Source organism: Melanostigma gelatinosum (assembly GCF_949748355.1).
Source record: "Melanostigma gelatinosum genome assembly, chromosome: 4".
Taxonomy (NCBI): Eukaryota; Metazoa; Chordata; class Actinopteri; order Perciformes; family Zoarcidae; genus Melanostigma; species Melanostigma gelatinosum.
This window is the reverse complement of record NC_136637.1, coordinates 25,948,335-26,236,692: the sequence shown is the minus strand read 5'-3', so window position 1 is coordinate 26,236,692 and position 288,358 is coordinate 25,948,335. Positions and strand designations below refer to the sequence as shown.

The 288,358-nt window shown below is 42.5% G+C and overlaps 15 protein-coding genes and 1 long non-coding RNA gene across 33 annotated transcripts in view; 7 read left to right on the top strand and 9 right to left on the bottom strand.

Moving 5' to 3' along the window:
- Positions 1-37,298, bottom strand: part of celf5a (cugbp, Elav-like family member 5a) — a gene marked incomplete at both ends in the record, with an annotated part of 186,367 nt that extends 149,069 nt beyond the window's left edge. Inside the window, 2 exons of the mRNA XM_079267346.1 lie at positions 20,833-20,915; positions 36,941-37,298. Coding sequence (XP_079123472.1) covers positions 20,833-20,915; positions 36,941-37,298 — 441 coding nt within the window. The remainder of the gene's footprint in view (positions 1-20,832; positions 20,916-36,940) is intronic.
- LOC306776829 lies at positions 11,166-15,290 on the bottom strand. Its single transcript, XR_013771931.1, has 5 exons — positions 15,152-15,290; positions 14,092-14,217; positions 13,486-13,633; positions 12,860-12,953; positions 11,166-11,916 (listed from the first exon to the last, which is right to left on the bottom strand). It is a non-coding gene; the product is annotated as an uncharacterized lncRNA (long non-coding RNA).
- A 12,172-nt stretch (positions 37,299-49,470) lies between the features above and the next one.
- On the top strand, positions 49,471-58,073 carry creb3l3a (cAMP responsive element binding protein 3-like 3a). The gene is made up of 10 exons (XM_079267897.1): positions 49,471-49,598; positions 50,175-50,291; positions 50,464-50,698; positions 51,672-51,805; positions 52,982-53,092; positions 53,199-53,305; positions 54,337-54,405; positions 54,581-54,665; positions 55,091-55,184; positions 57,674-58,073. The coding sequence occupies exons 1-10, from the start codon at positions 49,578-49,580 to the stop codon at positions 57,988-57,990; spliced, it is 1,290 nt and encodes a 429-aa protein (XP_079124023.1). The 5' UTR covers positions 49,471-49,577; the 3' UTR covers positions 57,991-58,073.
- Positions 58,074-66,551: 8,478 nt separating this feature from the next.
- rxfp3.2b (relaxin family peptide receptor 3.2b) lies at positions 66,552-67,766 on the top strand (the record flags this gene model as incomplete). Its single annotated transcript, XM_079267267.1, has 1 exon — positions 66,552-67,766. The coding sequence occupies one exon, from the start codon at positions 66,552-66,554 to the stop codon at positions 67,764-67,766; it is 1,215 nt and encodes a 404-aa protein (XP_079123393.1).
- A 26,328-nt stretch (positions 67,767-94,094) lies between these two features.
- Positions 94,095-100,793, top strand: LOC306776908 (elongation factor 2b-like). The gene is made up of 13 exons (XM_079267802.1): positions 94,095-94,185; positions 95,088-95,302; positions 95,919-96,100; positions 96,435-96,646; positions 96,916-97,094; positions 97,268-97,373; positions 97,682-97,934; positions 98,106-98,301; positions 98,416-98,782; positions 98,877-99,230; positions 99,348-99,530; positions 99,724-99,859; positions 100,419-100,793. Exons 1-13 carry the CDS (start codon positions 94,183-94,185, stop codon positions 100,610-100,612), a joined length of 2,580 nt encoding a protein of 859 aa, XP_079123928.1. The 5' UTR covers positions 94,095-94,182; the 3' UTR covers positions 100,613-100,793.
- Positions 100,794-102,426: 1,633 nt separating this feature from the next.
- On the top strand, positions 102,427-105,953 carry hmg20b (high mobility group 20B). The gene is made up of 9 exons (XM_079267557.1): positions 102,427-102,445; positions 102,783-102,927; positions 103,338-103,538; positions 103,739-103,859; positions 103,985-104,037; positions 104,139-104,205; positions 104,428-104,643; positions 104,759-104,891; positions 105,367-105,953. Exons 2-9 carry the CDS (start codon positions 102,847-102,849, stop codon positions 105,377-105,379), a joined length of 885 nt encoding a protein of 294 aa, XP_079123683.1. The 5' UTR covers positions 102,427-102,445; positions 102,783-102,846; the 3' UTR covers positions 105,380-105,953.
- A 1,203-nt stretch (positions 105,954-107,156) lies between these two features.
- Positions 107,157-155,853, top strand: unc13a (unc-13 homolog A (C. elegans); the record flags this gene model as incomplete). Its single annotated transcript, XM_079267030.1, has 42 exons — positions 107,157-107,178; positions 119,812-119,841; positions 119,945-120,044; positions 121,587-121,704; positions 122,574-122,697; positions 123,117-123,187; positions 123,454-123,508; positions 123,973-124,002; positions 124,614-124,809; positions 126,006-126,125; positions 127,656-128,468; positions 128,915-129,008; positions 129,960-130,006; positions 130,170-130,248; positions 131,667-131,741; positions 131,847-132,066; positions 133,254-133,481; positions 133,741-133,882; positions 134,431-134,600; positions 134,753-134,868; positions 135,775-135,938; positions 136,049-136,202; positions 136,381-136,449; positions 136,808-136,897; positions 137,242-137,376; positions 138,757-138,890; positions 139,062-139,147; positions 139,992-140,118; positions 140,238-140,334; positions 140,927-141,070; positions 141,183-141,260; positions 141,387-141,464; positions 142,016-142,104; positions 142,211-142,357; positions 142,907-143,030; positions 148,354-148,410; positions 148,562-148,642; positions 150,197-150,344; positions 151,167-151,223; positions 154,466-154,558; positions 155,314-155,473; positions 155,565-155,853. The coding sequence occupies 42 exons, from the start codon at positions 107,157-107,159 to the stop codon at positions 155,851-155,853; spliced, it is 5,451 nt and encodes a 1,816-aa protein (XP_079123156.1).
- Positions 108,786-117,118, top strand: LOC306776268 (uncharacterized protein). Its single transcript, XM_079266904.1, has 11 exons — positions 108,786-109,045; positions 110,439-110,527; positions 110,767-110,916; positions 111,203-111,336; positions 111,513-111,649; positions 111,808-111,901; positions 112,489-112,606; positions 112,850-113,073; positions 113,219-113,390; positions 113,502-113,629; positions 113,784-117,118. The coding sequence occupies exons 2-11, from the start codon at positions 110,440-110,442 to the stop codon at positions 114,099-114,101; spliced, it is 1,563 nt and encodes a 520-aa protein (XP_079123030.1). The 5' UTR covers positions 108,786-109,045; position 110,439; the 3' UTR covers positions 114,102-117,118.
- A 3,150-nt stretch (positions 155,854-159,003) lies between the features above and the next one.
- LOC306776284 (unconventional myosin-Va) lies at positions 159,004-172,787 on the bottom strand (the record flags this gene model as incomplete). The annotated part of the gene is made up of 35 exons (XM_079266927.1): positions 159,004-159,165; positions 159,257-159,337; positions 159,433-159,607; positions 160,480-160,777; positions 160,861-160,993; positions 161,166-161,255; positions 161,554-161,705; positions 162,701-162,814; positions 163,489-163,594; positions 163,877-163,991; positions 164,106-164,206; positions 164,322-164,525; positions 164,622-164,770; positions 164,868-164,961; positions 165,114-165,317; positions 165,425-165,664; positions 165,829-165,985; positions 166,395-166,715; positions 167,187-167,273; positions 167,394-167,491; positions 167,570-167,686; positions 167,778-167,861; positions 167,954-168,085; positions 168,251-168,391; positions 168,993-169,074; positions 169,173-169,441; positions 169,537-169,649; positions 169,794-169,898; positions 170,031-170,112; positions 170,212-170,355; positions 170,456-170,612; positions 170,939-171,083; positions 171,693-171,861; positions 171,969-172,079; positions 172,761-172,787. The coding sequence occupies 35 exons, from the start codon at positions 172,785-172,787 to the stop codon at positions 159,004-159,006; spliced, it is 4,959 nt and encodes a 1,652-aa protein (XP_079123053.1).
- Positions 172,788-173,154: 367 nt separating this feature from the next.
- Positions 173,155-180,928, bottom strand: mbd3b (methyl-CpG binding domain protein 3b). 7 transcript variants are annotated; one of them, XM_079267521.1, is made up of 8 exons: positions 179,097-179,352; positions 178,693-178,761; positions 177,975-178,134; positions 177,202-177,339; positions 176,940-177,030; positions 176,045-176,222; positions 175,380-175,532; positions 173,155-174,797 (listed from the first exon to the last, which is right to left on the bottom strand). In XM_079267521.1, exons 1-7 carry the CDS (start codon positions 179,204-179,206, stop codon positions 175,385-175,387), a joined length of 894 nt encoding a protein of 297 aa, XP_079123647.1. In that variant the 5' UTR covers positions 179,207-179,352; the 3' UTR covers positions 173,155-174,797; positions 175,380-175,384. The 7 variants fall into 7 exon arrangements, with proteins under 7 accessions (XP_079123647.1, XP_079123648.1, XP_079123651.1 ...); XM_079267522.1 differs by having other exon boundaries at positions 178,693-178,758; XM_079267525.1 differs by lacking the exons at positions 178,693-178,761; positions 179,097-179,352 and adding an exon at positions 180,821-180,928.
- Positions 180,929-181,088: 160 nt separating this feature from the next.
- uqcr11 (ubiquinol-cytochrome c reductase, complex III subunit XI) lies at positions 181,089-183,619 on the bottom strand. Its single transcript, XM_079267595.1, has 3 exons — positions 183,504-183,619; positions 182,329-182,468; positions 181,089-181,502 (listed from the first exon to the last, which is right to left on the bottom strand). The coding sequence occupies exons 1-2, from the start codon at positions 183,563-183,565 to the stop codon at positions 182,348-182,350; spliced, it is 183 nt and encodes a 60-aa protein (XP_079123721.1). The 5' UTR covers positions 183,566-183,619; the 3' UTR covers positions 181,089-181,502; positions 182,329-182,347.
- A 387-nt stretch (positions 183,620-184,006) lies between these two features.
- On the bottom strand, positions 184,007-211,664 carry tcf3b (transcription factor 3b). 11 transcript variants are annotated; one of them, XM_079267633.1, is made up of 21 exons: positions 211,126-211,664; positions 207,992-208,088; positions 205,850-205,922; positions 200,158-200,231; positions 199,425-199,494; positions 198,876-198,916; positions 198,500-198,632; positions 198,111-198,157; positions 193,351-193,444; positions 193,144-193,244; positions 192,664-192,787; positions 192,459-192,517; positions 191,810-191,885; positions 191,166-191,227; positions 190,759-190,965; positions 189,962-190,073; positions 189,517-189,664; positions 189,211-189,264; positions 188,357-188,598; positions 188,087-188,238; positions 184,007-187,425 (listed from the first exon to the last, which is right to left on the bottom strand). In XM_079267633.1, exons 2-20 carry the CDS (start codon positions 208,064-208,066, stop codon positions 188,093-188,095), a joined length of 1,938 nt encoding a protein of 645 aa, XP_079123759.1. In that variant the 5' UTR covers positions 208,067-208,088; positions 211,126-211,664; the 3' UTR covers positions 184,007-187,425; positions 188,087-188,092. The 11 variants fall into 11 exon arrangements, with proteins under 11 accessions (XP_079123759.1, XP_079123762.1, XP_079123764.1 ...); XM_079267636.1 differs by having other exon boundaries at positions 188,357-188,595; XM_079267638.1 differs by having other exon boundaries at positions 189,962-190,070.
- Positions 211,665-227,214: 15,550 nt separating this feature from the next.
- On the bottom strand, positions 227,215-231,803 carry zbtb7a (zinc finger and BTB domain containing 7a; the record flags this gene model as incomplete). The annotated part of the gene is made up of 3 exons (XM_079267908.1): positions 227,215-227,653; positions 229,704-230,620; positions 231,318-231,803. The coding sequence occupies 3 exons, from the start codon at positions 231,801-231,803 to the stop codon at positions 227,215-227,217; spliced, it is 1,842 nt and encodes a 613-aa protein (XP_079124034.1).
- Positions 231,804-244,051: 12,248 nt separating this feature from the next.
- LOC306776704 (dual specificity mitogen-activated protein kinase kinase 2) lies at positions 244,052-252,356 on the bottom strand. Of its 2 annotated transcripts, none has more exons than XM_079267497.1 (11): positions 251,701-252,356; positions 251,252-251,462; positions 250,245-250,391; positions 250,059-250,136; positions 249,610-249,661; positions 247,420-247,544; positions 246,602-246,821; positions 246,437-246,501; positions 246,263-246,324; positions 245,919-245,964; positions 244,052-245,829 (listed from the first exon to the last, which is right to left on the bottom strand). In XM_079267497.1, the coding sequence occupies exons 1-11, from the start codon at positions 251,787-251,789 to the stop codon at positions 245,719-245,721; spliced, it is 1,206 nt and encodes a 401-aa protein (XP_079123623.1). In that variant the 5' UTR covers positions 251,790-252,356; the 3' UTR covers positions 244,052-245,718. The 2 variants fall into 2 exon arrangements, with proteins under 2 accessions (XP_079123623.1, XP_079123624.1); XM_079267498.1 differs by having other exon boundaries at positions 246,608-246,821.
- A 3,990-nt stretch (positions 252,357-256,346) lies between these two features.
- pias4a (protein inhibitor of activated STAT, 4a) lies at positions 256,347-263,733 on the bottom strand. Its single transcript, XM_079267756.1, has 10 exons — positions 263,381-263,733; positions 263,177-263,261; positions 263,028-263,069; positions 262,636-262,726; positions 261,677-261,805; positions 259,024-259,129; positions 258,852-258,925; positions 258,525-258,685; positions 257,337-257,482; positions 256,347-257,225 (listed from the first exon to the last, which is right to left on the bottom strand). Exons 1-10 carry the CDS (start codon positions 263,709-263,711, stop codon positions 256,963-256,965), a joined length of 1,428 nt encoding a protein of 475 aa, XP_079123882.1. The 5' UTR covers positions 263,712-263,733; the 3' UTR covers positions 256,347-256,962.
- A 5,188-nt stretch (positions 263,734-268,921) lies between these two features.
- On the top strand, positions 268,922-270,460 carry foxq2 (forkhead box Q2; the record flags this gene model as incomplete). Its single annotated transcript, XM_079267266.1, has 2 exons — positions 268,922-269,389; positions 270,110-270,460. The coding sequence occupies 2 exons, from the start codon at positions 268,922-268,924 to the stop codon at positions 270,458-270,460; spliced, it is 819 nt and encodes a 272-aa protein (XP_079123392.1).
- Positions 270,461-288,358: the final 17,898 nt, after the last annotated feature.

Genomic DNA, 288,358 nt, shown 5'->3' with positions numbered 1-288,358 from the left:
TCAACGTCCATGTTATAGAACTTCAATTGAAATGGATATTCTGATTCAGAGCATTGTAGAAGACAATCTGAATGGTGTTCATCCCCAACATGTCAAACAAGACACCACAACATGCACACAGACACGAAACCTTCCATTAACCTCTGTCCACACGTCACACTGAGGCTGCTCGCAACAGAATAACACCCACTTAAAACGCACGAGGACATCCATTTCGTTCACTGCATTTGCAATTCACACGGTGACACTAAGAAATCCCATCCACTTCTCTGTCAGAAGGAATCCATTAGTCAAACCAAACACTGACACTTAGAATGTCAAACACACAGGTGGCACGTCATCTGTTGCACAACAGCGCGATGGCTCCAAATGGTGACTGGAGAATTATGTCGGCCTGATGTAGACAAATGCACAATCTGAAGTCAGCAGAAGAGGCGCTATTTAAATGTTTGTGGTCGTTGTTTTAAGATCTCAGTTGCAGTGCGTGCCTTTGGTGATGATTATTGTGTACATCATTCACTCTGTGCTTTTTCCCACTATAAGATGTCTCATTCAAGAAGCAATTATTTCGACAATAAAATAAAGTAAAAATGTGCAATTATATACTCACTTCTCTTCTGTGAATACATAAATGTTTTGACAACATGTGAAAATCATGACAACTATGAATGTCTTTCTATTCAGACGTTTTTGGATTCCCACGTCTTTCCGTCTTCCAGGCAATAAGATGCAGCTCCCGGGGCTTTGTTGTTCTCCCTAATGTGAGTTAATCTGGACGCTGTCACATCAAACACAGGGACATCTTAGGTGTTATGTAGATAGTGTTTATCGAAACTTAGCCCGGCTCGGTTCCTGTGGGCCCCTCTCTTGCCTTTTCATTTGGGTGGAGGCAGAGCGAGAGGCCATCTTCAAAGCCCTCTGTATCGACCCCGCTCCTCTGCAGCCCTAGAGGCTTCCTATTAGAAAGGATTTGTCTTACAAGCTCGGTGTGCTGCCACTCTGAAAAAAGAAATGTACAAAAACAAAACAAATGTTCTGCAGAAGACCCTTTTCAGACGGTTTTTGTCTCTAGCTTTGCAACTGCTATCTTATTCACGAATTTCCATCCACTCTTGCTGATCTGTCAGCATTCGCTCCACCTACAGAGCCATCTTTGACATGGAAAGACATTACTGCGTCTGACCAGCAGACCCACGTCAAGCTATCAAACACACACTTACCTAGCTCCATTCACACGTAACACCGGCAATATGTCATTGCTCTCCTTTATTGCAAGAGGGAATAGCTCTTTCTGCCCATTTGGTTTGCAGCAAAAAAAAACACTGTAAGCCTGGATTTACAGCTCAGTGATCCCGTGTTTTGATAGTGAAAGGCTGAGGTGGACCGACATTTCTTTTTGTTGATATTTTGTAATTTCTTATTTTCCTTTGGCTGCGCCCCTATACTGATCTTTAGATAACCTACCATCTCTTCTGCCTTCATTACTGCATGTCCTATTTCTGTACACTATAGCCGGGCCACTATCAAGCATCTTCAATAAGGGGGGGCTGGGCTGCAAAAGATAGCAGTGATGACAGAGGAGGAAAGTGCCAGGGAAAGAAAGAGTGAAAGAAAGAGAAGCTAAAAGAGAAAGAAAAGGCTTTTATTTTCTCGTCTTCGCCACAACCTGGAATATACTCCGGCAGAACAACTACAGCTGGCCAGCCTGTACCCACAGGGCTCTCACTGTGAACGCTCGCTATAATCAATCTGACATTATCACATCCCGGTCATTCAGCAGACACAGCTTAAGTGCTTTTAGATGTGTCAGAGGACATGGCAGACTTCCACTGCCCTGCTGATGACTTCCTATTCATCCTGTGTAAAGTTAGTTGATGGTTCCCTACAGAGCTTTAACGCTCATAACCATGGTTGTGTATATTAATGGCATTTATTTCACCAAAACAGCGTTTTCTCAAAGCCTATAACCCATCAAATGTACTTCATTTAACATTCGCCACAGCTTTCTTCTTCTTCTCTTCTTTTGTTGGCACAATAAGACATTACAAACATCAACACTTAAGGCCGTCCGCGGCCGCAGAACTGTGTATCGTGTTATATGTGCTACATGTGATTCAACCAATACGGAGACGGCTCATCACACCTTTGTGAGGTAGAGCCACCAGTGATAAAAGCTCCAGGAATACCTTTCAGTCTGTCAACCGGTAAGATGAGGAAAGGAAATTGGAGAGAAAGAAGTAGTTAGAGATGGAGGAGAAGATGAAGAAGTGGGTTGGACAACACACTTTTCCCTTTCCCAATCTTGAAAAGAGGGGCACTGCAGAGTAGTCCGTTAGGAATATATAAATAACACAGCAGTAGAAGCACACCCATGAGGCGAGTGGGTACATGCTGAACCTATCAAATTAATCCGAGATAAATTTGCAAGTCATCATAATAACTTTATATGGTTTAGAGACGGAATAAAATATCAAAGAATTCAAGGAACTAGTCCGATGACAAACAGCAGCAGAAAAAAAGAGCGAAGTTTAGAAAAAAAGTGGAGAGAGAGCATTTGCATAGCAGACGTATGTTGACAGACAACGAAGAGGTCCAGATAGGCAGACAGACGCATAGAAGCTGGCAGACGGGAGAATGGGCAGCAAAGCAGCTTCATATGCTGCTGCGGTGTCATACAGATTGATGGATTCATAAATAATGAATCAAGAAAAACAGGTAAAATAAACTGTAAATAAATGTGCCGTCTCGTCCTCTGCCCCGGTGCCTAATGGATGCCCGTCTGTGCACATCTATGCTTCAGTGTATATTTATGTGCGTGTGCGTTTCCGTACGTGTACAGTCATTTAAGCCGCCGTGCTGCCATGGCAATCATTTACCTCAGGCCCATTACTGACGTCCTGTGATCATGAAGGGAGGCTGCTTTATCCCGCGTTCATGGTAACGCTCACTGATACATGTGCATCAACGGTTGTCTGTCACTGAGCATATTCCAGGCTCTCGTCTTCATGTGCCATCTTGTATAGTCATTCAAATAAAGTCAGATTTAAGAGAGAAAGTTTACTCACTGACTTTAAGAAAACAACAGCGCTTGAAATAAAATCAGCTTGAAATAAAATCAGCTTGAAATAAAATCAGCTTGAAATAAAATCACGGCTGGGCAAGTTAGAGATCATTCACTTCTACAAACTCCTGGTGAAACATGATGAAGTATTGTTGTTGATATTCAGACTGAGCTTCATCACCTGCAACAGCTGCACAGCCTGCACACAATCAAACAAGCCGGAGCTCGAGTGTTCAAATGCCTATTTACCAGAAGGTAATTCAAGCCAGCCTGGCATTCCTTTATAATAAATCATCAAATGTTGAAGTAAGGGTTTCCTCATATTTCAAATCCATTTTTCCACATTTCTGTATTTTCCTTGTGACAGAAGGTAACGTTTTCTCATGTGATCAGTGGGTGGATATCAATCTGCTGTGGACTACGGGCACAGCCCATCTGTGTTCACAGGCAGAGAAAAGTGAAAGTTTAAAATCGCACCGTTTTGTCAGAATCCCAGTTAATCATTGTTTTATCACAGGCTACTCCTCGTCAGCAGCCAGTGCAGCTGGTTGGGAAAAACATTGCTGAACAAATCCATCTGAAATTGGCTTTTGCCAATAGAGGAGCAATTTCAAGCTTAGCCCATTTAAATCTCAAATATACGTAATTTCAGGCATTAGGGAATTGGAAATATAATTCCTTTACATTTGTACTGTATGTGCATTTGTCATCTGTTCAACAAAAAGTTGGATGCTATTATATATTTTAAAAGGCTTATTGTTATTTTAGCTGCACACTGGACATATTTGGGAAATAATGTATAAACTAGATTCTCTGACAACAGGCATCAAAGGAAAACACACACACACACACACACACACACACTACCTGCAGAAAGAAGTACAATATAATACATAACAATATGTATCTTATATAGTATACTGTTGCTGCTATTGCCATTACTCACATTATACACACAAGCAGTATAATAATTAAAACAGTAAATACAGTATATATATATATATATATATATATATATATATATATATATATATACATACATACATACATACACACACACACACACACACGTACTATGGCATATACAAGCCAGCTACCCCAGTTTGGTGAGTAAAAATGTGATGCAGGAAAAAGTTGCACTGCTTCAGGTCAGTGTTTTATCGAGAGAATTGTGAAAGTCAATATCATATATTAATATATTGACAAAAAAGAGCAAACAATGGACGCTCCATATGAAAAAAAACATGGATTATCCAGGGATCAGAGCTACCTAACTGCTTCGGTTCCTTTTGTTCATTTTTATTCTCCTGCCTGCGTTATTATTTTGCTTTTTTCTTTCAACCTGTCCCTATATTCTGTATTTAATTCTAAAAACCTGACAGGCAGTGAATATTCAGCCGGTGAGCGCCACACTGTCAGCCTCATGATTGCCACTGGGACACCCTTGGACATCATGGGATTCAACAAAAGAAGGACCACAGCGGTGCTGCTATTACTCCCGATTCATTCTGTATAGGTTAAAACTGCCAGTCCACATCAGGCAGTGAGGCCCTCCATCAATACCTCCCACTCACATTTCCCACTCTCCATGTCATTTCTTAATCTCCACAACTCAGTGACTCAAATATATTTCCCCTTATATTCTGACCCTTCCCTGCTCCTCTCTAATCTACATATCTTCGTCTTTTTCTCCCCCTTTTCCCTTTTCTACCGCCGAGCTGACTTCACACAGCCAACTCCTTTATGGGAAGTTGCAGAGAGCACATTAAAAGGATGCACACCGGCTAACCGTGCTGAGTGAGCAGCGTGACACGCAGCCTTCCAAAACGTGCCACACGTGCGCATGTATGCGTTCCCCAGGTGTGCAAGGGCCGACAAGAGTGAAAGACCACGCAGTCCGTCTCTGGGCTCTGCAGACACTCGCTCACTAACATGCATACAGAGACATGAATGCAAAGCTCTGCATGGGGCCAACAAAACTCTGAAAACAACTCAGTGATATGTGCGTCCCTACAAGCGCTCCACGTGCTGTGGTTTTGGAGTTGTCGTTGGAGTGATGGGTAGAGGGGAATTTTGTGTTTCACCTAAATGTGAGGTTGCTGCCTGGAAGACATCCAGTATACTGTTTTACTCTGAATTATTAAAAGCCGCCTCTTATTGCAGCTGGGACTGAAATAGTTTAGAGGCCACAGACTATGGCTGTTGGCACAGAACTATATCATTTATATTCCTCGCTATTCAGCAGCCATCCAACTCATTGTTATTGTTCTAAATGAAACGCTTTAAGGCAGCCATGATGGACAAAACATAAGCACTTCAATGAAGTGTCAGGTAAAGTCTGAGTTTTCAAAAAGAAAAAGAAAAAATGCTACAAAAACACTTGCAGAATCCTAACGCAGAGAAATGTTGAGCGTGCCGAGGCGTTTGATCTCGCTGGTGCTAGCGCAGCTATATGAGGTGTCCTGGTATTCTGCAGGGCAGACAACAGAAGCCTTCACCGCTCAGCCTGACACTGGCTCCCTCAGCGAGCTCTACTGACAGCCCTCCTCTGCAATGCAAATACCCACTTCCACATGAGCAGGCCCATCACTAGCACTCCCCATGCACTTGTATTCCATGTCATTACCCCCAGGGACCCACACACACACACACTGCTCCTCCCCTCTACCCTGTGCCTCATGCTGCTGCCCTTATCTGGGATGGGAAGGGGGCTGGGGCTGCCTGATGCGTTGGTAGCCGAAGGAGGGCTGCCACGGGCTGTTTCCACTCATGCCTCCTGTCAGTCACATTCCTCTCCCCCCTCCCCCAGCCATGTGTACTGTATTTCATTGGTCCTGATTTTTGCTGACAAATGCTGGCTGTCGTGCTGTGCAGCCCTCTTACCCTCTCTACGGACTCTACACCAAAGCCCGGCTAGATCTGCCTTACAAATGAGCTCCCTCTGGTTCCACCACACAAGTGCGCCATTTCAAAAATCCACAGCACATGCCATGTGTCCATGGACGGTAGACCAAAGAACATGCATAGACACTCACGCAGACAAGAGAATTGCTGTTTTAACTCTGAAGGTATGACTTCAAGCTGGCATGACCCTGTCTCCCCCCCCCCTTCCTCCTCTCTCAAGATTTCAACTATTCTCTCACATCGTCTCCCTCTAATCTCTCACACGTTCCTTATTCACCCCCTCTGCCTCCCAAAGGCACAAGGTCCAGCCAGTGAGATGTCAGTTCCGATCAGCCACATTGGGTGATGCGTTTTAAGTGCGTCCTTCATTATTGAGTGAAGTGACATGTTCTCAGCTACACATGCCTGTTCTTCCTAAACTGCCACCATGTCTATTTGGATATCCAGTTTTTGTAAGCTAATCTTTTCTCCTCTGTCTTTCAACAAGGACACACTCATACACACACACACGCCTCTATTCAGGGCCATAGTTTATCATCCGTGTGCGCATCCCTCTGCTCGCGCATACACTTTTCTCTTTGTGTCTGCGGGCAGTGACTCACCTGAACAAGCCTGTACAGGGACCCACAGATGGATTGTCAGTCAGTATCTGGGCCTTGCCTCTTGCACAGGTCTGCAGTGCCATGCCCGCCGGCCTCAAATAAAACCAGACTCATCTGGTTCGGCCCCACTGGTACAGATGATGTTTCACAGTGCCAAACTGCCATTAGATCCTCTGAACTGCACAGCACCAGAATGAATCAGACCAGCACATGTTAGTCTGGCAGTTACACAGGCAGTGAGATTCAAAGTCAAAAAACAAACCTACCCCCCTCTACACAAAACCAAGCTCTATAACCCAGATCGCAGCCGTATCACATGATTGAATCACACAGACAGGCGGGCGATCGGTCTCCAGCCACAACCAGAAATAGGTTAAACAGACTAAAAATATCGGAAACATTAATAATTCAGCTTTTCTGCTAACCTGTGCATCAGAAAAAAATAGCACACTTCTCCCTGTGAAGTGTGCTAATGGGTAGGGTGTGCAGCAGAGTATTTTGGTATTTCACCAAATGTTTTCCCCCCTTGAGGCGGTTAGCGAGATGTGGCTCGGGCATTGGGAGGGGAAGCAGCATTGTAACGTCAGAAACACTGACGCCACAGAGGGCGTCAAAATACGGTCATCTGTAACTCAAAAAAAGAAAGATAGAAAACACATTTGGGGGGTGAGTTGCTTCACATATGGCAATGACTGTAATGTGGTATACTGTAATGTTTGGCTGGAGAAAATTAATATCAAAAAAATAAAATGAATACATTTTGTTCAGTCAGTCTACCGATACATCTTATTTACTGGTCTGCATTATTTTTACACAAACAACTCTGTAAATGCAACAAATATTTGATTGTCACAGTTTTACAACAACACTCATTATAGCAACTAAAGGGAGACCCACTGCATATGAGAACAGTACAATATATACTGTATGAAAATGGAATTTCATGATGAAACACATTTTCAGTGGGTGTTGTTTATTCTCCAAAGGCAGGTGCAGAGTGCACATCCTGCTCTTTTTTCCAAATACGCTCGGAAGCCAATCCCCTGGGGAGAAGAAGGCGTCTCTAAATATGTGGCTAATCTACCACACAGGAAAAGGAGCCGAACAAAGGAGAGGTGTGTGTGTGTGTGTGTGTGTGTGTGTGTGTGTGTGTGTGTGTGTGTGTGTGTTAAAGGGGCATCAGAGGAGCAAATGCAAGACAGAGAGACAGAAGGTGGAAAACAAGAAACATTGTGATGGCTCCAACAGTTATCCTGTGTGTTGTTGTCTATTTCTAGCCCCTCTGCTTCAGGGGTGTGTATGTGTGCGTGTGTGCGCATATTCTCTGTGTGTGTGTGTGTGTGTGTGTGTGTGTGTGTGTGCATTAGTGCATGTTCCAAGGTGTGGGGATTCAGATCCCTTAGGAGCACTCTGGTACAGCGGCTCTTTACTGTGCGTACATTAAACCAATATGCCATTACAGCAGATGTACACTCAAATACACCAACACACACTCAAAGGAAACTAGTTTTGTTGTGCTTACATACGGCTATGGGCACTGTAGTAATATTGTTGCGTGCCGGTGTACCCCAGTGCAACCGATATAAAAGTATGCATCACAGTGAACAAAGAAAAGTCGACTCACACATGCACAATAACCCCCGACCTGCACACTTTTTATGACACCACCTGCTCCTTCTATTCATGAGTGTGATTTGACTTGGGTAACACTGTCAGAGACAGGCCAGGACACAGACATAAAACCATTAGAGTGCGGGGATCTATTTTCATCCCAATGCATCAACAAAAGGTTATGAAAAATAGACATCAGAGGCAGACTCCAGTAGATCTGAGATCAGCTGCAGCCATCCAGCTTATCGTAGTGCTGAGATCAGCTGGTGGTACCTTTCTTTATGGAGGAAACGGATGGTGTTCAAATGTTTTAACAGACATCTGGGTCCTTGCTTATGTATTTGTTAGTTACAGAGGCACAGAGATCTTGCAGTGAAACCCATATAAAACATTTAAGTTCACAGTCAGACATGCCCTTGGCTGACATAAAAAAAAAGGAAAAACATCGTATAGGCTGGGCAGTAGAGATGAAATCCTATTTTACTGTCAAATCAAATGTTAAAATTCATATCACACATCCCTGTTTAATTCATAGAGCATACAAAAAATATTTTATAGAAGAAAAGACCTTGACCATGCCTGCTTCAACTTCGACTCCACTACGATCTTTTCCTTGAAAGCACACACACACGCTCCCGTTGCCCAAAGGCTTAATTCTAACGAGTCCCCTCTCCCCGACTACAAGGCCTCCAATCCTGCCAGCACCGATTGGCTTCATGCTGACCAGTCCTCTCCACCCCCACGCACACAACACAGGCACATAGAGTACACACAGAATCATACAATACACTTCTCATACTCCGCCAACCTTCACAGAGTGTAGCATTGAATTATTCGGCCTTTGCAGCAGCAAGGCCGGCACACGAGTCAGCTTGCCTATAGTTGATAAACAGGTGGATAGCATGCACGCAAAAGTATGGCTGTGCATGCGTTTGCGTGCGTGAAAAAGCCCAATGTCGAGGAACGGCTCCATCACGGGGTCGGCCCTGTACTGCTGCTCGCTGAGCACTGGCACACATACCCACAATAACACATACATATGCATTTAATCCATGCGGTACACACGGAATCATACAATACACATACATGTGTACAAACATATAGGAATCCACGTGCATTCACACGGCAGACTAACAGGTATGTGTGCAGCACAGGGCACAGTGGCGAGACCTAGAGCGAGAGACAGAAATGGAGACAGAGGGAGACGGAGGCAATTGAGAGGGAGGGGATCTACTTAGAGTGTTGACATTGCAGGAGCCCACATGTGTGTGCCGGAGCATAATCTTCTCCCCGCTCTCATTGGGTTTTTAATGCGGGTGCTATTTCCATAAACCTGCCTCCTGAATCACAGTCAGCCTCTTACACTCACCCCAGGACGAGCCGTACTGAAACTCAGAGGCAACGCATGCAGCACAACACATTTCCAACCCTTGCCTCTCCAAGACAATCACTGTTGTACACAATGCTAGCGTGACAAAAAGGGAAGGGCGGCATGTTGTTCTGAGCTACAGCAAATAGACTTGCTGCAGCGACTGAGGTTATTTCTTGGATCTGCTGGATTTGAGGAGTGAGAGGACAGAGAGTTTGAGGAGAGAGAGGGGGGGGGGGGTGGGGGATTGAGGGAGGGAGATAGGTTGGGGGATAGTGTGTGAAGGATGCAGGATTTGGTCATGATGCTGAGCAGGGTGGAGTAAATCTCCTGCAAGCTTGTGTAGTGAGCTGTGAGACCCATGAGCCCACACACCAACCAACTGCTGGTGAAACTGCTAGAGCTGCCAAGATTAAATATCTCGTTTCTTTCCTCCTTTCTGACAGTAAACTGAATATCTTTGAGTTGTGGAAAAAACTGGACAATTGAGGATGCACTACTGGGCTCTAGGAACAAACAACTAATCAATGAATCCAGAAAATAGTTGACAGATGAATTGATAATGATAATAATTGTAAATTGCAGCCCTCAAAACAGCTGCTGCTCCTTAACTTGCAGTGCTTCTGTTGTATATATTTGAAGAACAAATTATGCAAGCATGTATTCACATAGACAAAGGCACTTGTATGGTTATGTAATGTAGAAAGTAGCGCATCGCCATCAGCAGCAAACAAGCACGAAACAGCAAACAAATAATATATTCGAGCCTCGCTGTAGTGGGCGGTGCGTGATCACGGCAAGATGCCATGTGCACATGTTTTTCTTCCCACCTTTATACTCTGCTATCTGTATCTACATAGGGCTGGCTGCGATGCAAAGCCAGCTTACCACACAAACACAACCATACACAGATAATGGGGCCAAGCAACACACACCTGGTAAACTGTCAGAGCTTCTCCTATTCGGTGGCCAAACTTATGTCAGGCACTCGTGTCCCCAAGGTTCCCATCACACCTCACCGCAGGAATCTATATTCCAGTCCAGTACACTTCCATTAGGCCATACTGGTAGCAGCTAATGTGTAACAGGGGGACATGGATAATAACATCCGAGAAAACAAGCACTTCTTACCGATAATAAGAGGACACTGGGTCTGTGTGTGTGTTAACTGCACTCTAAAAAAAAAAAAGTTGAGTATACTTAAAAAGGTTAAGCAACCAGCTGCAAAGGCTTTTTTGAGTATGCTCAACTAAGTTGTGTCAACTTAGGATAAGAAGTTAACTCAAAGTGCTATTTTAAGTTTCTCAAACTTGATATTTCAAGTGTTCTTTACTTAAGTACATGAGTAGACGTGAGGATCAAACTCAATATTTTAAGTTATGTTAACTTAAGTACATAAGTAGGTCTGAATAGTAATAAGTTTGAGAAACTTAAAATAGCACTTTGAGTTAACTTCTTATCCTAAGTTGACACAACTTAGTTGAGCATACTCAAAAAAGCCTTTGCAGCTGGTTGCTTAACCTTTTTAAGTATACTCAACTTTTCTTTCTATACAGCCTTCATTTTTAATTAATTGGAAATGTACACCGTTAAAGAAAAGAAAAACATCGTAAAACACAAAATGTTTAATAACAATAAGTTATTTGCTTGCAAAACAATATTGTCTTTCAATTTCAACACTTGAATAGTAGACAGCAGGGGGTCAACATCCTTATAATCTCTACTTCATGCCATTTTAAACCCAAAGACACAGACTAAAGTTCCGTCCTAATACTCAGTCAAAACAAAAAGAAATGCAAATATGTGTCTGCATGGCGCTATGTGGCAGTAACAACAATAAACTAAAATTATAATACACCTAAAGCGCAGGACCAGCAGTGGATAGTTCAGCTGTTATATACAAAGTATATACAAATAATAAACTTGTTAAACATCTAACACTTAAGGGTGTTGACCAATTTGGTCAACTCATACCATCGGCATTTGGTCAAGTTGGTGACATTTCAGTCCCTCATGAAAATCCAGTCAAGACCATAGGCGTGGTTTAGATATGGCAGGCTACTTCAGCAAACTGTTCTTTAAGGCCTGAACCCGGGTAGAGCACTGGGTACCAAGGTTCATGAACACCTTTTGAATTACTTAAAAAATGTGTACCGTAAGTCCTTCGGATAGTCCAGGTTAAGAGCCTGGATGAGCCCAAACAAAAGGGCAAATGCGGTTGGGAAGTCGCATACATCCTCCAGGACAATCCGTTCCTCAATAACCAGGGCGATGCTTATTGTTGTTGGACTTGAGCGGACCACCCCAACGCCATCTTCAACAACTGAATATTCCAAGTTCAACTCCCTTGACGCAAAATTCCTCCGGGTCTGTATTTTAAAGAAAAACAAGCATAGAGAGACTTTCATAAATATTCACCCCCTCTTTAAAATTCTCTTTTTTTTCGTTCCCATTCTGTAACAATACATTTGAAAAGTCAAAATACATTTTTGGTTGGTAAATTTTCTGCAGATTTTAAAAACAAAAATATACCACTTTCATACCATATTCACCCCCTACACATTTGTATTATAGTATTTTAATATTTAAATATTCATACTCTGAATGTCGTGTCTTGTCATTAAATAAATAAATAAATAGATAGAGCAGAATACAGGGAAACATTTGCTCACTGTACAGGCTTCCTTCGATTCAATAAGTGACAAAAACCTGAAGGAACTGGAGCAAATCTGCCATAAAACAATGGACAAAATCACTCCAAATCTGCCAGATTCTTACTCTAAAGACATGTAGCAGCAAAGGGTGCTAATGTTGTGTAGGGACTTTTTTAGTTTTATTTTCTTAAAAAGATTAGCTAACCAAAAAGGTATTTTGACTTTGAAAATGCACTGACAGAGAATGACTTTACAATTAAAAACACTCAAATATGTACATGCATCATTTTTAAGTCAGACAAATCTTCAACAGGTCTAAATACTTTCTGAATGCACTGTATACGAGGTCTCAAAACCCATGACTAATTTGGGCTTGGAATTATAAATGTTACCAGTAAATTTGAAGGAGAATTGCTGTTACAAAATGCATGTGATGCAGGCACCACACTCACATGTAACCTTGATGCTACAGTAATATTGCCAGTATTGACGATATCACATGAAATGAAATGTTAAAAACTGTAAAGTTACACTTATTAAACTATTTAGGTGGAATAACAAAGTAACAGTGAAGTAGAAATGAGGGTTTGATGAAAGTTTGCATTCGTGTTTTCTTGCTCAATGTGCAACCTAAATGACATTGACACATTAGTCTTACCAGATATTTCTTCAGAAAGCCGTCCGGCTTCGCCATCAAAGAACGGTAGACCCCATAGAGCTGTAGAGTTTCTGTGGGCAAGCACATCAGTTGTCTGAAAGATACAAAATGAAGATTAAAAATGTATATATTCATAATAATTAAAATTCAAAAAATTCAATGCAAACTATAGAAGACAAAGGCATTTGGCAAACTGCTTCCAGCATTGTCGCATGCATTTCAGGTTGGCTGTATTCACTAACTAAATTAACCTATATTTTACCACTGTATATATGGGCATCATGTTTTTGGACACAGCTTAAGGGTGAAAACACAGTAACGCTCTCTTGCTTTTCATCTCCGAAATCACCAATTTGAAATGTCAATTAAGTCAAACAATACAATACACCTGTGAACATTAACGTGTATTCATATTTATTTTGTAAGACAAACTGGAATATTAAAGGGTGATCTGATGGTAAATGCTCTGCTCCAATGTTATGGTTTGCATAGTTTCATAATTGATGTCTTGTGTCGGACTAAATAATTGTGAAAATGCCCCTCGTCTGTCCCCCAGTTTTTGGTCCCAGTTCAAATCTAATTGAGGACCCCTGCTATACCACATGCACTTCCTACTTATTGATTACCTGTTCATCAAAGGTGTCTAGAAGGATCCTCATGTCCTTTCCAATGTTCCGCGGCGTGATCTGTACAGCTTAATAAGCTGCGATGAGTGTGCATCCAATGATGACAGGAAGATCTTCTTCAGGTCCACTCGAGTAATTCTGTAGAACTCTGCACAAAACAGTTTGCATGTAAAGAAACAATGATGCAAGTTTATGTTCAATTGTACAATTGTCCAAAGGCATTAGATACATGCTGCTTTCTATTTCAGAACAACCAACAGTAGCCTGTGGATCATTGCACTCTGCAGGCAATTCTTCATCTGCTTCTGGTAGATCAGTTGGAGTTGTTGGAGATATTACAGATTATCTAAAATAATTAACACTGTAAGATTTGTACTTACCGGATTTGTTACCGGCTTACATGACTACTGAAGGACATTACTTGTAAATTCACAGTTTTTGAATAGACAACAGTCACATGCTGCTTCAAATGAGCCCTGAGATGGCCTATGCATTTTTCTGGAGCACAGAGGACCTTACAGTCACACAATTCACAACAAAATGTGACCTGCACTTTAGGTTTACCAGACTGTTTATGTACTCTTGAAAGGTGGGATTTTAACGCACCAGTTGTCTTGAAAGTTCAGGTGCAGGCTGTATACAGGCACGGGAGTGGTTAGAGTCACGCCTGGTAATGTCTGTAATGCTTTCAGAGGACATCTTGACTGGGGTGGAAAAACTTGCATCCAAATCCTATGAAGGAAAGATAAGAACATGTTAACAATGTGCATAGTTGTCAAAACTCCATGCAAACCTAACAGCTTCACATCCCCTTATTTTCAAAGTTGCTCAAAGATGGGAAATATTTATTGCCAAGGAGTAATGGTACATTTTTTACTAAAACAGAAAAGCAGTTTGCCATGATTTATTAAATGTACACTGAGAACTGAGAATGTAAAAGATGATTCCACTAACCTCTAACTATGTTTACCTTAAGTGTGTAAAGGAGCAAGTCATTAAAATGGTTTTATCATAATGACAAACAATACTATGAGTGATGGAAGGAAGGGGGTGACCACGAAAAGCAACAGAACCTTCATCCCCCCTTTTGCTGAGTATTTTTAAATGTGTATTCATGCATATTTGTTTTGTATCATCAGGGAAGGAAAAGCATAGGTCAAGGAGTCTTACGAGTAACACAAATAAATTGGGTGCACAAAAGAACGGCGTGTTGCTTTATGCCTACTTCATTACCTGGAAGGTATCGAGTGCACCTCAATGGTACACGCGCGCGAGTAACTTAAACTAGCATGCTAAAGCCCTCGTGTTTCAACGCCACCAACACTAACGAACGGCGAAGCACTTTGCAGCAACATGTCAGCTAGCTAACAGAAACCAACCAATGTAACGTTAGCATACGGCGCTATAACATTGTGCACGTGCATACAACGTAGTAGCTTTAGCTAGTACAGACGTTAACTTTAATATGTGCAAATTCACTCGACCATGCAAAACCGCAAGCCGCGGGTCATTATCGTTAAATTACACATGACATTATGAACACGTGAAAAATAGGGTGGGGTCCGTCACATTGTAAACTTCTTAATGTTAACTTTTGCATTAAAAAAAGAACATGTTCGCTGACCAGCCCGTTAGCAAACACACTCCAGAACATACACAGCCTTACCTTGTTAATTTGTGATCAAGGTAGACAGCATGCTGCAGCAACACTTGAGCTGACGTGGACCAGCGTGGACTTACTAACGTTATCTCTAACCGAAGGCACTGGTGTAGCGCAGTGACGTTTTTTTCCCTCTCTTCTTCTTCTTCTTCTGCTGCTACTGGTGCTGCTTCTTCTTCTTCTTCTCCTGAATTTGTGGCGGTTGGTTTTTTTTTTTTTTCTTGATTGAACTTTATTGAACATTGTCAACAGACATTCAGCAGATCATGAACATTCTTACACATATAAGATTTAGGTATAAAAAGTAAATGTCAATCAAATCAAATCTAAACAAATAAGGTATTTAAACATAATGGTATCTTAACAGGGGCTAAAGAAAATAATGTTTTATTTATTTTATTTTATTATTTAAAATATATAATTATAGTATATATATATATATACACACATACATACATATATGTACATGTATATATTTACTAAAATCTACCCATGCACAGTGGCCTTAGTTACCTCAGCAGATGCCCAAACCACTATGCTGAGTTTTCTCGACTTAAAAGTTTCAGTGGACTGCACTCCTTATTAGTAAAGTTGACATTTTGAGTTAGCTCAACTTTTTCCAAAGGGATTTGTTGACTCAACTTTAAAAAAGGTGTTAGTACAACAAATTTGAAGTTGGGCTTTTTAGAGTGTGCATATATCTGAGTGTACACAAACATATGGCAGTGTATAACAATCATTTAATTCTTAAAGTAACTGACAACTTAAAATGCAGTCCTTTAAGTTAGAATCTTTAACACCCAAACCCATTTTTTCAACAGTATAAATCCAATTAGTTAACATTCTGTAATTGCCTCTCTATTTAGTAGTTATTGTTTTGGAGGAGCGAACCTTTCCTGCAGAGGATTTGAAGTACATACACACACAAGTGAATCAAAGAAAACGATCCACGTATACGCACCAGACGTGACACGGAAGACGAAGGAAACGTTTGGTCGTGAGTACCACATTGGAAAACATGGTTGTAGTGTATTAAAACACAAATCCTCTCGACAGTCGAACTGGACTCTGGATTTTAAAATGTACTTTCCATTACCAACAGTAACCACAGGTGATAGAAAATCAGCCATGGGTGACATCGTACGGGTCATTACTACTTTAAAGTATTTGAAATATTTGCTCTTGCCCAGGGACGTCACAGCGCACACACACACACACACACACACACAGGGTGTGAACAAGCCTTCCAGCTGCTGAAGAGTTCCAGCTCATAAAGCGTGTGCATGTTGGTGTCCATGTGTATGCGGGTGGTCTTGTTGTTGCTCTGTGTTCAAGCAAAGGGCTCTGAATGAGTTCGGTTTTACACTTTTCAAACATGGTTCTACTCATTAGCAATGAGCAAAGTCCAGCAGGATTTTGGTGGCTATTTTAATTCAATAATTAATTCAAAACATTTAAAGTAAAAGATAAGCAGGTAACCAGACTGTTCCAAGCCGAGCAGCAATGCAGCGGTTAACGACAAAAACGCAGACGTTAATAACTCGTAACTCATCTCTGGAGGATTCGTAGGTTACATTAATTACAGCGTAGCCCCTGGCAAACTGCATATCAAGCAGGATTTTGCAAACAAACAACTGGCATATCTACTTACCATCAAGCAGTGAAGCAACAGGGGTCATATCACAAACGATTTAGGAGCATGGAGGCTCAAGAGAGAGGGACAGGAGAGACGATGGGAGGCAGTCAAATGCACAAACACATATTTTTACACACACACACACAAACACACAAAGCCCAATGCGGCATGGCATTTGCTGTAAAATGTGTCGGATGATATGTTCTTTCTTTCAATTAAATTGTTGAATACATCTCTCCCCAGCTGTTGGTTCATTAATAGGTGAGCAGGGTCTATGGGATGTTTCGGGACCCTGACAAGCTACTGTAATTGTGATTAGCTGGCGTTGTAGCTGCTTGTGTTAAGTGTGGATGCTGTAGTATAGCATGCACCCTGTTTCCTTGGTGTGTGTGTGTGTGAGTGAAGCTGAAGGAAAAGGAACAGCAGCGCAGCCTCGTCTGTGAGGCCTGGCACCCATCGACGTCTGGCTGTTACATTTCTATGACACGCTACTGTCTCAGGAAGAGCAGCGGCGCCGGAGCAAAGGGACATAGGGGAGCCGGGGGAGGATGTGGGGTGGACATCGCTGGAGATGACAGCAGGGGGGCTGAAGCGGGACTGAAGGGTACAAGGGGTTTTATTTTCGGCAAAGTTACTGAACTTGTGTGTGCATGTCAGAGATGGGTACTCGATTCTGCGCATACAGTGACTTGCGACTCGTCCTCAAAAGACTTTAGACTCAAGATTTGGAAGAGTCGTTCATCGATACATTAGTACATACTTTTCACTATCGATACAACTGAACCAGCTGCACTGTCTCCCTCTCTATTCTCTCCGACAGCCACCTGATACACACACCTGCACACACTGCTGCAGTGCCCACATTGCTGTCTTCTCGCCACTCGTCTCCTTCGCTCTGATTGAATATAATAATTTGCAGGTCTTCGTTATAACCTTCAGTGTTTCACATTAATTACCTCGACAGTCCAGGCCCTTCATTCATAATGAACTGGAAATGTTTTTGCACTTCAATCTCTGCGGGTCAGGGACGGCTGCTCGTTGTGGGGGGATCCCCTCGTGGGACCTCTCTCCGTGACAGCGCGCCAGGCCCGGCTCCAGATCGGCTTGGAGAGGCCCGGGGTGAGGGTGGACTCGCAGTTTCAACCGTGAGCTTTTACGGCACCCTGTAAAGCTCATTTACCAGGCATCGTGGGTGCGACTTTTTTGCCGTGTCATCACCATTCATATCTATACAACCACTGCGTTTATGATTAACTGCAGTCTTTGATGTTATTTGATAACTGTGAATGGATAAAAGCATTCACATTCATGTTTTAAAAGAAACATGCATGTTAATCACCGCCGCTCTGCACTGTGCTCAAATGGCAGTTACGGCTGATAACGCCGTCCAGACCGTCGTCGTGGAAGCGTAACACTCACCCTCCGGTTCTCACCAGGTTAGCGCTTTTAGCGCCGTCATCACTGCGATGTTAGCACCACTGCCTGCCAGCCGCCGGCTCAGCAGTCTTCATGCTGAGAGCTGTGTGGAGGCAATCCCTCCGCTCTGAATTTCAAATTGAGAGCCTTTTAGTGATACTGTGTACAGTAATTATGTTTACAGAACTCTATTCGGGTTCTTGTTCAACCTTTCAGATGATTTGGAGATCTCTCTAAGAACACACTAGGGGGTGCCTTTGTCACTCAGAGCACCGGAGCGCACTCTGGCACAAACTGGACAGTTTGTAAATTTTAAGCGCTGTTGGAACGTACCCTCCGGTCATTCAGAGAACCACACTCTCAGAGCAGCAGAACGTACTCTGGGCAAAGCACCAAGGGCAATGAATGTGTGAAAGTTACTTGTTTGGCATAATATTTAATAAAACCTTTAGCTAAGCTAACTGGCTTTCTGCTAACGTTAGCTGTCGTCAATGTTTTAAAACGTATTTTCTAGTGCTGGGCAACGATTAAAATATTTAATCGCGATTAATCGCATTGTTATGGCAAAGTTGAAGAATGAATTCAAAAGTAGTGTATTGCGCACTTTTATTTTAAAAGTACTGCTAGATGAACAAAAGGGCAATAACATTTCGTTCACGAGATGCAGGTAGCATGTTTTATACTTAATGTGAATATAATCCATACTTTGTTGGCATCTTATTCTGAAAACCGGATGTTCGTCTGAAGAAACCGGATGTTGTCTCACGTTAATGTTTCCGCTAACTTTCAAAGCCCTTCGCTCGCTCCCGATCTGCCGTTTAAATGCGTTTACCGTGAATTTCAGCATAGAGGTGCACTAACATGTAAGTGTCTGCTGAGTGGACCACGGAGATCTGAGTGTCTGCTGACTTTACCGCAACTGACTATAGGATGTTTGCTGGCTTTTATCCCACTGTTCTTGTCATCATCTTGTTGTTATGTATATGTATTGTCTCTTGTCTTTCAATGAAAACAATTATAATCAATTTTCAAAATGCGTTAACGCACGATAAAATAATTGTCGGCGTTAATTAATGAATGCGTTCACGCGAAATTAACGCGCTAACTTGCCCAGCACTAGTATTTTCATGTGCATGTTGTTACAGTCTGATGTCATCCTCACTGGAAACAACAGGCTCTTGCACAAGAGACATCGATAGGAAAGTTTTTCTTTCATCCATTTTATCGTACCTATGTGTTAATTCATACAGAAATAAAGGCTCCGTTTCTTCGAACAACAGCACTCAGTCATTTAGGTGTTAAGCATCAGATTGGATTTACGAAACGCACCCGAAGAAAAGGAGTGTGCAGGCAAGGGCATCGGACTTGTTAGCGTTTATGTCTGTGCACTCATGCCCCTCAGTTATACATTCGCCCACATCAACCATTTAATCCCAGAGGTCGGTCAACCCTTACGGTCTCCCTGCCAATCTGGCAGGCGGGGATGTTATTAATGACGATGAGACGTGACAGAGAAGCGTACTAGAAAGCCAGACAATGGACAAAAACAGTGAAATAATCAGAGATTCCTCCTTCTTTAACATATTGCTGAACACTCTTATGAACTCTCATGAACACATCCTCTGGCATGATGTGAAATAACTTCCCCCCCCCCCCTTTCTCTGTCTTCCGTGTTATTATTCAAATGCAGAGGAAAAAGAAGGAAAATAGCGCCCTGCAGTCTCGCGCTCAGCTAATTTGCAGGATAAACGAAACAACTTGTTTTTCATGAAAGCCACCAGAAAAATGTTCAAAGTTTGTGGTAGTTGCATTTGCATGTTTAACAGAAACATCTGCCTTTTGGCTGGGTTTCTCATGCTCTGCGCCTCCTATCCGAGGGTTGGGGGTAAGGAGAGGGGATCTTTACTTATGTTCCTCCCCGGTGCAGGCTTGATCTGGCCATGTTAAGCCGCGCTGCCTCTGTGGGGAGCCACCTCTGCATTATTTCCACACTTGTGAGGATCTGACAGATGCAGCTATGCACAGGTGTACATACTCACCCGGAAAAGCATTTACACTCAATAACACAAATTCAGTGTGTCCCCTGTATTCATTATGCATTAAAAATTCTGAGCGCCGCTGCTAAAATTTCACACGTACATTACGATCTTCTGCTCTCGTGTTTCGCCGAGTGCAGGGCTTAGGCTCCACACACACACACACACAGATATTGATGTCGGGTGTAACTAGTGCTGTGCGGTTGATTCTAATTCATGCCAATGCCGATGCTTTAAGCACAAATTAAAAGGCTATAGGGTGATTTTCGATTTATCTCTATACCGGTTAATCTAAGCTGTGACGGTTTTCTGTTGACAGCACTTTTCCATTCATTCTATGCTATTGCTTCATACGTGTGAGTCTGAGTGGGTCTAATCAATGCTGGCAATATCGCCTGGAGAACGGACACATGGAAAAGTTGAAACCGGGCCTTCAAAAGGCTGAGCTATCGATTGAATGCCTTCCAACGTGTTTTTCATCTCTGGGACTGTACGAGGAGCACGCCGGCTGGTGTGCGGCCGGGTGCAGATGGCATGGCTGACCACCATAGAGCGAGACGGGCGAGAGTAAGAAGAGGAGGAGAGAGACAGACACTTACCCCTGGCAGTGTTTTCTGTTCATGGAGGGCGTTCTGGGCTTTGATGGCCGACTCTCGGGCGCAGTAGGTGAGGAATGCGCAACCTGCAACAGAGCCACACCACATAGCAACGTTCTTAGGATTACACTAAACAAGAACAAAATCTGAATCAAACAAACAAAAACAACGTAGAAAATATATTTAAAATATTACAAAAAAGACGCAGCACTTTCAAAGAAATATCAACTAAGAATATTAGGACAGTGATACAATTACAAAGCATTTCAAATAGAATGTTTGAGCTGTTTCAATATTAAAGATTGCAATTTTCCAGATTTCCAATTGTTTTTGACACTGATGTGCAGATTTAGATTTTCTTTCTAAGAACGATAACTTACAAGGCTAGAGTGTAACTTTTTTCACCAACAATCCCAGAAAAACAATATGTAAATCATCCAACCAAACCAACCAAAAATTCTGAATGTTTTCATTTGACTTTGTTAAAGTTCTTGGCTTTAGTAGTTTTATTTAAATATTGTAAGCTACCTCCGTCAATGTTAGCTGTTTAGCACTGTGCTGTCGACAGACGAGCTGGTAACTGCAATTATTCTGTGCAGCATTTATGGGAATGAACTACAATGTAACAAGTGATTAAGTTATTTGTTACAAATGTTTTTACGGTTGTTTCTCCACGGCTTATTTTTCCACGACTTGGCAGTTGTGACAGATTGCAAGCTTTATGTCTTCTTCAGTCGCGCTCAAGAACTTCCACACCGAGACGTGTGTGGCTGTGACATTACAGTCGGTGCCGCTTTACAGCCATCATGCGGCGGCAGAACACATTTTTAAATACAATGGGCAAAATGTGAAAATATGAGACTGACCGGCCGGCCCCTGATCAAAGTCAACCAGGTGAAAACTGGCATCTCGAAATATCATGATTTCTTATGTGCAGTAATTGAACGTACAGGGTCTTCTGAGTGAGTGAAAACAATGAAAATGGGCACGAAATCAGGCTACATATGGCAAGGGGAGAGGAGAAAAAAACAAAACCACAATAAAAAAGGTATGAGATGAGCTGAGAATTCTGTGGATGAATTGCCAGGCCTGTCCAGCCTCCCCATCCCTAGTGCCATGTCCTGTCAAAAGCTCCTGGCCAGCGTCCCCACCCTGAACAGTTGTGACAGCAGCGGAGACAAAAGAAACTGCAGGAGAGTATTGGGGAGGGGGAAGCAGAGAAGAAGAGATGAGATCAGCGTAGGGATGGAGGAAGGAGGGAGATAGTGCCAGAGAAGAAGAGAGGACAGGAGGGGGTGTTAAAACTCTCCAGGGCGAGTGCTGCCATGCGTGCACACACACCACATCTGTCAAAATCACTGAATACATAAAGAAGAGAAGAAAAGAGCAGAAGAGAAAAGAGGAGGAGAGAAAAGGCAGGGAGGACGAGAGGTGGAGAGAAACCAGATGGAGTATTGAGGCAATCATTTTCCCCCTGACTCTCTGAATAAATAGATTTGCTTGTGTTCTATTAATGAGGTTCATACGAGTTACCATGCATCATATTTCCGCCGCTCTGAAGATGGTTTATTAGCAGCCACTGCATTTTGGATCAGCCAAATGTATTCATTTCAACAGCCAAATGTATTCAGTGGGTGGTTATGTATTAAGAGTCTTTACACAGACAATATTCAAATTCGTTTTCCTTGTTGCGTACGAGATCACTTTAACCACTCTAAACATTCACCATCCATTCTTGTCGTGTGCTCGTTCATGTGCATCTTTTAATGACATTTCAGTGACCCTTGCATCAAAAAGGAGGGCTAAAATGTCATGTCAGTCACTGATCCATTTATTGACCCATAACCTGTTTTGCATTGATGCTTTAAGCCTAAGGTGTCGCCAAATGCGTTCATGTAGCTGCAAACCTCCCCTTGTACATACAGAAAGGATAAGACCATTCCATGAAGCTCCGCCTTCTGTTTGGGACAGTCAGTCGGCACCCTGCCATGCCTTTCAGTATGAGAAAGACAGCTAGTGATGGAGTCTGTCCAGGGTTGTGACCTTTGAGGTGGCTGACTGTAGCGTTGGTGTCGCGGTGCAGCCCTCCTCATAGCCTCCCTTGTCCCAGCAACCCTAACCTAATGATTTCCGATGGCCACCAGCCAAATCATTCAATCACTCACGCTGCTGTCTCATTCCCTCTCTCTCTTCAGCTTGTAAAAGAAAAATAGAAAATTCCAAGACTGCGGTTTTGGGTTTGTTTGTTTCTCAAATGGCTGAGGGTAATAGGAGGGAATGGCTCCATTTTGGTGCTTGTTTTCTCTCTTTTTCACTCTCTCTGGGCTTGTTGTTGTTGGTTTACTTGACAAACGCTGGCCCCATCTCTGAATAAGCAACAAGTATTTTGCATCACAATCACAAACACAATTCATTTGTGTAATGCATCGGGCACTGAGAATAAATTAACAACAACCACAACACTGGCAAACAAAAGGGAAACATGAACTCCATTTAAATGTGATTCTGTGCTCTTTAATGTATGGCTTAATAAGAATTTGCAGGCCACAGGCGAAAAAAGCTTTAACAACTCCATAATTGGAATCCAAACACGTACAAATTGCCAGTGCTGCATTGCATACCAAGTGCTAAAGTGTGAGGGGGGGGGGGGGGGGGGGGGGGGGGGGCGCATGATGAAATAGTTTGAAACACAACAAAAAGCCGGTGTAATCGGAGCCTGCTGACACAGCAATGGGGTAAGCCATTGTGAGGCGATGATCCTCTGCATCATCTGATAGAAACCTAAAACAGCCTTATCTCACACATTGATTTCAGCTCCAAAGAGGAGAAATCCCTTCACTCCTCTCTGCTCCCTTTCCCTCCTCTCTCTCCTCCGTTCCCGACTTCTTCCTCTTCGTCAATGCCAACTCCACTCCTCTCGTCTCTTATTTCTTGATGATATATTTTTAAGTGTGTGCGGTGTGTGTGTGCGTGTACTGGGGGGAAAAAGAGGGCTGAGTCTCTCCAGCTCCACTGTGTTGAATTGGCATGTAATTAACGAGTCTTACATGGGGGAGAGAGAGAGAGTGAGTGAGTGGGCGAGAGAGAGAACGTTAGAGAGAGTGAGTAGTGGAGGACACTGTATAGCTTTGGTGACAGCAGCCATTTACATTCACCGTGGCTCAGGCTCTCCATTACCAAAACCCTGTGTGTGTTTGCTGCACAGTAGGATACTGTATTGTACTAATTGTTTTGTCACATTTGGAGGCCCTATTGATAAAACCCATGGATACTCGCACAGACATCTGATCCTCTTACCGTGTGTAAGCACTTCTTTCAGGCACACGTATTCAATTAACAAACCGACTGTGTCTCAATTCTATATTACACACTAACAGTATATATTCTATTAGTTACAACAAATGGATCAGCAACCGGTATGGGCAGCAAAAAAAACATAATGGGGGGATCTCTAAAATTTATATTTTGCTTCCTTTTTTCTGCCAATTTGTATTTCGTATAAAAGAGATACCGTTTTTCCAACGGTTAAATTCTTTATTTTCTGAGGTGTTTCTCGAGTGATATTCTACTCCAGCTAAAGTCTCTTTTTCTGCAGCTGTGAGCAGCTCCTCAAGTTTTTTCATCATGCAGTACACAATCAAAACCTGCTTAATATCACATTATATTCAGCTCTCTACCCAGCTGTCACATGAGCAGATGCACATAAACACTGGACTTTCACACACAAACGTACAACGTACGTGCAACCACGAGGTTTCACTGTGCTCGCCCTCTTTTTCACACATACACAAAGACCCAAACGCTTATGAAACACAAGCCTCAATCACCTCTGTTTAAGAAACCTATTCGGCAAACAGAATATTAATATTGGACAACTCTGCAAAAATTGTACAAAATCTATCATCGCCCAATATTGTTAAGGCATGGTCACAGCTATGAAAATGAAATGCAGCTCTTACAGTAAAATCACTATCACAGTTACAGTAAAATATAGCCAACATTAACATCAACACTCTTACTTTTCCCTGAGAAGCAATATCTTCGTGCTGGTAATGAGGAAGGAGCGTAGGGCTTTTTTGGTCACACATCAGTTTTCATGTACAAAATTCCATATCAGGCGCATAAGCAATGTTCCCGATGAAAAACAGTTTCACACTATTGATATTTTTCCTCCGAACGTAAACACATTCCAGTTCCTCATTAAATCCAACTATAATCCAGTGTACAACTGTTGGGGTGCACCGTCCTATCACCGCGGTAAGAAAATCCCCTTAACTAGTTGGGCTCACTACCGATCAAACTAACAAACCCGCCTTGCATGATGCAAAGCCAGAACTTACTGTCATTTAAAAATTGCCTTGCAGGACAAATATGAATACAAGCACAAAATCAATTCTCCATAAAAAAAAATACATACATCAATCAACACAAAAACTTATTATAATTAACCTTCACAATAAACACTACAATCTACTACACGTACATAGAAGTTGTCCCAAATTGATACTAAAGAATGGAAGATATAAAACAGAGTTCAACTTTTATCCTTCTCCTTGTAAATAAGAATGATGAAACTAGTGCAGACATGACTAGCAAAACGTCCATGTTACCCGAGTAATTGTACACACGCGCACACACACACACACACACACACACACACACACACACACACACACACACACACACACAGCTTCCATTAACTCCTTAGGGGTAAGCTAACGCTAACTGCACTGCTCCCTTGACAAACACTAGCTTACGTCCCCTTTTAGCATTGTTTGCTAATGGCGTACAGTTTATTTATTTATTGTTGTGACTCACCAACTTCGGCGAGCTTTCACGGGACGTATTTTGTTGAACGGATCCTCCTTAGCACACAACTATGAACTAGCTACACCGTAGCATCGTACTTTACATATCCGCAGTTTTATCAACATTTCCGTCAGCTTTTTTATCGTTTGTCGTCGTCTCTCCACCACCCCTGAGCTCTCTCGCACTCGCGAGCCTTGCACACAGGTGTCATCTGATTGGCAAATTCTCGAATTCAAAGTAGCTTTATTGGCAACAATGTTGCGTTCGAACGTGTTCTTCCTTCTTGCCAAAGATAAGTTACAGATTGTTGACATTGCGTTTCACCCTCGAAAACAAAATATATACTTACAGATAATGAAATTCAATAGATTTTTTTCAATAGATCATTTAAGAAAATAAAATTGTTTTTTCTCTCTTGCCAATAAGAATGGCAAAAAGGCGGTTTTTGACCAGTGAAATGCTTTAAAAATGTAATATAAGTATGTAATGTATGTAAATAATTCATAAATTAAAAAAAAGTCTTCATCAAGAATAATAAATGATGATGCAGACCATCTTATAAGAAGTATGCCTCATTTCCTTCATCAGTAATTGCCTTCTGTAAAAAATCCAAGTGCTCGCTCTCAAAGACGGATAAATCTGAAAGTAATTTATTAATCACGGCAAAGCCCTTTGCACCATTAGCGGTTTTCGTTCATTATCCATATTCATATCAAACTTTACTCTGCGAGTGGTTGTTCTTTTAACAGTGCATTTTTTTCTGGGTCTTGAATGTTTCTTTGGCATTTCACAAAAAACTAACTCATCAGTTGATGATATTTATATAGACTAAGTAGGACCATGGAGAGATTCATTTGTGCCTGCCATATAGCGACTGACAGCTACGGGCTGTGACGTCAACTGCAGGAGCTCATTAAACTTCTACATTGGCATAAATCATGTATTGCAGAACCGTCAAACATGAATGCAATTCCAAAGAGACAGGGTTAGTTTAAACCACAACATCTCTCTTTTCCCTCCACCTCTTTGCTCCCTTTTCTCCATGTCCTCGCCCCAGAGGACCCAAACTGCCCCAGTGTTATGAAAAAAGTGTAAACTCGCTCTCAATGTGGCATTTCCTTGGCCATAAAGTGTGCAGGTAGCAGAAACCAAGCCAGCCTTGGCACTAGTCTCGCCTGCTCCCTCACACATCATTTGCACTCTTTGGAAAATGCTGTCACTGTGGGTAGATTACTTGCTTACTTCATTTACTGCCATGTGGGGCTCCGGGGGACCTGATAGCCTTTCGGAGGGCTCGGATGCTGAAACACACATCATCAGCACTGATACAATGTGATTATGACCTGAATCATTGCCAGCCAGGGAGGCAGGAGGCTCAGTGGCGCAGATTGACCGTGAGGAGGGGGTAATCAGTCCAGTCTTGGAGAAGCTTTTAACTCATATAATCACTCCCTCACCTTTGAAAAAAAGATCCCCAATCTGTTCACACACTCAAACAATCATGGCAATGTGCAGGGAGAAGGACTACGAATTGAAGGAGGACAGACTGAGGGGTATGGAAAAGACGAGCTGGAGCATGGAGTTGGCAGGGACTTTCCAAAATGATCTCACTCAATGTTCTGACAACAATATTTTCTCTGCCCAGGCCTAATGGGCTTGTAATGAGCACTGTAATATAAGCAGTATAGCGTAACCTGTAAACTTTAATTAAGTCAGATGGACACCTTAAAGGGAGCCAGCGCCTGTGCTCAGTCACCATCTCATGATCCTGAAGCTGACTACACTCTTCCATCACTCCTTCATCAATCACTCCATCCCTTCATCTCTGCTACATCCAGCTCCAAATCCTCCTCCATTTCTCCTTTCACTACCCCTCCTGTCATTCCCTCACCTTGAGCAATGTCCGGGGGAGGATGAACGTCGCCTGGCGCTGAGGAGCATCGATGTCCATCATGAGGGGCAAGAAATAGTCCCCGGACCCTCCCTCGTATCCTCTTTGACCCCTGAGTAGACCTCAGCCATTGATTTGTTGCTACTCGCTCACATAGACTGCACTGGCCCCCGAGCAGCAGTCAAACGGATCCATAGGCAGCGCGTCCCAAAGGACTGCCTGTGTGCTGGTGCGAAAGTGTCCATTTACAGAGTGATGCGGTGCGGCGTGCATTGCCTAATGAGTGTGACGAATGCAATAAAATTCTTCCTGAGAGGCCCTGTGTATTGTTTCAGGATCATTGCTGGGGCAAAGAAGCCATCGTAACAATGGAGAGAGATAGACTTTTGCACTCACAATCTATTGTGCGGCTCTCTGAGGTTAATTCTCTCAGGGCACAAGTGGCTCCTCATATATAATCCAAATGTAGAGTATTTCTCTCACAAGCTGACACGGCGCGTGGGCGTTGTTGCATTAGGAAGGCCGACAACAGTAATACAGTTCCAACTAGCTCCTGACAAAGTTCCTGAGGTCATGCCTCTTGGCGGTGGGTGCAGTTTCCAGAGGTGACATGATAGATTGCAACTGGCCGCCCATTCCCAAGTTGACCAGAACTCTTTCAATATGTGGTTCTGTATAACAGTTAAGAAACGGCGTTTGGCATCCTCCACCGTACCGTAGTCTTTAAAGTTAGCCTCGGCTTGTGTGGACTGACTGTGCACTTCATCCCTATTCTGCTATTAAAGCCGGGGCCCGATCTATAAATACATCTAGTGGCCTGCATCCCTGATGAGCAAGCTAATTGACACCGTTAATGGATGGAGTTTCACAGAGCTGTAAATAATGTGTAGGTTCACACTTACTGCCTCCTGCCGTGTTACTTCTGGGAGGGCAACAGGAGTTTACCTGCCAAGTCCCGTCTCAGCTGCCCGTCGTCCCAGCCTCCCTCCCCAAGCCAAGTCTGCTCCGACCAGGGGATTTATACAGAAATCAATATGAGGTTCCCCCCACCACCAGTCAAAGAAAGAACACTGCATTTCCTCTTTTTCATGTACTGTAACAACCTCTTGGAAAAACAAACAAGACCAGGCAAAAGGAAATAATAAAATCACTTTCACTTGGCTCACGCCCATTGCCTGCCGCTCTAGATAGTACAACACAGCGCACTATGCTTCATTTGTTGGACCCGATTGACGTATTTGATGCAATAGAGTGCGGCAGAAATGACTTTGACATTTTTGCACTTCGGAGTTTTGAGTTAGATCCCTGAAATGAGGCCTTCGGTTAACACAAGCTTTAACGTTTTGCTCTACGATATCAAATATATGCAATTTTTACAACTATATCAAATATATGCAGTTTTTACTTCTGCTGATTGCATTCACACGTCAAACATCATAAAACTGGTGTTCATTTGTGACGATTATGGTGCTGAGCAAAACATATAAGTATCATAAACTTGTGTTTGCCACAGAGATTATTTTTTGCAATAATCCCAAAATGCGATGGAAAACTCCCATCGGCTTTTTGTGGAGGGAACCAGTGGGGTGTTAACTTCCGGGGGTTTGGCCGACAAAAATACGTCCTCCCTGCAGCGCTCTCCTAACGATGCTTGTCCTCTTTTGAAAGGTGAAAGGCAGATAAACCTTTGAGGCGGATCAATTGATCATAGCGAAGCCACAATCACAGCTGACTGGCAGCTGCGAACTGACTGCAGACTAAGAGACGGATCAGGTTTTCAGTCACTTTGATTTTACAAATTGAAAGATACCTTTAAAGGCAGCGCTTCAAAGGCCCAGAGGTGCTCGGATGGAGTGATTGAAAGAGGAATGAGTAAGAAAGACGTGAGGAGGAAAAAAACACACAACCCGGCTATACCACACACACACACACACACACACACACACAGATTATTCTGCTGCTAAACACAGACCACCTTGAAATGAAACATTACTTGCTCACGTCTTTATACGCAAAATGATAATGAGTCCCCTGCTTCTTATAGCTGTTCTTTCTATTCAATGAATGTACCGAATGGAGAACAGCATGAAAATAAGACTTTGTGTACTTGTCTCAGCTTTCTCTTTCTTTCTTTCTTTCTGCCTTTGTCTCAAGACACGAATTGACATTAATGGTCTGACTACTAAGCAGGCATCAGGGTGTTAATTGCATTGACGTATATTTCCTAGTAACCAAATTCAGCCCGAAGGGTTCCATAAATCTATCTTCTTTCTATCCATTCATCCATCCATCCATTCATCCATCCATCCATTCATCTGTCTATAGCTCAGAAGAATGGCAAAGAAAGAGCTCTGAAGTGAACCCAAAGAGCAGATGAAACAGATATGAGAGCCCATCAGCCATTAATTAATTTGAGTCGTCTTTTTTAATTAAGCCAGATCCACCGTTGAATGGGGAACCACAGAACGGGTGCCATGTTGGAACTCGTATAAAGTCCGCACACACTGCTTATTCAACCAAATTGTAACATTTGATGATCAAAAAAGAAACGCAAATTCCATCTTTCATCTGTGTTTTCTGCACCGTTTGGCACACAAGTTGCTTGTATCGCACACACGCAAAAAATAAATAAAGAAAAGTGGATGCGATACATCGCCGGTACAAAGCCCCGGACCAGTTTGTGTCTCTGGCGATAAAGCACAGAGACTGTTAGCTACAGCGGGGAAAGATAGATGGAAGGAGTGAGGGGAGAGATGGCTGCCGTGATGGAAGGGACGGGGGCGTGAGGAGAGGAAGGACGGGGGGGGGGGACGCTGGAAATGATGGGGACATGCAGTCGCCCACAGATGCTCCCTATGTCGCTCCCTCATTCTCTCCCTCCTTTTGAGCACAGTGTGGGAGAGCGGCCTTTTGGGGGAGGCTGGCAGGCAATCAGTGATGTCATGCCAGCAGTGCAGTGATGGCAGCTTAACCTATTTTCGGAAATACCACAGAATTTCTATTTATAACCGTGCTGAGCAGCATGTATCTTCACACATCCCTCACGGACCTGAGCATTCATCGACACTTTACAACCTCAAATGGGTCTTCATCACAAATTGGGGAATTGCTTAATATCTGTAGGAAAAAGCTCTTGATGCTGATCATGCTGTTTATCATAATTACTCGTTTGGGAGGTATTTCCTATGTTGTCAACTTTAGCATCATTTAGTTTGTTGTTACAGCTGATATGAGCATTTCTATTGTTGCTTACATTGGTAATGTAGGAATAATAACAGCCATTAAATAGTAAATAGCCTCTAAGACGCGGTAGAAGTCATAGTTTTTGCAGTTGCAGCAGCGATAGTAATATTGGAATAAGTATTACATTTGTTACTAGAGGGCTTTTCCCAAAATGTTAATTTTTATAAATCTGCCACACTTGGCCTCTGCACCTCCTCCATCCCTCTCGCCCTCCGGTGTCCAAGCGGCTCTCTCAATCAGACAGAGGGATCCTCCGTGTCCCGAGCCGAGCCATCACTCTACTCTCCCGCAGCCTTGGGATAAAAGCAGCTATTTGCTTCTGCATCTCTGACAAACACTTCATCTTCCCCCGCCCTCCACTTATCCATCTGTCTATTCATCCATTGTTCTGCGCCCATGTGTCTGGCTGTCATTTGCCTTGTGGGGCCTGCTGCATACATGGGCCGTCCTTCCCTGTCCAATTCGGTCGAGTGACGGCGCTAAGTCACATCCACGTGTACGACATTCATGCATTGTATATTCACACCAGCAACAAGGGCTCAACCATTTGGCAATTGGAGAGATGTGACAGCTTGACTAATCTGTGATTGTTTTTTTTGGCCAAAACATGGGGGTTAGCGAGCCCTCCAAGGGCACAGTATAAAGGCAAGACAAATAACTTATTATTTTCCGGGCTTGTACAAGGCTTTATCGCATGAGTTCTCCTGAACCATTCCAAAATGGAGAGGGATTATCACAAAACATTGCATTAAAAGCTCCTCTCTCCCCTCTCCCTTGTTATTTCATTTTCCATCTAAAATGAATCTGTGCCCAGCCAGGCTCAAACACAACATTAAAGAGCTCATGCTATTTGAACAGAAACTGCCAACCCCCTCCTCTCCTGCTTTTTTCCACCCTCTGTGCATTTATACCCCCCCCCCCCCACTCATAAGAGTACACTCTGCTCTGTAGGCAATGGCACTCTCTGCTAAGCTACCCATACAAAATAGATAGGCTTCCATCCCTCTATTTAAGGAAATAGCTGTGACCTTTGTGCATGAACAGGAAGGCGCTACGCCTTTACCGACTCTACCTTTAGTTAGAAGAGAAATGTGACCAAAAATAATTCAACCCCAAATCCTCACTTTAAAATTTGAAATGGCTGTTGGCACCACCACAAAGGACTGAGTGAAGTTCCCCAACTATTTATATAAACTCAAATGTTCTTTTCTTGCTAAATCGAATATATTAATAATATTTCGAGACTAAATGTTGAATAGAAAGCACTCCATTCTAAAACAGCATTGGTCTTTTTTAAAAGACCTTTGCAACACATTTACAACATTATTATATCGCAGAAACAATCATATCATTGGAGTTTTTATCAACAAACTCTAAGAAGCACATTTACTTCCAGGTAGCCAAGCAATGAAAGACCTTTTAAAGGGTCTCTAACCCTGAACACCAGCGCCATTATAGTCCCACCTCCAAACATGACACTGTCCACAATCTAAAACAAACCGGCACAGAGCTTCATTTAATCCAGTTACTGACATACAGAGGTAGTGTATGCTTTCATAAACCAGTGTCTTAGTGATGGAATCGGTCCATGTTTTCCCTTAGATCTCACAGTACATCTGCTCATACATCTATCCCTGCTCCAGGCACCTATTAAGAGCAAACATATTCCAGGAAGGTCACGGAATGACGGCACTTCCAACATACTGAATGCGTAATGTACTGCGAGCCATAATGAATGTTGCATCGGTGCAGGAAATCAATCCGTTTGAAAGGCTCTCTCGGCCGGGGATTAAGGGGAAAGGAGCGGAGACAAAATAAAAGCCAGGTGAGTCGCGTGGACACTGACCTCCAGCGGAGCGCGGCCTTGTCGGCGTCATAAGCAACGATACGCCGGTCACACTGGCAAAAAGCCTGTATGCTCCACTGATGTCTGTTAAATCAGTAATATCATCACAGAGCGTTGTGTACGTACCGTCCATGTCACTTCTACAGTTCTGTTTATAGTCTGTAAGTGAATTTATACCATCTGTTTCCCCAGGGGGGATGCTGTCCTACAGCAGTGCCGTGATCTTTGACACTTTCCATAAGGCACACACAATATGGAGACGTGTGGATGCGCTCTCACTTCCATCATGTCAAAGCGGAGAGAGTGAGAGAGAGAGAGAGAGAGAGAGAGAGAGAGAGAGAGAGAGAGGATTCAACAGACCAGAGCTCAGTTTAATCAAAGCTGCCGCCTTTCAGGTATCATTTCATGTATGAAAACTGCAGTCTCATATTACAGCAACGGCATGTTGATGCATATGCTATATTCCGACTGTTCCTGTTTCCTTAATTTTCTCTTTTTTTTTTATTGGGAGGGCAACCCACAGAGGGACGCTATCCATCAGACGAGCTCAGAGGCAGGAAAAAAAAATACAAACTCGAGTAAATATTTCATTGGATTATTCTGTGATTCAATGCGCTTCTGCTTGGCTGAGGGTCTACGGCAATATCTTCTGTCCGTTTATAAACGCATTAACGCAATGACACCCGAGACTAGCTTGATATTGATACCCGCGCTGAGTTGGCCGGCATGATTGAAGCAGCGTTAGGATTGTTTCGTCTGTCTGCTGTGCTGAAACACACCTGCAGTCTTTCTCTGTCATCTGAGCTCACGTTACTTAACCGCACGAGGGAAGATTAGTTAACCAAACTCGTCGGATAAAATCTGTCCGGACAAATGGAGCGAATTCAACAGAACTCTACACTGAAACCGATTCAGCATCGAGGGCTTTTCGTGTATACACTTATGCAAAGCAAGACTGTCAATTTCAAGACGAAGATGGACGGGAAACAGCAAACTGAACACATGAATAAACTCAGACTGCAGATTAAAGCCTTGGTTCATATGCTCATAAACATGCCTTCTGCATGTGCTATAAGTGGAAGCCAATTAGAGTCAAAGGGAGAAGTTTTCACAGTCTGTGATAAATTCAACATCAGGAAATCCACCTATTAATACCAATTGGGCGACAATAATTGGCAGGCCATCGACAACGTGGGCAGAATTAATCATTTGAAGAGGCAGACTAGACTGCATTTCTAATTGGCAGAGGCAGCCACTGTTTAGGGAGGCAACCAGCTGATCACCCCAGAGACTGCTGCTTCAGACAATGCACATTCGCTAATCCTCTTGAGTCAAGTTATTATGGCCATGCATTATTATCACGCTTTACAAACTAATTCCATGTTTTCCCTCATGGATTACCAAGGGGGGGGAAATAGTTGCATAAGAAAACAGGAAATAATAAACACACAAAGCACAATGTGGATGACATGGAAATCAAAATGACAGATGGGTGCAGTGACTACAAATGCACGACACTTAGAATGAAGAAAATAATGTGTGTGTGTGTGTGTGTGTGTGTGTGTTTATCCCTCTGTCCATCAATGTATTTGTCCGTCTGAATGTGCCTATTTGAGGGTGCCATTACAGTTTAACATTACAGTCTGACACATTAGGGTTTGATTATGTATTGTCAATGGTGTGGCCTGGAGTCATTACATTTCAAACCATTTGACTGAACGCCACTCGTTTCAAATAAATGTGTTGTTTGTTGTATTTGTTGTAAGTTATTGTATGAAGGTAAAAAAAATCACCTTGAGAAGAACATTTAGGATTACGTGTTTATAATACTTGTACTCAGATCAGAGAGATTACCTCATCTATCTGCCTTTACATGTAAACATGCAAACATTTGGGATTTTTCGGTTTTAATTGAACTGAATAAACAAAAGTCCTGATTGACACACAATAGAATCAAAGTTCACAGGATTGTTTTCACACCATTGTAAAAAGGGAATTTCACTTTGTTCCACAGCTCTTTACAATTTGAGTTTTGCATTTCATACTAACAAGCGACCTGAAAAAGAGATTGTTTCACTGAAAACATTTCTCATTTACAGATTTCACACAAAGATTTGTTTTCAGTTTGATTAACTTTACCACCAGAGCATGAATGATGTTATGTAGATTCATGATCATATTAATTTGTGATAGTTATTATCATACTACGATGACAAAACAACATCAAGGTCGACAATCACTTAAGAGCTAAATGCTGCAATCATTGTGCAACACAGGGCAATGTTATTTTAGAAGACGTATGCACACACATGCACACGCAAACACGCTCCGAGGAATGCCAAATGAGTGCTGCACTGAAGACATTGTCCTTCCTTCTACACACCGACAATATCAGCTCCAGAGATGTGGCTTCATGAAATATGACTAACAGCAGCTATGACAGCACAATCGAATGGCACAGTACATCCGATGTGAACCCTCACATCCTGTGAGGGTTTTGATCCAAATATCATCGCAGAGCAGATATTTTAGATCACCAGCTAATTGCATATTTTTTTTCCCATTCCCTTCTATTACTTGTAATATCACTCATCATAATCTTATCTGAAGTTATTTGTGCGTTGCAATCCCGTGTCTTCTAAAGTCAATCCCAGAATGTCAATCATATGTTGAAGTCTGTCTTTGATCGGGCCTCAACGGAAGGGCTTTGTGACAGTTATGGACAAACCTTTGCAATGGTTACGAATTTCATATATTTTGATGGTGAATCTATATGTCGTAGAGGACATTGTTTGCAATGTTTGCAAATGGCATTTACATTAGTGTCACAGATTGTCGTTTGTCTTCATTTTTTTCGAATGTCACTGCAATAAAAAGCTTATACTAACATCCCTCACATATCAGCATCCGCTCTGCAGGAGTGCTAGATGGGGAATACAATGGGGAGGAATTGAATTGAAAAATATAATTTTTTTTAATTTTTTTTTTTACCAATAATGTGACAAAATGAAAGTTGTGTTTTTGGTCTGCGACATCTATTTGGGCAGATTTAGAAACACGGAGGTGAAGCCACACTTTAAACCGTAGACGTCATGCAGATGGACAATGTTGGACAGTCGTTCTGGTTCTTCTCTCTTTGAATTATGATTCAAATGTTAAAGTTATGATGACAATGAAAACAATAATTATGGCACTGCTGGTCACAGCCATTATTATCATGGAGGCGTAAATGTCACTGTGATGGTTTCAACCACTAAAGTTTATGGTTCTTGTCCAACCTGGCTGTTTGCTAATGTATTCATGAAATCAAAGTTTGTTGAAAGTGGTGACGATGGCGGTGGTGGTGATGGTGATGATGACGACGTCTACACTGCGTGGATCGACTGCGTGACGTATTGCGAAATGGTTCTCCAGTGATCTAGCCTACACCTTTGATAACCAACTTCATTATGGAAGGAGGAAGTTTCCAGTGTGTGTGTGTGCGCGCGTGTGTGTGTGCCGACTGGATCTCCACACCCTCCACCTCCCGTTTCAGCGCGAGCAACGCCGCGTTGCTCCGCAAACTCTCCGCGCCGACGTCCGTCATCTTGCGTCAGCTCTTGCGCCCCTTCTTTGGAAGACGTCCGGTGGCACTTGAACTGATTTCGCTGTGTGCCGAGTTTGCACCCAACGCAGCCCCATTCGCACATGGGGAGACGTTAAAGAAAAGCCGATGGGATGAATAAATGATGGCGTCCCTCCGCAACAAAAAAAAAGATGGGACTGGCATGGGAAGGCTCTTTAAAAATGCATCCTTTCCAAGCGCCTCTGCCCCACTTAAAGCGCGTGTTAAGAGAATAGCAATACAGAACATGACACAAACACACACACACACACACACACACACACACACACACACACACACACACACACACACAGTTTATCACCCCATCATTCGTGACACTTCAAGCGCTACTAATAATTGTAAAAAAAAAAAAAAGCTTGTCCAGAAAATGGGGATTTATCAAAATAAAAATACAAATGTTCTGAAAAATATTAGATAAGAACTACTTTATAATCAATCATAACTGGAACAAAATAACACACATCAATGATGTTAGATGAGAACATGTGAGCAATGATGCACATGATGCATTTTAGACCGATATCAGATGTGGATTATTGATCAAATGTCAAATATTTAAAATTTTAAAAAAGTGACAAACACCCGTATTTTTTCGCGTCACTATTTCAACACAAAGTAATTGAAAAGATACAGGAAATAATAGGCAATTCTGCAGCTTTATATGGGCCTCGCAGCCATTTGAGGGGCGACACGTTACCTTTGTGCATGCCGGTGTATCGGTCCTTGAGAACTGTCAGTTCGTGGATTTTCCCAAACTGTTCAAACAGGGGTTTCAGGTCTTTTTCCTCCAAGTTCCGCGGTATCTGCCCGATAAACAGCTTAATGGCATCTTGGTCTTTCATGTTGCCGCTCTCCGGATGAATTGAAATGGGTTCTGACCCGTTCATGGGTTTCGGAAATGTGAGCTGAGGGTACTGGTGCTGATGTGGGATAAGTAGTAGTGGTTGTTGGGTCGGTGGCGCCCCCGGTCCGGTGTAAACCAAGCTGGAGTAAGCGGGCTGGGGCTGCTGTGGATGGTGCTGCCTTCTTGTTTCAGTCTGAGTGAATCTGGCCATTCTGAGCCGGGAGCAGAGTGGATAATAATGACAACACACACACACACACACACACACACGCTGAGAGAGCAAGCACTCAGCTGGAAACCAGGCTGACTTTCTATCCGACACACAACACACACACAATACAAGGCAGGCGGAGGGAGGGGGGGAGGGGGGGGGGGGGTGATAGTGCCGGAATAAGCGCGCACAAGAGCGATATTAGACGCTCTGGAGTGACACCCAGCGGCCATAAGAGAGGCAGCAAGGTTTGTTTGTAATGTGGACTTTTGTTTTTTTTTAAATGACTGAGCATGTTTGTAAAACACTTTCCATCTCAACAGTGGTGGAAGAAAACCTACTTCAAAAACCTTTATACTTTAACTTCCACTACCTGAGGCCTTTTCCTCAGCAGACTTGTCGTAGCAGGAGGAGCACAGGTGTTACTAATAACATTAACGATGGCTCCTTTCTATTTGAGTGTCCCAGTTATACCAACACAGCCATCGTTAAGTTCATTATTTACACCTGTGCATTGTTAAATGTCTTTCACGACAAGGCCTGGTAGTACAATTAAAAGCTCTTGATTAAACGTTTTACTGGAATTGAATTAAACAAGTGTTGGCAGTCATGTGACCATACTGCACTCTTTCAGAAATGATTGATGTTTTGAATGTGAACGCAGCATTTCAATGTAAGTTTCATGGGTCGTGCTGAGTCTGACAATTAGGTAAAGTAAAATGCTGACATATAGTGAAGTGCAATCTGCGAAGTTGCTGCAGCGGTTGGATGAAGTTTAATTGAAACTTTGTAGATAAATGAAGTGAAATGGTGCTATGTTTCCGTCGGGAATGTGGTGGAGGAAAGTGAAAAGCCTCAAAAGTCCCGAAGACGGTGTGCAAGTCGTAATTCATCAATTCATAAGTGTTAATGATAAAAAAATGGCATCAAGATGTCAAAAAATGTTTTAAATACGGAGGATTCGTTGCACAGAAAAGATAAATACAGTGTGAATATCTACTAAGGTGATCATGTATGTTGTACAGTAGATGCTGCTGCATCTTTCAAAGTGAATGATATCTGCAATCTGTCATTAGATTGAGTCAAGAGACCAGCAAACATTAACCACAATTAGCAGACTTACTGTAAGTACCTTTCAAATAGCAAGCAGGCTAATCCCCCAAGAGAGGTGCTATTTGCATCATTTGCCTTCTCTTTGCAGACACTGTCAATAGCACTCAGATCCAAATCCATCATTAAAACAAAATCATCAATTGACCGAAAGCAGAACAACACAGACAAAACTGATAGGCAAGAGGGACAATAGTTTGGTTTACAATTTAGCCACAAACCACCCTTTAACTTAAAAACATCCGCTGGACAGATTTCTAATTACAGCCTCTTTAACAGTGGATTAAATGAAGTGATATATACTGTCTGTGACAGCAGGCTCAAGGCTGCAAGGTGAATCAATACGAGCTGCTGCTGGCGGCTGCTGTTGCTTCTCTCACTGTGGAGGAGCGGCACCGCAGGGGTCCCCTCCCACAACTTTGACTCACGAATGGCTGCATCACCATGTGAGAGAATTGCCTTCAGCTGCCTCCGTTCCTCTGAATTGAGCAGTGCACCTGTAAAGCAAGCCGAGGCTCCCATCCGAAGGGGCCTCGGCCTGCAGTGGGAAACAGACTGTCAACAAAGTTCAGGGTTGAGAAGTTTGGAGAGAGAGAGACATGGGCTCTCCAGAGCAGATGGTTGCTTTCACTGGGAGGAGGACAAGTTCAGCTGTTGAACTGGTGCTCATAATATTTCTTTCTGCAAAGCTCAATAAATGCTAAGAGTAGAGGGAACGACATCAGCAGGCAGGGGTACACATTGACATGACCGGTCAATAAAGCGGTGGGTGGTGGCTGCACAGACACAAGGCTTTTTAAAATTGCATTTCATTGTAAACATATTCTTGAATGTAATTCTTAGAAGAAGTAGATCCCAGAGTGCCGTGCGTGACAGCCGAAACTGCTGTGTTGTTGTTGTTTTTCGATTGGCCAGAGTCACAGTGTTGCTTTATGCTCTGCTCATCGTGTTCCACATGTATTGATCAGAAGAGGCAGGGTTTCTCACTGAATGTGGCCCGGCCATCTGAATGGCATGTTGGCAGGGTACGGGAGTCAAAAGTAGACGTGTTTGGTGGCTGGCTCAGCATGTCAGCCCTCTTACATCTGCAGTGGGGAAACAAACGGGGACGCAGTGCAGCTCATGTTGAGTCAGAGCACTGAGCTGTCATGGCACCGGCTCTCCAGAGTCCGAAGGGAGGCTGAGTGGCTATTTTTAGAGATGTGGTCAACACAGGGGGGAGGGGTATTGAGAACTTCCACTTCATGGTTTTTTATTGACCAATGCCATTAGTGTTGCGCCAAGCTGAAAGCAGAGACAAGAAATCAATAAAGGTCACACTATTAGTGCAAACTAAAGAAGTTACATACAATTTAACCGGCTGGCGTTTATTCTGCTGCTTGTTAACCAGTCTGGACCCTGAGAGGGAGGCAGCCGGGCTGGATCTGTTCAGCTTGGGAAGTCTGGAAGGCCTAGAGGGAGACAAATGCAGCCAGGGGAGTCATTTTGCATTCTGTGTGCACTTGTAGACATACAGTCAAGACAGGCAGGCAGACACGCTCACACACACACACACACACACACACAATCACACACTTCCTAATTACCCAAATTCAACACTATTTTCCACATCCACATCCAGTAACTCACTTGCATATTGTGCAAAGACAGCAACAAGGCACAAATAGCACACAGCGAATACGAGCACACACAATTTAACTTGCCATATGGCACCCAGTCAGGAGTTGAAGGCAGCGACTGAATGAGGAACTTGACGAAACAACACTTTGCCTTTAAGGGGGAGATTCTTCTCTGCTTGGGCTGGCATGGTGAAGTTCTGAAAGTGCAGTTGGGGTTTAATAAGCGGGAAGAGTTGGAGGTGTCCCCTGGTGACTAGTTCACCATTGCACTCTGGCTATGCATTGCAAAGCATGCTCGCTCTACTGTGAGGTGTTGTTCGAGAAAATGAGGGTGTGATGTGATGATGGTCATACCACGCTGGAGACAGTTTTATGGACCAGTGACTTAACAGGCAGATGAGATGTGATAAGAGCAGGCTGAACTGTGGAGTTATGGCGCCGCACCCTTTCCTCAATAAGGGACCTGATCTAAAAGTCGTGTAGAGCTCTTCGATATCGATCAGAGCTTTTCCACTGAAGAACACAAACATGCCTTTCCTAAAGATTTGTTTCTCCCTTTGCAAACCATTCAGAGGAACACATTTGTGTGATGTGTACATTCTCTTTTTGTGGATTGTAAATAATCAAGAGACAGATTTTAATTTCAAAGCACGTAAACTATTCAAGTTTTTGAGCACCCCGATCTCACATTTTCAATTACAATTACAACACGGATGTAGTCATTAGGTGAGAAAGATAACTGGCTCTTTCATTTGGGCTCACTGTCTTGATCATTACGTGCTAAATTATGGGACGAAATACGATCTTCTTTATTGAAATATTAACTTGAACCGCATCAGAGCAATTTTGAAAGGTCAGCTTTCTTAAAATGTGCCTAAATATACCCCAATCTAAGAATCTCTTATTACAGATTGAAACATTTCTCAGTTTCCCAGTTATTCCAGTCTACTTTACATGTTGTTTGATTCTAGTTGAGTCATGGCAGTTGGCTGATTTGCAGTGGTGGAAAGTAACTAAGTACATTTTCTCAAGAATTGTACTAAAGTACAATCTTGAGTAATTCCATTTTAACTATATAATTCTACTCCACTAAATACTGTACTTTTTACTCCACTACATTTATTTGATCACTTCAATTAATAGTTACTGTGCACATCCGGATTAATAATACAAAACATAACAGACAAATAAATTATGAATAATAATAATGGACGGTGAGCCCCGGGGGAAAATTCACAAGCTACCCAGCAGCATGCCAAAGTAAAATTAGCCCCATCTTTACCGCCCAGAGACCATGAATACACATTAGTGACTCAATAATGATAATCCAACAATATAATCATTCTGAAATGGCCCATTCCACATAATAGGTATTTGTACTTTCCCTATATAAGTAAGATATTTTGAACGCAGGACCTTTACTTGTAACAGAGTATTTGTACTTAGTGGTATTACTACTTTTACTTTTCAGTAAAAGATCGATGTACTTCTTCCACCATTGCTGATTTGGCTGCAGCTTCGACATAAATCCAGGATGAGGCTGAGCAGGACGCTCTCTGCCCACTGAGGGCCATGAAGCAGACCATTCTCCTCCAGCGGGTCTCTGGTGGAGCAGCAAGGGAGTTGCAGGATTAGAGAAGGGCAGGAATGATTGGAAATGACCAGCTCATTTTTACATGTTGAAGATACATTTTCATCATCCAGAACATGGCTTCTAAAAGAATCCCATCGCATGCTGTGATTGTTGCAGTTTTGTTAGATGAATGGCCAGCCTGCGGCGCAATGTTGTCTTTTTTGCTCATCCAAGTGACTGCTGTGATCTGATTTGCTGCTGTTTAGTATTGATACAATGTCCAGAAAAACATTATCACATCAACGGACTACATGGTGTTCAAGCTCCTGTGTCCCTTCTTTCCTCCCTTCTTTCCTCCCTTCTTTCCTCCCTTGCTCAATCTTGTTCAATTTGTGGAGAAAGTATTTTTCATGGTTTATGGCTGAAGATGCAGAATAGTGTGTTCAAACAAAATGATACAGGTTCCTCCTGCATTTATCTCTGGCCATTTAAAATATATATATTACAAATCAGTACCAGAATACAGGATAGCCCACTGTACTGTAGTAGCATTATACTTTAGATATGAAATCTAAATTCTGACTAAACGCTGATTTATATTTCCACCATCAGCAAATATGGAAATATCAGTGATCCCTGATCCAAGGTTTACTTTGTACTTACATTTTCTAACCAGCAGATGGAAGCTGTGTTCCACTGTGATTTACTCTCATGTAAGGACACCGTGTCTAAATAATGACTAAACTGTAATACATGATTGCCAGTTCCCCTAAAGCTGCATCATAAATATCACATCCGTGGTTAATAATACAGACAGAAATCACTCCCATACAGACCCTGCCAGCTGAACAAGCAGGGCTCAGTAGATAGCTCAGGATATTTGGCCTCCTTAGTCGGCTGGTTATCTCTCTTTGACATACACGAGGAGGACAAATCATCTAAAACATCTCAGTAAGAGCCCACCAGTAAGTGGTGGGAGGACTTGCTATGAAGCAGCTACAATCATGTGACATGCATGCCAAGTTTGAAGCCAACTTGCTGCATGCATCCTCTAGAAGGCCGCTGTACATGGCCAGTGCAAAACAAAAAGGAAAAGTTGACATTTTGTCAGATCAGATCACGAGTCACGTGAGCCGTTAGTCAAGTGAGTCATACGTCCTGTGAGTTGTTAGTGTCGTCAGCACACGTGACTCATGTGAGTCGCTGGTCACGTGGCTTGTTAGTCACTCGCTAGTCATGGGTTAATTTAACTTAGATGGAAGATGGAAGTTTATTTTGAAAAGACACTTTGCATGTAACGAGTGGAAACTGACACCTGCCATTACTGACACATCCAAAAATGATACCAGAGCGTGATGGTTTGAAGCTCAGGGGCCAATGACCAAGAATAGCTATTTGACAGGTTGACACGTGAGAATGTGTCGCACAACAACATGGAGCAGATCGGAAATTAGCAGCTAACACAATTGCAACAAAACTGTATCCAGAATACTTGTTTATGTTCGATGGTGTTTCGTGAGCACGACAGCATCATCTTCAATTATCGTGTCCACTGTCTACAAGTACCATCAGACATTAATATCAAAAGGCGGTAGAGTCTACACATTGCATCAAAAAACGAAATGCAAAAATAAATATGCCACTCGTTGTGATGGGAGAGCAGAACCCCTCAAGCACTGCAGTGGTTGATTCCCAGACATTCCCATTCAGCTGGGAGGAAAAGTCCCGGGCCAGTCCTAAGCAAGGACTCGTCTCTGCATGGGGCTCCCTCCTGCAAGATGACATGTTTGGAAGATAGTGAACTCAATCTTCAGTCCAACGTTTTTCTGCAAGCGGGTGCCGTTCAAAGCATCCTTCTTAAATGAAAAGGTGCATTGCCTAAACATCCAGGTATGTTTCTCATTTATAAATGTAAGTCCAGTATTCCCTCACCTTATCTTTTGTTTGATCCCCTGACTCCTTTGGGTGTTTTAGCTGTATATCGACTCTCTTCACCAGTTGCTGCAACTGTCTGCTTTAGCTCTATAGCTAATCCATTTTTGTGCCACCAGATTGTCCGAACTGAGTCATACAGACCAGTGAACCACAATAAATGAGCTGAATGAGACTCATGGGCATGTCTGTTCTTTGGCGCCGAAGGAATTAAACATTAGGGGCTTAAACCACAATTGACAACCTCAGCAATACCTAGCCTACATCTGTATTCAAAATAAAATACACTTGGTGCTCAGCTTTTCTTTTGAGAAGCTCGGCTGCTTTGACGAGAAAAGAGAAAAACCTAAAGTGAAAGTTGGAGACTGTCGAAAACTTGACATGACACAGAGAGTTTTAGCCACAAATGTCTGCAGGCACGGTTAATTTATGCCTTTAGGAATATAATAGGAACATCACATATGGCTTGAAATGCTAACTTTAGACTACTCCATGTGTCAATATTTTGCGAGGCAGGGGGTGGGAACCATCTCTTAGAAACAGGGCCTAAGTTAGTGTCCTCTTTTCTTTTTATACCTCTTCTTCATATCCTGGAAGGGTTGGATCCAGGTACATTCTATTATTAAGGCTTTTTTTTTCTCCCTCTCTGTTTTCCTTGGCATTAAAAAAAGGAATTTCATAAATAAGCCACTTCGAAAACAAAATAAATATAGCTCAATAAAAAAAGGAATTTGAAGGCCTAGTATGGGTGTCTCCTTATTTTTAGAATGAGTATTCCCATGGGATTACTGTGCCGGAGTTGTTTTTTCTCAAGTAAATGTGATTTACTTTTCCCATGGCTGATGCATCTCGATGGGAAACTGAAACATTACTGATATACTGCTATAAACGGTGACACATTTTGTGATACCAGCACTTTATATATAGGGACAACACAATCACTAACTTTGCTGATACCATCAGTGTTGATTGTGTATGCCGATACTGTTTAATGCCGCTGACATTTTTGTTTTGTGGAAGACAAGCTTGTCTTTCTGACAAAATGCATCAGAGAGCTGAAGTCCCAGCCCAACGCATTGTTTAGATTCTGGTTCCGTAGATGTCATTTCTTGACAGTGCTTTAGACTTTTATCATTTGAGAAGTTTGTAGTCCGTAAATTGTATGACAAATGTCCTTCACAAATGACCAGGTCCCTAAGTCATTGGGAACAATTGATGGCACCTTGCATGGTTTTATGCTTTCACATGAATGGGTGTGAACGGGTGAATGACATGTTAAAGGCTTGGAGTGGTCAAAGGACTATGAGTCGTGAATAAATCATGAATTACGTAAAAAGGAACAAGAATGATTTAATAAAGTGACCGATAAAGCCAAATGGCCACGGTTACAAATATTGGCTTCACACTGTTGCATCTATGTTCGTCACTTGTTTAATTAACAAGCTCTCCCTAACGACTCTAACAAAAATGTCCTCTTTCTTCTCCCTTTTCTTCTTTCTCCCAGCCTACAAAGCCTCAGACAGCAGGCTCGCTCTTCAAAAAACATGACATTCAGATCTCAGATCCGAGTTTATTGGTACAGCCTTGATGTCGACCTTAACTCAAACAAGGGAGTCTATGCAAATGAGCCTGTTGTCGCATTGCTGATCTGGTATGATAATAGTCTCTCAGACCCAGACCTTGAATGGTATTTTGCTTGGTAGACGCAGTATTAGCTTCCTCGATGGTGTTTTGTTCAACTGAATTGTTTTTCTTCTCCTCTATTATATTGCATCGGCAAAATAAAGTTTCAGGACACACAAATTGTATTGTAAGGCTTTGATAAAAAGCAAACTAAAAAACAAAATTACTTCTTCAAGATCCTTTTAGAACAATTCTGAATAAAAGACAGATGTCTGGAATCCTTTTGTAATACAGTCTGAACAGCTTCATGTACTATAAAAACTATTCTAATGGTTCTAAACTGAGATAAATGCACCAATACTGATGTAGCAACACAGTACACTCATCATTATACATGCACCAATGAACATCTATACTGAAACATACTCATGTTCTAGTACCATACAACAATGGCAGGTTTTAGTAGAGAAGAAGCCACTGGGCTGATAGTCATGTATGAAGACAGCTACCAAATGTCACATCTGTCAGCTAAGCTATGGTGCCATAACCAGACTATATTCCATGTTATTATAGTATGACGATTATCATTAGTTCGTCTATCAGCGGAAATGAGTGTTTTGTGGGGTTTTTATTTTAAATCATGCACGTCATCTGTGGGGTCTTGCAGTGTTACAGCTCTTGTCAGACTGGCATTTACTGTAATGATTGGCATTTGCTCTTCAGCATCTGTAAATCTCAGTATGACGTTGTTTTCAGGGGACCATTAACATATTTTCTCCTCCACAATTTTCAATTTGGAATATGTTGTCATCTGACCCTCATTTCAGATTCATGGAATATGAAGCAGTGTATGGCATTCAAATGAGGACATAATAGCGTCCAATGTTATATAAACCCGTCAACAGCAACAGGGGATCAAGTCCGGCCAATTCATTAATTATGCATGTTTAGCTTTTATTTCCCCTGCAGGGCTTTCATTACCGCACATTCGCAGAAGGATGGCAACTATTCATTACTTTAAACCCCCCCCCCCCCCCCCCACCCCCAGGAATTGGAATTGAAATGGTCTGACATACAGTCAATTAATGAAAAAGTAAGTGTTGTAGTAAGTCAAATACCCACCTGCGTCCATCCAGACACCTTCAAATTAATATTTCACAGTGCTGTCAGACTTCTGACCTCATAGTTTGAACGAAGTGTTTTCGGAGTGAAGGCCTGCACGGCGGTACAGTATGCTTTTCGTATTTATGAGTCCCAGCCCAACAACCACTTCACACTCACAAACGGAAGACTCGCACAGCGGAATATGAGTTTCTTCTGTTGGGTAGCTGTTACTTAACATGATCAAATCTGTGTTTTTGAGGTAGCTCCCCTGGAATTGAATTGTTTGTTTGTTTGTGCCCAGAAATTGCTGAAATTGAGCCAGCAGAGCAGCTGAAATTGAGCCAGAGCAGTTCCAACAACCAGCAATTGTCTGTGTCGTTCTTGTAAAATGCAGATGAAAATGTATTTTACTTTTATATTCCGAACAACATATCTAAACCTTGCGAAAAACATTTTGATTGTCTCTAATGTGTAATGTATGTTCTTTATCTAACTCAACATAAAATAATGCAATAAGATGTCTGGGACTTGGGGACAGCGTTGGTTTGATGAAACGCTAACATGCTCACAATGACAACATGTTGATAGCAGGTAGTGCAACATGTTCACCATCTCAATTCAACGTGTTAACGGTCGAACATTTGCTAATTAGCACCAAACACAAAGTACAGCTCACGGGGATGCCATTAGTTTAGCAGGTATTTGGTCACCAGCAACAAATTAAAACTTGCTCAATGAAAAGTCAGGGGATCACCAAAGTTATTATGATAATGTCCTGAGGGGGACATGAATGTCTGTCGCTTATTTCATGGCCATCTGTCCTGTAGCGGTTCACCCAAATTACAAGTTTCAACCTGCTGGCGGTGACAGAGGAAAAGTCAGACGATCACCAGAGTTAGCAGGATTTATTGTCGACGAACATTGAATGTCTGTACAAAACATATTCATCCAAAATGTATTTATTCATTTCTTAGATAGGGACAGAACATGTTAATGAACATCAGTATAAAATGCAAGATGAAAACATACCGGAGTTAGCAAAAATGCTAATTTACATCCGTAGTCCCTCGGCAGGTAACAATGTGACGATATACAGATACAAACATGCAATGCAGGTAAACGGGACAAAAATACGTTAGAAGTTGTTGAGATATTTCTGTCTTACCAAAGTGGTGGACCGACCGACCGACCAATTGACGCTGACACTCTTGGAGTCACAGCCACTTCGTAACACACCTTCTATGTATCACAATTGTCTGTATTCATGCTGTTGAACAATTACTGTTGCATTTCAAAATTACAATGATCAAAACTTGGCACAAAATAACCCACAACCCGAAAAAAAAGGTCAAATTAAAATAAATGCCAGAACACCATTGGGGGGATTCCTGCAGTGAAGACACTGGGAGTCAGTGACAAACACACGCAAACAGTGAGAGATAAGTGGGCATCAATAAGAAGTTTACACCATGAAAATCACTCTGTGTTCGTATTGAACATGTCCTCTCACCGAGCCGCTTTTCAGAGTCGAAGTTTTCAAAATCAGCTTGTGGAGTAATTATAGAGCTTTTCGCCCTTTGGAATCTTCCTTCAACAGATAATGAAGCAATAACGATTGCATAATGCGTCTTTTATGAAAACTCAACAGACTAGCCTCGGCAAGACGCTCTAGCTCTGTGCTGTGTCAGCTGACAGCCTTATCGCACCGATCAAATCTCAGCGCTTGTATTCACTGATGTTGCTTAGCTGCTGCTCCTCCACCACAACCTCCACCTCCTCTGGCTCTGCTGTTTCATCCTCCCCGCTGACGTTGTTTGCTGTGCTCCCTCCACTTTTTTATTCATCCTGCTGTGCTGCCGCCTTCCCAGCAGCAGATCCATGCCACCAAGTCAAGTAAACGTATTGGCTACTAGGACTGCAAAGCATGACATCAGTAACTCTGATCAAATGATGATTACAGGCAGTGACCTCATTCCACCTTCCGACATGGCAGTGAGCTCAGAGAGGAAGCGAGGGGGAGAGTTTGGTGGAACAGACAGAAGTGGTGTTTCTGAACTCTGTGCCTCATTGGTGAGATCATGAAGATTTCGATTTCTACGCTTCTATTTATCCCAATGGATTTGTGGTGGTCATGCTGGGGGGGGGGGGGGGGGGGGGGGGGGGGTAATTCAGTCTACCTTTTCATGTGCATTTCAGAAAAAGGAAAATTAGTAAATACAAAAATTCTGTAATTTTGTTCAGGTGGTGACAAATCTCTCAATGGCCAAATTAAACTACAAAAATAAAATTAAAAAATTAAAAAGCACAGAAAACACTGCTGTTATCTTGTTCTATTTTTTCCGTTTTGTCTTCTTTCTTTCACCATAACATGGAAAAGTCATAGCATCCTTCCTCTATAACCGATGGATGTTTTTGTGCTTTCAGGTCTCCTCTATGATGAATGTTTTTTTTTTGTACTTGTTGAACTCTGGGCTTCGAAGCTTTGGAGGAAAAAAAGAATGAAACCCTCAAACAAATTATAAAATTATAAAGAGAAGCTTCTGTGTACCGTAATTATGTTTTCATCAAGTACATTCATGTTTTGAAGCCACCAGACTCATTTGTGCTTAAGAGACCTCAGGTTGCTTTTGATTATTCCCATTTATAAATAAATTATTCCCTTAAGAAACAATTTCCGCACGAACTGGCATGACACACTAATATGCAAACTGTCTTATAATTTATTTATTTACTTTACAAGACAATTAAAGATTAAAAAAATGAATTAACCAATATGATTTGATATACATACATAAGTGTGTGTCATCTCATTAACAGTGCTCTTTGGCAGAAATGCCTTATTCTGTAATATTTATAAAACCACTGCCGTGGGGTTTTTTTCTAGACCGTGGCCATTGTATTGCCATTGTGTTATGAATATATGCCAAAGGTCAGAGCTATCCCTCTGTCAATAAGCTATCAAAAAAACAAGAGGAAAATAAACATCAGACTTTGACCCTCATGGTGTTTTACATCTTACTGGAGACTGCATGTCCTCCGTCTCCAGATAGACCAACTTGTGAAGTTCCTTAGTTGTGTACTCTTGGCGACCGATCAGATTATATCTCCCCGTAGCCAATGGGGACAAAGCAAAGCTCGTTGGCATGGGTGTGCTGGGCTGGAGTTTAAACTTTGGACCAGAGAAGAAGAGCTCAGAGATAGAGTGGAGGCTCTTTAGTAGTGGAGACAAAACTACTTCACAACAGAGTAAAAATACATTTTGGCTGAATCTCTGTTGTCTTCGGGGCTTTTTTGGTTTTCCACTGAAGCAAGGAAAGTATGGAGCACTTCCAAGATCAGGTAAATAACCAAATGTTATATATTGCGCTGTAGTTTGATAGCCAACATTTCCTCATACAACAGTTTGAATGATATCTGAAGAAGAACTCTCATTTTCCGTGCGTTTTCCAACGAAAGTCCAGCAAGTGTGAATCCTGGTTACACGTTACATGTTCACAGTAAACAATTTAATTATGTTTAGGCAACAAAACCACTTGGTGAAGTTTAGGGAAAATATTGTGAAATAGTTAGTTTCAGGCAACAAAACTACTTTTTAGGAAAAGATCGTGGTTTGGGTTAAAATAACTAGAAGTGGCGTTAATTAAATACGAAAGTTACGTGACAAATAAATCAATGTTGACTTCTCGTTTCACACGGGGCACGAACAGCAGTCTACCCGGTGAAAGCCCCACAGTAAAAATATTTACAGACACAGAGATATCTAGACGGATTGGGGCAACATACTTTATAGTTCAGGGAGGGAGAACGGTTGGCAGTAAGATCAGTCCCCAGCTGTGGCAGTTACATGAAACCTTTATATTGTTGTCGTCTTTCCTTCTAATAACAGTGCGATTAAATGTCATGATCTCATTTCAGGGTTGTGATGGCATTGAGCTGCTCGACTGGCTGTTTGATCAAAACGATGGAATCCTCCGTCACGAGGAAACAGGACGCCATGGCAACCATCACAGCTGGCCAGTCCAGGACCCAAATGTGCGTGAGACTGTGGGATCTCTAATGTCACTCATACATTTTTCAAAAAGACGTGTGCTTTGTGTGTGATGTGTGGTTCCTCCTCGACATGCTCTGTGGGTCTGTGTTTTTAAAAGACTGTCCCATCTCACACAGACAGACTAATGATAGCTCTTTAGGGTTTTTCAACCAGCAGATGCTGCAGCCGTCGGAAAAGGCCGACGATGACTTCCTCAAAGCCCTGTCAAAAGTGTCAGGCTCGCCTCTCTGGCCCTCTTCTCCCAGCGACAGTGGGATCAGTGAGGACCCTCCCTCGGACCAGATGGACAGCCCTCAGCGTCCCGAGAGTCCCCCCGGGGAAGCGCAGTATTTCGGTGGGAGGCCACAAACCAAGGCAGGCCTCGAAGCCAGCGTCTCCACTGAGCTCAGTGAGTCACAAGAAAACCATTTGTAATGGGACACATTATAACATCTAAGGGTGCAGCTGTTGATTATGTTTGCTTATTTGCTTATTTACATTTAAATTACATACATTACTTACATACATTACAATTATTTCAGAATACTTGTAATACAAAGAAAACTGTCTTAATATAAGTCGAATAGGGAAGTTTCATGGTGATATCTATTTGCTATTTTTCCCCCTGTAGTATCTTGCAAAATGTGTAGAATTTTACAATACATATCTTTTGAAGGACGTTTTCCCTCATACTCTGAGCCCGAGAACTCCACTTCAGTGGCACTCACATACACATTTTGGAATGGATGTTTTATGGCTGACAGTATTTTCTGATTTATTGAGTGCTGCAAAGAGATATATTCCCTCAGTAAAAACCCACTACTCTAAAATGTCCTCAAAATGAAACAGGACTTTTGAAACTGGCTTTATTCAGATATTTGCTCTGGACATTTATGAAAATGAGCACATATAAAAAAAAAAGATAATGCCTCATTTGCACTAACTTGTAATACAAAAATACGGATCAACCTTGGGGGGTCTCCCCTTAAACGACTAACAGCATCATTTATTTCTGATTACATTATGTAAAATTGTGTTTCCTGGGGTTGTGAGCAGAGAATGATGAATGAAAAACAAATTGTGAATGTGACATTTCAGTCACGTCTTTTGCATATGAAGCCTTGGATCTCTTCTATCACTGAAGATGAAGTAAGATCACACACATTATTTGTTACTGTGTAAAAGAGAATTGAAACACTCACAGACACAGATGTTATTCATGAAAAGCACACATTTTGGGAGCCAAACTGAATAATTGATAGTTGTGTAACATTCACGCTCCAGCTGTAATTTCTCTTTTGTTGTTGTTGTTGTTGTTGTTTATCCCAGAATCCAATCAATGACAATGCTGTGTGTGCATCCTTGTTCCTGTGTGGGTGCAGATGGCTGGGAGGCCAGAATCCCAACGGGCAGGACGAGGATTACGCAATATCCTGCTGATGTACAACGGCCACAGTTGTCTTCTGGCTTCCCGCTAACTGTCAAGGATCTGCTGCTGTCTGGCACATCAGAGCCCGTAAGTGTATCCTGGTTGTGGTGGAGTCTGCCGGTGGGGACGGTATGTGAGAGTAACTGGGAGAGATATAGTGTCTTATGGGTGTTTGGTTTCTTTCTTTGGCTGCGAAACTCATCCTCAGCACCTGTTGTTAAACTTTTTTGTGAGTCAGTGAGTATGTGCATTTGTATTTCGGCAAAAACACTTGCTGAAACGATGGACTCACCAAGGGATGAGGCCTTATTCTTATTTTAAAACTTTTATTTACAGGGCGGTTTGCTGAACTTTCTTAACTTCCCCATTGTTCCTTTATGATGTTTGAGATATGACATTTTCAAAGTGTGGATCAAAGACATGAACCATGGCTTTAACCCATTGGTTTTATGGACTGCTGCTTTGAAGCAACACGAGAGGGTGGAGCTGAGTACAAGCGGATGCTAAATACGACAATTTGAGGCGACCAAAAAAGTTTCAATTAACTTTCATGAACTGAAGACACACTGCAAATGGCTTAAATGTGTTCAACAAAAACAGGGACAACACCCAAACCAGACAACCTGTCGATAACAATCAATTTTACTCCAAACGGAAGCATGGGAGTGGATGGATTACTTAATAGCATTTCGTGGAAAGAGTATTATGGAGCGCCATCCATTATCTTAGACAACCCTTCACCCAGAACCTTCTAGCTGTGAGGCAACAGCGCTAACCACTGCATCACTATGCCACCCCATGCTGCACCATATAAAATAAACATGTGTCACAATCGTTTTATTCCCAAAGAAAATATTCCCAAGGGATGATGTTTATCAATTGGCAACGCATGATCACTGAAAGCAGAATAAATTGTTTTTGCTTCTGAAACTTGAGGGTGTGCGGTGGTGTGCATTTCAACGCACTCCAGGTATTGATCCCAGCTCCGCAGCGCAGTCTCATAAGATGAAGGAGAGAGTGGCAGAATGCCACTTTCTCACACCGTAATTGCTTTGAGGTGGCCATGAAATGAGTGTGATCAAGGTCGCCTGATAGTCTGCACTTATTTAATTACTTCCTGTGAGGCTAAGGAGAGAGAGAGAGAGAGAGAGAGAGAGAGAGAGAGAGAGAGAGAGAGAGAGAGAGAGAGAGAGAGAGAGAGTGTGTGGGGGCAGACAGAAAATGTAATCACATTTAATATTAGTATTCATATTTCACCACCAGCCCCCACTCCCATCACAACAGTCCATTCAAGAGTTGATTCTCAATGAAGATGAGAAAAAGCTTTTGGTGAAGGAGGGTTTGACTCTACCCAGCCAACTACCTCTAACAAAGGTAAACTGCTATACCAATACTTCAAACAATGAAAAACAATTATCGGCTCGCAGAGTGTATCTTGTTGGTGCTCAAAATGAATATGCTCGTTCCCCTGTCAATCCAGTACGAAGAAAGGATTCTGAAGAAAATACGCAGAAAGATTCGCAATAAGCAGTCTGCTCAGGAGAGCAGGAAGAAGAAGAAGGAGTACATCGACGGGCTGGAGAGCAGGTGAGAGAGTCACAGCAGAAATGATGATTGTTTTACATGTTTGAACAACATATTCAATACGCTAAACATTGAAATTAAGAAAGTCACCTTGTGGCATCCTGATGTGCCTGCAATTCCATGAAACCATGACTCCCTGGTTTGATTTTGTTCATATGTCGTTAACCTCCCTCGCCATATTTACCGCCTCTGTTTGGGCCGTCACTAATTTCCGCAAGCAACGAGTCGACATTGGAAGCGTTCTGGTTTGTGTTTGTTGTCCAAGTAGTATTGACCAATATTTGGTGGAATGCAGGTAAACAGTCCATGTGGAGCCCAAAAGAGGCGGAACGCATTGGCCAAAATGTAATCTGGGTATTATCTGACGATGATTTCGCTTTTTATTGGTTTAGAATTAGCTTGTAAACTGGCTACTTGTGAAACAATCCGGACGCACACGTCGTCTCTCGACTCCAACTCCAGTCTTTCACTCTCGCATCTCAAGTTGGTAATCGGACCGTAAACAGTGAGCAGCGCACGGAGCAGGAAGTCTTGGCCTGGATATCCGCTGGCTACCCCAGAAATATAATAGCCCCTCACCCCCAGAGGCTTATCCGTCGTCCAAAAGTGGGCCGTTACAGACAAAAATGCCGCAAATATTTTCTAAAACATCGGCTTGCAGACCCAGAACTTGCTTCAGATAAGAAATCAATTTTATCATGAAAATGTAATGTGAGCAGTGAATTGTGAGTTTTAGGAGTCAGGTACTGAACAGGTGGGAATTTAATAGAAGACTTATGGTACTGTAAAATATGTGTCACTAGTGAAAAGTGAAGGTTGGATTATATATTGGACATGTGCGAAATCACCGAAATAAATCACTTCCTGATATCTCCCTGAACAATTTGGCTATAAAATATGCTGTATATTGCTCAATGGAGCTTTAATGGAAAAATTGGAGGTGTAGTTTCTTTTTTGCCGTATTAAACCAAGTGAGACATTTATATTATTCTTTTATCTGTGAGGGATTTCACCTTGTCCATCATCTCCTCTAGGATGGCTGCCTGCAACGCACACAACCAGGAGCTGCAGAGGAAGGTGTCCCAGCTGCAGAAATGCAACATGTGAGGGATTTCAAAAATATCTTATTTTCCATTTCCTGACATTATGACATCTCTTCCACACAGAAACTGCCTTTAGCGTCTTACCTCAACCTCTTGTTCTCTCCAACCCCCGTTAATCCAACGATTTTTGTTTGTCGTTTCCTCTCTTTATGTCCTCTTCCAATCCTTTCCGCAGGTCACTAATGGAACAGTTGCGCAGGCTGCAGGCCATGGTCATGAATACCTCTAACAAGCCGGCCCAGACTGGGACATGTGTACTGGTACGGACATCCACTTTATCAACGCACCCCGACAATCCATATGACTCACCGTTTAAAAAGAAAATCACGTCATAGTAAGCTAAATAGTAATAACCGTAATAGCTGGATTAACCATCGAGAAAGGCTGATCTAGATGTGCACAGAGGACAAAACAGGACAAAATAAATGCACAGTCCCCCTTCTCTCTGTCTGAACAGAAGCCATTTATTGCCTTTGATCACTCCAATGGAATAAGGGTGCAAGACCTGAGGCCAAATGAGTACGGAAGAATAAAAAAAATTGCCTAAAAAGCATATTCTCAGAGGGAATATCCAAACCAGCGATGAGAAAAGTTCAAAGGTGTAGAACCGAGAGATTTTCAAGCACCACCTTTCTTTCAGTGTCGTCCTTTCTCTAACTGTCTTCCCTTTTCATCACGTTCTCAGGTGCTTCTGCTCTCCTTCTCACTGATCCTGTTCCCCAGCCTCAAGCCTTTCTCTGACGCCAAGGTCAGCCAGGGAGACTTCAGTCCAGTCAGAAGTGAGTAACCTTCAGTGCCAAATAACTTTGTTTGCCCGCCAGCCAACTAATCCAGCACCTCTCTCTCACATCAGAGGAGGTTGTTGTGCAGAGCCCCAAAGCCTGCTTCGCCTGTCTGACGATTTGCTTTTGACTTAAAACTTTAGAGCCAAAGCACAGAGAACCAAGGCCATGTATTATCATCACGGTTATGAAGCTATTGCTCTGTCAATAGCTTCTGACGAATTACCATTGATTATTACTATATCATTCGATTTATTGGCACAAACCCTACAAACTGTCAATTTCGAATTATGAGGCAAGGTCAGGATTTTCAGAGCACAAAGGTGTAATTTGTTTCCATGAGCTGTTTGACAGCTTTGAAAAAGCTATTGATGCTGCACTTCCCCTGAGTGCTTTTTGGAGTCTTTTAACCCTCCTGTTATGTTCGTTTCTTAGGTACAGCCATTATGTTCCCGGGTCAATGTTTAATCATCCAAAAGTTGTCAGAAACCAAAAATTCCTAATAAATATAGTTTGTACCTCATCACCAACACCATTACTAACAATTCAATCAGTATTTATTGGAATGGAGTTATTCACCCCTCCATAGATCATAGTTCAATTCGGATAACTCACTCGTTTTCATGAAAAATACATGTTCAAACAATTTTTTAGGTACATTGGAAAAACCTAGATATAAATTGCATTAGACTACCACAACATGTATTTATTTCTAAAAAATTTTTACATGTTGAAACTTTCTTTTTTTCATGGGGTGATGTAGATAAATAGAGACCTCTGCTGTTCAGGGTCATATTGACCCGCTCACTCATATGCCCGCTCAGGTGAGTGTGTGTGTGTGTGTGTGTGCTGTCCTACAGTAAGCTGCTGTGTTGTGTGTATCTGCAGAGTGTAATGTAGGACTCCCAAGCAACCCTTTCGTATGTTTCTCCCGTCCCCTACTGTGTGGGCGGGAAAATAAAAGATTCCCGCCAAAATAGTATCTGTTTTTCTCGCACAGGTGCGGTAGTGAGATTGGGATGAAATATTGTGTGTGTGTGTGTGTGTGTGTGTGTGTGTGTGTGTGTGTGTGTGTGTGCGTGTGTGTGTGTGAAATGAGGTGAAACATGGTGGGAGGGAGTAAGAAATACTTTGTCTCACATTTTCAGAGAAAGAAATGGTCTAAACTTGACCCTTCTGACCTCTTATAGCTTCCACTTTCACTGCCGGGTCAAATTGACCCGAACATCATCTCTGTAATATAAACCTGCAAGGGGGGGGGTTGCAAATACATGATCATTTTTATTTTATTTTTTCACGTTGATTACACTAATTAAGGCAAGCAGAAGAAGTTTCATACAAAAAAAGTACTTTCAAATATTTTTTCTAGATTTTCAAACTTTGAAACGGGTCAATTTGACCCGCAACATAACAGGAGGGTTAAAGAGTAACTGAACCCCAGAGTTTGGGCTGAAGTGCCCCGCCCTAAAGCATACCCTGCGTTATGGTCTGTTTGACTCTAAATGGACCATAATTTACAAAATGAACATCATGCTGTATTAAAGATGACTTGAAACTAGCGATTGAGACCATAAACTCATGTTTACAAAGTTTACAGAGGTAATAAATCAAGAGAGAAGTAGTCATTTTCTCATAGACTTCCATACAATCTGACTTCTTTTTGCATCCGGAGCAGTCGCCCCCTGTTGGTCAGTAGAGAGAATGCACGTTTTAAGAGACTTCTGCATTGGCTTCACTCTTCAGAGGTTGTCGCCTAGATGGGATGTTGGGAGGTTAAGACACACCCATTTAATGTTACAGAACATAAATAGCATCACATAAACTGCTGTGCTTTGTCTTTGTTACTTTAACATGTAGCTGGACTTTACTGTTTTAACTGTTCATGATAGCCATAACCCTTTCAATTAGCTCATGCTAATCATTAGCATGCTGACTATTGTTATGATTATGGTTAAGTAAGTGCTATAGAAGGTCTGTTTGTAGCCACAAAATACAGTGTGAACATTTGTGCATTTGAGCTGCAAGGCTGGGATATGTGTATGCTGGCGATTAACTTTGCTAGCATAGGCGATTTACAGGCTAATCGAAAGGGCGACAGCTCCTCTTCCCCAACACGCCTCTCTCCACAGTCTAGAGAGTCAGGAGACGTTGGTTTTTATAGGAGGTTTATAGGAGTTTTGTCAATTGCAATAGCCGGGTTTCAACCAGTATAGGGCATTTGTCATGCATATTTACAACGCAATATGTAGAATTTAAATACTAAATGTCAAGATTAGGACCTGAATCCATCAACTACACTTTACATTGTTTTTTCAGCTGAAGTGTTTTGGGGTTAAGCTACACTTTATTGTCTTTAGGTTTAATGTACTCACGACAACACACAAAGGTGAAGTGCCAACATAGAAAACATGGTAATAATATGCAGCTGCATGTCCACGGAGGCTTGAACTTGTCTTTCTTTCTCTCTGTGTCTTATTCTCACACAGTCCAGTCACGGTCCCTGCAGAACATACAGGCTTCCCGTGTGCTGCCTGTCACTGAATCCATGTTCCCCGCTGAGGACGAATCGGAGCCTCTGCACCGGCATCTCCCAGGAGACCGGGTATTGGAAGATATTACTACCATGATGGGAAAGCTGGGAGTGAACCCAGACCAGTCCAGTGTGGAGCCCGTGGCTCTAAACAGCAGTCAGCAAGAAAGGATGGGTCATTACCATGTGGACCCAATTACTGGTCACATAGCTTCTTTGACCTTCGATCCCCATCGCTCTGCCAGGCTGCGACCACATGCGGATGACATGTAAAAGGAATTGATCAATTATTGCTTCGTGAATTCCCTAAATCGTCCTCCTCCTGATAGCAGAGCAGGGAATTATCTGGGCCGATACTGTTTGCACAGACAGGGTGATCAGGTTTAAATGAATCCTTTTTTGCCTTTAATATCGTAATATTCAGTCTGTATGTCTTTTCCTTATTTGTGATACTGTTTTATATCAGTCTATGGATTTTGAATTTTACACTGAAATTGCCTCCTGGCTTTGACAAAATGCCAGTGAGAATTAGTTTGTTTGAGACTGTCAATAAAAGCTGGGCAAATAGAGCTGTGATCATGTGTACAGTTTTGATCTCAATGGATAATTTGGAAAATGTCGAAGAAGCATGGTTTCATTGAAGAATTTATTGGAACTGTTTGGATTAATTCATTGATAAAAACTGCCACAAATAAAAGATGTCAAAATGAGATCAGTGGGCTCAAAGTACTGTGGATTTTCATTTTGTCTGTTTTTCATTTTGTCTGAATTTTAGAGTTTTTATGAATATAAAGCAAGCGCACAGTGCAATAATTCCCCTGACAGCACCTGAAAAGATACGATCCGACCTCATATATCATGACTCAGACTTCTTATCCAATAATTTACATGTTGATCTATTTATTTGTTGAAGGCAGGCTGTAGCTTGTGTCCACAGCTTTCACTGTGTCTGGCTTGTCAGTGTAGACCACACATTGATGGGGTGAAAGTGTTTCTCATGCTCGCTGCCACTGTGGCCAGAATTTCATCGAAAGGTCTGACATGATTAGGTTGGCATTTTGTGTGGCCAGCTAGGAGGACCGGAGAGTCGATTCTGTGATTAAATGAGCCACTGTAGAAACCGAGGAGTCACTTTTTGACCAAACTAAATGAAGAAAAAACAAGAATAATCCTAAAACTGGAAGATATTACAACATCCCTCATAGGTGGAATATATGAAAGGAAATTTTACAACACCTACAACAGCTGGTGTGACGAAAACGTTTTAAAACTAAATACTGGAAAGACCAAAGAGTTGGTGATTGATTTTAGAAGGAAGAAGGAGGAGGTCTCCCCAGTGACTATTGCAGGTCAGCAGATAGAGATAGTCCAGTCGTATAAATATCTCGGGGTCTATCTGGACAGTAAATTAAACACTGATGCTGTTTTTAAAAGGCTCAGTGAAGACTCTTCTTCCTGAGGAAGCTTAGATCCTTTGACATCAGCAGGAAGCTTCTTCATGTTTTCTATCAGGGGATCTTGGCTAGTGTTCTTTTTTATGCTGTGCTCTGCTGGGGGGGGGGGGGCGGCATCACTGTGGATGATAAAAACAGGATCAATAAGATGATCAAAAAGGCTGGCTGAGTGATTTGTCTTACCCCAGACTCACTAGAAATCACTGTTGAAAAGCGAACAAGGGCCAAGTTAAAAACAATTGTCTTGTATGAAGGCCATCCACTACACGGTGTCTTCAATGGACTCCGAAGCTCATTTAGTGAGAGACTTATGCCTCAGTGTTCTACTGAACGACTAAGAAGGTCTTTCGTTCCAGCAGCAGTCCGATTTTTTAATGCACACCTTCAGAGGTTTTTATCTTCCTGATGTCGATCATGTTTTATATGGCATTGTCTGGTGTTATTTATCCTTTGTAATATGTTTTTGTCTGCTGTGTACTGTGTTGTTGTGTACTGTGGACTGTGTCGTCTGTATGAGTTTTTGGGTGGCAAAAGAGTTTCCCCACTGGGGATTAATACAGTTTTCTCATCTAAACTAATCTAATCTAATCTACAATACCTTGTTAGCTTTTCATCATAGACTGTATAGAAGAAGTGGACGCTTACCCACAATTCATAGCGTTGTGATGTCAAGCGGGGTTACCGGTGGAAGCCAGAGATGTAAAAAAAAAAAGGTAAACAAAGAAGATGGCATGTGTCAACTGGAGGTTGTCGCCTGCTCTTCACAACTCTCACTTTATGGAGATTAAACATTGAGCCAACAGTAAAAAATACTTTACACTTTCACTTTAGAGTTCAGTGCTCACTAAACTAATAATTGTATACATAGAGAGCAATGAATGAGTGAACAAGGACGTGATTTGGGACACATTGAAAGAGTCTACAGCTATGCTAGCTGCTCTGTGAGGCTGCACTTCTAGACACAGCGGTGCTTTGAGCTAAATGCTAACATCTGCGTGCTAATATGCTCACAACGACAATACTAATATGCTAATGTTTACAGTGTTCTCTCTCGGGCTACCCTTTATAATTTGTTTTGTCTACTAATGTCTACAAATGAAAGCAACTGTATGTTCCTTGCATGCATTGGCTTTAAGTTGACTCAATTCTAAGACCAAGCTGTTGAGTTTTAGCTGCTAATAGTTTAACTTTTGTGGTTTAATAGAAGATAAAATCAGATCCCACCAAAACAATAATTTTTCTGCACATTAAATTCTCGTTTTTCTTTTACTTTTATGTGTGACGAATGAATGATTATTCTACGTGGCCGGAAGGTTTCATTCTTCCAATCACTGGGAACCCGATTAATTGTCACGTTCAGTTTATTAATAGCTGACAGCGCTGGCTTTGTGTCAGGTCTTTGAATTGCATACTAATAAGTATCAACTGTGTGCAGAGGACAGGATTAGGATTGCTTGTTCTGTAAAACGACTCATTTCAATGATACAATACGTTAATCAATTCTAATCTCAGTCATCATAGTCTTGTATGAAAGTAATATCACACAATATGCTCTGTGACGGTATGAACTGATGATGTGTGAGCTGGTTGACTCGCCGTCTCTCTACCTCTGACCTCTGTCCGTTCCTCTTCTTCTTTACTCTGTCTTCCTTTTTTTTCTCTAATCAAAGTGATTGACCACCAGGGTTGTTAATCAGCACTTCAACCCATCTTTTTGATTAACCAAATCCCTTGGGACTCTCGGCTCCAGTTTAGTTTGTGAGTCATAAGGGAATAATGGGAAGACTGAGTGTCTATCAGATAGAGTCAACACATCTTCTTTTTTAATCTACATAATGAACGTTCTCTTTCAAGGTACAAACTAACAACTTCAAGTGAGCCAAGGTTCAGGATCAGAACCCCTGTTGGGGTTTGCAATGGCTGAATTGGATAACAACCTGCTCTTCTCCCTGCTATTCTCTCCTCCCAGCTTCTGAAGCTGGGAAGACAAAATTTAAATACTATATATATATATCAGCGGTGCACAACCCCTCCAACACTCGACCCAAGGCATACATCAGCACAGGAAATGATAAGTGGCATTGCCCTAGCATGTATTAATTGTCTGATTATGCAGATCTCTGAATTAAATCTACTTTTTACCCAGAAACAAGTTAGCTGCCTGTAATTCATACTGTGGTTACCTTTAGTTTGTGGTCGTGACTATAGAATAGAAATTGTATTAAAGTATGAATTAAATGGTGGGATTTAAGGGGCCATAAGTGAATATCCCAAGCATAGAAACAGATCAGCCACATAAATTCATATTAGATCATGTTATATTTACTGTTCACAATCTTGGAGATTTGTCTTTGGCTTCTTCTATTCCAAATAATGTCATACAACACTGGTCAAAACTGGCAATTTCTGGATAGAATGACGATAACAGCATGTTCTACTGGATTAACTGGCCAAAAGACCTGCTGCTCCAATTATTTATTCTCTTCATTCAAACCCAGGTGTTGTGTGGTGTGGTGTTGTTGTGTACAGCTTTATTCAGACAAGGTGTTGACTCATCTAAAACCGGATGACAATAAGTTAAATCAAAAGCACTGTTGCATGATTCGAGTAAATGAATGGGAGGGGGTTCTTGGTCTGTCATGCATTAATCCGTGGACATACTTATTTATTATAAATTCGCCTTAAAAGAGGATTAAACAGTTCTGCATGTGCCAGATCTTCCCCCACAATCAATAAGACGAAAACTAAGATGCTACGCTGCAAACAGCACAACGTACAGTGCCTATTGCTCTGTCAAAAGCAATATCAAGGAAAATATCATCAGCATTGTTTCATTGCTGGAGAATATCTCCACAGAAAGTTGCTGCAGCAGTATTTTGTTGAAGATAAAACATGACCCCCGACAACACATTTTTACCAAGGCATGGATTCTAGCCTTAAAAAAGCACAGCGGCTTGGAGTGAGATATCTAAATAAATTATGAAGGCAGAGACGGTCTGAAGATGCCTGGAAGTCACTTCAATTACTTCTGCCTCCAATCACGATGTCAGCAGTGTAGGCAGGGCGAGTACTGTAAAACCTGAGCAGAGCAGACACCTCGCTGTGAATGGGGAGCATTTTTAATCAGCTTTGGATCCAAGGTGTTTGGCAATTTATACGTTATTATATAATTGTTACATTCTTAGACTTAAAGAGTTAATATAACACACACAATATTTATAGCTCTCCCCTGTTAAGAAGCATATGTTCAATGATTGTTGAAATAAATAAGTGAGACTCCTGCAGAAGGTTTTGTCCCTGAGAGGCTGATTTTTATTTGTTTCGTTTTTTCTACTTCTTGCCAGCTGAAATCTTCTGGTTCTTCAATTTAGTAAGGTACATGTTCATTTATTGTAATGTCCAAGACAGCAATTTCCGTGGGCCTTGTTTCAGATAATTATTGTCCATTTTTGTCCAAATGATTAGTGTTCAGCAGACCACCTAGATCGAGCACTTTAGCTTTCCTGTGGGCAAATTAATCATTACAAACAAAACAGATTTCAGCTCAGCTTAGACGCGACATCATAAAGGTGCATTTGGACGGGGGGGGAGTAGTGTGTGGTGGTGCGGGGGAGTCAACACACAAACGCGCAACAGTGCAAACAGAAGAAGGTTTCATTAACCGGGCACTGTGTCACGGACGATGGCTCCACTTGGCACGAAAACTGAACCTCAGAAAGCTCACAGCAGAGTCGAATCCCCAGAGTTTGCCAAACACCAAATATCAGCAGATGACGATCTGAAATTGTTCTTTACCACCCGGGAACACGAATCATTCTCCAGCTCTGTGAACTGGTAGCCAAATGCTCCAACGGGAGATTGTTATGCCATCAAAAAATATGTCGGTATACTGTTGGAATTATCTCTGGTCATCGCTGGGAAAACGTAGCCATCTAATTGTTTTAATGATTCTATCCTGTAGGATAAACAAACAAAGACATGTCCTTGTCTTGTGGGTCAGTGAGACAGGGTTCACTCCAATATCATCAGTCACTAAACACAAAAGGTTGTGTCATACAGATGCTACAGTTTGCTTACTCAAATTTGCATGATCAATCCAGACAGCCTCAACAACCCCTCTCCCCTGAACCCTGAAGCATCACAACAACTAGTTGCCTCAACAGATGATATCAGTACAGTGGTGTTATGGTCCACAAAGCGCCCTGTTCTTTACTTTATCTTTACTCTTTCTGCTTCTTATCCTTGTTTGATTGCTGTTGGTTTGTTTTTGAAAAGTGCTGTATAAATAAACATTAATAATATTCTACTTGTGAGACGTTTGTGAATCTTTCTCCTGGTCTGCTCATTTCAGGCTGCTGGCCCTTGTTTCCTATCTTCAGGAATAGACGTTATGCCTTCGTGGCCTGTCCGAGATTAGACAGCGCCTCCCAAGGATTCCTGCTGGACCCAGATCTTTGCTAAAGTTGAAGCCCAACATATTTCCCCATGTTTTTGTGTTTAAGTGAACAATGAGGACGCCGTTTTTTTAAAATTGGTTCAGTATTGAGGGAGAATGCTGCAGATGGCATCCCCTGGGTCTGAATAGTGACGCCAATGCTGAAGTACCTTTACAATTTCTTCTTTCTAGTGGCCATCAGGGGGCGACTCCTCTGCTTGCAAAAATAAGTCCGATTTTATAGAAGTCTACGAGAAAATGACTCTACTTCTCACTTGATTTATTCCTTCAGTAAACATTGTAAACATGAGTTTATGGTCTCAATCGCTAGTTTCAAGTCTCCTTCAATACAGCATGATGTTCATTTCGTAAATTATGGTCCTACTTTCGGTAAAATAGACAATAAAGCAGGGTATGGGAGTTTCAGTTCATGAAACCCAGAAACCCAAAGAAGTCCATTCACATTCCAATGTGCAGAATCTGCAGAAATAACTTGGAGAGCATTTAGAGCCCAATAGAACCATTACAATGAAAACATTTGATACCACAAGAAGGGGACAAAAAGGAAAATACATTTACTGATTTTTCATTTCAAGTACTAAAGGCCTTTATCCACATGGCGATCACAGCGTCAACGTGGTGTCCGTTAACTTGGAGTCGCTGGTATGCAATCTGTGAAATGCCAGGTGCTTCGTAAGCAGTCTGCTCAGAATTATTCTACAGCACAGATTTAAACGCTTAGAACATTAACCAGGCATACTGTCAGTGCTCCTGCATTTGGAGGTTTCAGGGTTGTTAAACTGTCAAGAACTGGGTCACAACAGATTTAGATTTTCTTTTTTAACCACTCATGTCTTTTTAATTTGCTCAAAAGCTTACAGGGAGGGATTACTTACAGACAAGGGATGTGACTCCAAAACCGTAAGAGGGTAATACACCAGTAATATTTGTAGTCTGTGGACTACTATTTTGTTTGAAAGTGTTACTTATTCTGAAGTCTACCGGCTTCACTGTTGGACAATATGACATCAGCTTTAAGCAGCATGGTTCTGTTGATGCCGAAAGCCAACAAGAACTCAAGTAAAGTGAAGTTTGATTATTTGTGATTTTGCAGCACATCACTTGGTAAAGGAAGCATTTTATTACAATCCAGATTGACAGAAAACTACAAATTGTTATTATTTAGTTATTATGAAGGGGAGATACCCCAGCTGAATAAGGTCAAAATAAATATATAGATATGACCATGAAACTTCCCCAGTTGATGATATACATTAGGAATTTATTTAGTTTTACACATTGTTTTATGGTTAAATATGCAAACGAGGCATTATCTTATTGAATATGTGCAAACCTGCATACATTTCCAGAACAACAATCTGAACATTTCTTTTTGTTGACATATCAGAGTCAAAGGATTTTACAGAAGGAATTTTGGATATCTCTTGTATCACCCCAATCAGAAAATACTGCCAACAGCGAAATCCATTTTCACCATGTTTTAAGGAGTATGATGTTTTATAAATCAGGCCATGAATGATATATGAACAAACTCCACTGTGAAAACTTTAATGTCTGTGTTCGGGACGTTTCTGAGCGTAGGTGAAGGGGCAGCCATGACCCCCGCTCTGCCCTGAAACAATTATTAACTCATGTTTTATTTCTCTGATTCACTGCTTTGTTCTCACTAACGCCGCTGCCTCCCCTCATACATGTTTAAACATGCAAATGAGGCATAATATAATAATAACTTGTGGTGGATTTAGGAGAAATCAAGAGACCCAGATAGACAAAGTAGTAAAAATAAACACCTAAATGTGTATTTTAGGTGTTTTCTTTTGTCTGAAAGACGACATGTAAGCAAAATAGCCACAACCAGTACATGAAGACAATATTTATTTTGGCCTGGGTTGACTCTCCAGCATAATGCAAAGTAAATAAATTCTGACCCTGAAAACATTTTAAAATCAATCATTTGTCAAATTTTGAATGTTTCAACCTTATATTATATTTATACTTCTATTGATGAGAAAGTCTGCAAAATTCTATTCACTCTTGTGTGTAAAGCAACTTGATGATTTGAAATAATCAAAATAACACAAATACAACAGTGGGTTTTGGTCTAATTTCTAATATTTATAATCAAAGGCATTTACAAAACATTTTTCATATGTTTAGGACCTATTTTTAATATGAGTTGGGGTATTGGCAATATAATCTTTACTTTCTTTGATATAACAGTTGCAGAGACGCCACTAAACTTCCTCCTTCTTCCAAGTTGTAACAGACGGGATTTGTGAAAAGCAGAGAGAAAGGGCAAGACAGATTCATTATACAGAAATATTTTACGCAGTATGCTCATCCAGAGAAGTTGTTTTTTTTACAAAAGGTTCACGAGCGTCATCTTCTAAATCTTTCAAATCTTCCAACATTTCTTTCCCCAATCACCTCCTCTTCACATGTGAGTGAGAACCGTGTGAGTTAATAATACATAGTCGGAATTCAGCTCTCCTCTCCTCTCCTTTGTATATTTTACACAATTGCACGTCCCCAAAAGCTCGCTTTTAAAAGCGACACATGATTATTCGGAAGGTGCCGGTATCACGTCAAAACACATTGAGATTCACTGCTGACGGACGTGCTGGGAAACTTTGATGTGGGAATTTGCTCTGGTCCAATTATCTGGTTGGTGAGGTGATGAGCGCGACTGAGCTCCGCGCGTTCACGTGGAACATATAAACGGACGTTGCGCGCAGATCCGTGAGTAGTCGTGGAGAGATGAGAATAGGATAATCGTGGCAGCGGATCAGTTTCGCTGCGGGAGATTACCTGACACAGATACACCAGGAAAATGCTCACAAAGCCATCATCACTTCATCTCTCCTTCTAACACATGCTGTCAAACTTTAATGTCCGAGGTGATATGAGAACAGGAGAGTCCGGCCATGCAGCTGAATGAGACTGGAGTTCAAACACTGGCCCCAGAGCCACGTGAGCAGCAGATACTACAGGAGGACAACACCGGAAACTGTAGCAGCGGCTCCACCAGCAACCTGTCGCTGCACTGCTGGCTTCAGCTCCTCAGCAGGGAATCCATCATGGATTTTCAAGGAGACAGCTCCAGTCTGGTGGTGCGTGTGATGATAGCTTGTGTCTACTCCATAGTCTGTGCACTCGGGCTGGTAGGCAACTCGCTGGCTCTGTATCTGCTGCACTCGCGGTACAAGCAGAAGCAATCGTCCATCAACTGCTTTGTGATGGGGCTGGCCGTCACAGACCTCCAGTTTGTTCTGACTTTACCTTTCTGGGCGGTGGACACGGCCCTGGACTTCCGCTGGCCATTTGGCCGCGTGATGTGCAAAATCGTCAGCTCCGTCACCGCCATGAACATGTACGCCAGTGTATTCTTCCTCACCGCTATGAGCGTGGCACGTTATTACTCGATTTCCTCCGCACTGAAGATGCACAGCCGGCGGGCGGCGGCCACTAGAGCCAAGTGGACGTGCCTGGGCATCTGGGCTGTGTCTCTGCTGGCCGCTTTGCCGCACGCCATCTACTCCACCAGCTTCCAGGTGTCGGATGAGGAGCTTTGCCTGGTGCGCTTCCCAGACTCAGGCAGCTGGGACCCACAGCTTCTTTTGGGTCTCTACCAGCTGCAAAAGGTCCTGCTGGGCTTCCTCATCCCTCTGATCATAATCACTGTCTGCTACCTGCTGCTGGTGCGCTTCATCCTCAGCCGACGCATCGCGGGTGCGGGGGGCCCAGAGGTCGAGCAGGGCCGGCAAAGGCGTCGCTCCAAAGTGACCAAGTCCATCGTCATCGTGGTTCTGTCCTTCTTTCTGTGCTGGCTTCCAAACCAGGCGCTGACGCTGTGGGGAGTGCTCATAAAGTTCGACATTGTGCCCTTCAGCAAGGCCTTCTACAACGTGCAGGCCTACGCCTTCCCGCTGACTGTGTGCTTGGCACACACCAACAGCTGCCTCAACCCCGTGCTCTACTGCTTGATTCGCAGGGAGTTTCGGGCAGGGCTCAAGGAACTGCTCCTCCACGCCACGCCATCCTTCAGGAGCGTGACTCGTCTGCTGCATCGCAAGGCCAAAGTGGCCGAGGCGCCGCCTGTTCTCGTGATGGTCCAAATGGATGTCGGACCTGGATGTTGAATGACTAACTCACAAAGTAAATAAGTGAAAGCTGCCTATGATCCAAAGTTGTTTGCCATGACGGTGCATCCATCTCAACCCTGTCAACACAAATGTTTTTTGTCTTTGAAAGCAACATAATGATAATGGACGACCCAGTGGGATGTGGCCCACTTTCACTGCGTGCTCCTGAGATTCCCTCAGCAAATATCTTTTACTTGTTATACAACGACTCTTTCTCTCTCTGTATGTCTCTCTCTCTCTCGCTCTCTCTCTCTCTTTCCCTCCCTCTGCCTCTGACAGACAATATGTTTGCTGCTCTCTGGCAACCTGTCATGTGTATAGATGTCACTCATGCGATTTAAATAGTTGCAGCACTCGGATGGTTTGACTGTGATGAGCTCAACCTCAATTAACATTTGCCACAGCATCGGCATCGCGAGCGGGATCAACCGCCTGTCACATCACAGTGCATGAGAACTTCACTGATCAAACTTTCTGACTGTGAATGGATGAGGGCTTTACTCGGAGGAAACAAGAATAGATCGTGACCAATATGTCTCAAAGGAGGATGGAGGACAATGGGGGTTTCCCAGTGCGTCGGCCAGTTACTGTGTTTGTATTTGTTCTATGGTGCACTTGTTTACGTCGTTTCAGTAAAAGCAAGCTGGGAAAATAAAACCCAACGAGCGCTGAAATCAACCTCCTGTTGTTTTTCAAGGTTGGACAACATGACAATATAACACGTCAAAGGGTTCAGTAGAACAAATGTGTGGTTAGTGAGATGAATGTTGTTCTCGAGGGAACCTGAGAATCACGAATTAAGGGGATTCAAATTAGATTCATACTCCTGTGCAACACATCTTACACTAGTCGCACATGAGCTGAGCACATATATATATATGCACACAAATAGAATGTTTATGCTCACTATTACGCACACATGCAGAATATATCTGGGTGCAGTTTTCTCATAGCGGTAGATGTGTCAGATTGAGCAACATACTGAATAATTTAGAATTCACATTACAGCTGCAGATGTGTGGCTTTTGCAGAATATTCAAAGCAGGCTATTTGAACAAACATTGCGTTTCTCCACGGGCAGTTCATTCATGTCAACACCAGCCTTTGCTTCTCTGTTAAATGACATGTTGAAGGAGCACGTAACTGAGTAGACTGACATGATGGTGTGATCTTCTGTGAATGTGATGGCTCTCTGTATTCTGTCATCATCATGATCTTTCATATGACACGTTTCTGGATTTGCTGTTTCAATGGAATGTTTCAATGACGTAATGAATAAACTAAAAGCCCTGAGCTGGAACTCTTTGTGTTAATTGTCTCAGTTATAATTCAGAGGATATCCACAGGGAAATGAATTAGGCAACAGGAGTTTGGAAAATAAGTTGGGGCTGTTGTTGTAAAACAATTCACTGACAGGAGGGCATCAAAGAGGCAGAGACTCACTCCTCTGTGCTCTTATTAATGATTTTTCATATTGTCATTCTGTGTTCGCACAGCACATCTTCAATCACTACCAACATCAGCACTGCACCGCACAAATAATCTATGAGCAAAAGTGCTGTTGGTATCAGACGGAGGGAATAGCTTTTCTCTATCCTCACTGAGAATTAAATTTGCACTTTTAATCAAAGCTCCATTGTCACGGAGTGAAAATAGAGAGAAGCAAAACTCTAAATATTTGAATATAAAAACCTATTAAAATACTATGGCATGATATATATTTGGTTTGAAATGCCCCAGGGACCCAGACAGCCCTACGAATGCCCCTGAGTCATTGTTTGTTAATTGATTTGTGGTAATTTAATTCATTGCTCATTTGAAAGAGAACACGCCTCACAAGCAGGAAATGATGAAAGCATTAAAAGTGCTCAAGATGAAAACAGAGCATACATGTTGGCCATACATAATGGGTTTTTTTGCACTAACGTTGCCGATACAACACCACCATAGACAGAAGTGCCTTAACAACTTCAGGCCTTGAGGCTATGGACATTTTAGAGGCCATTCCTCCCTTCACAATATGCCATGGCAACTTTAATTAAGCAAACCCCCATCAATTCACAGCAACAAATAGTAAAAGGAGTGCCCTCTTCATCAATAACAAGAATATGAAGTAGGGCTGTAGTTCAGAGCCTGATTCTTAATGTTGCCATTTAAATTCTAAATCAACATTCCAATGTCTTGTTTTTCAACCCAATATTTCCACACAGTTGCAGATGAAGATCAGGCTACACTAATATTATATTATATTTAGAATTAGATTCTAGTTGTGGCTGCGTCGTAAAGTTCTAAAGTATAAATGTGTTGGAAAAAATATATATAATAATTTCCAAAATCCCAAACATGTTTTTATCTGACGAAGTAGATCAGACAGTAATCCAGCTCAGAAGCGCTGGTCTGCCATGGGTAGTCTTGAAGGTAACCTGGTGCATACACAATTCACAGAGAATGGGAGGAGGGCAATCAACAGGAGCCCATGCCTCATTTTTGCCCTTGGGCCCCCTACAGGGTTAATCTGGCCATGCTGGGGAGAGAATCTTTTGCAACAGAATCAGTGACTTGTGTGACATTGACTCTGGACAGGAAGTCAGAGAAGATGAATGAGCAGTTGTGTATTTTGAGATTTCTAGAAGCAAACCATATGTATTTTCATAACACCTTTAACTCTGAATCTCAGGGGCCTTTGTTCATGCAGAACTATGTGAGTTGTGCTTACGTTCATTTTGATCATTATCATTATTATATTGATTATTATTTTCCTTAAACACAGCAGTACCCTGCTCATGCAAAGAGCTGTATAAATAGCATACATTTGGTCCATTGTTTTCACTCTCAGCTATGGAGGATCACTTTTGTAACTACACATACCTGCACAATTGAGATTTGTATAAATAAATGTAAATGTAAACCCTGGCTGGGTAAGTATCCAATAACAACTAGCAAGCCCTCTGCTCAGCATGCAAAGCTCATAAAAGGATAATGAACAAGTGCCATGTTGCGGAAAGCATTTATATGCTCTCCTTCACAGGGAGACTAACTTTTTTTTCTTTAATTACAGCTGACCTATAATTTGACTGTGTTCTTGTGTGTGTGTGTGTGTGTGTGTGTGTGTAGCTATCTAGACAGTAATGATATTCACACAGCTCTCTCTGCCCTCAGCAGCCCACAGAATACATCTACCCATGGATTTATCGTTCATAAACCTTGTGGATGTTTTGTTGAAGTCAACAGCTGAGAATAAATGGAGGAAACACCTCCAATCCTTCCGACATTAAATGGGACACTTCAGCTCTCATTTTATCACAGTACTGCGAAGTTTATCTTTTATATGACACCATGCTTTGTGTGAGTGAGTTATTTTCTCTCAGAATACATTCACATCCGAGTTCATATCTTCTTCTTCTTCCAGCTGTTCTCCCGGGCAGTGGTCTCGATCTGCGCCCGGAACCTTCTTGTTGTGAGGCGACCACCATCTGAGTTCATATCTATAGCTGTCATATTTGTTTTTCTCTCAAACAAAAGCTTTTGATGAGAAACCACATCTCACACACAGTAGTGCCCGACTGTAACAGGAGTTCCTGGAGGTTTAACAGTAGGCTTAATAGACTTATCAACATACACTTAACCTACCATTCATGTCGGGCTGTTTGATCAATACTCATACAAGTTTCCCCCGAGATCGAAAGTGGTAGCAGAAGGTTGCATGACACCCTTTGGTGCTGACCTTTCTCCAAGACCCTAATGATAGTGTTAATGTCACGTAGCCTCCATCAAAAGGTCCTGATGTGAGAGAGACCCCATACAGCTGAGCTGAACCGATTATCTATACATGTAAAGCTGCAAACTGGGCGCCTCATGAAAGGCAACGCCAGCCAAGTTTAACTGTACAGAACCTTTCATCAGCAAGGCAATTCAAAGTGCTTTTAGACCGCCATTGAGAGGAGATGAAAAAAAAACGGATATGCCAATAAAAGATGACAATATGAAATAATTAGGATTTTGTGTGAGAGATATGCAAGCTTGGGGTATTATATCCTGAGCAGATGTGGAGAAACATTAGTTAACAATTTAATAGTAGAGCACAAGAAGGCTGTTGGTGAAAATGCCTGAAAACAAGTGAGATCACTTATTAGTGTCACTTTATTATACTGTTTTTCTCTCTTTATTTCACTTGCTTCTTTAATCCTTTCCTTATCTATTTATTTAAAATATAACCCTCTTGGAATATAATCCCATTTTAATGGGCATTTATCTGCAGCTATCTTAATGAAATGAGATTCCTGGTAAATGAACAAACACACACTTCTCTTTTTTTTCAGAAACTCACCCGGCAACAATTTACTTGGGTCATGACTAATTAATCATTCAAAGCAGCATCTTGCTCTCTGTGGGAGCATTTTCCATTTCCAGGATATTTTTCGAAGGTTCAGTGGAGTCTGAAGATTTTCAATCAAGGCACCTGTGAGTGGTTCCAATTCCGTCTGCTCATCATATCCAGTTGCACCGTCACACCCATATCTTCAAAAGTCCATCATGGAATTCAATTTGCTCTCCCAAAGCAAGACAATGTTTATCACTCTGACTATTAAAAGGCTTCATGAGTGCTAAGCACTAACACAGAGTTAGTCAGAGGCTGATTCCCCCCCCCCTCTCACCTCCTTCACAGCCTCCTGCTTTGCTGATGCCCTCTGGGATTGGCTCCATCACCTCTGCGACCCTCGGATAAGCGTGTATAGCATACTGGATGGGTTCTTCGCCCCCAGTGTGTGTGAAGTCTGCCTATAATCTCAGCGAGATAGGACATTTACGCCATTTTCATCTGGAAAACTTTGGTTACTGCATTTATCTTATCATAGTAGCAGCCCATATTCCAGATAGATGTATTAATAATGTATTTATCCCGCTGAAAATCTCCTCTTGTCTCTTCACTTGTCTGACTCTTGGTTCGTTTGTGTGTTGTGGAATATTTCTATGAAAAGTCGGGATAAGAGTGTCAAAGTGTTATCAAATCAATGTCAAATGAAACAGAGTCTGGATGAATGATCAAGGTTGTAATAGTCAATTTATTTGCTTGCAAGCAAAGAGAACACTGTCCCACAGACACATCACGTCATCTGCAGGAGGTGCTCTGAATAACACAGTCAGATGCATGTCTTGCAAGCAAAGAGAGCACAGTCTCACAGACACATCGCCGTCATCTGCAGGAGGTGCTCTGACAACATAGTCAGATACATGTCTTGCAAGCAAAGAGAGCACAGTCTCACAGACACATCGCCGTCATCTGTTAGAGGTGCTCTGACAACATAGTCAGATACATGGACATTTATACTGCTTCCTTTGATTGGGTCACTGTGACCTAATCAAAGAGTTCAGTCACAAGAAATACAGAGTCTGAATAAGCCTGTTTTACCATCACATATCACATATACATACAGAGGGTCATGCTCTTCAGCTGATGCTGATCAGGAAGTACCGTAATCTAGACCTGTGTGTCGCTGTCTTTGAAGACAGAAACAATGCACAGGAGAACAGATAACAAGATAACAGATAACAAAACACCTGGATGCAAAACTGATAGAATCATCTACTCAAATAGGTTTTGTGCCTGCACTTTAAAAGACTTACATTCTTCAATCCTAAAGCATAAGACCATGACATATTTTCCCATAACATTCCACTCTTTGATTACATAGTAATCACACAATATAGTAAAAATATGTTATAAGGACATTTCAATAACAACAGTAGTATTACCCAAAAGTATGATTTGAAAATACATCACTTGAAATATCTGAAGAAAAACAGTTATTGTGAGATAAAAGATCCCATAAATGTAGCAGGCAATATAATTCAATTAACACAAAAGAATAAAAAGACAGAAATCTGTCTTTTAGACCTGCACATCAAAATCATCAAAGGAATCAGTGTCGCTGTCAAAGTCGTCCGCATAGTCAGTAATAGGAAACAGGTCAAGTTGTTGGTCGTTAGTTGCCACATGACAATACATAGTCAGCTGTTTGGTGAATAGCTGAGAGATCATGTTTCAAGTTTTTTTTTGTTTTTTTTTGTTTTTTGCGGTGCGTCTGGTACAGTTATGCGTCGTTGAGTTGTCATTGTCTGAGTCAAAAGTCGTGTTGTTGCGCTGGTCGTGGTTGCTCTTCATCTTTGTTGTGCGTTCTCCTTTTCTTGTGTTTGTTGGCATAAACACGTGTCGAGAGGGGCTCTTCATCTTTGTTACTGTACATTACCAGGATCCTCTATATTGCTGAAGTCAGTGAATTGAGTCTGACTTGCTGCCAGTCAGACATGTCCTTCACACCAGTCCTGGGCTTGTACCATGTGGAAACATGTGGAAACATGTGGAATCCTCCCCCTTTACAAACTCAGATTGTGTGGGACACAGAGAAACAGACAGCAGCAGTACTTTTTTGTCCAACAGACTCTTATTATACCATTATATCATTTCCACTTCTCTAAATCATCTAAATTCTTCAATCTCATTCGAATACATATGTGAGTGTGAGTGGTGTTTGTCTAGTATCTAATGTGTGTATTAAATGTACAAGTTTGTCATCTAAAGAATCTAAAGTTAACTCACCCTCTGTGTTGTATTTGTGTGCACGTCGTTGGTCCAGCTCTGGTCTCACTCCGGTCCCTGCTGCACCCCCCTGTGATGGCTGATTGTCGAGCCCTCCCACCACTCCTTGTTCATGGAGCGTGAGCATCTGTTCCTCAATGTTCAAGCTGCCACATGTATGGCACACAAAGTCTTCAGTTGGTGTGTGTCAAAGTCTCAAAGCCTCTTTCAGCTTCCTCTCATGCGCTGATACATTATCAGCTGGGCATGCTTGCATCTGTGCTGACGAAACTTCTCTGTTGTCCGTTGTTGAACTGATCCTCATGTTCAGCATGCTGCATGTCACACAACTCTCTTGTGTGATGTTCTCCAGGCTTATGGATGGCGGAAAGCCTTCTGTAGATTTTGACGAGTCTCGTTCGTCTTCTTCATCCTCGACGTGTTGAGTGGTGGGTGTCGTTCAAGTTGTTTGTGGCTGGGGAGCATACAGCAGGAAGCGGAATCCCCAGATCAGGACCAAGGACTAAAAATCAACAAAACAAACAAAACAAAACAGCTGCCGAAAGTTCAGCAGTAAATGTTAGACGTTGTCTCATGCAGAGATACAATGCTTTAGATCTCTGTGTTTCTGTGTGTGCGTGCCTCTGTGGGTGTGCGTGTGTGTGTGTGTGTGTGTGTGTGTGTGTGTCCCCTCTTTCAGCTGCTGCGAGCGAGCATGGTGTCTGTGTGTGTCTCCCCTGCATTCCTCTTGGACATCAACTTATTTGTATCTGCTTCACCTCTTTCTCTGCTCCAAGCACGTTTTGAGTTAATCAAATTTTAATCGTAGGCTAAAAACTGCCTCTTTCAGGGAATCCCAATTTTGATCATTCTTTCAATTATTTGGCAGTGTGATTGTCCTTGTCCCACATTTATTTATTATCGGAGGTAAGACCTTGACATCGGGCTGCTCAGACTCATTCTATGACTTTTATCATTCCCAAATGTTTCACTTTTATTTCTAAGTCTTTGACTCGGTCTTTCTTCGTACATTTAATCTGTTTCAATTTCCTTCTAAATCCCCTCTTAACATTTTGAGCTTCGCGGCGCTCAATCAGCCGTTTTCAGGAAAACCAAACTCCTTTAACCAGCACGTGAGGCATTCTGAACACCAGTTTCCATATTTCTGTCGCATCATATCAATTATTGGACCCGAGGGCTCTGCGCTTTTACTACTTTTTCCACCCATCTTTCAGGCGTGGATACGTTAACGTTACCTTTACAGTACAGTCGTCACCATACAGCGTATGTTTATTCTCTCGAAGGAAAACTTTTTGCAAAAAACCTCGTTTGAAACTCACGTTATGTTGGAAAACCACGATTCTTATTTCAAACCTATTTGAAACTCACGTTATGTTGTGGAAAACCACGATTCTTATTTCAAATGTTATTTGAAGTTCACGTTAGTTATTTATCACGATCTTATTCTATCAGTATAGAATTCACGTATTGGCGCACGAATCTTATTCTATCAATATAGAATTCACGTATTGGCGCACGAATCTTATTCTATCAATTGCTTTAGTAGAATTCACGTATTTAGCGCATAACAACGGTCTTACAACAAACCTATATCTGTAGTCAAGCGATCTGTGTGTACGATCACCGTATAACACAATCCTGTCTTCTACGTAAAAGCGTGCAAATAGTGATATGCCAGAAAATGAAAAAGGGAGTTTACATGAACCACATTCGTAAAACGAAACCACGAACGTCAAAAACAATTCTTACCCAAATAATAAAAAATAAAAAAATGACTACTTGACCATTCATCTGTGTCTGTTAAATCATATGACCTTAGTATAATTTTACCATTACTTTTACAATTGGAATTGTAACTTTCTTACCCGATATTGTAGAAATTAATTCTTTTTCGTTGGATTCGCGTGCCGTCAATCAGAAACTCCCTCAGGTCTGCCGGTTCTCTCTCTCTCGGCCAATGAGGTATAAGACAGGAAACTACAGTTGTGGATTCCTGGGAGAGGCCTCTCCTCCGGTCAGTCCCTCTGGAGCTCTGACAGACAGACAGCGAATCCTGCCGACAACGCCAAATTGTTGTGGAATATTTCTATGAAAAGTCGGGATAAGAGTGTCAAAGTGTTATCAAATCAATGTCAAATGAAACAGAGTCTGGATGAATGATCAAGGTTGTAATAGTCAATTTATTTGCTTGCAAGCAAAGAGAACACTGTCCCACAGACACATCACGTCATCTGCAGGAGGTGCTCTGAATAACACAGTCAGATGCATGTCTTGCAAGCAAAGAGAGCACAGTCTCACAGACACATCGCCGTCATCTGCAGGAGGTGCTCTGACAACATAGTCAGATACATGTCTTGCAAGCAAAGAGAGCACAGTCTCACAGACACATCGCCGTCATCTGTTAGAGGTGCTCTGACAACATAGTCAGATACATGGACATTTATACTGCTTCCTTTGATTGGGTCACTGTGACCCAATCAAAGAGTTCAGTCACAAGAAATACAGAGTCTGAATAAGCCTGTTTTACCATCACATATCACATATACATACAGAGGGTCATGCTCTTCAGCTGATGCTGATCAGGAAGTACCGTAATCTAGACCTGTGTGTCGCTGTCTTTGAAGACAGAAACAATGCACAGGAGAACAGATAACAAGATAACAGATAACAAAACACCTGGATGCAAAACTGATAGAATCATCTACTCAAATAGGTTTTGTGCCTGCACTTTAAAAGACTTACATTCTTCAATCCTAAAGCATAAGACCATGACATATTTTCCCATAACATGTGTCACTCAAGTGTCTTGACACTTTGCTCCCTGCATGATGTCCATATAGTGCAGGCACCACGGAGAGATACGATTTAAGACTCCTGATTTCTTTTATTGGCTCCCAGGGGAAACAAGTCAACGTCAAGCAACTCCTCCGTGAACCTGAAATCCCTGCAGATTATAAAAGGGAGTTGCCTTATGGTGTTGTTCAGTGAGCTTCCTGGAATCAGAAAAGAAAAAAGTTTGTGGCAGAAAAGCTCTTAATCTTCTTTTTGCAGTATAGGCTGACACAAGAAATGATGGGGGAAACAGAGTAGGATTTAGTGGCATCTAGTGGTGCTGTTGCAGATTGCATCCAACTGAATATCCCTCCGCTCACCCTTCCCTTCCCAAGTGTGTCGGAGAACTACGGTGGCCTTTAGGTAACGTAAAGACACGAAAGGCTCTCTCTAGAGTCAGTTTGGCTTGTCCATTCTGGGTTACTGTAGATGGCAGTGCAACATGTCAGACTTCATGAAGTGGAGCCGCTCCCTATGTAGATATACACTCATGAAAACATAGTTATGCATATTGTATTACATTTCTGCCAATACATCTCCCTAAAATCCTACATACTGTTCCATTAAAACAACACTAAGAATGTTCAGGTAGCAGCTCTGTGAATCTGCCCTGAGACAAAGCGATGCTTTGAGCTGCATGCTAACCTCAGCATGCTAACCACATCCACGACGCTAACAGGCTCACAACGACAACGACAAACACTCCTTTGGTAAGCGGGTGTAGTCTTTACCATGATCGTGAGCTTAGTTTAGCGTGTAAGCACGCTGACATTTGCTAATTAGCACTAAACACAAAGTACAGCTGAGGCTGATGGGAATGTCAATATTTTAGCAGGTATTTGGACATAAACCAAAGTACTGGACAAATGAAAGTGTTGGCCTGATGTTGACGTGAGTTAAAAGATAATCAAAACTATTCAAATGAATCGTGAGAGGAACATCTTTACCTAATTGTACGGCAATACATACAATAGTTGTTGCGACATTTCACTTGAAACCACAAATGTCAACCATATGGTGTTTTAAAATATTTTGAGAGGTTTCACAAAAGAAGTACACGTTTTGACCTGCTGGTTGTATAGAGGAAAAGTCAGGGGGCCACCAAAGTCAGTTGGTTTAATCCTCTGGGGACCATTAATCTCAATACAACATTTAAATATATTGATATATACTACATTTCCATTGAGATTAAATGAGTTGAAGCGTTTAAATTGATTTCTTTGCGATATTCCAGGGACCTGCCCTTGATTCACAAAACGTCTTCACAGGTTATTTGCAACAGAACGAACATCGTCATCATCGGCTGCTGCAGTGTTGCTGACCTTTCTCTGCCGATGAGGATCTTTCCTAGCCTTGAGCCTTCAGCTAAAATACCAGCCAGTGTTTCGAGCTTTATCTGTTGGCCGTGTTGCCATGATATGAAGCCCAGGTCGAGACAAAGAAAGCTTTAGATACACCAAACTATGACAGATCGGACAGATCCTGTCATCCATATCTGGAGCCTTTATTATCCCACATACCAGGCCAAGCGGAGAAAGCAGATGGATTGAGCGCAGATAAACCTCATATGCATGGAGGTACGGTTGACAGGTGTGAAACCCGAATGTTAACTGTTGTCATTTTATCAGCCTCAGTTGTAGTTTGTGTTAGCACGAATTAGCACATTTTAGCATTGTCCTTGTGAGCATGTTAGCATGCTGTTGTTGGCATTTAGTTGAAGATACTGCTGTGCAAAGCTTCAAGTAGCAGTTATTTAAAAGACAGTCTTTAAAAAGGCCACTGTGCAGGATTTAAGGGAATCTATTGGTAAAATAGAATAGAATATTCACAACTATATGTTTTGTTTCGTGTATGATCAGATTCATATTCTTTTCTTTTTGTTACTAGAATGAGACGGTGAGGGGTGTTCAGTTGGATGCAATCTGCAACCTCACCTCTAGATGCCACTATTTCCTACACCCTGCTCCTTTAAGAATACAGGATTACTCTTTATATGAAGATGATCATCACATGGTTCAAATGTCTTCAAAATGAGGTCAAAGGATCACAATTACCAAGGCACTGCAGTAGCTACTGCTGTTTATGAAGATGACTGCCACCACCACCACCACCATCATCATCATCTTGCAACATCATCATAATCATCCTCATGCACCACGGGTCGCTGCTACCTCTCAGAGATATAATGAGGGTGTGATATGGCTGATTTTCCATATCTGCAAATGAAAAGCTGGTGCTGATGCTGCAGAGCTGGAAAAAAAGAAAATTACTTTTAAAAGTACCCTGCCACTGAAATATTCCTCGGGGCTCTGATCTGTTTCAAGAACCCAAAACAAGAATAGAGCTAAAAATAGACAAAAAAACAAACAAACTAAGGATTACAAGACAATAAAAAAAAAATCCCTTCAAAGTTAGAACCGCAGAGTGAAAGGAAAGCTCTGACATTTGAAACAGGAGCCCAATTGTATTCTTTACACCCCCACCCTACTGTCTCTTTGAGCAAAACGGGTCTCATTTATGCTACACAGGAACAACACGTCTCACTCGCCACCTGACCCGTGCGTCCTGCCCGAACGGTACTGCGCATTATGCAACTCTCAACAAAGATGAGAAAGAAGCGAGATGGCCCACACGTATACATCTGTCATCGATTTTGGATGCTGCAATAACTTTTCCAGAGCTGATGATGGAAGTAGCTTACGAGTTGAGAGTTGCACATGCGCGGTACCAATTGGGCAGGAGCTAGCACAGAGTGTAGTGTTCATGTTTTACAAAGGGTTTAGTCTGAGCCGTCCATAAAACCATGATTGCAATCATAGTAAATATGTTTAGTTTTGTATTGCATGACAGGAATAACTTTCGTTTCATTTTCTGCACTTGCATTTAAGGATTAATCTCTTTAATATAAGTTGCAACATGTAATAAAGAAGTGCCGTATACTTTTTGTTGTGATGGAATCTTGGTTCATGCTGAATAAATAAAAGATACTCCAAAGACAAAAGTGATATATATTTATTGTAATGCTACGTGTTGTCCTTGGTCACTGTGTAATGAGTGTGAAAGGGTTTCTGCTGGGAGACAAGTGTTGTCAGTGTTCTGTCCTCAGAGTGCTGCCATGGTGACCGATACCCAATTAGTGGTGACCCTTAACCAACGGCTGTCGTAGTGTCCAGGGACATCACCATTTATCAACAGCAGCTCTGTAATCTTTCAGCAAGTCAACCTCTGGCAGGCACTCTGCGTGACAGTATTTCTCACAAGCCTTCATATTTATTCCACACACCATTTGCATGAATGCAAAGAAGTTGTTGTGAAAATTGCATTCATTACAGAAAATAATATAGAAGAAGATAGAGCTATGATGGCGCTCAGCAACATAGACTCTGTAATTTATCCTGGTGTTAACAAGTATTATTATCTGAGCAGAAACATTGGTTATGTCAATCTGGGTGTCTCGCAATTTCATTTCTCTGAGTGCCACAATTTCGTCATAGGAATATAGAGTGCCTGGTAAGTCTCTTAATTGTTATTTAGCCGGTTGAGGATGATGTTGGCTGCCTGGTGGAGAAAATTGGACCCTCTGGCTATGATAATGTTTGAGACATGGTGTCCTGTGCATTCACACACCCTCCCTCATAAATACAGCAAGTTTGCCTGAAAGTATGTTGAAGAACATGTTTGTACCCACAGAAGAGAGACATTGGTGCCATTAAAGAAAAAGTACTGAGATACAAGGAAATCAATAAAAGCTAGTTTTGTAGTAACAATCTGAAACATGTCGATAGTGAAATTATTGTCAAGAACAAGGACAGTCATGACAAGAAAATGCTTGTGGGTGGTTTTCTCTGTGAGGAGGAAAGAGCATATCAGATCTTTCAGTTTTATATTAACAATGGAAATAATTACTGTGTGCAATGGCTCCTCATTGTGACAAACACAGATCATTATTACCCAACTGTAAGTCTGATTTTCTTTTTCTTTTTTTATCTTTCAGCTCATTGTTTTGGTTTACCAGCCCACAATTTAGGACACTGTTGGCACTCTTATGAATCATGTTTCCAGCAACAAGCAGCTGTTTTCAGCAGAAAGGTTTGAATAAAGTTACTACGCACGGACGGCAGACAAAATATTTAGTGACTAACTGCTGGACATAGTCGAGCATTTAGCAGCTACGGAAGGTTTTTAGTCGGTGGAGAACAAAACAGAGCTGAAAGGCGAGTGAAGATTGGACTTACATTTATCAGATGGCCTCAAAAACTATATTCCAAATGGACACTAATGTTGCTCTGGATCTGCTGGATGTGTACACAGGCACATTTCTGCTAACACGTTAGCCATATCAACATTACAAAACATCACTTAATGTAGCTTTAAATGAATGGTTGGACATTTTGGGAAATATGTTTTTTTTTGCTTTTTTGCCAAGCATTAGATGAGCGTAACTTAATATAAATAATAATATCACAGTGTATGTGGAGTCTACAGTTGCCAGACAACTGGTCTTGGCCAAGTAAAGTCAGGCATGTAATACCTCCCATTCGGTGAGCTTTAGAGGTGCTGGTAGGTGGGTTTTGTTACCTTTGGACAGAGTCAGGATTGCTGTTTCCCCATTTCCAGTCTTTATGCTAAGCTAAGCAAACTGTCTGCGACTTATTTAACATGAGAGTGGTATGAATCTTCCCATCTTACTCTGGGCAAGAAAGCCAATAAGTGTAATTATTTTAATGTTGGGGTATAAAAAATAGAAAATCGGGGCGTGGGGACTGTGGAAAACCCGCCTCCTGCAGTTTGTTTACTGCTCTAAGAGGGGTGATTTGAACGCTGCCATCTCTCAGTTCAATATCCCCTCAAAGGATCTGGAAGGCTTGAAATTCCCTGCAACACTTATACGTTGGCATTTCTTCAGCTTTTAATATGAATTAACCTAATACCCAGGCAGAGAAACTGCTGACCCATTTTGAGCCCGATATTTTCATTAAAGGATGGATTTTAGATCTCTAACTAGCAGAAGCCAGAAAAAACATTTTGTTGTTTTTTCGCTCTCTTTTTATGATGATGGAGGAGCAGCCGGCATGTAGCAAACATGACGACATGCCGGCATTTTGTAAAAAGGAACAGCAGGGCCATTCTTTTTCCCCGTCAGGAAGCTGACTTTGTTCCCTCTATCTGCACATCAGTGATGCTTCTGATGGCCTGAGCGTTCTGCGTACTGCATGGCTTGATAACAAGTCCATCACAAAACCAAATTGGAAAATGCAAAACACAGGTGCCAGTATTTCAAGCCATCCGTATAAATGTGGGCAGAACAATCACTGGAGTGAAATCATCCACCCATGAGAAAACCTCTCAGAGACTATCTTAAAGAGGCCAAGTCAACTGAATCGAGCCCAACGGCTCTTTTCGGCTCAAAAGAGACCCCATTGCACACAAACATGAACCCTATAAAACACAGTTCAAGACATGATGATGGTGGCCAATTGGGATTATAAGATATGTTGACAAGCCATGCAGGAAATCCTCATTATTTGTGTTCCATAAACATTTTGACATCCTCCTCCACAGTTATAAATCACCACTAGCTTGTAGCATTCGTCGCATCCCAAACTGTTCTGAACTCACTTTCTTTTGTGCCCACTTTCCCTCAGCCTGCCATGGTCTATTCATATTGAGACTGTTGTCAATGAAGACGTTGTCGCTGCTGCTTGCATAATGGAGTTCTGCCTTGGTGAGTGTTGAACACCACAACAAAAAGATGAGTCTCGAAATAAGCCGCCTGTTGGGGACTGACTCCTAAATTGAATGTTTTAAAGTGAGTAGTCTCAAAAAATCCATTGAACAAGGTAGTTTCACAAGCGCCACATTGTCTAAGCTACCCAATGTATCCAAAAGGATCGCACCAAACAACAAAATGAACCCAATTTCTGCTTGAAGTAGTGCTACATTTAGTGTATTTTTCCTTAAGGTTGCTTGTATGAAAGGACGCACTTACTGCCAGAGGACTGCATCAGCAATCTCTTCAGCAATTCAAAGACATTGTTGGCACATTTTATCCGAGACGTAATTGAGGCGAAGCAAAAATGATGAGTGTGGTCCGCTGCCTGATTTGAAAAGGATTGCTGCTGCTCTGAAAGTTTGTGGAGCTCAGTATTAAATAACCTGAAAGCCACAGAAAGACTTACTGAACAAATAGAAAGCTGTGTTGTCTTAATGTAGTAATTGAATCAGTTGATTAGAATGCATTTCCTTTTATATGGACAAACATTTGCTGCGCCTCTTTAATGCAGAAATACACGGCAAAGTAAAGCAAACTGAAGTTGATTTCCATACAACTGCGGTGTGATGACAGGAAGAAGTATGACTAAAGCAAAGGGAAGTGAATTCACCAGCTTTGCTATTCGCAACTGTTAATATTCTCTCCATCATGTCCTGCATGAAATCCTCATTGGCGGAGGCAATGCCACGCGCTGGTCTTCAGGTTCACTGCTTCAAAATTGTAACGTAATCAAAATATTTCATGAACTAATAAGCCCGGACTGCCCCCGGGGGAATGCTTCTGGTAAATTCTCAAAGACCAAATCTGATGTGAAAAGATGTTTAAGACAATCAACAACAGCTTTAAAGAGGAACACCCTCGAAATTAACAATTACAATATGTTATTTCCAATGCGGAGGAGTTCAATCAATATTTGTTAATTCTCTATTAAGTCTCAAACTTATGACAAGTATGGAGTTTGGCTTCATTCTATTGCAGTGTTCTTTGTTTCTACACACTCAGAACTATCAGTACACCGGTACTGATGATAACCCAGCTGTTTCATAAAATAAATATTGATATTATGATAATAATCAACACTTTTGCACTCCCAATGCATCGATTGCGAGTTTTAACTTCAACTTCACATATCTGATCATGTTCCCCTTCGAAAAGCTTCCTGTGAATACAAAGTCTGAAATATATTTGTGACATTATTTTGTATTTATTTACAGATTGTTAAATGTGTGCACACGGATCACCTGATCCGCACGGATCCGTTTATATTTCCGGGTGGAGTTTTGAGACTATTTTCTATTTTCCACACAGATCCACAAATGCATGCTGTGTTTAAGGGCCGGTGGAAAACTGGGACATCTGGGCTCTCGGTGAAACCATAACCGACTGGATGGCTACGAATACAGACATTATTCTATCACCAGCCCGGAATTGCGAGTGAGTATAACTGTTAGCTGAGGACACTTTTTTGGAACTTGACAGATGCCTGCTCTACATTCAGCACTTCCTTTTCCCTTTCTTTTTTTTTTAATTGGTTGCCACATACCTTGTCGTGGGAGAAATGCCCAAACATGCACCGTGCTGTAACCCTTCTGAGATGCATTGTGTGCCTCAACTGAGAGAAGCAGCTTGATGTCGTGCCCCTTGTTCTGAACTAGTCAACAACAACGTTGAGACCAAAACAAACAGAAAAACAACAATCTGCTTGTCAAGATGGGAAACTAGAAATGAGGTGTAGCCTATAAGTGTCACTTGTGTGAGCAGCCATGCAAGCACGTTGAATTTATCATGTTGTCATTTGAAAGAGAACTCCGTGCTCTACATTTATATTGGCAGTTTGATAAAACGTAGTCATTTTTTTTCCATTATCCTTATTTTTCAATGCAGTGGCCAAAAAGCAAGATAAAATGCCCGAGAGGATATCGTGTCACCTTGTTCAGATAGCTGTCTGGCTGGTAAATCTATTTATTCTCATAGCAGCAGAGATTGAAATTGTTATCTGTTTTGTGATGATTTTATCTGCTTCTTCTATTTATCTATTTTCTCTTCATCAATGTTCGAGATAATTTCATATCGTGCATCTATAGACCATAAAAGACAAAAGCAATTTCACCTAAACGTGATGTTTTAGACACGGTAACAGTGATGGGGAGCCCAAAATGCTCTCCAGGGGAATCCGAGAAGCTTTCACACACGCTTTCAGCAAATGCAGAGCTTGGCAGCAACAGCTTCATATGTTCTCATACAGTATTGAGTGAGCTATCCGTTACCATCAGACTCTTCTGTTTTTCTTTCTATAGTCTGGGTCTTAGTCTATCTTGGGATATGATTTTGTGAAGCCCCCTTGATGAATGACAGCTCATTCATTATTCCAAATGTATCATAGTTTTGTATACAATTAAACAACTAAAATGTTAATTGTTAATATTTTTGGCATTGAGCAATTTACGAAGGGTTTTTCAAACGCCAACATCATGATATTGCTCCTAATGTTACAGACTTGTGTGTAACAAAGCAGTCACAATGTTTAATGCCATGTGGCATCTTCAGGGCACTTTTGTCAGTATGTCCTTAGAGTCATTCTCTCAGCCTCACTGTGTCCATGTGCGGTAGTTTAATTCAACAGACAATCTTGGTTTTTTTAAAAGATGAGAAAAGAAAAAATGTATAATGGAAGCACAGTGGTGCAGCGTTAGTCATACATGATGCAATGTACATCAGTCTAAATAAAATTAGAACTGAAATAATTAGTTGACCATTGACCAGTTGATGAAAGGAAAACAAATGAATTCCTCATTTTTAAAAGCGAAGATGCTCGTTAGTCCTCTCATATTTAAACTGCATATAAATCCAGGTATTGATTGATTGATTGTGTTGTGGATGGTCACAATCTATAGTTGAGCTAAAACTGACAGCCAGGTATTAAAAGTCGCAGTGAAACTTTACATCTGATCAACCTTATATTTCTTTGGACACAATTCAGTTTTTATTTTGGAGCAAAATGCACCATCCCGCAAACTGAGCTTTGTTGTCAAAGCTTTTTTTTTGCATTTGTAACAGTTTAATGTACAATTTAACTTGTTTCATTGACTATTTATCATGAGATTATAAGGGTGTAGTTAGGAGGGCCAGTGTGATAACAGTAAATACCTCCAAAAATGCTTGAAAATGTATTTATTTCAACATTTTAATTAGAGTACTAACACCTTGAGATGCGCCATCCTCCAGCATAAAACCGGAGTGTAAACAAACATTTAAGCACATAAATAATATTTATGACAATCAATTAAAAAAATCAACGACACAAAATAATCAACAGTAACATCAACAAGGAAACAATGAGATAAGGGCTCTCCCTCCATCCCAAACTACACCAACATAACGTGAAAATTATGAACATAATAAAATAACATTATGTCGACATATAAAATGATGGTAGATACAATAAAAAACAAGAACAATAGGTTTAAGTAAAATCTCCCATTCAGGAATAATTTATTTTTATTAGACCTGTTATTGAAAATTTAAAATCTCGGTCCGACTCTTGGGTATGCTCCCTGCAGAGGAAATAAAGCACGACAGCATGGACTACACGCCAACGTTATAAATAACACGCCGGCAGCATTGCAAATAATCCCCCCATGCATGGCAATTATCTTGGCAATGATGACCCTCCCGGGGGCAGAGAAAAAGAGCAGAACTGAGGTGGAATTTAGGAAGAAGCAACGAAGCTCAGTACAAAGAGTTACAGTGATTCAAGCATGAAGACCTTTTAAAACATAAGGTCACGGAAATGAGATGGCACAGCACAGCATGACTCTCAAGCCTATTTCAACGTCAACAGAAAAATGGCTTAAAGCAGCAGCTTTTCGCTTCTTGTTTAACCCCAGCGCTCCAATAAACCGCCTTCTGTGCATGATGCTGCCTCCATGCTGGCTTTGGGATTTTTGAAAAGCCTTGCTTGTATTGTTTCACATCACGATGACGCCTTAATCAAACTCCCCTATCAAAGGACGTGTCAGTAAACCCCCATATAAAACCGGCACTCATTCTCATTTGTATGACTTTGGTGCAGCACCTTCACCTGGCTGCTATCAGGAGCCATGTAGCTGCAACTGAATGATGATCGTTCAGAGAAAAAGAAACTCATCGGAAAGTGAACACAATTCAATGAATCCTTTTTGCTGGCGTCGGAGCCATGCCATAACTGGGTCATTCCCCATTTCGAATTTCTGGGCTTGCTTTCAAAAAAGCTTTGTAAAAATGTCTTGATGTTTGAAGAAAACATCCCCTTCAGGGACTGCTGCAGGAACAGTTCACTTACATGTTTGCCCGCTTTGAAACGTCTTCTCTGAAAATCTCTGCCATGACCACATCCAACGATAGAAACACTATGTGGATGACATGGACATGATCTAGGATGGTCCTGTTGACAGTTCACTGCAGTACGATGAGTATCTAAATTGCCACAGACATTTTTAATGCAACATTAATCATGACATACAACAAATCCGTGTTTTGGACATTCTTGTAAAAACGTGAGGACAGGACATTGGGGTCAGACCTGCATAGAAAAGATTCAGACAAATGTTCTTTCTTACATGGGCAATCACTTCACCCACTCCTCCCCATCAGCCAGTTTAGTCGTATATCAGTAGAATCTGCAAAAGCTAAATTGAGTGTGAGAATCAGACAGATGAATTAGAATACAGATTTAGGGAAAGAGGGTAGAATGAAAGTTGCCTGAGACAAGTACCTTATCCAAAAAGAAAAAACTCCACCAAATAATATTCAGAGGTAAGGATTTTTAAAAAGATTATACAATAATGATGCTCATTTTGAACTCCAATCCACTAAAAAGGAATTTAAAGATCTACTCAAAGAGGTGTAAACGTCCCACTTAACTTGAGAGAAATGCTGGTCAAATCTGGTCTCATCTCTGTTTAAAACATTTAACTTTCCTTCATCGTACTGCAGGAAATGATCGCTGTGGTTCATGCACTTTTGTGCATTTTTAAATACAAGTGTACCACATACAGTGCACCTACCCTATAACAGAAGAGACAATGAAAGTAAGGAACACTCTGTCTTGTTCCACAAGACATGCAGTCAATCTTATCAAATGCCATCTGGCTTTAGCATGAGCAATAAAAAACAGAAAGAGCGCAAAAACAAATGATAGCAGAGCACAGGAGCTGCATATTTTACATTTGTACAAATAAAAAGAATAAGGTGGGATGAACCAAAAGCCATCATAGCTTGTTTAAATATAAATATAAATATGGATGTGGTTTCCACTTTTCAAACATTCTGACCAGTCGAACATCCAAGTAGGATCGAAATGCTTTGTGTCTCTTTGTGGACAATCTGTGTCTCTTTAGTCATTTTGATTCATTTGCCCAGTAAGCCCGTTCATTGATCCATCCCGGATGGGGGCTTGTATGATCTACAACAACAAACAAAGCTTTGTAAAGCATATATTCACCGCAGATGTTTGGTTGTAGATGCTGCAGTCCACAGCATCAACTTATAATTGTTTCAGTAAATTTGACTTAGTGTGGAAGTGCATTCAGGAGGAAAATGGTGGCCACAAGTCCCGAATAAATGAGATACGTGCAGCACTGGACGGAGCTTCATCTCTGCTGAGTTTGGCTAACAGTAACAGTGATCAACTCTCTCAAATACCTCCAACACTGAACACCATTTTAATCAGAATGTGTTAAAATCACACTTTGGGAGTGGAAATCCACTCGGAAAAAGTTTATTTCAACATTTCCACACTTTGTTGTGTAGCTGCCCTCGCTCTTTGAAATTCAAGAGCAACAATACTGGAGCATGACAGATTACTGCTGTCGGATGAAAGCCACATTTCTCTCAGAGGGAAGCTTCTCGGTGTGTGACTGAAGCTGCATATTGCCTAAACGCGTGTTCAAGAAAGCCACCTCAGGAGCAAAGGAAACTTTTAATCAGTTTGGAGAAGAGGATTCACACACATCCGAGCCACAAAATGATGAAGACATCTGAAAAAGAATCCAGCGCAGTTAATGGAAAAGTAAACATTTACTGAATATGAAGATGTCGATTTCAGTGGAATAGATAAACATGATGCAAAGGTCCCTCACGTGGACGTGGGAGGGGAGAGGGTGTACACTAGCGAAATGTAATGTGTCAACATACTTGAGCAATAAAGTTGACACTGAATCTTATATTGCCATAAATGAAGTTTCTAAACTTTTGTACTCTTTTTGTAAAACACCACTGGGTACTGTGTGTGATGTTTGGGCTCACTTATGAGGAGTAAATAAGGGAAAGCATCAAGGCAAGAGAGCAAGAGGCACACTGATAAGACTTGCAGGCCTGCGTGCATTGTGAGGATGCAGTACATACGTGGATACGGTATGTCAGACTTCTGTCTCTTTCTGTCACACAAAGCACCAGGAGAACATGGACTGTCCTTAAAGTAACAACTTTGAGATTTAACAAGACACATTCTCAGGGATGGCTTGTTGTGGGTGAAATCATTCCCCTCTAAAAGTTTGGTGTCATTTCAATCCATAGTCAATTACTCAGCCTGAGTTGCCTGTCATGTCTCCCTGCCAATCATTGTGTGCGAGTGTTTTCAGATATGACAGCCCGCCGGGAGCCACAGCATGGGTCAGACAAGCAGATCAAGTGCGACGGTGTTAAATGAGAGCATTTTACACCGTTTACGTTTTGATCTCGCAGGTGATTAACACTGTCACATTTGTTCAATTCATAGTTGTGTTTTTTGAGCATGCCTGTGTCCATTTTAGACCTGATTGTTTCATAATTCTGTTCCTGATGCACCCCACCGCCTCTCTCCTCCCAGAATATGAGTCATGGAATAATTTTACGCCTTTTAGAGAGCGCTTTTTTTGGGGGCGAGCATGTCCGTAAAATTCATCATAATGGTTCATAAGGTTATCAAACTGACCGTTGCCAGTGCAGCAAGGCATAGAATTGTCTCAGCAATTATTATTACTGTATCAACTATTTTTTTTATCTACAACTATCTTTTTCTCTTGTCTTTGTAAAGCATTTTGTTTCTGAACAACATTTTAAAACCAGTATTTAACTGTGAGGCATCTGAAACAGTTTTAGTGAGAAGTAACTCATCACATCTGCAAGAAGGTCTTACATGGTAACAGATTCATAAGTGAAATTCAATGACCCCCAAATAAGACCCGTACGTTCTATGCACTACATTTTAAATGAATTGAATTTATTCCTAATGACTGAGGCAGCGTTTTATTCAAGGGCCTTCCTCCTGCATGCATCCTTGAGTATAATGGAGGTGTGGAGGTTATATTTACTAAAGGAAAATGAAACAGCATATTTCCTTGGCTCTACACATGTCGTACTTTGATATACTGGAAACACATTCAACTGAAGAATGTGTATATTATAGAAAAGATTCCTGGAAGATTTTTTGACAAAGAACAAAGAACCCTTCATGATTCCTGTTCCCTCAGTTCATTGCCTCAGAGAGTTTAGCACATCATGTCCTCTGAAAGTAAACTGAGCAGCGGCTCTCAATGCTTTCCCTCTCCACCAAACTGTTAGCTCTAACACATCGTCCCTCACCTTCTTAAGTGTCTCTGCATATGTACTTAAAAGCCACACAGTTGGAGAAAGCCTTGGCTATAAAGCAAGCGTACACAGGGTTCAATTAAATCAACAGAAGAAGAAAATGCAAATGTGTCTTTTAGGGTAGGGTAGTTTAATTGGAGACTAATGATGCATTAATTCCAGCATGATCAAAGACAACATCAAGGGTGTTCTATCCCATTGATGGAGCCCATAAAAAAAGTAAACTTGTCTTTGAGCCTAAAGCAAGTCCATGCTTACAACATAATCACTGCTTAACTCAGTGTGATTATTTCGATAACAGAGGAGGATTACCTGTGTTCTATTGGACTGGTGTGCTGACATCTGGAGTGTCTGGAAGTGAGGCTTTGGCACCATCTGCTGGAAAGAAAACAAAACACAATCAAGCAACATGGTGTGAAAAAAATGGACGACAGAGGAAACTTCAGCCGAACACAAAACTAAGAATCCTACAATCTTTTGATAATTGAAAATCAACTGTTTCTGGTATTGTTGTTATGATCAGTATATGTCATGTCTTACATTTAAATAATCTTTTCAACCACATTTTGGATTTTTGGCCCACATTGCCCACTTCCTTGAATGTAATGAAAGAGTTGGGCCATAGTTTTCTTTTAGAACGCTGCGTTCCCTCAGTAGCAATTTTATGCTGTTAATAATGTGCAATTTTATGTAGTTACGTAATAATCTCATTATTGTTTGCTCCAGAGAAGTCAACGTAGGCACGAACTACAGAGCAGGTATCAAAACATCGACACTGAGCTGCTGGAAGAAGTATTCACAACGGCAAGTCTTAGCATCGGGGGCAGCTGTGGCTCAGAGCGGGTCATCCTTTCACCACATGGTTGGTAGTTTGATGGCTGACTCTTCAAGTGTCCTCCAGCGAGACGCTGAACCCCAAGTGGCTCCGAGGGTGCTTCACTGCATGCTCCAAATGCTTAAAATGGGTTAAATGTAGAGGTTACATTTCAAGTATGTATGTGTAATAAAGTTAAATAAAAGTACCGGTACTCTTTATGCAGAATCACTCATTCTATTAATCCTAATGATGCATTCGGTCATTTTTGGATTATAATCATTGATGCTTCATGTATTAGCATCAGTTTACTGTTGCAGCTGGTAAAGATGGGGGCCATTGTTTTTATTATGTTATACTGCTAAGTAGCTACTGCATCAGGATACATTTGTTGATTATGTTTTGTGTAAATTATAGGATTCTGAGTCACGAACTAAAGTGCATAATTGGCCTCTCAAATGTAGTGGAGTATAAGTATTATATAATAGTTCCCTTAATTAATTCAATGAGTTCTGTGTGTGGCATCATTGCTGTGCTGATAGGAAGGACTCAATGTTCCAAGTACCAATTTGGCACATTTAGCAAAAACAGATCTTAATTTGTCAAAATGTTCATGTGAGCCACCAACACCTTATGACCTCATGACCTGGCAAATGCATATTTAATGCTGTCTGATAAACACACCTTGAATAAAGGGCGTTTGAATGCGTCATTGGTGCTATTAGGCAATCGGAATGTACTGCAGGGAACTGGTGAAGCAACAGCCCCCTAGTGGAGAGGAAGATGTAAAAGGTAAGGAGACACGAGGAGAGGCATAGCAGGTCAGGTGAGAAATGAAAAGGGAAATTTGGCATTATTTGGGGTAACTGTCATCCATGGTATAGGTTTGGATCCAGTTAAAATAAATTGAGTTGTGAAAAGGTACAACATAGAGCCAGTAATCCATAACCAACATTGTGTAATTGTTTCTCAGTGGGAATAACTTGTGCACACAAGATTAATGTCACCTCGCAGGACTTAAGGGCTCTATGCTCATCAAACATCCAAAGAAGTTTGATTTGTTTTTAGTCGGGGTTGTAAACATACACCTTAATCTTTATATGAATTGTGATGGTTAAGTTATCGTCCTACGGTATTCTATTTTCTGCCACCACAGAACGAAGATGCCCATGCTTATGTTGCCACTGAACCACGGTAACATTGGCCCTAGTCTGACCCCCCCCCCCCCCCCCCCCCCCCCCCGACTCTACAAAGGTGGTCTTTGAGATACTCGGGGTCTCTACTGTTCTACATGTAATGCACCACTCTGATTTGTAGTTGTACTGCTCTATCCTTCAAGGGCAACCACACATGTTGAAGTTGTTTGCCAACGTGTGGTCCTTGGCTTCAAACCAGTTCAAACCCAACCCAGCCCAACATGTTCGGTGAGATCTGTAGTTTGTCTTCACATGTTTTCCAGGCAAAAAACGAAGAACAGAATCACAAGTTTTTTTAGACTGCTGATGTAGCAAAAAACTTTAGCTGCCAGCAGGTTATGTGGGAAAAATAACAATATAATACCGGTAGAGCTGATGCTTTCTAAACCTAGCTTTGGATCCAGTTATAATAAATTGAGTTGTAAAAAAAGGTACAATGGAGCCAGTAATCCATAACTAACGTTTGTTTGTGGAATCAAGGTTGAGCGTTTTGCTGTCATGTATTTGTAGCCTATCATACAATTCTGTCCAAGCAAGTTAGAGAACAGCCAATCATGTCCACAGATAAATTCATGTTATGATTTCACGATATTTTCTTTTTGTTTGTGAATTTGAAATGATTTACAGGAGGTTCACCTCCAGGCCTGCGTTGACTGACTTTATTTAATCTATTTGTTGCAGTTCTTCTCTGTGACCAGTAGAGGGTAAACATTCATGATTCTTAACTTTCTAAATAGACAGAGGCAACTCCCTACTTAGATTAGATTCAAGTTTACTGGCATTGCACAGAGCACAAGTACGGAGAAAACAAAATGAAGTGTGGTATCTAACCAAATGTACTGAATAATATATCCAAAATAACATACAGAACTAGAAAAGCAACTTCTGAAGAAATTGCGGTGTGAATACTGGATGCATAAAAACTGATGCTACGCTGAATTACTGGTTTAAATGTTAATGAAATAGAAGATTTACGTCTACTGTTTTTGTTTTGTTTGTTATATTTGATTCATTGTTCATCCCTGTGTTGGATAATGACAATAAATGATCCTTGAATCCTTGAGAAGCACAGTGTCACAGTGTCACATTTTTCATTCCTAAAGTCCTGCTTGAATCATTAAAATATGAGACCATAATATCGACTGCTGTGCAAATGGGAATCAGGCAATTTAATAATGCAAATACAGCTAATTATATGCATTGATGTACAGTTATTGTTCAATGTTTCGAAGGCACGATCAGTAAGGAATTTACAAATCCTTCACAGAATTATACTATAGTCAGATTGAAAGGAGGATAAAAAAGAGTAATTTACATCAATAAGTGTCAAAATATTCAATTATTTCAATGAATGATGATAAAGCTCTTTTGGCTTTGTCGACAGGTAAATTTGTGCTTCTCGGCAGCCGTAGCATGCCACACGGTCTTGAGCGCAACATTACGTGATGACGCACGCGGCCCGACGCACGTACTATAAATCCCAATTTTCTGACGTCAGCTGTCTCTTCCCTGCCTATGACCTCGTGAGGTGGGCAGCGTACAAAATTCCTGTCTCTTCTCGCCACTGAGCGGATCCGAAACCATCCGTCAAAATGGTGAGTTTATCGTACTTCCCCGAGTAGTTAATGCATTATTGAGTGCACAATATGTCCTTGACGTTAATATTACGGATGATGTGCGTGCTTCTAAGGTTATTTCTGGCGATGGTGCTTTGATCAAAATGGCAGCCGCTCTGTCATCGTTATCGATGGCCCTACGGAGCTACCGGGACTCTAGAGAATCAGTTTTACATTAATTTTACTAAACTGTGGGTTGTTTGCCTACGTTAATGCATTGTGGCCCGTTTTGAGTGGTAATGTGTCGGCCAACTATTAAATAGCTAACGTGAAGTGACGCTACGATGTTGCGTATGCTAACCTTTTTGAGCGGCGGCTATTTGCTGTGACTAATATTGCTAATATCGACATAAATGAGTAGTAACTGAATTGGGGGGCAAGTGACTATTTAAATGTTTTTTTGTGGTGTTGGCGCCGTGTTTCTGAAGTCTTAGCCCCCCGGTTTATAATGTGCCGGCATTTAATGCTAGCGGGCCCTGCCGGCTAGTTTTGGCAAACAAGCTAACATTAGCATTGAATCATGAGTCTGTACACGTGGCCTATTTTGTGCTGACGTATTATGCCGGTTGGTGCTTAGTTGAGTTCTAATGCTACTAATGATTTGTTAGTTGAATTGTCATTTTATTCTAGATATAACTGTTAAATGGATATATTGAAAATCCCATTCGAAAGATTCTGAAACAAGAAAAGCTAAATGGAGAACGAAAACGTCACAGCGGTGACTGGCGGATAACGCCCTAAGTGGAGCTGGAGAACAATTCACACAGCATACGCAGCAATGTTAAATAGGCTCTGTATACTCTTTTGCTACATTTATGTGTTTAGTTTTTTCCCTTTTATGTAAATCTTCTTACTATAATGTAATTTCTCTCCCCCTTCAGGTGAACTTTACGATCGACCAAATCCGTGCCATCATGGACAAGAAGGCCAACATCCGTAACATGTCTGTGATTGCGCATGTTGACCACGGAAAGTCAACTCTGACTGACTCCCTTGTGTCAAAGGCCGGCATCATTGCCTCAGCTCGTGCTGGAGAGACCCGTTTCACTGACACACGCAAAGACGAACAGGAGCGTTGCATCACCATCAAGTCAACGTAAGCATCTTGTCATACGTCAGTAAGCATCTTGTTATGCAGCAGCAGGCCGGGTGGTGGAGTAGCCTGAGGTTCTAGGTGTTTAAGCTTAGCTCCCATCTCTGGTCATCCCTGGGTCTGGATGGTGAGTTGGTTGTGTCCGATCAAAGTCTGCTGCACAAATCCCCACGTCGTGTCATCTGCCTTTAGTGATAAACAAAACATTTCTGCACAGTTATGGTGACTAAGCACCTTACATTGTCATAGCTCACAGGAATGCATGCAGTTAACGCTTGTATAACCTATAATAATGTTGGGACTCAATAAAGGACTTGGTGAAAGTTAAATATTCTAAGTTTCCTTTCGTTCAGCTGATTATATTCATCTGTGATCCCTACTGCCCCCCCCCCCCCATTTTGTGTCGCATTGGATGTCTCTAATGTTGTTTTTGTGTAAAACTAGAGAAACAAGTTCTTTACTTTTTTGTTAAGTAATATATGAAAATAAGTTAAGTTATTTTGATATTTGCATCTATTTAAACACTTTCGTATAAATCAGCTCTGGATAAACATTTACATCATATACAGTAGTTTTTGGAAACTGACTTGTCTAAAAAGTTATCCATTCTGACTTGCAGCGCGATCTCCTTGTTCTACGAGCTGGCCGAGAGTGACTTGGCCTTCATCAAGCAGGGCAAGGATGGTGCTGGCTTCTTGATCAACCTGATTGACTCACCAGGGCACGTTGACTTCTCCTCCGAAGTGACTGCTGCTCTCCGTGTCACTGATGGAGCCCTGGTTGTAGTGGACTGTGTTTCAGGTAGCGACAGTACTGTCAATCCCACACGTGCCAACATTTTGATCTTCGTCTACAAGCAATAAACCACAGGCTGACACACAGACCAAATAAAATGAAAGTGTTAACATGGCCAGTTACATCATTTTATCGGGCATATAAAATTTGGCGAAACTCTCATGTCAGATTAACAATAACATTAAAAGTTAGTTTACATTTACACATGCTACAGGAAAACCTGGAAGGTCTGATTTGCTATGTAAATAAATAAAAGATGTCCTTCATACTATGTTTACCATAGTGCTGCTTGTGTGGACTCGCAACGTGATCTTAAATTGTCATTGTGTATCCCTGCCAGGTGTTTGTGTCCAAACTGAGACGGTGCTCCGTCAGGCCATTGCTGAGCGTATCAAGCCAGTCCTGATGATGAACAAGATGGACCGTGCCTTGTTGGAGTTGCAGCTTGAGCCTGAAGACCTTTACCAGACTTTCCAGCGTATTGTTGAGTCAGTCAATGTCATCATTTCCACTTACGGAGAAGACGAAAGTGGACCTATGGGCTCCATCATGGTGAGATTCTGTCTTCGTGTCTGGATCAATAGCTTAAACTTTAGTCCAGTGCGTTTCCAAACTAAAGGGCTGTGCTCAATTAACTCCTGTGTCCCAATTTATGTACTTGTCTACTCTGAAATTGGCATAATTTTCTAATTTATAAAAATCAGATTCCTGTAACAGGTTTTTAAATTTAAAGGATTTTTGTCTTTATGCTTGCGTCCAAAGTAAAATCAGTAAAGCTAAATAAAACATAAATTGATTAATACTTATGTCAACTCTCAAAGGTCGATCCTATCATTGGAACAGTTGGCTTTGGCTCTGGACTCCATGGCTGGGCTTTCACCCTGAAGCAGTTTGCTGAGATGTATGCAGCCAAGTTTGCTGCCAAGGGCAACACCCAGATGACACCAGATGAGAACTGCAAGAAGGTGGAAGACATGATGAGGAAGCTGTGGGGTGACAGGTCAGTCTCGAGCTTGATCGCCAATTAAAGCGCACACAATCCGAGGGGGAACACAACTAGCACATAGACAGTAAAGAAATGTTTCATGACTATTTAATCTTAAACATGATTTGTCTATCATTATAGTTGTTTCTGACTCAAATTGGTCAATCTTCACCCGTGTATTTCTCTAGGTTCTTTGATGCATCCACTGGAAAGTTCCTTAAAAGTGCTAATGGACCTGATGGTGCCAGGTACCCACGTACCTTTGTTGCTCTCATCCTGGATCCCATCTTCAAGGTAACATGGCTGATTATATTGAAATGCTATTGTGCTACAGTGCACTTAAAAAAAGGCAGCGTAGTACCTTTTGTAATTTGATAATTTCATATCCGTAAACTTTTAAGCAAACTAAAAGGGTAATTACTGTGTGCCTGCATGTGATGATTTGAAACATTCTTCACTTTGACCTGAGTAAACAGTGATGATAACCTTCACTCTGAGCAGGGCACAGAAACTCGTTTCATTCTTGGCTTAGTCATATTTAATTGCAAGCAAAGTAGTCATGTTTAATCGCAGTCTGCTAATTCAAATTGACTTCCTTTTAGGTCTTCAATGCCATCATGAACTTCAACAAGGAGGAAACTGCCAAACTGATCGCAAAGCTGGACATCAAGCTGGATGCTGACGACAAGGAGAAGGAGGGTAAACCTCTCCTGAAGGCTGTGATGCGCCGCTGGCTGCCTGCCGGAGAAGCCCTTCTGCAAATGATCACCATCCATCTGCCTTCCCCTGTCACTGCCCAGAGGTACCGTTGCGAACTGCTCTACGAAGGACCTGGAGATGATGAGGCTGCCATGGGTATGACAACATATTTTCATTATGGCTTAGTAATAAAAGGTTTCAACAAACAGCAGATGCTTAATTTCAGTAATTGCTATTGGCAAGACAGTGGCAATATTCCAGATGAGGCGTCGATTAGTAGTAGTTTTTGGACTCAAACTTATTGTTAAACAAATTGTTTTTAACCAGGTATCAAGAACTGTGACCCCAAGGCTCCCTTGATGGTGTACATCTCCAAGATGGTCCCATCCAATGACAAGGGTCGCTTCTATGCATTTGGCCGTGTGTTCTCTGGCTGTGTCGCCACTGGCCAGAAAGTACGCATCATGGGACCAAACTTTGTCCCTGGAAAGAAGGACGATCTGTACTTGAAGCCAATTCAGAGGTTAGTTTCAACATCTGTATCAGTTGGCTGATATGTATTGATAGCAGTAATTTTTAAGTCAACTTATCAGATATTGGGCACATCTGAATTGTCTTGTTTCTACCACTCACGCAGGACCATCTTGATGATGGGTCGTTATACTGAGCCCATTGAAGATGTGCCATGTGGTAACATCGTGGGTCTGGTCGGAGTGGACCAGTTCCTTATCAAGACCGGAACAATCACCACTTACGAGCAGGCACACAACATGAAGGTGATGAAGTTCAGTGTCAGCCCTGTGGTGAGAGTTGCTGTGGAGGTCAGAAACCCTGCCGACTTGCCCAAGCTGGTGGAGGGATTGAAGCGGCTGTCCAAGTCCGATCCCATGGTGCAGTGCATCATTGAAGAGTCTGGAGAACATATCGTTGCTGGAGCTGGAGAGTTGCATCTGGAGATCTGTTTGAAGGATCTGGAGGAGGATCATGCTTGCGTTCCACTTAAGGTAATTAATAGCAAATCAAATGTATACTTTTCAAGTCATTTTGATGTATCCCTGAACATGTCTGCATTGAAACGTTTTTTTATTCTTTTTTTAGAAATCTGATCCAGTGGTGTCCTACAGGGAGACAGTCAGCGCAGAGTCAAGTGTTGTGTGTCTTTCAAAGTCTCCCAACAAGCACAACCGTCTGTTCATGAAGGCCTGTCCCTTCGCGGAGGGCCTGGCAGAGGACATTGAGAAGGGTGATGTTGGCCATCGCCAGGAGTTGAAGGCCCGTGCCCGATACCTCACTGACAAGTTTGACTGGGATGTCGGTGAGGCCAGAAAGATCTGGTGCTTCGGACCTGATGGAACTGGCCCCAACCTTCTGGTGGACGTTACCAAGGGAGTGCAGTACCTTAATGAGATCAAGGATAGCGTTGTGGCTGGCTTCCAGTGGGCAGTCAAGGAGGTAAGGAGGCTAAACTAAGGCACAAAGTCATTGCACTCTGCTGAAACGGTTTTAAGTTTGGATTAGGGCAATGAATGAGTTATGTAATTGTTTTTCATCTACAATTGTTGTCTTTAGGGTGTCCTCTGTGAAGAGAACATGCGTGGCATTCGCTTCAACGTCCATGATGTGACCCTGCATACAGATGCTATTCACCGTGGTGGTGGTCAAATTATTCCCACTGCTCGCAGAGTTCTGTACGCATGCGAGCTCACTGCCGAGCCCAGAATGATGGAGCCAATCTACCTGGTGGAGATCCAGGTCAGTGCCACTGGAGATGTGTTTTTTCTAGGCTGCCGGTATATCTAGTCAGGGCATCATGGTTAAGTTGCAACGGTCTTTACTTGTCACACATGGGCAAGTAATAACCAGAACTGTTCATAGTTGACTTGTCTGTCATTTCACGAATGTGAGCGTGAAGTGTAAAACTAAATATCTCCTGTCTACTTTGCAGTGTCCTGAAGATGCGATGGGTGGAATCTACGGTGTGTTAAACAGGAGGCGTGGTCACGTGATTGAGGGCGGCGAATGTATGATTGGTACACCCCTGCGTGTTACCAAGGCCTTCCTGCCTGTCAATGAGTCATTTGGTACGTCTTTTGTTTTTCTTTTTTATGTATATAGAAGGGCTGATCTGAGCAAAGCAGCCAAAACATACATTTTCAAGCCGGTGTTTATTTTGGCACCTGGTTTTGATTCATATTAACTTTGTCTTAAGCAGTCAATTGTACAATACTCCCATCTTTTAGTAAATGCAGATGTTAGACGTTTTAAGCTGTCAGCTGAACCAAGGTTTTGAATCACGGATCAGAGCGGCACAGGAGAAAAAATAACTAAATAAGATTCCCTGATCACGTTTATTGATTATGATACCCAGTCGCTGATCAGTGTAAAATATATGCATGTATTTATTTTACGTTCTATATTTATGTCATCTATAGTAGTTATTTGCATAAAACGTGGTTTTACTTGACCCTTTAGCTACCATGTTATACTAGACGCCCCAAGCTGTTGACCAGAGGGGACAACGACTAGTCACTCCACATTTATGACTGCTGCACTAGCACGCCTTGCAACCCTTTAACCCATAGTGTAATAGAGGCTTGGTAGACTGGCGTTAAAAGCATACCTTGCTCTGTGCATTCTCAGGTTTCACAGCTGACCTTCGTTCCAACACTGGTGGCAAGGCCTTCCCCCAGTGCGTGTTCGACCATTGGCAGATCCTCCCAGGAGACCCATTAGACCCTACAAGCAAGCCTGGCATTGTCGTCGCTGAGATCCGCAAACGTAAGGGTCTGAAGGAAGGTATCTCGGCCTTGGACAACTACCTGGACAAATTGTAAACGTCTGGAACCCCCTTGGCGCTTGCCTCATTCATCCCTTTCCAACAAATTCTAAGTCTGCTTTGTGGGACTGGATTGTACAGAACACAGTGAGCACCAATGTTTGCCAAAAGGATTGACCATAATGAATAAACTACAAAAATTGCAAACTATAAATAAAATAAACAAATTGTTCATGCTGGTTTTTGTTCATTTGAATGATGTGGGAGCAGTCTCGACTGCTGCTGAGGTGCTCAATATTGTAAAATGGCTAAATATAGACACTGAAGTCTGCTAGGTTCTCAATGCAGAACTACAGGTGAATGGTGCCAATGTTCCAGCTAGGATGGAGTTTGCTCGAAATACCGTACTCTGAATCACTGATGGCGCAGTAGCTGCTGAAATTAAGATGTTTGACACTTGTATTTTTAAAGGGTTACAATGATGGCGCAAACCATTTTCCCATGAGTTTGTCACTTTCATTACCGTATGTGGCCATTGTTTGGTGTAATTCACTCATTTATAAGTTGGTTTTTTTAGATGCCAACAGTAACAGAATATCAGATGACAAATTTCCAGACTCATTTCCATTAGACATGCAGGAGTCCAGGTGAAGAGGCAGACCTACCACTAGAAACCAATGCAAGGTAACTGGTAGATTTGACCCGAATTATTTAGATCAAGTCTTTTGGGGTAGTTTTTTCTTCTTTTTTTTTTTCCTTCCCCAATGCAAAAATGTCAAGTCATGCTGAAAACAGTTGGTTGCTGCCCTATGTGCAACCTACAAACACTAATTCTTTGAGATACTCTGTCTACTGTTCTACATGTAGTGCACTACTCTGATTTGTAGTTGTACTGCTCTATCCTTCAAGGGCAACCACACGTTGAAGTTGTTTGCCAACGTGTCCTTGGCTTCAAACCCAGCCAAACGTGTTCGGTGAGATCTGTAGTTTGTCTTCACATGTTTTCCAGGCAAGAAACCAAGAGCAGAATCACAAGCTTTTTTTAGACTGATGTAGCAAAAACCTTTAGCTGCCAGTCTTATTACGTGGGAAAAATGTACACAGATCAATTCATGTTATAATTTTACGATATTTTCTTTTGTGAATTTGAAATTATTTACATGAGGTTCACCTGAGTTGACTGACTGTCTAATCTAATTGTTGCAGTTCCTCACTGTGACCAGTGGAGGGCAGTAAATATTCATGATTCTTAACTTTCCAAATAGACAGGCAACTCCTGACTTAGATTAGATTCAAGTTTACTGGCATTGCACAGAGCATAAGTACGGATAAAACTAAATGAAGTGTGGTATGTAACCAAATGTACTGAATAGTACACAGTATAAAATGTAGAATTAGAAAAACTATTTCTGAATGAATTGCGATGCTAAAAAGCTGATGCTACGCTGCATTGCTGGCAGTAATCTGTGTGAAGGAAGGGAATAGTTTGGTCAGACTAATATATTCATCATTCCCAACAAAAGAACACATGAAAACTTTACATAGATACTAACTGTAATAACGTTTTGCCTACATTAGTTAATTGCAGATGTTTTTTTTATTGAGTTTAAGGACAAATCGTTGCTTCACTTAAAAAAATGTATCCCAATACAAACAATTACAGAATATCATGCATTTCATAACTGCATGCCAACATAAACATTTTGTCATCTTATAAACCTAAAATAGTAAAAAAGTAAAATACAAATTACTTAAATATAGTGAATAATATAAAAGAAAAAGAGTCAACGGGATCTCTGTGAATACACCTTATTAAAAGGGACTCTCCGTGCCGACCAATCAGAGGGCAGACAGGCTTCACTTCCTGTTTGGCTGAGGGAATCATTATCGGGTGAGTTAGAAGACGTTTATCTCCCCAAAAAAGTAGAAATGATTCTATATAACTGCCATTGTCTGTAGCGACTAAACAGTGTGTCTGAATACACGTTTTTCCTGTATTTCATTTTTCTTTTCTTGTGAAGAGTGAGCGGTTTGGATTCGCTTTTTGTTTGGCTATTGTCCGTTGTGTGTGTGTGTGTGTTAACAGTTAGCCGCATAGGACTGCTAGCAGTCAGGTTAGCTTAAAGAAGCGGCATCCCTGCGAGGACATTATTGCTGGATTTCACTGTCGCGCGCATCTTTTTTTTTTTTTTTTTTTTTTTTTACGTCTCCTATGTTATTCTGCACAGGCTTCTCCCCACCAAGTAAACCCCTAACCGATTAACCCAGTTACATCGTCCGTGCACGGTGGTCATGGGTGGGATCAAACAGGAGCAGGGTGATTCATCACAGCAGTCCAGACCTTCACATTCAGCAGATCAACCACAAGAAGAGGTGAGTGCTGCGACATCTGACCAACACGCTCAAACACACTCTGTTCTCATTTTATTTGACAGCTAAACGTAATAAATCATACATTCATAAAGGTTAGAATGTTACAGAGGGGACACATTTTGAGAAATGTATTTAACTTTTTCTTTCTTTTACAGAGTAGGTTGGTTGAGCATGTTTGCTCTTGTATGGCAATGTCCTGTTGAGCAGAATAGATGGATAGATAGTTACTTTATTAATTAATAAAACAAAATAAAATAACAAGGACAAACTGTGTCAGTTAATATTATAACCCTAACCCATAAATAAATACCTCTTACTTTAACGTAATACAATTGACAGTTGTCTGCTGAGTAGCACGGATGAGAGAGCAGCCCCCGCCTTCATGTGAGTGTTGTTTCTCCTCTCTGCAGCCAAAGAAGAGAGGCTGGCCGAAGGGAAAGAAAAGAAAGAAGGTGCTACCAAATGGTCCCAAGGCACCGGTGACGGGATACGTCCGCTTCCTCAATGAACGCCGAGAACGTATGCGGGCCAGATACCCTGACTTACCGTTCCCAGAAATCACCAAGAGACTTGGAGCAGAGTGGACTCAATTAGCCCTGAATGACAAACAGGTAAGCATGTATTGTTTATTATAATATATATATACATATGATACACATCTATCCGGCAAGGTCTTATAAGAATATTATAACTGCTAAGGTTAGCCTGCTACTTCCCGCTCAGCGGCAGGCTCATTGATGGACTAACCGGTCACAGCGAGACTGAATTCTTCCCTCAGTAAAGCGGCACTACATTATCTTTGCACCGACAGCGCTACCTGGACGAGGCGGAGCGGGAGAAGATGCAGTACGCCCAGGAGCTGAAGGATTATCAGCAGACTGAGGCCTATCACATCACCACCGCTAAGATACAAGACAAGAGGATCAAGAAAGGTGACGACAACAGAGCTCCACATACGTCTTACTATACGCGATGCACATCACACCACAAGAGTTTGTGTGTGTTATTTCATGACTGTGCCGCGTGAGCTGTAATATGCACATCTTTTCTCTTTCAGAAGACACTCAGTCTGTCATCATCAGCACTAATTCAGAGTCTTCGGTATCAAAGGTACATGACTCGTCCAGATCCTGTCACCGTTTATTCTGCGACGTCAGTTTCACATCCTTGTCAAACGGCTAAGTTGTTGATTTGCTGATTATGTCCTTTAGGCTTGTGACCTCACCAAAGGATTCGACATCCCCATCTTCACAGAGGAGTTCCTCGATCAGAACAAAGGTAACAGAGAAACTGAACACAGGAAACGATCGTTCTTTTAATCTACTACGGATGGCTGCTAAAGCAAATTGTGCGATTACTTTGTTAGCTAATAGGACATTTTATCAAATCCCCCCCCCCCCCCCCCGACTGTAAAGTAAATCCCATCCAACATGACACGCAAGACATAGTCTTGTGCTCCCACCTAATCCCGTTTTGATTTTCCCTTGTTTGTGCTTTCAGCTCGAGAGGCTGAGTTGCGACGGCTTCGTAAGGCCAACATTGAGTTTGAAGAGCAGAATGCGGTGCTTCAGCGGCACATAAACGACATGTACAGTGCTAAAGAGCGCCTGGAGGCTGAACTGGGGCTGGACGAGAAGCGCACCCAGGCTCTTCACCAAAACCTGCTGACCATTAAACACACATTGGTCAACAGTCTGTCATCAGTTCCCCTGCCAGGTCAGCAGTCGGTTGGCTGTATTTAGTCAGAGGAGAAATGCATTAACGAAGACGGATGGATGTCCGATTTATATTTTTCTGCTTGATTTCATTCTCCTGTGACTTTTCTGAACAGGCACCGGAGAGACGGCGTCTCATGGGAACCTGGACTCCTACCTGAGTCGGCTCAGCGGAGTGCTGGAGGGAAACCCTCACAAGCATCGTGCGCTGCTCAGCCAGCTCTGCGAAGTCCTCTCTCATCTGGACAGGTAACTGATCTCATCCAGCCTCCACCTGGCAGGGTTGACATGTTAAAAACAAAAAAAGAAGGTTGGAGGCTGTAATCCAGTGTGCTGATACACTCTGCTTCTTCTTCTGATGAATCTGCTGTCCTTTACTTTGCCTAAATATAGGATTCGATGAGCAACCAGTCATCTTTTTTTTTTCCCATCAAAGCATGAGCTTAAACCAGATGTGTGCTATACTGGGTTCAAATGTGAGGAGTTGTTGCTAAAATATTGTGCTTCATGTTTTTGTGAGGCTTACTCGCATGAGTGCTCCAAGTCGGGTTCACCATACTCTCTTACAGACTGGTCGTAAATTGTTCATTTCACCCTGTTCATCAGGAGGTGTGCGTTCAAGAAATTTGAGCATTAGCACAAGTCTAAATACCCATATATAGTATTTATGTCTCAATATTTTCTTTGTTTATTTCTCTAACGCTGTGCTTTGATTCGTTGTCAGTGAGAAGTTATGAGGAGACTTCAGCTGGCGACCCTTTCATTCCTGCATCAGAGGGACGCGTGTCCGGCTCGGTGGCGTTCGGTCAAGTCGGTGCCAATCAACAGAGCATGTGGATATCTCAAGGATAGTAAAGGCAAGGGTGCAAACACTTCAAAAAACGCCACACACAGTCCGCGTCTACATGCCTCTTCTTTATGAATATGTCTATAAGGTAGAAAATGTGTAGTCATGCACATGAGTTTTTGTGACTGTAAATCTGTGTGCCAGGGTTTAGGGTTTTTACACTTCAGGAATTTCATTTAATGTAATATTATCTTCAAATCTGCTTTAATTAAGTCAAATTGGATTGACCCTAACCTCATTGTGTAGTATCTGCAGTTACCCACAGGCCCATGACCTGTCCAACAAGACAAACCTAGTTATTTGTTTACAATAAATGCCATTTGGCATTTGGTGGGTGGGGTAATGTGTAGTATTATTTAGAGCGCATGAAAAACACAAAACTGGAAAGGGTGAAAATGAAATGTCTGGGTTTACATGTTTGAATTGACATTGATGATGGCAGGTTGTTGAATGGACAAGCAGTTTCACATGTCACAATATTATATATTTGTGAAGTATATTTGTATTTTCTGAAATGTTCATTAAACCATACTGAAAATATTTCCAGCAAAAGGTGAATGTGAGAAAAAGTTGCTTTTCTCCTGTTTTTTTTGTTGTATAAAATTCCCGTCTCAAGTTAAAGCCGCATCACAAAACGACTTGTTTTCCCCCTCTCAAATATGCCTCGTGTGTGTGTGTGTGTGTGTGTGTGTGTGTTTTCGGTGAACTGAGTCTGTAGGGATGTTATTTAACCAGCAGGGGGAGCTATTAGCCAACACTGGCTTAAATCTTGGAACAGTTTTATTTAAGGCTACATCAGTCTGGTGTCAACTGAAAGGGTTAAGATTGGATGAACTGGGGTGAATACGCAACACACTGACTGACTAGGTCTCACCAAGGCAGGGCCATTAATAGTTAGTCACGAATTATCTGTTTTGTTTGTTCTGTATTTCTTCAGCTTCTAGTCAAGTATCGCTCATCTAAATCACCTCGTTACGGTTTGTGTCCCTCATCATGTTCATCTTAAATCTTGTAAAACACGCTCTCCAGGTGAAATTCTGCTGAAGAGGAGCAGTATGAAGTGCTCCATACTTTCCCCTATAACTGACTCTTATCAGTGAAGTCCTTTAACTGACTGCTAATTGGTGCTAAGTAATATTGACAAAATCAATCATTACAATAGTTTTCACAGTGTTGCGTCATCATTTGAGGATTTCCTAAAATGTTTTTTGACAAAACATGTCGAAGATCCAGAGGGAGAGGCTAATAATCAGGTGTTACGACATCTCCACCCCCTTTTCACGCCACCAGCACCGCCCTGACGTCACCGGCAGGAGCTGTCCACGCAGCGGCGGTGCTGAAGCTGAACAAGATGGCTGTGTGTTGGCGAGCGGAGAGCTGAGACAGAAGGGGGGTGGGAAAGAGTCTCAAATTTAGAGGGACACGCCATTAAAACAAAAAGAAGAAGACGGGGGATTGCGACGCTGGCGTTCACTCTCGAAGTGTGAAGATTTTATTTTATTTTTGTCGGGCGTAACGAGCGCTGCCAGGCCCCCGTCTCTGCCAGCGACGGCAGGCTTCTCCACCTCCAAGCCCAACGATTCGCTCCCAGGCTGTGCACCGATTATTCGCTCGATAACGGAAGCGGGTGAAGAAGCTGGACCCTGTACTAAAGGCGCATATAAGAAATGTCATTGCTGTGTGTTGGAGGTAAGAGAACATGGCCATGCCTTGCTGTGCATTTCACCTGCTGGTGTGAGCGGCTTTAATATCACCAAGTCTTCTCTTTACTGCTTTTGGGGATTCACCTGTTAGGATAACGAGCCTTCATCAATATTTTAAGAATCGCCATGTTACACAGGAATGTTTATTTTTAATTTGCCACGCTATTAATTGTCAGGTTCATGCAAATCCCATCAATAAGGCGAACGCTGCATATTTCTAATATATATTTCTATGTATTTTATTTTTACATTTACATCGCTCCTATGGGTGACAGTCTGGGCTAATTACAAAACCTGCCATTGCTACAACCGGATCGATTTATGGAGTAGGTGCATGCTTTCTGACGGCCGCTGTCAAACATAGTAAAACAAGATGTAACCCACTCTCAGTTGCGCCCCCACCCCCCATGCCCGTAAAATAATCGCGAGGTGTTATTTGTTTCATGTAGATAAAAAGAAAGAAACCGAAGGTTTTAACTGAAGTCATCTAATGTGGACCTTAAATCTCAGTTTTCGTGCGTAATTGCGCGGACCAAAATATAAAAAAGGCGTGTGCGGTAGACTACCGGTTATACAGTAGGATATTTCTTTAAGCCACATGATTGGTTGCAGCATTCTATAATGAAATTTCTTCTTTTGATTTATTTCCCCAATGGAGGTCCAAATAGTTTTTCTACTGTATAAACAGAGACTCATCTCAACTGTATTATATTATTATGTCTTCCTTCAGTCGTTGTTTGTCCTTTGATGGATGGAGCCAATGATGACTGTGACGTATTTTTCCAGAGAAACAAGTAGAAAATACCCGAAAGAGACTTTGTATGTTTTACATTTAAGAGATTGTCGGTGAATCAGTCCTAAAGACTTAAATGGCATTCAGTCACTGTAATAATGGCGTTTAAAGCACAATGTGGTCATTTCTAAAATGTAAAATGATATTGTTTTTTATTGGTGAAGTTGTGGAACATTTTGTATCAGCAGGTCCACGACTTTATTTCCTCTTATTAACCTGATCTGAGTCTTATTGCTGTCAGATTTAAATTAAAGTGCATTACTGTGCAAGAGCAAACGGGATGGATAGATTATGCAGATTGTGTCTCCATAACAAATGCATAACAAAATGTAAAACTGTTTGAGTTTAAACAGATCTCCAGCTCTCTTAATAAATCATCAGAGTTTCTCAAGTTGCACAGTTATTAACAACTCATTAATAACCCCTGAGCCTTCCACTGGGAGCGCGTTTGCAGTCTGAATATTTTTGGGCCAGTTTGGTCTCACTCTCTCCCCTGAGACACTTGATGAACACATTGCCTGATTTCTAAGGGAGCAGTGAAGGAAAGATGTAAAAGTGACTGCTTCAAACTTGGCCTGCAGATTCTCTGAGAGGTTGCAGCAGGCTTGTAGTGTGTATGAAGAGGCTGCTGTGCTGTTCACACCAGTGCTAGAGCTGATTGCACAGATGTCAGCATTGAAATCCAGGCTCGTTGGTGGTCCCTGTCCTGAGGCTTTGTTGGCATAGCAACCCCAATGTATTTTCTCTGCTGGCATTTTCTCATTCGATTCTACACAGGAAAAACGGGAGAGTAATTTTTCCGGAGTTACAATTATTTTCCACTGAAGGAGTCATATTTAATCATTTTGGAGTGTAATTACTTCCAGTAGCCAGTAGAGTGTGAGTAAATATTCAGAATAAAATCTATTGGAGTAAAACAGCGTGACCACGCCCACAACGGTTCCTTAAGTTTCGTTTCTGCCGCCATGACACCTCTCGCTACACTGGAATGAGCTGACGTTTTATGGAACGGAAGGGCTGAAGTGAGGAACAGAAGACGGCATTTGAAATAACATGTCAGGTAAGGTCATTCGTTTTGGTTAACTTCATGTGTGTAAGGTACATTGTGTAGCAACATTGCAGCTAACCTAACGTTACTTCACTATTTGCATTGTCAGATATGAGCCGTAGCTTCTGATTGTTCGCGTTAGCAGATGCTAACGGTAGCTTCTAACGTTTTCACATAACTTAGTCACAGTCAAACGTTAGCTTCTAACGCATTAACATCAATTCGCAAAATATTTGGTGGTTTATGGACATATTAACGTCGACACACCTGGATTAAAGTCTCAATAAAGTAGTATTAGCTATCATCAGTAGCCAGCGGACTTCACTGAGCAGGTGCATGTGTGTTTTATTCTGTGTAGAGGGGCTGTCTTTTGCTGCAGTTAGTTGGTGCAACAGGTACATTTTACTGTGAAAATGGCTATGTAGAATTTGCAGTTTGTTGGCGTCAACACGTGTATTTTACTCAGAAAGGAGCTGTTAACGACCGTTTTAAGCTGCATTTGTTGGCGCTAACCTGTGTATTTTACTCTGAAAAGAGCTGTTAAAAACCGTTTTAAACGGACTGTTTCTAGCTGCGTTTGTGGGCGCTAACACGTGTATTTTACTCTGAAAAGAGCTGTTAACGACTGTTTTAAGCAACTGTTTCCGGCTGCGTTTGTTTGCGCTAACACGTGTATTTGACTCTGAAAAGAGCTGTTAACGACTGTTTTAAGCAACTGTTTCCGGCTGCGTTTGTTTGCGCTAACACGTGTATTTGACTCTGAAAAGAGCTGTTAATGACTGTTGGACTGTTTCTAGCTGCGTTTGTTGCCGCCAACACGTGTATTTGACTCTGAAAAGAGCTGTGTTGATGGACTGTGTTTCGCTGCAGTTCATCAGCACCCTGGTCGATGCAACATGTGTGTTATACTTTGAAAAAATGCACTTCACTCTGTTGACTGCTAAAACTAGCTGGGCTTGACATTGGCACGGGCCACTCGCGAAGTGCGGGTAGAATTCCGCAGCATAAGCTGATTGATCTGTTGCACTGTGGCATGCTAGAGACGGCCAAGTCGGAGACAACCAGGTGAAGTAGACATTGTTCAAGATGAGACAACTGGTTACATTTCTGATGATGTGTTCACGCCAAACGCAGTAGATTACATACAAAGTCTATGCACAGCCACTATGAGACTGGAGTGACGCGAATTGGCGATTCAAGCGAATGAACAGGTCCCTTTAGTACAGCGTAATAAAGACGTGCTTAAAATGTCCCTCGTTTTTATAATGAAATAGTTTACCCTTGTGGAGACCTACTATTAGTCCATGCATCATGTCTTTCTAATGTTGGCTTACTGTGGTATTACTAATGTTGGCAGTCAGCTGTTTCTGATAATGAAACTAATTTAATTGTTTTTGTCATGAAGGATGCAAGCTGTAAGAGTGAAGTACAGAGATCGTCAGAAGTACATTTGTTATGAGGGGCAACTAACCTTCAAATCATTTTTGGATTGTGGTGAGTGAAAAATATTGCACACACTAACCTGTGGAACAATACACTTGGGATGTCACTCTATGTTTTGCATACCTGAAAGTCTTTTCCCTGGAATAGCAAAGGTCTGCATGGAACACTGTCAGTTTTGGGATTACAATGTTCAAGTGAAGATGGCCTTCTGATTGCTGTCTGTTATGTTTTTCTGCAAATACACAACCGATTCATCACTAAGCTTGTCCCTTGGTATTTTGTCTTCACAGTTGCCAAGAAATTTGACCTTCCAACCTTGGACTTAAAAGTCTATGATGAATCAAAGACCGAAGTTGATGAGGAGGTGTTTGAGTTTCTACTAAAGAAACAAGACATTGGTGTGCTGGAGATTTGTCTACCCCAAGACCCAAATCTTGAGGGTTAGTTACTTATTAGCTTATAACTTCATATTTATCTGTACGGCTTGGTCAATCTAACATGTTTTGAATATGCAAGACAATTTAATATATCTGAGTTGGGGTTTTTTAAAATCTTATTTAGATATTTTGAAATCATCTCTGCTCACCCTTTCCACAATTTCTGGAACTGTTGTGGGCATGATACAATGTGAAATATTTGCATTCCTCTAATAATGGATGTGTGCACTTATATTGTCTTATAGTCACATTGTTAATCACATTAGTTCAATGTTAATATGATTTCTAGATTCTTTGAGCTCCCCTTCATGCTCCTCCTTTGCAAGCTTCAGTGGAGACAATGAGAGGGACTCGGACGACACCACTATATTGCAGCATAGTCCTGCTACAAGACAAAGAGATGAGGGAAGTCATCTAGCTCAGGTAAGCTCTGCAGTTTCCCTTGCATCCTTTCTGAAGGTTTAAAAAAAATGCCAAGGTTGAATGGTAAATGGCTGAATAACTGAAGTTGTAAAATTGTGGCCATTCTGTTTGATAATACTTGATGTCATTATTGTTTTAAACGTTTCATTGTGTTCATTTTTGTTCTTCCCACTTAGATGATTGAAGACATCCTGAAGAACAAACCTGGAGGAGAGAGGATCATGAATGAGTATGCCCGAACAAAAAGCCTAACGGATGCCAGAAGACGTGATATGGTCAAGATATTGGTCGCACATATGACAAGTGAACATGGGTATGTTGTCATGTTGTTATTATTACATACCTGCACTCCTAATACACATGTGTGTCTTGAATTGACACAGTACAACACCCCTCTTTTAGCAGGTGGAATTTACACATCAATACTTTTGATTGGAGCACATATAGTAAAGTCTGTGTGTTTGTGTGTAGGACAAGTCCTTCAAGGCGCGTTAAAGAGGACTACGCAAGGGGCATCACTACCTTGTACCCATACCTGGCCGATCCTAGGAGCAAGTTAGGCTATGTAAGTACATTAAAACGTCTAACTTATTTACTTTTCACTTGCTTGGAATGTAAATATTTCAACTGCTGTTTTACAGATGGGTAGTGTTTTTATTTCAAATAAAGATCTGTAAACATTACTGCATGGCAACAAGGGCTGTCACTTTTTGAACATTTGTTTGAATGTAATTAACATTCAAACTCTAATGACTCATTTGAATAAAAAATGTACAGTCTATATCCACAGCTGACTGTTTAACGTAGTTTACTTTGTCACCCAACAGAGGGCGCTCTAACGTATTGCGTGTCATTTCATATTTGTTCGAGTGTTATTTTTGGAAAAGGTGACAGCCCTAATGGCCACCATCTCTGCCTTCCCCGTAAGTTGAACTCTGGCGGTGTTAAAGCTCAGTTTACTTTCGCACCGCAAGGGTTAGCCCATTAACAAGACACAACACTAACCGTGTAATACAATAACCTCTGTTTTTCAAAATAACTGTCATTAGAAAGAAAGGCCTCATCACAATACTAGGAAATATGATAGTTTTTGGGGAAAGATTAAACTATTTCAACTTGTTCAATCAAACTGAATAACCCTTTTTACTTTAGGAGCATTATTACAATGCAGAAGATGGGAGTGGGTATCTGGCATGGAGACTGAAATTTGTTCAGAAGGAAGCATCGGAGGGAAAAAAGAAGACCTGCAGTCAGTCACAAACACTAACTGGTATGTGTGAAGTCTAATTCATAATGCATGATGAGGGAATAATCATATAATGTATATATATATATATATATATATATATATATATATATATATATATATATATATATATCCTATTTTTCTTCTGGAGACGTAAGTGCCTGCATGGCCATCCTTGCAGAGTTTTCCAAGCCTTATTTCTTATATCTTAGGACATAATATCATATACTAACCCAGTAATTGATAAAAGTGCCACCACTATTACAGGTGGTCCAAAAGCAGAAAGAGACTCATTCAGAGTGGAAAACGGGCTAACCACAGAAAGCCTGTGCTGCGAGGCCATTGCGCTTATGAAGCATACAGCTGATGAAGCAACTGTGAAGGAGAAGATGAAGCAGACCTTTACCTATCGCCAAGACATGGTTCATGACCCAGTGAAGTCCTCTGAACTATTCACAGCGTTTCCAAGATTCCTGGACATGGCAGGACTGGTATGTGAACGTTCTACTGCCACTGTCATGACAATATTATTTCTGTTCTACAATAGCCTGGGTAGGGTTGTAAGATCTGTCATGACCATGGTGCTACACCATAATGTTTACTGTTCTGTTTTGACCAATTCTATCTTGTCTGCAGATTGACCAAGACTTTGGTCTGATGTTTGGGGATGCTGCTACTACAAAGTTCCTGGAGAGATGGCCTACTATCTACAAACAGAAAGTCCTCGAACAAAGCCGTGGCCTCACACAGACAGCCGATCTTCAAGACCTGGTTCAAAATGCTGAATGCACAACAGACGTGGAAAATGGTATGCTAAAAGTTAAGGATCATAGTTATGGAAGAGAGAATAGTTTTTGAATGAAAAATGGATTGACTGTTCGCTTGTAGTAAATGCTTGTTTATGAATTTTTACTTCCAGGATGGGACAGTGACATGTCATCCATTTTGGTTCTTGTCCACCTTCTACCACCATCACCACATGGCCGCAAGAGACCAGGAAAACTCTCAGCCAGACAAGCCAGTGACCGTCTTGTGAAATTCATTAAGGTGAGGTTACAGTTCAATTAAACTGGAAAATCGTCACTGTTCTGTCCCCTTTTCTAAACCTTTCAATCCTCTTTTTAAGATTATGGTCAATTAAGACATTTCCTTAAACTGACTAATTTTATAGCTGACTAATTCATTATTTTTTCTGTCACAGACTGGGATGAGCATCCAGGGGCATCTGGACGGCATCGTGGAAAGCCTTCAACCATACCTGCTAGCTGTGGGGACCCAGAAGAGTCTGATTCACAAATACTTCATTGTGATTGACAAGCATGCAATACCTTGTAAGTCACCAGACACACTTGCCTGTTTTGATGAGCTTTTCAAAGCTCATTTTGTCTTTGGTACTTCGTACAACCAGGATCTGGTAAATGTGTACAACTTCTTGCAAACCACGATCTTTGAAATCGATGTTGATACCACTAAGGTGAATCCAAGGGTTGCAGAGTTGAGGGCTCGGATGCTGCATTGAGTTGATACGAAGATGTTTTGTTTTATTTGCAAAATCCCCCAGGCAAACACCAATTCCCTGACAAAACACTTGAAGTTGATCCACGGACTTTGTTCAGGAAAGACCCTTCGTCTTAAATGTGGTCAGGCTGGTTGTTCACTAGTTTATGGCACTTTTTCTGGGTTTCGAAAGCATCTAAATAAAGCACATGAACCTTGTTCTGATCCTGGTGAAGGCCCATCTACATCTGAAGATTTAGCAGCAAGTAATTTTGATGACTTGCCAGCAAGAAGTTCACCTTCTGACTCAGTCCTTCTCAAAAGGAGTCTTGTAGACAGCTGCGCTGCAACAGTAGCCGAACTTAAAGTGGCAGGCGTAAGTGAAACAACTGTTAACTCTTTGGTAATTTCGATGGAAGAGATTGTTGACGATATCCATAATCAAGCAAAAGAATCTGTGAAGAAGTGTCTATCTTTACAGGAGCCTATCAAAAGCGACATTGAGAGCAAAATTGATCAGTGTTTCGAAAAAATGGAAAATCCCTATGGTGTATTAAATTCTGAGAGTAAAAGAAGGCAGTATTTTACAGAGAAGTGGGGAAGGGTAGACTTAGTTGAATATGTTCTTGGTACAAGATTTGATACCCTACGCAATCGCACCACTGGAACTTATGATCAGGTTGTTGTCACTGATAAATTAGTTTACATCCCTATTTTGAAAACTTTACAATTTATTTATCAACATCCTAACATAAAAGAGATGATGCAGACTTCAAGTTCAGGAGAAAATCTTCATGACTTGTGCGATGGAGATCTTTTCAAGAGTCATGATCTATTTTCAAAACAGAAGCATGCCATTCTGATTCAGCTTTTTTATGATGATTTTGAAACTGCAAATCCTTTAGGCTCAAAACGGGGAATACATAAATTAGGTGCACTCTATTTCACCTTGCGGAATTTTTCTCCCAAGTACAACTCAAATCTGCTTAATATTCATTTGGTCGCTTTATTTCATGCCCAAGATGTTAAAACATATGGCTTTTCTAAAATACTTGATCCACTTATGCAGGATATTAAAATACTTGAGAAGGATGGAATTCGGGTCCCCTTGTATGATCAGCCAGTGTATGGAACTATTGTCCAAGTTACAGGTGACAACCTTGGTCTTCACAGTTTGTTTGGTTTTGTTGAATCATTCAGTGCCAGATATTGTTGCCGCTTCTGTCTTGCTGAGAAAGAAGACTTTCAGACTGAGTTTAATGAAGATTCACCCAAGATAGTTTTGCGAACTCGCGCACTTCATGCGGAACATTGCCAAATGATGGAGACAAATCCCACTCTTCCCTATGTGATGGGCGTTAAACGTTCTTGCATTCTAAATTCCTTGCAATATTTCAATACATGTGAAAACTTCTCTGTCGATATTATGCACGATATCTTGGAGGGAGTGGCACAATATGAAATGAAACTTCTATTACTGCACTTGAAAGATAAGTACACAACATTAAAAGAAATAGACTGTAGAATTAGGAGTTTTAACTATGGCTATATGGAGCAAAACAACAAACCTCCTACAGTTAAGTTAAGGGAGGACTCAAATGACTTGGGGTTGAATGCAATCCAATCCTGGTGTTTACTTCGCAATCTACCACTTATCTTTGGAGACTTGGTTTGTCCAAATGATCAACACTGGTATTTGCTACTGCTTTTGCTTCAAATTGTAAACATTGTATTTTCACCAAAGTTATCAAAGGGTATTACTATTTTTTTGAAACACTTAATCGTGGAACACCACAGGTTGTTCAAGCATTTGTTTCCAAACAAAAGGCTGCTACCAAAACATCATTTTATGGTGCATTACCCTATGTGTATTCTTAAAATTGGACCACTTTTGCATAGTTGGTGCATGCGCTATGAAGCAAAGCATCATTTCTTTAAGAAACAATTAAAAAGCTTCAAAAATATCACTAAAACTTTGGCCAAGAAACACCAAAATCAAATAGCATACAGGTGGCAGACATTTGATCCCAATGAAGTGATAATTGGTCCAGGTAATATGGTAGCTTTAAATGTGCTAGACTGGGGCTATGAGATAGCTGAGACTATTCAGGTACCAATTGACACCAAGGTTTTAAATATTAGATGGGCCAAACACCATGGAAATATGTATCGGACGGGTTTAGTCGTTTGTCTGAAGGTTCATTGTGAGATGCCAGTTTTTCACAAAATCCACCATGTAGTTCTGAAAGATGAGAGGTTATTGTTTGTTACATTTGCCCTGCAAACAGTGTGTCTTGATGAGCATTTTAATGCATATAAAGTTGTGTGCACAAAAGACGGACCTCATGTAGTTGATGTGAAAGAGATTTTCTGTTATAAAGCATTTGATGTACAAATGTCATACAGGTGTGATGATGCAAGTTTGTTTATTGTGCCATACTGTTTCCTATGATGTCATAGTGAAAAGGCCAAAGTGTTCCAAAGGTCCAAAATGTATTCTGTAAAATATGTATGGATACATTGCACATTTGTAATACAAAATAATAAATTGTGCTTTGGTAAATACTGATATCTGATTTATTTAACTTGTTGGGTTTAATGATAACCTTCCAGAGTAAGTTCTCTCAGGTTTTAATCATAATTTAGTTCTCTATGGAGTGTAATTTAGTTCTATATGGAGTGGAATATAGTTCTATATGGAGTGGAATATAGTTCTATATGGAGTGGAATGTAGTTCTATATGGAGTGGAATATAGTTCTATATGGAGTGGAATGTAGTTCTATATGGAGTGGAATGTAGTTCTATGTGGAGTGGAATGTAGTTCTATATGGAGTGGAATGTAGTTCTATGTGGAGTGGAATGTAGTTCTATGTGGAGTGGAATAGTTCTAAGTTGAGTAAAATGGCAGTAGAGTTGTTTTCATTTTATGCTACATAGAGTAAATTATCATCATCTAGAGTTAAATACAAACACTGAATAGAGTAAAAAATACTCTGAATCATTAACTCTGAGGCAAGAGTAGATTTTACTCTATATAGACTGGGACCAAATGTTGTATTTTATTGAGTAAAATTTTATTCAATTTGAGTAAAATTTACTCCGACAAATTTACTGTGTACGCTCTCTGTTATATTCCTGCAGCTAGGTTGATATTGATGGTGTCTTCTCTTCACGGTGGCTGTTAGTAGAATGAAGAAATCGAGAGGATGATGAGCTCGGCGGTTTACCTTGAGCTGCTGCACGGTAACATGAGTTGGGCTGATGAACGCTGCAGTGGGCAGTGATGTGTGTGCGTTTATTCTACTTCCATGTCCCGTGATGTTGGATGTACTGTTTGAGCTAATGGCCTGTGCCACAGAAGCTGAATAAGCGCATTCAGCTCTGGCAGCCTTCCTCTTACTGTCACCTCCTGTAGCGAGACGCCAATTCAAGCATGATAACTTTATAGCAGAGTGAGCCGCGAGAGACATCCTCATTAGTGTCACCTTCCTCTCATTGAGGCGTTATCCACACATCTATTTACATATGAATGCAGAAAGTCAGAAAGTCCAACATCAGCAATGAATATAATTTAGCAACAACCCGTCCTTGGCTAGTTCTCTATCTTATTACCATTTCAAACACATTGCTGTGTTGCTGTAAGAATGACTGCGGGTACTGGGGAGATCAATCGTGTATTAATGGAGATATATACAGCACTGTAGTATTCATATTCTGATTTGAATGATTCCAAGGCTACATACTGTTGATATATTCTCTAAAAGCTTAAAGTCTTAATATCTTGCACCTATTTAAAGCCGTCATACTCCGATCAACGTTGATACGTTCCCCAAGGCAGGTGTGGGACACAAACACACGCTGTAATAATAATTACAGACCTCTCAGTGTAACAGTTTTTCTTAATTCTGCACTTGAGTCATTTCTCCTTTCTTTGTCATCATCTTTAGATTTCTTCCTCACTGTGTTCCCTGTCTGCCGGTTTGTATTGTTGTTCCTGGTGTCAGTATGCTCTGAAGTGTGGGCTCTTTGAAAGCTTTTGATTGGAAAACCTCAGGAAATCAAAAAAAAGCCCCTTTTAGGTTGTCTGCACTGGGCCGCGAATGAATGTATTTGTCCAATTTTCCGCAGCAAAGAAAGAGAAAATGAGATTCAGTAATTGCTGTGGCAGGGACTCAACATTGGTTTGAGGGTTTGCAGAAAATATGTAACTCCTTTTCACCTACTCCCTTTCATTCGTTCCCCTGTTCAGTAACTGCAGCAGTGGTGGTTCTGCCTGTGAGCTGTAAGCACCCCCTCCCAACACACACCCCTGTCACACTGAAGTGGTTATTTTTAGTGTTGGGGGTGCAGCTCGCTCTGCCCGCATCCGGCTGCACAGAGAGATGAATGGAGCACGAGACAAAGAGATAGAAAGGAAGCACACGTGCATACACATGGCAGGAGGAGCGAGTGATTGAGTGAGAGGACCGATGACTGGTCGATGGTGAGGAGAGGACAGTGTATGAGACAGAGGGAGAGTGTTGACAACGGTGCAGCCAAGTTGAATCTGTCATTTACTGTCCAAAGCGAGAAAATAACTCATTTAAACGCCTCCTTCTCAAAGTCTTTATTCAAGGCTTCCATGGAAAATATTATTCCTTGCCGCTGAGGTGTGGCTGCCTCATCAGCAGCTGAAGTATCATCAGGATGTGGATTTTACTTTTAAAGTTGGGCTACGATCCACTTGCTCCGCCACCTGCCTCATGAATCACACCGATATTTAAGCAATAAGCATTATCCCAATGGTTTGCTCGGGTGACGCTATTTTTAGAAGCCAATTTGTCCACAACGATGATCATGCTTGTTCTGCTGCCACCGACTGAGAAAGTGACTCAGAGTGTGTTTCTTTGTCAGTTAAGGTTCATTTCGATTTTAAAGTATGCTTATTCCCCGTATGTCTTTCCTGAAATGTTACATCAGTGAAAAGAGGCAATCAGCAGGGATCAAAGAAAAAAGAAAGAGAACCACCCAGAGCTCTGAATATTAATACCTCACTGCTGAACATGGGGATGCTGGGCATCGACGGGGTGCCGGATTGAATGAATAATGAATAGACTGTTGACGTCACTGTGGTTTTATAAGTCAGTTTGGTACCTCCAGAGGTCCCTGCATGGAGGAGCCGGCAGTGGCACCTCAGCAGAGCCACTTCTATTGTGCTAGGCAGAAAAGCAGCACCGCTCCATCTTTTATCCACCACCCCCTGCTGTCAACCATCCAGGATTACATGCACATACATCATTCAGAGAGGACGAGGTATGGGGCCACTCTCCTCCCTGGCATCAGCTTTTACTCTCGCCTCCACAAACTGTCCTCCTGGCCCAGTGACTCAGAGATCCTGCCACCTCCTGCTGAACGGATGCAGGCTTCCATATTGAGATCCTGGCATTCTGTCCAGAGAGGAAAGAGGAGTCCTAGACTGAGAAGAGCAGACCCCCCCCCCCTCTCTCTTTTTAAAAATGCCAGGCTCCTGTCAATCACCAGCTGTACTTTCATGCTACATGCAGAGGCATGCCTGGACTGTAGGTTAAAGTCCCATCACGCTGTAAGCAAAGGCCTGAGAAAAGCCTTTGAGGATTCACTGAATGTTATATTTGCAGCATGAAAATGTGAAATCTTTGAAAACTTTATTGATTTTGATATTACAGCTCACGTTTTCCCTAATTTCTTGTTTGTATTCTCAATTTGTTTGCAGTGAAGAAAGCCAAGCTCGATGGACCCCAAGGTGAGTTCACCCATGAGTTGCTTTTTTTCACTGAATCAGAATGTTTCCTAGAAACACACACAGTATCATGACCAATGGCGTTTGTATTCTATACTTTTTACAGAGAAATTTAACACATACGTGACCCTGAAGGTGCAGAATGTTAAGAGCACAACCATCGCTGTGCGCGGCATCCAGCCGTGCTGGGAGCAGGACTTCATGTTGTGAGTGCTTCTTGCTCTCTCTCACATCTTCTGCCCTCTTTTATCTCACCAGGCTTTTCCTTTCCTCCCGTTTCAGCCTCAGTCCTCTTCTGTAAATCGGCCTGTACGTTGCTTAATTGGGGGACAGACTTTGCTGCACATTTTCGACTCTTATTTCATACTACATTCCCTACTCTTCACACCCACTAGCCATCCTCCTCTCTCGCTTTCTCCCCTCACTGCCTTCTCCTTTAAATAGCACCGGTAGTGCAATGAGCCTTCTCTTTTTACAGAGAGGCTGATAACTGTACACATTAAAGTTTATGTGACCAAGAAAGGCGGCATTAGATTAATCAAAGGAGGCGTCAGATAAGCCAAGAGTTGTGATATACACATGAACGTCTGTTATCAGGCCCTGAGGGAGTACCACTGCATATGCGAAACAGGTCGTACAAAGCCGTTTGTGGCCCCAGAGGGGGCTGAATGAAATCGGATGAATTGCCTCGCGTGATGTCACTCGAGTCGGCGTCAGCTGGGGCTAAGTTTGAAAATAAAAAACAAATCTGAGCTCCTCATCTCTGCTTGAGGCTAGCGGCTCGAGGCTACATTAGCTGCTACTAGCATGGAGTTCTCTTTTGTGTATGAACCTCTGGCTTTGCCGGCACAGTAGCGTTTTAGTTTGAACTTATCTTTTTACTCTTAAAGAAGGGGAACTTTCAATGGGCTTTAATGCAAGAAATTAAAGTATGTCCACTTGGACGTATTTCGAGAATGCAATATGTTTGCTGTTGCAATTATGGTTGTGAATTTAGTTGACATAGTTCGAGAAAAAAAAATCTAGATGTTAATATCAGTTGGCAGATGCAAGTCAATGGTGCCTACACACCTCTTTAGATCACTCACTTCCTCCCGCTCCTTTCCTCTCAATTTCTTTCCCCTTTCCCAACATTCAGGCTGAATTTGCCAGATTTTGCCAGAATTTGCCAGATTTCCTCCTCCACTTTCCAAGGAAACCGAACGATGTGTTTACATATCAAAGCTGTGGTTATTATTAGGTTTTCAATTAAGACAGCCGGTGGGCTCGGGGAAGCGCACTGCCTGACAATAAGAGCTGCGTAGTGATCTGATAATCTGCCAGTCAGATTTGTAATCACTTTACAAATGCGAGTTATATTTGCTGTATATGAGCGTTGCTTGATGGAAAGATGAGTAACGATGAGTTCACTCATGTTTGTCATACAGAAATATAGATAGTCTCTGCTGTTGTCCCAGCTGGGCTCTCTCTTCTATCCTGCCAGCAGCCTAGTTGACAATCACCTTCTATTTCCATCTTCATGAGGAGTGACTCATTTCCCTCTGCAGATTGAATCACGGTGCATATCCATCTCCAGATTTAAGTGCAGCTCCCGATGACAGACTGTTTCTGTTGAAAGCCCTCTGTGCAGTGAGGTGTCTTTATACAAGCCTGTCTCCAGTCAGCTTTTTCTTACATTCTGTCTCACACCTTTTTCCGAACTAATTTCTCTTTTTCTTCATCCACCTCTTCCTCTTTCTGCCGATCAGTGAAATAAACCGCCTGGATCTGGGCCTGACAGTGGAGGTGTGGAATAAAGGGCTAATCTGGGACACCATGGTGGGCACCTTATGGATCCCCCTGAGCGACATACGGCAGTCCAATGAGGTACGCACTCGCTCTCTCTCCCTCTCTCTCTGGCTCCCAGCATTAGGTTTTACAATTGCAGTGCCCGTTCATAACGTGCCAGTTCAGAACGGGCCAAAATACTTGGCCTGTGGTGTTGCTGCTTGCAGCTTTCTCGAGAACCACTCATGCAAACAACCTCACAATCGACACTGCAATTGCTTGGGTCCTGCCATGACATAGTTCCTTTATACTCTTTCAGTCATGGCCACTCAAAAACACAGAAAGTGTGCGTGTATATATATATATATATATATATATATATATATATATATATATATATATATATATATATATATATATATATATATATACACATGAGTTAGCTTATTGATTGTTATTGGAAGAAAAAAAAGAATGGATTAACATAATACATTGTACACTTTATACACATAAGGCAACAATCTTATCATTTCCTTAAATAATACACATAAGAATCACCTTTGAGCAAGCAATGATGTTGAGTACTACCTAGAGTTTAGGACTCATTTTGATGTATTTTTATTTTTTGTTTGTGTATTTATTTTTGTACTGTTGTGTTGTTGCTACTCTTTAGTTTTTGTGTGTGAGTTTATGACACCCAGTTTGTTTTTGTTTTGTTGGTGGTAATATGTTAATGTGATTTATTCTCTGATCTGGGGAAGTGAGGTGGGGAAATGGGGAATATTGTTTGTAAACTAATAGACATTGTTTGCAAAACAAGACATGTCCACCAGCACCTCTAAAGCTCACTAATAGACGATTTTCACCGCAGATATTTAGACTCATCATAGTCATAGAAAAACAGCATATTTGTATCACGCAGTACGTATAGCTGAAGCCATGTTTCTCTGCTCCTCGATCTTTTCCAGGAGGGTCCAGGTCAGTGGCTGACTCTGGACTCCAATGCGATCATGGCTGAGAATGAGATCTGTGGAACCAAAGACCCGACCTTTCACAGGCTGCTGCTCGACACCCGCTTTGAACTGCCACTCGGTTTGTCCTCTCATCGTAGTTGTGCTTATCCCACCTTGTGCTTTATTCTGTAACTTGCTTAATTTATACGTGCTACATTTTAGACATATGGATATGTTTCAATAAAATGTAATAAAGCACTGTTGCTTGAATTAGAACTGCTACTACAACACGCAGTTGATGTCCCAACCACTTTGATATTTACTCTGAGTACTAGTGCTGTTGCTGCTACTGCAGCCGCTAATGTACGAACACTGCACTGAGTGCTTTTAATTGATATTGCGTTGTAAATCCATTACTATCGAATGCTCTTGCCATGACGTTGAAAGCAATCAATTGGATTGCTCTTTGGTTCTATTCCAGTGCTTATAGATTATTGCACAGAGAGATATGTATTTGATGTGCTGAGTAGAGTGACGTGGTTGTGTTGTGTGCTGCAGACATTCCTGAGGAAGAGGCGAGATACTGGGCCAAGAAACTTGAACAACTAAATGCCATGAGGGATCAAGATGTAAGAACTTCAATCTCTTCCTCAGTCCCATCTCTCTGCACCATCTGTCATCGATATTTTCTTATTTATTACATTTCGTTTTTATCCTATTTTCTGTCATGATCCCTCTCCTACTCAGTGTTTCCTCTTCATTTCTCTCTAATTACACTCCATGGCTGCCAATAACAGCAGAATTACAGAGTCGATATTCTTACCAGCGATTTCCCTCAGAAGAAGCGCTGGATCTTATTTCCTAAAATGCGTGTTGTTGTTTTTTCCCCTCTCAGTATGCCGATCAAGAAGAACAGGAGCGGCCTCTCCACGCACCAACCACACAGTGCTGTGAGTGTCAATTCTACGTCCGCCGCCTCCTGTTGCGTTTTGTTTTTCCTCACCCCCTCTGCTCCTTCGCACTGAGAACGAGACCAGACGGTAGAAATGAGGCTGAGAGAAGAAGGATGGAGGGAGGAAAGCTGATGAGACCGATCACGAGTAGAATGACTTATAGGTGCTAGATGTATGATGAATGTGAATGGACATATGATTGGTCGTCAGACACACAACATCCTGTCTGTCTGTCCGTCTGAGTGATGATGACACACGCTCATTTTGATCCAAGCTTCTCTAAAGACCTTCTGTGTTTCTTTACTCACACACACGTACACACACACTGACTTGAGAACCCTTTGCACACGTATTTACATCTTTAAATAAGGATGTATCAGGGCTGTGCATGTTTGTTTACCTGACTTAGTTGACTGTTGATGTGTTTAATTTGGTTTCCCCAACGCTTTATCTCCTTGCAGGTAATTGGAGTCTGTGGGGAGATCAACAAAGTAAGTTTCTTTCATGCGTTTCTGCTAATGACTTGGAGTAAGTCTGTATTCATTGTCCATGTCTCACTTAATGTAATGATCTCCTTGTGTAGTTTTCCTCAGAGACCGTAAGCTGCCGTGCAAATATCTCTCTGAACCTCTCTGCACTTCCTTTCAGCTCAAATCTATATTCTCCGAATGGATTTAAAGTCAATCTGGTAGAATTAGATTCAGTGACGTTCTGGTAAATGAATCTCTGTGGTGTTTGGTGAAGATGCATAATGAGTTTTTTCAAGAGCGCAATTTCCACTGTGGACTATGAGACAGTAAAATAGATAATAGTCTTTGTCGTAAAGATGCAAATACGACAATTATCACTCAGAAAGTATCAGGTATCTAATGTATAAAGGAACTAAAAATATATTAAGTAGGATTACAACATGAAAACATACATTTTTATGGAAAATATATAAACATTTTAGCATTTAGCATTTTTTATTTGCTCTATTAATCTTGTGTTTGTTTGTTTGTCACATCATTGCGCACACACACATGCACCATACAGAAATCCTGTGTAATACAATTCTGACCCGTTGTCCTCTTCTCGTCTCCTGCTGTGTTCGTGTGAACAGACGAGGATCAAGACAGCGCCGTGGAGGACAGGGACAGCGACTACCGCAGCGAGACCAGTAACAGCATCCCGCCTCCCTACTACACCACCTCGCAGCCCAACGCTTCCATGCACCAGTATCCCATGAGGCAGGAGCAGTACATACAATCCTACAACCAAGACATCCATGAGCTGAACTACGACCACGGAGCCATGAGGTAACGAGCACCTGCAGGCACTTCGTAGCCACAACTGAGTGGTTTCCTTTTCATGAGATTACCATGGCTGGATGTCATAATGGATAAACAACAGGGATAAAAAGGGTTTGTTTTGGATGAGACAGAAAGAGAAGAACAGCAAAAGACGAATGTTTAATATTAAAGTTGTAATATCACACTCCCCATCTTAAGCAGATATTCCTATTTGGAGACTAACGTTGAGCCGTGAGACAGCTGAGTCCCTGTGGCCTTGTTTTTGTTTCACTGTATTGTACATGTAACATGTTGTCCCACTGTGCTCTCCTCTTTTAGAGAATAACTCTGGCCTCAGTGTATACAAGCACGCTGGGGCAGCACTGTTCTTGTATGCAGGTCATGTACAGTATGAAGTGGGCCTTTGTGGTTATCTTTCGTGCGCACGTGTGAATGCGTGTGTGCACGTTGAGTGCGTGAGCATCAGAAGGCCCATGTGGTCTCCTCTGCACCATTCTGTGCAGAAAATAACAGTGTTTCTGAAATATGTTTTGAACTTCTCTTTTTGAAGGTGGCAGGTGATTAGAAGTCATGCAATGCTCCAAAAAAGCAGAAATAGAAAGTTTGACCTTTTCATTTGATTAGGTTCAGATGGGTAAACTCCATCTTCAAGTGTCTGTGTGAAGGAGGGTAAATTCATCATTTCAGTTTAATTTGAATGATGGGGGACAAAATCAAGGTGGTACGTTCCAAAGTCAGTGTTTTTAATACAAAAGGCACTCTTTGTGTCTGTGTTTCCTTATTGAGCTGGAGAGGGTAAGACAGTAATACAAAGACAACAGATAGATGCACTCATTCGACTTAAATAACTCACACTGCTTAAGCCTTGTATTAACGTCAGATACACTTTGGAAGACATTTTGGCACAGAACTGTTTTACCCTATTATTTACATTGTGAGCACAACGGGAAGGGGTCTTTTAATGGCCAGTATGTACAGAAGGAATAATTACAGCAAGCACAAACTGCCTCATAGTTCATATTTACACCCGACTGTTATTTTAAGGCGAGCTTGAACAAGTGTGAACCCCAACCTGTAACCGGGTCGTGCAGAGGCCGAGTTTGGTTCGAACTTTCTTTGAAAGATTTGCACTGAGCTATCATTGATGCTCCTCTCCCACCTCTTCCCTCTCCCCCTACCTCCCTCCTTACTCCTCTGACCAGACTCTATGGTAGTTTAGACTCGGCCACCAACGGGCGCAGCGATATCGACTCAGGCTCAGGGTCGAGCCGGCGCACCAGTCGTCAGTATTCTCTAGACAGTAGGCATTCACTGTCCGATAGGTGGGTCTCTGTACCTCCTCTCCAACTCCTTCTCCTCTTCCTTCTCTTGCTCCGGCCTGTGACTCCGTCTCGCTGTGACGTCAGTGGTGGACTTGTCCCGTCCTCCTCGCTCGCTGTGCTTGCATGCATGCGCTCTTACCCTATCTCTGTATGTGTATATTCTCTACTATTTCATGGAAAACTACACTGCTCCTGCATCTATATCCACTGTGTTCCTCCTGGTGAACGATCACAAATCCGTCTCACAAATGTTTCACTCTCATCTTCGCCTTTGTTGGACTCTTATGAGTTTTGCGCAGTTTTGTGTTTTTGTGTGTGGGTGACGAGTTGTGTGTGTCTGTGTATGTGCGTGTCGTCTCATAGCAGTCTGCGACAGAGAGGTTAATTGTCGGAGTTTGTGTAAGAGCCTGTGTGAATACGCGCGCGTGTGTGTGTGTGTGTGTGTGTGTGTGTGGGAATCTGTTGTCGCGGCAGCCTATTATTACAGCCTCATCCTGAATGTGAGACCGTAAGAAGAGCCCTGTCTTGTTCTGGGTGTCCCATACTTGTTAATTCTACACTTTTAATTTCCACTTGTTTCCACCAAGACAGCAGGAGCCTAATAACGGGGCAGCAGAGAGGCCAAGACAGATTACGTACATTGTCGTCCTCATTTCATCATGTTTTTTTGTTCTTTGCTGAGAAAGAGGGCAGACATGTGTGTCGACTGAAGCATTATGCAAGCATTTGTCACCGTCCGTGTCGGTCTTTGTGTTGGACGAGAGAGAGATGGTGAGATAGGTGATGAATAGAAAAGAACAGGAGTGTCGTCATTGTGTGAGTGTTGATGTGTCCGTTCATCGATACTCCCTCTGGCTCACAGCCAAAAGCCATGATACAGTTCTCTCCTTTACCGCTCCTGCATCATGCGTTATTGCACCAACTGTAATCAATAGAAACAAAACAATAAAGTGTGTGTGTGTGTGTGTGTGTGTGTGTGTGTGTGTGTGTGTGTGTGTGTGTGTGTGTGTGTGTGAGAAATTGTTTTTGCATGTGTCTCAAATCTCTGACTCATAGTCTGCCTCAATGCCTAATAGCCTCATTCATCATCGTGAATAAATATTATTAACTTATTGATCTGCAAAGAGAGACTGGTTTTGTTCTGCCAGGGTAATAAATTACCCTCAGCCTCTCCAGGTTCACTGAATAGGTCTATTTATATCTCTGATTCATGAAAAATGTGTTGTGTTTTTGCTGATCTTGTGCTTTTGTATGCCGTGTGTTGCTGTATTAACCCATTACTAAAAGGATGACTCTCCTTGTAGTTGCGTAGATGCATCACTAGCCCAAACCCCTCCTGATTTGTCTCATTGGTTGGATAAAGACACTCCTCTGTTCCAATTGGTTAGCTGTCTCCCTCCCTGGCCCCAACACAAGTTCCTTGTCACTGTGAAAGCCAAACTCCTCGTTGTGCAAGTGTGGAAAGTTTTCGTTTGAACCTGTGTAAGTGTGTGTTATGTAACAGGTGTCCGTATCTCCCCCTCCCCTCAGTCCCACCGACAGTCGTTACGCCTCGTCGGGCGAGTTGAGTCGAGGCAGCTCTCAGCTCAGCGAGGAGTTTGTCGCCAGGGATGGCGAGAGCTTGCGAGGGTCGGAGTTCTACGAGGAAAACGACTCCTACCACTCCTGCCACTCCTCCGTCAGCTACGGCAAAGAGGATTCCCCAGGCTGGGACGGTGAGGACCCCCAGGGTGTCTACAGCGACGAGGGCGGCTACCTCAAAGACGGAGGGGAAGAGGGGGCGCTGTATGCCGAAGGAGAGGGCGACATATACGTGGAGGGAGGAGAGTACAACTACGAGGATGAGGAGGAGATACCTTTTGAGGAAGGAGAAGAACTGTATCCACTTGATGGCACTCTCAGTGAAGACCAGGAGCCGCCCTACACCCCAACACCCACGAGCGCTGCCCCCACCCTGATGCCCCGCACTGATGGTCTGTCCTCCGCCAGGCCACCGCTGGAGAAGCAGGCGACGTTGCATCAGCAGCGGCCAGCTCATGATCAGCTCCAGCCCCCCAGCACAGCTCCCAGTCTACCTCCAGTCCAACAGGACGACACGTTGCCCCCTTTCAGTGCAGAATCCACCAAGCCTCCGTTCGCACTCACCCAGCCAGCACTCTCAACCGCCACCACATCCACCCCAACGACGATATCGCAGGTCCCAGCTCCAGGCACCGAGCTCCTGGGGCCCGAACCCATGTCTGAGGTGCCGCTGGAGGAACCTCGACCTCCCGAGCAGCCTCCAGTGGCAGAGAGTGTCCCTCCAGCTCCTGTAGAGAGAGCGGAGGAGCCACCTGTTTCAAGGTGAACACTGTTCATACACTGTCAGCTTCATAGAGGAAAAATAGGCTTTCACTCACTGTAAACACGAAGGCAGCTACATATTGGTACAAAGACGTTCACCTGGCAGTTTATTCAAGTAACAATCAGCACATTCAGTATATACAGACTACCCAAAGGAGGAACATAGGAAACTGGGGAAGAGGTACGAATAGGATTAAAATGTAGTGCCTGTGCAGATGAACCAGTGTCATTCTAATAATACAGCCAACAAAAGTTGTTTAATTATTTTATATATTTTTCTATCCTCATGTTTTCTCTTAAGCAGTGTGCAAAATCACCTTAAAGTGCCACTTTATTAATGTGTTTAATATGATTAGATAGTTATCCCCATAATTACTGTACGCTCACGACATCATCTAACAGAGAGCACACGTATGAATAACGTTTTTTCCTCAACATTCTTTCAGCTTCCCAAAGAGAGAAATCATGCAACCCGGTCATGCCAGAGCCAAAGCCAACTGGCTTCGACTTTTCAGCAGAGTACGACTGCAGCTGCAAGAGGTACATGTGTGTGTGTGTGTGTGTGTGAGGCATGTGTGTGTGTTTCAGTGTGCATCGGTGTGCATCCGTGCCAGGTAAATGCTTCAGTCTACTATTTGAGCTCACTGACTTCTTGCATCAGTCCCTGCATGTTCTACCGTTGCTGTGTTTTCTTCCAGCTTTTGTTGACACCATGTTTTTCCCATTGTTTTAGTTACTGCTGTGGATGATATTGTCTTGTGCTTAATCGGTAGTTTCTGTTTACCCCTTGTACTGTTTTGCCATTTCATTATTGTCTTTTCAGTTGTTTGCCATCCTCGTAGCGATTTGCATGGTGTCCATTCTGATTACCCATGGCTGCAGCAGACGCTCAGGTGGGTGTGGCCAGTGGTGTGTTAATCAATCTAATTTATATGTCATGTGTCCCGTTCCAGCTCATAGATATTTAAGGCTTCCTACAACACATAGGAAGATGCTGTACGCCTGCTAAGTGTCATTTTGAATGCCTGGCGTTTATGCCAATCATGACTATTTCTGTCCGTCGGCGTGACGTGAGTATCAATGCAGTGTGTCATTCTTTGAGCGGGCAGGCAGACAAAGAACATAGCAGATATAATTAGAAGAGTGATTACACGGACCTCAATCTGGCTGGAATCTACTTTTATGCACGATGATTCTGAAACACATTCACTGCTTTACCACTCTCCTCATCTCCCCCTTTTTCTTTCTATATCCCACTTGTGCCACCGTTATATTACTCATTTGTGAATTTTGGGAACACTTGTGGCCACAGCTACTCGTGAAACGTGCCATGAAACGGTGCTTTTTGCTCAGGAACACCATACAGTATCTCTTGATTTTGCTGTTGTCAGTGTTTACAAGCACCACATACTACAGCATGCTTCCCATTTTTCCAGCCACAGCTCTAATGCTTGCCTCTCTGCCTCATCTCATTTCTCTCTTTCTCCTCAGGCCCGAGGAGAAAGTGTTGGCATAGCCTCTCTGCTTTTATCAGCAGGGTAAGTAACCATGACACTGTTACCACTCAGATCTCACCAACCGCAAAGGCAAGCCGATGGCTTAATGTCTGCATGTATTTATGTATGATTGATTTGTCGTGTCCAGGTTCTTGTTAGCAACTGTAGCTGAACTGTTGAATGCTGCTCTGTGCATGTTTTCCAGGATGGGTGGCGCTCTGTACAGCATTGACAGTATGCCAGACCTCAGGAAGAGGAAAGCTATGCCTCTCGTCAGAGATCTGGTGAGTTTCTGCACTCATCTCTTAAAATTCCCCTGACGAAGTGTATCACATCTTCCCAGTCCATTTGCCACTCGGCTCAGCAGTGAGAGCTCTCAGACATTAAACCTGCTTCTGTTTTCCGTCTAATTCTCAGAAGTCCTTTCTCATCTAATTCTCTTTACCGCATTGATTTTTTCCCTTCATCTTTTCTTCCTTACTGTCTCTTACCACACTGCATTACATCCTCATCTGCTACCAGACGATACATTTCCCTCCTGTTACAGCCTGACAGGGCGATCTGCAGGGCTCAGGGCCCACTGGCAAGGCCAGATGTTTCCTTTGACTAACACTGATGTTTGCTAGATGCTGGCATATAACAGACCATTTCATTACCTATTGCTGCCATCGTCCCCCTGACATTGCCTCGTTAGGAATAAGACAGTTAGAAATATAAATCCTTGGGGAGAAAACTGACACAGTCTGGTCAGCATTATCACATTTCTGCTTTTGTTAAAATGTATTGTATTACTTGCCATTATGAATACAATCAGAATATGGATCGACCTCCAGGATGAACGTCCTGTGTTGGTTTGACCCGTCCATCCCAACATCCTCCCCACGTATTTGTGATACGCAAAACAAAAACAGGAGAAAATATGTTTCTCTCGACACGTAATTGAAAGTACAGTTTCATTGTGTGGGAACGTAATATTTAGAGACCAGGCTGGGATAGACACACACACACAGTATCATGATTCAGCTTTTTAGAAAGACAAATGAAAGCAAACCATGAAGAAATAGTTTAACATTTCAGGAAATTCCTTGGAGGCTTTTTCACTGAGAGTTAGAAGATTGATTGATTGAGCATATTAATTAGTGCGTTATAGATCTGCTGATAGGCGGGTTTTATTACATTCAGACGGAGCCAGACCAGCTGTCTCCCCCTGTTTCCAGTCTTTGTGCTAAGCTAAGCTAACTGGCAGCAGGCTATAACCTTACATTTAACGGTTTTCTTTCAACAAGAAAGCTAATTAGCATTGGGAGATGTCCATTCTTGTTTGATCAATAAACACAGACTTTATGCATCCTTTCTCAACATTTCTAAATGTCCCCCCTCTCTGTCTTGTCTTTTTCTAATATTAAATCTCTCCCTTGTTCCTCCCACCTGCACTGCATTGCCACAGGCTATGGTGAGTAACACCAACACCATTTGCTTTCAAAACACTTAGGTTATGAAGGCATAATCGCTCTTATGAGAGGAAGCACTTTACATTCTGCAGCTATCACCTCCAGTTTGCTATTCGGGGGAAGATTGCCAGACAGAGAGTAATAATACACATTGCTTCATAGGCTGCACTGAGATTCGTCTTGATAAAAATAAATAAGATATTGTGGTGGGAGCTGAGAGAAACTGACCCCTCCTTTTTCCTTTCACCCAGTCCTTGGTTCAGAACTCCAGGAAGGCTGGCATCACCTCGGCCCTGACGTCCAGCACCCTGCATAACGAAGAACTGGTCAGTGCTCGTTTACAATATTTATTCAAAGTATCTCACGTCAAGTCCAAAGTCATTCCAGCAAACTCTGTTGACCCTGCATTTCTCTCTCCTGTCCCTTTGTAGAAGAGCCATGTCTACAAGAAGACCCTGCAGGCCCTCATTTATCCCATCTCCTGCACCACGCCACACAATTTTGAGGTGTGGACAGCCACCACGCCCACCTACTGCTACGAGTGTGAGGGACTGCTGTGGGGCATTGCCCGCCAGGGCATGCGCTGTACCGAGTGTGGAGTCAAATGCCACGAGAAGTGCCAAGATCTACTCAATGCTGATTGTCTGCAAAGTAAGTGAAAAGTCAAACAACATTACCCCCATTCTAGCCCATAAAGCATTGATAAGAAGCTGGATTTGAAATATGATGACGTAATATGAAGTTAGAAACACACACTTGACACCACTCTCATATCTCTGTATTAAATATAAGGCTGCAGCCTGGAGACGGTAAGCTTAACTTGGCATCAAAGACTGGAAATGAGGGGGAACAGCTGGCCTGGCTCAAATGAGATATAAAGTGTTCATCAGTGAGCTTGCTGTTTGGCAGATTTTGTTAGCTTCATATTTTCGCATCGCCTTTGCAAAGGTGCGGCATATTTTTGTCAAAAGCCAATCAGAGCACACAGGTCTTTTTTTGGGGTTGGGGCCTTAAAGAGACAGACACTAAAACGGAGCGTTTCAGACCGAGGGTGAATACAGGTATATTCAGACAGACAGTATGGGAAAAATAGTGTTTTTTGAACGTTAAAGCATTTACATATACTCTAGTAGAAACCCCAAATACAGTTATCAACCTTAAAATTAGCATGATATGTCCCCTTTAAATTTTCCTTTAAATGTGTAATTTTAAATTTACAGCTTGGCCAAAGATTCGCTTTTCACAGTCAATAATATTCTGCGATGAATAAGAGCAAAAGCTTTGATGCAACATTGTTTTCACATGGTGTTCAGTGTGAATATTTACAGGAGCTGAACAAGCATTTGCTGACGTTATGTTTTAGTCGTATTGTGCTGACAGTGCTGCTGTTTTCTGTTATTAATGACAGTAAACTCTCTAGTGTCCATCTATTTCCTCTCACCTCTATTTGTCAATGCCAAGCACACCGTCCTCCTCCTCCTCTCACTCCTACTTTGTTATTTTCCTTGCTTTCTTGAGAGGATATTAAAAGCCATTTGTCTTTTGTTGTCACCCGCCTCTTTTTCCTGTCTCTCTTTTACTCAGCATTTCAGAGCTCTGCAAGTGTGCCCGCCTCTCATTCATGAGATGTAGCCAAGTTTTTCATCACCTACGCAGTCTTCTTATCTGCTCTGTATTCTAAATTGAAATCTCAGTTTCAAATTTTCCTGCAATTTGTAGAAATGTATCCTCCAGTTTACTGCTATTCTATTGTTCAAAAGCCAACTCAGAACACTTCTATATACATATTAAACAAGTCTCATCCTTTTCTTTCTCATCTTAATTTTCACGCTAACCAGGAGCCGCAGAGAAGAGCTCCAAACACGGCGCGGAGGACCGAACCCAGAACATCATCATGGTTCTTAAAGACCGCATGAAGATCCGCGAGAGGAACAAACCAGAGATCTTCGAACTCATCCAGGAGGTGTTCGCCGCCCCCAAGTCCACCCACGTCACCCACATGAAGCAGATCAAACAGAGCGTGCTCGATGGCACCTCGAAATGGTCGGCCAAGATCTGCATCACAGGTGAGAGTGGAGTCAAATTCGTGCAGTACTGTAGCTTTGAACAGAGCTGGCCAACACTGTCAACATCAAAGTGAGAAGGGACAGCACGTGTCAGGTGTTTGTGTCTGTAAAGAGAGGCAAGCTGGCGTTTGTAGGAAGAGAGCACAGGTGGCGTTTGTGGGGCAGTAGAGTAGAAGGTTGGACGATTTAACAGACATCTGTTTGCATCCAACCACACACACACACACAGTGTCTGACTAGCCTTCTTTCTTCTTCCTAGTGTTGTGTGCTCAGGGTCTACAAGCCAAGGATAAAACCGGGTCCAGTGATCCTTATGTCACCGTCCAGGTGGGAAAGACAAAAAAGAGGACCAAGACCATCTACGGCAACCTCAACCCTGTCTGGGAGGAGACGTTTAACTTGTGAGTCAGGAACTCTTGGAAACACATGTGACATTTGGAAGAGTTAAGTCTGCAAATAATGTTTTTATTCACCAGTTATTATGTCGTTTGTGTTCTTTTTCCAGCGATTTAAGATTTTATGCAAACAAATGTCGTAGTAGTAGAAAATCCTGATCATTGTTTCGAAGAGCCCAAGCTTAAAGGTTGGAGGACATTTGTCCTTCTATTTAATCAGGATGAATATTAATTTCCAGAAACTATTTCGTTTTGTCTGAAACATATTTTGAATGGTGTTTTCTTGCATCAGTCACACATAGGATCCACACAAGGCATGAACTATTGTCACTCACTGAAATCACGCAATGCATCTGAAGCCTTCCAGCTGCAGTTGTCGAACTGCTGCTGTTAAACATGTTTTATCTGCTTTCTGTTCAAATCAACATATTTGTTTCAGGCTTGTTTATTTGCTTACACTTTTGATGTTTAATCAATCATCAATCATGATCGTAATCCATCTGGTTTTCTTGGCCAACTGTCAGTGTGACTGCTGTACTCTCCGTCTGTTTTAGTGAATGTCACAACTCCTCCGACCGCATCAAGGTGCGAGTGTGGGACGAGGACGACGACATTAAGTCTCGCGTAAAGCAGAAGTTCAAACGGGAGTCGGACGACTTCCTCGGTCAAACCATCATCGAGGTCCGCACTCTGAGCGGCGAGATGGACGTCTGGTACAATCTGGGTCAGTTGACGAGTCGCACGTGTTGATGCCACTGCTTCTTACTGCCATGAGCAGTTCACCGCACCTTCCAGTTGTATGAGTGACCTAACTTCTCTGAATCCGATGTTTTCAGCTCTGTAACTGTGTTGCTGTATGTCTTGTGCTCTTCACAGACAAGCGTACAGACAAATCCGCCGTGTCTGGAGCTATCCGCATGCACATTAATGTAGAGATCAAAGGAGAGGAGACGGTCGCCCCCTATCACGTTCAGTACACCTGTTTGCATGAAGTAAGCTCAGTGTGTTGTGCGTTCTGTGTTTGAAGGTAGTAGAAAGTAATAGAACACATAAAGAGCTCTACTTGAATGCTGTTTTGAAGCACTGGTGTTTTATATGTGCTTTTTTGAGACTCTGTACCTTTACCACGAGATATTTAGGAATGTTGTAATTTTTAAATCACTACATTAACTTTGAACAGGTACATTTTACAGCTCATTGGTCTGCACAGGCAACATTATGCAGCCTTTTGAGTCTCTACTCTCTGCATTGTATGTACACTGCACATTTATAGCAGATTGAGCATTTTTTTTAAATAATTGGAATATTTTTTGGATTTGTTGGTTTAGTACTTTTTCTACAGCTGTGTGTTGTCTGTGCATCTGTGAGTATCTCTGTGCAAAGTCATCTTTATGAACCATGCCAAACAGGTTCATTCACTTGAATGTTCAGATCCGTTCCAAATGAAACTCAAGTTGATGTGAAGTTTGCTTTGCACAGATAAAACAGAAGACTCTGCTGACTGATTGTAGACCAATCACAGCCTTGCATGGAGTCATTAGGCAGCCCATTACTAACCAGAGCATATTAGCCGAAGCTCAACAGACAAATGCCCGCTGTTATTGCTGCCATAAACCACGTAGCCGACTCAGAAGTCCAGACAGCGCCTCGTGTTGGCCTCATAATGTAGTTTATTGGCAAGTTGTGGAGCACAGCCATTTAAAGATGAACAGATCTTGTAATCGGCTCTGTTTTTGTACAATGAAACATCTAGAAACTTTGATTACAACAAGATGTGCGGATGCTGACCGTTTTGTTCCTTTCTTTACCTTCTCTTCTGTATGTTCTCTCACTCTCCTCTTTTTCTTTACACCTCGTTCAATTCTCCCTCTAACTCCTTTCTATTTCCGTCCGTGTAGAACCTCTTCCACTATGTGACAGATATCCAGAACAACGGTGTGGTGAAGATCCCCGATGCCAAAGGGGATGACGCATGGAAGGTCTACTTTGAGGAGACTCCCCAGGAGATTGTAGATGAGTTTGCCATGCGTTACGGAGTGGAGTCCATCTACCAAGCCATGACGTATGTGACCGTCTGAAAGCCTTATTGAAGGCTGTGTGTTTGCGGGCATTGCTGGTTGTTTTCATGTCATTAATCCTGCATTTGCTGACACGTCTCCCCCTCTTTTGCAGTCACTTTGCCTGCCTTTCATCTAAGTACATGTGCCCAGGTGTGCCTGCAGTGATGAGTACCCTACTGGCTAACATCAATGCCTACTACGCTCACACCACCCAGACAACTAACAACGTCTCTGCCTCAGACCGCTTTGCTGCTTCTAACTTTGGGGTGAGTCACGGCAGATACATTAAATGCAACAGTTACATTCTTTCCATCCAACATTGGTGCTTAAAGAAAAAAGACAATTTCAAAATGTCCTTAAAGGTACAAAACTGAAGTGCTTATTTGTTACCCTGGTGCTGCTATTTGTCTGGTAATGTTCAAATCTGTGTTGTAATTCCCACAGAAAGAGCGATTTGTCAAGCTTCTAGACCAGCTTCACAACTCTCTGAGGATCGACCTCTCCATGTACCGAGTGAGATTGCTCTCCGCCCTGATATATTATCTGTGAAACGTTTATATAATAGATGACAACTGATGGTGGCTGGATAGTCAGACTGCATGGTAGAACATCATCCCACCTCCCCTCTTTTTCTCTACTGTACTTCTCCTTTCCTCTTTGAGAGAAGCAGTGAGGCAAAGCAGGCGGATGTGTTAATGAGACTGACAGCTCCTCTAAAACATGCACAGACACATTCAGGAAACACTGCACACACCCACACGGTAACAAGTGTTTCCTTTGCTGGATCACACAAGCACACGGGGGACGAGGATGGATACGAAGTCATGTGTTGTGCCTCACTGTATTTAGTTTTTTCTTCGTCTGACTGCAGAACAACTTCCCTGCCAGCAGTCCCGAGAGGCTGCAGGACCTCAAGTCCACAGTGGACCTCCTCACCAGTATCACCTTCTTCAGAATGAAGGTACCGTCCCTTCTTTTGTCTTCGTTTGTCAAAGCATGTTTTATCGCCTGTATTTTCTGCACCCCACCTACCCATCAGACTGTTGAGCTCAGTGTGTTACACATATAGGATGTAATGAGGTTCATCAACAGTTTCCTCTTTACTCTGATTTGAAAAGCACAATTCAATATATTATGTTATAATAATATTTATTTGGTGTTCATCTTGAAATTTCGACTGTAGAATTAGATTTTTTCAGAAGAATGATTTTTTATTTGTCTTTGCAATCGAGATGAGCATGAGAACAATTCTGGAATGCCATCATTTGGTGAATTTATGTCTACTTTGCCGACTTTGTTCTTCAGGTCCAAGAGCTTCAGTCTCCACCCAGAGCCAGTCAAGTGGTGAAGGACTGTGTCAAAGCCTGCCTCAACTCCACCTACGAGTACATCTTTAATAACTGCCATGAGCTGTACAGCCGCGAGTATCAGACAGACCCGGTAAGAAGCAGCAGTTTATTAAATATCTGTAGGTGTTCGTGAAAATCTCTCTCTCTCTTTCCCCCCTCTCGAAATGTTCAAATTTCAATTTGCTTTATTGACCCGACCGTAACTTAGTACAGTGTTGCCAAAGGTCATGTGAGTATCATAGTTCCAAGTGTAAGGAAATAAGAGACAACAAATAGTTTGCGCCTTGCTACGTGCACTTTTTGTAATTCGAAAATACAACAAAATAGATGAAATATAGAAATCAAAAACAGAGGACAGATTTTAAAGGAGTTCGTCACGTCTTGGTCAGACAAAATAATCTTCTGTGTTCACAGGAAACATACAGTTTTGGCTCATTCAATGAATAGTGTCTTTTGAAAATATATTTCCAATGTAGGTTTACTTAGTTTATTAGGTTTACTTACACAAGACAAATACTGGGATAGTCTTCAGAAAAGATTGTTTTGGGTGCGTCGGTGTGATGTTTTTTGTTGTAGATGTCCAATGATTGATGTACTTTTCTTTTTCTTTGGCTGTGATTTGGTTCCCTCTCTCAGAAGAAACACGCAGGATAAGTCACTGCCTGACTCCAGACTGACTGAAAGAGTTGGCCGTATTAATCATTCAAATCTTGCAGTTTCCTTCATGAATAACTGTTACAAAGAGAGGTTTCTCGGACTGAGCTTGGCTTAAAAATGTTCCTGGAAGTGAAACTCCTTAGCTTGATGTCTGTATTTTGCTCAGTGCGTCTGTGTTGTGGTGAGTCTCCGTCATCCTCTTAGTCGAGGTCGGCCAGGCTCTCCCATCCATCACTCCTGCAATCGGATTTCAACAGGGATTTCTAGAACTTGCTTTAAGTCCTCATTAAAGCGGCAACTCCATTCAGACTCCCTCGTGAATTTCAAATAAGCCTTTTTTTTCCCTTTGAATAAAGCATTTTATCCTGAGGGACGTTGCTGTATTTTGCTGAAATCTCTGCGAGGTCATTCTTCAACCCCTGCGGTGCTCAGGCTTAGTTGTTTTTTTCCGTCAGCTATTTCAAAGAAGTCGTCCAGACAGTTGACATGCTGAGTCTGTTCAAAGCTGTTTGAACAGCAAGAAAAAAACAACAACCCCTCCGAAAAAGTCTCTCAGACAATAAGAAATAACATAAAATTGGTGCGTATATGACCTAAAATGTTTAATGTTTAATGATGATAAGAAAATTGTTTTAAACCGGCTTTAAAATCTTAGTGATTGAGTACAATTGTTTACAGACTCCTCAGGTTGGCAGTTGTTGCCAGAGATGCTGATCCTCTCATCACATACTGAACAAAGTCATCAAGCTAATATCAACCCAAAGAGGATATGTAGGTTTCTTTGTGACTCTAGTTGTGTCACTGCTTTTTCCAGGCCAAACCGGGCGTCGTGCCTCCGGAGGAGCAGGGACCCTGCATCAAAAACCTGGATTTTTGGTCCAAACTCATCACACTTATCGTCTCCATTATCGAGGAGGACAAGAACTCCTACACTCCCTGCCTAAACCAGTGAGTCTCTTTACTCCTCTTCTATGTATTTGATCACATTTCCTTCCCCATCTCTTCTCCACAGTTTTTTTTGTTTTTCTTTTTCGTCTCTTATCTGCTCTCTCAATTTCATATACCTTCCCTCGCTAAGTGCAAATAGAGTAAGCCGTTCTCCTTCTGTCCTCCATCAAGATTTCCCCAGGAGCTCAACGTGGGTAAGATCAGCGCTGAAGTGATGTGGAACCTGTTTGCTCAGGATATGAAGTATGCGATGGAGGGTGAGTGCAAGTCAATGATAGATTACGATTACGATTTTAAGTAAATGTACATTCCAATATGTGGTAAGCCACCCGCCAAATGGAAGTATTGGAAGACTTAGCGTTAGTGGAAATCTGTAAAGATACAGTAGTTGGCCTTAATGATGCTCCTTATCTGTTAAGCTTTACACACAAATCTGAGATATGGAGGACTTTTGTTTTAGCTCAAGCAAACAGCCAACACATTTTTGATGGATATGTCTGATTTAGTTCAAAGTTCCTGGTGTTCCTCCTGCCCTCATACCAGGTGTTTTCTTTATGAGAGGTGTAGCAATCTGACTATTTTAGTCCTGAAACAAATACCTGGACTTTGGATATCGGCCGATATGGAGTAACGATCCGATGCCAGATTTTTATTAATAAACTGTATGCCTCACTCTGTGGAAGTGACTGTGATCATTCTTTTATGTGTAAGGCTGGCACCATCAGACTTGACTTAAACATGGTGTCCTAACGTTTTTAAGTAAAGTAAGACAAATATGTACATAAATATAAATCCAGCGATTTGAGTCAGTATCTGACCGATGCCCAATATCGGTATCGGTGCATCTCTAGTTTTGATCAAACCTTTGGAAAAGTTTGTCAATTATGCAAAGCCTGAAAGGTCATCCACAGTGTTTTGGGTTTGATCAATATTTGATTTCTTGAATAAAAGTGGTGTGATTGGTGTCCTCTCCTAATAATCTCAGTCTTGAGTTGGGCTATGACAACTACGACAACAATCGACCTGTTGAAATTGCAGGTAGCCATAGCTTAAATGCCAGGAGAGAAATTTGCTTGCATTTGTCCTCTTTCTTTCTTTCAGAACATGAAAAAAATCGCTTGTGCAAGAGTGCGGATTACATGAACCTGCACTTCAAGGTTAAGTGGCTGTACAACGAGTACTGCAAAGACCTGCCCTTCTTCAAGAGCAGAGTGCCTGAATATCCTGCGTGAGTAGCAACTCTTTAACTTACACTGAAAACAGGAAAAAAAGCAATAGAAAGCTATCGTCTGGTCTTATTTTGGGTTCCTAGTTTGTAGATACGCATATATTGTCTGCTCTCCGTAGGTGGTTTGAACCATTCGTTATTCAGTGGCTGGATGAAAACGAGGAAGTGTCTCGGGACTTTCTGCACGGTGCTTTGGAGAGAGACAAAAAAGATGGGGTAAAAATGTCCAGCTCCTTTTCTCCTTATCTCCTTTTCTCCTTATCTCCCTTTCACTCCTCTGCAAGCGCTGAGTCGCCATTGTTGTTCATGCAGAATTACTGTCATCCATCCTTTGAACTTCCTCTGTCACACGCAAAGTTATCAACCAAAGTTGAGCCGTGCATGTAACTGAAGGAGGGAGACAGCAGGTCAGTGTGAATTAATGGCCTTATTCCATAGTTTTGACTGGAGGAAAGCTGTCTTCACGTCATTACCCAGACTCCCCAGAGGAGCACAAACACACTCACCTCGAGCCAATTAGGGACCAGGTGCTAACCAGCAGCCAATTACGTGACGACGGACAGGAGCTCCCAACTGTCACCGGATGTCTGTCTGTGGCTGGTTGTCTGTCGGGGGTCTGAGGCGCAGTACATGTGGGCAAAGATATCAAAGGTTCAGTTTAAAATAGCATCTAATGGTCCGTCTGTATGATCTTCAGTGCCCAGAGGTCCCATCTTGCTCGCTTCTCACCTGCTACTCCTACTCATCCCTAATCACTTGCGCATCGTCCCACTTTTTAATCTCCTTGCACACCCTTTCTGCCCTGCAGTTCCAGGTCACATCAGAACATGCTCTGTTCTCCTGTTCGGTGGTGGATGTGTTTTCTCAGCTCAACCAGAGCTTTGAGATCATCAGGAAGCTCGAGTGTCCTGATCCGCAGATCGTAGGGCACTACATGAAGCGGTTTGCTAAGGTAGATTCAGTTCAATTTGCAGTCAAATCACACCGTGCCAAATCTTTAGAAGTAGTTTTCACTACAGCGTGATGATTAATGACCTGCTGCTCTTTCTTGTTTCTCTCTCCAGACCATCAGCAATGTGCTTCTTTCCTATGCTGATATCATATCCAAGTTGTTTGCCAACTATGTCACCATGGAGAAAGTGGTAAGTGGCGAAAGACCTGATGAACCTGTGTGGATTTTCAAAGTGGACTCAGCTCTGTCAATTCTAATTAAAAAACTGCAAACAAAAAATACATTAGAGTACAATCATTCGTCTTTCTATCCTCAGCCCTGCATCCTGATCAACAACATCCAGCAGCTGAGAGTTCAGCTGGAGAAGATGTTTGAAGCCATGGGTGGAAAAGATGTGAGTGATGATTCTCTTTTCTTGGTCCTGTCTCGAGTTTCAACTCCCAACCGGTATTATTCACCAGCTTAGTGTTGTGCGTATGTTAGTATTTGGTTTCAGTTGCCTTGTACAAACTTCTTAAAGCTGGGACTTGCAGTTTTATTTTTTGCGTCAAATGGGCAAAAATGTCGTCATAACCTTTCAGCATACTGTGATTCAGTATGCCTCGGGGAGAAATCTATACCTGCTCCTCTTGGCCCTTCTTTCAGGTATAAGAAAATCTAGCTTGTGATGGTAGACTTTGACCAATCACAGGTCAGTTCAGAGAAGGGGCCTTCCTATTGGCTGTTATACAGATGCGCTTGTACGTCCCTTTGGCGCCTCGAGTCGGACTTATCAAAAAGAGTGTCTGACAAAATAGATTCACTGAAAATGTTGCTTGTAGTTTAGCCTTCTGCTCCTGGCTAAGGTTTGAGAAGGCTAAACTATGAGCAACAGTTCAGCCTAACAGTTAGCAAAAGTCACTCCAACCAGTTCTGTGTGTGTGTGTTTCCATTTGCGTACTTTAGCTGTGTGTGGAGGCCAGCGACATCCTGAAAGACCTGCAGATTAAGCTCAACAATGTCATGGATGATCTCAGCAGGATCTTTTCTGTCAGGTAGAAACACACTCGCACACAAAGTCATAAGATCACATTAAGGTGGTGTATATTCAGACAGACCGACAGGCGTTTGTTAAAAGCCTCTTCTGCTTCTCCCCTGTAGTTTCCAGCCTCACATAGAGGAGAGCGTGAAGCAGATGGGAGACATCTTGGCTCAGGTGAAGGGAACCTCAAATGTGGGAAATGCCAGCAGCGTTGCCCAGGATGCTGACAACGTCCTGCAGCCCATCATGGAGTTCCTGGACAGCAAGTGAGGCCATTTTAGTGGAGTCCTCTGAACGGGATAGTTCAGCTTTGACAGCATTTCATTATTGTTAACCTAGGAACTCATAGATGCTTGTTTTTGTCTCTGAATGCAATTTGAAGGTATGTTGACTGGTCATCATGGTTTAAGTGAAGGTGTAGATGTCGGTGAAGCTAAGTTGCAGCCCAGGAGGAGTTATAACAGCAATCCACACACACAAGTTTGTTGTTTTTATGTAGTTTCGCTACTTTTGAGAGAAATTCCTACTTGATTCCATAGTCATGTTATGAATTGTGCCAAACTAATATTATCACTGAAACTGCTCACCGAGACATAAGATTGACAACAAAAGGCGTCCGTGAGCATGCCTGAGTCTAGGTGAGTAGAAGCAGAAAAGAAATTCCCTGAAAGACTTTTTGGTGGTATACAACCCGTTTTTTTGTTCTTTATTCTTGATCATCATTTTTCTTTTCATGAAAAAAAGCGCTTGCCTCCTTTCTGCTGCTTATTAATCACCACTCTTTCCTGTCTTCTGTCTCCCCCACCTCCTGCCAGCTTGACTTTGTTTGCTAAGATCTGTGAGAAGACCGTGCTGAAACGTGTGTTGAAGGAGCTGTGGAAGCTGGTGATGAACACCATGGAGAAGACCATCGTTCTGCCGCCGCTCACAGACCATACGGTGAGAGTGCACAGACGTATGAACACGCATTCAGAGGCGCACAGCCGTACAAATACACACAATAATGATGCTCGGCCGCACACGGTGGCACTCGATGCTGACCGTGCCTGCTGTGGATAAAGATACACATATATGCAAGTGTGGATGTTGCTACGGAGATATACGAATACAAGATCTTATGATGATCACGGCAGTACATGTAACACACATGCACACACCTCCAACTGCTGAGGCGGCATCAAAATGAGGAGGAGGAGGTGGAGAATATGGAAAGGCAATACAAAGGCAGACATTTTGTGCGTGTGTGTTGCGACTCAAGATGGCCCTCTGATAAAAGATCAATTTCTATATGGCATTCTATCCACACATTATATTTAGCATCGCCCCCAGTGCCTTCATTCATCCAAACAACCAAGATGAGACCCTTCCCTTTCAAGAAGAAAAAAAAAAAAGCTGAAAAGAGAAAAGGAGTGCACCATATCATTCTTACACCAGCTCATGGCTGCTCTCCAGTATGTCAGCCAACGATTATCTGGAGAGATTTCTGATTTATGAGTAACTCATAACAAAGTGGCAGAAAATATTTGCCCAAAGGATCTGGCCTACTTCCAAAAAAAAAAAAAAGGAATCATACATTTTGGAAAGCAGCCTCTTGTTTTCTTTTGTTTTGGATATATGTGTTCTTATTTGTGTTTGGTTATGAATTAAAGAGCCTCATATCACTTTTAATAAGGTGATAATTAATCTCTGGTTACCATGTTCTGTGCTAGCCAGTTATCAACACAACTGGTTCAGCCTCAGCAGCCATCGGCCTGCAGTTAGCCCCTGTCCAATTGAGTTAATCCAATTAGGGAAAAGAGGGAGGAACAGAAACAGGAGAAGATAGTGAGTTCTGCACGTGTGCAAATACCACATGATCATCTCCAGAATGGCTATGTTTGCAAGTGAAGTTGCTGTTAAAAGCTAAAACACTTATTTGCTCCATTCTAAATAATTTCATCGGAGTAAAGTTACTTCACCACCGGCCTCTCTCACTTCTCTACCTGTACATAGTCCAGGCTTTAGACATGCCAATTGGTCCACGTCCTTCCAGCCCTCAGGCCCAACCTTGTATTTCATTTTTTTATTGATGTGGGGCTCTTTGCAGCTTGACTGACCCTTCTCTCTGGTTGTTGTTGTGATTACTATTACATCCTGCTCCCACCGCTCTCCCTCCACAGATGATTGTAAGTACAGCAATCCTGCGTGTGTGTCTGTCTGTCCGTCCACGGTGGTTGGTTCTTTGCTATATGTGGCTGCGATCTTCCCCTGTTTTTTAACCCCACATCACACCCTCTCCCTTCTCACCTCTCAGATCTGTCCCAATCTGTCTCTTCTTCTCTTTTTCTCCTTTGCCTTCTTCTTGTTCTTTTTTCTCCTCCTCCTCCTTCCTATTTGTCTTCTTCTTCTCTTCTTTCTATTCTCTTCTTCTTCTCTTTTTCCTCCTCTTCTTCTTCTTCTTCTCCTACTTCACCCTCTTCTCCTCTCTTCACCTTCTTCTTCTTCTTCTCCTCTCCTCCAACACTGTCTCTCTTTCGAGAAGACAGAAGCATGGTGCATTCCTGACTGGTTCTGATAGGTCCCACAACCCTTTCAAAAGTCTCCACCAATCAGTGCCCCCCTCTTCTGCTGTCTCTTCTTCCCGAACACTCTCCATAAAACAGGAAGTGGTCCTCCTCTCGTGCGCCTGGTGTTGCCTTGTTTCTTCTCATGCATTGTTTCCTTATACTGGGACTCTGGTGGGGTGACTCTGATCTCTCGGTGGCTTGTTATCTGGTGTCCTGACCCACCCCCACCCCCACCCCCACGCCCCTCTCCCTCCCTCCACTGTCCCCACCTTTCCCACCTGTTTGAACTGTGTCCCCCTCCACCGCCCACTGTGGGTTTGTTGCTTGCATCTGATCTATTTCAACACTGCAGTCTTCTTTCAGTACACTGTACAACACTGTACTGTATGTCTCTGCAGACCTGTCGTGTTGGTCTGTCCTGGTTTGATTTCATGTTCTGTTGTTACCATGGTGATTGTGATGCTGGCATTGTGTCACTGGTCTTGATGCACAGAACGACTTTTCGAACGAGACTTTATCAGTTTGACTCTTCATGTCTTTGACTCGTCTTTTCCATGGTGTAGTGCAGTGCTGCACAGGAAGTGATGTGTTTTCTGATGAACATAATCGATGTGTGTTTCTTGGTAAACGTGATCTGCAGCTCTTATTTATTGTTAACCTTCAAGTGAAACCAGTGGTGAAGGAAGTATTCAGTTCCTTCACTTCAGTAAAAAGGAACTCCAAGTAAGGAATGTGGAAATAATCCATTATGTGTCAAATTCCTGTTCTGAAAATGTTATATCAGTAAAAGTACGTAAGTATCAAAAGTGAAAGTACATATTTGGCAGACAAATGGCACTTGAGGTTTTTAATTATTTAATATGCTGTTGGGTATAAATATGTGCATTATATATGCTACACAACAAATGTCATTGATCATATGTCACCTCAAAATTAGAAGTGGTAATCTCAAAGATTTTCATTCAAATAAATAATAAATGTCTGTTAAGTCAATATCCATTGCGGAAGGAGATAACTTAATAGTTTTAGAGCATATCGCACGCAGATAAAAGTATTGCAAAATTTGAATTTTTATATATTTTCAGTGTTACAAACCAGGCGTCTGTGGTGGCATTCCCGTAAATACTGCTGTACTTCTGATTGATTTAGAATTTCTAATTGTGTGAGAACAACGGAATGGTGCTTTGAGGTCAAAAGTCTGGAGACTTTACATTACATGAGCTTACTTTTATCAGAATTTGGTGTATAGTTAAATGTTTGTGTCTATACAGGGGAGAAAAAATGAACTACCTTGTTCTTAATACTGCTAATATATAAATATTGCAATCCTGTCATCATTGACATTGGCTCAATCACCAATTGTGTTACCTGCCACTTAAACTGTTGTAGGCTTATTGAGTAAATGCACATTTCACCACTGAGTGCAACAGTTCAATGAATGGAATCTGACCTTCTGTCCGAGTTATCGCATAGATAGAGCCTTAATGTATTGACTCTTCTGAGTTTCATCTGATCTTCTTTTAAAGGGATAGTTTGACTTTTGGGGAACTACACTTATTTGCTTTCTTGTCAAAAGTTAGAACCGAAGATAGTTTAAATCTTTTTAAGTTCTATCATATCTGTGCTTTCAGTAAAGAGCGAGCGCCAGGAGTTAATTAGCTTAATTTAAAGACTGGTAGTGGAGGGGAAACAGCGAGCCGGGGCTTTCTCCAATTCAAAAATCCGGCTACCAGCACCTCTAATGCTCACCAATTAACATGTTATAGCTGATTAGTTTTTTCTGTCCACAAACCCGAACGTTTGAATTTACTATTGTGGATTGAGAGTTACGTGCACTAACTATTTCTTGGCGGCAGCAGCCGGGGCGCAGTGCCTAAATAGAGCCTTGACACAGTTGCAGCACACGTAAAATCACATCCTGTTACTTTTACACTGCGTTTGTGTCAGGATTACCGTAAACAAACAAGACAGAATGTGTTTATTTGTGAGCTGAGAGATGGAGTGGATAAAGCCAAACTCGCTGTTTCCCCTTGTTTTGTTCTGTTTTATCAGCATGCGTTTACTCCTGTCAGCATGTATGCTGTTCTTGCTCTGCCAACTGGCAATCTGTTGTCTGATTTTGTTGGTTTGGAGGTAAAGCTTATGAGCTAACTGAAAGGAGGTGACACCTTCAACATTTTGCACGTTTGCACTTAAAAGGCTTATTCTCATGTAGCCAATGAGAGTGAAGTCAGACTGCAGCGACTGGCCACTGCTTGAAGTATTAACCACATGCTCTCTTTCCAGGGGAGACTGAAGAATGCGTCTCACAGTGATGTAAGGACTAAACTCCTTTAGATCAATGTGTCTTGTCTCTCTCCTTGTCTTCTCTACGTGTCTCCGTCTATCTCCCTCAGCTCGCCAGTCAAACAAAGCAGTGGAAATATTGATTTTTTTCACTTTTGGTTTTGCACAACGGTCTTCTATAGTGCTGTTTATATGCTGTGAGAAATGCTGTAGCAGTAGCTGCCTGCACTCCCAGCCACACCGTAGGTTATACACTCAAATCTACGTGCAGATATTTGCGGCTCAAACGCACCACAAACAGGAGGTCAATCGTCTCTTAATTTCACTTGGAGTTCAACAACTATTAGCTGTTTTGTTCATTTCTGCAACACAAAAGAAGAAATCTGCCGTGGTTCAGCTGCAAGTTGCATTGCAAGTCAAAGCGGCTGAGCTTTACGAGCCTCATTCTGGAAGTGAAGTTTGGCACTTTGACCTGCAGCTTATGGTGCATTTTAGCAGCAAAAATGTGCTCGTAGGGTGAGAATATTTGGCATAACATAACTATTTTCATCACAGCAGCCCCATACGGCCCGACTGTCTACCTTATTTTCTGTAGGTTTAACATAGTGCAGCAGTGGAGGGTGGCTGGATTTCTCTCACATGACCCAGTCAGGCTTCGCTTGCCTGACTGAATCTAAAGTAAACACAGTTTCAATGAATACACGCATCACAGTTTCAATAGTGCACACCAGTTAAATGTTTTAATTCATCTGTAACGTTTTGTTTCTAACATTATTGTGCTGTTGCTTGTAAGATTATTTCTAGTCTCTAGCCCCATGCAGTATATAACAAATGCTTATTTCATGCCTAAGGCTGGAACCAAGGATAGGATTAAAAGTGCAGCCAGTAGCATAAGGCTGGACATCCAGTAAATACCTGCGTACCCCACAGTGCAACTGCATTGCTGCTACGTGTGTGTGTGCATGTGTGCACGTGTGTGTGTGTGTGTGCGCACTTGTGCGTGCACGAGTGTGTCTTCTTTCTTGCCCTAACTATGAGCTGAGCCACTTTCCCTTCTCTTTGTACTGACATGTCTCTGTGTGTGTGTGTGTGTGTGTGTGTGTGTGTGTGTGTGTGTGTGTGTGTGTGTGTGTGTGTGTGTGTGTGTGTGTGTGTGTGTGTGTGTGTGTGTGTGTGTGTGTGTGTGTGTGTGTGTTTTTGTTCAGCGGAGTGTAATGTTCTGGAATGAATAAAACACAGGTGATAACAGCACTTGAAGGAAAAAGCACCTTCTTTCTGTAAAGCGGCTTAGAGTGACTGTGTGTGAGTGTGTGTCGGAGACGTTGCTGTCCTCTGTGTGACACTAAGCCGTTTACTGCTGCCCCGCATTGTCCCGATAATAACAAAACTCCTCTCTACCGTTCTTCCATCTATCCTGCTGTCTTTTCCAGGGCACTCAGCTCATCTTTAACGCTGCCAAGGAGCTGGGACACCTGTCCAAGCTGAAGGTAGAATATGTTTTTACAATGTTATGCTCTGGGCCTGACACCAGTGCTTCAGATCAAGACTCTTACCGTAATTGCCAAGAAAAACGAGACAGATGATGTGAACAGACAGGCGCATGATTTTGGTCTGTGCTTCTATTGTTGTCGTCTGCAGGAGCACATGGTTCGAGAGGAGGCCAAAGCGCTCAGCCCGAAGCAGTGTGCTGTGATAGAGCTGGCCCTGGACACCATCAAGGTAAAACACTTTGCTCAATGTCTTTCACTGTCAGGAGACACCTTAAATGTTTGACAATAAACAGGTATGGCTCGTGGAAATTACAGTAAACCCTTTAGTTTTAAAAGTCATATTTGAATTTGAAGTTTTCTCCAAGGATGTGGTTTATAATAGTCCAACCTTTAAGACTTTGAGCTTTCCATTTTGGGGCTTTACAGCTCTGTGATTTATTTGTTTCAGTTTAACAAAAAACATGAAAATAAAATAACAAATCACTGTATGGACAGTATGGCTGCTTCAATTAGATGCAAATAAAATCAATGGTGACCATGGAAACCAGACCTCCAGGTGAGAGCATGTTCCCTTTCTGGAGCTGTTTTTACCTGTGGAAAAAAATGTACCAGACAGGCTTAGAACTGGGACGTAATCATTTCTTTAAAAGTAGGTAAAGAAAGAACATTTTCTCAGTTCTATAATTAACACCTATTAAGCAACACTGGATTTTAAGTTTACTGTACCTTTTGAGATGGTTAAGAAAAGAGAAATAAGACATATTTGAAATGGACATTTCATTCCAAAAGCATCTCTTGTATCAGATGACTGGAACATCCGTAGAGCAGGGGCACAGAAATGATTCAGAGGATGTGGAGAGAGGCCCTGTACCATGCCAGAGATTATGTACATATTTAATAAATGCAAGCTGTTGGTGATGGATCCACAATTTGTAGCAACTCATTCTACAGAGACAGAAACCAGCATCACTTTTAAAGTTTACAGGCAGGATTAACGTTTTAACAAGTATTCCACAACTTTTGTAAATGTATCATTTGCCTATAAGAATGATACATTTGATACAAATGATACATTTACAAAAGTAAATTTGCCGATAAGACGTGAGAAAAATGCCCATCACAATTTCCTTGAGCCTACAAAATGTCTTGTTTTGACCAACAAACAGTCCAAAACCTAAGACTTGTAATTTTGCTGTAATATAATAGAAGAAAAAGGAGCTTATTCTCACAATTTAGAGCCTAGATCCATTAACGTCAGCATTTTTGCTTGAAAAATAAGGATTCAAATAGTTTAAAATAGTTTTTGAATCGTTTGCTGTCAATCAACTAACAGAATAACCAGCTGTACTTTAAAACATACGGTACTGCCTGAGTAGAGCTTGCAATTGGTTTAATCTTTTAGATCTTTTCTAAAACACAAACAGGCTTTTTTGTGAATCGCTATCCACCTTTAAGTCAGCTGAAGTTTTGACCTGATCTTAATTGTACCTCTGTTTGTGATGTGATTGGTTGTAGCTGGTGACATAAAGACTGTTATTCCTATTTTATTGTTTCTTTTGGGTTTTGCATTGTTGACATTGTTTTCATGAAAGTGCTATATAAGTTATATAGTTATCTTATTATTATCAATCGATTAATCGTTGCAGCTCTAAATTATTGTGTAAACATTTTGAATCCTTTCAGAAGTAAAGTGCCATCACTTCTTTCTTAAAGAATCTTTTGCAGCGAATAAGTAAGTGAACAGCTGTCTCCTACTTTGTCTGCCTGTCTTTGTGTGCGTCAGCAATATTTCCATGCTGGTGGTGTGGGTCTGAAGAAGACTTTCCTGGAGAAGAGTCCTGACCTCCTGTCTCTCCACTACGCCCTGTCCCTCTACACGCAGGCGACAGACAAACTCATTCGCACTTTTGTCCAGTCACAGAATGCACAAGGTAAAATAATTGTCTTTGGGGGGATCTTTGATTCTCTTCATTTCCAGTATACCTTCATTTTCCAAGTGTGACGTTAACGTCTAACGCCACTTCATTCTGTCATTGAGATCAGCATATCTCTGTTTCTCCTCTCCCCTCTCACAGGAGCCACCCTTCTCGGTGTCTCCCACTCCTCTGTTGATATTAGGGTTTCCCAAATGTTGCGCTCTATATCCTGAAAGTATCTCGCATGCTTTGTAGAGCATGAAGTCGAGGCTTTAGCTGCATAATATATTGTCTCTCTCTGCTCTGAAATTCGGAGTCTCCTGGAAGCCAGCCTCGGGAAACACACAGACTATTCTTCACATGATCTGACAGCTATTTGCAATGAAAAAAAGAAATGCCCGCCCCCTCTTTTCTCTCGCGCTTTGATTCTGTTGCTCAGCCTCCGTCCTACCGTCAGATGGCTTCATAACAGCCATCGTCTTTGTGGAAGCGCTGATGGCTGACACGCTGTCCCTGCGGCGCCGCTGGTAGAAAGGCCATGATCATTTAGAATTGAATTAGCAAAAATGCCATGTTGTTGTTTTTGGAGCATACCTAGGTCCGGTTTGCGGCAGAAGATCCGTGTGTGATTTGACATGTTGCAGGATTTCACAGCAGATCTGAAGAATTACAACAAGCTGATTTGATTGAAATAACAATTATCGATCAGGATCTCTCCCGTCTTTAGGGACAAGACTTATAAATGTTGGTCTGTTTTTCTACTCTGTAAAACCTCATATTTCTACGTGTTTCTCCTTTCTCTGTCTACCTCTTCCTTCTGCCCCGTCTGTGGGCCAGTGTTCGGCGGGAAGGGGGTGAGGTTCACCACTAGTGAGGATGTTTACCCAGACAAGGGTATGTGGCATTCAGGCTCAGGGCCTGAGACATCCAGGACTACCGGAAAGCCTCCAGACCAAAGCCCAACTCCCTCCACCCTCCACCCCATGTGCATCCCAAAACTCCCCTGCCTGCTCAAACTCATCCCAACAAACAAATGCAATGCACAGATTGAACATCTTTTTCTACCTCTGCCTTTTTGCACACACACACACGCCCATACATGCCCACCGCAACTAAAACAACATAGACTTTATGCATTCATGCATGTAATGTACACACTGATGTCTGTATGTACGGAACTGCACTCAATACATCCGTACATGTATGTATCGACACGAAAGCATGATGTGCTGACATCAGATAAAAAGAATAGAAATGCATTAAAGTGTGGAGGAATCCTGATCCAGCATGATGTCACCCAGAGAAGCCCGAGGGCCAAGCGTGTGTGTGTGTGTGTGTGTGTGTGTGTGTGTGTGTGTGTGTGTGTGTGTGTGTGTGTGTGTGTGTGTGTGTGTGTGTGTGCGTGTGCGTGTGCGCGTGCGCGTGCGTGTGCGTGTGCACGTGGGCGAGAGGAAGAGCGAGTGACTGAGTGAGACTGCCTTTACGGTTGTTGAAGCGGAAGCACAGTGTATTGTCTCTCTCCGGCGAGGAAGACGGAGAGGAAATCCTCCCCCCCCCCCCCCCCCCCACGTCACCACCCCTGCCACTGTGTTTGAAGTGAAAGACGCTGAAGAAGAAGACTAGAATAATTATTCGTTTTGTCTGGGAGGGCTCCCTGACCTCGCCTGCTCTATCGTCACACAGAAATACAGAGACTGACGCATTCAAACACACACACAGCTCCCACGTGCAGCGCGGCTCGCCCGACAGCAGTGATGAGAGAGGGTGCTCAACTTTTTCAGTGGCATATCTGAGCTCTTTTATCTTTGATCACATGACTGACAGAACACAACCTGATTGGACTGAAGTCTATTCCATTGCGACTTCTCAATTTCACCAATTCAAAATGAGCTACTTGATTTTTTTGTTGTTGACTTTTTAAGAGTCAAAAGTTATGAATTTAAGCAGGTCAGCTCTTATTTTGACGATTGGATTTTCTATTTGAATTTGTGTAGTAAAAGAATCTTTAAAGTTAGTTTTTTTTAATTGCATAACTTTAAATGACCTGGAAATATCAAAGACGCCACACAAATTGAGACAGATGGTTTTCAAAGTGAAATATTTCAGCGCCATGTTTTCGTTTTGGTTACATTTTACAGTTAGGTATTCATTATCACAGTCCCAGAGTCTTCAGCCTGCCCGCCAGCTGCTGGATGCTCTTGACTGTAACAAGGATGCAAATTAACTTCCTGCCGAGCAAGCGGCTTTCACTGGAAAGAACAATTTCCAACCGTATTAGAGGAGACGATTAGAGCAGGATGACTGATCGAGCCTCAGACTTCATTCTTATTAACTCGAGTGCTGCTGCTCAGTGATGACTGTGCTACTTGCATACTGCAGGCTATGAGCTACATTACTTGTAATAGAAATAATGAAAGGTCAAGGTGTTTCGACGCTATTCACAGAACATGTTTGAGATTTAATGTCTCTTCTGGTTAAACTTTTCAACATGGTAGAAAAATATGCACCGATTGAAGAAGAAAAGCCTGCGTTGTCTTGGCAACATCTTCCTGCCTCCCAGCCAGCAAAGTTAGTTTCTCATCTTTTATGGAAGTCCTCCATAGAGTAGACCAGGCCAGATGGATGACTGCTGCTCTCTTTGGTCCTGTTGGCAGCGAGACCAACAATCCCATAATGCTCCCTGGAGAGCCGCATGCCAGGAACACTCTGCCGTCTAACTCCCACGGACACCTTGTTTCGTGGGCGGCTGGTTGAAAACACACAAACAGGCTGCTGGTTGTCGCCACAAAGCTACCGTTGACAAAGTGAAGACATTAATTAAAACACTGAAAATGTATGTCCATCTGTCGCCGTATCCTTCTGGAGTTGTATGTGGATCTCAACCACTTGTTCACATGCAGCACAAAACACACACAGACACTGAGGAAAGACGTGTCCATCATCTCCCTCCCAGACAAAAGAGCCGGTGCCTGAGTGGAGCCATCACTGTCTTCTATACTCTAAAATACAGCTTACAGCTGGAAGTTCTATTGAACCAAAACTCATTTATTTGGTATTTTGTGTTAATCATTTGCTATCCTAGTTAAATTAACAAGATTATTTATTATAAGTACAATTTGAGACCATTAGATTTGCCAAAAATCACAAATCACATATTTGCGTCAAAGGGCTTTACAACCGGCATTCAACTATTCTTCCTTAAATTTCACTTCGAGGTCTCGCAGACATGCAATAGTGTCCAATGTATAGGGTAGATGGAAACTACACTGTGGAGAAACCACGTAATGACAACATTAGTTTAATGGAGTTCGAGCAGTATGGATGTGGGACTTGACTCTCTTCACACAGCTTCACTGAGAGGGTTGGGTATCAGTAGTGCCGTCCTTCACTGTCAGATCAGAGAGGCTGAGCTGCTTCTCTCTCCGTGAAGTCCTTTCCCTTTCTTGTCCCTCCTCTTGCCATGCTTGGGTAAAAGTCTTTCCCAAGGAATGGGCGTGTCCACCTGTCTAGATCCATCTGAGCATGTCCTGACCTGATCTATGTCGGGGGTACCACACTTTCAGTTGACCTTCTCCAGCTTCTCTCCTGTCTTCTTCTCAGCCTCTTACTAACCACCCTGCATCCCAACAGACAACTTGCATCTATGAGTGGGCACAAATTACTGCCCTCACTGAATCCAAATTATTACCTCTCAATTGCTGAATTGTAAGGCACAATGTATTCCATGAGTATTATAGCTGTCCTGCATTACAGAGAACGGTATTACTACCTGTATTAGAAAGGTACGCCCACTCATAGCAGCTCTGTCCGATTGTCCACTTCCAGACCACAACATATGCACAAGCATCACGATGCCTCATTTTAAGCCCTCCTGTTACACAGTGATTGGTGTAGTATATGGACCTGTTTTCCCAGTCAATATTCTGTGTAATATCCAAAAGGTTACAGTGAAATCCATTTCAATGTTCACGTTACAAATTTGAAATGGAGTTGGTCTGTAACCTTTCAAAATGAGGAGGATTAATGTGGGCCCAGTGGTTTGTGTGAGTGTTTGGTCTGTGATAGGAGCACCAAGAGTCCATGTTTCCACGTTTAAAGGCGTTAACGGTCGACTCTCTCTCTGCCGGTCCTCTCAGGCTCTGGTGTGGACGATGCCGTGGGAGAGGTGTCCATCCATGTGGAGATTTTCACTCATCCCAACACGGGAGAGCACAAGGTCACAGTGAAAGGTAAAGGAAAATCCATACTGAAGAACGCCATTCAAATGTCTCAATTAGATTATCAAACAATCTGCCATAAAAATCTCATAAAATAGTTGTAAAAAATGTCGTAGTATAGTATGTCATGAAAGTGTTGCTTAAAAAGTAATTAAAAAGTCATAGTATAGTATGTAAAAGAAAGTCATATTAAGGTATGTTGAAAACAAATCATAAATAATACTATAGTATATGTCATAAAAATGTCATTGTATAGTCTTCCAGATAGAATGCCTTTAAAAAGTCATACTATAATGTGTCATAAGCATGTCCTATTATAGTATGACATGGCATGTCGACAAGTCTGAAAAGGGAGTTGATTTCTAATTTTCATTTTAATTTCATGAAATGTTAGAAAAGTCATAGAGTATGTTGAAAAAAGACATAAATAATACTACAGTATAATGTTATGAAAGATAAAAAGTCATTGTAGTCATGAAATGTCATATTGTAGTATGCCATAAAAACTTCATAGTATAGAATTCAATAAGAAGTCATAATAAATGTCATAGTATGTCATCATACTATGACATCTTTCATAGTCTATTTTGACAAGCAACTGAATATGAGACCTGAGGGAGAGACTGTATTTTCTTCATCATTCTCTGTTCTCTCGATGTTTCTCACCGCTCCACATTTTCACACATTTCCTCCACTTTCTCTCTCGCTCTCACCTTCCCACTCTCCTTCCCCTCCATTTCCTCTCCCTCCATCTCTCTCTGTCTCAGTTGTGGCTGCCAATGACCTGAGGTGGCAGACGCAGGGAATATTCCGGCCATTTGTGGAGGTGTATATCATCGGCCCTCATCTCAGCGATAAGAAGAGGAAGTACGCCACCAAGTCGAAGAACAACAGCTGGGCTCCCAAATACAACGAAACCTTCACTTTGTGAGTAACAACACTGATTATGATTCGTTGTTTTTGTTTCAAGGTTGTAGATGATGTCTGAACAGATTGACTCTCTTCTCTGCACTTGCAGCACCCTGAGTAGCGAGGTGGGTCCTGAGTGCTACGAGCTACAGGTGTGTGTGAAGGACTACTGCTTTGCACGGGAGGACCGCACCGTGGGCATGGCGGTCCTGCAGCTGAAGGACATGGCCTCCAAAGGCAGCGTCGCCTGCTGGCTGCCGCTGGGTAAACGCATCCACATGGACGAGACGGGCCTCACCGTCCTGCGCATCCTCTCCCAACGCAACAACGACGACGTGGCCAAGGAGTTCGTCAAGCTCAAGTCGGACCAGCGCTCCGCAGAGGAGGGCCGCAGCTAAGAGACACCACGGAATAAAAAAAAACAAAAAAAAGGACCCATCTGAAGCTCAGACGCCTGTCACCTACTGCCCTGGAGCTCTCCTGAGCCACCGCTAGCCACTGCCCTGCTGATCCAGTGTTGTAAAAGCACAGAGAAGTCAACAGTCGCCACACATCCAGTGCTATGAATACATTCATTTCAGTCGAAAGTACACAAATCACTCATTTTCTTCTTTATTGCAAATACAATTAGCCATCCTTTGGATGAACAATACATAGTTTAATCATGAAGCATATATCTACTTTCCTCAGTCCGTAGAAGAGTCATGCCAACACACACACGCGCACACACACACCTCATTTGACTGGTCAAGGTGAGAAATATCTTGTAGCCTTTCATATTTTTGGCTTCTTCTCATCCCTGCCCTTGGCTTGCACCTGCTCAGAGAAGGGATGGCAAGTGCCAGCAGATAATCACTGAAATATGCCAAGACCAGCCCTAAGCACAACAGGACCAAGTGTCCAACTGACCCATGGGCAACAACGGCTGCAAGGCCTCAAACATTCCAGAGGGGGGGGGGGGGGAAAGCACGATTTAGTTCAGATCATTTCAATATTTATTTACTGCTCTCTTCCAAATTATATTTATATTTAAATAACTCTATACATCATAATATATGAAAGAGATATATACAGGATTATTCGACGGACGTGTGGTCTTTTGAAAGATTGTCCTCGTCTGTCTTTTTGTCCGTCCACCCTGTAACAGAGCCTGACACCCTTAATGCCTTCTGTCTCGTTTACCCTCGTGCGTATGTCTCCTGTATAGCGACTGTAAAGAGATGAATCTGATGAAAACACGCCCTCAAGCACTGTGGTTCATCAGAGTATACAGTATGTGTGTGAAGAATGTCCAGGTGTGAATGCATAACCTGCGTCTCGAGCACACGTGGAGCTCGTAACGTGCGAGTGTGTTTGTAAGTTGTTCTAACGTTGACCTCATGTAGCCGCCCGTGTTTACTCCAGGGGATGAAGCGTCCTATACGTCATGTCGTGTTACTGTAAACATTCCCAACAGCCCTCGACTGGGTGTGTGAGAGGTGCATGATAGGAGAGGAAGAAAAAAAACTTGACTGCCACTTCCTTTTCTTAAAACAAAAACTAATTTGCCAAATGAAAACCTGCATGTAATTACATCATAAATACCTGAGATCCTATTTTGCAAAAGCAACATGCGTTGAGGGAAAAGTGTTGAGGTGGGACAGCACAGATCTTGAACGATCGAGCGCCCACCATCCTGCTGTAACCTCGATCTCTGACACCGAGAAGCCAGGCCTCTGCTGCCATTTCAAAGAGGGGCTACAGCTTGGTAGAGATGTCGTGTGAAAATCTGGAAGCACAGGGTCTTTAACGCACCCACAACAACACATTTATACTTTATTTTTCAGTAATTGTTTTGTTGAATGACAGGTATTACACGTCAAGACTTCAAATCATTCTACAGCTGAATTCACTTCTTTAATCTAGAGTTGATTTCATGTGAAACTAAATGTTTTTAATTGACTATTGCCTGTCCAGCATGTCTCTTAATTCAACTTATATTTTTATGAATGCCCTTTTAAAAAACAGGTTGATTGGTTTATTTATCGATAAGAAGTATGTTTGTTTGTAAAACAGAGTCCACGTTTAATGACAGGGTATTTTGCTTGTTTTTTTCTATTCCTGCCTCTTTTTTTAAGTTCCCCCCAAAAGCACTTGATCGTTGATGAATAATTTATCCGGCCCCCTCTTTTGAACAAGGTGTAAGAACTGAACTCTATGCATCTAATCTCTACGAACCGATGTAGATGAGTCCTTTCCGAAGCAGTCTTATGTTTACATTGTGGATTATCCTCATTATATCAGCACAAGTGTTTGTCTGATATGTTGTACATGCTGTCTATTGTAATGGGCCAAATATCACAACGGTAGTAGAGCTGATTAGAGACTGAAATTAGTTTGTACAGCTTTTCAACGCTGAGGAAACTAATCTGAAACGGAGGGATTGATTATTGTTGGCCGTTGTAAATAGCTGGGATGTAACAAACACATGTCAGCCTATGTGAGTTGAAGTTTGCTGCTCTTTTGTAGACGTGAATATTTGCTCTGAGTGACTGAGTTGGGGATTATGTGTATTGGTGCCCAATCTGGATATGTAGCTGTTATTGACAGATATGACGGCCTTGTACACACTGGAGAAGAACAACAAGGACTTGGTAGAAATCTGATCATTTCATGGGCTTGAGAGCCGAATAAAAAACACAGAAAACTACCCACCTAAGTTAACTACATCTAAACATGTCACTCTCTCGTGTGTACACAGTTTTTTTTAATTACAGGTACTCAACTGTCACACAGCTGGAAATGCCACGAAACAAATCTTTATTTATTGCTGTTGACAATGATACTTTAGTCTCCTCCTTCAGAGGCGCAGTTTGCGTGTTTGGGTGTTGGAATGCACACGGAAATTATGGACAAGGATAAATGTAGAAGCACAATGAGAAGCACACAGACAAAGAGCAGACGTGCATGATCTGTTCCGTCTAGCTGACCGGGCCACGCAGACAGACAGACCGCAGCACAGCGCCGCCGGTCCTGTACTTCCAGAAAAGGTGCATGATGGGAACAAAACAAAAAGAAAAAATGTATTGTGCCAGCACGCAGAATTATTTGCTGTTAATTGCCAATTGATGTCTCCTTTTATTTTGATATTTCATTCTCGTTTTCTATTTTTCAAATGTTTGTGAATATATAAATATGTATTACTGATGATGTGTAGTGGTACAAAGTACTCGCATGAGGATTTTTTTATACACGAGATGTTTCTAATTTTTTGCGTTTTTTTTATTCTGGTTGTTCTTATTGGGGGTTGAGGTGACTGGGACTGCAGTCTCATTGTGTTTCCGCTTCCAATAAAATATGAAAAGAAAAACACTTTCATCTCATTTCTTGTTCATGAAACGGTACTGAGATATGGCTGGACCTTTGCTGTGCACAGACTAATCCACTGATTGTTGATAGATTAATTAAACACCTTCTGGAAGTTATTTCAAATGACTAAACGCATTAGGTCTGGGAATCAAATCTGCCAACACAGTCATATATTTGCTCTGAACACAATGCATCCTGTTCTAGGCTCTGCGGACAAAGGAGATCTTGAGGGAGTCTGGGATGACTAACTGCTCAGCACGGAGGACGGGGGGAGGCAAGTAGGGAAATGTGACTGGAAACACTCGCCTCACATCCATGAGGAGCTGTGGAGGCTGACCGTCAGAACGGCCTTTGAGAAGCCCCTAGAAGAGCAAAGACAGAGACCACTCACATGAGACGCGCTTCTTTAAATTGTGCACGGGAAGCCCTTGCAGCTGTAAGACGGTACAGTACCTGGACAGTACGGATGAAATTCAGTGTGACTCTTTCATCGAGGTCGCTGCCGGGAGTGTAGAGGGTCAGAATCTTTACAATCTGTCAAACGAAACAGATACCAACGTAGAGTTATATACACTTCAACTGCACAACAATTTGTTCTTTCTTCAAGCAGGATGCAGATAGAGACCCACCTGCTGGCTGGACAGGGCAGTGCAGGTCTGAACAAGGGCCTTTGCATCCGACTCTGTCTTTTTCCCGGCTTGCAGCAGCTGAACGGCCTGGATGAGGTGCTCCAGTGTGGCCACAGCACCCCCTGTCTGCAGACCTCGGCTCCGCAGCCACTCCTCCAAAAGACTCACATTGTAGCTGAATGAAAATAGTGAGAAAGGCTAATTAAGAAACAATCTTAATTATACAATTCAGACTTTCTGTAGGTTGACAGTCTGAAATGAACACTGGGATTTAAAAAAGTTTATAGGAAATACCGTCTTATGACTTTTTAATGACATACTATACTATGACTTTCAAAATATTATACTGTCTTTTTAATAACTTTTTTTGAATTACTATGCAATGACTTTTTTCGACATACTGACTTTTTTATGTATATTTTTGACATACTATACAATGACTTTATTAAATGTACTAAACTAAACTAACTTTTCATAACTTTTTATTTACTCTAAGGTGACTTTTATATAACGTTTTTCGACTGTTTTATATATATTGTCAACATGCTATTCTATGACTTTTTTCAACCAATAGACACACCATACTATAGCATTACCACGACATGCTATATATTATGACGTATTTTAATGACATTTTTAGTACATACTTTGATGACATCTTTTGTCATAATATACCATCACTTTTGTATGACATATTACACTATGATGTGTTTTTTGATTTAATCACATACTATAATACGATCATTTTCTGACTTTCTATGTTTTTTTGGCACTTCTTCATGAGGCTGTATGCAGGTCATTGAAGAGTGCTCTTTCACTCGGAGAGATGCCGTGTGTGTGTGTTTGTGCATTTTGTTGCCTCACTCTCATCACTCTGGAAAGCACCTCATTTTAAGTGAACACAACAGTATAGTATTTATACTTGTTTCCATTATCAACTGTCCAAGGAAGGTGAAAATGCAGAAACAAATAACCTAAAAATATATATGATGTAAAATAAACTGAAATGTTGCATATACGTCAATTGATTTCTGTGTATATTTCTACCGTATGTGCATGCCACGGCTGCAGCAGCATATGTCTTTCCTCAGCAGGAGGCTGTTAAGAGCGGAGGCAGAGATGAGGTAGATGAGCTGGTTGAAGGCCTGCTCCATCAGTGTTGGGGACAGATTCTGATGGGACAAAGCGGTGTGAAGGGCTCCCAGCTTCCTCAGCACCGCCGCCATAGTCGGAGCATCGCCTCCCACAGTCCTGGGGTCCGAACCCGCTCGCTTTCTGGACGTCACCGACTTCCCTGCTGAGCCAGACAGACCTGGGATGGTCTCACTCTCCAACAGAGCAGGGACTGAGGGAGCATGAGGTTAGATTAGAGGAGCAGTGGAGGATGGACTATTAATAGCGTCGGTATTCTCTTAGATAGAGTGGTACCTATGATGTTTTGCAGATGTTTTTCAGTGATGGAAAGGAGCTGCTGATAGGCCTGGATACAGAAGTCACTCAGGGTGCGGATCAAGTCACTCAGATCAGTGGTCAGTGGAACCACTTCGTCTGAGTCAAGGGTCTAAAAAGCAATCAATCCACTTTAATGCATTGATATCGATGAACTCCCAACTACTACAAAGATTATATTATATTCATTCTATTTGTCAGAGACTGTGTGTGCTGGACGTCTAGAAGTCTGCTTTTGGATTTGATATATCGATGTAAATCATAATAAAACATGTGCATCCTACCTGTTTTGGGGAGTGCTGGGTCAACAGGTCGTGCAGCAGACAGGCGTTTCTCAGCCACAGAGCGGTCATATCTACATCGTTACTATGTTTCTGCAGGAACAGATGGGACGAGTAAAGGTTATATTGTCACTTGGAGATGAAAATATATATCCGTGCTATTATGTATATTTGTGTGTGAGAGGTATGTTTGGGCTTTGCTGTCATTTACTTTGTCCTTAGGGGCGAAATTGTTGGACAAAACAATCCGCAACAATCGCATGAAAGTGGTTCAAAGTCAGTTGTTGATGCTTCCGTGTAAGTGACAAGCTACCCGACATGATGTGATCTGCCCTTGCACATTAAACCTCAACCATATGGTCGCACCAAGGAGACTCATAACTCAGGTTACCTTCAGAGCTGCCTTCATAGCAGTGACAGCGGCGCTACAGAGCGAGCGAGCGTGCGCTCGGTCTCCGCTGCAGTCGGCCTGACGAACACACAGGAAGAGCACGCCGGCAGGCAGGCCAGGAGGCAGAGACAGGGCGCTGTCAACGCGGATGTCTGGACCACAGACAGAGAGAGCAGCAATGGCAGAGTGAACACGGCCAGGTCATACTTGTCAGCTACAGAAAAGTTAGTTGACGTTAAAGGTGTATTCTTGTGTGTCATCCTCGTCATCCTAAGAGACAACGGTACAAGTGTGGTCTCAACATCCCACCAACGGGTTTCTAAAGCATTTAAAAGAATCCCCTTAAAACTGTTGTCATTCCAGATAAAAACATACTTTGTTTATACTGTGTTTGGTGGGTGTTTCCAATGAGCAAGTGAAAATGGCACCATAAGTTGAAGGAGTCACAGTTGGACTGTTGATGTGAAGACAGCTTGAACTTGTAGAAAGTAATGGCCATTTTTCACTATTTTGTCACTATGTCTGTGCGACCCAGCTATTAATTAACATTGACAGAATAGACAGCAGATTAATGAATACAGAAACCACGAGGGCCCTCGCCTCTGGAACAGTCAACCTCTATGGACACTATAAGAAACATTAAGATATCTTTTTTTAGCTTTTAAATTTGGTTTTCATAATATTTCTACCTCTTGCTTCTTTCTTTGATTTTAACTTTGTATTGTTGTGATTTTTAGTCTTGAAAAATGACATCCAATGTTGCTCTATGAAGAACTTTGGCCTGCATGATTGTATGAAAGGTGCTAGAGAAATAAAGTTCAGTTATAGGCCTACAGAAGTTCCCTTTTAAATATACTGTTTCCCAGGTCAAATGTCAAAGGGCGTGTATTCTAGTTTAATGTCAACATGAAACTCTATGCAAGTTTAGAGGACAGAATATCTAGCGGAATGCTGGTATTTGTGCTTTCTGCTGTGATGCTTTTTAATGTCTGCGAATAGTGAATAAACTATACCACTGAAAAAAAACGAACCTATGTATGTAAGTATCTACAGCCATGATATAAATGACTTTTGTGTGTTTTCTATATGAAAGTTTGAATGCTTCTATGACATGAGACCTGAATATCGTGTTTGTTTACGGTCTCACCTGTGATGAGGTTCTTGATGAGCTTGGCTTCGTCTCTCTTCCTACATTCCAGTAAACCAGTGACTGCTGCTGGCTTCGTGCGGGATGGACAGGAGGACGTCTCCGGGTTGAAAACTGATGAGCACAAAAAACAAACAGCACCGGCTGAAAACTACAGCAATGTAAGAGAAGATATAATAATTGGAAGGTTGATACTTTATAAAATTGACACTTAAAAAAAAATTGACTTCAAAATACGACTGTAGCACAGGATGGTTTATGGCCAAAATACATTTCTGATCTTCTGCAACCTTATGAAACATCCAGACCTCTATTGTATTTTAGCCTGTTTCTATTTTCTATTGTCTTAGATATTTAATGAGTGTTTTTAAATGTATTTCAATGTCCTTTTATAATGGATTTCCTTTGCACGTTGTCTCAAAGCTTCCAATGGTTTATGTTTTATGTAAAGCACTTTGAAGTACCTTGTTGCTGAAATATGCGATATAAATAAACTTGCCTTAATATGTTGTGCTCAAGTTCGTAAATAACCTGCCGAGTGGAAAAAGTCAGTGGATGGAAGGCATTTTTGATCCCATTATGATGTTTCTCTAATGATAAGTGTTTACTTATCGGCTTTCATGGACATTTTAACATCAATATTTGTGGGAGCAATATATGTTAAGGATCCAAATATACCGATGTGCTGTGAAGTTGTTTTTTCCAGTGATGAAGATAAACCACCAAACACTTTATTCTGAAAGTGCATAGCAAACCAAAAGCTCAGAATTCTTCCGATGAGAGCTCACCTTGTGTCAGGAGCCGTCTGAGTGAGACGGTGTTTTTAAGCTCCTTCAGCTCTCTCCTCAGTCGGACACACTCGTGCTCTCTGGCCTCTAGCAGTGCCTGCAGTTCCTTCACACACAAACACACTCACATTGAGGGTTCGTGGCTTACAGCCAATGCTCTACACCAAACTGACTCATAAAGATTACAAGCAGCCAGAATCCACTGGCTCTTACTTCATAGACTGTGGCGTGATGATGTCAGAGAGAACAGGTGAGTGACTAGGACACATTTAGGAAGGGGCTTTTATCTCAGTGCAGAAACAAAGACCATTAGGACTCATCAATCTATAAATAGCCTTTCCGCAGAATCCTTCATGCACCACAGATGACTGCCTTCATAAGCCGATACCTGTTGCTGTGCAGCAGAGGAAGAACCAGAGATAGATTGACTAAGCTGGCACCTCAGAGCCTCCAGCTCCTCCTCCCTCTGACTGTGCTGGCTACGCAGCTGGCTCTCCAGAAACCTGACACAGACAAGGGGAGACATGACAACAGCGTCCCAGAGTTCATCCACTGAATATAAATCACAGCATAGATTTGCAGGGGAAGCAAAGTTGACACACTAGTGACCGACTGACTTGTTGGCCACTCGTACAGCGTCGTAAGCGTGTGCCAGGTCCTCTCCTTTCATCTTCACTGCCGGGTCTTTGGCCACGTCCATCATCTCCATCAACTGGTCCTGTCAATGCGAACACGAACACAGACATATTGTTTACCTGACGAGATTGTGTTGCAAGTTCAATGCTCAAAAAATGTCTTCGCCACCAAAACTGAGGTTTTGTGACTTTCCTCACCATTGGTGTTTCGATGCCCCACACCGAGACTCTCCTCTCAATGGAGGGAGACGTCACGCTGACCCTGCGGACCTCCTCCGGGTAACAGAAGGCAGATGAGAAGGGTGACAGTGAGAGTGGGGTGAGAGACTGGGGTGACAGCGGAGTGGGGGAGGAAGGCTCCAAGCTCTGGGTGGAGTCCGTCCTTCTGTGGCACTTGGTGCGCTGTAGTGAGTGGAAAAAAAACCAAGATGGACTTTCAGACCAAAAATAGTATTTTTCTAAAAGTATTTAAGAGTGCCTGTTGGTGTAGTTATGAACCTCAGTGAGCAGACTCATCTCCCTGAGGTTGTCGTATCTCTGCTCCAGTCTGGTGAACTCTCTCAGGAGACCCTGATACTTTCTCCTCTCCTCATCCAGCTCCGCCCTCAGAGCAGCACTCGCCCGAGACACAGCCTGGTGCACACACTCTGCACACACACACGAGGAAAATACAAAAACACTGAGATGAAGAAGGCCAATGAGGCCAATGAGGCCGTGTGATGCTGCAGAGTGAGAAGAACCTACCTTCTTGTGCTTTTTCTTGTTCAAACAAGCGAGCGGAGAGATCCTCTGTGTCTTTGCACAAACTGTCCTTTTCTCTCTGCAGGGCTTGCAACTCCTCAAAAATTAGGAGAGAATGAGAATAAACAATTAAAACTCCTGGATATTAAAATTAACTAAGCTTGCAATGGTATTCTACACGGTTAATAATAACACAATCACCAGCACAGTGTAAAATGTGTCAAGTTATTCTTGGGTCGGTAGACCTACTTGTGTGAGTTGAAGGATCTCCTGGGCAGCCTTCTCCTCAGCTCTCCTTCTTTCCTCCACCTCCTTGTCGCTGATGACGGGCTGAGGCTTCTCCTGTTTCTGGCTCTCTAGTTTCTGTACCGTCACCCTCAAAGCCTCCAGCTCCGTGTTAGTGGCCTCTCGCTCTGCATGCAGGGTCTCTTTCAAAGCTGCACCCCCCCTGGCCTGGACACACACAAACACAACTCTATTGTGTGAACAGATAATAACTTGAAACACACGTCTTAGGGCTTAGCAAGACCACATGACGGCATCAAACTCCCTTCACCCACCTCCTGGTCTGCTCTCAACTGCAGCTGCATCAGTTTGACTTCCATGCCCTTGTTGAGCTCTCTGTACTTCTCCACTGAGCGGGCCTCGGTCTTTAGTTTCATCAGCTCTCTCCTGGCAGCCTTGCGGCGTGCGCAGCACTGCGTGAACACCACCGCCGCACGTACTCGCCTGTACGTCTGCCTCGCCAGCCACCCACGCACTCTCGCCTGAAGCAACACAGCAGCCCGCTCTGCCACCAACTGAGGAGGCAAAAAAGGGTTTACATTTTTCATCAGTTCAGTCTTATAACTTTACTTTTATGTCACACTTAATTTATCTTCTAAGCAGAGCAATGTCAAAAAATTATTTGACAAAAATTGGACTTTTTAAAAGATTTTGAAGCAGGTTATGATTCAATTCTGACCAGTCTGTATCTGCTGCGGGCCAGTGTTCCCCTGGTGAAGGCCTGGATGGTGACGGTGGCCTGTCGGATCATGAGGAACAGCTGTCTGACCACCACCATGCGGTAAGACTTCTGGATTACTAAGGCAGCCTTGGTGTAGCGCAGCGTCAGGGCCAGTCTGCAACCAAAATGACAGAGACGACATTTAAGTGCAGAATATCCAATTAAAGGTTCAAGGCTATGTCTGGCAATTTTAGAGTTGGAGATTAGTGAAGTTTGCACAAAATATAGAAAAATATCACAGATTATTGCGCACTGTAAAAATCATTGTAGCTCAGCTGACGTAGTTTAAAACATAAACCTGGCTTCATTATTGGATAAATTACTAATATCTTTCACAAATACATAAAAATAGACAATTAAATAAAATTTCCATCACCAACGGGTCTGTTTCTGTAAAAATCACTTTCAAGAAATAAAAGGACACAGTTAGTGTAAACTGTAATATAGAGGCAATACATAAATATTGTATTGCAACAACATTCATTTCTCTCTCGCACACAGACATCTTTTTCTATCCTCCTCACCGTCTGGCCAGAGCTCCTCTGCAGTATCTCTGTATGGTGGCCGTTGCCCAGCAGGTCCTGGTGTATCTAATCCGTGCCAGCCACCCTCTGACCCGGCTCTGGATGATCACAGCAGCCACACGCAGCCTCTCAGCTCTCAGCCTCTCCAGGAGAGCCACCTGACCGGCCCGGAAAAACACTTTGGTCTTTCCAAAGCAGTACTGGTCTGGGTCTGGGATGAGCTGAGGCAGGGCTCGTCTGCACGAGGCCTGGGCCTGCTCCTGACCCTGGGGACCTCGAAGCAGAAGACGGTACCTGCAGAAGAACTCCTCGTACGTCCATCTGGAAACAAAGAAAGAGGAAAGCGGTTGATCGTTCTGTAAAGATTGTTTGTAAATAGATAAGACTTAAGTAAATAGAGAGACAATTAAATTGCCATTGTTATAAATGATCTCAAACATGTTTCATATCCCTAAAAACATTAAAGTACATTTTATACCATAAGGTCACAAATTGAAACAAATGCTGCCTAAAAGGTAGGAAGAACACCCTGATATTTTACACAAGGTACCGGTACACATAATTAGCAGGTAATGGTCTGTCAACCACAAATGGCTGTTATCAAAACTCTGATATCGTCCTCCAAGATTAAGGCACTTTAGGAAAACCAAACTCTGGTCCGTGTGTCGCTCTCATCAACGACTTAGAACAGAAGAAGTGTAACTGCTGATATCCTCTTATATTCTTTACATGTCTTTCAATCTGAGCTCTCATACTTTACAGAGAGACAGAAGAATGTGGAGTACTCAGTACCTGGATGGAAAACCTGCAGCACTGATGCGAATCGTCTCCAGCACCCCACAGGCTCTCAACTGCTGGACTGTCCTCCTGGGGTCAAACCTAACAAAGCAAGGCTGTTAGGCTGCTCGGTGCACACACACACACACACACAGGCGTCAGGGAAAATGCAAAATCAAATGCGTGAAGGTTTCATTTTGTGAAGACAAAACAAAGACATACATGAAAGCTTCTTTGAGGTCGTTGGGTTTAATACAGCGGACATAGTGAGGAGTGGTGTTGTTCAGAGTGTCCATTAGCATCTGTAAGGACTGACGGAACTGACAGGCACCAAAAACACAGTTACAGACAGATTGCTGCGCCACAAATGAAGCGAAGTGAAAGTCACAACAGCTCACCTGGAAGCCCACCGTCAGTTTATGCTCTCTGGCGGCTCTCTTCCCTGAACGAACACTTCCATTAGCCACAGAGGAAACATTTCCCCGCTGCTGGAACAATTCGGCCACCAGCTCAGACTGACACACACATGAACGCACACAGAGACAAGTTAGTGGTCCCATAGACACACAAAAACTAAATGAAACCCAATATGTAACACATACCTACCTGACTTGCTTTGAGGATGTTAATGAGCTCCTCAAAGACTGTATCTCGATTCTTGCCTAAAAAGCCATCGCATTCATATTGCACCTGATAAAAAAAAGAGAAAACTGTTAGTAATAATAATAATAATATCAGAAACTTTTTGCTACGGTTTGTGTGTATTGACCCTCATCGCTCACCGTGTCAGCGAAGTGCAGAACGACGAAGGCGCTGTTGGACATGCGAGGTTTCTGGAAGTGAGGGTGTTTCTTGCTGGTCAGGTGTTGATCATACAGCTTCTGCACCCAGCTCTCATCTGAACCTTTGGGCATCTGATGATAAACACAGACACTGAATGAGATTGTCACTACAACCACCGAGTTAAAAAATCCAGCGCTGAAAAAAAAAACAGCTAACATTGTTTTACGTTTGTGAAGATTGATCCAAAAATAAGAACAAAAAGACAGAAAAGGGGGATGAGAGAGAGGGAGACTGACCCGACACTCCTCGTCTAAAAGATCAAACAGGCCCAGTTGTCCCTCTAAGAGATTGATGCACTGCTGATTGTCACTGAACTCAATCCTGCTCCAGGCCAGCTCTTCCCGGACGTACTCCTCCTGCTCCAAGTGGAACACGTGCTGCAGAAGAACACAACATAAAAATAGAAAAGATGTGAGTGAAAACGAAAATAAAAAAAACACTGCAATGACTCTGAAAAGAGAGTTCAAGGAAGCAGACGACCTGCCTATCCTTAACAATAAGAAACAGCTTGAAAAGATTGACACAGTGAGGCCATCAACAACAGATCGTCACACTGGGAGGACAGTCGGTGCTGGTTTCCCTCACAACAGAGAGGTCAAGACAGAGAAACACTTCCTGCCGCATGTAACGAGGAAAACAAACCTTTCTTCCCTAAAATCAAAGCAATATAATGTGATTTTGGAAACTTTTTAGCCCCAAATATTTACACCACATTGTAGGAGAGAAAGACTATGCAAAACTACAAACAAGACGGACATTAACAGCGGAAGAAATGATTTAAAATAACATTTGTTGCTGTAAAATTTGAAGTATTTTTGTCTTCGTTCAATGAAACTCAATTGGAATTTGTGATGATAGACTGCAGCGGTGATTGGGCTGATTCCCTGAAGAGTTTAAGAAGAAGAATCTACTGATTAACTGCTTGTAGTAACACACAGCAGCAGACACAGAGACATGTCTTCCTGTCACATGACTTACCCGGTTGAATTGCTGTTGCAGTTTTTCATTCGCATAATTAATGCAGAACTGCTCAAAACTGTTCCGGTCAAAGGTCTCAAACCTGCTCCGTGAGAGAAGACTCGTCAGTCCAACTTTGTAGAACAACACACTTCAACATTAACTGAACTACAGAAGGCTAAAGCAAAGCTCATCACTCACCCGTAGATGTCTAGTACCCCGATGAAGGATTTGGCCTGTCCCCTCTGTGACCGCAGAGCAGAGTTGAGCCTCTGGACAGTCCAGGTAAACAGCTGGCCATAGATATGTTTGGCCAGTGCATCTCTGGCTTCTACGGCCTGTTGGCCGGACACGGGTTTGACCAGCAGCTCTCCGCCGACAGCCAGCCTGCGATGACACAGCCAGTGGGCCATCTGAGGTCCTTCTACTCCTAACAGCTTGGAGAAGACAGCCAGAGGTCGGTCGTCTGCCTGGAGAAAAAACATAAAGGCTTCAGATGTACCTGTTGTATGCACTCCTAGAGAAACAAGGAAGAGGTGAGAGGAGACATAAACACGTGTCTTGCATCAATATAACTCCGGTCAGAACTTCTCCCACTGGCTTGGATGTTGACATTTCCCAGGTGCAGAACAGCTGACAGGATCCTGAAGAGCTCCATCTGCTGGTCAGGCTGCACACCTGCAATTTCAACAAATTCACCAACAAATTTGTGTTATCTTCATAATCAACTGATATGATTAAATTACAGAAGCATCTTACCAGAGCCTGAGCGGTTGGTTTTGTTACCCTCTGTGTGTGCTCGTGTGAATACAGATATCTTACCCAGGATGGTGAAAGCATTGCGCGTGCGCTCCAGGTCCGACAAGTCATCAGTACCAGGAATCTGCATCTCTCCCTGGCTGGTGTAGCGGAAATGCTCAGGTGCATCTGGAGGAAAATCACATTCACACTGCTTTTAACATTATTTACACGATAATATACAAACCGTTAAGGGCACAGGGAACGGACATGGTAATATTTGAGATCAAGCTGGTGGGGTCGCCTGTGATTACGTCTCACCCAGTTTTAGGGTTCTCATTTCAGGCAACTCTCTGGAAGCACACAGCTGGTAGAAGATGTGGTAGTTCCTCTCTGCTGACGCCTTACATGCACAGGAACATGAAGACAATAGTCATGAACAGGTGCATAATAAATGAAGGATTCTTATGTGCAAACGTATCCCTCTGGCGAAAGAGCTTACTTGGAAGACAACCCTAGACTTCTCCAGTAGATACGTCCTCATGTTTGCGCCAATGATGTCCCCTTTTCTGCCAAAGCCGATCTCGATGTACTTCCCAAAACGACTACTGTTGTCATTTCGAGTGGTTTTAGCATTCCCAATAGACTGTAGGCAAAAGTACATGTCTGTAGCTTTAAAAGAAACCCATCATCGATGGAAAAAAAACCTTGTTTCGAAGTGATAAAACTATTCAACCATCCATCACCTCCATAATTGGATTGGAAGCCAGAACCCTCTCCTCCACGCTGGTCTGCTGTGACGCTCCTCCAACCACAGCAAAGTATCGCATGGTGAATTTGGCTGAGACCGTTTTCCCCGAGCCAGACTCTCCACTGATGATGATGGACTGGTTTTTCTCCTCCCTATACACACAGTTATACTATCAAAACCCATACAGTGAAGTTATGCTGAGACAGTCAGTGTTGTTGCACTACACCATAAGCAAGAAAGTATCGGAAATAATATTCTAATTGAAGTATGTTTTACTGTATACAGCTTGAAATGATACACACTCTTACTTAATTGTATTTGTCTTATGTTTCTGCATGATCTATGTTGTTTACTTTTGTTATTTCTGACTTTTGTAATTGCTTATAATGTTTACTGAGGTGAGATTCCTCCTGTAAGCCATGAGAGGTTTTTTAAATGTCACATGCACAACTGGTTGTCATAGCATTTCACCTCTGACCTGGTCATAGTGCGGTAGGCTTCCTCTGCCACAGAGAAGATGTGGGGTTCCATGTCGGCCATGTCCTGACCGCTGTAAGCATCGATCACCTCCTCTCCGTAAATGGGGAGCTGGTCATAGGGATTGATGGCAACTAACACAATACCTGGAGGGACGGGAGAGAAAGTCACATCAGCACGAGACTGGATATTCATTGGACTTATCCTTCATGATAAAGATCATAGAAATTAAATGTGATGTAATAGCCATTTCGTTTGAATCCGTTTAAAAAAACAAAATCTTTGAGGAGTAAACTATTTGGAATTATACATGTAATAACTTCACAATTGACAAAGCAAATCTAAATGCAACTCAAAATGAAGATGTATTTTTGTCACTCTTAACTAAAGAGAATATAAACAACCTTTCTCATCTTAAAGAGATTTAAGGGTTCAAAAATGTAATGTAAACAAAACAACTGATTTTTTGTAAAGGGGCAGAGGGACTTTTGGAAAATACGTAATCACATCTTAAACAGGTGGCAGTGAGGAAGTTGCCTCCCTGTCTCAACCTTTGACCTCCTGTAATATAGTCGACATTATGAGCCGTTATCATACAGACGGAAGCACACAGGAGCTGCCTGTTAGTGGCACATTGCCAGCACAAATCCAAAAGACCTTCTATCACTAATGTTGTCCCACTTTTAGTTGGACAGTCGTCTCTCCTTTGGTTTGAATCTCCCTCGTTTGTCTGCTTTTGCACGGCCGGTGTTTACCACAGTACGTGTAGATGCTGTTGTAGTCCAGGAATCGAACCCGCAGGTTGTGCAAGACTGCAGGTTCATGGAGGAAGCTCAGAGCTGTCAGATCATTTTCCCCCTCCAGGATGGCGGGGTTCCCCAGCGGTGGGAGATCAGAGGGGGACACCACTGGGTATTGGGCCTCCTACCAATGGAGAAGGAAGTTCAGAGTTCTCGTTGCGGGACACTGGAGCTGGAGGACAATACTTGAGCATTGATTTGTGGGTAATATAAAGGTAGTGCATGTCTCACCGTTCCATCAGAGAGCTGTAGCAGTAGATGTTTCTCTCCAGGACTGTAGTCCCGAAGGAGCAGGCCTGACACCCAAACTGCATCGGGGTCAGGAATCCACACACTTGCTCCCTAGCAAGGAAGCAGATTGAATTGGAAATTAAAGAGAGAAAGAGATACTGCAGGTTGAACACATTCCCACATGCACTGATCTCCTTTGGAGTCCAGGAAAGGAGATATTTTAACTGCATAATATGCTATTTTCTGTCCCGACACGCTTCAGGTACACGTAACACTTCCTGGCCGCACCCGGACAAGATATTTGTCACCCAGCAGCATAAAAGGCTCCTAAACGGTGTTAAAAATTAACACTGGTCATCCTACTCTCAAGTGCCTGCATGGATTAGTCATTACCTACTTCTAAAACATCAACTTTGCCTGTTAATGTGTCCATTTTACAAAGAAATCCACACTTTTATTACAATTTTATAAATTACTGAGCACCAAGATTACAGACATACAGATAGAAAAAAGTTATGGGAGAATTTATCACATCAAATCTGTTCATAACTGACATATTGGCTGAAGAACCCATGCAAAAGGTAGAGGTAATCATTTAGGCATTAACATTTTTGTATTAAACTTTGCATGACTGGGAAAGGCTGACACACTCAGACATGTCACCATAATTCATACTTAATTATATATAACAGTTTAATTATTACTCTGCTTTCTATGACCAAACAGCCGGTCCTGCAGGAGAGAATGATGATCTCATTTAAAAACAGAAAAATACATTCAAGTCAGTCTTACCTTACTGTATAGCTCCAGTGACGTCATCTTAACTACCTTAAAACATGCAGATCAACATCATTAAAACAACCAACAGTGGGTTCACATCAACACGTCCCTCTGAAGGAACAGCCTGTATCCCCGACACCTCCGCAGAAGAGCCGCTCTGTGTCCTGGTGACAGTATTTTGCACTTTGTCCGGGCTCACACTGAGGACTGTCACGTTAACTGCTAATCTGTGGGAGGACGCAGTGGTTGCGTGGAGGGGTTTCTCCATTTGAATGTGCAGTGTGAATCATCACAGCCAGCCAGGGTGGCCTCTCAAAGACATACTTTTGCAGGATAAAATGTACCTAAACAGTATTTTTAGTAGTTTTAAAAGGAAAAAGAAGATACATCAGCAGAGTTTATGACATGTGGACTCATTTTAATATGGAATACAATCAAATTCATTTCAGCAATCAGCCTGCTGATATAGAGACGGGATTTTCATGATTTCAGCTGGGTACATGATTCACCATCACACCTCGACAGGCAGGGGTAAAAAATACAAAAGCATTAATCCTCAGATGATAAATTACATCTAAACGCAATGTTAACTAATTTGCGGCGTCACCAATTTTGTGCGTGGGTTTAAGAGGAGGCAGCTTGTGTGTTGTAACATTGACACATTAAAAAGACACATAAAAGCATAAACGCGTGGATAGAAACTGTGGCAGAAACAAAGCAGAAACCGCTTCAACATCAGTCAGCACCTAAAACGATGACGTTGAGGTTTAAACCCAATACTTTTACAATAGAAAGAGGTTTCAGGTCATTTCTTTCCCATTGTGCTCAGCCCCAACATATAGGGCTGGGCAACATATTGATATCGTGGTATAAGACTAGATATCATCTTAGATTTTATTTATCGTAATATGGTACAAGTGTTGTCTTTTTCTGGTTTTAAAGGCTGAATTACAGTCAAATTATGCAATTTTCCAGAATTGCCAGACTGTCCTTTTACCCACTTCGTCAATATATCCACATTACTGGTGATTATTTATTAAAAAGCGCTTTGTTTAAATATTTTGTAAAAGCACCAAGGGTCAACCCTACAATGTCGTCGTTGAGGTATTTCATCAAAAATATCTTGATATTCCATGTTCTCCACATCGCCCAGCCCTACCAACGCATACTTTTTACTTTCCTCACGTCGAGTTGCACCACAGCAGCGCCGATATAGTCGCTTACGGTAAAATACCAAGCAGACTTTAGTTACATGCACGTCACACAACCCTCTTCCAAATGACACGTCTCCTCTTTGGTCAACACTGGACACGACTCACAGGGCGACACAGCGGTCACGAAGTACAATATTTCATTGAAATTACAACAATAGAAACTTGACTGTCCCCTCCAGTGGGTGAACACGGGAGTCAAACTACACCTTCTGCATCTGTATCGTCAGCCGGCATGCAGGTTGGCCCCGAATTAGCCCAACTCGGTATAGCTACATCTGGTTCCACTAGAAAAGACGGTGTTTTGTGTCAGCCAACTCGTGTGGTGCATCATAAATTCAAGACATGCCAAAATTACACAACATTCATTTCCAATTTGCCAAAACAAAAAAAGAAAACCAGAAAAAAAGCACAGAATTTTACTTTTGCCGACATAAAATGTTTGGATTTGACACGAAAAATACAAAACCATTCAAAGCCTTTCAGTAAAAAACACTCTTTTCATCAAACACTAATTTTGACACCATTGATAAATTATTTTATATTTTAAAGTTAAAGAAAATATTTAAAATCTCCTTGTCAAAGGTCCACCGAGCTTTAATTTAATTGCTTGTTGAAGTCGAGGAGTCCTGTCCAGTGGAGACGATGGTGAACAGACGCATGTGAGACTCCGAGTGTTTTGGGTTCAAGCGAGGGGAAGACAGCTCTCTACTGGACTGGTGTAAGTTGGGTAACGGGTGAAGTTGGACGCAGATACACGGGGACAGCTCAACAGGGGAGGACTGCTGTGTGGCTCCTACTGTTCATGGTCGTGTGTGTGCAGACGTTGAACAAATCCCTACAAGAGGAGAGGATTGGCAATTAGAAGAAACATTCTCTATTTTGTTTTTGAATAGCTCGGTTGCATCTTATAAATTATGATGTAATAATTCATGCAGCAAGTACCCAACCCTGCAACGCTCTATGTTAAGGTCCTTGTAATAAGCTTTAGTTATAAGATGCTTATTAACATTATGTGTTTAAAAAAAGACTTAATAAAGCAACAAAAAACCCTTATTAAAAGGGTTATAAATTAGATAATGGGTAAGTGTTCATAAATGCCTTGTAATCTAACAATGAATGAGTTTATGTTGCAATTATTAACACTTTGTTTCATTAACATAGTATAATGTTATTGGGCATCGTGTAAGGGCGTTATTACCTATTAACGCTTATTACAAGGACCTGAATATAAAACACTACCCAAAGCTCATGATATGCCTTTGAGATTCAGCAAGCTACAAATGTTTGCAAATTGCCTTTAAACATTCATTTCATGAGTTGCTTGGTTTTCTGTGAGGGCCACAGGTGGGATAGAAGGTCACACATCGTCTATCATCTAAATAATTTGCTCATGAGCCTAAATTGCCCCTTTACCAACCTGTGCTATACACTCTCCATATCTTCACTGCTGTTGCCATCGTCTTTCAGAGCCTCTCCCTCGCCGGCGGCCTCCTCGACGTGAGCCAACATGTCCGCCATCAGAGCCTCCTCCAGCCTTTTCCTCACACTGTACACCAGCTCCTCCTGTTTCCTACACACAAACACAACAGGAAGCGGATACAGTTGGCAGTTGCTGCTGCCCATCACAGCCACCGAATCAGCACAGGACAGATGGTGCGTGTTTAAAAAGAGCGGGGTCACGTGTTATGGACCACTGAACAGACTCAGTCAACTTCGGGGGAAATCAAAGACGACAAAAAGTGAAAAACAAATGTTCACGGTCAATTCCAATATGGAAGATTTCTCCATTATGTCTTTGCGACTCGTTATTGTGCTTCAGCATTTAAAATAGAAGCCAATATTTCATGAACTGGTAAATCGTACAACATATGCCATTACGCACCCTGGCTGAGTAGTTATTTCTTATTTTTAAACACACTGAAGGATATCGGAAGATTTGTAACAACTTTTTTTCAACTGCCACACATGCTGATACATTTTGCTCAAAGCCAGAAAGGCAAAAAAGTTCAAACAACTGGCTCCAACAATTGGCTCCAGCAATGAATTATCAGGATCTAACACTGTAAAAGAAAAAACAATCACCTGATGTCCTCATCGGTGACGATGAAGGCCTTGCACAGCGGCTGCGTAGTGTTGAGCCAGACTCCTGGGTTCTTCTCCACAGCAGCAGACAGCTGGCCAGTGATGGGAGCGGCGCTGGTGTGCAGAGCGCTCGCAATAGCCGACAGGAGAGTCTTGTCTGAGCAGCCTGGACCAACACCTGAAGGACCAAACGGCCGGGTGGTGGGATGACATTTGGAAGGAACATCACAACTGTTACTCCTTTGTTATAGTCATCTAGTGTTTTTTGTTCTTCATAAAAACACACAACTCAAATGATTAGGAAATAAAAGATTGCAGTTTTATTGATTAACAAAATCATGTCATCAGTTGTTTTAATGATGCATTATAAGCTGCTTAGAAGTATTTTAAACAGGTCATAATTCATCGCTATCTATTTATGTTGTTGTGAAAACATCTCCTTCAATCAACTATGTTTATTTAAGTTTTTCACTAAAACTACATTTTACGAGATTACAAGTGAACGCATCATGATAACGTTATAATTCACCTTTGCCCGATAGTCATATTCACTGAACAGAGCCTGAACGCATCACGATGTAACTGAATGACAGCGGTGCTGTCATCGTTAAAAGCTCTTCTGTCAATTTCAACACAGGTTTAATGTTCACAGTGCAGCATTATCAGGGATCAGCGAACAGAAAGCATTCATGCTGATCTCCTGATCGCATATCTTGCTGAATATCGACGTCAGTAAAACTTTATTTCGATGGTTAAACTGTAATTTATCCGCGGTTCAGATGCGTGCCTAACCGCGAAGGGGGATCCGTATGATCACGAATCAACCACGGTCCCTGATAGCACAATAACCTGTTTATTTTGTCTGAAGAATCGGTGACTAACTTGTGTACATTACCTTGCAGGCCTTTCGGTAGTTCCATTGTTTTCACCAGCTCCTCTGCAATGTCATAAGCATTGAGACCACCGAGTTTCTTCTCCCAAAAAAGCTGTTGACAAGAAAAAGAAAGAAACAAAGAGAGTAATATTCACTGCAGGCCGTTTTGAAACTTAAATGAAAATATTCTGCTGCTTCGAGTTAAACAAATACAGTAGCACATTTCTTCTGCATGAGATCATCATGTGTTTGCGATATGTTTGGGATGATGTTGATCGTTCACCTGTCTGGGCTGATCGACAGCTTTCTGAGGATCCGTTTTCACTTTGTTGTTTGGGTGGTTGGTAACCTTGGTCACAGGCTGCTTAAAGATGGAGGCCGTCTGTCTGACGGGGAGTGACGTGTTCAAGTCAGGCTTGCCCTTCAACATATCAAACACAGAGTGGGGGGGGGGGGGGGGGATGAGTGGCCAGGAGATTGTAAGAGACAGAATGTGACGCGTTATTCCACAAAACTGTTGATTACAACCACACAAGAAGACACGAATCTCATATATCTCATACAGCTTTTAGAGGCCTAACCCTATGTCAGTGTTCAAACTAGTTAACTCATCTGAGACTCCAGGTCCATGAGAAAAAGTGATTATTTCGAGAAAAAAATTGGAAAAAGCTAGTTTAACACTATTTCTTCTCTCCAGTTCTGATGTGGTTAAAATAAGACATCAGTTGAGCAGTTTCTGTCTTATTTAACCTGCATGGACAAATGTAAATAAACATATACATGTCTATACTCGTGAAAGCTCGACAAGTAATATAAAATGTTGTTCTCACATATGTTCTTATCTTATAGGTTTTTGTCATGTATGATCTTTTACTTTTTTATCTTGAAGCATATCAAGTCTACGCCTGTCGTACGAAATGTGCTTTATAAATAAACTTGACTACATGACGTTTATGTGAGGGTGTTTCACTGGCAGTGATCTCTTGAGGCTTCATCCTGCTACACTTTGTGTCCAGGTCACCATTAGTTGTGTTCGTCAGTGTCCGGTTGTCTCACCTTATTCTGGTTGTTGTTATCATAGCGCAGTCTCTGGCGGTTCTTGTTCAGCTTGCTCATCAGCATCTTCCCCGTGCGGAAATCGAAGGAGCTGAGGTCCATCTGGTTCCCAAGATAACGGGCCAGCTGAGGCTTGCTCCGAAACTTCTTCCCAGATGGACTGCGGCGGGGAAGGCAGGGACATAAGAAACCACTCTACTCATATCATCTCTTACAAAAACAGACAAAAAAAAGGTGTCCAAGACAAGAGACGACGGCAGGGAAACAAAACTTCAAAAACACAGAAAAAGTACAAAACAAGTATCACAACATGCAACAAGTCAAATGCAAACAGAAGCAGAGCACATTCAAATGAGCAACGACACTCAAAATCACATCACTGTGTGAAATGGATCTTTGCTGACTACCTTAACCCTCGTTATCTATTACAAGCTGCACACAATCTAGTGTGATGAGCAGATATCACAATATATATATAAACACATTCAACAACATTGTTCATAAAGCATTAAAATGAACCTCCAACAACCAGTGAGCACAATGTCAACATGGCAAAAACTAACACTTGTAGCTCCACTTGTGGGAGCAAACACTATTATAAGCCTGAGCGATGACCAACAAAAAGGACCGACTGTGGGTGGATACGTGCTAGTAAACTCATGCAAATGTATCTTACATCACAGTTAAACACCAGTATATGAGTGGACGGTTAGCCTACCACAAGCTATACAACCGACCCGCCTCCCCCCTCTCTTGCCTCTGTTCCTCATCTTGCTCTTCTCCTCTGCTAAATGAAAACAAAATCTGGCGTTTGTTGGTTCACTTCAAATGGGGAATGAAACAGTATTAACTGAGATGACACGGAGTTAGATTCATTAAACAGGCCTCGCCAGGCGTGAGCTGCTGCTACTACTACTAGCCCGCACGGTTGGACAAACTCCTTATCTCAACTCTTGTGAGAGAAGCTGGCCTTGTTACCAGCCTTGGTACCCCCCTCCTCCCATACCCATCTCAAACTTTATACCGCCCCCTCCCTCTTTATCACAACCCTGTCTGTTTCCGTCCGCAAACTCGGTGTCTTGCGCACCTGTAAGTTTTGCAAGCCCTCGGTTCGTTTAGTACCTAAAATAATAGACATCGCTTTTTCCAGCTGACAAACCCGACTTTCTGGTCACTTCTTCCATTTTCCAGCCCTTGGGGAGAGCAGTGCAATCCCACCTTTTCTTCTCCATTTCCCACGCGAGTAGCCTATAAATCCACTAAAAAGTTACTGCGCATAAACAGATTAGATTTCAGGATTATTATTTTTTTTTTTTGGCCTATCGCTTCTTACGCTTTTGTTTCGACCATAGTACAACATGCGTCCTCTGTAATGGGATCTCCCTGCTAACAACGTATCGCCTCTTTTTGTCGTCGCGCAGATCGCTCCGCGGAAGAACCGCGGCCGCATCACTACCTGCCTGTCTAGGCCGGGGGCACGAGGGCTACATCCGCAAGGAAAACATAGGACGACACGGCTGCGTCAACGGTCGGGACGAGACAGGAAGTTAGCGCGACTGTGTCACGGAATAAATTTACCGTCAGTGAGAGCGATATAACTTTACCTGGTTTGATGTTAAGTCTCACAAGGCCCCAGTCAAGCCCTAAACGTTACATTCAATTCAGAAAATTAGTTTTAAAAGTGTATTCAAAGAAGTCCAGATTAAATATTTTTTTCTACATTACGTTATTGTTTCTTAGTACTGTATTTTATCAATCTAAATGGGAATTGCCTCATTAGATTAAGGGAATATAACACATTAGTGTCCAGCAACTACTATACAAAATAAAATATTTTCGAAAAGTGAATAGTTAAAAACAGCACTGTATTCTACATGAATTCATTGAATGTGTGTGATGGTGTAACTTCATTATTGACCAATGGGGGAAATATTTTGACAAAATAAACTTTTACTTAAGGTGCACTTCCAGCATTTTGTCTCACTCCATATTTATTTAAAATGTTCAAGCATGTCTTTGAATATAGTTATAATTTTGTTACTTGAGTAAAACTCTTATTAATTTAACCATTCCAAGAACCGGATCTATCAAAATACCTTTTTGTCCGTTGGTCTTTTATTTTGAAATGTTTTACCGGAAGTGTTATTTTCTAGGTTGACGGTGGTAGCCAGGTACACCAGTAACCTATGGGAAACAAAAATGAAGCTACTGCTACAAATATACCGTAAACAGCAATCATGTAGATACACAGTGACAACAATGATGGACGCCGCTGAATAATAACATCGACTAGATAACAAAATAGCGTCCTTCACTTGTAGCTTTCTCAGGAACTGAAAATTAAAGTTTCATGTTAGCTACGTGACATAGGAGAAGCCCTTTTCACCACGACAATGTACCGTTGTCATTCAGACTTGAAGCCGGATTTTATGAATGAACAAAGTAGATCTTAACGATTAAACGCAGACACCATTTTAAAAGCATATCATGCATATATGGAGGCTTTGTGCATGCAACGATGCAGAGAAGAAAAAACATTTTTGATTCTCTTTGTGAGATTAAAATCGTATCTCGACATTTGTCGACGCAGTGTACGGACTCCGTGGTTCATTTCAACATTAGCTGCAAATATCAGGACAGTTTAATCATAGTACAATTACTGACATGCTAGCTTAAGACCACAGCATTTCTATTTCCAAATGCGAAACCACTGAGGTCATCTGGCTTATCGATGATAAACATACTTTCAAATATATTACGAGAACGACAAACAGCGTAAAACAACGCTACAATAACAATTAATACAGTTCTTGTGGGTTTCATTGCCCTTCAGATGATGTACTTACTCGTTTTTATCCATCTTGAAGACACTATCGTTTTCTCCCTCTCGCTGTGTTAAATCCCTTCTCTCCCCTCTCCTCTTTCAGTCCCCTCCCCCCTTCGATGGGAGAAATGAGACATTATCCACGCAAATTTCGCAGTCTGGTAGATAAAAAGAGTATCGTGTCTGGGGCGAACCTGGCGTATTCTCGGCGTGCAATTGGGCCCATAACACCTCGGTGAATTAGTGTGAGTCCGCATGCAATCGGAATCATATTATCGCAACACTTTACATATGCAAAAACGTTTTTATTTCACACTACTTTTACAGTACAAATAGAGACCAGTTGGCAAATGTCATGTGAGCAAAGCCACGCTTTTACAACTGCTCCATGCAAAAGAAAATTAAAGTATAATCTTTCTTTTTTTAGCACTGAACACCAAATAGAAAAATACTCCAAACATCAAGCAATTGAAACAAAACATTTCAATAGATGACATTTTGCAGAATAACTTGACACATTGGGGGACAATTAAAGATTTATTCACATTAAATAACACTGGATCAAAAGTAGCATTTATACAGAGTGCATTTTGTCGTCCAAACTGCTAACAAGCCCTCAGCGACTGATTGTTGAGCCAGGGCATCCTACTTAAGCTGGCGTTGTGTAAGCAATCCACCCGTGCACCCATTCCCAAGCTCTGGTCCTGTAGGCAAGACACACAGCACCATTTGTTAGCAAAATGTACATAAACACATCTGTTTGAATGTGTAAAGAAAAAAAACACATCTTGTCTACCTCCGAGGTTGCATTTCTGACAAAAAATAGGGCTTAGGAAAAATCCACATGGCTACAGTGTGGTGTTACAGTGGATATGATGGCTATTGTCTGGGGTTTAGGTTGCAAAACAAAGTATTATAATAATGTTAATAGATCATTGAGGGAAGTGAAATGTTTACCACATTGATAATCATGAACTGAGTAAACAAATTGATCATTTAAAAATAGGCAAGCCCTAACCACTACACCCCAACAATACAATTTAACAATTCATATTCAAAATTAAATCTGTCGGGCCAGCTGTGATGAATGCATACTTTTTCTAAACTTTTATTATGCCATAAACTGGCTGTTTCTATTTCAAAACTAGTCTGACCCTTTTGCAAGGCTTTAAGATTACTCAGAAGCATAAAGCCTGTATGTTGTCATCTAACAAGCTCACAAGAGCAACAAGAACTCTATGGCCTTTATTCTCAGCCTGGAGTAAACTTTAGTTAGTGAGCACTACAGGTGTTTTAGAATAAGTTATTTCTGGCCTCAGTATGGGGTGGCCACAGCAACTTTAACCAATAATCAAGAGTGTGTTTTAATTTCAATGTTCAGTTCCAACACCTGGCATGTTACACCTGCCTGATCTTATCAGGAGTACGTGGGTGTGGCTAAAGCTGATGAGCAATCCAACTGAACACAGCAAACAAAGTATGTGGACAAAAGCTCAGTTAAACGGGTGTTGATTATAATAATACACTCACAATTTCGTTGTGTGGGACTTTACTCATCGTCGCTGAACTTCCCTTTAATGTATGGCACATAGTCCAGGACCAATCGCCAGTCTGTGAAGTGAATGAGCGCCACTCCACCAACTGTTCCCCAGGCCACCATATTTGGTACCCTAGATGGAAAAAAAAATGGCACATACAACCATTGTCAGAATAATGTTTTTTAGTTTCAACATGCACACTTCCCCAAGTCAATGCACAAAGTGACACAGAAATGGTTGTGATTCACAAATAGCTACTAAACTTAAAATAAAGATTTTTCTATCCTAGTAAATGTGCTATTTTCACAAGATCATAAATATTAATAGTATAAATAATACCTTTATGGTAACTGACAACAGGAACCAAATGAACTAGCTCTAACACTGGTTTACGTTATTGTGCATAGGCAAAAGGGTTATTCCGGTTTATACAAAGGGTCAAACAGCTAAAACCGTTTTGATGATCGATTGATTAGTACACGTTAAATAATAATCTTTACAAATTACTGTTCAACAGTCGCCATCTGAGTTTTTCTCTGTGTGCACTTTGCAAGGTCAGTTATAGTGCTGTACTCACTGTTTGTGGAAAAACAAACAGCTGTCAAGTTTAGCTAACTCATGAGTGGTCACTCCTACGCCATCATATTTGAGGAAGATAATGTCATGTAAAAACACGCATCTCCTTTTATCATATTGACATCTATTATATTTACTGTGATTTTACATAATTTAGAGGTTTATCAGACTAACATTAACAAACTGGTCAAATAGTTCATGAATTAACTGAGATGCTTTTATTTTAGCAAAGGACTATGAACACTTCAAGATATTGAATATTAAAATAACTTTGATATGGTTAACTAGCTATTAAATCTCTGACATATAAGACAACATGATACAAAGCTTTAGTGTCAGTGTAAACAAACGAACAACTAACCTACCGTTAGCTGTTCAATTAGAGCAGACACAATTCAGCATCGTTGGTTATAGTAGCATTATGCTAACTAGCCCAGCTAGCTAAATCAGTGGGAAATAACAAGCAGGCTAAGCTAGTAAGCTAAGCGGGTCACCCAGGACACAACCGTTGTAGTATTTTTAACATGACGGAAGCACTAAAAAACATTATTTCTAAAACAGTACTCCACCTTTGTTGATGGTTTAACTTACCACGTCCTTAGAATAGTAATGTACTTGGCACCGACGAGTTTATTAAGTATTTTTTGCACCATCCTGACCTTCTCTCGCGCTGATGGCCGTGAAGGACCCCTGGACTGCCTTTTTTTTATGCCTGTTAAAAATAAACTGGCTACGTGCAGCTACAGCTACGGTTCATTTCAGGCCACCAATTCAAAGGTCTCCGTTTACAACAGAGTTGTTTTCAGGACTGTGCTCTGTGTTGGGCAACCATGTAGTTAGAAGCAATATTGCAGTACTGTGCGTGTCGACTTTGAGAAATCAACTGGTTTTAATCATGTCTTGAATTTAATGTGGTGCCTTGGTTGCGTAATCGTGAATCATAAACGCATTTGTGATCCCCAAAAGGCTATTGACAATGGCAAATATGAAGAAATTCATTTTCCGAACTACAATAAACCCTTTATTACAATGTTTTCCTTTATTTTCCTTTTTATGTATACAATATTCAAAAGCCAGACATTGGAAAAGGTATAATCTGTTATTAAAAATGGCACATTTATTGCTACATTACTGTTATATACAGGACAGTTCTCAACTATATATATTTATATATATAAAAAAAGAGAGAGAGATTGAGTGAGACACTGAGGACCCTGCAGGAGTCAACAGTGTCCTCACTCCCAAGATGTCAGGCTCTGTACCTGTGAATGTATTAACACTCGATAGTCTCCCCCTTTTTAGTTCAACAAAGATATGACAAAACTGTTGAAAGCAAGTGTTTTATTACTGCTTTCTTATACCAAAACAAGTTCAAGCCCGTCAACTTAACATTTTTTGTAATTTTCTGTTGACATCATGTGCTCCTGCAGTGGTCGGCTTGCTTTTCTGCAGATTTCAAACTGTGTCTATGTCAAGACTTGTTTTAAGAAATAAGGTTCCCCCAAACAAAGACTTTGAGTATGTTGCTTGTGGGCTAATGGGATGCTCACAGAATACTAAATGACATCAAGTCAGATTTCCCCATTGAAACAAATCGGCAATATTCAATACAATAACTGATCTTGAAATAATAAAAAGAAAAAACTTCAAATACAACTTTTTAAAAGAAGTGATTAGAACTTCTCAAAAAAAGTCGCTGTCAACGGCATCAAAGAGCTGGAAGAGGTGAAAATAGTCACTGGAGACTACATACACTGAAAGTCACTGCAGCAAAGGGCTTGCACTCTGATATACAGAAATTAAAAAAGCTCCAAGTCATTAGAGGTTCCAGCTACGACGGAAAATAAATCTCACTCCCTACATTGAAATTGAAGCAACACACACACTGAAACATGTTAATGTGCATCAAAAACAGACAATCGGAGCCAAAAGCAGCATCTCTTGAACCCTGTAATGTCAAGCGATGGAGCAATATAGGGCAGATGGAAAGAAAACTCATGACCTGGACCCATTACCTTAACTCAAACAGCAGTTTGGACAATATAATCCAGTTGAATAATTAGAAAAAAGGGGGAATAGAAACTAAACATGATCTACGTAACATTTATTTATTTAACTAGATACACTGAAAGAAAAATCTCTTGATACCATTTTAAACTTCTTCCTGAAAATTGAAAAAAGCATTAGGAGAAGGGAGGGTGGGGGAATGAACAAGTACCTCTTTAATCTCCATGAGAAATGAAATGATATGGTTCACAAAATAAAACTGTCTTAAATGAAAATACAAGTTCAGGCACTGATAAGGTATCACTCTCCCATCATGTCATCTTAAGTCTTGAGAATGAAAAGGCCACACTATTGATTTGTATGGGTCTTTTCTTCATCTCTTTTTGTAGAAATTAAACACACAAAAATGCTCTACCTCCCATTTGTGATTACATGTTGGTAAAAACCAGTCACAACATGACATGACATGACGTGGGAATAACGTCACAATAACACTGTTTTGTTCTCCATATTATCCATTACCTTACACCCAAATACGGACGTCTGCCTCCACAAATAAATGCGCAGGCTGCTATAAAGCGAGCTGCACACTGAGAGTCACTTGGTTGAGGGCAAACATTAGAGAGAAAAAAAGAAATAAAAAATAGGTGAAATGAAAACTTGTATACGGTACTGACAAAGCCCAGGACTTTGAAAATGAAGGTGATCCACATTTGTATGGTAGCTACATTCAAAAACCAGTTGCATAATTACTGTTAGAGATAAAAAATCTTCCCACATTTTTCCTCAGTGCCTCACTGCTTAAGAAAACTTCAACAGGACCGTGGCACAAACTCTGTCCACAAACCCCCAAATGGAAAGAATCTGGGTAGCTGACGATGCGCTTTATAACTAATACTGGAATAAAGGTTACACCAAACGCTTTGTCATTTATCATCCGTTGACCCTTTTCCTCTGCCATCCCGGTTCAATTTTAAATTATTATTATTTTTTGAACAATTTCATTTAAAATGTCAAATATCCCCTTTTTCAGCTCATCTACAATACACTCTAAACTTCAAACTAATATTGCCATTTATGTAAAAAATCTACAATGTATAGACTAACAAAAAATATATATTTTTATATATATTTAATTTTGAAAAATGAAACATATCAGAGTAATGTATGAAGTGAATTTACACGTCACACTTCTCTCAGTAAGAAACGTGAGGACAAGCGTACTCAGGAGGAAGGTGAGGGGCTGTAAATCAGTGGGAATGCTCATTTAGGAAAAGAAAGCCTCCGTTAAACGAAGGCTTGTCTGCTTCAAACAAATGCGGACTAATGAGATCCCTTCTTCAAAAAGGAACCCAGATTTTGTTGTCTTCTTTTACAGAACGTCGTTTAAGGGGAAAGAAAATTGAGCTGTTAAGTCTGCTGGCATTGTCAGTAAACCATTTTAGGTAAGTAAGAGCACTAAGTGGTGCTGATCACTTAGCAAGCGTCTCAAATGGCTTTAATACACGACTTCCGGGGACTGAAATGCACAACAGGTCGACACTTAACCTTCAGTCTAAACCTGTACAACTGTGCTTCGTCTCGTCCAAGTATGCTTTAGTACGTAAAGCAGTGCAAAAACCTGAACATGGGACAAGGGATTAGTGGAGTAACACTAGAATTTGCAGTCAACAAATAGGAAGAGCGGGTTTGTAGTTGACAGACTCGACCACTTGGATAATAACTTTCAAGGAAGGAGTCTTCTATTCCAAGTCTCCAGCCGCCTTGCGGGACGAGACCGGGCTCGAGTCAGAGACTGCCTCTAGGTCAGAGTTCACGTCTTTCATGAGCTGCTTTTGAACTGTCGAGACCTTTGACCTTTCTGCCGTCCCTAAACATTTGCTGATAAGATCGAGGAAAAGTCACAGAATTTAGACAATTCAACTTCAACTATGGGCTTGGTTACATAACATATGTAAGACTGTACCATCACGCTGGGAATGACATACATTAAAAGTAACTGCTCATACACATAAGCAATCCCTCACAATAAATGTTCCTCACATGTAAAGCAATTTGCTTGAATGTCAAATAGAAAACATGTAACAATTAGGCACAAATCCATGATTCAATTTGTGTTTGTTTAGGTCTCCTCTCTTTCACAAGAGCACCTCTCGGCAGTGTGTGAAGTCCCAATTTGTGGCAGGACAAAAAAAGTACTCCGGTGTTCCATCGTCTTGTGGAAACCCAAGAAGAAGATTTTTTTTTTTACATGTATAAAACAAAGCAAAACTAAAAAAAGTTCTTCACATTTGAGCTTGTAGTCATGGTTGGGAGTGCGACAAACAGGCTGTGTCAGTTTTGGCAGTATGCATGTGTGTACGAGTGTGTGAATGTGCATCTTGAAACTTGAACGGACAACACACAGACGTGTCCACATATACACACACGCACACACTGGAGAATAATGGGTGGAAGAAATCTGTTAAGGCCACATCCTCTGACAGCCGAGGAAACACCACCAGACCTGCAAAAAGGAAGGACCACAGACATTATGTTGCAGTAATCCTGCACTATGAAGAAAGCAACTAAATAGTGAGGATTATACGGAGCCCACTGACTCCTACGTGCTAATGCAATTCATTGTTCTACTGCTGAGCATTAAAAAAAAAAATTCAACTGGCGAAACACGGAGTGGCTTTAATTGTGAAGACGCCACAGGTGTTTATAATGGCCATTTCGGTATTTTGCGTCAGCGGCTTAGTTTTTAAATTTAGCAGGAGGTAACAGATCAAAAGGAGCAGCCACAGCGATGAAGAGCTGCAGGCGACAGGCCGCACTTCTTCATCAAGGTAACCAACTTTAACTGTGTCCTGCTGTTATGTGGAGAACTACATGTGCATCATTACACTAGATTGCCATTGCCGATGGTAGGATGGAAAAATATTAATTATTGACTTTTTTTATTACTACAACCGTGTCAGTTTGTTTGGCTACTCTGGTTTTATTTTGCTGGTGAAGGAATGTTTGCTGCCCAAAGAATTCTGGGACTTGTAGTAATGAATCTCTCTTGCAATTACCACCTGTAACCACATTTTAAGGATTTTAACTTTTAAGAAACTGAGGGTAAAACAAATACCTTTGAAATACTCAGGGTTACATCCTAATAGTCACTTCTGCAGGCCTACCTGGTGTTACATGTGGCCAATTGGGTTGTGGCCATCTCCTCCCATACTAGGATGGCCTCCTGAGAGCTGCATGGCTGCTTCACCCACCACCCCAGACACCTTCTCCTCCTCGCGGCGTTTTAAACATGCTGCCTTAGGGTTGAGGTTACGCTCTGACAAGAGGAAGGGAAAACAGATACAGGCCCTCTCAGTATAAAAGAGTAACGGTGTATTTAACAGAGGTAAACAGAACCGGGCTTCCCATCCACGATGTGCTGCTGGCAGACTGACCTCTGACTTGCTGCTCTAAATTAAGGATGACGTTGACAGCTTGGTGCAGGATGAGAAGTTTGGTCTGAGGTTTGTCGTGGCTTAGGTGCAGCTGGCACATCTTCCCAAGCTCCTTAAATGCCTCGTTGATGTCCCGTACTCTGAGACGCTCGCGGGCATTGTTAGCCACTCGCCGCTCCTTCTCGCGTTCCAACTTCACCTCAGGGGGAAGGTCCTCGTCATCTTCCTCATCATCTAGACTACTTACAGATAAGAGATCACATAATGAAGCCACGGGCAGGAAGACATTTCAAGACACAAACAATCAAACACTTTGTGTGTTCATGTGACCGTGTGAATGGCATTCAGCTACTTTAAATTCAGCATGAAGAGAAGGGACTGTACACACACAGTTGAGCGTTGTGCTGAATGGACGCACTAAACATAGGAAGTGTGTTGAATGCAAACTGTATAAAGGTGAAAAACATCCAACAAGCATAATCATGAATATCTGTTGGATGTGTTCTTAGTATACTAGATTGTGTATGCTGCTGTGTTTAAAGGTTTCAACAACAAACTACGTACTTAAAATAAAAAATGGAAGGCATAATGAGCTGTAGTTTCCTATTGTAATGTTTGTTAGGGGTAAATGTTTTTATATATTGTTTTTGCCAAATACATAAAAAAAAAAAAAATACATTTCCATTTCAAAATTCGCAGCATAAACACAGAAATATTGAAAGTCAGTGATGTATAATACATTTCAGAACGTCATACGATATTATTACAATGATTCTGCCAATCATGTGCTTTAATTGATGTGTGACAAGAGCCAACAAAGCACAAGAAATTGACCCTCTGTTGGAGAGACTTACTCATCTTTCTGGTCTGAAAGGCTAGCGAGCATCTGGAGGGTCAACGCCTCCTTTCTGAAACCGTGACATGAAGGGAGGGGGGATTTCAACATTGTTAAATGCTTAACAGAGTCTGGGCGATCGGCGGGATTAATTGCACCGTCTGACACATTTAACAGCCGACATGTGGAACCTTGCAGCAGATATTTCTAATATCAAACAGGTTCCTTAATATTTTCACACTTGGCAATTGCGTTTTATAAAGTCTTTGGTTAAAACACAGAACCAGAGAACAAATACGAGAAAACAGAGTAAGGACCACCTTACCGTCGAAGGCGTGCTGCCTTGGAGTCCGTCTTTTCGTCATCAGATTTGTCTCCAACAGATGAGTTGTCGTCGTCATCCTCTTTATCTTCCCTTTTGATGTCTGAGCCGCTGGAGGAGTGCGTGGAGCGGGCCAAACCACCAGGGAGACCTAGGGACGAACGCATAGATGTTAGGATGTTCCAAAGTAACCTCTCTAAGGAGGGGATGTAATACAACGGATCAACGTGGACAGCTAATTAAGTTGAGCAGAGATCACTGAAGAATTCTCAATTGCATGTCAGTGTGCACGTACACTCGTCGAATCATGAATGAGTATCTGGGTACTGAAATCAAACATTTGGTTCTGTGGCGATGCTAAATAAAAAGACATTCTATTGTGCAGTTTCACGAAACAACAACCGATGTGCTCTACTGTAAGTAACGAGATACGTCTGGTCACACTTACCGGTGAAGCCTTCCGGTTGGCCGACTGGTGGTGTGGGTCCGGATGCGTGATGACCGTGCAGAAGAGTGCTGCTGGGAGGAAGGCCTGTGGGCTCCTCGTGTTTCCCTCCCTGCTGAGGAAGGTGGAGAACCATGAGGTGGAGCTCACAGGGACAGACAAATCACAACGACACTCGTAGAAAACACACTGCAAACTGCGTTGGTCCAACGTTAAAGACCAATAAAACAACTTGACATGGGCACAACTCTGTGAGAACAAATATTTACGAAATGATGGAGTTTATTCAAAATGTGTTACATGTTGTTTGCCTACATTATATATTGTTGTCCAACTCACCAAAGAAGATGCATAAACATAGTTTACTCCTATTTGCTTGTAATTTTACAATTAGTTACCAGCAGATGGCACAAATAATACTATGTTTGACATTTTACTGGAAATGTACTCTTCACCAATGCTATCGTTATTTTCATAATTCTTTCTTGCTAATAAGAACAGAAATCTGATTTCTTCAAAAAGCTAACTTGGCATGCAACATATCAATACAAGATAAAATCAAGGTACCATTCAATCAATAAATCAAAGTGTAATGCACATGTTATGGTTTGTTTTAACCTCCATACCAACGTTTCTTCAGCAATGCCTGGTGGAATAAGCATGTACTTCAACCTCCATTAATTCTACATGAAAACAAACTCCTTGCAGAGTTTTCAGAAGTGTTGACAGATATTATGTTTGGTGTAAAATTAACCACAAAACACAGATGAACACTTTAGCTTGTATCCTGCTTGTCTCACCAGAGCAGGATGTCTGTTGCTGAGGGCAAGGCTTGCATTTGGGAAAGCTGGAGAGAGGCCCCCGAGGCCTCCGAGGCCCCCGAGGCCCCCGTTGTGTACAGCGGACAGCAGGCTGTGCATGTCGGGGGCGCCCTCTAGACCCTGACCCACAGCATGGCTACGCAGTACATGGATGGCCTCCTCCAAACGGTCCTCCATTTTACTCTGCTTTCAAAAACACAACAAGCACGCACACAATCAAAATGACGAAGCACAATCAAATTCCAGGAAACGGCTTATGAATGCACAGTATGTCTTTGAACAATACTTTGTACTTAACGGTGAAATAAGCATAAAAAGACAGAATACTTGAAGACAAGCACTTGCTTAAAATCCCTTTGATGCAGCAGAGAAACGTTTCCACATACCAGTGCGTGTGCTTGCCCTTCATAGTTGGGTGTGGTTGGTCTTTGCCACTGAGACTGAGCTCCTGCAGAGAGAAATATTGGGATCGTGTTTCGAGGTAATTGTTAACGTTACAGCAGATGGCGCTGCAGACACGTTTCTGTGCTGAAGACCATTAAAAATGCAGAGGATCATTTTTGCGCCAACAATTTCAAGTGATTATTTTTTGTGTGCCAAAAACAAGGTTGCAATCAAACTGAACAAGTTAAATCAATTGGACTGATGTCAATATTCGGTGGCGGAAATTGTAATATCATCCAAATCTGTGGTTGCATGAGTGAGAATAAAGCACAGGATAAAACCACCTGATCGCAGTTTACCAACCTTCTGATTGGCACAATTTAATCAGCGGTTAGGTTGACATGAATCTTTCATCAAAGCGAGATAGTACTTAAATGATGCAGGTAAAAAAAAGACACGGTAAATAATGTGTTTATGAATATGCAGATTTCATATCTGATACATGACACATGACGGTGGTGATTGGAGATTAAATGCCTTTTAGTGACTCGACATCACACATTAAAACCTTAAAATGTTGTCTTCTCATATACAAGTACTAATTACTTCACACTCATGTGATCAATATGTGAGAATCCAACTGTACCTGCAATAGCCTGAGGAGATCCGGGAGTAGACGGAGCGGAGGAGAAGTTATTACTGTTGTGGTCCGACGGGTAAATCTGAAAGAATTGATCAAACAGCCCAACATTATTGATTTTCACAGCAGCAGTGAACCGAGCAATGCGTCACCACAATAGATTTTTCTACATGATACGATGGTTTCCATATCACAATGTTCATCTCAAATGACACGTCGGAAAACTTTAACTAGAAGAATCAAAGAGCTGCAGCAAATAAAATAAATGATTAAGTCAGTTAATTTTAACCAATAATCTTTTTTAAAATAGGACAAATACTACCGGTACTTTGTTGAGTAAAATTTGACTTGAGAATTTCTTGCACACTCCGAATACAATTATTAGGTCCTTGAATTCCACCGTTTTGTCGTTATTAAGTTGTGTCTTCGTCATATTCTACAATGGAAATTTATTCAACAACCAAAATAATGTTAAACCGCGGACAGAACTTTTTTTTTTTTTTAAGCATCATCTTTCTTTTTAAAATTAGCATTTATTTACGCAACATCACCCCAACATCACAGATTTTCACTCGAGAGGAAATAAAACGAAATGACTATTAGTTTCATTGCCCAGCACTAATTTGAAAAACCAAATAAACAAAAAATAACTCACTGAGGCAAGAGCCTTCCCAATTTCATCTCCTGAACTGCCAGCTGTGGTGCCTCGGTTTGCTGCCGAGACAAAAGAAATCACAAAGTCAGATAACCCAATTATTTGTTTTGAGAAGAAAATAAATAAATAAATCAAATGGCCATGGGACAGACGCTTTCCAAGATACTTGTGCGATAACTTCATTTTTTTTTTTAAAGCGGCGTACCCATGATGCCTTCTCCGTTGATGGCGGGAGTGTGGTTGTAGGTGGTGGGGGCTGAGTGGAAGCCGTTGACTTCGCTGGCGTGCAGAGGATAGTTCTGTGGGGACAGAGGCAGGGGTTGACGCTTCTGGAAAGGGAATACAAGTAGCTCCATAAGGCACAAACCCCTCACAGAAAACTAAACAAAATGTGAGAAATGCTTCACGAAGGACGATTCATTTATTGATTATTATTAACCACTCAACCTCACATCGTACCTTAAATGTTAACACATTAATTCATGCATCGCACATGATATGTGGTTTTATTAATAGAAAAAGAACTTCTGAAGAACAGATGTTAAAATGTTTCCTCTCAATGAAAAGCTAGGCCATTCAAGTTTACCACATAATATCCTTACAAGCAACATCAGAAGATGTGAGCCATTATAAACGACAACAAAAAAGAAAAATATTGATTGAGATTGATGCCATATCTACGCACCATCCTGTCCTGTGGGTTAATTGCAGAGAAGGAGCCCGGCTGTCCAATGTGAGGAGAGTTACCCAGCATGGCAGAGTAGCCAGAGGACGACCAGGGGTCTTCTGAGAGAAGCACAGACACATTTGAAAATATGAAAACACCTTAAAAAAAAAAAAAAAAGCAGGCAACAGAACAAATTCATTCCAGGGATATTATGTGAAAGGTTACCTTGCATATAGAAAGGGTAGACAGCTCCAGGCTTAGCACCAGGGTATCCTCCGTTGTCTCTTGCATACTCATCACCAGATGTGGAAACATACACCTAAACAAACAAACAGTCAGCAGTTAGACCGCGATTCCTAGACGACTACACACTTAAACATGGACATTTTATGATTCTTTTTTTAAAAGATAAGTATTCTCAATTTGTATCCCCGAGTATCACGAGAGACAAAAGTAATATGGAATCGATCCATCCTATCCGCGCTTGCTTTCCAATAGCTTCAAGTGGCCACAAGATGGCAAGAGGGAGTCTGCCGGCGGTGGAGGGAGTCTGCCGGCGGTGGAGGCGGGCCGGCTCCTCGCCTGTGGAGGAGAACACAGCGGCCATGCCATGCTGGGCACAGCGACGGCTTGAATCCCAGTGCACAGTGAGCACTTCCTCTTGCTCCCAGGACCCCAGTGACATCGCCCTGCCTGGCCTGCAGCCCCTCCCTGTAACACACTCTGTATCAGCCTGCACACATACCATGCCTTCAGCGAGCAAACACTCTCTCTCCACCAGCAATACCCTCAAACCAGCACTATCACGTTCTACATGGCATCAACAAGAGGATTGGATTCCAGAAAACATGAAAATTGACAGCTATGACGTTTTTTATAATAGCATCTTAAAAAGGAGTCCAATCGCACATCCTTTCTACATATTGCTAACAAACATGGAGGCTGGGCCTTAAGTGACACATCTCTGGGCTCCAAGATGGACATGAGAAGCCCTCAGTTTCCCCAAACACCATCAGCCAGCACTCAGTTCGTCTTTTCCTCTCCTCCTCTGTAGTAACATGGCAAATCGAGGAAGAGAGAAAGAGAATGGAGGCTAGGCTGCAAAGAATGCTAATCCAGAGAAGGGATTTTTTCTGTAATTTGATTTAACAGGGAGAAGTGGAAAGGGAATGGAGAGATGCACTTCTAATTACAGAGCCATCTGCCTGTTCCTGGACCACATCCAACTCCACAGGCAGCTGGGCTGAGGAGAAGGGGGGGGGGGGAAGAGAGAGAGAGAGAGAGAGAAAGAGAGCGAGAGAGCGAGAGAGAGATAAAGGGGCAAGGGGAGTATTGAGGGGAAAAAAATGAAGGCCCTGATGATTTATGAAATGGGTAGAGATAAGGGGTGTTAAAGGGGGACAGGAGAAGGTAATCTAAATGACTTAAACAAAGCTTGATATGGCCAGGGGAGTGTGAAGGAAACAGGGGATTTAAAATGATCACGGTTAATTCAGGGGAAAACATGACGGAGATGGCTTCATTTAACAATAGGCTTTGAGTTGTTCTTTCACGGGGAACAATGTCGAGTGAATCCTGCTGCTCTAGATGGGAACAGAGAACTACACAATGACTGGTGCTGCTGGATAATTGTATTCTCAGGAAGAAAGGGGATTTCTCGGGTAAAATCCTCAACTAATAGGGGTTTAATGTAATTCAGGTTACGACCGTGTAAAGGTTTGTGGCAAGGGGTGGGGAGCAGATGAAGATTAACATCAAACTAACCTAAAAGCCCTTTATTCGACCACAAGGGTTTTGTGATTGGTCTATTGGACAACTATGGGGCAGAAGAGAAGTTCCTCCGTGTTTGATTGGTGCAGATGAGAGGAGGTGAAGGTTCGCCGGGTTAGGGCAACGCTCCTGTGCACAGGTGTTGGTGGGTGACATAAGTAAAGGAGCTTGGGGGGGTAAATGACAAATCGCCTTTACAGTGCAGCTATTATCCATTTGCTGATTTATGGCGACATGATTTAAGTAACAAAAGTAGATAAAGAAAAACTAAAGCGCATGTTGACGGGGTGGTGAAGAGAAGCAGGGAGGGAGGGAGTGTGGGAGGGACGAAAGACCACAGGATCATCATCGCCAGTCATTAATCTGGGCTCAGACACGGGGCTAAGAGGCCTCGCAAGCACCGCTCCTCACAACTGGGTCACTCACAGGGGGGAGGCCCACCCAGGCCATCATGTGGTGAAGCGTAGGCAGAGGGCCAGGCGAAGTGGGGGAGGGGGGGGTTCGCACACACGCAGACAGCTCTCATCATTCGCACCGAAACCACGCGGCCGGGAACGCAGGGAACGACTGAGGTTCAGACGGTGAAAAAGAGGGGGGGGGGGGGGGGCGGCCTCGGCCAGACAGAGTGTTCGCACTCAATCTCTGTGGTGTAGTCACCACGGCGGAGGTTTCGGCAGCCACGTTAACGCGACAACACCCCACAGGTGGAGGACCGCACTGAAGAAAAAAAGATTTCTTTAATGTCTTCAGTGCACAACAGATAAAGCAGCGTGTGCACCAGGTCAAACTCTGATCCACCTCCATACTGACCCGACATGAACCCACCTCATCAATGCAACCGCCTACAGTTGCATCTGCTGCAACCGTGTCTCAAAATAAGACAGAGTCTGAACGCAACATTGTTAATGCTCGACTTCATTTCCTGCCAGATTATGCATCCGTGGCTCTGTGATTTGGACCTAGCCAACCATATAAATCCTCTGAATTCACTCCATCCGTGCGTTTAAAAAAACATCAGCATAGGCATGAGTCAATCTTCATTTAACGTTTTCTTGTGAATGTTGCACAAATTTTGATGAGATGAAGAAATTGTAGTCCGGGTAAAAGGCCAGGTCTTTTTTAAAACCCAGTATTTATAAATAACTAGACTTCATCTTTCTCTCCTCCGCTCGAGTTTGCCGGTTCACTGATTCAAGGCAGCGTGCTGAAAACACAGATGACGCAAGTGGGGAGATGCAAAGGTTCCATATCCAGTTCATCTTTCAGGTCACTCTTGTCATCTGAGAACTACAGTAGCGTGTGGCCTGGGTGACTGAAAATGTTTGTGCAATGGCAGTCTTTCATATTAATGATCCAGTGGCAGCTCAAGCAGCACGACTGGACTCTAATAGCAGCATGACAAGCAAGCAACCCAGTAGGCTTCTTCTGACATTACATATGTGTGCCATTTAAAAAAAACAAAAGAAAGTTAGTTCAGGACCATGAACAACTTTCTGCAGAGGGAAATACGAAGAGAAGTCAGTGTTGCATTGAAAATGCTTTGTGGTATTCAAATTGAGCAAATGGCGTCTGAATCATCCGCGATCTACAGCAGCTGAGTCTGTACGGACGGACTGGTTGGTAATCAGCACACAGGACTTAGTGGAAATAATCTATAAATGGGAATGATGTGTGCAACTGCTGCCCGGTTCAATTCTTCGTCAAGTCGCTTCAACCTAACAGTGAGATTCATTCAAACACGTCACGGTGACTTGTGTTTCCAGCTATGTGTGGTTGCCATCATCCACACATCAGCTGCTAGGAATTCTGGGCCCACTGACAAAATGTGACACTTGGTACAGTAAATCAAAGCACTGTATGGTACTTCGGAGCACTTTGACCAAGGATTTGAGTTCGTAAGCACGCGGTTGAATCCAGTATTAAATCCGCTTCTCAAATTGAAATCCAACTGGATCTATTTAGCTTTAAGTTTCCCATTTCAAGCAACAAGTTATGAATAACTGAATACCACGTAACTAAAACTCCAAAACTAATATTCAAAGTGAATCATCGGAGGAACCATTACAAACTTGCTGAATAGCCGCACAACTTTCCAAATGGCTTCTACACTGTCCTTCACCCACAAAATGATCATTCGTATGTCGTTTATTCACCCCGTGTCACCTTTAACTCTGGAAAAAACATTTTTATCAAATGTCCACAAAAGGATGAATGAAGAATAAAGAAAATGAGAAAAGTTACTGTGTCAAAACGTCGGTTGACAAATTCTCACGTAAAGCATCTTCGCTTAAAACGCACCATTTAAAACACATGAACGGTCTGATGCTTGCAGAGGCTCGCTACTCGTCTGTGTGCGTCCTGAGTCATTTAAATATGAAGGTTTTAGTGTTTGGGAAGTAGTGAGCGTACGACTGGATAAATGGCAGTTGGGTTGTAGTGCACGAGTTGTGTGAGAGTTTGTAAACGGATGGATATAGTTTAGCCTCCGTTAACTTAACTTCATTCAGACTTTCTTCTGCTTTTTGACTCTCCGCTCAGTGGAGGCGAGCGAGAAAAACGATGTTTTCCTCAAGAATTCAAGGTTACACGGTGTGAGTATTTGATATACAAATGGTCATTATGTGGGTGAAGTACTGCTTTAACAAGTCCAAGTGTCTCATTACAAACTTTGAACTGGATCCAAAATTGAACCAGCCGCCACAACCTACTAGAACCCTTCATGCACTGGCTGCATGAAACACGTGTACCTTCATTACCCAAATCCAGGACCTGTGTGTTCTTACAAAACATATAATTCAAATCAGGCCACTGAAGAAGGCGAGTTACCAGACTTGACAAAGCACCTCAAAATCCTATAAAATTGCTCGCCTACATGACAACCAGACCCCGAACAACACTTGAAACCACTTGAGTGTAGTGTAGAGACAGCCACAGTGATGATGTTTATTGGGGCCCGAGTTGCCCGACTGTCAGCTCACAGAGTCTGGCTGAGCAGAGGGTCTTTACCCCTGTCTGTCACAGACCTGCTCAAGCAGAGTGGGGAGAGTAAGAGTGTGTGTGTCTGCATGTACGTCTGTCTATATGTAGGAAGAGCGTGTAGTGAGAGAGAGAGAGAGAGAGAGAGAGAGAGAGAGAGAGAGAGAGAGCGAGAGAGAGTGAGCGAGAGAGAGAGGAAGGACTGTGAGCTGTGAAGGCAAGCAGAAATAAGCTCTCACCGAGGACGGCAGGCCAGGGGGTTTCCGAATCTTCTTTGGCTGGGTTTCTGTATGCAGGCAGAGAAAGAGAGAGAGAGAAAGAGGTGAAAGAGAGACAAAAACACAAATAAGGACTTAGCAAAGACACATCTGACAATGGTGTGTCAGTTCAGGTGCAATTTATTCCTGTGCTCTAAATCCAACAACAGAGGAGAACACAAAGCACCAAACACACCAAGGCATGTGTGAGGCAGTGTGTGTATGTGCACGTCTGTCAGTGTGAATGAATGTTGCTGTGCATTCATCCGTATTAACCTTTGTCTTGAAAAGAGTTGTCGTATGTAGCCAAAAATGGTCAGACAAAACAAGAACAATTTGAATACAAAAACAATGAAATCAAGTTGTCGTACCTATACCTCCATCAGGCGGCCTTCTCCTTGGGTTGTTGGGGTATGACGGATAAAACTGGGAGCCAGATTTCAGGCCAGAGGGGGACATGGCATCTGGGCTGGGCATCGCTATGTCGCCAGGAAGAAAACCAGGCTAGAAGAATGGAAAAAGATGGAGAAACAAGGTTTTACAATTAACTACTTACGGAGGGCGTGGGATAGCACAAACCACTTCTCTTCTAGGAAATGAAGACAGTTAATTCAAAGTGTTCAACGTGAAAAGAGAAGTGAGAAAACGGGGTTTCCTTTACATGATGCATTACATGAATTTAGCCGCACACGCGCGCGCACACACACACACACACACACACAAGGAATAAGCAAAACGCTCACATACCTGGCTTACAAAGGGAGGGTATGGTGGCCTCTCATTTTTACCTGCAAGATAAAAGTGAAGATTGTATGAACTGTAATGAGTGAAACCATGAGCTTTATCCAGACACATTAAGAGGCAATGGTGTGTTCTAAAACAAATGAAAAGTAGCTTCCTTTTTTTTTTATTATTGTGTTTAAGTTCAAAAAGTCCAGGGACGCCCTCCCCTTTTTCAGTACGCTCAGCTGCATGAAGCCGCCTGCCAGACAAAACCCTGGGGAAGGTTTCTGCTTCAGTGCTCTAACATCCCCAACACTCAACGAATGAACACAGGCACACACGCGCATGCATGTAGACACACACACATTTTAACACCCAGAAAACAAAGTACACACAACAGTCGGATCGGCCATCATCAACATGATTATTTTAGTGTGACCAGGCAACATGTCCTCCATCACAGAGAAGGGAATTTATACAGTCGTTCTGTTAAAGTGCTGAAAAAATTCATCAAGCATTTTATTTTTTTAACCACATAAGAGTCACTTGGTAAAAAAAGTAGCCCCGACATACCTGCAACCCCTGCACTGATGAACGGAGAGGACAAGCCTTCATGCTCGTAGTGGGGTCCTTCACCATAGCCCTGCGGGAACAATGGTATACACACAACAGCATGAGTAACCTTAAAGAAAAGAAACATGTAATTAAATCATGCCGGCTCCAACATTGGGCAGGCTAACAAACACACCCACGCAGCCAAATGATAAACAATGTTTAGTGGTCTTGTCAGCGCACCTATGTGGCTTTCTCAGCGAGCACACTCCCTCTGCTTTTCTGTCTAACTAATAGGATCCATGCCAAACAAATCTGCATCAGCTCGGGGGATTCAAACCGACTTTCTTAATTATCAACTTGTGGTAATCAAAGCCTGCTGCATTTATTTCACCCCATGTTCCTTGTATTTACACAGAGTTGTGCCAAGACAGTTACAGCGGATGTGAAGCTGCAATTACCGGTGGGCTTCCACAGAGGTTCTGGGCTACCAGAGAGCTTGCCAATGCAGGATCCTGAGCCAAGGTTATTAGGTAGAGAGTAAAACTACCACTTCAAATCAAACATGGCACACGGCATGAAACGGTACTAAGCTGTTGTGCTGGTAGGGGGAGAGGGTGTGTGTGTGTGTGTGTGTGTGGCCGACTGATTAACTGAACGTGTGACAATATCATGGCATCTGGTGTTAATGCTTAGATCTCCAAACTTAAAATTGTGTGTGACTCGAGAGTGCGAGTGTGTGTTTAGATCTTACCCGTCCTTGGCTGAAAGAGGGGCTGTTCTGTTCTGCTGGGCCCCAAGACCCAGAGCCGCTGCGCTCATCTATTGCTGCAAGAAGACATATTGTTAAGACTGACGGGTAGGGAGATCAGCAAGTTAGTCTGAAGTACAGATGAAAGACTCAAAAAAGAAAGAAAGGCAGGTTGGATTAATGCAACGATGATACAATCCCCAAATGACAGTATATAGTCATTATCCTATGCGTCACTGCAGATATGTAGAAAGGCCCTGATGTTGGAGTCTTATCAAGGGAACCTGTCACCACGTCCTACTCTACACATTGAATGTCCTTAAGTGGCCACAATGGGCTTGTGCGAACCAAGAGGGAAGCATCACTATTGATCAAAGACGCCGCTGTCGCATTCAAGATGCAATGTTACACCATTTCTGGAAAAAAAAAAAACTAAAAAAAAGGAAACTTGATATGCTGCTCAGTGTACCCATTAGTGTTTATTACGGTCACTGAATAGCACAAAATTAACCATTTGCATCCCTAATGTAATCCAAGCGGATAACTTAAATTCCACTCAAATCCAATTGACACATATAAACATGTGAAGTAACACAAAACAAAAACGCATGAAGCCAAAATATGAACCTCAATGTTTTAGGTAAAGAAAAGGCCGATGTGTGGCACAAAGGAATAAACACAGCCAAAAGACTGGTGGAGCAGAAAACTCCAAAATACCCCCATCATCCCCTTCTCCCTGTCTTATGCACTAATACTATCCAGGCTCTCTGGAGACACGAGCCTTAATTGCACGCTGATTTGCATAATTGTGCATATTAATGCGGTTTCCTTATGAATATTCATATTTCGCCTTTGATTTTTGCCTAATTAAAAAAATGTGTGTGAGAAAGCAAAAGAGAGAGTGAGCGGGTGGAAGGAGAAAGGAAGGGGATGAGAGAGAGAGAGAGAGAGAGAGAGAGAGAGAGGAACAACAGGGATGGCAGAGTGAGAGGGGTCTAGGCGAGATCAGCAGCCTGGCTGACGAGTGAGAATGAGTGATGAGACTAACAGAGCGGTGCAAGCACCTACACACGCTGCGACAGCCGTGATCTATGGAGCCGATGCCAGTGGCATGGAGAATCAGGCAAGCAGGGAGGAGAGGGGACCTCAAAAGATCAGCCTCGCTCACTGTCACATCGGCCCAGCTGAGAGGCCGCCGCGCTAATAAAGCGCCGCGCCACCGTCAGCCATGTCCAATGGCACAGGACACTGGTGACGGGCTCGCTGCTAAATAAAGATGACAGACTTTGTATGAAGACACTTGAGCCAAAACCTGGTGCCAGGAAGAAGTAATACCACATGTAAAAAAGGAAGAGAGACATCAACAATGAGCTACTTCCAGTCTTGCAATAAATAAATGCATCTTAACTCAAGTTTCTTTGTTCCACTTAAAGACACTCGTCTTCCAAATTGCTGGCCGACCACAAAGTATTTTCACACGTACAGGTAACCCCCCCCAAAAAATGTAACCGTCACTGTCAACAACAACCTGCACCGAGTGGCGCTACCGAGCCAACAAGCAGGAATAACTTCACAGGGTTCACAGCCATTTTCAACACTCATTCGCCTCCATTTGGCCAGCGGGGGTGCAGAGGATCGAGCGAAAGCGCGACTGTGCAGGAGAAGTCTGACAACATTGTTTCACACTTGCTGGAGTAATTAACTCTGAGGCAATTAAAACAAGGTGGAGAGCTGCTGAGGTGACACCGACGCTCAGCCAGGCTAGGAGAGCCCCACTATGCCAGAAGAGAGACCTTCCTGTTGTTGTTAATCTCCCGTCACGTGTAATATCGAAAACACAAAACTCACACCGCAGACAACTACACTGATAAAATAATGCAGAATAAAGTTCCCAACATGCTTCAAATGCTGTGGAAATAACACATTGGGGTCAAATGCAACACTAGACACTAGATTTGGGATATTTATATCCTCTGGTACGTTGCTTTCCTACAAGCAAGTAAGCAGGTTTTAAAGTCTAATTGTAAAAGCAAGATATGTTCTGTACCATTCAAAGTAGGTCAGAGATGTACTCCTACATCAATTATTTTGGCCAGTACACAGTTTTTCAGTACTTTGTTTTAAACCAACCCTTCGCCTGTGACCTAAAAAAAAATGAATAGCTGTGAACACTTTTTGCATTCTCAATGAAATCTAAAAGGACAAACGCAGATCTGCCCCATCTGGGCTTTACTTCATCACTTCACTGTTGAGCTTTTCATTTCTCCAGTCGCCCAGCACTGCTGCTGTCCAAGATATACTTAAGAAAAAGCAAAGCTCTCACACACCGCAGATGCCTTTCAAATAGCTGCAATTGATTATCATGTCATACAATAGTCCGTGTGACGCTGACGTAGCGGCGTCACACCTCCTTACGTACTCCGACAGCTTAGTTTTCTGCGTCTACGTCTTACTGGTGGAAGCAGACAAGCTTTTAATGCTTCGACAATCTTCCTTTAACCGTGGATAACAACATAACTAGTGTGTCGTATCACAACAGTGAGATGAAACCTATCATTACCTTGGATTATAAATACCGGTGGAGGTTAGGGCTGAGCGAGATAATTCAACATGATTATCGTCTTTCAGATGTAATCACATTGTAATGAAATCATATATTGAGATACCGTAATTAACAAGTGCGTTGTCTAAATTGATAATAATAAACTCAAGCAAATTACTCAGAAGATCTGATTATTTTGCAGTGAAGTTCTTAATTAAATGAGAAAATATTCAGTACTTTTTTCATTCGTTACATATTTAATTCACACAAGAGTGGTTGTTTCACATAGACCATTAACTTATTGAACTACCAGAAAACATGCTACATTGGGATTTTGGCTACATCGCACAGCTTTAGTGGATGTGCTGAAATGTTTACCGTCTCTGACATTTCCACATTTTCTGATGCTAATTGTGAAGAAAAAAAAGGACTGTACAAAACCTAAGTGGCCATTAGCACTAAAAGCTTAATTTCAATGAGCTTTCACAGTGTGACATCAAAGATTATTTCAAGACAGCATCAGAGTACTTGAGCACTGCAGCTCATGCTAACTTACAAAATAATACCAAAATCTATTCCATCTTCAGACAGCTGACAGTCCGCTACATAAAGAACAAAAGTAAAGTCCATTGACATGATGGTCAAACTGGGAAAACAATGTTGAAGATAGAAAGTACCCTGTTTTAATCTACCAATTAGAAACACGCATAAGAAATGTAAAAGACATGGGGCTGGCATGAACACAACAGGTTCTCTGGGCGTGTATCACATGCATCCAGACTTTGGCATGGCTAGTGTGAATGCGCTTCCAGTGAAAGTCACCCAGAAACATATTTATTCTCTGCCACAAAGCCTTCTTGTGGCTGCAGGCTCTGAAAACATCTAATTTAGTTGAAGAAGGAAAGCACTCTCCTTTGAGATTTCCTCTTTTTTTTTTTTTTGGCCAGCTTAGACTTTCCAACTACAACCCACCCAAGCACAGCCAAACACATGACACAATACTGCAGGCGTGTGCAGGTATACAGCCGAGAGTGCAAAAGTCAAACAACGCAACCAGTAAGCTAGCTACCAGGAGAGACCACATGTGTAAATTCACAATGTTGTTTGTTGTGATCTAAGGGAGGCGAGCCTGTCGCGTCCAGTGTGTGTGTGTGTGTGTGTGTGTGTGTGTGTGTGTGTGTGTGTGTGTGTGTGTGTGTGTGAAGGGGGTTGAAGACGTTGCCAGCAGCTGCAGAGGTGACAGAGGGGACGCCTGCCTGAAGGCTTGTTGGCTTGGCCAGCTCCCACCACACACTATCACACTGCGCCTCCCCTACTTCTCAAACATCCCACACTTCTTGCCAATCCTCTTCTCTTTCCTCTCCCCAACACACCCTTCCCCAAAAACACACACACACACACACACACACACACACACACACACACACACACACACACACACACACACACACACACACACACTCTCTCTCTCTCTCTCCCCCTCTCTCTGGCCACCGAGGAAGGGAGAAGGACGCCTAATGCAATTAGCACCCCTCTGAGCACTTTTGTGTTGATGAATAGAGGTGGTCTGGTGGGCCACTAGGCTGCTTGCTGCCGTTCCCGCGCTGCAGGGCCCCTGAATATACAAGCCGGCTAAGTGACGTCATAGACGGACATTGTTCTTTAATGGTCATCATTTATACAATAAATAGGTTAGCCCATAGCCATATTGTATTTTGAAATAATGAGCTGTCTCTTGGGGGTTTCAAAAGACGGTCCTGTTGACGAAACGCAGTCCTTTCATCTTAAAAAATAAATCACGTTCACTAAATTTTCTTCCAGTTCCTTCCTAAAACATCCCGCCCGTCTGAATGAGATTTCTTCCTCATATACACAGACTGCATTTTATTGCGTTAGAACATGAAACAGATCGACAAGAAACTCCTGCATTTGGACTCCCAAGTGCTCTTAGATGGTACGTGCAGATTTCCCCCCCAAGTTAAATGGGACAGCTTGAAGTATTGCATTAAAATAGGTGTCAATGACAGAGGGGCCACACTTTGGGACATGAGGGGGGGGGGGGGGGGGGAATTAACTCCTCACTGCTTAGTAATTGCCTGCTGTAATAGAAACAAACAGAATCCTGCCTTCCACAGGCTGATCCCTCTATTCAACGAGCTCTCTCTTCCACTCTGGCCGCTCGCTGCATGCTGGGCCAGTTTAAGAGGCTGCGAGCGAGGGGTGAGGGACATTGTCTTGGACTCGAGCCACTTCCTGCAGATCAGTGGGGGTAAGAGCCCTGTGCCGTGTTGGGGGAGGAGTGTTTTACACTTCAGGGTGGAGGAGTCGTTTCAAGTCCATAAGCCCCTTTTTTTCCCCATTTGTTCCTCAGTGGCCAAATTCTCACTCTGGGGAACACTGGGGAGTGTGACTCGATTTCACACGGCAGGTTGGAAGGGTGACAGAGGAACGAAAGTAACACGACTTACTAATAACATTCAGGAAGAGAGAAAATCTCACTTAAAGGCTTCAGGTGCTTAAAGGGGGTTAACTGCAGCTACTTTGCACTTTAAAAAGAAAGACTAGCTGAAGGAACGGGGAAAGAATCATCAGACAGATGTTAAAATAAAACGTGTGGACACTAAGAAATCCTTTCTAAAAGATAGATATTTTTCTATCAGCATAAGAATCAAGGGACAACCAAACAGGCATAGAACAAACTGTGACGTGATTTACACGACTCCATAGTTGACTAAACAAATACAAGCACAACTAATTTCCTACAATTGTTCTTTTGTAGCAAATTGCTCGAATGAAATCTGTCATCAGCGATGTCAATGGATTAAACTGGAGATTGAGTTTTTCAAAATGAATCTTTGTAAAGCTTTGAGCACCACAAATCTAATTTTAAACTTTTGCACCAACGGAGGCAGCGATCTCAAAACTGGGGCAATCAAAACTGAAACCCTCTGCGTGCTCGATACCAAAAGAGCAACGTGGGAAATATCTTTTTCAGGATCATTTGAAATATTTGCATTTAATGTGAAAACTAAAAACACACACGCCGCCACAGTCCTGCCAGTTAAAGTCACTCGGTGGGGAAACAAGTGCATTGACATCAACGGCCGCTGCCAAGACATGCAGCGCAGTGAGTGAGTGCTTTTGAAAGCTTACCTGATCCCCCAAACTGACTGCTGGCGAGTGTCATTGTCCTGTTCTTCCCATTGGCTACTGGAGACGCGAACATCTACAAGACAAAAGAGGAAAGAAGCCTTAACTAACAAAGGTAAGGATGGCACACTTCACACATCCTATTTCCACTAATAAATGACATCACATACACATGTCGCTCAGTCCGTGTGTGTGTGTGTGTGTGTGTGTGTGTGTGTGGGAATTTCAGTTTTAGATGAGTCTAAAGTGAGATATTAACTTTCTTTGAACATGTGATTCCACCATTATTAAGACGACTTCTAGCGTAACACTAAGACATGCTGATGAAAACAAGTTACACACATGCAAACCGCCACGTTCCAGAAATAACTAATTGCTGTATTCCCCCCCCCCCCCCCCCCAAACAAATATACAGCATATTGAAATGAAACCTTTCAGGCATATTTTCATATAAAAAGTTGATCCTGCAGTATCAACTTTGAACCCTGTGATGAGGCTGTTGCTTTTGTCACAGAGCCACTGTGGGCTTTACCATGAGGCTATGATGTGGTCTGGATATCTGCTATGTGGCATCTTTCAGTAACGTGGCCAAACTCTCCTGTACAAACCAAACCCTTTTCTAAAGTAGGACACAAAAACACAATCTGCCACAACCACATCTGGTCTCTCTCTTTTTAACAGGTTAGGTCTACGTGATCGACTTGGACACCATCTTTGGTTTTATTCGGTCGCAGATATCTCCGTTTAGTTTTTCTTTATTCCACGTCCAATCTAGCGCGCGTTTCCGTGAATAGCCAGCAAATAAAAGGAAGAGGAGGAAATCTGTTTGTACAATTTGACAGTTTCTCACCCAATTATCAATGTTCATATTTAAACGGAACATCTGCCGATACAAATTGGCAGCCGATCAATTTGAGCTTTTCTGACACAAACCGAACTGTCTAATGAGAACCTCCCACAAAGCCCCTTCACGACGAGTGTGCTTCTTTCATGGGGGAAACGGTTTCCTATAAATACCGACGGTGTGGCAGAGAATAAAAGGACATTAACAAAGCAGCTGACGGAATCATGCAAGTCAATATGATGAAGCTCCACCAACACAATTCATGCACAACAACGCCTAAATAACAAAAGAAAGGAAAAAGAAAGAAAATGACAAAGAAAAAGCTAGTACTCCAGTATTAATCGACTGTACCCTGTCAGAAAATATCATGGGACATTAAGTCCGCTGACAAATATTCATTAGGAGCATCGGTTAGGAATTACCTGTTGTGTCCCATATATAGTATTTATCCAGAGCTGGAAATTGAGCCCTACCAGCTATTCGGCTTATTTAAAAAGGAGGAAAAAAAGTATCACAGCTCCATTGGGCCTGTGAGATGTTTATGTCAGCGTAAAGCTCAACAAAAGGCTTCACAACAACATGAAACACAGGTAAATAAAGGCTGAACAGAATACCTCCATCCACTTTGTAGATAATGTCTGGAGGATTCCTCTGAAAGCATCTCTGTGAAAATGTCTTTCTAAAAGACTAGAGATATGACAAAAAAGAAATGCAGAAGCTGTCTGCGCAACCCAATTCATGTAGAACAATATATTTCCACTTCAAATACTTTTAACAAGACAAACAAGGGTGAAATTATTTCCGCAGTTTCCTGCGGTCGTTCCTGATTCACGATTTACATGTTTTACGGTGGATGCCAGCTCGTTGTAGTGAGGATCCACTTCCTTGTTGCTGTGTCTCTGCATCACCTACATTATTGAATAACCTACATATATTAAAACCTGAATTCATTTTTACCAGTCACCCTGTGGTACAGCAGTGTTTTACTTGCCATGCTTTGATGTAATCAGCACTACCTTTGCATGCCAAGAATGAAGGATGGAAATATCTTGGGCTGACAAAACCTATTGTTAAAAAAAAACAAAAACAAAAAATCCAATTTTGTGTTGTAGATTTTGAGAAATGAATCTCCCCACTGATTCTCCTTGCGCTCCCCTTTCCCCACTTCTGTCATTGAGACCTCCAGCTCTCCCCTGCTCAGACCCAGACCTGTATCGCACTCTCTTTAGCCCTTTTCTCCCAATGCCACCCACCTACCACTGCCACCCAGAACCACCCAGACTGCTCTCCCACTCGCTTACCGCACTGAAATCCAGGAGGTCGTTGAGTTCCTTGTCAGTTCCCACTGCAGCCATTCTTTGCTGCTGTTCGTTCATACCCTTCAGTCTCTAATAAACCCTATGAGAGAAATTTGCAGATACAGGATTTTAATGGCACTAGCAAGCACAAAGAGAATTTACATATATCTCTTAAAAAAACAGAGGGTGATGGTAATGAATGATTCAAACTACTCTCTCTTTGCTTTATCACAACCCTAGAGATGAGTCATATTGGTAAATATGGTAAAGTACCAATGTAGGGCTAAGTCAGCATTTTTCCTGAGAAAAACAAAAACAAAGCAACTTTCTTCTTATTGCCAACGCATCAAATTTATATTTTAAAAATATACATCCATACATGAGAGGCAAGGATTTATATATATATATATATTAAAAAAATCAACAATCGTCTATTGAGTCTGGCCAAAAGATACTGCTCAAATTACTACGGACCGATGAGGGAAAACAGACCACATTGGGCGACTTAACGCTCTACACTTTTAGCTGGGGCTACTTTAAAATGCTAGTTTCAGTCAGACACTGCCTTCCCATCAAAGCAGTAGAGGAGACACTGCCATCAAATGATGAATACTTCGCCTCTTAGTTAAATCACTACCACATAACGGGGGGAAAAAAATCTTTCATTTTACACAACCCTGGCAAATAACACGGCCATATGTCGCTCATCGCTACATAAAAGAGAGTGTAATATATTTACAATTACAGACATAATTGGGACTATTGTTAGCCCAAGGAAATAGGGGTGAAAGGCAGCGCTAATGACTGTACGCAAACACGTCATTATCAAATTACCATATGTCAACTCAGAAAGAACCTTGTCAAATGACACAGTGAGCGTGAATACTGGATTTACCCTGTTTCGCATTCCAACGCGAGCCCGAGGCCGCTCTCTGATGCCGAGCGGCGGATCTGCAAGCCTTACGGGGGAACTAGTGGTAAGGGGAGCGAGTGGAGGAAGAGAGGCACTCGGACACCAACAGGTGGTGTGCTTTTACAGCCTCTTTTGTAATACACTACTAACCTAAATTGATGTAAAAAAAACAGAAAAAAGGATGGATTTTATAGTGGAAATGCAAGTTGTAAAATGTAAACAAAAGGGGAGCTCAGATTATTAAAATGTATGTCAAGAAATAAAAATGTATAAACTAGGAACCACTTGAAAGCAAGAGAAACAAATGCATTAAAATGTCATGAATAATGTTCTGCATGTATGAAAATAACCCAAGAAACAAACAGTGCAGTCCAAGTCTAGTGAACTCAGGCAAGCAGAACTAATGTAACCTTGAGACAAGGGAAGGAAGTGAACACACACACACACACACCAAGTGTAAATAGGCTAAGAACATGGCTTTTGTCATTGCTTTTCCAAACTTTTGGATGAGATGGCCAAATCTAAGACAAAATGGATCACACAAACACACACACAGGACTAAAATAAACTTAACATTTGCAGACATTATTTGACCACTGGGTTTAAAAAAAAGGAGTAGAGCACACAGAGGGGCTTAATGTAACAAAATGGCATCTTCAGCTGCTGCTGGATCAATATTTGAAGCGAGCAGATTAGGGGTCTTTGTCACCCCACACAAGGCAGAGAAGGCAGGTCATTCTCCATGAACGAGCATGCACCTCCAGTGGAGACAACCACTGAGCCAAACAGATGCCGAAAAAACGCTAAAATGTTTCATTTAAATTCTGAACACGACTTACATGCATGTGCCTACCTCCGATTATATTCTATGGCTTTCAAATCTAATTATAACAAAGCTCATACCTGTAATACAAACATGTAATAACATATTGACTTTTAGATATTTCTAATTTGAAAGCACATTTTTTTTGCCCGCGTGGGTTGTACTTGTTTTGGGTGTTATTACCCCTGTCATATGTAATAAATACAATTAAAATAAAAGCAAAGTAAGTAAACATAACAAGTGTTTATGGCAATGCTATGACTTCGGGAACAACCAGAGAAGCATATTCAACAGTTGATTCAAATCCCGTCCAAAAAAGACCCCCCCCCCCCCCATGTGACTGTCTCGTGCCAGAAACACATTATTATAAATTATGATAACCCACTTTTGGGTCAAAATGTTTATAACACTGACAGTAAACATCACCACAGGATGCAGGCTGTACCTTATTTGATCATCTCCGCTAGGCCACATTCAGGGCCGAGCTGACAACTAACCCATTCACCATTTATCCTGAAGAGTGTTGACATCCTGAAGACTAACAAACACCCCATAATCTACAGTAGTGGCCTCGTGGAGAAAACAAATATATATATATATATATATATATATATATATATAGAGAGAGAGAGATAGATAGAGATAGATAGATATGTATATATAAACAAGTGCAACTGTCGTGACCCTGGAGAAAGAGAGCTCCAAAACTTCCATGCAACAAAATAGTGAGCCCTCTCTCTCTCTCATATTAGGGTTCAAGTCGTTACAATAGGAGGGGAGTTGAGTGTGTGGTGGGGGGGGGGGGGGGGGGGGGGGGAGCATGAGGAATTTCCTGCCAAATGTGCAATAAAATAAAAGTCTAGCTGGTGGCCAGACGCTTCCATAAAGGAATGTTTAAAGGGCTACCAAAAGGGGGTTTAATGGAAAGTTAGTTTCTGGCTTAGTGTGGAAAATACACGTTTAGGCCTCCACAACATAAAGTTCAGCCCCCCCCCAAAAAAACAAACAAAACAATGCTCAGCAACATTATACACATTTTCATTATTTCCACATTCTGGCTACAGATCGTGGCGGAGACACGCGATTTAAAAAACAAACAAAATGAGGCTTGTTCTGCAGGACTAACACTTTACGTTAGTGGGGTCTTTTATTGCAGAACAAAGGAGTAATTTCCTCCTCTACCGTGGTCGATGCGGAGACCATCACACACACTTGGCTCGCCACCTCAAACCCAGACAAAAAAAAAAAAAAAAACTTACACCCCCCCTCCCCGTTTTAACCAACACATTCCCAAAAAAACTTTTCAAAAAATTGCAGGCGTCAAAATAGGTTGTCAGTGAAACCCGTCGAATTCATGCAACTTTCCCCCGAAACGTGAAGTGAAAGAAGGTGTTTTTTTACCTCTCCTCTCCAAGTGTCTGATATCCAACAGTAAAAAGAAAAGCGGAGACTCGCGAGGGGAAAAACATAAAACTTCAAGAGAATTGCGACCTCAGTGCATGAAACGCATTGGAGCAGCGTAGATGTCTTCCTTTTGTCCCGGTAAAAACCTGCTTTTCACGAGGCGCCCACGTGTTTGCTTCAACGTTACAAGTCTTGACTGCAAATAAATCTATTATAGTAACTAATCTCGCGTCTTCCTTTTTTTCCCCCTGTTGTTACAACTGAGATGATTTCATTCTTCTCGTAGACATCTTCACCACCTCCGTCCACATTGTCAGACGCAACAACGTATCCCTCCGCACAAAAAAAGTGAGGGCCTCAATGCCAGCGGTGTCCGATTTCAAACGCCTTTGAGAGACGGGATATTTTCACGGAGGAAAAAAATACAGCTTTGGCGTCTTCCAGCGGCCAAAACGACGGTAATGTCTAATGCCAACGCTCGGTTTTGTGTTCTGTATCTGCGATTCCTCAAAATGCGAGAGCGCTACGAGCACTAGGTCGTCCAGCGGAAGGCTATCGTAAGAAAGTTACCTGCGATTACACAGCAGCAGCTTGGCGAGATGGCACGATAAATGCGAAAGAGCGCAGCCAATGGGGAAGCGTGCGCGCTTGATTGACAGCAGTGGCAGCCAACGAACGTCCGGAAATCCAAGTTGAGCCCGCCTTCTTCTTGACGCTCACTTTCCCTGTGTGCTCAGGGAAGCAGGCTGAGGGGGGGGGGGCGCCAACATGCCCGCTGACATCATTTTATTACTTTGGTTGCTGTGTCCTCTTTCCCTTTTTTTTAACAAAACAAAAAACTATATTTTCAAACCACGGCTTTAAATTATTTAGATTTACTGATTTACATTACAATAACAAAGGCAACTATAAACTAAATTACTATTACTATTAATTGTTACTGTATTTTTTGTCTCAACATTTAAATTACACTATTTAAAACACGTTTTTCTTTATATCATACAACTGTATTCCATAAGCTGATTCATATGTAGATATGTATATTTTATGAATATATCATGATTTTATAATACAGTTTATGGATTAATATGAAGGAGAACTATTCAGACTTACATGCACATATTTGTATCATATGTTCAAATTAACATCCAATTATTATCTGGATCCAAAATAATATTTCCTCCATCTGAATATACTTTAAAATTATCAACTGCTGTCATAAACATAATTTCCACTAGGACTATTTTCATCACTGATTAATATCTTTTTTTCAATTTTTTTCAATGAATCAGTTCATTGTTTATATGTAGTTTACCAGAGACCACAGGGATTTCTTTCGCATTGGTTGTTTTAACAGTCAACAGTCCAAACCCTCAAAATATTCAGTTAACTGTCAAATATGACGAACAAAAGCATAAAATCCTCACAATAAAGAAGCAAGAACAATAACTGATTTGGCATGTTTGCTTGAAAACTGACTGAAACAATTAAAAGGTTATTCAAGTTGCTGATTTAATACACTAATTGTTTCTGCTCTACTTTCTAAGTAGCCAGTCTTTTTGTGAATGAGCTGTTAAACATAAGACCAACACATCCTTGGTAACTGCCTGCTCCAGAGCGGAGTGGAGGGGAGGGAGAGCACAGAGTATAGGATCACAGAGAAGGGGGGGGAATAGTTCAGAGAAAACAGTTCAAACAGCAAAGGCAACGCAAATGTGTCGATAATGTTGAAAATGCTGCTTTTACAACATAATAATACCAAAAGATACATATCTAAAACGAACTGCTGCTCAGTCACCATGATGATAAAGAACTATGGAAAAGGTTTGGACCCTAATGTGTTTCCTACCTTTATTAACACACACTCACACACACATCCCTCACACAGAAACACACTTATTTATTTGTTTAAGTGTCTAGCTATCCAGCTGTTGTTTCTAACCGGAGGGCAAACCTTGTCAAAGCAGAGGGACGTTAAGATGACCCTGCTTTGTTTCTGATCTTCAACCTCTAACATTATACTGTTGTATGAATTAGAAAACAAAAAAAACACAGAAAACTTCAGAAACAGACAGATTTCTAAGCACACGGCTGTCACGATATGGACCACTACAAAGGCCCACGGTGTGAGCAGGATGCCAATGTCCTGGGTGTGAGCTGCCATTTAAAAAAAATGAAGACATGGCACATGCAAATTGTACATAGCTGCCCGGTGCTATCATACACCCTAATCCCTCAAACTGTCTATTTGCACAGAGGTCACCACGGGGGAGGGGGATTTGCTGTCAATAGGACATATAGGTAAATAATCCATCGGGTGTCCCCTGAGTGAAGGGAAAGCCTCGGCACAGAACATTAATTAGTCTCATGGACCGTCTTAGGAATGTAATGGGGTTACTGCTCGGAACAAACGCACATATGGGCCATAAATACCTTCACAAACATACCATGCATACATTCACGTTTGGTCTCACACACACACACTCAGAAAAAAGAAAAATCAAAAGAAAATAATCACAGCTATCAAAGAAAGAGCATCTTGAGTTATTTATCTAACACCTATTTGGAATCCTTTCATTGAGGAATGTATTCATCAAAAGATTAGATTCGAACAGATGGAAACATCTGTTTGGGGAAATTAATTTTTAGTGGAGGCAGAGAAAATCTCTCATATTCTCGCTTTTTTTTCCAGTAGACGTTAGGCCTTGAGTAAGAATAGTGCTGTTGTCAGTATTAGCAATGAGGCTTGTAAGCCCTCCAAGTAGTTTGTAGTAACAGCTGGGTCTGACATGGAGAGCATGTACAAGGGCAGCCAGGCTGAAGAGAGGGAGGGGGCTGAAGAAAAATAATTTAAAAAACATATCTATATAGTGAGGATCTTCCCCTTAATGAACACTGCGTGCATCTGTGACACGAGGTTAAACAGAAATCCGTTGGATAACAAGAAGCTGAAGACAGAAGAAATATGTTTCAAAGCATTATCCTCTCTTAAACTATATTGACATCAGATTTCTTTCTTCTTTTTTTACAAGTGAATTAGGGTGGTACCACTTTGGAGCCAAGGGCAATAGCTTGTTTAATGTGATATTCCTGATATTGAGCGATGAAATTCTATTCAGCTGTTACAAAATAATTAGCGCAGCCTGGACTATATGAACAGGACGATGTTGCTGTCCACTATTTCGTTTGTTTCACAATTAACACAGGCATAAAAAAATGAATCAGATAATGACCTCTAAAAGCTAAATTTTTATGCTAAAATCCTGTTTCATTGTCCACAGTGACAACGGGTAATCTACCGCATGGCAACCTAAAAGCTTACAGCATCATTATACAGGAAGGACCAAAGAGAAAAACACAAACATGTCATCCGTAATCTCAAAATATGTTCACAGTACAATGGACAGTTAAAGGCAGAATGGGGAGGGATGCTGTCCCACATGCCCTCAGTGATTCCTTCCAGCCATTCCCAGCCTCATATGTGTAATTAACAACAGATGCACATGGAAAATTAGCATATGTTTGGCACATTGGTGCTAAGCGGTCATATATTTGTGCATATTAATGACATATCTATGTGCACATAAATTCATAAAAGGAATAACAATGTGGAGTTAATCCTCTTTGGATATTTTTTTTTTTTATCAATAATGCTTTGTGGAGAACAAATAGAGGGCAATCCTGCATCATAGTGAAGATGTCACCTAAGATTCTCGCTGCTTTATTATCCAATCAAAACACAATGGGTTTTTTTCGACCACGCTGTCAAAGCTGGGTTCATTTCTAGCTACCTGCATCAACACTCACGTGTTATCCACCTTTGACCCTCATTGCCATCCTGCCCAGCTCATATAGGAAGCCGGCCATGCAAGCCAAACCACATCACCAGGTTATATCACACACACACACACACACAGACACGCAGACACGATGATAAACATACAGCATAGGCAGCAGCACCACGCATAACGCACACAGAGCTCGGTGGCGAGGCAAGCTGCTCACCTCGTTCCACACTGAGCCCCTCACAGCCTGTAATAGTAGAGGCTTAGGTTTGGGTGGGGGAAGGGCAGAGGTGCACAGGTTTCTGATCAGACAAGAAAACTAGGCCAAGACCAACAATCCCTCTCCCTGAACAGCCTCCTACATGCTACAACTTTGTTTAAGGGCTGTGACAATCACCAGTGAGATTGTCATTAATGGCGAAGCAACAGAGTCGTTTTTTTTTTAGCCACAACACGTGTATTTAGGGGCATAACAGCTTCTCATAGCCGGGCTATGATTCATGCTTCCTTGCCCCTTTGGAAGCTGTCCTCCAATAAGAGTTAGAGGCTGGGGGTAGGAGCGGATAGATTGATAGTGTTGGCTGAGTGCCCATGCTCCGAGTCTATCTGTGCTGAAGGGGAGGAGACAGGGGGAATCTATCTGTTGTGCTCTCTGTGCTCATGATAAACTGACTCCCGTCAAGCTTCTTCCCCCTATTACAGCTCGCCTGGCAGAAAACACCCAAACTTCCACTGACTTCCAGCATGTTAAACAACAACAAAAAAAATGTGTGGAGTGAGTGATTTGAGCAGGGCAGCGGCCCACAAGGTTATGTTTCCCCCCTTTCAGCTACAGTTGGATAACACAAGCGAAGCAGTTGTTTTGGAACAAGTGAGGACAGCATTATCTTCCGGAATTGGAACAAGTATTCAAAACAGCCAAACTCAAAAGGGACACAACGAACCCAGATCTCACTTCATCACTAATGGGACCATCGCCAGCAGAACATGCAATGTGTCTCTTTCCCTTATCCTGAAACCGTAATTCCCACAGAGCTCCACAGTGAGAAAGAAAATGAGTTTGAGGGATTGTTCATGACATTAATCCTCCCAAACACGACAGTTCTAGGCTGGATCCAATACAGACGGAGAAACACGACACACACCAACAATCTATTTACTAAAGGAAAAATTGAATCAACAATCCTTTTGACTTCTGTCTGTTGTCATTTGACAATGGCTCCCCCTTGGATGCCGCCTTCCTCTGTTCTCTCTGGTGATTTTATGGGACCCCTCCCTGCCATCTTGGATTCCCATTACTGTGCGTTTGTATGGTTGCCCCTTGTTCTGCCACCCACGCTCCAGGTAACAGCGGACAGAACACCAGCTTCCTGTTTACAAAGCCGGTCAAGTGAGAGCCCCACCGCCAGACTGTACAGCTGAGGGAGAGAGCAGATAGGAGAATGTGGGAATGGTTACTTTTGAGTTGTTGTTTTTTTTGTTGCTGTTGAGAGATGAAGAATGGGAAGCTGAGGGAGGAACAGAGAGACAGAAAGTGGCACAATCAGACAGAGAAAGTGCAAAGTAGAGAGAAGCATTCCTACCTGAGCCCAAAAAAAAATACCCCAAAATAATACAGTCGTCATATATCGAGGGGGACATGTGCGAAAAGTCACATGATAACAATCGGATCAGAAGCTGAATTGACTCTAAATTCTGGAGGAGGGGGAAGAGAGGGAGTGAAAGGGAGATAGATGTGAGCCTGTGTGGGGGAGGGAAGCAGAGATTGTTGGTGTCGTGGGAGCACTGCAACAACAATAACAGCAGTGTATGTGTGTGAGTGACAGAGTGAATGAGTTAGGGTGGAAGTGGGGATGTGTTATGGCTCACAAAAGTGATGAAATGACATCTCCTTTACTTCGGCACACAGCTGCTATTGCAGCAAATAACACACAGTTGAGATATCTGACCTTCTATTTTCTTTGGGAGCCGCCGGTCAGAAGTGTCTGCCCGCCTGTCATGTTCACCTCTAATTAGCTATATCCACACAATGACTCCACTGTGTCCATTACAAGCAGAGCCCTGCCCACCGATGCTCATGTCACCAATATGATCTGCATTGGAAAACGTGACTTCTTATTTTCATTACTGAGAAAGAAAATACAACAAATACATCTCCAAACTTGATTTAAATGTGTTTTGAAGGCTGTTCATTATACATTTATATCCCCCAAAATACTTTCGGCCTGTATGCATATCATGTACGAGCTAGTGATTTAGATTACAGCTTGCAGGTAAAAACAAATCAGAGATGAAAACTTATGGATATGACAAATTTCAGGTGGAGGCTTCTCTTTTTCGTTGTTTTCTCTTTTTCTTTCATCTCTTTTTCTCCTCCCCTCCCCCTTTCTTTGCAGATTAGAATTCATTAGCAATCAAAGAGCCTCCAGAGAGCTCCAGCTCTTAATTACCTACTCATTTGCATTTTTGCATATTAATGACTGCAGGGTTTTGGTAGGGTTTTTGCCGCAGTGGTTTAAAGGCACCTCAGTCCTCTGTTCTCCGGGGAGGAGGGGAGATGGCCAGAGGCAAAGCTCCAAGCCTGTCCAATCCCCAATCTATCCTTCCTGATGGGAGCTGGACAGGGCAAGAAGGGGGGGGGGGTGTTGGCCGGGGGCGTGTGGGACCGGTGGGGTGCGGTGGTGGGGGGGGACGACAGGGGTGCACAGGTTAAAGGTCAATGTCCCTGATCAACATAAGAAAGAACACATGTCTCCAGTGCTGCCTAATTATTGTCATATTGAGCAGTTTAAACACCTGATCTGAACAAAATATGCCCTCAGAGAAACTGGAAATCTATACTGCAGAGATTGCTCACGTGGGTTTTTATTGAGGACGGCAGCTAGTTTGGATGAAACTCATGTCCCACAGTGTGCAGAGGCAGGGGCATTTTATATCCCTGGAGAAAGGTGTGTACCGGTGAAAATGAGGCTAGTGTGTGTGTCGCTGTTTTCCTTTACATTACAGCCTGTCTCTTAAGTGTTCATTGTGAGGACAGTGAGGAGACTCATTTACTGTGAGCCTTAATGACGATGGCATGCATGCACATGTGCACAAGCAAGTAGGATTATAAAGCCACACCTTTGCGCAGAAGAATATCGACAAACATGTCAACAGAAACATTTGCAGGCACACGGGTACACACACACACACGCTCGCACATTCACATGCACACAATTGGGGGAATAATACCACTAGAGACGCCAGACAACAGCTCCCAGGCATCTCCCAGCCCCTGAAGTGCTGCTGTTCTTCTTATCCAATATGTTTTGACTGCAACAGTGATGTCTGAACATGGAAAATAACACCATATCCCACTGTGTTTTCAGATACCTTATAAACATAACAATTAATGACTTGGAGCCCCGAGACATCTGGCCAACAGGTTCAGTGCGACAGAATAAAACATCTCATACACATATACATACATATATATATATCGGTGTGGATTTGGATCATATTAGATGTAAAAAAAAGGGCGTTTATTTGAAGAAAAATGCAAACTACGTATCAACTATAATTTTTCATACAAGTAAGGAGAATGTGAGAATGCCAAATTTAAGATGGAATGTATGTAAATGCAGTGATTTTAACATACAAGATGCATACGTGTCTCATGGTGCGTCCCAGGAAACACACTGCTTACAGAGTGGGCTTAAGTCGACTTAAGTGCTATTAGTGGAGCATTATAAAATGTGTGTGTGAGAGTGTGTGTGTGTGTGTGTGTGTGTGTGTGTAGCCAGGGCCTGAGGACTGCAGCAATGTGTGGGCTGTCGGGGTGGGGTTAATGAGCTGTTCTGTGACCTCTGTCACCCCACAGGACAGCCTCAGGGAGACAGGCCGAGACAAACAGGAAGACAGGGTGACAACAAGCCCATGGTTGCGGTCTTCTGGGACGAATCAGATTTGTAACACCATAGTGGTGGCCTAACCTCGATAAATATGTCCTCAAACAAGAACCTCAGCCGCTATTTGTAAAACATCCTGTGGAACCAAACCGGTTAACTACAGTAATTCTTATGTAAGTCAGGCCAAAACACACCGTGTCTGCAGCAGATATGGATGCGTTATTTGTAATGTGCAAGGCCGTACGCAGGTCCACGTTTACGCATCGGACGAAATGTGGACACGAACTTAATCGGAGCCGTCATGGTCAGCAACGACGGCGAGTGGTCGAGCTAAAGAAAGAATGCAAAAGAGAGCGAGAGACACAACAGTCATGTGTCCAGTGTGAGGATCGCTGCATACTCAAACGATAACAGTGATAATACTGCCACCTTCTGGTGGGTGTAGAGAACCGACTCGTCCTAAGAGGTTGCATTATGTACAGTAGATCACAAGAGAACATAACATAAACACATGTCAATATAATGCAATCCCATGCAGCAGTCCTGCTTTTATACAAAGGAATACACACCTGTTGACTGTTATTGTAACTCCACAAATTAAAAAGTGATGAAATATGTTGACAGGATAACGTAACGTAACATGGTAGAATACGGTGTACTAACCGTACATTCCTTATTCACTGCCTACAGGAACCAAAGACTGTTGTTTTTGTTATTGTAACAAATTAATTATTTTGTTTGATGAGTTAGAATAAGTGACAAAGTTACACACACATACTTTTTTTGCAACCATTGTTTTTAATAGAAAGTTTTTATATTCTTTAAACCAGACAACCAGATGCCAGACATTTTTGGATATATATAAAAAAAAACTAAAAAAAAACAGAACAACAAAAATGACACAAAATGGAATTATATGGTTTAGACTGTGTGGATTTAGTGGTCTCATATACAATACAATTTATTTTCATCGCCAAAAAGTGCAAATTCTCAAAAAAAACAAATCCCCCCCCCCCCCCTGCAACTTCCAACAGATACGGACCGACAGACTGCTACGCGAAGAAAAAAACCTTTGAGAAGAGAACGGGGTTATTTAAAAAGTACGCTGAATCACATGGGGGAGAAAACGGCTGCTGCACTCTGCGGGTTGAAGCGTTCGATGGCGTTGCACTTCCTGGCCACGCTCCATTCAATTACCGAGGCCACAGCACGTGCTCCTCCGTTGGGAAACACTTGTTGTGATGCACAGAGTAGAAGCCGTCAGATGCGCAACCAGGAAGAACGTTTTAACGCACAGAGGGAAGTGGAGTGACGTTTTTTTTCTGCCTGACGTGATTGTGTGCATTTACATTAATGTCCAGGTTTGAGAACTGGGACAGATTCTGACATTTTTAAATGTACATCAGAAAGAAAAAAAACTCTGCAAAGGATTATCATAATAATCACAGTTACAAATCAATCTATTATAAATACTAGCCTCTTGCCTTCTCTCCCAAGTCAAACCATTTAGTTATGGCTTTACCAAATGTTTATTATGATCATTATTATTATTCTTTTCATTCTCGTGTGATAATCTTGATTTGACAAAGATGTGAAGGCCCAAAAAAGAAATTCTGTACTGATTTGCAAAAGTGCATGATGGTCGTTTGGCCATTTCATCTGTCTTTCATCATAATTGAAGCTCTATATGGATACCAGGTCCAGCCTTTAACTACAAACAGGGCATTATTGCAGACAACAACAAAAAACAAAACAGATTCTGCAGTGGATACAACACTGCGTGTTTAACATTCAGCACAGCTAGCCTTCTCAGAAAGCTTTGCAACTGTTATACAGGTTTCTTTTTCAAGAAAAGGAGTCCAAAATGAGATCAAATGACCTTTCTCCCAACAAGATCTGAGACAGTAAGCAGAGAGCAAGTAGGGGGAGGTCTGTCCAGTGCCCCCCCCACCTTTGTGTGACTATGCACCAAGCTGCATATAACAGGTATGGTGGCAATATAACAGAGATGTGTTTATGTCCAGATGAGGTGGAACCTGCAAGTTCATCAAATTCTTTTGTTGTTTTTTGCATTTAAATAATGATCTGCACTGAGAAAACAAACAGAAACATCAACAGGAACAACACAAATAATAACAATAGTGACAACCATACAATAAAAGCACACAATATCCAGGATGGCCTTTCGCAAAAGTGCTTTTGTTACAATCGCAGAAGCTGAAAAAAAAAAAAAAAAAAAAGAAAGGCTGCTGGATAGCGGTTCGCCAGCGGGAGGGGGGGGGGGGGGGGCTTTTAAACCATCTGTCTACATGTCTGTCTGTCACACAGTGGAGGGTTGGCCAGGCTCGACGGGCTGACTGAAAACAGCCAACTGCATCCTTTACACCGTGCCAACAACTCCAGAGTGGGAATCACAGTATGAAGTTATGGAATGTATCCTAAATTAGTTTAGGTGACTGAAAGCTGACGACCGTGTCTTCCTCCGCACATCAACCGATCCCCTCTCCCTCCTGTTCTCTCCTGCCGACTCCCCTGCTGAGGGTGTGTGATCTTTGATCAAAGGCCAAAGATGTAGACTCTGAGTCCGGAGAGAGGGAGAGCGATGGGATGAAGAGAGTAAGAGAACATATACACCCCCCCCCCCCCCCCCCATCTCCTTTCAAAAATGTTACAGTCTGACTAATAAGACTGAATCTCCAGTGGCTTCCTTCCCTCCAACAAACAATTCACTGGATCAATATCAGATGGAGAAATAGGCCGGTCGCAGCCACTTTACAACGAGGGAACCGTTCCTGCTTTCATCTTTCTGGGAGCAATTATGTTAAATATCGGTACGAGCGAGAAAGGCGAATACGGAGAAGTAACTTGGTGGCTGATTAGACATACCACAAACCTAATGACCTTGAAACCCAATGCATAGCAGTGTATTTTCCACCTGAGTAGTACTTACATTGAGACAAAAGACGTCAAAATCTGTGGCGATCTCCTTTGTATTACAATTCTTATCATATTGTGGCCATGCAATTCCTACCAGCTTAGAGGACCAGCGCTGAAACCGTGGCTCAGTGAAGAGTCACCTGGATCAGCTGGGCTTTCTATCCCTGAAAAACAACATCCAGCTTCCCCCTACCACCCGTATTCAATCCTCCTCCCTGCATTGCCAACCTTTTGCCTCCCCAGAGACTGAGAGTGCAAACTGTCCCCACTTGGCTGAGAGCAGCCAAGAGACAGCAGCCTGCCTCTCTGAAGGACCCAGGGCCGTCTGCGTCAGTGCCAGAGCCACACTGCGCATACTGCCGTACTGCATATGCTGCGCTCAGCTTGCTGTGCATCAAGAGCCTGATGGAAAACGCACAAAAAAAAGAGAAGAAGAAGAAATTCAGGTGTGCAGGAAAATGACAAAGCAAAGCAAATCGTCTGCCGCCACCAATCTCCGTATTAACAGTCACCCCGTCCTGCGTCGCTTGATTATTTACAGTTACAATTGTTATCATAGTTGTTGGTCGTCTTTGTTTTATGGCCTTCTCAGATAGATTCACCAAAGCTCTTTGATAACAGCACAGGAAAGGAAAACAAAACATATCAAGGTCAATCTGGAAACCGCTTGCAATGAAGTTGTGAGAGCGTCTCCGTGTAGCCTGGGTCAGAGTAACCTGTCTGGGGCTGAGGCTGGGGACACACCAGTGGATCCAGAGCGAGACAAAGCTCTGAAGCAGTGGCTCCTACAGACACACAATCAGAAATCCATTCAAGTAAAGCTTAAACCGCTAAATTATCCTTTTATTTTAGTGCCAAGCCAATCAGCTTTTACAATTTGTTTTTAGAATATGGAAAGAAAAGTGTTCATGGTGAAATAAATAAATGAAGAGAAGTGAGTTGTGTCAGTTCCTGCCCACGTAAGGCACACTGTGGCCCTTGATGTTTGTGTCGTCCACCTGGTGGGAGTGAGCCTCAGCCCCACACTGCACAATACAACTGTCTGGAAACATTCAAACAAAACAAAAAAGAAATAAAAAGAAGCTTAGTGCTGCTCAGACAAGGCCACAAAGTCCCAGTCCGCTTCAACGAGAGAACATTTAAATTCAATTCAACCTTTTCAGAAAGTAAACTGAATCCATCCAGCTCGGCAAATGATGAGAATAACAGTGTTCAACAATACCAACAGTTTTCATTATCATTTCATATCATCATTCATCAGTTGACTTAATAGGAGACAAACGTTGACAAAATCCCATCATACATCATCATCTAGAATTTAAATAACTGGATTTAATATCTCTGGCACCGGCACACAGACGCACCTCAGCCATCGAACGAGGACAAAAATCTAAATGTCTCAACAGGTGTCGGAGGCTTTGCTACGTTCCAAGTGCCTAAACGTTGTATATTTGGAATATTTCTTTACAAGAAGAGCAAATACAATTTGCAGTTATCACACCATTGTCCATCAAAAGACCTCTCTTCAAGAGCCTTCAGGCTTAATAAAACTCTTTTAATCCAACGTGAGATTGGTAGCTTAAAATGTCCAATGACTTTAACGCAAGCCATTTCTTCTCCTTTGGTATTTGTTGTTGTTGGACGTCTGTATATTTCTTGATATACTGTACATGATTATATCTATGGAGGGGTTGGATGGACTCTTTTAGAGACCGTTGAGTATTACCCACACTGCTCTGTGCTCATGGAAACTCGCAGGCCTTTCTGAGGTCTCCTGCCCTTCTCCCATAAGCAGGACAAGGACATTAAACATTAGTGCAAACGTTTGCTCTCTCAGCTAAAGCACCATTTCCAGTGCTATCAGGCTTTATATCCATAACCCCACCCAAGCACCCATTTCCCCCACCCTCCTGGCACAGCAACCCAAAACCATGACCCCCCCAACCCACACATGCACGCACACACACACACACAGCCATGTAAGATTGTTAGAAAACAAATGTAGCACGACACGTTATTTTAAGAAAGAGTGTAGACGGACAGAAAAAAACCTCTACATCCTTAAACCTCCGATTCTATGGTCTACAAGGATACAAAGAGCGAGAGAAAGTTAATGTCTGTATGATTTCACACACACACACGTCTGCATATGTATTCAAGAGGAGGACATCTGTGTGTGGTTTTAGGTCAGGTATGCCCAGTCTGGATAAATTATAGACACACTATCAACATCTCTACCGTCGACTAAGATTGAGGGCAAATAAAGCTTTGGTTAATCAACAAACATAAGACTTTTGGGGAAGATATTAAGGTCCAAAGAGAGTTTAAGATGGCTAACTGGTCTTACCTTCTGCCACATCAAGACAAAATTGGTTTAAGCATAAAGATCACATTCCCAGCTTGCATTGGTCTGCCCGTGAGCGTCAAACTGTGCATTAATAAAACGCCATGTTTATCACAACAGAGGAGCAAAAATAGAAACTGAAACTCTCAAGACCTAAGCCAACCCCTGACAACGACCAACAAGGGTAAACAAAGAGTTGTGCAAATCTGCACCGAGAGAGCCGTGAAGTAAACAAGCAACTGTCCAATGAGTTGTTTTACAATATGGTGTTTCAGCTCATGTGGCGCCGTGGACCTATTATCACTGCGGCTCCTCGGAGGACACGCGTAGTTATGAGAGTAGCTGGTGAACAGATGGGGCAGACGCAAAGTTTGTTGATCCAAGCTTGTCCTGAGACCCTCCAGCCCGCCAGCCAGCTACACATGCACAAAAAGAAAATGCATGGGCACACACACACACACACACACACACACAGTGTCCTATCTTCTTCTTCTTGTCTGTCTCCTCCTTCTACATTAAGACACGATCTCTACATTCCAGCAACAACTAACTTCAAGTTCTATCAGTTACATGGATTCATTTAGTCTTTTCTCAAGGTGACAAACCCCAACGTGTTCGTATCGGAGCCTCTCTTAGAGACCTGAAGTTGTGAATATTTCAGTTGTCTCATGTTTTTTTTGGCAGCTTGTCTTCAAAACCTGAACGGAACCAGTGGAGGAGCTCAACTTCACCACCACGGACAGAAGAAAGGACTGATCTCATTTGCAACTGGTTTGTTTCAAAGTACCCGTTTCATTGACAAAAGTGCCCTCCTCAATAACAAAGTGCATTCATAAGCTGGCTCTATCCAATTAAGATGCAATGGACTGATAGTCAAACTACAGCCCTACTGCACATATTACAGGGTGCAATGGGGTGGTGGTCTCTCGACTCAAAATGTGCTAGTTTTGCACAATAACACAACTTGGAAAGACTTACAAATCCAGAGTCAGAGTCTTTTACAACATTCAAATGGGTAGATCAGCTCTGGTGTTTCCCCCCCTTCTCTACAGGATACCTGGACCCAGTGAGCAGAGTGTGTATGTGTGTGTGAAAGACAGAGAAAGTGCATTGGGGCTGGCAGCTCAGGGTGCATGTTTGAACAGGCCGTGGCTGACTCACACAGTGATGATGTGGCCAGAGCGACCCCGGCTGCCACGCACACACACACACACACACACTCGCACACACTCGCACACTAAACTGCCAGCACCAGGCGTCCTACCCACAGTAACACCAGGATCTAATATAATAATATCCCCTCCAGGCTAGTTCGGGGGCATTAGAGGACTACAGAGGGAGAGAAAAGGCCTGATTTGATCCCCTCCTGCCTGGAAACGTGGCTGAGCTGGGGGAGATTATTTTTTGGAATGCAACAGACATTGTGAGATCCCCCTCCCCTTCCCTTGTTCCCCTCCCCCCATCAACCAGCTGCAGCTGCGCTCCTATTTGGCCTCCCAACTTGGACAGGTATTTATTGCTCTCTTCATCGTACAGGTTGCCTCACGGTTGTGTGGTCCCGAGGGCAAAAAAGATTGGAATAAGCAGGATACATAAACCTCCTCTCACTTCCCCTCCCAAACACCAGCCCACTTCCTTTAAATATACCTCTCTCCCCCTCTCTCTCGCGCTGTTGGATATCTTTAGTAAAGCTGTGCAAACATCGAAAAAAAAGGTGCTCATCTATCTCTTCTGCGTACTCGGTCATTCTCTCACTCGGGCTCCCTGCCATTCCTTTAACCTGCGGTTGGTTAAATGCTACCCGCGCCTTGTCACACAAGGACAGATTCCGAAAAAACTGCACAAAGTTCAGCACATTCATTCATTCGACCTCCTCCTCCTCCTTTGGGTAGGAACTGTACAAGTTAAGTGTTAAGTTTAGGACATATGGGTGATTCAATGTTTTTGTTTTGCTTTTCTCATCGAAACACTCATACAGGGTTTGTTTTTCTTTTCGTTCACCCACAAGCTTCACTCTGTGAGAAATATGACATCAAGCCTAAGAGGAGAGAACCCGATTGGTAAGTACACCTCAGCATTAAGAGGGGACCAATGTCATATCACCACCTGCTGTATATACATGTATACAATTATAAAGTGTCAAGTACCCGAAGCAGTCAACAAAAAGGAACGACGACAAAAACAAATTAAGACAGAATCAAAAAGGGAAAAAAAAATGAAAATAAAAAGCTGAAATTAGCAGGGCTGTGAGGGTTAAGAGGCAACTTAGTCAAAGCCAACAGGTACATCGACGATGGTAGTGCTTCAGAAACACAAACCCCCCCCCCACCCCTCATGTTCCCAGAGTCCTGCGACTGAAGAGCCCCCAGTAAAGTGGATTTGACTCGCCGTGAATTTTTTTTTCTTTTTTCTTCTCAATAAGACAAAACCATAGATGCATTTTATAGAGTAAGTAACACTTCAATCAAACCCTCGTCCGATTCTTTCTGGAACATTTAGAGAGAGAGAGAAAAAACTGTTGCATCAAAATTGTGGTGAGTTTTCTTCCTTGCATATGCCATGTTGTGGCAATGTTGTTTCTATGGTAACTGTACATTTCAGACCTGCAAAAGAATAGAAAAAGAGTTGTTTTTCACTGGGAGGATTTGTCCTCGCTTCACCCGTACAGCAGCCAGAAGGTGCTTGATAGACACCTTGCTTAGAGCTTGAAGGCTGTGAGGACAAAACCAATAAAAATCTAAATCAACTGCATAGTTGCTCTGTGTTTCTTTGTATCTATCATACATTTGCCTAAGCACATATGCCAATGTATAAAACCCCTAATATATTATAAAGAAAGAAATGGCCCAGAAAGTGGACGTCATGGGTACATGATTTGAAGCGTTCTTTGCTCTTCAACAGATAAATCGACTCAAGTGCTTGCAAGTCTACTCCATTTCCTAAACAAAAAAGGAAAAAGAAATATAAAGATTCGATTTTTTGTGACACCCTGATTTGGTTGATAGAGGAATAGTTAGTTGTTGTTTTAAAGTTTGCCTTTGTGTGTTCTTTCTCCTCTCTGTTCACTGGCCTGTCTCACAGGCGGTGCAGAGTGACTATGGTGTCCAGCAGTGTCCTTGTCGCCCCTGCAGTCTCAGGGCCCTGCCTCCCCTGCAAAATCCTGCAGCTGAGGACTGTGTGCATGGGCTCCAGCAGCCCCCTCCAGCTCCGGCGCCGAGGACGCATCCAAGCGCCGCCGCCCCCTGATGGTACGAGGCCCGGGGGGCGCCGTGTCGGAGCCGGGGCTCTGCAGGCCCTGGGGGGCGTCGAGGTGCCCCTGCTCCCGCACCCGAGGCTTTCGGCCTCGGCGAGAGGGGATGCCGTTGCAGCCGTCCTTCTTGAGGTGGCGGTGCAGGTGATCCGAGCGCACGAAAGTCTTAAAGCAGCTTGAGCACTGATAGGGGCGCAGGCCGGTGTGCACGCGCATGTGGTTCTTCAGGTCGTAGTTGTGAGCAAAGGCGGCTCCACATTGCGTACAAAGGTAAGGCTTCTCTCCTGTATGCTTCCGCATATGAACCTTGAGCTTGTCCTGCCTGGAAGAAAGAAAAGTAAACAAAATCACAGACAGAATACACAGACAAAAGAAATACACGCTCAACCCGCACCACTCAGCACAAACAGCCAGCTTCAGGTTCTCTTTTTCGGCTACTAATCAAGCCAAGTAACATCATGTACGAATATATAATTAACTTGAAACACATTATTAATTCTCATATGTACAGTGGTCGGCTTAATATGCTTTGGATGGTTTTAGTTCCTATTAAAACGGCCATCTTTTGGATCTCTTCCAATGAGATTATTCTGTGAGGGCAGCCAGGCCAGCTGAGGAGAAGCCATAAAGCTCACATCTTTATCTGTGTAACTGCACACAAGAGCGCAACTGTGGACTGACGAGAAAGCTCAATGTGCACTGTGTCAGTTGCCACTTTTTTACGATTTCGGTTAACTTTGAGGACGTCGTCGTAAAAACAATTGACGGATGACAAAAAGTTTTGTGAATCGAAAATGGAGGACTTCGAGCCGAACAGTTCCAAAATCATTTTGAAAACTTGACGTTTAACGTCGAGTCGTACTGAAATATGGATGAGTCTGTAAAGCGTCATCAATTTCACAGCCTGCTTCTATCCCCACGAGCTGTCATCTGGTAGAATTTTGCATTAGAGCAGTCGTCACTTCAAAGATGATCAAATAGCTCGTATAGAAGACTTATTTTCCAAAAAACATCAATTCCACTTTAACCAAGACCAAACTGTGACTGCAACTTCATCTCATGACATCCTGGAGCATTTCTTTACTCTGCGACGGTACACCAGACTTTATCAGGCTGCCTTAGCACTCATCTGACTCTTGTCCTCGTCTCCCCCCCCTCCCCCCCCTCCCCCTTACTATCTCTCGAGCTCTTTAAATCGTATAACCCTTTTGCACTCGGGGCAGAGGGCTCCTAAACAAACAAGCATAAGACAAGTCTATGTGAACACACACACACACACACACACGCACCATGTAAGTGGATTAGCTGTCATACAAGCAACAAATACGCCGGCTGCAACCCATCCCGGTCCGAACAAACGATGCCCCAAATGTAAAAAACAACAACAAAGAAACATTTAGTGAGGAGAAACACACGCATACGCGCACACACACACACACACATGGTGGCACAAAGTGGCACACTGACAGAGGTGAATTATTTAAAGGACAAGAGTGATTTATTACCGTGCGAGGCACACTCTTAACCCTGATCAAACAGGATTAAGATTACAATACCCCCTTCCCACTGCCGACCTAATTTAGCTGGAAGGCTAATTCAGATTGGTCTTCCCTACCTGCCATGGCAGCAGAGGTTCTGGGTATTTCTAGCCCACTGCATCTATTTCCAGCACAAGTCCAATGATTAATTAATTGAAGGAATTATTTCAAGGAAAAAGGCAGGACTCCCAAATACAGGGAAACCACAGTCCACTGCCGTAGACCAGCCACATTTTACTGAGTGGCACATGGCAGATTTCATTAGAGAGGTAAAGGAGTGAGAGGGAGAGAGGAGGGTGGAGGTGTAACTGCTCTGCCGTGGGCAATAATCAACATAACCAGAGATCAAAAGTTCAAATTATTGCTTTGGAGCACACAGAGTACCATCCAGGACCTGTAATCCCCCTCTGTATCAGAACACAGAGCTTTATAGCAGCCCTCCACTAGATAACACTGCCATGGCACCGCCTTCTTTTATAGGACCCCTGTGTTCCATTTCCAGGACTTTGCTATGAAGGCTGTCCCAATAAAAAAAACCTTTATAACTTTTATAATCCGACCCCCTCTCTCTCAGCTGGAATACTCTACATGCCATTTTGATCAGCATTTGGCTACAGTGTGACATTGAAAAAGCCTGGTCAGGGGACACTCCGTCAGCCCACGGCCAAGGTAAACATTTAGATTCACTGCGCTGCTTCCTTAATGCTCAGCTAAGTTGGTTAGAGCTAATACTCCCGGTGGTGTTTCCCTCTGCTGGGCCATTTGTCTGCAGCGCCGACTCCAAGACTATTAGTACATGTGACATGGGGGAGTCACTTCATTAATTGGGCTTACCTGGTAAAGCGCACTTTGCAGATGGCGCATTCGTAAGGTTTCTCTCCCGTGTGCGTTCGGATGTGGCGGGGTAGCTTGCCTGCTCCTTGAATGACCTTGGAGCATATGGGGCATTTCTGGAAGGCCTTAGAGCGCATCTTCCTCTCGCCGCCGCCGCCCCCACCTCCACCTCCTCCTCCTCCTCCAACCCCGCTGCCTCTCTCTCCCACTCCCCCCTCTCCTCCTCCTCCTCCTCCTCTGTCTTGGCCTGTTCTGCCCCGTGACAACCAGAGCGGCGGCACTCCCTCTGTCACAGCCACAGAAGCTGGATCCTCGTTCTGAGTGCTGTTAAAATAATTCAAGTAAAATTCCATGTCGGGGTCGTCCCCATCTCCCTGTTCCACCCCGGCCGTTGCACGGTCCTTCTGCCTCTCGATGGAGTCCATCATCTGCTGCAAGAGGGCACTGGCAGAACCCCTCTCCCTCGCCTCCCTGCTTCCATCCTCCACCTCTGTCTCCTGCCCCAGCCGAGACTCCGGGGGGAGGTAGAAGTGCCCGTTCTGGGACGAAGGGAAGTGAGACGACCCCAGGCTCGCTCCGTTTCCCTGAACCGCCTCCCCGTCCTCATCTTCGTCCTCGTCCTCATCCTCTTCCTCGAGCTCCTGTGTGGGGGCCTGGGCGAAGGAGAGGGCCAGGGGGGAGTAGTACTCACCGGGGCCAGCAGGAGCCCCGTTGCTGGGGACCCCGCCATTACCGTGGTGAAAGTGCAGGTGCGTGGGCAGGTCCCTGAGCTCTGGCGTGCTGCAGCTGCTGCTCCAGGGCGCCCCTCTCTGGAAGTACTCCAGGTACTCCCGGGCTCGCACCCGATTCCCCTGCTCCCTGCCTCCTCTGCTCTTCCCCTCCTCATCGTCATCTTCATCTCTTCGCTCACTTCCCGCCTAGTGAAACATGACAGGGGAACGAAGAGAGTGAGTGCAGGAGGCATTTAAAAGTCAGTGAAAGTTTGCACAAAAAACTAAAAGGGGACGACAAAGAGAAAGACAGAAGTACAGACAGAAATGAAAAACACGATAATTAAAAAAGCACATCAGCTAAGGTGAAGGCTGACTGGAAATGAGGTCCGTCAGCATAGGCAGATCCCTATCTGGGTATCCTGGATGCACACCCAGGGGTTTATTATACCCATGAGCACATGCATGTGCATCTCACAGCTACGCTTGATCACGCTGAAGTGTAGCTGCGATATGCTGTGTCCTGAGTTGGTGGAATCACATGCCGTCCTTCCACACACGCTGTTGGCTCAGAATGAGTACGTGTTGAACCCAAAGGCTGTGGGCGTGTGTTTGGCATGGTGAGAGAGACTGATAAAGGCCATGATGTAAGCTTGACTATGCTGGCTATTTAATGAAGGGGGTGGCGTGATGCTTAGACACCTCATTCCCTTAGTGGCTGAAGCAGGAGAACTACATTTTAAATGAGTTATTTCAGTTCCAAAACACATCATCTTAACTTGAACTGCTTCTTAGATGGTGTGTGCTTTGCTATAAATTCGTTCAACCCTTACAATGGTGTCATTAACTCAGATGTCATCTCAAAGCTTAAATTTGACTTTAAAGCTCTATAATGGTCTCGTACCGGCGGGGAGAGCACTTTGGTGTCCAGCAGGTGCGTACAGACGTCCTTGACAGGCGGGACGTCCAGGAGGCGAGCAGCAGCGAGGATGTCGGCCACACTGCTGTGACTGACTGTCAATGTAGCTGTGTAGGCAAAGTCCAGCAACGCTCCCAGAGCCTCCGCTGCCACAAAGTCGATGTTGTAGACGTTCTGTTGGTCCGCGGCGGCCCCCGAAGTGAAGAGCTTGTGGAAGTAGGAGCTGCAGGACGCCAGGACGGAGCGGTGAGCCGGGAACTCCCGGTCCTCTGCAACCAGGAGCACGTCGCACAGCAGGCCGCAGAGCCGCTGCTTGTTCAGACTGCCCAGGATGTCTGCGCTGTGCTCAGGGAACGGGATCCCCACGGGGCCTTCTTCTGCCTCTCCTGCCCCTCCCCTCCCTCCTCCACCACCACTGCTCGCCGTCCCCCTGAGCCGCCTTCCACCCCTCCCACCGGCTCCTGACGACATCTTCCACCAGCCTGCCGCCGAGCCGCCTAGCACAGCCCCCACCCGTGTATCCGTCCTGCCGTCTGTCCGTCTGCCTGTCTGAGAGCAGAAGAGTTGGATGGAGGGGAGAGACGAAGAGGAAATAATAGATCAGTCCATGACATTCTTCATGTGGGTTAAGGAAGAGAGAGAGGAATATTGATTTATTGATTCACCACAGTCACACCGGGATGCTCCCGAACACAACCCAGGACACACAAAACGTGAGGACACGGAATTTTAAGTCTTAAGTAGTCAAGTGTAGGGTTTACATCAATTGTGATGATTAAAAAGAACACTGAACCCAATCGATTCCAACCCAAGATTTTATCGTCACGGCCAGGAAACAGACCCGTATATATCTATAAATAAATATAATGGCCCGTCTCATATCCTTATGAAGTCTTTCTATATATCTAAACAAGGGGCCCCTCTGATACCATATACATAAGAACCACGTAGATACCAACATACCAATAGCAGCATACACTGTCATATAGACAGAATGCTCACATATAGACTCTGAAGTGTCTTAGCAAAATCTACAAAGTGGGTCATATCAGGTTGCATGCCAATTAGCATTGTGATCAGCTGTAAAACATGGTTGGTAATCACTCTTTTGATGGATGAGCTTTCAAAGATGTCACAACTCAAGAAAAGACTGCAAAAATGATTTAATGTGTCAAGTCATAAAAGTCTTTAAAAAAAAAAAATTATTGCGACATCTGTAAAACAGACAAACTGCAAATGGCAATGAGAAACCGCTATAACGAGTTCAAACGCATTGTTCCTCGACCCTATATATCGCATGCTTATGACCTTCATTCAAGGGAACTGTGAACAGACTTTTTCAGTCTCTAAATAAAATCCAAAATGATTCACTCCAACAAGTGATTTTTATTACTCAGCATATTAGCAATGCAAAAACGTCTCTTCTGATTTTTCACATTGACAGTTTAATGAAAACATGTGATTTTATACCCCAGCCTTTAAAATCCTTCACCATGATTTCTTACTTCTACCCAAAAAGGACTAATTCAAGTTAAGACATTTAACCATTTTGTGCCGAGCTGAAATTTAACTTCACAGTATTGACTTTTTACTTGCCACATATGTTGAACCCTGAGAGAATCAATCTTCTCTGTAAAGCGTAGCTCACATAATATAGCGGCACAAACAGACAATTCAAACATTTCTCTGGACTCAAGAGCCTTGAGCGTGCGTCCGAGGTGACGGGAGACATGCGACACAGCAACGCTACAGTGCTGCACATCACAACTGCTTGGAGCTGATTTTAAAGCAAAATCGACTGGCACAACAGGTGTATTTATTTACCACATCAAGTGTGACAATGTGTAATAATGAGAGTTTCTGGTGGCTCACAACAATTGTGAATGCATCATTTGGCCGGGCATGTCGCCTGTTAAAACACTGAGTGGATGAATGACTAAGTGAGGATGTTTATGTGCTATATTCGTCGAGGCAGGTGGCTGTTTCCTTGTACACACCTATATTTACGTGTGTATTTTTGTGTGTGTGTGTGTGTGTGTGCATCCAGTCGTGCAAGAAACCAAATAAGAGGACGTGAAGGACGGATAGGCATAGGGCAGCGGGGATCAGAGTGCATGCTGGGAGCTGGACTGTGCAGCTTGTTCACTCTGTGTCAGTCAAGAGTTGGGGAGGGGAGGGAGGGAGGTGGAGGGAAAAGGTGGGGGGGGGGCTGCTGCCAAAGCAGACCCTGTGGAAAAACTCCACAAGAGGAGGAAGAGGACACGCAACAAGCTGCGAGGGAACAGTATTAAAAAGGGAGGTTGTCAATCCGGTCTGAGCTGGTTACCCCACCCTGTACTGTGTGCCAAGTTTCAGGAAAGGCCGTCCCCTCGCTCACGTGTCGGGGGGGAGATTAAAACGATCGACTGAAGCCTGCGCAGTGGGAGGGGGGTTTCATCAGAACAAGCCATCCTCGATGGCGCCATTAACACACTCGCACACGCACAGTACTCGTACAGCAAATATACCGTAACGTCAGGGAGACATCAATAACGCGCAAAATGCACATAAGCACACACATAAGCACACACATAAGCACACACATGTAGGACATCCAACCGCTCCAACCCTCCCCCCTTCTCCATCTGCCGGGGAGCCACAGCAGGGGGTGAGGCCGGGGGGGTTTGGAGGGTGCATTGAGTGCGTTGCTCTCGACAAGAGCGAGGCTTTCACATGACATTCCTTCAGATCAGCCCTCCTGGTATGTTTGTACACTACACGCCACTACCAAACCTGCCTAACCTGGCCGCCTCTCTATGTTACCTGTGTTCACCTCTCCTTTTCTCCCATCTGATACTTGTCAAGAGAAACGCCTATCTCCACACCTTGGGATCTGGCAAACATGTCGGCTCTGCCCACAGGTCTCTAGAGAGGCGGGAAGGAGAGGAGAGCGGGCGTTTGTTCAAACTCATCATGATCCTCCAAATGGGTGACTGTTTCTATTTTTTATGATAAAGTTTGTTCATTCAAATAACACAGGTAATTAATGGTAAAATGTTTCACGGCTCCACTGTCTCTCGCTCCGTACTGTACGTCCACGTTAACTCAATTAAGTTATGATGGGCAGCTGACCACAAAGCCTCTGCAAACACTGCCAACATCTCATGAAAAGCTCTGATGAAAACGGACCGTCAGACATGGCAAATTGTATGATCCAAGCCCTCATTTAAATATGCTGAGGTGAGGGAGACAAAGAGAGATGGCCCAGGAGGGAGAGCGAGGAAGAGGGAGAGCAGAGTGGGGGGGAGATGGAAGAAATAGCAAGACAAAAGGGCAACCGCATTGGCTACTGGTCACGTCCTTCACAGGTGGAAATAGATCGCCGTGAGCCCATCCAGACCCAACCTGCTCTTCTCGTATACACAGACACACAGCACCTGCACTAGACCCGGCTTTGCTGCAAGCTTGTGTACCGAGTTATCCCCCGTACATATAGCTGACCCTGGGTCACGGCTTTGTCGGGTAAGACGTTTAGCTGAGAGGAGATAAAACACAGTAACACACACACACACACACACACACACACATACATACAAGCAAACACACAAGCAAGCAAACACACGCGCATAAACGAGGCACGGAGGGACTACTCTGTCCCCGAATGACCCCCGTCAAAAGAGCACTAAGAGAGAGAGAGAGAGGAAACACAGTGCAACAAACCTGATCCCGACACCTCCTCATGGCTTAAAAACATTCCTTATCACTAATTCATGTCTGTGGGTGACGAGGACCGCAACCCAGCACAACGCGGTGCAACAGCTTTCAGAGTCCCTGGCCGCTCCACTTCCAGGGAAGGTTCCTTCTCTCAATGCCCACTGGAAGAGCACCCAGGCCTGCTTTGCAAGTCAAACAACTGCTTTAACACAGGACCAACCCCTCTCCGCCCTCTCCGCCCTCTCCACCTCCACCTCATCCGTGACGTCCCTGCACCCCCCCCCCCCCCTCCCATATATATCTACACACAGCAATATCGAAGTCACACTTAAGGAACAAAACAACCCACACCGGTCTGCCGTAAACCAGTTTAATGTTACTTCAGATGACGGTGCTGTGTGTGTGTGTGTGTGTGTGTGTGTGTGTGTTGTTACCATCCATGCCAACACAGTCACACCCAATTGTTCTTGTCATTCACTGACAAACACTTAGCATCAGGCTGTGGCAGCAGTTAGTAAAAGTGTTTTATAATGCCTGAAATGTATCATCTAAGGACTGCAGAATTTCCACTCTGGGAGTATCTCTGTCTTTGGCTGACTCATACCAATCATTCCTAAATACAAAAGAAACAAACTGTTAACCCTGTGTAACCTCAGATGCTTCTTCGATAGAAACAAAAATACCTAACTGACACTTTTTAGTTTATTGAAGGCTAGAAAAGCAAAAAGTAGATAATTAGTATCGGACTGTCAACAAAAGTCAGGTATTTAAATGGTTACTACAACTTTTGATTCAACCCTACTGAACTGAAAAGCAAATATCCTCTCTTTGGCTTCGTTTTATTAAACATTAAACTCATAACTAGTGAGAAACCCAACTTTAAACGGGCGCAATCAGAGCAAACATACCTGAATCATTGATCCCTTAAACGTTGATGGAGCACAGCGCATGTGTGTTCTAAAATACAGTGCATTTATTCATTTTATATCACCAGGTGAATTGTTATTAGCTTGTTGCTTTTACAAGAGAACAATTCTATCAGGATACTCCCAGTTTTACTCAACTTAACGCATGCAAGCGTTTGAATTAAGTGCTACAGAAATACAGAGGCAAAGTCTGGACTGAAAACAAGTGAAGAATCTGGACAATAAACAAGAAGTTGAAGAATTTGGTTGGCCCTTTGCTCTCCATGTCCTGACCCTTTCTTTATCATTTCACTGACTATCTCAACTGGTGCTTAAGGCAACAAAACCTGCCGACCCCACCCTGCTGCGAGGGAATCACCTACTCGGGTCAAGAGGGGTTCAAGGTTGGACCAAGATAATGGAGGATAATCGGAATGGGGAGGGGGTGGCAGTTCCTTGCCAAGTGACTCGCTGGTGTCGGTGGTGGAAGGAAACCTGATTGGTCATATTGGAAGAGAAGCAGGAAGAGGGCAAGTGACTGATAAAAGCTGAAGTTGCATGGGCTGGTCTCGGCCTGGCAGCTTTTACTAAAAAAAAAAAAACGAACCAGGAAGTGGAGGCAAAAACGCAGACACAATGCCAGTGAAAAGGTAGTGGGCGAGGCAGGGCGTTACAACTCACAAGCTCAATCCTAACTCCTTAGCGTTCAGTATAGACGCCAAGGAATCCGGCTCAGATGTCAATGATAAACTCTCCTTCTGTTACCTGGTGTAACCTGCTTCCATAAGAGGCAAGGTCACCACCCACAAGTTGAGCAAAGTTGAATGCGAGGAAGCTAGCCGGGGGGGTTTTATGATGTTGTAAAAAGGTCTATGTGTGCGCTGCCAGATAGCAAAGGAAGTAGAAAAATTAAACCTGCAGCTGCTGCTAGTAACTCGTGGAAACTCTCACAGTGTTCCAACCGTGTCAGGATTTTGTTTTCTTGCTTGTTTGTCTCAGTCGGACCAACTGTACAGCCACAGGCTAGCAAATAAAAAACACATCGTTATTTCATCCAGTGCAAAAGCTGTGACTTACTACTTTCACCAAACTTCAGTTTTGACACAATAACAGAAATATGGTGATTAAACTCTCCGGTCATTTTTGAGTCTGTGATTTGTGGTGTTGGATTGCATTATACTGTAATACTGTACTCCTCCATATGTAAATATCAGAAACGCAATATGGTCATGTAAAGTAGCTCAATGCCACTCCGCTGAAATATACAGCATCAAAGAATTACAATAGAGTTGAGACAACATAAAAACAACTAAAAGAGTAATCTCAGCAAAAAAGTGATCATTTTGATTCAGATAGTATTTCATGTAAGACTGTTGTATGGTATTGTGGATTTTAATCTCGTCACTCCATATGGAGAAACACAACAATGTCAGTGTTTGTTAAGTAAATATTATATCAATAAAAGCCATAAACTTGAACACTGTTTTAGTTTCATGCCAGGTCAACTACTGTCTTTTCATTGTGAAGTCTCGAGTCCTATGACATGTCTTGGGACAGTAGCCTTTCACAAGCTGCAGTGTAACAAAACCACATCCACGGTCTGAGTTCCTTTTAGCTCGAGTAACACGCTCTGACGCTGCCATGCTGCCAACCAGGAAGCGTAACAGAATCTAACACATGGCTTCAGAAGCGGCGCTTACAACCCGACACAGCGTCAACTCCGCTCAGGCGGGCCGGCCGGTCGGTCGGTCCGCAGGCCCATCGTGCCCCGCGCCGCTCTGTGCATGCGCAGCAGAGGACTTCCTGGGAGTCTTCGACAGGCGTGTAACAGAACCCGCTCTGTTATCAGATGACCAGCTCTCTCTATCTCCCCCCTCTCCCTGTCTGACCCTCTCTCTCTCGCTCTCATCTCATTGTTGCTCCATCTCTGTCTCAGACTGTGCACAGTAACCCACCACAGCACCTACTTCCCCTTTCCACTGCTGAGAAGGCAAAGCTTTGCAGACCCACCCACCCACCCTCCCCTTTGTCTCGGCGTCTTTCAATGCAACCCACCCGTCTTCTCTGCCGCTTCATCCTCAACCAGTTCTCTAAATCAACATGCAGACAGATTGTCAGATTGGTCACAGTTGGCCAGTTCTGGTACATCTCTACTACTAGTGTTCAACATAATTATGACAATTCAGTTACGCCTTAAACTAATTCTCTTTTTTTTTTTTACAGTATATTGAAAATCTAAAAATCCCCAATTAACATATCCCCAAAAGACACCATCCCCAACCCCAAAAGTGTCAAAATCCAAGTGGAGCTCTACCCACAATCTGAAAAACATACCAGCCTCTTCCTCTCACACTCTAATTTGATCAGGTTGTGTTAGCCTCTCCATAATAAATGTCCCAGAAGAGAACAGAAGAAGCCCCTTTACTCCCCCTAGACTTCAGCACAACAACAGAAAAACAACAGAGACGGGTCTGTCTATCTGCCTTGCCAGGCTGGAAGCTGTGGTGCACTGAGCAGCTGACCAGGGGAACCAAACATTAGGGGGAAGTGAAGCTGCATTCACCAAGGAAGAGGCAGATGAAGGGACTCAAAATGTTTCAACTTTTACAAATGAAAATGTAAAGATAGAACAGCAGCACAGAAATGATGTTTGGTTTAAAAGTACAAAACAACTTAAGTTTTGATTCCACCATATAGGCCCCAAAGCATCATTTAACCATATAAACAAAACTTTGAACAAACGTAATGAGCGTTGCATGTTTTGTATACAGTCAGCATTTCACTCTAAAATAAAAGCCTCAAACTGCCACGGCGACATCACGCAACCTGTCCTCTCCGTCTGCCTGAACCTGCTAGTTTCAGGCCATAGTGGTGGAGGCACAAACATACAGGAATATCAAACTGTATTCAGCCTCACCGCCAAATTGATGGGTGGTGTCTTGGACCTGCCCACAGCCACTGAAGTCCCCTGCAATTCCCCCGGAGTCTATTGTTGGCAACACAGACGCACACACGCATACACACACTCACACAAACGCATATGGCGTCCTAGGTTAACCTCTTGCTGGAATTTACTGAAGCTAACGAAACTAATCTTCTATAGTGGCAGCTAGAAAGTGGCCTCGAGGGGTAGAATGAGGGCTAATGCAACACTACTGCAACTAATGTTGTCTGTGACATTGAACCTTTTTCTTCTACCGCCTTCTGAGAAGCATTCCTAACACTTCCCCAGCATTTGGGCGTCTTCATGTGTCGTGCTCTTATTGTACCCTCTCTTTCAAAAAAAACAAAAACGGGTTGAACAAGTATGCGAAAGCCAAAAAATATGCATCTGGTTATTGAGCAAGGTAGTCAGGGTTCCTGTGAGGAGGTTTCTCAAATAAACTGTTACTCACCGCCTCACCTGTACTCTGTCAGCTGTCAACGCGATCGCTCTGCCACAGTCTAGCAAACACTTGATGCAGTGGTTTAAGTGGAATTACTTTAACACCCCCTGAAAGAAGCAGCAGCACAGGCTGTGCAACAGTCTTCATCTTGTCCCTCTACTAAGAATAGCAGCAGTGCCGTTTAATCACAGCAGTAGACAAAAGCATTCAAAGAATATGATTGTGCCTTAAGATGGAGACAACACTGATGCACAACACAAAGTTAGCCTGATGTGGAGGAAAAACTTTGCGACACAACCTCTTCCTCTGAGCAGCGTTGTGTGCAGCACCTTACACTCTGACCTATTTGCCATTCCCTCCTTTATCTGCAAGTGGGTCAAGAACTCTGAACTCTATCAAGCCCCATCTCTCACACACACACACACACAACACGCTTTGGTATTTATTTCCTCCGCTTGCCTCTCTTGTCCTCTCAGTCACAGTGTGTGTGTGTGTGTGTGTGTGTGTGTCTTTGGAGTGCTTACCAAATAGGCAGAAAATGTTTCCTGGGCCCTACTTGCCTCCCCTGCCTGCCGGCCAGCTCTGCTGCCTCCGTCTCTGGGCAGGGCTCACGCTTTACCAGACAGGAAACTTGCGAGTGGCCGTAGTCATACAGGCAAGCCCTTGCCTGATCCCACACAAACAGACACCTCACTCCCCCACCCCCCAAAGCACCACCACCAGCGCCGCCCCCCCTCCGGTTTTAGCCCACAACTCGGCTCCGCATCCCCTGCTCTCATTGGTTTGACAGCTGCTCACTCACCACACCTCCTTGTCGGGATAGGCTGGCAGTTGTTCCCTTTCCTGGATGGCAAAGGGCAAGGCACTCTGGGATATGGAGTTCTGAAAATCATCCGACCTGCTCTGCAGCCCCTCGCTGTGGACTACGAGTCCCAGCGCTCTCTGCCCTCCACCACCCCCACTATCTCCAAGCCTGCTCTAACGTAAGCACTCAGGGCAGAATTATACACTACAGTATGTTGCTAGCAGACTGCCAGGTATTAAAGTACAGACCAGACATCAAACAGGGCCGAGCTTCGTATGAAAAAAAAAAGAAAGACATTTCAGCCTCGACTGTCAGAGCAGCAACATCAGCGGTGGATTCTTTCATTGGCTCACACTCCAGTGACATTTCCGACACACTTAGAAACTCCTGACCTAAATTATGACTTATTCCTATTCCAAACAGTCTGGTGCCACCACAACATGCCCTGCGCACACAACTTGCCCGGCACTGAGCATTTCAATCGCCACTGTCTCGCAAAAGTTGTCGCTATTGCTGATACCTTGTCCAATATAATTATTTTTGGTTCCTCCTTCCCCTCGTTCAGTACCCCCCACCCCCTCTCGAGAGCCCTCCCCCCCTCCTCCTTTAAGTGTTTCCACCTGCCTGAAAAGTTAATGCCTTGAACACATCCTATAAACTTTATCTCAAGACCCCACAGAGGTAAAGAGCAGTACAGAGGAAGTACTTTAGGAGGATTTCAAAAAAAAGAAGAAAAAAAAGAGGAACCTTGAGTAGGGACTACTGCTGCGACCCACCTCTCCTCTCCGGCCAACCCCCCCACCCTGCTCTCCTTTCTGCCCCCCTCCCTCATTCCTCCTTCTCTCCTCTCCTCCTCTGCCCTGCTCCCATCTGGTCGTCAGGCCCAGGGCAGACAGCAGGGGGGGGGATGGCAGGGTGCCTTTAGCTCACCTGCGATGGCCGTGGTGAAGCTTGTTGTGGGTTAGCTCAGCCCTCTCCTCTCCTCCTCTCCCTCTCACTGTTGTGCAGCTTAAAGCCCCGTATGCGCTAACCAAGCAGCAGCAGATCAACTCAATTCCCTTCCTGGTTTCTGGAGGGCAAAGAGGTCCCTCCCTTCTCTCTCTCTCTCTCTCTCTCTCTCTCTCTCTCTCTCTCTCTTAAAGAAACAGCATTCCCCCGCCTTCTCCTCTCCCTCTTGCCAATGTGAAACAAAAGTGAAGTGTAAATTTATTTTGCGCTCAAAAGTGGACAGTAGTCAAAAGTCATAAACTCATTTAGAGATGACACAAATCATTAACCTATGCCTTTCCACTCTGTTGTTTCACCGTACATGTCTGCCAATTTCTCCTATCTGTGGACACTCAGATCTTTGGTTTAAGGGTAAATGAACTGTAACTCTTGTCAATTCTCACCCACCTCGTGTCTCACTGCTCCTTTCCTTTTCTATGCGAGTCGAGTCGCACCCACCCTTTCTATTGCCTGAGGTCATGGTGTCCCACCCCAATAGCAAGCCATGGCACATTCCAGCACATACAGTAGGGGCTGCCAGCAACCCCCTTGATACACTTTCTGGCTTGGCCCACTCTCTGTACACAATACCTGCCAAGCTCCAACAGGTGAGGCGTCAGAGTAGACATTACTCAGTCGACAAATGTCTTATCCACAGTGGGAAATGGCAAGATCCCATGTGTGAATTTAAAAGCGACTGCACTTGATGTTGCGCCACTTCCAAACCGCCCACCCGCACGCCCCCTCAGTGAGTGCGAGCCAGCCATTGTACCGCGGAGTGGGATGGAGCACAAGATGTATTCGATGATTCTTTTTGCACCATCTGAAAGCACCGTTAAGTCACGTATTTCATGCACAAACGATTGAAATCAATACTTGACACAACGTTGCATGCACCAGTCTCACGGGAGCCGTGTCCCACAGTGCAGCAGGGCTTGACACCGGCTTGGCACTGCACAGACAACCATGAAGAGGAATCAAAGGGCTATTTGGCAGGGCGAGGTAGTGACACACCCTCTGCCTTAGAGGGCACTGTTAAGCACCGTCTCTGCTTTTAAGCACAGGGAAATGGCAGCTTTCTAAAGTTCAGAAAACACACATGAGTTGCAGGTGGACGTATGGTGCACATCAACTTGCTGTAATTTGCCAGGCTAAGTGAAGAGGAATGCAGGTGGATAAGTTGCAGCCTGAGTGAAATGAAAACCGCAGGATACACTGTCACATAAATACATCATATTTAACACAACTTGCCTTCTTATTCAGTTTTGGCCTCAGTCAGAATGAGTTGAGGCCTCTTTACACATCCATGGAGCCCATGGCTGCGATGCTCTGTCGTCTCTTCAGTATAATATAAACTGGTCCTCTCCAAGTCCAGACACCCGACATCACATCTGTGGAGCCCCAAAAAAACAAAGGAGGCAGTTAGCAGGAATCCCTGGATTCAGGTCTTCATTTGACCCACTAACAAAGTCTGAAACAGTCAAAGTAACATGTACTGACGTCATTAGGAAATGGCTGGTGCTCGCTGCATAAGCAACGTTAACTTTAGGTTGTAATTTCGACATTAAAGTTCAGTTACGTTTTGTAGTTCACGGTAACTTTAACATGCTTTCCTCGTATAAGCTAGCAAGCTAGCATTACCCATTTAACGTTAGCTGCTCGATGCTGAACTGAGATGGAGCTCGAGTCAAAAAATATGATTATATATTTTATGAATATGTATTAAAATGAACACGTACCAAGTTAGAGTGGTAATCCATTTCTCAAACTGTCGCTAGCTACTTTGTTTGTTTACTGAAGTTTAGTTTTCTTGATGTTAAACGCTCAGACACCTGTCAGCCAATCAGAAACGAGTACAGCCTTCTTACAAAGAGTCGATGGGTAAAACATTTCAGAGAAATATCAAAGTCCTCCAGGTGAATGAATGAATGAATGAATGAATGAAAACATATGAGGATTATGAGACAATGGGCCCCTGGGCACGGACATGCAAAAGAACCCCAAAAGTTATTTAGCCTCTTTTTGTTTTTGTTTTGTGTTTCTCTGTTGTTGCTGCTGCTGCTGTTGTTGTTGTTGTCGGGCATCTCTCTGTGGTAATTGTGTGTGTTGTTGTTTTGTGTGACTTTGTAATTGTTTTGTTGTTATTTTCTTGATAATGGAAGTTTTGCCCCTTTTTGTGGTCGTTATGTGTCTCTGTGTAGTCACTCGTTGAAATTGCTTTGTGTATCTTTGTAGTTTTGTGTCACTGTAATTGTGTTTATGTCGTTATTTTCTTGTCTGTGGATGTTTTCTCGTCATTTTGAGTCACTTTGAAGTTGCTCTGTTTCTTTTTTCAGTGGTTGTTTTGTCCCTTTTCATAGTTGTTTGTGCATCTCTTTGTAGGTGCTTTGGTCTGCCTTCTAGTATTTTTGTATCTTCCTGGTTGACATGTCGTTGAGTGTAAGTGAAGGCCCTGACAGTAATTCAATTCAATAATCCATCCACATTAGAGTCGGAATATTTAAATGTCCAGAAAAAGACAATAGATATACAACCAAGTCCCCATCAAAAAATAGATTTTGTATCAATGTTATTTCTCGACATGCTGTTAAAACCTATAATAAATAATAAAGTTGTAATTGGGAAATGTTTTTTTATATTATTGCATTGCCCCAAATTAACCCAATCTAAATTATGATTAAGAACATAACCTGTGTTCTCCATGTTATCTAGGGTCCTGGCTACCATATGACCATATAAACTAAATAAAGTAAATCATTACAGAACAATTCACAAGTGGCAGCTACTCTAAAATTGCTAAAACCTGTAAAACATTTACGTACGTGTTGCTTCATTGTTGTCTGTATGGTTAAAACGATTTCTGGTAAGTCTGTTAGCGACATAGATGTATAGTAACGACATAGCGAACAGCAATGGCTGCCAGAAATAAATAACACCTCACAGTACATTGACAAATAAGTTCTATTTTAATCTTTTTATACATTATAACCATATCCAACACATTTTTATATTATAATAAAATGACTTCTCCCTTGTCATTTACATAAATCAAAAATTTGTATATTAAGACTGCAAAATAGTACTCCTGTAATTTTTGTATATAGCTTTGTACACATACAAGTGACAACGCATTCATTTTGCTCTGAACAAATGCACATGGGGGGGGGGGGGGGGGGGGAATAAAGGGCAGCCATAAGCAGAGCGAATACAAGAGCTATAGCAAGTAACACCACCATGTGACCAACACTGACCTGGGTTAAAATGTTCAGTCGAACCCTTTGTCCTAGACTCGTCTGACGTCTCATTCAACGTTGGGTAGTATTTCTTCCTTTTTTTTACCACAATTAATTGGGTTGAATTACAGAAATTGTTTCAACCCAAGTCTCTTCCAACAGCACCTCTCGGCTGGTTGTGTCCCAAGAGAACGCTTGGAGCGCCACACATAGCAGTACAGTGAAACCGTAACCAAATACACTTCAGGGGAAAGTACAGACCAACAACAAAGAAAGAAAACACTTAAATTAGTCAATGTGATTGGAATATCATATCGACATTGCAGAGATTCAGGCTTTTGATTAAAAAAAAAAAACACCAGCAAATCATCCCCATCATGATCTTGGGAAATAAAATACACGTACAGTATTATAAAGATAATAAACCATGCTCTATCGTCCCATGAATACATTTCGATCGTTTTCCTTCTCAATGTCAATAATGGAGATTCTGGCAGTCATCAGGCCTGCACAGCATCCGCCTCCTCCCATGTGAGAGACACGGTGTGGGATGCACATTGAAATGTATGTTGAGGAAACGATGTCAACTCAGTGGCGCTCAGTGAATGAAGAAAAAACTAAATCAAAACATTCTACGTACACGATATACTGTTCATGAATTTGCATACGAAATCAAAGTTCTCAGGCGCTGAAAAACTTTTAGTCACGAGGACCTTCTTTGGTTTGTGACATTGTTCACAAAGTGATCTTCAGAGTGATCGCTCACTTACCAGATAGTGAAAAGGACTCCTTACACGCCCATTTGTCCGGCACACTCTCCACTAACAAATCTTATTACATTGGAGGTAATTGCAAGGCCTCTGCTGAGAACATGTATGCATGAGTAAGTTTGACCACTTTAGAACTTGCAAGTAGGCGATATGTTTCGATTTCTCCGTTTGGAAATCTCTACGGCAGGTCATTTATTAAAATACAAGTCCCACAAGCCATCAACTGTTGCCATACAAAAGATTAATACAGAATATTTGTATATTCGACAATCAACAATACGAAAGAAGTTTGTCAATCAATCCAAATTCAGCTGACGCACCGGCAGCCTTTCAGTGCTTTACATCCTCTGTAGCGGGGTGGAAACGTGAGCTGCGGCTACTCTTGACACTGGCATGGTGAAGCTGTGGTCTTACTGTACAACGACTCAAAGGGCTCTGCTACTGCTGAAGAAATAAATGGGGGAAGGGACAAAACCGTACCCAAGAGCAAGATGGAAAAAAAAAAGAAAAGAAAAAAAAAGTGCCCGTGTGTGATGGCTTGTGTACGTGCAGTATATTTATGTGTATGCAAGCAAGACCCAGGTGTGTGAGGGCAGTTGGGGCCGGTTCACTCAGTGCCGCGGGTGGGAGTACTGGGCTGGTTGAGGCCCATGGTTTTGCACAACCAGCCGGCAAAGTCCACTCCCTCCACTTCTGATCGTTTGATGAACGTGTGACTCTGAGGAAAAAAACAAAAAAGGAAACAGTTGTTTGTACCGCAAGCATCATCAACTAAAGAGAACTGAAAATGAAGCTCAGGGTACCCACCGTCAACATCTTCAGATCGGCCCTCTCAGCCGGGTTTTTGATCAAACTGCGAACACAAATCACACCAAAAAAAAAAAGTTACCGACATGAGACTGTAGAATTGCTTCTGTCACTGAAGGATTAAGTTAGATTTAATTTTCCCAAACAACCACCTCGTACGTAACACAACTGCATTTCAGTCAACACTGCTGTCTTCGTGTCACATGGCATTAGAACCAAGTGTAGGAATTTAAGCTCTCTACATGATCTACTTCTCCCGATTCACTTCTGCGTAAAAGCAGATAAGAACAGTGTGCTTTTCTTTCCTTTTAGCTCGCTCGAAAAATGTGGTTGCAGAAGCTCACCATTTAGTCACGAAGTCCTGGAAGTCATTGGTGAAGACCCCAAGTGGCAGTTTAGGGGGCGGCTGAGGAGGAACAAAGAATTAAAAAAAAGGTAAAAATAAATTCATGCAAACAAACATTTTGTGCAGAAATAAAAAAAAGTGTGTGTTTATGCAAATCAGCTCTTTCTCATACCTCATTCACAATGTAGTCCAACAGTTCAAAGATGGCCATGGCAGGTCTACTGTCCATCCCATGCCCTGTGAAAAAGTTGCATAACATTAGAATTATTCACGTAGCAAACTAATTTAAAATCATATGAAGAAAGTTTTTAATTCAATTATGTTTGGCAGTCTTTACCCTTACCGCTCACGGGTCGGCCCGGTGGTCTGGGCCTCTGCATGTTGGTGTGAGGCTCTCCCTCGGCCCCGTCCATAATGGCCCGTCCGAAGATGGACTCCAGCTCTTTGGGTTCTGGTGGGGGGATGGGGTAGCGGCCAATCGCCAGCTCCACCAGGGACAGACCCATGCTCCACACGTCAGACTGAACGGAGTAGTGAGTGCCCTGCAGTCTCTCCGGCTGTTGAGAAACACACGATCTACGTCAGAAGGAGCGGGTAGAGCCAAGACACCAGGCAGGGAAGAGAGGGTTGGGCAGAGGGTTGGGTGGGGAAGGCACAGGAAGCGGTGGAGAGGATAATGGGAGGGGGGTGTTATGGCAAGGAGAGTATGGGTGTGGTGAGGGCAAGAGGACAGAGGATGGGAGGGTTTGGCAGGAAGTGAAGGGTATCTTTGGACTGTTTTACTTAGAAGGGTGAGCAAGGACAGGTGTGTGTGTATGCGTTGGGAATTATGATGAAAGAGCAAGCGCCTCTACACCACTGGTGCTTTGTGGGCGAGGGATTGGGCCAGACGAGCGGCTTTCGGCACTGCACCCACCAGGTGTCTAAGAGTGAGGGGAAAGAAGGACGAGAAAGAGAGAGCACAGTTGCCTCGCTCTTTGCCAAAGAACCCTTCCCTGAGCACAGCCCTCGGCAGGGGAGTGAGGGAGGGCCAGAGGAAGGGAAGGCAGAGGGCGGGGCCAGTGAACGAGAGCAATGTGAGAAAAAGGAGAAGGAAAGTGGGGATAGGGCCAGAGGAAAAAGGGGTGGGGGCGCAGGCGTGCAGAGCTGACTCACCGACATGTAGGAGCGTGTTCCAACAAAGGAGTTGGCCATGGAATCTATGAGCTGCCCGCTCACACCAAAGTCGCACAGCTTGATCTCCCCGCGAGAGTTGACCAGGATGTTGGAGGGCTTGACATCTACGTGGCAGAGGGGCCGTGGGCAAACAAACAAAATGTAAAACACGTTTTTAATGAGGACTTATTGATCATTTGAGCTAGACATTGTTTGGTAAACAGTAGGATGAGAGGGCAGTGCTTATAATAGGAAATCATGACTAAACAGATAGCCAACAAGAACACTGCTACACTGGTATGTGACTATACATACACATGGGCTGAGGTATGTAAATATTATGATGGTAGGGGCATGAAGCATGTGCATATATGACTAAGTCTATGATGATAGATGTATCTTTGTTCACCATCTCAGACACTAACATGTGCAAAAACTATGTATATAATAACAGCCGCTTTCTGATAGATATATATATTTTGTACCAAAGATATTTTTTTTACGACTTTAGCAACAAAATATTTAGACAAGAGCTAGTCTGCCATGAGGCCTGTAGGTGGTACGCACGCAGCACGCCCCCCCCAGCTTCTTCTGTGGTGCCGTGTTAATAGAGCGAGGGAGAAAATAGCTACAATCAAGCTGAGCCCCCGTTACAAACAAGCCCGTTCCTTCACATTCCCCGCTCATCGCTGAAAAACATCCTGCAAAATAATGGGGTAAGACTGAGCCCTGCAATCTGTCCTCTGTGGTGTGACCCCCCCCTCCCTCCCCTCAACCAAGGACATGCGATGAGTGACTGAGAAAGAGGTGGCATGAAAGAGCGGGAGAACGATGGAGGGAGACACGGAGGGAGGGGTCAACAGGGCGCGGCTGCTGTATAATCACATCTGAGAGGCTGTAATTACCGCCTGAGCTCACAGACGACGGTCCTGGAGTACCACCGGCCCTCCAGCACAGCCTCACTGTGAGGCACTGTGCAGGTCTGAGCGCCGCCTTCACCGGTGCATTTCACAACTGCACACCCGCGGTTCCTCACCGGTGTGCTGTGGGAAAACTTGTCTGCCTTTAGACTGAGCTATGGTGTGGCTTGTGATTTTGTTTGAATGCAAAGAGAATTGTTTTTACTGAGCCTTTTATTCCCCGTCATGCTACAAACGTCTAAGATGAGGAACTTGTGATACTCTTCAACAATAGCGTGCCTTGTTGTGAGCGTGTTAAAACCCTTAAAATGTTGATGAAGTGCAAAAAGGAGGAAAAAGGATGGAGACAATTAATACAAATTTGAAACCAATAGTACGAGGACGACTGGAGACGGTCTAATTAACGAGGCGCATTTTAAAGGTTTCACTGACTAAACAAGTTCGAAGACATTTGGAAAAAGAAATGACAGCAAAATGCTTTTAGTTCGTGTGCTTGAGTCACTTTCAGAGCAGCAAGGATAAGGTCAGTGGAAAATTAAGGGATAAACCTGCATTTTTCTTAAATGGGATGTGTAGACGGGAACATTTGCAGTCTCGGCTGGGTGCCTCACAAGCATGAGCAAAAACTTAGCTGCCACTAATACTGAAAGGATGGGACTCATATTAACCACAACAAAAGTCCATGAAAAAACATCTACGTTTTATTATTTCTAAATGAGAAATCTGGAAACAAGGCAGAGTTGTTCTCAGGCCTTACTTGCACGCACCGCATTTCTATCTTCCAACTTTGAGAATGACTGAATTACAATAATTATAATCTCACACCTAATAGTCTCCCTCGTCCAAACACTACACAATAGTGAAACTGTAGTGAACAACTATAATTGAGTAATTAATCACTATGCCATTAAATATAATTAGGAGCGAATCCATCAGTTTTAGTAATCTTGCTTGTGAGATATCTGAAGTCAAAGGCTCCTCAGGTTGAAAATTATTTTGTAGTTTCAGCATTAGTCATTCTGGAAGCAACAGACCGGAGTTAAGCTGATAAATAACCGACAAAGTGATTGTGTAATAAACATTAAATATAATGCTTGAAATAAACTCCACACCTCCCCTGATCATCATCACCACCCAGAAATTGTGGAATCACTTATCATATTTTACGAACTACACACTCTGTATCTCTTGTGCTGCAGTGATTTTGGAAATGTTGCAGAAGGGGTTTGGAGAGCAAATGTAATTCAGTGCGACTCGAGAACACCCTCACCTCTGTGCATGATCTGGTGCTTCTCCCGCAGGTAGGCTAGTCCCCTCAAAACCTGTAAACAAGAGGAAAACATTCAACTCAACGCACAAATAAGGGCCACATCACATCAAAACAATAAACTTTCCCTATGTAGATATACATGAATACAAATAAAAAAACAATCCTGTTATTACACTTAGTTTGGACTTGCAACAGTTTAAGTCGAGTAAAATACAGCGGTGACTCATGCATGACAGTACAACACGCAGCCAGTTAAGCAACACCACAAGAGAAACACACCCACAACGAGCAGCGCTGTTAAAAAAACATGCACAGTAACGAGCTTTAAGAATGTTCACGTCACTGCCAAATTCAAACTGCCAACGATTTTAAGGTGACAAACGTGTCATAAAAAAAAAAACAGAAACTATATATTTTTTCAAATGTATCAGAATTAGTGAACTACATACAGCTATGCTAACTTTCCCCAGGATTTCTTCTGGGATTCTTCTGGCTTCCTTCAGGACCTGGTCCAAGGATCCGCCATCCTGTAAAGACATTTTGCACGATTTAAATGTGACACACTACTTTAAAAATCAATAATAAACCACATCATTCCGTGTCCAATGGTAGACTGACAACAGTCTGTCTCTCACCATGTGCTCCATGCAGATGCTGATCTCCCCATCGCTGTAAAAGGCCCCGTAAAAGCCCACAATGTAGGGAGAGTTGCATTCATGCAGCACCTGCAGCTCTCTGATAATCTGGTTTCTGATGGCAGGCTTGATTTCAAGGTGGATCAACTGAGGAGGGAAAGGATGAGACCATCAACCGCTGTTCTGACAAACACAAGTGCAACAGCTGCCGTTTCATCAGTCGCTAACTTCCTATATACATTATATTTAAACATTTCAGACGTGGTGGTTAGCATAACAACAACACTTTCCTATTCATCTGTGTGCAGCAAACTAAACACAAATTATTTTGGAACTCATTTAAACTAGGCGAGTCTAGGTACACACAGAACGTCTTAGAATGCCACAATATAGCAAAGACAAGTCCCCATCTTTCCAAATCGTATTTTTCATAATTTACAGAACTTTTTAGGGAACTGCCATGTCAGCACATACTTAAAGGCTTGACAGCCTACAAGCGGAGTGTCTGTCTGGAGTCCCGTTAGCTTTCTGTCTCCTAAACTGAACACCAACTTAGAGGGGAAATAAACAGATACAACAGAAAAATATGAAAATACTATGATAACGATCCCCTGGTGAAAAAACTTGTGACCAGGATGTGCACTGAGAGACATTTCAGAGAGTGGAGAAAAAAAAATGCTGACAGAAAACTATGTGATCAAAGAGCTGATTACAAGCTGCACTTTCTTTCTGACTTCTGAATCTGAAGTCAGAAAGAACTTAATATTGGCCAATATATAGGATTATTTAAGAGGACATATTTATATCTTGGTCAAGTATAGGTGATGAGAAATAAGTAAGTAATAAGAAAGTGAGCGTGGCGCCATTGTTTGGGTGCCAGCACCAGGAATCTGGTGCGAAGATAATAATCTACACCTCTGGAATGTGTTTCGATTCACTTCAGACGCAACTGTCCCATTTCACCTGCAACAAAACAAACAAACAAATGAACAGGTGTTAATGTTCACCTTCCGGGCCATGACCAGACCCGAGGGTTTGTGGCGGACCTTGTTGACCACTCCTCCATTTCCAGCACCCAACTCGCATATGGGTTCAAAATCCTCATCCTTCAGCTCCCCGACCTGAGCCTTCTGGGTCAGAAAGGCCTCCAGTCGTTTCCTCTGCTGCTCGTCCAGGTCCAACTCACCCAGTTTCTTTTGTAAGGCCTCGAGGTTGGCTCTGTGGAGGAGGAGGAGACCGTTCGTTCAGCAGGTTTCCAACAGTCATGGGGGAGAAGTGATAAGACAGGGACATTAAATTATGTTTATCCTAAATCTCTCTTTAACACAATCACAATACATTTTAACTCACTCAGATGCAGCATCAATGGTGTTAATGATGTGTTAACGTTACACATGTGGTATATAATGGTAACTTACACACACACACAGAGCATGCATAAATCCCTTTAACTCACTCAGATGCAGCATCGATGGTGTTCGAGGTGGCCTGTCCCTCCCCGATGGGCGTTATGTTCAGGGGAACGGGTCTTCTTTTAGGAGCCATTTCAATAAATCACCCGAAGAGGACTTTTCTCCAATAACGTGGAAGCAAGCTGAGGAGCTGCTATTCTAAACCTTTTTTTTTTTACTTGTTCGAAACTCTTGTGAGGAAAAAAAAAAGCAACAGGATCAGCTTCTTGGTGGCTAGTAACTTAAGTTAGCTAGCTAACGTTAGCAAAGTTAGTATACTTTCTGTAGCATGTCAGTCAGCTATTTTTGGGTAAATCGTATCATGCCGAGGCGATATTTAAAACTCAGGTAGGTTTCTATAGCTTTTGGAGTGAACACATTTATATTTGTCCTTCTTCTTCTGTTATCTACCTCCTGCTACTAGCTACTCGCCAACTAGCTGCTACTAGCTAGCACCAGCTCCAGGAGAAGAAGAAAAAAACGGTGCCCTGAGTCTCTCAGTCAGAACGTGCAAGCCTCCTCGTTTCTCAGCGGTTGTTACCGGCAGGGGACACCGGTGAGACCGACTCGGGTGTCTTTTTTTTCTTTCTTCCGCAGGCTCGGCAGCGTCCGAGCAACAGATTCCTCCGTATTTCAGCTCGGTGGGGCTTTGGTGCTGTGGTGGTGCCTCAATACAGGAAGCAGCAGCTGCAGCATCAGACCTGTGTGTGACACCCACAGGGAGAGCCCTTCAAATAGAAGTAGCGCGAGACGAGACTGAGGCCGTGTCTGACAAGTTGAGACGATAAATGCAGAAACATCTCATTGGAGATGAGTTTGTGATGATAACACCTCCGGGATGCAGTTTTTTAATGAGATAAAGGTTCAGTTTTAACCATTTGTTATCCACACCGCTGCTTTCTTATGCGTTTTAATGGCAGTTAGTAAACAAGCTGTGACGCACATCACTGCCACCTAGCGGTAAGAGGAGGGAACTGAAGATTCAAATACATTATTATTATCAGTTTGAACTTTTCAAAGTAAAACATGTATTTATTTATTTAATGATTTAAAGCTTCCTCACTCAGAACATTTTTTAATTTTTAGATAATTTTGTCTGTGTTAATGCTACGGCATACATTTTAGCAAAGTTTATTTTTATTTATTTTTTAATCAAACTTTAACTCTTAATATGTCTATAATAAACCATAGAATAAGACCACTATTTTCGAATCTCATAAACTGCATAAAAACATGCAATGCATAATATCAGGCTTTCAATCTAGATCCTTGGTTTAAACAATGTCACTTTTACGTTGGTAAAATAAATGCTATTATCCTTGTTTTCACTGACTAGAGGCATCTCTGCTTTATGCATTTGATGCAATGCATCAAAATCCATGTTGCTAGTCATTGGCAAACCCTTCTTGCATTCAGTATACACAACATAATTGCATTTTGTGGGGGGTTTGTTCCCCATAAAGAGAACAGTAGAATTATGTAAACGAACGGATCCAATTCCGTAAAATGAAAATATTTTATGACACAAACAATTCTACAGCAGCCAGAGATGAAGCATTATGGGAGTTAAGCTGCTGCAGTTTCAGGCCATTGTAACACTTTGCTTTATGTCTAGAGGCTAGATTAAAAGTGTTAATTTCTCAGTAACTGGGAAATGGTTAATATATTTTAACAAGTTATGTGAATGAATACTGAGGACTAACAGTCATCATACAGGTGATCCAGACTGAGATGACAGCACAGCTAACTTAGCATTTAATGCTGCCTTATAAAAAATATATATTTACTTTCATTCCATATAAGAAGTAAAACTAGACGTTTTTATTTTTATTTCACTGCACTTGACATAACAGTAATTATGGAGCAGCCAAATTAAACTACTTAAATGTAATAAAGAACCCAAAGAAGACTTCTAGCAACTCAATTTCACAAAATACTGAAATTAATTATCAGACTAGTTTGCTTTGAGGTTGATCCAAATCATTTTTGAAACACCTGCAGACATCAAAGCTGAAAATAAGATGCAATGAATTCATCTCAGGATCCCGTCATTAAGAGCGGCTGTCTGGCTGAATACATACAGACTACTTTCAAAATAAAACAATGGCAGACATGTATTGTTTTTTAAGAACTGATTTTAATTAATTCCACACGTCAATAACAGCTGTTAGAATACGATCATTTGAAATTTTACAGGCATCAAATGTGTCCCCAGGTCTAAGCATTTGGTACAGGCCATAACAACGTCCTCCCAGTCCTCTGTGGCATCAGGTGCTGCTGCCCTCAACAGCATTCTTATTGTCTGTTTGCCTGTAGAAACAACTGGAGGCGATTCAAGGCTTAATAAAATATTATCTTAATTTTATTGTCATTTAATATGAACATATAAAAAAAAAAAAACACAACAAAAAAACATTTACATCATGGATTGTAAGCCTCTGCCCTCATGCTACCTTATGCATTATTATAAGAAGAGGAGATGCCACTAGAAGAAGAACAGACCCTCCGTGCGCTCTCTCTCTCTCTCTCTCTCTCGCTCGCCCTCCCTCCCTCCCTTTCTTTCTCTCTCGCTCCCAAACAACCTGTGAACGTATCTGGCTCAGTTCCACAGAAGCAACCTGCTTCACGTCTCATCTTTAACCATCAGGCAAAGAAAAGTTTCGGGGATCCACTCAAACAATTAACCTTTTACACAGAGACAAGTGAACGATGTAATTTTTTTTATATGTATAGCAGTTACTTACAAATACAAATTGCCTAGTTAAAGAAAGGTATTAGAGTTCTTTACATTATATAGCTTCAGCGCGCCTTCTATAGAATTTCCTTTTCAGGGACAGACTGATGAATTACTGGCAAAAGTGCTATCAACCAAATTGTTTGTGGCTTATCAAACATTCATCAACAGTTTATTGATTCTGTAAACCGTGTCAAAAGAGAGAAAAATGGAAGACCAGATTTGGCTGGACCTACTTTTCCCATCATCGGCGGATGCACGAGCGACAGCGAGGCCTGGATCGATGTGAAAACGTCATTTCTCTGTGCTCATGAGCGAGGCGAAAGAAAACCAGATGCTGTGCTGATCATACCGTGACAAAGGGATGATCAGATAGGCAAACGTACAATGCGGCGTTCATCCGAGTCACTTCTCTCCTCCCCAACTGATCACGATGGTCAGGGGTCCTTCATTAACACTCACTACACAAGGGCGTTTAGATAAATAAGCCTTAAAGTTGGGATGACGTATCAGATGAAAGTGCAAACATCTTTTCTCATCTTCAAACACTGATGACCTTCCTAAAGCCTGCACATGCAGCCCGAGTATCCTTCTTTGTGGAGCAGCCGTCGCCTACTGACAATACTAGTGCAAGGGCAGAGGAATATTAGGGATTTCTTTTCAGTCTACAGCATGTAGCAATTAAACTCCAATTATTTTCCAGCAAATAGACGTGACCTTATCTACATCGAGAGGCGGCCGAGGGGATTGTTAGTTGAAGCAGCGCCACTTGTTCCAGACAAGACCATTTGTAATCCAATCAATGACTTTAAGCGCGGTGGGGTTGCACTCATTGACGCTCGATTAAGTTTCGTCGTGTCAGGCATGTTGAACCCGAACGCAGCGAAGTACTCTGAAAGGGGCTTTCGACTCAGGTCGGATTCATTCAGAGGAAAAGAAAAGGCAACGTTCATCAACAGCACAGCCATGAGCCCGGAAAACAACTTTAACTGAAAACACTCAAAAACCACAGCAGCAGATCTGTAACCAAAAGCTCCGGTCTGCACAGAACAGCCAAATGTTAAGTCAATTGACTACACACAACTGTTAACAAAATGTGAAGCTATTAAATAAATATGATATTTCCAGATGAGGACATCAAAATGTGGGGAAAGAAAAGAAGGGATGACAGCACTTCTGATTCCTGCTCCATAACTGTCCTTCACCACAGATTGTATTCTGCCTCTCTGCCAATTTCTCAGACTTGAAAACCATCAAAGAAATAAAACCCCTTCTCTCAGACTGGGGTCTGATCTGCTGACCAGTTCAGCTCACCTAAAAACAACAGGCTCCAATCTCCACCACTCAACAACAAAAAAAGGCATCAAAATCTCATGTTCCTGTGAGTGAATCCTTAAAACAGATTTACTTTGGCACAGCCGCCACACAGTCGTTTTGATGCGTTTCGTTAATATGCAATGCTGATATATCACTCCTAACAAATCCTTTTAACTGCAAATTATGTTTCACCGAGTGCCCCCACAACTGCTTCCATCACTGACACCTACACTCAGCTTGGTTATCCACAAACTATCTCAACCTTTAGCGGAGATCTTGTTGCTGCAGAGGGAACAGAGCTGTACGGGACGATGGAATAAAAGAAATAAAAACAAAAATGTAGGAAAACAAAATATCCAGTGTAAAATTGGCTTCAGAAAGACGCATAGATTTTTCTGTCCTCTACTTCTTTCTATGCTACTCTCTGGTCAGTCTGCTAAGATTGTATGACTGAGGTAGGTTCTCTTTAGCTAAGGACAAAATAAAAATGGAAAGCATCACACATTGAGGCCAGTACTGTGATCTGCCCTTTCATTAATAAAAGGATAAATTACTGAAAAAAAACTTTCAAGCTTTGAATTCATACTCTGAACAAAGACATAAACACAACGGGAGAGATTTTAATTTGCATCACACTCCAGATATATCTCTGCCTTGTCCTCCCCCAAATTCTCCAGTCATCGTTTTTGACCTTTTACCAAAAACTGATGAGGAGACTCCATTTTCAACTTGCCTGTTCATCACAAATGTGACAAAAAAAAAAATCAAAAGACTCACACATCGGACGCCCGTGGCTGAAAGAGCCTGTAATTCCAATTCAAATACAAAGAGAGATGAGGTGGTAGAGAGGGACCAGTCTGGAAAAAGAGAGGAGGAAGGGGGAAGGAGAGGGGGGGTGCACGATCCATTCAGTCTCCTCAGTTAGAGGCAGGACGGTACAGATATTCACTGCAAGGTGACTGTTGGCCAAAAAGAGTTAGAGTTGCTTCCAGTGGTGTACAGAGAGGAATCCTAATCCCTCTAGATTGAAGCTTTAACAGTGCTTGTTTGAGTGTGTTTGTTTTGACTGGATACAAACCAGAGAGCTGCTAAAAGGCTCCGACGTTTGGGCATTAGGAAGGGTGCGTTGCATCTAGTGGATTCCTGTGTTCCTGTCCTTTTAAGCCCCCTGCCTCTCGGTCTCTGTGTCAGTCTACGAGGGGACAGAGCTGTGGGGTCAGTAGGCAGTGACCAGGTCCTTGTCGTAGTTGTATCGGCCCCTCTTCGGGGTCGGACTGTCGGCGCTGTCCTCAGTGTCCTCGCTGTCTCCTCCTGCCCCGCCCCCTTCCTCCTCAGAGGAGGAGGAGTCAAGAGTCAGATCTACCACCGCACCTCCTCCCGGTGCCACAGCTCCTGACATCCCCACAGAACCGCTTCCGGACTTGCCCGTCAGGCTGGTGCTGCTGTGGGCCGGTGAATGACCGTTTGCCTCAGGAATGCCTGCACACATCAAGGCCGTTTTAAAACTGAACGCGGAACGATTTACACGAGGAAGCTAAAAATCCAGACATTTGATAACGAGAGGTTGAATTGACCAGGTTCGACACTTACATATATCAACAACAGGATAATCTGGTGTGTTGCTGCGTTCTCTTTCTCTGTCCCTCTCCTCGCTGATGGGTCGCCAGGATCCGTCGGTCAAGTACTCGAGCTCCTCAATGTCCTCACTCGTCTCCTTCAGAATCTCTGATAGCAGCCTGAAATACACGGTGGGGTTTAGAGTCGCCTCACTCAACAGATTTCCCCCCACGCCACTAGACTCGGCTGCTGAAAGTGAACGCCAGACAGATGAGCTGAAGAAGGGACTTTCACGCAGGCTTAATTTATGGAATGCAAATATAACTCAAAGCCAAACTGTAAGACAATGCTTTCAGTGTTTGTGAAAGTAAGGGAGTGCCTGTGGAAGTTGCTACACGCCCAAATGGTTGTGGATGAAAGTATTTTATCATGTTTCTTTATTTATTAAATGGACTGCCGGTTCATTTGTGTATTTCTGCTATTCTGATGAGTTCAAATGTAGTTCTCATTCGTACAAACCCTGCAGGCTGATTATAGATGAACATGATGTTCCTACAGCTTTGTTGACAGAACAAAACCTTCCACAACTGACTGGTATCGCTATCGACTACTACACTTTTGAGATGTCACAATACCAGTCAGTTGTTGAAGGTTCGCCTCATGTTTCTCGCCAACAACTACATTTTACATGATTACACTTGAACACATCCTAATGACGTAATGTATCTTCGCCCCAATACTAATAATGAACGCATCATAATGTAACTCAATACAACCTCCGAACGTTAGCCGTTAGCTTCGTTATTTAGTCTAGCTGGACTGTGATGCCAACCGGCTGCTAACAGCAAACGTCAACAGGATCTGTTGTCCACAATGTAGCGTTATCATCGGGGACATTTTGTGCCGTTAGTCTCAAGCTCTAATCTTGTGGAAAAACAAGTACAGTCACATTTTTTTGAATTTCGGCATAGACTTGGTACTCGTAAAATCCTTCTCCTGCCATGCAAAAAACATTGAAAGCTTTTAAAGTGAAAACACAGTAGGTTGGTGCATGATTCAACTTTCATCAAGAGTCCTTAAATTGCCCCAACATCTCTGCAGCTTGAATCGTTTCCCCTAACCCGGCTTCAACCCACTAAAGCGTAAAGTTTCTGAATGTATTGAGTGGAAGATGGCGCTGCAGCGGCGGGACAAGTCAGAGCATGTCTTCTGTCTCCTTACCCATCAATAGTAAGCAGCTCAAAGGGGGCGGGCTTGTCACAGACGGGGCAGGTCCACGTGGGCTTCTTCTCATTCATCTGCAGGAAGAAGACTGCGTCGAAACACTGAAGATGGGCGCAAGTTAAAACTCGACAGGGCACACCGAGCCGCATCTTCACCAGCTGGGAAGAGGGAGAGCGAAGAAGAAGAAGCATGTTAACAGTAATCAAGTTTCACAGTAAAAACATTTGTGAAACTGGCCTTTGATACTGCAGAACAACTGAAACAGAACACGTGCGGGACATTGAAGTCGGACCCCTCCACATCTTAAAATGAAGGTATACTCACTGGACAGATGAGAGACACCCGGAGGCCCGTTGTCGCAATTTCACTCTCTGGGTCAAAGCGTAGTTTGTCTTGGACTGTAGATAACAATATCATGAAGTGTCATCACGGTTTATCGGACAGTATATTTGAAATATCTTAAACATTTGGGCAGAGTACAAGAGGCAGCACTTACTGCGTTCACGACAGCGTTCTGCACTCTCCACGGAGCAGAGTTTGAGTTGGCTGAAGAGGTCGGCTGCAGTGAAGACCCTCACTAGATACACGGCCACAGAGTACCGCTGAAAACACACAGTCGCAGGCTGTGAGCACTCATTTCAAAAGACAACCGATCTTGAATAGAGCAAACACACCAGTGTTAACTAAAGCCGTGACAAAATACGTTTGTTAACAACATTTTTGTTCATGACTAATGATACAGCACCGACGTCATTAAACACCAACGTTGACCATATCAAAACATAAGAGACTAAAATGTAGGCAAAAAATTGTTTTTTAACCAAATCTCTCTATTTTCATCACCTTTCCCCTTCTCTTTAATCTCTTTCTGTCTCAAACACTCACTCAAACTGTGAAGGACAAAGAGGACCAACAATGCAACTAAAACTAAAAAAGCATTTTGTCTACCGACTAAGACTTAAAACAGCTGCTAAAATGAACAAAGGCAAATCTGGAACCCTCCAGATTATATTACTCTATTTAATGCAAGCGATCTTCTTATATATTATATTGGCGAATTTAAAAAAGTCACACCTCAGGAAAACCTAACACAGCAAATGAATTTGATTACAGAATGTTCACTATCTCTGGGATCTTTGTTATAATTCAATAGATACTGGGAGTACATTGAATAAATTGTTTTAAGCTTTCGTGCAAATAGGTCTTCATGCTTAAAAGGAAAGTTTGCATATTTTCAACCTCATCTCTACGTATCGGGGTTATGGTTGTAGTGTGACAAACGCCTGCAGCTTTTGCCGATGTTCTCTGTGTCGCAGCTGCAAAGTCTGTTGTTCTTCCTGCATCCAGAGACGGCAAGGAGAACTACAGAGAGCAACTTCAGCTTCGGTAGCTGTGGCCGTAACGCCATTCAAACATTTTCACGGTGTTTTCGGCTGACTCAGATAATTAACCTGAGAGAGGCCGAGCTCGAGGCTGCTGCAGCAGCAGGGAGGACCGTCCAGAACCAGAGCTGCCGACAGCAAACACCGTCAGGTGGGGCCTTTGCTCAGATTGACCCCAGATGCTGACAGAAACGGAGTCATTCTGCTGTACTGAAAGTCACAGTCGCAGACGAGAACCCGGAGAGACCGAGCCGTGTTTTGCGTTACTATGCATGAAAGTTTCCCTCCTCACTCAGAAGTGTGCTGGAGACCTTCTTCAGAATCCCGAAGATAAACTGGAAAAGGCAACCGAGACCAGCGGTGCGATCTTTGTCACTGTAATTTGATAATGTAATGGTCTGCATCCGAAGAAGGAAAAAGAGTTCAGAAGCTGCTGCAACGGAGCAGCTGGCACGGGCTCACAGAGACTCAGTGAATTAAGGATTTATTCAACCAAACTAGAGTGGCTGATTGTTGGAACAGTGGAGAGTCAAACCAAGACAGGTTTGGTGAGTTTCATTTGGTTTGTTTGAAATATTAAGCTACTCTTAGATCAGGACAAGAGAAAAACTAGACTTCAGAAGGTCTACGTCGTATGTTTCAGTTTAGTTGAAAGAATATTTTCTTTTTTCATTTTGTGAGTTTGTTTATCAGACTAAAAAGACAGCTTGTGTAACGTCGTTAACGTGCACAATGAATCCTGGTACACGTAGGCACAACTGGCATGGCTCAGCTTTCTCTGTGAATATAGCAAATATAGGTACGTGGGAATTACTTTATTGGAACACATTTGCCATCAGGACTTATTGGACATCCAGAAAATAAGGTGGCAAATTTTCTCTTTAACCAAACTTTAGAATTTAGGGATGTACAAATGGGTCAACTTTATTTATAACATCCAAATTATGTTTTTTGCTCGTCTATTCAAAGGTAGTTCTGTAGAGTTGCCGATAAAGATTCGGCTCCACTAATCAGTGTTTCCCCTGAATTCATTCTGCAGCAGCAGTTATGAACTGCGGGGCTCAGTCTCACAATACACACAAACAGAGATGAGACAGGCCAAGATAACGTTTTCAATCTCGGTTACATAAAGGCTCGGTAGTGAATAGTTTCATACTATTTGTAGAATAAGATTCCAGTGATGGCTGCGTCTAACAGCACCATAAATCACATATATTTTAGGGTAATTATGTCATAAAACATGAAAGGCATTCAGAGTTGCATCTATTATGTAAGCTGAGCAATCAATCCTGTGTTCCACTTCAAACAAACCAAAAAGAAATGTTTGTTTCCTCTAAAGCAGCAACATTTCTCAACACACCTCTAAAGTGCTGAAGTTGGTTTAAAACTACAGAATGTTTTGATTGTGTTGAAGAAAAAAGGAGGCTGTCGCAATACTGTTCAAACAGTCATGCCAGAACAGAATACAAAAACCAGTATCTCACCGTGTTTACTTTCACGTTGCTCATCTCTAATTGGTTTACACACGAGCTCTAAAGACGAGGGAGCTAGCAGAAGCAGACTTGCAGCTGCTTATCTAGATCAAGATGCTAGAAAAAGTAGTTCAGCATTTTGCCCTCAGGAGCTTTATCTTTATATATTTGTAGCATTCACAACTGGCCAATGAAACACAAGAAGAAAGACTTGCCTGCCCCAGTTTGCATCGGTGCACCACCACAACCCTAAGATACGTCAAAATATGTGAAATATTCAGCATCAGACTCTGACCTTGCCAAAGTTTCCCCAGGTGACGGTGACTCTGTTGGTGGCACTGGAGAGATGCAACCAGGGAGTGATGTTTACAGGACGACAAGGACGGCGGGGCTCCACACCGGGCTTATTGGAGGGGTAATAGCCCTGTAAACACACACACACACACAAACACACACACACAAATACCAAAGAATGATGTTAATTATCCAACAGATCATCTTAATCAAATTGGTTTTGAGTAATGTGTTGACATAACAGACATCAGAAGTCCCTCTGAAGGGCTTAGATACAGTATAAAAGCCTGGGCTCTTGATTGTTAGTTGTGCCGTCACTTTTTAAACTGTGAAGCTCTAAAATTAAAAAGTGAAAAGACAAGAAGCTGTTTGATTGCAAATAGTTAAAATAGAAGTTGGAGCAGAACTGAAGAAGGAGCGCTGAGCCTTAGATTACGGTCACTCTTTCAGTGTTTTCCTCCATTTGTGCCAAAACCACAACTAATCCCTTATTTGTGTGTCAACTGTGGTTCACTGTGGTTCAACTGTTCAACTGAACTTTTCAGTGAATGTTGTCTTTCCAGTTTGATTGATGACTACACACCTCGTGACCAGCAAAACGTGAACACTGAGACTGCCCGGTGGAATTTCCTGCTGAAGTTTTTCTCGTGAGTTGATGGCTTTAGGCAGTCTACCCAACACTTTCTGTCCCTGGACATGATTTATTCTTGCCGTATTTAACATCCACCTGCATTAGGTTGACGAATCACTACCATATATTATGATGCTAGTTTGGCTGTGACAAGTCAGTAAATGTGCCATTGACACCCAAAATAGTGACTCATTGACTGTATTAAAGAATAAATGGCTTAGAGGGATGACTGAAGAAATGATTTACCATGAGCAGTGGAATAGCCAAACTTTAGTCACATTTGTACTCGGAAGGTGAGGCTCGTCTCTCAGAGAGGTAAATGAACTCACCGGCACGTGACAGTACGACTGGTTGACTTTGACAGCAATGTTGGGAGGATACTGGTCTTCCTGGACACCGATGGAGTCTGTGTAACAGATTCTGCAACAAAGAAATACGAGAGAGAAAGTTTAGCATCGTGACGATGTCTGACTGTTCAACCAATCAACATGCCTGAATCGCTATCAGTCAAGTCTTTGAGTAATTCAGAAACAGATTCTTCAAATACGTTAATCAGATACTCCAATGTTAAAGTAGATTAAAGGGGAAATTCAAATGCCATTTTTTCCCTTGATCATTTGTGAGAGAAATTCTGATGAACAGCACAGTCAGATATTGAAATAGGATATTGATACATTAAGGATATCAAAATATGTTTAAATGGGTTCTAGTGGGAACTTACCTCAGAGCCACTTGGATTGATCTCATTCCTGGACGAAGCTCACTTTGAGAGTAAAAAAAGGTCACAAATAGATTTGAGCATTAGTTACAGAGTTTGTAAATAAAGCTGTTGTTAAAAATTCAGATCGGAGAAGGTTTGGATTTCCTTACCTTGCATTTCTGATCTGGTCTGCTTGGTTTGGTGTTAATTCAAATATGCATTGACTGTCCTGCAGTTTCTCATTGTTCTGGGCATCTGTAAATATGTTTCGAGAGAATCCATCACAACCACAGCACAGTATGTAGACAGAACATTCCTATGAAAGGAATTATTTAAATACGAGGATACAGAAAAATCAAGCAATATACACTCACTTAGCTCTGTTGGTAACAACAGTGTCTCCAAAGTTTGGTAAAAGGGCAGTGGCACCAGCTTGACCTCTGCTGTAGGTGTGGGGATCGGTTTGGAAATGCCGTTGAGGTAGTCTGCGCCCTGAGAGGTGGCCGTGGGGGAGGAGCTGAGGGATGAGTAGGCGACTGGGACGCCATCTGGACGCCGCGCCGCAAGCCAGCCAGATGTTTTGGGGAAGCGCGACTCGTAGAGCTGCCTGACATTCTTCAGAAGCTCCGGGCTGTATTCAGTCTGCACTAGCCTCAGTGCTCGCCCCACCAGGTCCTGTTTCAGCCCACTTTTGCTGCGGCCCATTGAGGCCAGCAGCGTCTGCAGGTCTGAGACCCGGAAACTTTTGACCATGTTCTAAAGGGAGGACAAGACAAAAGACATGAGAAACACAATACTGGGACAATGACGTCTGTAAACGGGGAAGGTTTGGGTGACAATGCCATGAATTTAAGTCCAGAGTCATATTGAAAGTCATGACAAATCCAAGGGGTTTCGATACTTGATCATAATGCAAAACCAAGCTTCTCTGACTTTTCAAGCATTTCATGTTGAAGTTTTTCTGAAGATATTTAGTCTGATTTTCTAAAAGGTATAACTTGCTGGGAGGGAAAAGCACTGTCTAACTACATAACCCAGGGTGGAAAATACATCCCAGTATCTCCGTGTTAATATTCTGTGAATTGTAGGGATGCACCGGTAATGATATCGGAACAATTTTGACTTAAATAGCTGGATCAAGTATCGCTGACAATAGGGCAGATCTGTTGAATTAAATTCTGTTTGTATACCGGATACATTACACACTGGAATTTTGATTCCCATTTCGGTTTTGACCAAATTTATTTTCTTGACATAAAAGAATGATGCCAGTCACTTCCACACAGTGAGGCACACGGCTTATTAATTAAACACTGGTATCGGCTCAGTACTCAGTATCAACAGAGGATGCCCACGACTGGCGCCACACAAATATTTACAATATGCAGCATTTAACATGACATAACGGTGTATCACACTATTTAATTCTTTCTAAAATTAGCTTCTGTCCTTAGTCACTTTAATCCTACAGCAATTTAACCATAAGTCAGATATAGAAAAAGTCACCTCCTTATTCTGACCACTTGCAATATTACCGTTCTTAAAGAAATTGAGTTACCATTAAACAAACTGCACTGCAGCAGCAGTTAAAATGTATTACTGCACCTCTGCATGTCACAGCATTACATGTTAGGCACACAGAAACTACACAGAAACTACAGACAACAAGGTCCTGAAAAGCAAAAGGCACGACTACCTTGAACCACGTTTAGTTTAAGTACATACATCTTAAAACCTATAGTTTAGATCTTTATTCATTTTTTGTTTTTTAAAGACACAGGTATAGTTTAGCTTGCACAATGTTTACATGTATACCAGAGTCTGTTGTCCCATGAGGTGGAATACACCTTAGATGTAATATTAACGTCTGCAAAACTTTACTTAAAATATAGTTAATAACTGATGGACGCCATGATTACCAGGTATTCCCCGTTACATCTTATTTGTATCCATTTGTGTAGCAGCAACAATCAAACTGTAATAAGCACAGATGTTTTCTCTTTGAATGAGCAATGAACACAACACGGACTGTTGTTGTTACTAGAAAAACCTGAGCCTGTAACGTTTCAAGCTTTTAGCTTTGTGTGACATTGTTGAGTTGGGCACCAGTTGCACAATTTGCTGTGTCTAAGATTAAATTTACACAATATCGCAGCTGTCCATTAGGCTTCTGCTGGACGTGTAGGGCAAAAAAAAAGCAGCCATGAAAGACAGTAAAGTTGCCATTTTATCAGGATCACTTGAACAATATAGGCTGCGCTAATCGGCTGGCTAGCTTCTCCACAGACTGGGCTGTCGGTATTCAATCATGGCTACTGGACATTTTGACAGGTGCACAGCTTCATAAACTAACCGGCTAACTACAGAGAGACATCATAATGAGCCAAATAACATCGAATAGTACCGCGCCGGGAAGCATGCTTTCAGCAAACCCCCAAGTGTTTTTTTATGGTCCCCATCATTCATTATCGGTGTCTTCCTTTAGAGCCAGCGTGATGCTAGCTAAACCAACGCACTTGCATTAGTTAACATTACCTAGCATGCTAGCTATGTTAGCAACACAAGCTAGTTCGTTGAGTCGTGACTGTAATACGCCACATTTCTAAGAGTACAGACTCGTAACTACATCTATACAAAGCCCCCAGTTTCCCCTTGACTAGGCTGAGTTTCAAACCCCTCTCCCGCGCCATTCTCCCGTCAAATCAAAGCTAGCAGAGCTCTACTTGCCATCGCTTCCACCAGTTCGGCCGCCATCTTCGTGCAGCAGTACCGCGAGAGCCAGAGACGACGGCAAGTCTTTCACCAATGAAACGCAGACCTTGCTTTGACGGATGGGCAGCCTCAGCCAATCACAGAGCGGATGCGACCAGAGCCCGAAGATCTATAGACAAAATGGGCGGGACCTAGATGTTTTAAAGTTACAGTGCAACTTTTTAAAAAACACTAAGAGACAGGTCTCATTTCCAAATTAGGCCTTAGTGTCCATCAATGATACCACGTGTAAAAACATTTTGATACCCTTGATAGTTCAGTTTTATAGTATCGAGATATTGGGAACGTGTGTATTGGAAATGGTTTAGATTCAACGTGGTTGTAAAGCATGGGGTGTCAAGTGGATCAGGTCGCATGGTCTGTCCAAATCCCGTCCGAACAAAAGACTCCGTTACAGGCTTTGTGACCGGCCGTGAGATATGTAGTTAATGCTTTGTCTGAGGTATATTCATGATTGAATACAAATGAGTAACTGATGAAATACACTTTCACGTCAAAGTATAGACCCGCCATACCCTGTCCAAAGCTCAAATACCATGTGGTGTCAGGCTTTTAGCAAAATGGAAACAAGTATGCTGTTGACACATTTATACTCCCTCTGGGGATCCAGCCCGGATTTTCCAGAAGCTCCTCATATGAGGGGCAAAGAATAGCCTCATGGAAACACAAAAATCAATTGAAGGAGTTGCAGTATCATGTAATAACATGGTTCGTTTTGTTTTAGCTTTACTTTGGATGCGAAACATCAACAAAACAATACGGTGCGTTCTAAAGGACAGCTGATTTTGCCACCATGGTGCTTCAAGGAAAAGGTTATCTACGATTAAGATTTATGAATAAAATATATAAGATATAGGAAATGTACTATTTAGCTATTTTCAAACACATTCCTAAATTTAGTTCACAAATACAGACCTAACTGATATTTTTGTTCTCTACAACACATATTTATATTGGTCCATATTTTTGAATTAATAGGACATCATTTTGCATAGAAGTTGATAATTAAGCTAATCACAACACAACAGCTTGCCAATGTAACGGCAGAATGGTTCTCTCTGCTGTGTATGTAGGCTATAACATGTTCCTTTATTTAAACAGAAGAGGGCAATATGGTCCATGATTTGACCTCATTTAATTCATCCCCTCACAAAAAACACCAAACGAAGTAGGTACAGATAGTATACTGTTACTGTTATCTGCTCTGATGTGATGACGGCTGAGGGGAAATTGTGAAGGACAACATTTATATTTTATCGTTGGAAGATTTCAATCTCTACAACTGCACCATTAACAAGTCCATCAGTGGCCTATAAACGAATGCACACAGACACTTTTAAACCTTTATTTGTTTCAGATACCACAGACTTTACAGATACAAAACATTGAAATAATGGACATTGATAATTTGCCATGCAACACTGTAACTGTATTACAGGACTTTGAATTTAAATATTTCACACACTGAAAGTGTGACACAGTTTCACTGCAGCGCTACAAGAAGCAGATAGAGAAAGTGTATTCTATGATGAAAACATTTTAAATAGTTTGTATGACATTGGTCTTACTTAAGGATAACTTAAAGGCAAATTACACAAAGTGGTTGAATGGCACCACGTTTCAAGGGGGATTAGGTGCTTTATCAAACCTCTTACTTGGTCAAAACACTTAAAGACTCTTGATTCTCTTCATTGTAAAAATGCAGATATTATTAACTGAGTGTAAAGATTAAAAAACACAATTCATTGCAACATTCAAAAGTACAATACACAGGATGTTTGACCTGTGTATCATAGCATAAACAGCATAAACAAGTCTGCTGCATTTCAGCTACAACCCTGAACATAAAAGTGTGGCATAAATTTATCGTTGACATTGAAACATCATCACAATCACAGCACAAATGATACAATTTCAGAGGTAACGTTGAATTGAACATTAAACAGATGGCTAAAGTCAGTATTCCGAACACACGATTAGAGAGCGCGAGTCAATATCTGAAATGTAGCGTACTTTCTGAAAAATAAACCACAGTTAGTTAGTAAAATATGCATTGAACAATTGAACATTACAATATTATACAATACAAAGAAGTAGCGTAAGAGGCATTTCAGTTTTGATCACTGAGAGTTATCTGAAATTATATTTAACTCACTCACAACCATATTACTTGTATATTCTGTTGTTTTTTTATGTGAAAAAAACATTTCCAATGGCTAACAATAAATAAGTCTATTTTAGAATAATGGGTAGAATTGGAATAAAGGTCACACAAATACAAAACATGTTATGTCAAAAACATGGATTTTTCAGTCATGCGTTTTACTGTGCTGTTACCTCGTGTCTTCAGAGTATATTTGTGCTCTTTCCAGAGAAGGAGACCGGAATAGATGTGTTTTGTCTCCAAAACATTCAACTTGACCCATTAATTACTGCTCTATGGTAATTGAAGTAATTCTTTGGACAGCATCCCCATAGACAAAACAACTTTAACAGGATAACACGGGTATCTAAAAGGCCTTTGATGGTAAAGCATCCATCCTCTGCACACCATGTCTTGCTAAATCTTGAGTGTTTAATCTCCCGTAATTCCAAAGATTTGCTTCGGTTAATAAAAATAATCCGCCTGAATTGAGACCCCCTACCTGGACCTCCCCTGTGCCTTCTTTACCCCTTTCTGTGAGGGATGAATTCACAGTCATATAAATAGAGACACCTTCACAACCGTGAAGCACAACTCTTCGATCAAGGAGCAAAAAGGCTGTTGGATATTGAGAAAGTGTTCTTTGTCGTGAGGTTTGTCAGAGAGGCGAAAACATTTAATTAAACTGTGTTGCGAAACAAAGTAGCTGTATTTAGTCTTGTAGACTGACGTCATTTCCACAGGTTGAGATTGTGTCGCTTGTGAGCACGTCAACGTTAACAACAGTTGAGAGGCTCATCTTTTTATGTGATCTTGTCAACAGTAAGACTTCAGCGAAGCGAGGGGCATTGAGGCGTTCAGTTTATGAAAGGGTCCTGCACTTTGCAAGAAAATTGTCATGCTGTGACACTCAGGCACAAAAGAAGGACTTTTGGGAGACTTTTCATTTATCACCTGATATTTATTCAACAGTCAGTTTGGAGCCGATTAAACCTCCGTAATGAGTCTCAATTCAGAGATGACAATGGAGGACAGAAGCAGCCGCACCGGCGGCAGAGAAAGGCTGGGACTTCGCTTCACTATTGACTACCTTCTGTTCAATAAAGGAGTCAAAGGTACAAAAGAAGAAGCGACAGGAAGTCGTGCAGCAGAGCAGACGGTGAACAACCTGCTAAATCATCAGAATCCTAAACCCGAAGAGGTGGGGATTCGCTCTGAGATACAGGAGAAGCAGCGGCAGAGGTCAGAGACAGAGACTGAAGAAAGGAAAGTCAAAGAAGAGGAGGGGGAGGAGGAAGTGACCACCACCACATCTACCGGCAGCAGTCCGGAGAAGTCTGCGGACAAACCCAACCAGTCGTACATCGCACTCATCTCCAAGGCGATCCTGGCGTCAGAGCAAAAGAAACTGCTGCTATGTGACATCTACCAGTGGATCATGGACCACTACCCTTTCTTCAAGAGTAAGGTATGTTCACGTTGTGTTAATTACTGGCAAGACCACAATAGTTCAGGGGCAATTCAGAAAGTCAAACTGGGGGATAATGGGAGGTAAAAACCATGCCGCGGGAGACAAACATACTTTAGCTACACACGTACGACTATTTAAAAAAGAATCACGCTGCTTTACTTTGTTAACTCGTCACAGCTATCAGTAAGATGATCACGGGAGAGATAACAGGAGTTCGTGTTTTCCCAAAGTCTTCCACGTGTTTCATTCGGTTGCTGAAAAATAACCCGGCCGCCATTTTTCCCGAGCGAAGCGACCTACTTGGCACAGGTAATCTGTCTAAGTGGTTCGGCAATTAGGTGCTTGCGGGGACACTAGATGATCTTCTTGTAGGCAAATTCACAAATAAAGTAATCCTGTTGCTAGGTTGCGAACCGCCTCTGCCTTTACCAGGTGCAACAACAGATTGGATGGAGCTTGGTGGATTATAGTTGATCACTGGTTTGACGTGCTAAAAAGGTAACCGAGGGTGTTGTGTCTTGCTGCGATCACATACGTTCTTGACACGCTATCTCGCATCCTGCCAACAACAGGACAAGGTGACATCCTGACGAGGATCAGTGATACTTAACCGCCACCTATGTTCATTTTCAATTGGGGGCACCCATTGTTTAACTCTTACTTACCGTTTCAGGTTTTATTCTTGGCCTAATCTTTTGTTTTTACTTGTTCCAACAGGATAAAAACTGGGGGAACAGCGTGCGGCACAACTTGTCCCTGAATGATTGCTTCATCAAAGCAGGCCGCAGTGACAACGGTAAAGGCCACTTCTGGGCGATTCACCCAACCAACTACCAGGACTTTTCCAACGGGGACTACCAGTGTCGGAGGGCACGGCGGAGAGTACGCAGGGTGGCAGGACAGCTCCCCTTTTCCTCCCTGAGCTCCCCCCACAGAACGACCTACTGGTGCTGCCCTCAAGCCCAAACACTCCCTCTGTCCTACTTGTCTCCCAGACTCTACTGGCCCTGGTCCAGCATGCAGCCACAAGTGAGGTTCCACCCGAGCCTTCATGCCTCTGTACCCTAAGAGTGACCAGTTTAACCCTGAATTACTGTTGGGTAAAAGAGAAATTTTAGAGTCTTATTTGCTAATGAATACATGATGTTGGAATTGAAGTGGACAATGTTACATTATATTCTGCAAACTAACATGATTTTAGGGTATTCAATGACTTGTTTCGAACTTCTTTCATTTGTATTCTGAATGTTTTTAGAATAAGAAAAACCCATAATGTTTTGTTATCATCTCATTAAATCATATTTAATTCAACACCTTGTGATGTTTTGACTCAGCTGCCTCAGTTGTGATTCATGTGTGTGTGTGTGTGTGTGTGTGTGTGTGTGTGTGTGTGTGTGTGTGTGTGTGTGTGTGTGTGTGTGTGTGTGTGTGTGTATGTGCACTTGTCTGCGAGTAGCACTAAAAGTGAGCCCATTGCTAAAATACCTCCCGGTGTTAAATGCTAATTAGTCAAAGCTGTCGGGATGCAAAATCTTCGGCCTTAAGAGACTAAAACCGGGCTTTCCAAAGCCGACTCCCAAGGATATGAGGCCAGATAATCTGAGCAATCCCCAATAGTTTCAAGAAATAGGAAGTTTATCACACAGTGTAATCCATAACCGCTGCTGCAGAAAGAGGGGGACAACGGGAGGTCAGGGATGAAGGAAGCAGAGGAAAGGGAAGGAGGCAGGGAGAGAGGGAGGGGAGGGGACGCTGATTTATTGAAGAGAGGTGGGAGGGCTTTTTTAGGGACTCTCTGTTTAGATGAAGAACCAGTCGGGCGAACACATACAGCTTCTGAAATAATGAAACATATACAAAGTCAGTTTCAAAATATATATATAACAAAAGCCACGTATCATTAAGGGACACCCTATAAATAATAACTGGAATTGTCTCTAAAGCAGGAACACTTCAGTGATAAGATGACTCCAAAATACCTAAATACTGCCATAATAAGAACAAAGTCAATTTTTACCTGTCTGGCTCTCACGTCAATAGTGAAATTCCTCTCTGACTTGCAAAGGTTGGCATTTACATCCACACTGCTCCAGCCTAAGAGGATTAGGTCATACATTGACTTTTCTGAAGTTTGTTTGTCTCGGCGCATGTGGGCTTCCTATTTGCAAATTATTGAATATTTGAATAAGGCAATATTTGACATGAAATTAGACCCTAGACCGACAAACAATATGTCAGAAGGATGAAGCTCGAGAGAGAGAGAGAGAGAGAGAGAGAGAGAGAGAGAGAGAGAGAGAGAGAGAGAGAGAGAGAGAGAGAGAGAGAGAGAGAGAGAGAGAGAGAGAGAGAGAAGGAGTTATTCACAGCAGATATTTTCTGGCAATGCTCATTAGAACAATGACAAATCCATCTAATTAATTTTTGTCCACCAAATCTTCCTCTTCAATGTCGGCAGCTAATTGGAGACCTAATTTGCTGAATTCCCATGAATTGCTCTCTGCATCAAATCCTCTTCAATTCACCAGCTTTAAGGCTTTAATTTGGTTGCATATGTTTGCTGTACACACACACACACACACACACATACACGCACACACACAGACACACACACACACACACACACACACACACGCACACACACACACACACACACACACACACACACGCAAACAAATGCCCATGTACAAGAGTTTACAATTCACACACATACAACTCCTAAAGCTCTTGCAGTTACACACACACACAATCGTCCAAATAATAAAATCAGTGTGAAGCTTGATAAATGATGGGGTATTTGTATTTTTTTGGGTTCATATTTTAAATAATATATCAGCAACCTTAATACATTTACCTTAAAGAGCTATTTTGGTCATGTATTTCCTGCTAAAATACTTCAAATACAATCACTGATGTGCAACACACTCACACAAAATTGTAATTAACCACCTTATAGGAGAAAGAGATTGAGGTCATGAGCTGTGTTTGTGTGTGTGTGTGCATGTTTGTCTCTTTGTGTTCATATGTGCATGTCATTTTGTTAATCTAATGGATGGGCGGAGGGGTGCAGGGGGCCGTAGATTAAGGCACAAAGATTTGTTCCTGATTAGCAGAGAGTGAGGTAAGTAGATCAGTCCTGCTGAGATGGCGATGAAACATTCTGGCTGTGTTTTAATACAACACATTTACAGCAGCATTCCAAAGCTGATTCCCTTTAGCTTACATGTATCTCATTGATTTGACTGTGGCCTCGACATACAACAGTTCACACAGGATGAAGCCTGAACCTGCAGATAGATCAAAGAGATGAACAGGAAAAGGGAAAATGTTGGTTTTCAATTTGTAGCTCATTTTTGTGTAAATATATTTAATTAGCAGCACTGTAGACAATGTATCTCTACTTTTGTCTTCATGATTATGATATCAAATGTATTAGCTGTTAGTCAGTGACTCTGGCTGGTTACACTTATACAAATTACAGCTATATAAATAACTTGAGATAATTGTACAGCCGTAACTCCTTGAAAATGGCCTCCTGAATTATTCAGGAAATTCATTTAAGAATGAATGATGATGACAGGAACATTTAATGGTCATAATTCCACATCTGGGGTAGGGTCCAAATATTAAAATACTTTGTTCGCATGCCTCCAAGCTCACTTTTAACTCGACGACATTGAGACCTGACTTCAGTCCAATGAACAGTTAGAGCTGCAGAGCTCTATAGCACACCCAATGTTAATAAATCATCTTTGATTAATAATGTCTTAGTTGCAACAATGTTTTTTGAATTCAGAAGTATAACCAATCAGGTGTTCAGTATTGTTGCCCAGCACAAATTTATATCCATATTATTCTTTCATTTTGATTTAGTTTGACTGAGATTGCTGCGGTTTATTTTAGGTAAGTTGTAAAAAGAGTATTTAAAAAACATTATGGCCGTTTTGTATTCTGTAAACTATTATCAATATTATTAGGTTTGATAATAAAAAGCAAACATGTAAACCCATGGCATTTATGTCCAATGATTAAAAAGACTGTTCCAAAAATATATGAAGTAGACAGTATAAAGTAATTAACCATGTTTAAAAAAATGCAAGTCAGACAAATTGCCATTGGTCTGACTTGATTCACCTAATCTGCCGTTTCCCCTCAGAAACAGGCTACGTTTCATCGTGGTGCAACTGCAACTGGGTGTGTGAATAACTCTCAATGTGCCCAAAGCCTCGAGGAGTCCAAATTGCAAGTCTATTATAAAGCATGATTGCATAGAAGTAAGTAGTATTTAAGGCTTAGGAAGCGCCATAGTTGAATCAAAACCAGCTGGTATTTTCTGGTTGTGTCCCACCATGAACAATAGCCTTAGATTACTGTTAACAATAATTTGCCTCCTAGTGCACCGTTGCCATCTTTGAAGCAATGTTTTATTGCCTTTTCTTTCCATCTGCATCTGTCATCCCCGAGGTCCACTGTTTGATCTCTCCCCACCAGTGTCTGCCTCCCCGGGGTCGCGTTGACCTGTTGATTGGCAGCTGCGATCAGACATATGGTGGGACGAGGCATCGACCGGAGCTCCCCGAAGACAAAAGCAGACTAGTGGGTTTCCCCCCCCCCCCCCCCCTCTTTCACCGCGCCGAGGAGCCGAGCAGCAGCGCCGAGGAAGCGGCAAGATGCGGCCACTAGATGACGCAAGGTGCAAGCAAATACCTCCAGCACTATTTCGAGCATAAGTGGACGTGGCAAAGTTTTTTTCTTCTTTTTTTATTTAACCCATAGTCAGTTAGTCGTGTTTAAAATATGATATGTAGGATGCGGGGGGCGTGCTAATTAAGCACGACATTATTTATAATTTGTGCACTTTAGTCTACATTTGAAATGTCAGTATTCGCTGATGTTATTTTTCATTAACACGAATCATTTCCAAAAAGATATTATTTCTTATGACCCCTATAATAGAGCGGAATGGCAGGGTGGTGCAGCCATCTTAGCAGATAAAATATGGCCTCTAGAGCAGGCCAAGTGATGAATGTGGAGTTCAGTTCACTGGAAACCAATTGGGGGGACAAAACAACAACAAAAAACATATGTGGCTCAACCTGGTATGTGTGCATAGGTGTGTTTCCGTGTGCATACAGAATGCAAAACAAGCCCCCCACACACACATTTATCCTCCTCTGAAGTGAGCGGAGTGTTGCCATGGCGATGCATCTCTGGCCAGGGTCTTGCAGTGGTCCTCACTGACCCTGGTTGGTGACCTCTGACATTTAGGCCATGGCCAGGGTCAGAAGGTCAGCGATGGCCGGAGGGCAACAAGAGCACTTCCGTGATTGGCACTCTGACATGCTCGCTGCCCCTTTCATCTGCATCGCTCACCTCCCTCCCACCGCTTGCACCTCTCATTTGCATTTTGTTACGGAGCCGAAGAAGACCATGAGCTGCAGGAGGTTGATCCCGCTGTTTTACATATTAGCAGGTCGCCCCGCTCTACCCTCACGGCAATGCAAAGGCTCAATAGCGTATGATTTGCATTCAATGCCGCTACACGTTCTGGATTTGCACACTTCCGATTTTAGTGTTTTGTGATGATAAAATGCAATCTCCAGCAGGCTAACATCCTGTATCGTGATGGTTATGATAGCAGGAATGATTATCAGTATTCCCATTGCCCGTGCAATACAGTGTATGTGAGTATAGTTGTTGGAATGCTGTTAAGCATTCCAACAACTATACTATATTTGTACTATATTATGTACTATATACTGTATAGTATATAGTATATACTATATACTGTAACTATATTTGTAATCTTTAAACTTTTTGAATTATTAAGCTTTTTGCAATTTGTTTTTGAATTGGATATCTATTTTCAGCAATGTTTTTGCGATTAATTTCAGTTTTCAGCATTCCAACGCATTTTCAGCAGGAAATGCTTTTTCTAGTTCTTCATGTGATAGTGTGTGTGTGTGTGTGCGCACACGCTGCATGTTTCTTCATTTCCAGGGGGAGGGGGGGGGGGGGGCAATGCACCACACCGGGGTTCTTCTCGTGGGAATAATTACAGAATCGTGGGTACTAAAAGTCATGTGACCCTAGCCTTCTGCATCCAAAAAATGTATCCCCCCGGCTGATAGCTCGTCAATATCAATTCATTAATTTAACAGTTCTGGACTGATAAAAGGTAGTGCGCGCAGTTAGCTTGCTGAAACAAGGAATAAGGATGAATTTTACAGTGCAATGGTGTGAAGGGAAGGGAAAGAGGGAGGGACTGGAGGACAAAGCGAGGGGAGAAACACGGGGGGTGATCAATGGCAACACAGAGGAGAGAGATGCATATTCGCTGTGGAAAAATGTGCCGCCATCGCTCATATTCCAAAGCTATTGAATGGAAGTCACGAAAATTAATACACTTATTATCACCATATTAAAAATTAAGATTGAAGACAGCACGCTCATTGTATTGATATTCAAATGTCTCCAATATATTGATCAGCACAACCCAGTTTTCCACAAACCTCTTCGGGTGAGCCTGTGCGACAAGGCAGGAGGGAAAAACATGTTTTGCAGGAAAAGCTTCTGACGATTTTAATGAGTAACACAAAGAAAACCTTTTTGTCTTGGTATCTCAGAGGTGTTGTACGAGATGATCTCTTCCTGGAAGATGCACCTTCCAAAACACATAAATGCAACCTCTTACATGTGACCCCTCTCGACCTCCCGGCACTTCCTTTGCGTCCTGATTTCTTAAGAAGGGTAATGAATACACATCTGGCATAAAGCACAACACATATATCATCCAGTGTCCACCACAAAACAGTCAACCTGGAACCTAACCTATTCCCACAGCCATTACATAATATCCCTGAAGGAGGCTAAAAGGTATTTTAACAAGACCCGCTGCTCTATGACCTTTGACCTTTTCTTAGTTGACCCCGAGCTCCTGACCCCTCTTACACTCGCCAGTGACCGTGGTGGACACACGGATCCCGTACACTTCCTGGTGCGAGAAGACAAAGAGGATGGAGATTCATTCTCAAATGAATGCATGCCGAGGATTCAGCATTTCTTTGTCAGGGGCCGACAGATTTGTTCAATTTGTAGATCTACGTGAAATTATTTGGTCTCGTATCCGTCCAGGAAGAAGAAACGACTACTCAATGCGATCACATCTTGTCCTGTATGTCGCCGCATTATATAATCCTTTCTTCTCTGCGGCCACCGAGGCTCTCCACTCGCGGACAATCACTGTAGTGGATTCTCCTCGGGTCTTTGGAGAGCTGCGGGGTAGCGAGTGTCAATAGAAGTGGAGTGTGTGAGTGTGAGAGATGATAGACTGAGGTTAAGAGGTGTCAACACAGAAAGAGAGAGGGCTCAAGGACTCTTCACCGGAGCCAGCCTGACACTCCGACACTCTCCTCAACCTCTCCTCTGATTAACCTCTCGAAAGACGCCATTGAGACGCAGATGCGTCACACATACACACACACACGCTGCCGATTCGTCTATACAGACTTTTACGAATCTCCACTCTCTTCCCTCAAAGTCACACACTTCTGTCTGAGGCTACACTTCATCTGTGTGTAAGACACACATCAACTCTGAGGTGTGGAAACCTGATGATGTGTTGTTCACAGGCACAGAAACTCTCTGAAAGGTTCTGGCAGTCAGGAATGGATTTGTTACACCTCTGATGTGCTGTATATGTTCAGCCAAGTGTAAGATACAACAGTGCCATCCCACAGGGCTTTGCACCTGTCAGGTGGTGTAGTGCAACATACAAACGGCAGAACACACACCGGCATACATTGTCACTCTCATGCACACAACGCAGCTTCTGTCTGTGTATCAATGTATACATTGTTCAAAATGTCTAGTTTTGTCTTTCTTTAGAGCTACACACATCTTTGGGATTGACTCTACTGGGATTTACATATGCATCATCCTCAAGTGCATGCTAGCCAGTAGTTCTTTGTCATTTCACAGTTTCATAGTTCATATCTTGTAAAACAACATAAGAGCGACACTGGTTCAGAAAAAAGGTACTTTCTTATTGGTTCCATGTCACTGGTGTACATTTCGGTTTACGACGTTTCTCTGCAGGGAATTAGATGAGATTATTGTTAAATCCAGTGAACTATTGTTGAGTTTTGTTGGCTTTGATTTCACTTGGTTTGGCTCTGTAAGGTGTGTTTGGCTGGTTTAGGGGGGCTTATGAGGGTCTCGCTTAGCTCTACTGGTATCTAGCCATGTGAGCTGGCTTTGTCTTTATTTGTTTAGGTTTTTAAAATGTCTGCCTCTGAGAGTTTTGATGCCACCCCAATACAACGAAGGTGAATGGAATTTAGTTTGTGCCGCTCGCAACAATGGAGAATTACATTTGGGGAGAAAGTTGGTGTTCAGTGTCTTGCCCAAGGACTGTTTGACATTTGCCAAGTAGGAGCTGGGAACTGAACCACCAAACCTGTAAGAAATGCCTGATAATTCGGGAAGTTTCGAACAAATAATTTCTCTGACGTTCAAACGGAAGTCTAAACTTAAACTAGTCGACTAGTCTAAAAGTAAGAAAACACTTTTTCCCCACAAATATGAGCACAATTTAGAATCAGAACCGTTTATTGCCAATGTATGTTTCACATACAAGGAATTTGTCACGGCGGGTGGTGAATAACATTAAACAATGAACAACAATCAACACAGTGCATTTAGGCTTGTCTGTAAAATGATTGTGTAGATTATAAGATTTGAAATTGTTCATCACATTTTTCCTGTTGTCCGGTTAGGAATGCGCCTCGTGAACCCAGTGTGTGTTGGGTTTGATGAAACGTATTGGTGTTGATAACACCAATAGTATCTTGGCGTGCAAGTTTGATTCGTTGAGCTATCTGGCATTAGCCCGCTTTGTTTATTCATAGCACCCTGGTCACTAGCTTTAGTCTGAATCATATGTTCGAGCCGGAGCTGGTTTCAGTGGGCTGCTTGCCAATCCAGTTGATCAGGAGAGAACCAGACCGACTGCTGAACCCGGCCGCTCTTTCGGAATCAGGAGGTCGTGGCAGGCGGGGGGCCGGGAGAACGTGACGAGGTCGAAGTGAGTCAGGAGCGGCTGATGAGTTCATATCAGAGCGGAAAGCTGATCCACTCCACAGCAACAGCTGAGACAGCATAAGTCCATTGATAAGATAATAATACGTTTAACCGACTTGCATTTCTGGTGCCGACTAGCGAGGGTAGCAACGTTTAATCGACTTATCAATCGATCAATTGAGTAGTTGCGCACATTCCTACTGATAATTCTTCCCCTTTTCATGGAAGACCCTTAGCAACAGAAGCTGAAACCAACAGGCTTCCCCATACCTGGAGCAGAACCCGGACTGCCTGGCTGAAAACCAGGGATCTTTATGGGACCATATGGGAACGTTCTAAGAACATTGTCTCTCTTATTCCATATAGAACATGCTATATGCCGTTTTAGAACCACTATTCCTTTGATAGAAAGCAGTTCCCAAAGTAAGTGGACATCTTAAACTTGAGCAAATAAATTCAGTACCAGTACAGTTGAGTGAACAAATGTGTACACTTTACCCTGTAGAGCAAAATAATACCAACAGGCTTTCTACGCGGGGATAACATAGCCCGAGCGTTGCTCTTACCCACCTTTTCATGGACTACGGTGGATGTGTGCTCCATGTACAGTTTGATGCAGTTAAATGATTGGAAGGACTTATTACAGTCCTGCTACCAGATACAAAGATATTTTTCTTCTTTTTTTGTGGGCTGGGCTCTTCTGTGTCTGACATTAGGCCAAGCAGCCGAAGAGCTCCTTGTGACACGGCCGCCCCTCTCCATCATGCTTGAGCATAAAGCAAATGGCAGTTCTCAAGTGAGCAGACACAACTGTACAGAAATAGAGAAGTAATACACACACTGTGTGGGCTATGGATTGCAGCATGTGAGAACAGTGCACCGAGTCAATACCTAAATGAAGAAAGATGCTGATGTGAACCTAGATATATGACTCATATCTGTAAGAGTTGACATGCAGGCAGGCAGCTTCATGAATCTTAATAATCAAGAGATGAGAAGCAAGTAGGTTGAATGGCATTACCGAGATATGTCAGCGTAATGACATACGAGCATTTAAAACAAACAGTCACGTTGACAGCGACGGCTATAAGACCCTGACCAACTGGTGCCAAACCAGCGCCTCTTCCTCCCATCCCCTCCCCTTTCCTCCTCAAAACCTGTGAGGTAGAAAATAGGGAGATATGGCGAGGTGGGGATGGAGGGAGATAAGCTGAGGTGGAGATGGAGACAGGTGAAAGAGGTGAGGGTCGTAGCACATGCTCCTCTCGGCCTTCTCTCGCCAATGTTGTTTTATTAGCCCTGTCAGATTGTAATTTGCCCAACGGTAAACATACAGAACGGGCTTAATTAAGAATTTTTGAACGGGGATACGGTCAAGTCCGGAAACATTAGAGAGATGCAACCGGGTGTCGTAAAGATTGATTGAGACGGAGGATGGAGGGACGTGGTTAGAAACAGAGGGTGGAGGGAGGGAGAGAGGGAGGGGCGGGAGTGGTGTGTATGTTACAGCGGAGGGGTATTCTTGTGTTGCTCAGGGCAGTAGGGCGAGCTACGTTTGGAAAGATAGGGACAAACGATTTTTAATGCATTAACAACCCGGCTTTGCGAGGCAATAACAAGGACAAGATCAGCGTTAAAATGTTTGACATCCTGCCTCGAGATCAATGCATCCCCGGACAGGGCACACAGACGCGGGACGCATATTCACCTCAACTACCGGCACAGATAACACACACACACGTATACACTCACACGTACGCCAACCTTTACAGGGCACGGAGCACGTGGGTGGGTGCATGAGTTAACAGCCTTCAAACCTCAGGGCGATGTGTGGAGAGTAAAAAACAATACCTATATCCATAACAATATCCGCAGGTAAAAGCATCTTTAAATCAAAACAGAGAGGGAGCATCTGGAGTAGATTGTTGAGAGCTGTGCGCACTATGTAAAAGCCCGGCGAACTAAAAGAGTAATGAGCTCATCCATATCTCTCTGTGGACCTTAAGTTTGCATTCAATACATTATTTACAGCTGATTCTTTGACTGAGGTATAGGTTTCTCTCAGGGGTGTTTACAGAGCAGTGCTCTAACTGCTTTCCATTGCCTGCGGTTGAGTTGAGCCACCTTCAAAATGGATACTTCCAGCTTGTTTCCCCATGTTTACCAGCCTGTATGTTAACATGAACATGAAGCTTGGATTGTTGAATGGCGCTGTTGGACGTACACATGATTTTAAGAAGCAGGAATATAATCGCCACGCCAAAGAAATCAGATATTGGCAAGAATTGAGGAACTGAAGAGAACACGATGTGCATAAATGTGTAGCTTGAGTGTAGATATTAGGATAAATGTAACGTCAGCTGCAGGATTCTGGCTTGAACCATTCGTCTGTGTGCTGCTTTTAAAGCGCGGTCTTCTAGATCTGAAGGATTTTTTTCTTTTTTTCATATTAAGCCCCCCTCCTCCTCTTCCAGCCAGAATGCACACCAGCTACTGTAGCCTGAGAAGTCCCTGCTCCCTTTGTCTTTGTAGTTCAGCAGCTCTCATCCAAAACACTGGAACTTCTGGGAAGGGAGGTCTCAGCTCTCTGCTCAGAGAGCACAGCAAACAGAGACTCTTTCTCCATCTCTTTGTGACGCTCTGTCTTTGTCTCTCCCTTTTCAAATAGACTATTTGTCATCTCTGAAATAGAGCATTTTAAAAATTCAACCTGGAGCCAACCCCCACCCCTCTATTCTCACTCTCAATTCCCCAGACTCTGGCCAGCTACGATCAATAGCCTATTGATCAACTCTCTCCATTCCCATTACACACCAGTGCCAAAAGAGCCAACCATTTTCCCTGAAAAGCTGATCTGGAGCATGTTTGCAATGGTAAGGTTTCTCTAATTTCAGCGGGTTATTATTAAAAGCGTACAGCGTGTGAGTGCTTTGTGAGGTGGAGTGGTGAAAGCTGCTGAGAAAGGATCTCAGTAAATGCAGTTACCTTTAAATTGAAAGGTATTGCACTGAAGTAAAGCAGAGTTCTCCACTTAAGTAAAATAGGAAAGGTGAGCGCATTACCACATAAATAGAAAGTAATTCTTTTTCCAGTTGTTTCTACTTCATTTCTCTCCCTCGCCCTCTGTCTTTCTCTCTCACACCCTCTCTCTCTCTCTCTCTCTCTCTCTCTCTCTCTCCATAGACAATGCTACGGGCAAAATCAATACTGGGAAGAAAAAAAAAAGAAAGAAGAAGGCATATTTTTAGCCTGTTATTATATGAGCTGTATGAGGAAAACAGTGTTTGTGGGAAAGACAGAAATGCCAAGGTGTTGATCAGAGAAAGATTGGGTGGGAGAGATACAAAAGAAGTGAAAGAGTGAGAATGATGGTGGTGGGCTGTGTAAGGGAGAGCCTAATGGAGATGGATCAAACGAAGGTGGAGATAAGATGGGGTAACTGAGAAAATGGCTGATGTCTTGACCAAGGGATGGAGCTCTGTGCAACGAGCATGGCTTCAAAAAGATGTGTTGATGACGTGTTTTATTGAGGGTGTTAAATGTGCAACGTCAAGAGCAAATTGATGTTATCTAAAACTCTCATTTTTGATGTTTTGTTCATCTACACGTGTTGCTCCGTCTGCTTTCCACATCTTCAAATGAGCCCGATCCTCTTTCAGTCCTCGCACGAGTCCAAATTATTGAACGACAACCCAGCGGTGCTATTAATACCGTATTATGCAGCTTTGCCCCACCTCTGTGTATGTTTGTACTCTCTGTGGATCTGCTGTGCACTCGGACTACACCGCAGCCCTCGCTTTCCCTCCTGCTGCCGATGGCTTTCTGATGGACTCCCTTCTCCCTATAACCTCTCTCCGGGCTCACCTCTGTGCCGCTGTCAGTCAACCCGCAACCCTCCTCTCATTGGCTAGAGATGCTCTGTTGATCAAATGGCGGGGCCGTCCAATTGGCCAGAGAGCTCAGGAGGGAGAAGGAAGGAATTGATTTATCTGTGGTATTAGGGGATCAATTAATCCCCATTGTGTGTGCCAGCACAGATAGTCCGATGTGTCTGATTTGGTACGGCTTGTTTCTGCTCGGCCAAGATAAGAGTCTCTCCCATCACTTCCCTCTATGAGCAACAAATCAAATCAACTCGAAAGGGATGACGGCACGCAGAGGGTTCCTCCCAAGGCTGTGGCTGGCTGATCACAATAAGGAAAGGCCATCAATATGAAAAGTAGTGTGTGCAGAATAAATGCCGCTCATTTGAGGGCCGAGGTGTCTGCCCTGTTGCCATGACAATCCAGCATGAGGATGCAAACACCTTAAATAACTTGAATTGCCTCACGACCCCGTTTATAATTGATCAATGAAGTTTAATTCAAATAACACACGGATACAGTGTGTAGAGCTGCAACCGTTAAAGCAAAGGTTCACAATTTTGCTCTTAAGTGCATTGAAAGAATTGCCGAAGTGTCATGTTGTCTTTGACTGAAGTCAAGGATGCTCCGTGACTTTGGTCCCTCATCACTTACATTGAACTAAAAGGCGTTTCTTCACATCCAATATGGACTTCCCTTGACGGAGTACAGTACCATGTAAACTAGGAATGATACAGTGTATGAAAGCGCTGCAAATATTTGTAATTGTAACGATTATTTATTTTCTTCCTTTGTCTTTTTATCGTATTTCTTGTTTGGAAAATCAGTTTTTTTCTTTCAGATATTAAAATACATTATGTCTGTTTGTAAATTATTGGCAAGCATATACAGCTGTCTGTTTTTAAGAGTTAGGTGGGTTTATTTTCCAAGCCCCAGGGGTTTTTTTCATCCCACCTGTGCATTTTCCTTCGTAATTGTATATTTCTTCACTTTTGTTTTATTACATGCACAACTAAAGAAATAAAGAAACTATTAAAGTCACCAATAACTCTTCAATATACATGTGGGATTATTGTTTTAATAAAAACTTTTAAAAAGGTGAACCTACATCCTTCAATCGATATGTGATCCACAGAAAAACAATATCAATTGAGTCGTTCTTCAAGCAAAAATAGCCCCAAAATGAAGGTTTCTGCTTTTCTTTATCTGATATGGTTGTAAATTGAGCATTGTTGCGGTTTTGGACTATTGTTCGGACAAAACAACACATCTGAAGATGTCACCTTGAGCCTGTCATTTTCTGACATTTTACAGCCCACACTCTTAATCAGTATTCGAAGGATTAATCGACAGTAGAAATCTTTGTTAATTGCATTCCTACGGCTATGATGCACGTAAAGAAATAGCACCAAACACTGAGAAACCATGGAGGAAGACAAGTTAACATACTGTACTGCACATTTCCGAGTGGGAATGCAATCATAGCCAGGGGAGGAAGGGAGAAGGGTCAGTGGAGCGATAGTTGCCGATACTTGCGACGAGATGACAGTGAAAAGAAAAGGTAAGAGAGACTAGGATAGAAGTGGGTGCTAATTCCTACTTTTCAGTTTAAATAAAGATTGGAGCTGGATAAAAGCCATTAAGGGAGAAATCAGACAGGGCATGCTATGTAGGACAAGAGCTGACTGCAGGGAGGTGAGTGGTGGGATCGATACTCAGTCGATGTGCTCAACACCCAGCTCTGCACACACACACACACACACACACACACACACACGCACACGTGGTATTGCCGGGCATCTGCATGTTTGTGTGTGTGTGTGTGTGTGTGCAGCAGTGACGAATGGAGAAAGAGAGGGAGCCCGGAGAGAAAGAGTGCATGCAATATACAATTCACTCTCTTTTGAGTGAGGGAATATTAAATACAGGCTGCTTGTGCGGACTGTAATTTCTAGTGATAAAAGTATTAAAGTAAAGCACTTGGACAAAGATGGAAGGGTGGACAGCTGCAGAGATGGATTTATTTTCGGAGACACGATACAGTTAACAAAGATAGATGTTTCAAAAGAGCGTCTTCAGCCCGAACTGGAGCCTCAGTGCGACTGCAATCACTCTGCATTCTGTCCTCCCCTCCTCTCCCCTCCCTTACCTTCTCCCTCCCTCCTCTCTCTCTCTCTCTCTCTCTCTCCCATGCCTCCCTTCCTCTCTCCCTCTCTGTAGAATTGATCGACTATGTCTCCTCAATCCATCTCTCCCTCTGTCGCTTAGCAACGTGTGCTCTATCGGGTGTGGAGGGTGGGAGTTTCACTCGGGGAGGGGTGGGAGGAAGAGGGGGAGAGGAGGGGGGCATGTATGGGTGGTGGTTGGGGGGGGGGGGGTTAAGCAAAAGCCAATTGTACTTGATTCCACATTTATTCTGACTGATACATGCTTCCCTTTTATGCTCAGACTGAGGTTTCACTACTCGACTGATGAAAATAAAAAAAGATTTACAAGACAGCAGAACGATACTGGCAGAGAGATGTTTCACTATTTATATCATCTCAAAAAAACATGTGCTGCAGTTGTAGCACACCGAAGAATGTTTGATATCAGAGCCAGGATGACTCGCAGTAGGTCACCGGTTCTGTATGTGAACGTTGCAAATCCGACTGAGCGGTCCATCACTTTCCCTGAAGCTGTGTCACCGTTTCATACGCCGTCTCTGTGAAAATACAAAAGCACACACTGGTGCGAGCCTGCACTTTAAATGCATCTACGCCTCCTGTTTCCACAACACGGAGGGAAAACAAGAAGAAAGAAAGGAAAAACTTCCAGGATATTTTGGCTCATACACAAAGTGTTCTTACTGGGTTTATTTTGTGTTGTCTTTTTTTAAACAATCCACATCCACAGATTCCAATGATGTCACTTTAAAAAGCTGCAGAATTATAATAAACACTTTTTAAGAAAATACCATATTAAAACTGTTATTTTGGTGCAAAATGAAGACAACAAAATGTGTGGAATATAATAAACCCCTGTGGCCATGAGAATCATTGTTGATTGCATGAATATAATTTGCAACAAAAAGCTGTGTAAAGTGGTCTATGCACAATCCCTGCCTTAACATGCATCTGGGAATACGAATAAGCATCGAGCAAGAAGCATTGTTCTGTTTTTAAGACCTTATCCTTTTGATCTACACTTAATGTCTGATCCCCTTTGAGGAAGATGTGTAGGCTATTCTTTAAGCCTAATAAATCCAGCGTCAGCAGTACTTAAGAGGGGAAAAACTGTGTGGTTTAAAGCCAGGAGGGCAGGGAGAGAAGAACAATGAATAATGCTCTTAACTAGCTTGTGAGATAATACATGCACATTACAATCTATAATCATTCTAATCTACGATCTATGAAGCTGAATAAACGTATAGAAGGGCCTCGGCTCAACGCTATCATATGCAGCCACATTTGAAAACTGATCTCTTTAATCCAGAATGTAAAACCAAGGAAGTGTGTTGTGTGTGCATGTGTGCAGAACCAAGAATCTACAATATAAACTTAAACGTATGGACTACGTGTACTGTGAGTTATTTTGATGTGCGATAGCTTTCACTGAAATGCATTCATACACACACATTCCTGCAGCGTCAGTTCAACACGAGACAACTGATGGATCGTAAACACAAGACAAAACATTCAAAATGGGTCTAAAGCACTTTCTGTTCATTTGCATTTGGTCAGCCAGAGTCAATTGACTTTCCCTCAATTTGAAAATATGTACTCCATCTATCTATCTATCATATTTACATACAATTTATATCATATAACAGGGATTCCTAAACATGTATAAGGTTTATTTAAATATGAAATACAATTCTGCAACAACTAGCCTATCGTTTACAATAGGAAATGACACACACACACACACACACACACACACACACACACACACAAACACACAGAGTATACTATGAAACATAAGATGTAACACACAAACATATTATTATAATTAATAAATAACATAATTGAAAGTCTTCTGAAACGTTGTCTCTGTTGGCATTAGAATGTGGATAAGAAACAGTTGTGTTTTATTTTTCTCACTTTAATTTTGGGAATTGTTTCACCCACAATTTTAAAATATTGTTTAAATGTAGATAAAAAAGCATTCACATTTCGGCTGTTTTAAGTGCTCCATTATAACATTGATACATTTAATAATAATAGTGGTATTATATTTTAACTGTGGTATTTTATTTTTGTTCCGCAAAGGCTAAAATTAAAACAATATAAAAGCCTTATTATCAAGTATATCCTGTTCATGTTTTCTGTGTGTGCGGTCAACACAATACATATCCAACCGTCTCATTAGCACTCTGCGGCCTTGCCTGCTATAGTTGAGGTGTCCGAGAGAAACTGAAAAAAACGAGTTAATCCGTATAACATTTAGTAATCCAGACCAATCGGATCGATATTCTATTGAATGTGTTCGTGATTAGTCGCTCTATTGATTGCAGTGACATCATGTGAACACACCGGAGTGATGGTTATTCCGAAAACAACTTGTCAGAATGAGAATATATCTGAGAGTGTTTCAAATGACCTTCATGACAAATGCATTTTATTTTTTTCCGTAATTGTTATAGTCTCAAATTGCGTTTCTTTTCGATACATTACACGACACATACAGACGGGAAGCTTCATTTCAACACATTTGTCCGTGGACAAATTGAACCGAGCAAACTAGATTTAGATCCAAGAGGAAATAAACGCACACAATAAACTAACAAAATAAAAGCTGCAACATTTATGACCTCCATTTTTCAGTTCCATATTTTTCTTTTAAACACACACGTGTTTCTTTTTTGTTCCCTCCTAAACTATCCTCTAAATATATCTCCACGTGATTTATATTACAACTATTTGAAAATATAAATATATCAAGAGAAATCTTACCGTGTCGATCATTGATTACAGTCGTCTGGAGGGCATGCCAGGCTTATTTGGCACCTGTTGTCCTAAATATTTTTAGAGTCGGCACGCACGCACGCGAACAGGCCACTGCTGTATTAAATCCTGTTTCTACATAAATTGACTTCCATTTTGAGTGAAACCAAGAGCAGAGAGATGTGTGCGCTCAATTCTTTCTGCCAATCGATCAGACTGCGGATGGATCGATATGGCACCAGGGCTATTGATCACCACAGTCCTCTATTGCTGGCCGCTTTCAAATGCAAATGCAGCCGAAATAATAATCCGTGGCAACACACTAATTCCTTAACAAACTGCAGGGAAACGCTTTACAAACACAAGTGATTTTTTTTCTTCCTTCCAACATTTAGGCCTTTTAAAATACAGCCCTAGCTGTGAAACACGCAGTTTTAACAGTAGGCTGCCGTTTAAAGATTTAACAGGACAAACGGGTAACATTCCAAATGCAGGGTGACATTGATTTAGCCTGTAGCCTAGATTGAAAGTTTGGAGAAAACATTTGAAGGCAAAGCCACAGTGAAAAGAATTAACTCGGCAATATTTCGCCCAACAGAAACAGGAGAAAACCACCCTGCTGAGTTTTCGTGTTTAAAGTGGTCAATAGTTGCAATTTATATGACAATTATGAGCGTATTTTTAGCGTATTTTTACACACACACACACACACACACACACACACACACACACACACACACACACACACACACACACACACACACACACACACACACACACACACACACACACACACACACACACACACACACACACACACACAGAGAGTTACTTAAAGTAGAGCCACATGCAAACAAGGCAGATGTTGAGTTTTTTCCCCAACAAGGCCACATTGTGTGTGTGTGTGTGTGTGTGTGTGTGTGTGTGTGTGTCGGTGTGTTGGGATGAGAGCAGCACCGCCCCGTATACCGCTGACTCTCTCAGAGGCCTGATCAATGCGACATTACTAAACACTGCTGCTTAACTTTTGCCAATAGCCAGATTCAAGTAAATATACTTTAGAATACATTAAGCGTGATGCATCAGCCACGGAGTCATTC

What these genes read in the sequence shown, in the direction of transcription:
- mbd3b (XM_079267521.1), bottom strand. Translation starts at nt 179,206, where the DNA reads ATGGAGAAGAAAAGGTGGGATTGCACTGCTCTCCCCAAGGGCTGGAAA. An exon ending in AGCGATGTCTATTATTTTAG is followed by an intron (nt 178,762 to 179,096) that starts GTACTAAACGAA and finishes GTTTTCATTTAG; the next exon opens with CAGAGGAGAAGAGCAAGATG. An exon ending in GGTCGGTTGTATAGCTTGTG is followed by an intron (nt 178,135 to 178,692) that starts GTAGGCTAACCG and finishes TCCCCGCCGCAG; the next exon opens with TCCATCTGGGAAGAAGTTTC.
- hmg20b (XM_079267557.1), top strand. Translation starts at nt 102,847, where the DNA reads ATGGGTGGGATCAAACAGGAGCAGGGTGATTCATCACAGCAGTCCAGA. An exon ending in CAGAGTCTTCGGTATCAAAG is followed by an intron (nt 104,038 to 104,138) that starts GTACATGACTCG and finishes TATGTCCTTTAG; the next exon opens with GCTTGTGACCTCACCAAAGG. An exon ending in GTCATCAGTTCCCCTGCCAG is followed by an intron (nt 104,644 to 104,758) that starts GTCAGCAGTCGG and finishes TTTTCTGAACAG; the next exon opens with GCACCGGAGAGACGGCGTCT.
- pias4a (XM_079267756.1), bottom strand. Translation starts at nt 263,711, where the DNA reads ATGGGCCGCAGCAAAAGTGGGCTGAAACAGGACCTGGTGGGGCGAGCA. An exon ending in AGAACGCTGTCGTGAACGCA is followed by an intron (nt 258,926 to 259,023) that starts GTAAGTGCTGCC and finishes TGTTATCTACAG; the next exon opens with TCCAAGACAAACTACGCTTT. An exon ending in GGGTGTCTCTCATCTGTCCA is followed by an intron (nt 258,686 to 258,851) that starts GTGAGTATACCT and finishes CCCTCTTCCCAG; the next exon opens with CTGGTGAAGATGCGGCTCGG.
- LOC306776268 (XM_079266904.1), top strand. Translation starts at nt 110,440, where the DNA reads ATGCAAGCTGTAAGAGTGAAGTACAGAGATCGTCAGAAGTACATTTGT. An exon ending in TCCTGGACATGGCAGGACTG is followed by an intron (nt 113,074 to 113,218) that starts GTATGTGAACGT and finishes TCTTGTCTGCAG; the next exon opens with ATTGACCAAGACTTTGGTCT. An exon ending in CACAACAGACGTGGAAAATG is followed by an intron (nt 113,391 to 113,501) that starts GTATGCTAAAAG and finishes TTTTACTTCCAG; the next exon opens with GATGGGACAGTGACATGTCA.
- tcf3b (XM_079267633.1), bottom strand. Translation starts at nt 208,066, where the DNA reads ATGAACGAACAGCAGCAAAGAATGGCTGCAGTGGGAACTGACAAGGAA. An exon ending in CCTCTTTCAGCCAAGGACGG is followed by an intron (nt 199,495 to 200,157) that starts GTAAGATCTAAA and finishes TTGTTCCCGCAG; the next exon opens with GGCTATGGTGAAGGACCCCA. An exon ending in TTAACCCACAGGACAGGATG is followed by an intron (nt 192,788 to 193,143) that starts GTGCGTAGATAT and finishes TTCCCTTTCCAG; the next exon opens with AAGCGTCAACCCCTGCCTCT.
- uqcr11 (XM_079267595.1), bottom strand. Translation starts at nt 183,565, where the DNA reads ATGGTGCAAAAAATACTTAATAAACTCGTCGGTGCCAAGTACATTACT. An exon ending in ATTACTATTCTAAGGACGTG is followed by an intron (nt 182,469 to 183,503) that starts GTAAGTTAAACC and finishes TTTTCCATCTAG; the next exon opens with GGTACCAAATATGGTGGCCT.
- LOC306776704 (XM_079267497.1), bottom strand. Translation starts at nt 251,789, where the DNA reads ATGGCTCCTAAAAGAAGACCCGTTCCCCTGAACATAACGCCCATCGGG. An exon ending in TGGGGAAAGTTAGCATAGCT is followed by an intron (nt 249,662 to 250,058) that starts GTATGTAGTTCA and finishes TCTTGTTTACAG; the next exon opens with GTTTTGAGGGGACTAGCCTA. An exon ending in GCACCAGATCATGCACAGAG is followed by an intron (nt 247,545 to 249,609) that starts GTGAGGGTGTTC and finishes TCTGCCACGTAG; the next exon opens with ATGTCAAGCCCTCCAACATC.
- creb3l3a (XM_079267897.1), top strand. Translation starts at nt 49,578, where the DNA reads ATGGAGCACTTCCAAGATCAG. An exon ending in TGTCTGGCACATCAGAGCCC is followed by an intron (nt 51,806 to 52,981) that starts GTAAGTGTATCC and finishes TTTCACCACCAG; the next exon opens with CCCCCACTCCCATCACAACA. An exon ending in ATCGACGGGCTGGAGAGCAG is followed by an intron (nt 53,306 to 54,336) that starts GTGAGAGAGTCA and finishes CATCTCCTCTAG; the next exon opens with GATGGCTGCCTGCAACGCAC.
- LOC306776908 (XM_079267802.1), top strand. An exon ending in AGATGATGAGGCTGCCATGG is followed by an intron (nt 97,935 to 98,105) that starts GTATGACAACAT and finishes GTTTTTAACCAG; the next exon opens with GTATCAAGAACTGTGACCCC. An exon ending in TCCAGTGGGCAGTCAAGGAG is followed by an intron (nt 99,231 to 99,347) that starts GTAAGGAGGCTA and finishes TGTTGTCTTTAG; the next exon opens with GGTGTCCTCTGTGAAGAGAA.